Here is a 254,964-nt window from a genome sequence, read left to right on the forward strand (position 1 = left end):
AGACTTCACGACAGAAAGGCACAGTCACATCAGCTGGGTTTTTCTGATAACACACCAGTCAGTGGTTTTTAATTTTTTTTTTTAAAGACATTTTATCAGGGTAACATACATCTAATTCCTTTTGAGTAGTATTGGGTACAAAGGGATTTTCAGCCACCAGAGCTATGCAGTCTGAGATGCAATGTGGAAGGGCTGACTCTGAAGACGACGTAGAGGAGACTGAAGGCATGTGGCCATAGACACAAAAATTAAAGCTAGCAGACGATCGGGAAGTATCAAAAAGACTAAGAAACATAGACAGAAAAAGGAATTCTTCTTTGGGCTTCTCTCTCAACTCTTTATGGCCTGTCTACTATATCTTTTCTTTTATAATAGCTTTTACAGTTTCCAAGTGAGAGAGATTGGAGCTGTGTAGAGGCAGGTATCAAGCACTGATAGCAAGACATAGCCTCTCCTTGCTGCCAAGTAAGCTAGAATTTTCCTGTTAATCTGAACAAATCAAACAGGTTTTAAGATGACAACCATAAAGGTACAGAATACCTTTCCAAAGTTAACCTAACAGATCAACATCAGAGGTATTTAAAAATCCTTAAGTATCTTTGCTCTTAGTTTGATATTCTGCTTTTGGTGATAATTGCTAAGAACGAAGGTTCCATTGTGAGTGATAATTCTTGCAGTTATGAATTTTTCTAAATTGCTTTAGAGGAAAATCTGAATTGCAATTAATCAAATCAGTGACATCCTAAAGTTAGTGTTGTTATAAATATGGTTCCTTTAGTCTGAATTAAATCTGTTCCATTGTAGTTCAGTTCAATCTACTTGAAGATTCTCAGTGGGAAGGCCTGAGATTACCTGGATGGCCTCCCAAGTAGCGCTAGTTATCCAGTATACCTACCTCTCTTCAGTTTTTCAAGTTAACCAAACTATTAACATCTTTCTCATGGCAATGCTCTCCTTAGGCTTTCTTCATCTTCTCCTTTTGTTTCCTTCTAATAAAACTAACTTATCCACGGATAAGATAAAAAAAAAGTTCTGTTATTGAATGTTAGCTGTTTAGAAAGTTGTTCAGAAGAGTGAGCAGCTTCTGTGTTACTTTAACTGTGTTTACATTTGTTAAGTAAATACTGGTCTCTCCCGACTGGACTAAAACTACTAGGGGACCTTGGGAGACTATCTTGCCTAAGATTACAATCATTTTACTGCCTTAAGGCTTATAAGTTCCTTCAGGCACTGTGCTTAGTGAAGAACAATTTTATTTTCTTCAGTGGGGGATTTTTGAGTGCAGTGAAATAGCAAGAGTAAAATCCAGTGTAGCTCAACGGGATATTTTCAGATCCAAGGGGAACATTTCAGCAGACTGATTTGTTCCAAAGTTACAAGATTTTTCATATTTTAATTTTAGTGAGAAATTGTGATAGCTGACGAGGCATTACTCTCTTCCTGCTTTCTGTTTTGGTCAGTGACATTGAAAGGTTATCAATATTTCAACCTTGCCCCTTTATTTGACACGGTTCTTGGATTTCCATCATGCCTTAAGTGTACAAGATCGTATTCCAGTTTGTAATCACCGGCTAGGTAGTGGAAAGAACATGACTATATACAGTTGCAGCAGAGGCAAGACATCTGTCATAGGAACATCTTGTACGTGACATGAATGTATTTCATTTTTCAGTTCATTCTTACAGTACCTTTTCCTTATGTATGGGTATGTGCCAATGTTTCTGTTACTGATTTTGATTTGTATTGGTTTATCATAATTCTATAAGATCCTGTGCTTGAATTATGCTTTCTAAACTGTGCCACAGATCACAGGACTTTTTGTAAAGTGACCGCTTTGTGCATCCTTTCAAGAGGAACGTGCCAGAGGAGAGTGGAACCCTTTAAACTGAAAGGACAGCATATTCATCTTCGATCCTATAAACAACAATAGAAGAATAATGGAAAGTCATATCATATTTTACCTTTGCTTGAACTGCAAATGTGTGAGCAATACACAAGGCAGCATACAGGGAGCATACAGGGAGAAGAGAGAGGTTGCAGAATGCATATGAATAAGGTGAGAAGAAAGCAAACAAATTACCTTAGGATACAAAGAGCTGAAAGACAGACCTCAATAGTGGAAATAGTTTAACACTGTCTAACTTTTGGTTGTAAATTAGAAGAGGGAGAGGCACAATCTAAATAGCTATCTAAACCACCAACAATTTCTATGGTATTTGGCTACATAAAGTACTAAGCCAGGAAATGCTCTCCCAGCTCACTGAACAGAAACAACTTCATTTTCACGTTAAAGTTTATATAACATATTTCTCGACCTATGAATGAGATTTGTACTTAAAGCCTAGTGTGTTTTCAAGTTTGATTCCTCCTTTTCCAAGATGATGAGCATTTCCTGCCTGTTTTCTGTAAAACTCCCATGTGAATGAAGAGAGGCCTTTGTTCCTCTCCACTAATGAATCTAAATTATTGATTAGTCAGTCTAATTTGTGGAAACTACTATCAGTTAGTGCTGTCTTAGAACTGTCTTAGATTCAGCAAAAAGAATTACAGGTAATTTCACAAGCACTTTCAATGAGAAAAACACAGTATTAAGGAGAGGTAATATTGTCTGTGTCCTTTATTTGCCTGCACTTTACAAATCTCTTGTATTTTCCTGCAGACACCCTTAAAATTTTAATTCTTTTAATAAACATCACTTGAAGGCTGATTTGGTGAAGGCTAGAGTAGAATTAACTGTTCTGAGCAGGCAGCCTTTAGTGGTCATGGTAATCCTGAGGCTGTGCTTACAACTGGAAACTACACACAGAAATCAGGTGCGAAACCTTCTAATTCTCTAAGTCAACCTGAATATATATAAAGAATGAAAAAGGTCAAAAAGGAAGAAAGTGGGTAGATTTAGATTAGATATTAGGAAGGAATGTTTTCCTGTAAGTGTGGTGAGGCCCTGACACAGATTGCCCAGGGAAGTGGTGGCTGCCCCATCCCTGGTGGTGTTCAGGGCCAGGCTGGGTGGGGTTTTAAGCAACCTGCTCCAATGGGAGGTGTCCCTGCCCATTGCAGGGGGTTGGAACTGGATGGGCTTTGATGTCCCTTCCAACCCAAACCATTCCATGATTCAAGAAAATTGTAGGCTGAGCCTAAGATGCCAAGACAATCTATGGCAAACCTATCATGCGCTGTATTATCTGAAGCGCTGAGGTGGTAAATCAGTGACCCCGATCTAGTAGTGTTTCAATCTTGCTTGATAAACAAAGAGCTTTGTACACAACATTGAACAAATCAATGAATATAACAGGTAATAGAATAACAGAAGATCTTGGAAACATCGATCTGGATTTGAAGTGGGATGAAAAAGCGCGGTATCTTAGAGTAAAGCAATGGGAATAGACATAACAAAAAAGGAAGTATGGGAGACAGAGCTTTTGGATGTCAGGCATTCAAATAGAAGAACAAAATTAGGCTACGTAATGTCAATATGGGAAAAGTAAGTTCTTCAGTCACTGTCCTTCTGAAGGAAAATATTTTCAAAGTGGACTACAAAAGGTAACCTGATTCTTCACATCTAGTGAAATGTTTCTCATTAAAGTAATTTAAAATCTTAGATATTGTCACCAAGATCTTTTCCATTAATTCCTGAGAATTTATCTTGTCCAAACTGCAGAGGGAAGGGCTTTATGACTGGTAGTATTAACAGGTTGAAAGTAAGAGCACTAACAAGGTATACAACAAACAAATAGTGCCCTGGAGAATGCAGCACAGGCTGATGCAGCTGCAGTGACCAGACAGGGATAATCCCTAGTAGCTGCAAATATCCTCTTAAGGGAGGTTTCTGCAGGAGAAGCCTGATCTCAATCCCCTCCATGAGAAAAATACTGCTAAAACTAGTAACATTTTAGCACCTTCTGTCATGGCATTTACTTCAAAAGTAAAAAGGACAAATCCTCCAATTCTTTACACTAAGTAATTCAACATGCAAAGTAAGAACCCTGACATTAAGGCCTACTTTCCATATTCTGCTGTATAGCAAGGGCACCTTAGTTTCTTACCTCGAATTCACTGTTTCCAGTGCTGCAAGTCATAGCTGCAGGTACAAGCAGCTTGAAGAAAATGCAAGAATTCTTCCAAGAATTCTTCCAAGAATGCATTCTCTGGCTGAGTGGCAACACAGGCAGGTCTCTATGAGACAACGGGTGTGAATTCCAATAGGGAATGCAGATTTTGAAAGCATTTGCTAACTAGAGAAAGTCTTTCTTAAACGAAAAGAAAAAGAGAAAGGCTCATCAGCATGTGACAACACAAGTGACTTGGCATGACAAAGCATTTTTTTTCTTGACATGACAGGAATATTTAATATTTACTGCTTACATGCTTAGATAAATTAAAATTTTTAAAAGGACCACAACACAACCAGAAACTAATGAACAACTAAGGCATGGTGGGTGTCGTGTTAGTGATATTCTACATACTGTGTTTTCAGAACTAGAAGATTAAGTGTTCGGAACATTACTGCAGCCTGACTAGAACAAAACCTTTTGAGGGGGCTGTTTTTCAGTTTGGTTTGTGGACAAGGAAGTTAATGGAAGAGAATGAAGAAATACTCTGAAACAGTACAGGGAATGAAAACTTTGAGATAACATCTGCTTATGGAATTTGAGAAATTCCCTCGTTGGGCAAGAGAATTTTAAACAAATGAAAAAAAAACCAAACCAAACAAACTAAAACAAGTTTCTCCAGAGTACCATGGATGAGGAAGACTGGCAGGGAAAAGGAACCCAGCAGTTAATAAATCATCACAAATATGGAAAGAGAAGTATTACAGAAGCTATTAGGTAAGCAAGGTATTTCTTACAACTTAAGACTTTTAATCAATTCTCTTGTAATGGTTAGAATTTGTGACACTGTAATTTCTTTAAAGCTCTAAGTTCACCCTGACTTTCTCAAGTTATCAAGATCCATGTTATGAATACATAAGGTTTTTTGCATCCTGCTCCTCTTTGTGTGGGGTTGTTTCAGACTGCAGTACTTTACTCTATAAAGCCAGCTTTCCAATATTGCAGCTTCAATGTTTTCAAAGTCAGCTTATAAACACTGCCCTGATGCCAGGCCTGCCCTTCAGCTTATTTTCTCCCTCCCTGCATACCTTTGTGCGCACAGATAACTGCCTCAACTGCAATGTGGACACATGCAGGGAAGCGATAGCAGAGATGCAGCTGGCTCTCACTGCAGGGACCCGACCACAACTGTGGTCCTTTGGAGTCAGGATTATGAGTGTAATCAGTCAAAAATAAAACAATTTATGCAACAGAACAACTAACATAGAAAGGTTTCATAGTAATTAGTTAAAAGTTTCCATTGTTGTTGTCCTAGACACTTATCAGGGTAAACTCTTTTTTTATGCTTCTACTCTTTCCGTCATTGACAGAGAGCACCACACTATTCTATTTCATTCTTATTATAAACTGAGCACCTAATAGTCAATGAATTTCCAGAGTATAGTCCACAAGCTCAGCTTTGCTCTCAAGTACCACGTGTTTGCTGTCTTTGCTGGAGCCTCTCAGCACTGCCAAGCAATGTCCACAACTGTCCCCAGTCCTCTCTACAGCTGGTTTCATCCCCTTGTATAGAGAAATCCTGTTTGTCAACACAATGACATCCTTATGTAAAAAGGTTGTATTGTTATCCTTCAAAAATGAAAATTATGTTTAAGTATGAAAAGTTTTCATTGCAGTTTTCAAAAAGAATCAGATAAGAGTCAGACAATCCAGCAGTGGATTCTGTCATGAACAGTAAATCCCTTCTGCAAGTGGTGGGGATTTTTCTCTAGAGGAAAATTCTGAAGCTTATTAAAATTATTATTGTAGAATATTTTGGGCTGGAAGGGACCTTAAAGATCACACAGTTTCAACCTCCCTTCCATGAGCAGGGACACCTCCCACTGGATCAGGTTGCTTAAACCCTCATCCAACGTGGATGAGGTTCATATAATTTATTATATAATTTATTATATAATTTATTATATAATTTATTATTATTACTGTCATCATCATCCTCTAGTCTCTGATGTTTTTGGTCACTAGGAAATGATGACTATAATACTCCAGTCAAGAAAAAATGTTCAAACCTGGTATTTTTAAATTGCCTGTTTATCTTGCATGAGTTAATGAGATCAACCAAACTCTACCAGATCCATCATCATCTCATAAACATTTAATCTTACAGCCAGGTTTGCAGCAGGCAGTTGCAATAACCAATTAAGAACTGAAATAAATTCAACAAGAACCTTTTGAAGAAATAAAACGTGAAGTTACTTGTCTCTGAAACCTGGAAATAATCAACTGGTTTGCTACTGGCCTAGATTTCCATGACTCTTCAGCAGCCTGCCTGCTGTTCATGCGTCAGACAGACTGAATCAAGGAAATGATTGCAAACTGCACTTTGACATCATATTTGAAGTCCCAGGACACTGAGCATCACTGCAGAGTCCATGTTAGGATCTCCTAAATGTCAGTATGAATGTAATTTTTCATTCCTGTGGTTTTTTTGGCCCCCGAAGTGCTGTCTCATTGCCTGGTGGTTACAGGTTGTAGAATATGCCTGCTCGATTGAAAACACACATGTTTCTACAAATTGTTTTGTCATGTTATCATCCTAAGCACTGATAATTTTGCCAATAACTTAGAGGATAAAGTTGTGCCTCCTAGTTCTTTCTTTTGAAATTATCATTAAAGTAACTGAATCTCTTAACTGGACCAAGACAGAACTTTCAGACAGATTATCACCCTGTGGCTGCGGGAATGCGTCCCCTGCTTAATCTGCTCTTATAGGGCTAATTCTGTAACAGTTCCTCGGTTTTATTAGTATTTTCTGAATTATGTAGGATGCTTCCATGAAGGAGACAATCCCCAAGACAAGATTGCAGAGCTTGATCTTTGAGCTCTAGTTACTTCGAATTTTCTCCCATAGGTTTAGGTCTCATGTGGGACAATGGCATGTGCTTCCTTCAGATTTGAGGAACACGTAATGAGTTTTCATTCAGCTGGGTTTAATTATTTGTTTGATCTGGTGATATCCCCTGCAATACCTCAGTGATATTAATCACAAAGCTAGGCATGTCCGCACAAAACCGTCTGCTCAGTGTGGCGCAGTCTATTATCCCTTCTATGTGTGACAGAAATGGTGGCACCAGTTCCTAGAAGTGGTCAAATGAGTACGAGCAGAACTTTTTAAAACTTCCAAACCTAGAAATTTATGTCCTACATCATTCAAAAGTGTTTCAAAAGTGTTTCTTTTCTCACTTCTAAAAGGTGGAAAAAATGCTAGCAGCACCTTTTTCACCCCACCTAAGTAGAAGCGACAGGCTACACATAGAGACAAATACACTGGCACTGAGGAGCCAAAGATGTTATTCAGTATTTATCTAAATGTGTGGATCATAAAACTAGAGTCTATCGCTAGAAGCGATGGAATGTGGCTAACTATCATCTCTCTCAAACAACTTGCTTTAAATAGCGTTTAGAAGTTTCTTTGAAGCTGGATATCAAAACATCCTTTCAGAACTTCCTTTTTTCAGGTTTGCATGCTTTTAAGAGTTAGAAACACTAAATACAAATTGGCCAAGTCATTTGAATGATTATTGAGAATACTGTTTATAAATAGACACCACAAGCTATTGATGTGATTAATTTTGGTCATCTATATAAAGTACCAAAATGAAATACCTTAAACCAGCATCATGCCTTCAGGACAAAGAGTGTTAAACTACAAATGTCAGGTAATCATTAATCTATAATATGTTAATCCAGTTATCACGAAAATAAACACTGGTCTGATTTATATAAGCATGCCAGTGTAATTGAGGGTAAACACAGGACTGCAGAGAACTTTCAGGCATGTCCGAAACTCATTGAAATTTTCATCTTGGAATTGAATGCAAAATTCTCCCAACAACAATAAAATAAAGATTGTTTTTCTGATGGACTGTCTGGGTGATCCAGGAGGTCCCTGACACTCATACAATACCTGCACTGCAGTAACACAGCTAATATATTTGAACATAAAACTGGGAGCTCAAGAGCACAGTCACAAGCATTCTGCCACAGACCAGCAGAAATGTTACACTTACTACACAAAAATAGCACGGGATGATAACATTTCCCTTCTCCCTAGAGCTACCCTTTTCCCAAAGCAGACCAGCCCCAGTTTTAAGGTGCGCCAAAAGAGCTGCACTGCAGCATGCCCTGTCGTCTGAAGAATCTCCAGCAGCCTTCACCGCTCTGATTCTGTCACATGGATCATCTGTGTTTCCACTATGCAGCTTTGCGCTGTGACAGTGGTTCTTTACTGACCAACTGCTGACTGTTCCACCTTCCTGATGTATCAATTTCTTAGACAAGCTGAAATGGTAAACACACAAAATGAGTGCCATTAGATCAATGGAATCAGTTTGAAAAGGAAAAAAACCAATCTGCCCTTAGATGTTTCTGTCTCTACATTAAATGCATCTTAATACTGACTTCAAAGCTCAGATGCAAGAGAAACCAAATAGTTCAGAGTCTGTTTAAAGTTTACCACAGCACTCAGTAAAGGATAAGAAAAAGCAGGGCTCTGCTAACGTCTTGATACTGCATCATCCCTCTCCCCCTTCCCTGCAAAAAGGAATGACAACATGTTGTGTGATGTATTAGCTTCTTTATGGCTTTTTATAGAAACACAACACCAGAGCGGCTTATTTAAAGGTTCAATTTATCATGAAAACCCAAGAGTTTGGTACAATAAATTCAAATCAAAGCTTTAAGTTCTCCCCGGCAATTTCAAACTCTGAGTTAAAGTGGAGATAAGTATACAGTGATTGTATTTTGATCTCCTATCTTTAAGCCACAGCAATATTTAATACAAGAATTATTCCTGGACTTTTTAAAAGAGAAAATTACAGCAAAAGATCTGGTTGTTGTAACCAGAAGAAGCTGCAGTTGAAAGCAAGGAGATGATAGCAAATGTTGAGACACATTACTGAACAGCTTGAGATAGGAGGAAAAGCACTCATTAAGAATAGAAGTCACTTAATTAAAGTGCATGACAGCATATTAAGAAGTTTTTCTCCAGTTACTTAGCTGGGACCAATACCAGAACTCCTCTTACCTTTCTTAAAACAAAATCACTCTTAAAACCCTTCCAAGCAAAAGAAAAAGGATCTCAATGACAGAGTAATCCTAGACTATTCACACACTGAGTTTATTTAATATTTGGAATAAAACCAAGCCTAGACCAAAACCAATAGCAAACCTGCCACTGATTTTAATGGAGTAGCGAATTGTGGTCCATTTATTTCATAATTCAACTTCTATCTATGTTTAAGCATATTAGCATATTAATACAAATTCATGCAAAAAATCAAGAAGGACAAAAATGATCAAGAAAGGGGTTAGCATCCAGGATTGTAATCCTGTCAAAATGTAGCTGGTGGTACACCCAGGACACCATAATTTAAGTTAGCACTGAAATACTGTTACTCGTGTTCTGGTTCACCAGTTATAATTCTCACTTAAGAAAAAAAAACTTGACTGTGAGATACAGGTTTGAATGAGCTGAAAGAAGGATGAGTGCAAACACAGTAACACAAATATCTGCATCAGATAAAGTTAAAAGGTGGCATACAGAAAAGCGTAATCCAAGTTGACTCTTGAGCTGATGTTTACCTATTCCAAAATTTCATAAATGCTAAAGAAATGCTTTTCTACTACTGAATAAGTTTACCAACGTTCATAACAATCATCAATGAGTTATTCAATGGGTTGCAAGAATAAACTGTCTCAAATCCTGTCAGTCAGTTATTCACTGACTGCTGGACCTTCTGTCTTCTCTGAAAGACAAATAAAATGGCATTTAAGAAAGCAGCAACCACTGAGAGACAGAAATGCACTCATAGGCAGCACCTGGGTCAGGACCAATGCAAGCAGCTTACAAAGTACTTTGTGGATAGCAAAACTATGGTGGAATTTCATGAACAATGTTTCCAGAAGAAAAGCTGCTGTTCTTAACAGACTTTGTAGATACTGATTTCTGTAAATTTAACCAGTCTCTTAATGTCACCTCTATATTGTTTATGGCTATGTATTCGGGGGGAGGAGAGGGAGGAGAAAATGACTAAGTTATTAATCTGAAGTACTTAAATGATCCCACTACTACAACATTTAAATCCTTGAATATGTGCTTAAGTGCCAGAAATCAAAGCACAGATACCACATCGAATGCTTTTCTGACCTTTGGAGGCTTGAAAATAGGACACATTTTCTTATAGAAATTCCTTTTTCACTCACCTCTTCAAAAACCCAATCCTTTCTTTCCATGTCTCCAAACCGCCTTCCCATTTGAGCTCAAGGTATTGTATACACGTTCTACATGATAAACTGATTTATCTTGCATTATCCAATTGTTTTTTTTTCCCCAGCACACTATTCAGTAATCCAATTCTTCTAGGACTTGGGACTTTATTCCAAACTGCAGTGAGCAGATCTTAAATTATTTCTAAGGCAAAATGCCAGAAAATTGATTTGCGCTCTCTCTGAAAATATATTAAAATGTATATAAAAAAGAGTAGGTTCTTTGGACATTAAAAACCCCACCTTCACTATTGTCCTTCTAAAATAGGTAAAGGTAATAGAAATACCTTATCTGGAAACTAAAAATAACAGGAGCAATTTGTACCTTCTTTTCAGATTTTGCCTTTATTCCCCTGGAATACAGTGACCTTATTGGCTTTGCTTATATAAGCAATAACAGACTACCTAGGTGGAAGTTTTCATAGAACACAAGCAATTTTATGCATATTTTATGCTAGACTGATCTTTCTGCTCTCCTTGTTATATACAAGCCATCACACATGCACTTTCCTATGCCAAAATGCAGAAGAAAGGTTTCTCTGCCATCCAGCCACAGACGCAGACCTCACCAAACACTGAAGATGCACGTGGACTGCAGGCAGACGGCTCTTTGCTCGAATACACTAATGATTTTGTTTCAATTGCGTAGAGGAAATGTAGATCTCATTCTGCCAGCAGGGACTGTGTCACCTGAGCTGTACCTCAGGTCTGATTAGCAGCCACCTTCACCTTCTTGCGCTACCTTCACACAAACCCATCTTGGGGATATAAGGCAACAGGGACAGGAATATCAAACAGCCTGGCTTTTTTTCCCCCACTTAGTGGAGACAGATTTACCTGTTGTCATTCCAAAACCAGTACTCAGAATGGGCTAGGCCAGGAAATGCTTCTTTAACCATTCACCTTCTTCCTTTGTTCCTTTGAGGGCTTAGTCCCAGTGTGTAGTAGACTCTCACTCAATTTTAAAGTAAACAATTCTGAGAGTGAAGTCCTTCCTCATTCCTCATGAGGAAGCATTCGTTGCTTCCTCATACGCAGATTGTGAGTTTCTATGACATTTAACAGGAACATCATGCAGGCACCCGAGTTATTCCTAAGTGATTTTCCATTTACTTGAAACTGATGGTGCAAAGCAAACAGACACAGTGGCATACTTCAGTCATATGAGTGCTTAAAACTAAGCAGCCAAAAGACAGGAGAAAAATAAAGTACCTGGGCTGAAAAAAGTACCAGAAGAACAAAAAAAAATTAAAAATCAAAAAGCAAAGAAGGAGAAGGCTGCAGCCTATCTTAGAACCTAGCATTAAACAATGTTCTCCCATTTCTTTGAATTCAGGCCTTCCCTACCTTTATTTTCTTTTTTACAGATTTTAAAATCACTAACGCCCCCCCATCCCTTTTCAGAGCATGCTCCAACAACAGAAAGCAATGTGTATGGCAAATAAAATCTGTATGCAAGCACTGAGACCTCCAAAGTGCCATTCGCACTTTTACTTTAAATGGGACCACCAACAGCATCAATATCATCGACAGCACATTTCGAGTTTTCACAAGGTCAAGGGCAAATGAACCCAGCTGCAATCCAAGGACTAATGTTATCTATGTAATTCAACTCATCTTATTAACAGTCCCCAAGGAAACACTTACGAAACCTTCTATACAGTGATACTCTGTCACATGTTATTAAACATCATTAAAAACAGTCTCCTGATATGTATGGAAAAGCTCAGCCTCCAGAAAAAAGGTGCTTTTGATACACTTAGGAAAATGAGCAAATATTAAACAACACACAAAAGTAAGACTTTATTTATTTTAATATCATATTCAATTCTAAAATTTTGAGCACTTAGGATCATAAAACCTAAGTGAATTTTGCTTTCCTAAATACATCTCTACTCAAAATGGAAACCATTAATTCTTAAGAGAAACCAGAAATGTCTTTTATTATCTAGTTACTGCTGATAGCCTTTTCAGCTGCCAATCCCTGTTTGGGTTTCGAGTAATCCCAAGGTCTCCTGTTCTCCGTATAGCCATAGAGCTTCCGCAGTGCCACGCGGGCAGCTTCTTCCTCAGCAGCAAGCAGTGTTTCACCAGGACCTTCAGCGATGATCTTCTTATCGCTTGGGGAAAAAAATAAAATTACATTAACATTAATTACATTAATTAATTACATTAACATTTTCATCATGAGCACATCATTTTCATCACTTGAGCACAACTGTGTGTCATGAACAAGGGCTGCTAGATTTTTTTTTCCTCCAACATCTGTTAATCCTGAAGGTAACTTCTTTTTACACACACTTCATGGTTGGAACTGACCCACAAGGATCATCGAGTCCAACTCCTGTCCCTGCACAGGACACCCCAACATCCACACAGTGTGGCTGCAGGCGTTGTCCAAATTCTTCTGCAATATTGTCAGGCTTGGCACCGTGACTGCTTCTCTGGGGAGCTGTTCCAGTGCTCTACCAGTATCCAGGGTTAGAACACTTTCCTAATGTCCTACCTAACCCTCCTCTGGCACATCTTCCTGCCATTCCCTCGGGTCCTACCATTGGACACCAGAGAGAAGAGCTCAATGCTTGCTCCTCCTCCTCCTTCCCCGGTGAGGAAGCTGTAGACAATAACGAGGTCTCCCCTCAGACTCTTCCAGGCTGAACAGACCAAGTGACTTGAGCTGCTCCTCATACAACTTCCTCTCTAAACCCTTCCTCTGGACACCCTCAAGTAAAAATGTAAATGTAAACATTTCCATTGGTCTTTCCTGCAAAGATAAGTGATAGTACATTCAACAATGGAAACTAATCAGAAATACATCCGTCTCCTGGAAGAACACTACCCTGTTCATTTAGATTCCTAACATATCACTGATTCTTTACAGGATTCAGTTTGTTAGCCCTGTTAAAAACATGCTAAATCATCACTCTAGTTCCATTTAAACAGAGAAGTGAAATGCTTCTGTCTTTTCTCCTCCCCCTTTTTAAACTGCTTCACATGGAAGTTCTCTGTGATATGAAGTATGGACTTAGCTCTGTTTAATCAACATCTATGGGCAACAGTTTGTGAAGGTACAGCAGAGATTCAAAAAGAAAAATAATCAGCATTCCCTTCTTCTATATAAGATAATAAATCTTAGAAGGCATAGAAACCAAAGCACGATAAATCAGAACAAGTCAAGGCAATCTTCTCACACATTCATCTGCAGTTCATTTAGCAAAGCAACAACACTGTGGTTTTTGGTGGAGGAAGGCTCTGTTCTGCTCCAGAGAAGCAACATGACTCCTGAGCAAGAGATTGGGAGAGGCAGAGACCGTGCCAGAGATGGGCACAGCAGGGATAACTGGCACTTCTGAAGTCTTGTCTGGACATCTGCTGCCTGATTTACACTGCCTGTCATTTGAAAACTAAAAAGTTTCTCTGGAATGCAAATTAAGTCTCTCTTCAACCTCAGTTCCCTTGAGGTCTGTGTCTCTTTACCTTTCCCTAAAGCCTGGAGACAGTTGTAGCCCCTCCAGAGCCCTTCAGTTATGCTGTTTGTAAAGTTCATGTGTCAGGTCACCCTGAACATACATCAAGACTCTCTCGTGTTCCATGTTTAGACTCTGAAGCCCATTAGTCAGAGACTGTGTCTGCATGCACGCATCATTACAGCAAGCAATTCCAATGCTTAGATGGCTGATTTTATGTGGAAGTCACTGTAAGGTTTCTTTTCTGTAATAACTTAACCGAAGTGTACAAGCAGAAAAATAAAAAAGCATCTCCCCATCTCCTCTCTCCCTCAGCTTAAATCAATTTCACTTTAAATTAATACTGTACTCACCAGTACAGCCCAACAAAGTACAGCGGCAGAACTGTGCTGACTCCCAGCTGCTTAGTGATTCTCGGTTCTGGAGAAGAGATGTTCCTCTTGGTCAGTTCTTCCACTAGTAAGCCCATAGGGTTTACAACTTCCCAGATCTCAAACAGGTCTTTTCCAATCAGTTCGGGAATAAAAAAATCCTAAACAAAAATATTTAGAATTAAAAATAATTAATGAGGAAGGTAACAAAGGCTCCAGCTCCTGGGGTTTGCTAATAAAAGTACAGCATGACGAGACATTAACACACCTGACAAGAAATGGCTGAAATGAACAATCAAACTGCCCGAATGCTCCGTCAGAGTGAGCCAGTGCTACGCTTGGCAGCTTTGGTTCCAATTTAACCACCAACAGGATGGGCGCCCTGGACAAAGTCAAGCACCCAGATGTAAAGAAGGAAAAGCGCCAGCCCAAAAGAAGAATTATAACAACCCTTCAGCACAGCTTCAAGCACTAGGCAAGCAACTCAGTGCTGCTTCCAAGCAAGAAGCTGCACATCAGAAGGGCTCTGCAAGCAGGTTGAAGGAAATGTGCAGATGTGCAGGACTTTGAGTGGTTTGGATCACTCTGTTAACTGCTATGTGCTCTTACAGCGATCTCTAGACAGTCTTGTGTCAGAAGTAAGATTTTAACAAACATTTTTCCATTGCAAAACTAGAAATAAGCGACAAGGATGACTGAAAGGACAGCATCTGCTAAGCCTACTTTGTTACAGTGCATTGTAATTGAACATTTTAGTATAAAACACCCTTAGGTGCCTGCACTCCTACAAGCAAAACCTATGAACTCAACTTCTGCCTTATATAAAATGTTTATTTACAATTAGACATATATTCTCACATGGAAAAAAATAATTATGTGATAGCATAGCACATGGAATACGACGCTTTCCCTTAGCAAATGTCAGCAAATACTGTAAAATGACCATAACTGCAAGCATATGATATTACGTACTTGACCAGCTTGTGAGCCTTAAATAAAAAAAGCAAACCCACAATCCCAAAACACCACTCAACCACCACCCCAAAACACATCTCACCGTTTACAGGTATTGTCAAACTTCTCTCAGTCTCCCTCAATCTTTGGCCACTGAGGTATAAGGTAGCATCTGGTTTTTGCCTTTTTTCCCGCCCTGTAACTCCCAAGACCTTTACATGTTATTGTTGACAGCACAAAACCATACAATAAGTAATGACTCACCCTCACAAAGACCCTTGTTTTCTCAGGCCCACTGCTTTCAAGCAGGGCTCCTATCACAGCAAAGAATGTCCTCTGCAGCACAGCTGGTGGGACGGGAAACTCTTTGCAAAGTGTCAGGTCCTGTATAGACAGGTTTCGAGCCACGTAAGAAACAAGTTCCTGACCGGTGAGAAAATCAACAAGCGCTCCTACTCCCTGTGCAGGTAAATCTGGGTAGGCACTTTCAAAGCATTGCGTCAGGTAAGAGCGTGAAAAAGACATCCCTTGCTCAGCAAGTTTACTGTTATCCTGTAGATTAAGCGCAACCGTTTCTTCGTCTATTCCGAGTTCTCGGCGTCTCGCCTCTTCACTTTCAATGTAACACGAATTAATGAATGCAGTCTTGAGCAGATCCACTGAAAAATTCTCGTGTAGCCGGTGACTAAAAGCTTGTATCTCTGCATGGTAATCCCAGTTAGGCTTCTCTGATCTACGGACAGAGAAAAGGAAACAGATTCAGAAACAGAGTGAGAAGTTGTCAATGTTGCGAACATCATGCCTTTCATGTGATCAAAAGGAAATGAAAAAAGGAGTTGGTTTTGGAGCTCCAACCCTGTCCAGAAGCCTTGCTGTCAGAGGGAGAGCTCTCCACAGTTCCTCACCACCCTGTGCCTGACACAGTACCAGCCCTGCCCCCTTCAACGCGGCTGTCACTATGCCCACCTGCAGAGCCAAAACCCTTCTGCTCTGAGCTGCAGCAAGGAGGCAATCAAACGGTACAGTGTCTCCTGTTTCCCAGCCCCTTGCACTCCAGATCCTTCCTTCCTCTCTCACCCCCTCCCTCCCTCCACTCTTCTCTTTCATCCTCTCCTTTCCTCCCCACCCTCACCCCTCCCTCCCAGCTCCTCTCCCTCTCTCACCTTCTCTTCTTCTTCACCACCTCCCTCCCCTCTCTCATCCCCTTCTCTTCCTCACTCCCTCCCTTCCCCTCCTCTCTCCCCCTTTTTCCTCACCTCCTCCCCTTCTCTCTCAGCCCCTTCCTCCTTCCCTCCTCTTCTTCACCCCCTCACTCCCTTCCCTTCCGCCCCTTTATCCCTCTTCCTCCTCCTCCTCCTCCTCCCCCTCCCCCTCTCCCTCCTCCCCTCTTCCTTCTCCCTCCTCCCCTCTTCCTTCTCCCTCCCTCCCTCCCACCTCTCCTCCCCCTCTCTCATCCCCTTCTCTCCCTCCCCAGCCCCGCCGGGAAGCCTCTCACCGCCGCCGCGGAGCCTCCTCCAGCCGCTGCTGCTCTAGGTACGCGCGCAGCCACCTCTTCTTCTGGAGGGGCTGCACGAAGGTCACGGCCCCGCGCCGGCCCGCGGCCCCGGGCAAGGCCAGCAGCCGCCGGGAGGCCCGCAGGAGCAGCGGGGCGGCCATGGCGGCGGGAGGCGCAGCGCGGCACCGGCCCCCCGGAAACGCGGCGGCTCTGCGCGTTCCGGACACGGAGGTTCCGGGGGGCGTGGCCAGAACAGAGCGGGGCGTGGCTAGAGCGGAGAGGGGCACGGTTACCGCGGGGAGGGGCGTGGCTGAGCAGAGACCAGCGCGTCTATATCTAGATGGGCGTGGCTAGAGCGGGGTGGGGGCGCGGTTAGAGCGGGGGCGTGGCTAGAGCGTAAGGGGCGTGGTTCCAGCGGGGAGGGGGCGTGGCTAGAGCGGGGAGGGGGCGCTGCGCTCCTCAGCGGATCCAGTCCAACCTGCAGCCTCATCCCTCCGCGCCTGCTCAACCCTGTCCCTTTTTGAAGGCCTCCAGGGATGGGGACCGCACCGCTGCCCTGCTTCACCCCTCCTTCAGTGATGAATCTTGTCCCTGTATCCAATCCGAACCTTCCCTGTTGTGCTATCGCTCACTGCCTGGGAGAAGAGACCAACACTGATACTGCAAATACTGGCAAATGAACTTTCTAAGGCTCTTTTTAGAGTTTTTGAAAACAAACATCCTTTAATCAAGCCTGGGCAACACGAGGGAGTGATCTCCATCCAAATGCTGGTTCCAGAATATATTTCCCGCTTGCATGCATGTGTATAAAGTTTCCCAGAAATCTTACCCATATTCTATTACTTTCCAAGGACTGATTTTAATGTCATTATGAACTTCACAGGAGTCAGGTCTCTTCTTAATCTGGAGCTGGCTCCAGCTCTGCCTGACCCTGCATTTGAGATAGGGAAAGACTCCAAACAGAGGAGCTTACAGCAGAAGACACCTCTGTGCAGCACAGATCACACTGAACACAAGACGTTATCTCCAAAGAATAAACAGCGTCTAGAAAAATACTGTCTGAAAGAAAAGATGCTCTCAGAGGAACATGCTGTCTTTCAAAAAATACCGTTAATTAGTTGAAACTTTACTTCAGCTTAAATAAAAAATATTCCACTTCTTGTATCACACCCACCTTGCTACAATCACCTTTCAGGGAGCTGCAGAGCGTGATAAGGGGCCTCAGCCTCCTTTCCTCCAGACTAAACAACCCCAGTTCCCTCAGCCGCTCCTCATAAGACTTGTTCTCCAGCCACTTCCTCAGCCTTGTTGCCCTCCTCTGGACACGCTCCAGCAGCTCAATATCTTCCTTGTACTAAGAACATATCTGTTACTGGGATTTCATTTTCACTTGCAAGATACGCTCTGTTCCCTGAACTCCAGCTTTGTTTTCTCCTGTGCCGCACACAGGTCTGTAATGTCACAGGGAGCTCTGACCCGTTTGCATCTCCAGGGTTGTACAGCAACACCTCCAGCTTAAAAGGCATGATATAAAATGTATGGAAATACAGAAATGTGGGCCCTTCATCTTCTATTACCTTTCACTAAAAGGGCTCTGAGCAACCTGATCCGAGTTAAAGATGTTCTGAAGGTGGGCTGGACTAAAGGACCTGTAAAGGTCCCTTCCAACCTAAACCCTTCCATGATTCTAAAAGACAAAGGCACATACTTCTAACAGCCATGGTAAGAAAACATGCACTGCACCTGCCCTGAGAAGCCAATGGAGCCACATAACACACAGTAAACAAAGCTGCTGGTTGAGGTCCCTCCAGCACCATGCAATGCTCAGCACTCCTCCAGCTGTTACCCACCCAGAAAGGTGGTGGATCATCGGCCTGAAGTGGGGATATTTAGTCTGCCACAGTACCTGGGGACACCAGGCCAGCTTCCCACACCTGCATAATCCACCGATGTGCAGGGGATGGCAGCCTGCAGCAGGCTCTCGGCTGCTCACCTGGTAGTGTTGAGTTCTTCAGTTCATCACTACTCACAGTCAGATTGTTTAGATGAACCCTCAATAAATTTTCTTAAAATAACATTAAACACCAGTTTGGGTTGGTTTTTTGTTTGGTTTTTTTTTCCAGAGTTTTATTAAATACACTACATCGGTATCTTGCACTCCATAATTTTTTGATCACTCACAGACTGACCAGCTTAAAAACGTCTTTTATAGAAAAAAAATCTGCAAAATTAAAGCTAAAAAGAATACATATTACACAGCTCTGGACAATCTGCATGTTAGCAAAGAATTCCTTTTATTGTTTGATCTGAATGTGTGATTAAACAAGGAACGTACTCATGAAACAGGACATACTCTTTGAATATGACACACCTCAAACTATTCAGAGTAAAGGAAAACTAGTGCAATCATGTCTCATTGCATCTAACAACAGAACAATAAAAACCACTTTTTATTCATTTGTTTGATATTTTTCCTAAGCCCATTCCATTTCTTCTCTTCCCACCACAACAAAACATTCAGTGGTTATTCCTGTAGATCGTTGCCCTCACACTGTATAAAGCAAACTGCATAACATCTGACCCATATTTACACTGAAGCATGCAAAGAAAGATACTGCAAGTATTTGCAATACAAATCTATTAAATACATTACGACTGAACAGCAAGGTGTCCCTTTAACACTGCAGCTCTATAGCCTTTGTCTGTGGTGGAAGTTTCCAGTGTATGAATTATAAAACTGCATACAATTCAGAAAAAGAATTCTGCAAACTGTATTTTCAACTATTAAATCCTTCTGAGAGCCATGTCTAGCGCCGAAACCAAAGCCAGCTATTGAGTAGCCAGAAAGCTACAGTAATTGAATACATAATCATTTCCCTTTTAGCGCGCTCTTTGTTTTCTTCTTCCAGAAGTTGTAGACGGCGATTGAGTTTGATTATCTAAAAATAAATAAGAGCATTTAATACTTCATTAAAAGTTGCCAGACTTTCTAGAAGCTTCTGAATAGTCATGTAAAATTAGTATCTCACAGACATGGACTTTAAACACTTGATATATTTGCCTTCTATCTTCAGATCCTGCTGTTGCTAATAAGTAGGGCCAGAAAGAAAGGGACTCTCTCAATTCCCAGAGTGATACAGGATACATGAGGGCAAATGCAGCAGAGGTACAGACAGGTACACATCCTTTATCGATACCCATGCAGACAAAAAGAAAACCCGCCCCTCCATTTTACCACTACAGCTTTTTTCTTGATATTATCAACTACTCTGCTGTACATACCTGTCGTCTTAAGGAAGCAGCATCCACAACTGTCATGTCATCTGGTGTTCCCTCAAATGGAGTATCCACATTGGTAAGACCATACCTATCAAATGAGAGGTAACTTAGCTCTCTCATCCATGCAAATATTAGCAACTACCATATTTTATCAGCATTCTAGTTGATGCATTTTTTGGTGGTGATGGAGACAAGAATTATAGAACTTTCCGAAGCTTTTGCAGTGTTGCCTATTTCAACAGGTTCCTAACTGATAAAGCAAAAATACACATGAAGTGGGTAGGGAAAGAGGTAACTCTCTGCAGCGGATAAGTCTCCGTGGCAAGCCTCACAGGCTCCCTGTGGTGCCATGCAGAGTCCCTGCTGATGTTCAAGGCCTTTGCAGAGCTTGGCACGTGCCAGCAGGGCAGAACCAGCAGCATCTGCCAGACTGCTTGCTGTCAGGCACTTGGGGCTCCCCAGGTACAGTTGTCCCCATGGAGAGTTCACCTAGATGCAAGTTGGTAAGTGCTTGATTGAATCTGGGTTTACTACTCTCCACATTTAAATATTTTATTCTCCAATGCAAGCTAGTTAAATACAGTGCATTTATTATCAGCTGGGAAGTGGCAGAAAGTCTACACAAAGTATGTGTTTTGATCTTCCAAATGCTACCTCTTAACCAGATTTTTTTTCTGACAACTAATAGGTAAAAGCAGTTCCTGATGCTGCACCTACCACTGCATTTCTTGCTTCCTATCTTAAAACCTCCGTTTCCAATATCAGCTCCCCATGACTTGCATTCTCACTAGGAGATGTGAACAACTGCTGCAAACAGATTAGGAAATTGAACAAGATAACATCAATGCTACCAAATTCAAAACAAAAGACACCTGAAAGTATGTTCAGCATTTAATGACAGTTAATGGTCAACTAACACGAATGAGAGCAGACTTCCTGAAGCTTGCGGAACACACTTCAGTGTGGACACTATACTTTTGCACTGCACATTTCGTCATCCCTTTCAGCGAGCTTTCCTAAAGTGCCCTCAGCTCCTGCAGGATTTCCCTCTGCCAACAGACAATTTGTCACAAGTTTCCATGTTGCATTATTTGTTAATACATTGTTTCTAAGTAAGAATTACTGTTTCTAGATGAGAGTTATATTATTATGGACTTCGGTAACAATGAGATCCTTGAGCAACACTGTATAAAAGATAGGATGGTAATCATGTTTTGATCTGTGGCGTTTTTTTGTGTTGAAAGGAATACAGGGAGAAAGACACCTTTTCCAGATGAGATCAGGATAAAACTAGCTTTTAGTAAGGCAATAGTCAAGCAACTGTCTGTCAACAGAGCCATATCTGTTCTAAAAACACAATATGAGACAAAAAGAAGAGTTCTGGCAATGCCTTTTCTTAGAAATATAATTTCTCATTCACACTATTATTGCTTTTTTATTCTAAAGAGGCTACATTCACTAACATTCACTTAGCTATAATTTATGTTATCTATTACTTGCAGTTCTTTCAGTTTGGGCAATATGAAAAAAAAAATCCCTGAAACTGTTGTGGTTTTATTTCCTCAGTGCTGTGATCACATGGCTAACTCAGCAAAGTTATTTTAAAATAAACCAAAGTTAACTATAATACAATTCAAACATTTCTAGTGCTAAAAAAAAAAATGTCTGAAGCTTTGCACACACACAAAAATAAACCAAGTTTTCTTTACTACTGCAGGTCCTCTGGAAGCCAGGGGGTCTTTCAGTAGACTATTTTTTATTTGTAGCAGATGGTAAAATATTAAAGACTCCCTCAGCTCCACAGCATAGGTGTGCCTCACCGTGTCTTGGGAAAAGCAGAGAGGCTGATAATTCCAGTGAGCTGGACACACGGCCCTCCCAGATCACACACATTTAATATAATGTCATAGTAAGTCAGTGTATCCCCACTGTTCTATCACCTTCCAAAGCACTCCAGGTATTAAATCAAGAAGGTTACCTTGATTTCCTTGACCCCTTGAGATAAACTCTTGGACCATTATGAAAGCCAAACACCTGTATGCATCCAGCATCAACTTAAGCACAAATATAATCTCCATTCTGATGAAAGAATCAGAAGTGTAGCCGGAAATGGGAACAACAGATGTGGAAGGGACTAATTTTTCTGTCATCCTGACCATGAGATTACACATCAATTTTATATCCAGCTCCCATGAGATTCAAAATAATGGTGGTGAGAAGGCATCCAGCAACAATTAACAATCCCAGGCGTGTTCCTGACAATGCCTGGAAAAAATAACATGATGCAAGGCCAGGTTTTCTAGCAATAAAAATATGAAAGTCACTACTAAATATAATAGAAAATACTTGAAGTATGCTGCAAATGTAATTTAAGAGCCTTCCCTCACACATGATTGAGCCAGAATTCTGCAGCACGTTGCATCCATTACACTAGCAAGATCTCTGCAGGTTACTGGGATGTGTAAGGAATAAAGGGTAAGGAATAAAGGCCTCAAATATTTCAGGAGCTGAGAGAGAAAATAGAAATGAGCATTGTGTTTTGGAATAAGTGCACAAGAAACAGGAAAACAGACTTTTGGAATCTAAATTACTGGATCATGACTAACAAAATATATTTACCTGGAGTTGTCATGATGAGGGTTAGAGGAAGCAGTAGCAGCTGACCCGCCACGTAACACTGGCCTACGGCAGGTTTTTGCAGATAGAAAGATAGGCAGGAACAGGAAATGACAAACAGAGATAAGAGGTAAAACACACAGAACAAAGGAACATTAGAATACTACTACTTATATTGTATAATATCTATATATTTTGTTGCAAACTGCACTTTCGTATTTCCCTTATTAAAATGTAATCAACACTGAATGTTTATGCAGCTAAGGCATATGGGCAAAATTCTGATGATATAGCTTCCTTTATGGAAGACAAACGGTTGGAACAGGGATTTGGGCAGAGGTCATCAGCTTTATAAAAAAGATAAACAGGATGGGAAACTTCAGGTTTAAAAAAAAATTCCCCCCTCAAAAGCAAACCTCACCTAACAACTGGAGAAAAAAAAAAAAAAAAAAGGTGTATCTACACATAATCATTCTCTCCTTCCTCTAGGGAAAGGGAGGATTTGTCTTTTCTTTATTCATCTATGCTAAACGCAATTCACAAAACCTGGGCTGTTAGCCTAATGACCATACACAACCCAAAGAGAGGTAGATCCCTCCATGAAAAGCTTCATGTAGATGGTATGAGCATCCTTGTAAGTGTTGTTCTTTCTATTTCTTTTCCTTTCTCTGGAGAGAAAGAAACAATAGACCTTTTTAAGTTGCTGCAGTTATATATATACATTAACTTTGCAGTAAGAAAGTACTGCATCCCAGTTTACAGAAGACGTGAATACCAGCAGCACCTTCTGACAAAGCCAGTATTATGTCTTCTCAGTGCCTCTAGTCATGAGGCAATAGTGTTCCACATCCACAATGTGTAACAAAATATTCAAAAGCCTGAAATCTTTTCTTAATTTCTTCCCTGTGCCAACACCAGGTACTGGTACTGTACATTTAAGACACGTATATTCCAGGCTATAGAACTAAAGACAAAGAGACTCGAGGTATGAAGATCTTTAGAGCAGTACAAGTAGGAGGCAGAGGCTTGGTGCCGAGGTGGCTGGGAGAACACTGTGGCCTGGCCTGAAAACGAGCAAGAACCGTGCAAAAGTATCACCACCACTAGTTTTATTTATAAGGATCAGGATCTAGGAGACTTAGTAAACTCTGCTACCTGGTACAATTCTTACAGGGCCTGGGTCCTATGCTAATCAGCACCATTAAGTGCATATCACAATGTTTTTCTGTCTAGTGCACAAGATAAGCCAGCACGATGCATTTTACAAACCAAACTCACATTCTCAATATGTACAAATAGAAAATACTCTTACCTAATTGCATGAGGTATTGCAGAAAACTACTTATTTTTTAATCGAGAAATAATTCAACTAGTCTAAAGTCTTGTCTGACTGATACTAGAACTAAATGCTCTGAGAAAGCAGAAGAATTTCAGCAAACAGCAGCTACAGGACAAGCTGCAGAATTTCTCTGCAAACATAAGTCGCCTGTAATTAATAGGCAGATCTGCGAATGCCAGCTTGTCAGTATCCAGCAGGCATTTCCCACACCATCTGACACAGGACAGTAACATTTGGATTCTGTGCAATGAGAGTGATAGGTCTTAAATGCTCTCTAAACTCATGGCCTCTGCCGTACTTAGTGGCAAAGTTTTACAGCTGTTGTAGAACTAATCAATACTAACTGATCCACACTGCCCTTCCCAAGGAAAGCCACAGGCTTGGAAGTAGCGGACAGCTACAGCAAGGAGTAAAACCAAAACAACTCTGGGATCTGTACAAATCAAGAACTTAATCTAAAGAAAAGGCTTTAATCCCATTTCCCAACATAGTCAGGCTGGTAAGAAGCTGCATGTGATTTCTTCTTTTTCTTTGCATTGTATTTCTTTACAGGTGGACCCCAAAGGATAGCCAGAATATTCTCCTGCCTCTCCCATACTTTTTACTTCCTAGATTTTAAATATATATATAATTCATCATATAGATCACAGTGGCCTCATAACTGGCATAACCTTAACCCAAAATCAGCAGCACATTTTTTTGGTAAATACAGAATGAACAAGTAAAATATAGTCAAGCTACTAAAACCACGGCCTTCTAAAAAAACTGCATAAGAGTACATTAAAACTTTGAATTTTCTGGCTGCTTCCATCAATTCCATCCTACACATTAACACACGATCAGAAGAAGCCATAACTCCAAGGCCATGCATACTCAACATTTAACTACTTCACTGCAAATACAGTGGCAGCCTGAACGATGAAGGGAATGCACGGTAATACAATTTAATAACAGTAGAAAAACAAGCAATAAGGCAATGACCAAATGAATCTGGTCTGGCTTCCTCAACTTCAAGCAGAACATGCACTGGAAATACCACAGTGATGATGCAATCATAAACACATGGCCTGGGAGCAGAACAACCAGGTGTGGACAATCTAGGTACCTGGGTCCAACTTCCATCATCTCTGTGCACGTGCAGAAGGGACTGAGTCCAGCACCTTCTCTTTGTTCAGCAGAGGCAGGGGCTATGCTCACCTTTTACTGTCCTTTAAAACACCTCTGGAAATCTCAGAAAAGCTGTAAGAATGGGCACTAGGACTCTACAGACATTCTGGGAGCAAACTGCATTAGAAGCTCAGCTTCTACACTACCAAAAGGATTTGTGCATTGAAGAACCAGTGACTGGATGAAGCCGCTCTCCCTGCTTGTCTCAGTGCTCTAAGTGGTTACTTCAACAAAGCAATATGCTGCTGTTTTCCCTGTTCCTTTGCATATGCAGCGCCATTTCATTTTCTTCTGAACTACATTACCCCAGTCCAAAGTAGTGTTGCCCTCTGTGATTGTCTTAACTCACATGTCATTTTATTTCTACCATGAAAACTATAATTAACTTGTTCAATATAAAAAGTGATCTTGTAACACCTCAGGATATGATTACATGGGTGACATATGGCAGTTAAGGACAATGACTTTTTAGAAAGAGCTATCCTGAAGCAAGGAAATAGTAATAAATTTCCATACTTTCTTCTCCTAAGTAAAAAGGTATCGACCCAAGAGATGAACAGTTCAGATTTCAGTATAACTCTACTTGGTTATGAAATTGCACTTTTTTATGGCATTTAGGACATTAATAAAATCTCCTTAAATGGAGATTGGGGTTTATTTTTTGTTCCCTAGAACATCAAAGATCAGTGGTATCACCAAGTACTGGCTCTGCAGTCATTTGACAGAAATTGAAACAGAAAAATGGTTAGAACTGGAAAACAAAACTGACCTATTGTCCTTGTCCAAGCTGAAGGAAATGCAAGAGTAAACAGACAGTGTAAACAGTGATCATTAAATTGTTGTCCATTTAAATAACCTATTCTGTGAGCAGTGCTAGCTAAACTAGGCAGAACTCAATATTGGCAGCAGCACAGCCAGCACTTACTGTCAGCACTTTTAGTAGATTGGAAAATAGTTTTGAAAAAAAAGGCAAGCCATGAAACAAGAGAAAAATACTTGCGGGAGTAACATACGGCCAAATCTTGTTAATTTTAAAAGATGTCTTCTAGTATTAAGCAATAAAATAGATGAGGTTTTGAGATAGGAAGCACATCACACAGAGAAAAAAGAACAGAGTGCAGATTTGTAGCAATTTAAAATGAATAATATTTTGCAACCATGCAAGTGAATCATCCAAATTTCACATTCCTACGCCAGCTGTAGAGTAAAGGGGGGACCTAAGCACCCAGGCACAAAGAATACACTTTCATTTTATTGAAAAGTTCATTATTTTGTCACCTACTTGTTCAGAGGTGACTGGAAATAGGTTTTCCATTTCTTCTAGAAAGATTAGTAAGAACACTTTAAAAATTGACCCCAACTGGGAAGAATAATTCAGCTTTTGAAGCATTCAGAACTGTGGAAATGTTCTGATAACTGAAGCAAGTTGGAACTGTATGCATGCCTATTTGTGTATTTTCCAGAATCCAAGAAAACATGGGCAAGAACATGCCTACTGGAAACCACGAATAAAACCTGTTGAATTCACTGCATACTGAAGGATGGACTAGAATTTCAGTCTATACTATAACAGGACTCCTGGCACAGCCTCCAGCAGTGCTGTTATTCACAGCGAGTAGAATTCTTCCTTATCTGGGAGCTTTAATTTTGTAAACTGAAACAAACTTCTACTTCCATCTAATTTTTAATATTGACAGGGAAAAAAAGGTATTACTGTCCAAATGTTGACAAGCATCTGTGTTTTAACAGGTACAGCCTGAAATTTCATAGGATTAAGTCAGGGTTAAGAATCCAACTCACAGAATTTCAGCTATGCAGATAATCTCTTTTAGGGGTTTTGTTTGGGTTTTTTTAAGTCTCAGGTTAAGAACATAAAGGCCAGAAAGACTGGAGCTCTCCACAGTTCAAGAATATTAATATAGGCATTTATATACTGCCAGGTCAGTGACATGGTGAGCTTCAGGAGGTGCCAATTTGGAAAGTGGCTGCAAACACAGACATTCACAATAAGATTGGCTTGAGAGTCCTGTTTTATTACCAAAACAACTAGAAAGCAAAATTTAACTTCACACTACGAAATATTAAGAGTGCTGCTGGGCTATTAGTAACCAGAAATAGACAGCAGTCCACAGAACTTCCTAGCACAGGCCAAGTGAAGGGCTGCAGGAGTAACATGCAGATCCCCCCTGCGTTCTTGACAATTCTTTCCTCGATTTTGACCTCTTGGCAAGCCCTAGAGATCCCAGATAGCTCTACACTAGAGACTATCTGTGTGAGATTTTCACCTGAACCTCTGTGCTAGCAGACTATCGGACACTGCTTTTGGGAAATTAACCTAGCCATTATCAGTCTTCAAAAATGTTTCTATAGTGTTAAACATGCCGTTCTTTTAGAGGTGCCGAATCACAACAGTCCAAGGAAACAACATGTGGGAAACGCTCCACTGAAGAGAATGGAAATGTAATACTACACAGTGATGGCCACAAGACTTGTTTTGGCTCATTATCTCTCAAAGCATCAGCTTATCCTAAAACCAGAGACAGCATTAACCAGAGGAGCAACCAGCTTCTCAGTATGCATTGCCCTTCCTGCTCTCAGCATCCAGCAAAGTGGTCACCATCAGTCATCTATCAACCAGGGACAAGTACTCCCAATGTAAACTGAAACAGCCTAAAGTCTTGACACATTATCAAAAGCAGTGCTGGCAATGGCTTGCATAAATACTCTACCCTGTTTCTACACATTTATTTTAATGCTTTATGACAACATCAACCCAATCTTATTGATTTGCACCATTGCTCACCAACAGAAAAGCAGAAAGCAAGGCTAAAAAATTTGTAGGCTTGAGGTTAAGTGTTAATTGAAGAAAACACTGACAATCTGGAAACAGCAAAAGCCCTTGCAGTCACAGATTGACACTTCTTTTATTTGGAAGGAAACCAAACCAATGTTATATTTGACCACAACAGAAGCATTTTGAAATGTGAATTTTGGACAATTAAATTGCTTATGAACAGTGAAAGCAAAGGAAAACAAAAGCAAATAATTTCACCTCATTATTTTGTAAACAGAAACCAAACTCCACTAAAAAGGAGAAAAGAAAAAAAAAAAGCAGATAAAAGCTGGCAGAATCAGTGACAACCAATCACCTGCGGTTTTCATCCAGCACATCCAAGACCTGCTGGTAAGCCCTACGAGTGGAAGACTGGATAAACGACAAAATGCCACGAGCAGAGTAAAGATTAGTTCCATCTTCAGGTAACATATTGGGAGGACAGACACGAGCCTGTTGCAGTGATGGTGTCACGCTGTTCATACAAGCACAGTAAATGGAAAGAGAAACACTACAGTCAGATTTTAAATAAAAAACCCGAAAACTTTTCAGATAGACCCCATTCCAAAAATGCTTATTGTGTGCTTTTGGCTTACCCTTCTCCCACCACTAAGAGAAAATGCTCCCAAATTCCAACAGCATAGGGATCACAAACTACACATACAGATTTTCTTCAGAAACAAGCACAAGTAATCACCCAAGGACACAGTTCTGATCTGTTGTATATGAGTTAATTTTAGAAAGTCCTTGTCCAGTTAAATTTGTACCTGTTGATGTCAATATTCAAGTCCTCACTGACATCAGTGAGAAAAGTGTTTTTACAAGCACTGGCATTTAAAAAAAAAAATCCTACCCCTCATCTCTTCAAAACCCAAGTCTTTTTCAATACAGTGAATCTCACACAGAGCCCCTTCAACAATTTCTCTTCAAGCTGTGACTACAGATCAAGATAGTATTTTGATTAGCATGTGAACAGAGACTAAAGGTAAGTGCAAGAAATTAAAAAGAAAGAACATAATTCATATCTCAGCGACAAGAAATCATGAGATCTGAGTTTGACTGTGATATAAAAATACCTAAAATACAGAGGCTTGAAATTTAAGCATGAACATTTGTATCATACAAGCCTCATGCCCATCAGACAGAAATTAGTTTTGATAAACTGCCTTTGATCTGCTCGTGTTTCTTTACATTTAACCTGAGTTCATCCACATTGTCCTTCAAACATCAAGATGGTTTTTTTAAAAAAAAAATCAAGAAATTTTAATTAGATGAGAGATGCTTCTTTCACAGTAATTTATGTTAACCTAATTCTAAATATGAACAGAAATGCGAAACAAATGAGTCACTGTACCCTTTAAATCTCAGGACAGCTTTTATTCCAAGATTAGCATCCACAATTCAACACATTTCCTTTGCTCATGCCACTTGTGCTTTGCTGTAACAGTTTTAGGAGTTAGAATGCCAATATTCCCGCTTTTGGCATTTTGAAGAAATTAAACACAGCATTAGTGGCCAAATGCTGGGAAGCTGATTTGGTATTTGGATCATCTCTAAATGGATCTTAATTCTATGGGTACTCTTATTTTGAGTAGAGATGCTCTGCAACTGGCTGGCACCAAGATCGCAAAACTGAGTGAGAAAGAAAATTCCATTGAAAAGACAGATTCAGATCATGTTCCATGGATTCCACTTCATCCACAGAACAGCTGAGCCATCCTGTGCTTCAGGGGACATGCAACAGCAGCTGAGGCTGGTGCTTGACTGGTACTGGGCATCACTACCTGAACTGCAAATATGTTTTCATGCTGCTGTAGAGTATATTTGGACAAGAGAAAGTAAAAAGGGGGAGGAGACATCAATAAATATCTACTTTGCTTCTGTCATCCTTCAAAATCCATCTTTCTTTCATATTTACTCATAGGATCATGGAATGGTTTGGGTTGGAAGGGACCTTAAAGTTCATCCAGTTCCAACCCCCAAGATGATTTATAATGACTTGTATTTTGCAATCAATGGAAGTTGTCACATCCACACATTTTACTCTTGAATTACATTGGAAATGCCAGTATTCACTAGGTAAATACCAAGAAGCAGGGGGAAGTATGGTAATACTGCCCCCGAAATGAATTTATCAGAATTTCTACTCCTCTGCAAATTTGCTGCCTTGTGGGAAATGAGAGGAGAGCTGAAGGCTTGAACTTTTATATTCAAAGTAATTTTTCCTGTTCATCACTTTAGATATTTACAGAATAGTCTGAATGACAGCTTAAAACCAGGTAACATATATAGAGTATTTAGATGTATTGAAGACTACAAGATATTGTGGAATTCCTGTTGTCCACAGTGGTGTCACCGTAAATACCACAATAATGTTAATGGCATACAAAGTCTTCTGCAGATATTGAAAAAATTCCCCAAAAGCTTTTTAACTAAAACTGCACAAAATTCTCTGTTGAAAAAGTTGTGTGCTGATTAAATGAAAAGTGTAGACAATAGAAAAATCAAGGCAGTCTTCGGAACTAGACAATTCCTAACCCTGTGGCCTAGTTCCTGGACTACTTCATGCTCATTGTTGTAAAGAAGGCTTGTAAGACAAGGCAGTTTCAAGGGATTTCATTCATTTGAAGATATTACTTAATTCTTACTTAGGAAAATATTTAGTTTCTTAAATGGTTTAATTAGTTAAGAGATTATTTCAATCTCCTTGCTTCTGGAGATGAGCTAAACTGTATAACTAAATGAAATAACTAAAATTTTTCTCCATAAAGGCTATTGCCAATTTAAAAATCCTTCTAAACTGCACAGTTTGAGAAAGAGACCATTCTGCCTGCAAGTGAAAATAACCCTCTGTTCTATAAAGGCTACAAGTGTCAGGCTTGCTGGCAGGGGGAGGCAGAAACAAGTAAGAAGCCAAATTTTTCTTCTATCCTTCTTTTGCAGGACTCAAAATGATTGCCCTGTAAAAAAGTAGTCATCCTTTGGACTACGTCAGAGGCCACAGAAAAGAAATACGAAGCAAGTGTCAGATACACAAATCTGTCAAGATGAAAAAAAGTCTCTATCATAAGGAAAATTCTATAACATTTAGTATGGCTACTTATCATTAGACATTGCGGCTATCCCCTTTCTCTCCTTTTGTAGTTAGGTCTCAGGCCTAGGTTTAATTTTGTTTCAAATTTCTGAAAAGAATTCTTATACACAGTTCTAGCCACTTGTTTTGGTGCTCCCTGCCTACAAACACCAGTCAATTCCAGAGTTTGGAATCAAAACAAGCTAGAAGGAATTGCAGAAGTTACTGTGGAAGAGCTGGGTAACATTCTACTATGTGCAGAGTTTTTAGCTTAGTGGTAATCTCCACTAAACCTTCTCCAAATATTTGTGATGTACAGATGGTTTACTTCAGATATTTCTCTGACTTAAGTTTCGGAAGTATCAAATGACAGGCAAATGGATTAAGTAACTAATCAAAGTTACTTTAAATTCAGCCACACAAACAGACTGTAATCTCATTAAAGACGTGCACACGATACCTTTTCCACCACAACTTGCATGAAGCACAGAATTTCTCAAACTGTGAAATTGAACCCTCTAGAGATGCGTTTTCCTAAGGGAAAGGGCTGGAGCAGAAAAGAAATTAAATGCTGTCCCCCGTCCCATGCACTCTTGGTGATTTGTTGACTTCCGATGCAGAACTGGAATCTTTGCATTCAACACTGGCTGGCAACAGCCAGCAAAAAGCTCTGTTTCTCCAGCTGTTTGAAACCAGCCAAAGAACAACAAAACAAACTAAAGCTATCCTGAAATTTAGTTTCTCTTTACAAATCAGTTCTAGGTTGAAGCTTTTCCTTCCCTTTTGTCGACAGTTCTTTTCCCCCCATGTTCTTTACACAGGGAAACAATTTGGCCAAGTTTGAGAAACCCTGAAGCAAAATTAGAAACCACACATTCAGTGTAGCAAAGGTTGTTTCAAATTTTATATTCTAAACTACAGATATTTAGTCAGAAAATTAGTATTGCAGAGCGCTATGGAATTAAAACACTCTTGATTTTCCTATATCAGGTAACATTTAGGCTTACGTGCAATCCTTAGTCGAAAGAGGTGACTGGAACCGTGGCATTTTATTTCTTGGAACAGTATCTGATCTCTGCCACCTTGAATAATAATTGCAATCTCTTAAGTAAGCATCCTTATAAATAGAAGGATTGTAATTTAGAGACTTGTAATGACTGCTATGTTGAAAGACAGTTATTTTACAGGCTGCTGCCTATGTGTTAATCTCAGGTTTGTTAAAAAGCATTTGAGAATTTCTGTCCTGAGTCAAGCCCAACTCCTGAAAAATCCTTGGAACTCTCTGCATGCAGCTGGATGACAAGAAGAGCAAAACAACAGAAAAGAAACAGCTATTTACACTATGTAGAGAACACTGTGACAGGGAGGCCAGCCAAGTCTTTTGCTCCAATCTGACAATCTATTCCAGAATTTTTAACTTCGTCACTTTGTAGGTCAAGCACTGGAATTCTGCACATTTTCTCCAAGAAGGACAACAGTGTCCTAGATCAAACCCTAATTATTATAGTCCTATTTAGAAAATAAAGGTTTAAAATAGCAGTACTCCATGTGCTTCTTCAATGGAGACTCATCAGGGTATCCAAGTAGACCATCACGGCTATCAGGAAATCAAATCAAAGAGGTATGAGAAACAAGCATTTTAAAAAAAGGGGTTTTTTGGACAAGAATTAAATACTTGAATTAAAATGTGGACTCTCTGATGTGAACCAGATTCAGGCAAGCACAGGAATATAGAGCTGATCTTTTTCAAGTTAGAGCACCATAGCATTAGTTACAGCAGAAGGAAACTAGGTAGACATGATATGAACTTAAAGGTCAACCCAGTTTTGATGAAATCATTACAGCAATCGGAATAAAGATTATTTTTTTCAGCCAACAATACTGGAAATAAGAACGTCAGAGGCAGCTGATTTCTGGCGGTTTTCTACCACTGGAAAGGAAGTAAAAGACGTACAATTACAGTTTCTGTAGTGCAAACAATATATTTATGGTAGAATCCAGCTACATAATCCAGCTTCCTATTTGATAGGAATGGTTGGACTCGATGATCCGGAGGGTCTCTTCCAACCTGGTTATTCTATGATTCTATGATTCTATAAATGGCCTAATTTATCAACAAGGAAGCTAAATTTGTCAGACATGCATCACATTTACCATGAACCTCTAACAGAAATAGTAGCCTATGAGCTCAGTGATACACAGTACCATCTGAGGTAGCATAATTTACATGAAGGTTTGTTTCCTGTATTGCCTATCCTGAGCTATATAGTAACACTTCCACATGGACAGCTTCTCTACATAGAGAACAGAATGCCACATTATCAATTTTGTTTGTAGGATTGGTTTTATTTACATGAAACCTGCATTTTGTTTTCTGTGGCAGTATATAGTACATGTCCTGTGGCCCTAAACTGTGAAGCAAGAAGAGCAGAGGTACCTTTTTCACCAAGTACAAAAGAATTGGCTTTCATGCATTTGTGTGAACCACTGAAGTTCCACCTCAAACAGAGTGTTTTTGTAATCTGAATTCCCCAGAACATTCTCCTGAGAGTTGGCCAGGTACGCAGTCACATTCTCCACTTGGAGACTGACAAATTCTGGATGAGGGTGATATGCCAGACTCAGCATCACTGAGACTGCCACAGCATGTTCAGAGTGGTTTCTTTTTCTGAATCACGTTGAGTCTAAAGAAGCAATGATGACAGAAGAAGAAACAGCTTCTACGAACTTCGGTGGTTTCAAAGCAGACGATCTACAATTTGGGCACAGCACAACTTCTGTCATAAAAAACCAAGTACTTGAGGGGACAAGAGATAAACAAAGTTCTTCTAAAATAATGTTATCTGCAGGTCAGCAAGCGTGGAATGCTGTGGTGAAGAAAGATTGCATCTTTCAGATGGGCAGAAGAGAGTGCATTTCCAGCACGCTCAATAATAGTGAGCTGTTGCTTTCCATACAAACAAAAGAGAAGAGATTCTGGATCAATCTAAAGTTTATAGTATTTTCCTACAAGATACTCACAATGGAAACAGCTTGGCACTGGAAATCTGATTTATTTGACAGATATTATGTGGGCACTAGCATGAGCATCAGAGGAAAATTATTCTCCAGATGAGTTTTACAAATTTCAGATTTTCATATTCAAGAAGTCCAAACATACATGAGAAATCTGACAGCAACTGGGTACACCCAGTGAGAGCTGATCTTGCCAGTTTCTCAGACTGCTGGCTGAGCAGACAGAGCCATGACTTTCAGAAGACTAAACTAACCTGGGGAGCAAGTATAAAGTGATTTCAAGGTATCGCAAGAATTCATATACCATCTGGTTTTCCTTTAAGTATGGCAACGATGTCCTTCAAGAGTGGCAAAGCAGAGCTGGTAATATCAAAGGGGAAATTTTTTCACAAGCAGCTTCCATCACATGAAGACTATCTAGTCCGGCATGCATCACGTGCAAATTATCAGACAGGCACGCGAAGGCCATTCCTGCCGTGAAATTCTAGTATGCCCAGTCCAGGAGGACATACCTGGATGACCAATACCACAGGAAACTGGGCACTTAGTGGGCTGCTAGAACACCTGAAGTCTGAGCTGATTAGGTGCTGAAGGATGTGAATCTGGTTTTGTCAGCTCAGTGAATATTTATGACTCAGCAGACTTGAGTACCTAGACATGCAATCTGCAAGCTTGTATGAACCAAAAGTCTGATTAAGTAAGAAGAGGAAGATACACAACAATATTTCTGTGATGATCTGGAGGAAGAGAAGAATAATTATAATATGTCTGGAACGTGCATCAGTACATCACCAGTTGCAGATAAACAGGTAACAGATATACAGGACAGGTAGGACCCCTGCTGTAAACAGATGAATCCAGACATTTCTAGGACATAATTCATTTGATCTATTTTAGACTAAAAATAGGCAGACACTAAGTAGGTCATGCACTTATTTCCCTCTAGTTATTGAAAATTGAGTTTATGGTGATTTAGCAACAGCGTTATACAGTACACATTGGGACAGATGAATCCCATCTTTTAGGTCTTAAATCTAAGATCCTTTCAACAAGGGAAAGTGTTCTTTATGGTAGCTGTATTAGGAATCTTTTATATAGATGATTATAGCGTTATGCTGCAAAAACAGTTACTGTCAGGTGGAAAAATGCTGTCACTCAGAATAAACTGTTACTACTCAAAGACTATCATATCTAATGAAAATATACAGGCCTCTATGCCTTCAGAAAGTACTGTAAGAATTGCTACCTCAGATGGTATCAATAAATGAAGTTTCCAACTCTAAACGCTACTCGACATTTTGATCTCTAAAGATTAAAATACACAGATTCCAATAACATTGCATACATTGACACCATCAAAAAATTACTTATTCTAATATTTATGAAGAAGCACACATATTCCTTTTTCTATAAATGAAAACCATTATAATATCCACAGTGAAAGAACTAGGAACATTTTGATGAGTTCTGAGACTGAGAAATCTCTTGAAACAACAGTTCGCAATAACTGGTAAAATCAACTGTGAGCCCACAAATGCTCCCACCCATCCACTGCAAGAAAATACTTCATGAATTAGTCACTTTATTAAACAGAAAGCATAGAAATTAAGAAAAATGCTGGCCTTATAATATTTAAAACTATGCAGTTGCCACAACATACAAAATACTAGTTGGAAAAAAATGAAAGACGAGATATGGAACAAAGGAAATCTGTAACAAAGCTGCAGTTGTGTCCCTGCGCCCCGTTACTCTACTCACATGGAATCATTTCGTGCCAGCTGGCCATTCTGTCGAGTGGCATTTTCACTCAGGGAACGTTCTCTTTTCAGTCTTCCCACTGAACGGACCTGCATAAGAGAGGAGATAGAGGGAGATAAAACAAAGAATTCCAGGAGATGCTTAATAACTTGCCCTGGACATTTGTAAGTTTGATCTGCCCTCAGATACAAAGGCATTTTTGCATGGGTTTCATGATGATTAGCAGAAAACAACTGATGACAGGATCTGATGCTGGCACCCATGAAATCAAGGTCCAAACTTACTGTGAACCTGCCGTTATCTGTCCACGTGACCTGATACGAAAAGTATAAACAGAATTCTGAATATGTAAGAAAGCAATGTTATTTTTAATATTACTTCCTTCCACCAGACATAAATATAATTCTACTGTATTTTATAAGTCTATAGAATATGCAGCTTCATAAACATTTTTCAGTTCAAGATGTCAATCACACATCACAATTATACATCATCCATCTGGATGCCAGTGTTATACTACTATTTGAAGTTGTTTTGCAGAGTTTTGTTAATACTCACTGATTTTATGCAATGTCATCTCACTGTGAATTCCAAAAGTTGACTGTACACATTAAAAGACTTTTAGTTCTTTTTCTGATATCTTGTAAATTAAAAAATACCTTGCAGCTTTCTCATTAATCAGAAGAATTTTTCTGTTAAAAGTACTTCGAGAAGTTCTAATTATGACTTCATTTTTGCAAGTACTGGTAAGTTTACTCAGCATGGCAACTACCAGCAACCTGCCAGTTAAACACAGAACTACAGAGTCACACTTAGAACTACCACAGTGCTAATAAAATATTTGAATATTTGAATATCAGTTTTCCCAACTGATGTTAGCACCAAATAGATCTGCTCCACAGTAGAGAAATCATTGGTCGTTTCACTTCCTTCAGTTAAACGCTTCTGAACTAAGGAAAAAGCAAAATAAGTACTAGCCTCTTCATTTTGAGGTGTCGGCTGTACAGGTTTTTCTAGGTCCAAAAAATCTAGCGGTCGATCACTAAGAGAAATAACACGGGGAGGAGTTTTCAATGCCAGTGGTTTGAATGGCGTAGATGGAAGAAGGTCAAGATCTGGTGGTCTGGACAATGGAATGTCTTCACTATTACCTGTAAGAACAACAACTGTCAATAAAAAGCAAACTGTTCCGAGGTCTGAGGACTAATGACAAAATTCAAAAGACATGATAGCAGTTATTTCCCCTGACTATGCCAAATCCTAAAGTATACCCTTCTTTAACAGGGCTTGTATGTTAAAAACTATGGTTAAGGCTCTCATAAAGACCACATTAACTGTCACTTTCTTGAACAGCTTCTTCAAGAGCAATGATCCTGTGTAATTGAGCAACATCAACTGTTATTACAAGTGAGGGCACTTCTAATCCCAAGACATAGCTCTATTAAAGGTGTATTTATGTAGAAATATGGTGACTGGGGATATGAAGATGTTGCTCTTTCAAAGCATAAAATATACACGTCATACATTTTGCAAACTGTAATGCCTTCACCAGTACCAAGTTTGTCTTTGTAAAGCCCATGACCATGAATACTAAAGAAGTATATTGATACAGTCCATTCCGTAGCAGACAGATGTTTAACAATCAGCATCCTGATTTAATCAAACACGTTTTGGATGGTTAATACATAGTATATCTCTCAAACTCATTATAGTTACTGTAACTTGTAGTTATTAAGAAAAATCAGGTACAAATCAATAAATATTATTTGTTTTTCCTCTCCAGAAATGGTTTAGTAAAATGAAAAGTCAGCAATTATATATTCTGTTAACTGTCTTCACAACAAGCTACACCAAAACTACCCATGAAACATTTTCAGAGTTTAAGACACTTCCCAAGTCAAAGTTGACGAGCAATAACTGTTTGAAACCCAGAAAGCATTTCACAGGTTTTTCTTTTAAAAATATATCAGTACATACTTTTTTGTCCATCGAGAAACATGGGGAACCAATTTAAATCTTGACCTCTTTTTCTTTTACTGTGATGCAGACATACCTGCCACTACAATCCGCTCTGGAACCTGCATGGTTACACTGGCATTTGGAAATCCTTCTTGGTCGCCCTTCTCAAGGTCAACATTTTGAGGAGCTACTTTGAGTTTTTCTGGGACCCTCATGCGCTGACTGATTCCTTCGGTGTATTCCATTTCATAATGAAGGCGATTGATTTCTGCCATCTCGGCAGCTGGAGATGGGAATGTGGCCCCACTCATTCTGGCAAAAGAAAACCAAAGCTATCATAGCAACACAGGAAACCAGCAGAACGTGTGTGAAGGAAACTCTTTGTTCTGATTACTAGCCAAGTAGCAGATAATCCTAACTGAACAGACAAGCTGGAGAAGTGGGCCTGTGTGACCCTCATGAGGTTTGATAAGACCAAGTGCAAGGTCCTACATCTGGGGCAGGGCAACCCATGGCTTCAATACAGGATGGGGAGCAACATGATTGAGAGCAGCCCTGCAGAGAAGGACTTGGAGGTGCTGATTGAGGAGAAGCTTGACATAAGCCGGCAATGTGTGCTCACAGCCCCAAAGGCCAACGGTATCCTGCGCTGCATCAAAAGAAGCGTGGCCAGCAGGGTAAGGATTCTGCCCCTCTACTCTGCTCTCATAGAACTCCACCTGTAGTCCTGTGCCCAGTTCTGGAATCCTCAGCGTAAGAAGGATATGAAACTGTTGGAACTGTTGGAAAGGGGCCACAAAGATGATCCGAGAGCTGGAGCAACTCCCATACAAGGACGGGCTGAGAGAACTGGGGTTGTTCAGCTTGGAGAAGAGAAGGCTCTGGGGAGCCAGGTCGAAGACAAAGGCCAAGATAAGGGTTTTTTTGAGGTTAGGTAAATCCTAGAGCTGCACTTTGAGGTGCCCTAGAAAGGGGCTGTTAACGGAAACTGAGGCTGGAAAGAGATGGCCAAGAGAAGTTGTTCATCTGGGTAGAGGCCAGTGGACCATGTTGATGGCTCAAAGAGAGATTATGGTTATGGGCTTAGTTGTGAGAGAGGCACCCCAGAGCTGCGTCAGACTCGGATTGGAAAGGGTCTCCCAGAGAAAGATGTGAACTGCAATGACTACTTAGTTAAGAGAAATTTTTCATCCAGGCAATGGCTAAGGGGCCTGGTCAGCAGGTCAGGCCGAGATAACTGTTGTTTTTAGGGTTAGAATTGAAAGAAATCTGTATTTCTATATAGAGATGCACACATGCTACATAAATAAAGTTATCCTGGCAAATCCACCGACGGGAAGCATGGCTCACTCCAGTAAGTAACCTTTTAGTAGTATCGCTTGAAGTAGTTCTCCAAACAAAGTGATCCATCCTGGCAAAAAGCCAGGCTTCTCCACTACAATTACAAGTACATTCTTTTACTATTTTTGGCAGCAAGGCTATGTCTGTCGCTGTCCCAGTGCTTGCAGAAGCTTAACACGCAAGATGTTGTGAAGAAAATGCCCCAGTGCAAACCATCAATGCAGGTGTCGAGACGGACCACAAGCCATTCCTCCCACCATCACACAGCAGCAATGCTTCCCATATTTATCAACAGAACTTCAAACTAACAGTGACCTTTAGAAGAAGCACGCAGAAGTGTCTGGCCTCTTTAACGCTATATTAAATGCACACATTTAGTACATTTAAGATGTGATCCACCTGGCAATCCATCCTGGGATCCTCAGTGTTGTCTTCAGGACTTCCTACCACCAAAGATCAAATGAAAGAATCTTATTCATCTCAAAGTCTCGACGCAGCACAGTAGAAGTGAGGGCCAGGAAGAAGGCAAGAATGTGACTGTTCTACATAAGTTTAAAAAACCCAGTTATAAAGGAAATACCCCAGGTGATGCAGATTTAATCCAGCTGTATTAACACATACTGTTTGTATGCATCAAGCCAAAGGAACTGGAACAACCTGTTTAATTAGAAAGAACCGCTTTTGAGGAGTTCAGGACGTGCTCAAGTAGCTTGGCCACTTGAAAACTCTCTGGAGTTTCACTTCCGCTTTTTTTTCAGTCCCTGCACTTTGGTTTGCCCCTCTTGCAAGACATGGGTTAGTGATGTGAACAAAGTACACTGTCCTCTAAGACTCCACTTTCCAAAAGGCGCTTTTCATTTCAAAACATGGTCTATGATCAGCACAGCATTTCCAGATCAACAGGAGTAAAAATCATAATGTCAATAAAGAGACTGAGTTTTAAGAAGAGCCCAGAATATCTACTGGCAGCAGCTTACAGAATAGTTATTGCTCACAAGACCTGACAAAAGGTGGTTTGCTGCTTGTTCACTTTCCCACTTTGCAGTAACGTACAGCTCTAATTTTTGCCATCTAGTATTGCTACACCACAGGGGCATTTACACCATGGCCTCCTTATAGTTCGGTGCTGCTTTGTTACACAGGTTAGCATCACAACTGCTTTGCAGCTGTGTGGCAAAACACACATAGAAAATGATTGCATTAGAATAGCTGCTTCATAAACTATTTATAACCTAAATATCACTTGGTGCGTGTAGCTGTGCTTGCCAAGGACCTATAGATACAATACCTCCTACTTCTTCCTACTCTTGCTGACTTCTCATCTACTTGGCATCACTGAGAACTGTATTTTCTGTGAAGGTGATTTCAATTCCTACCCCGTTTTACAAGAGAACAGCAAAACAAGAAACAGTACGATTCAGCAACAGAAAACTTAAAATGGAGCTTCTTAACAAAACTGTCAACTACCTAAAGAGAACAGAAATCAAAGTTGTGCTTTCTGTAGTAAAAAAAGCATATTACAGAAAACGTTAACAATAAACCAGGGAGAAGGAGAATTTTAAAATTTGTATTTATAGAACTAAGTAGCTCAAAAGAGGAATGAGAAGATAAATCTGAGAACGCTGAGACAATAAAAATACAATCACAAATACAGGATAAATATAAAGGACAGAGAGCAGCTCAAGAACAAACAAGCATCAGTGGCACATAACCAAAGAGAGGAAGGAAAGAGAAAATCTAGAGTGGGATAAGGAAACAGAAAGCAAGGAAAGTCACATAAGGTGAATGAGACGCATTCAGAAAGACCCAGGGGTATCTCCTTCTCCTAAACAGGAAAGGCAACAGAAGAGAAGGGGATGAAGCGATGCACACGCATCTGAAGGGTAACGTTTTGCCGGCATCCCAGCAATTATCAGGCACTGGCCATACCTGTGCTGCAGCCAGGAGTGTTACACACAGCTCTCCGTTGCTTCAAGGCCCGAGAAGATGAGCACGGGAACAGCCCAGCAGTGCCAGCACAGAGACCTGCACAGGTTTGACAGCTCACACCAAACTCACTGTAGCTACCTTACTGTTTGTCCCCAACGTGGCCCCGTTACTGCTCGCGCACCCACAGGCGACACGGAGCTCCTCCGGCTGGCACCTGGAGAGCCTCCACCAGCAAAAAGGGAAGGGAAGGACTAAAAGCGAAGCTAAGGAAATGCACCGCGGGACCCAAAGGCCTCAGTCAGGGGACGCTAAAACCTGTCAGAACACGGATCCCAGAGGCTACAAAGTGACAAAGCACTAAAGGAACAGTTAGAGGGAAAGGAGGACCAGGTGAGGGCAAGTCGGGAAGCTGCTCTGCGCGGCAGTTAACGGGGGGTGACCTCCCAAAGCACAGGGGTGACAAGAAAGAGCTGCGGGGCACGAACCAGGGTGCTGTGTCCCCTCAGGTTTGTTTCACGCCAGCGATGTAACAGAAAATACCTTCTATCTAATAGGAAGACCAGGGAGATTGGGAGATGGAGGGGAGCCCCGGGGCAAGAGGGGGGAAAGGGAGATTGGGAGGGAAGCCCTGGAAAAAGGGGGAGACTGGGGGGGGGAACAGGAGGGTAGCCCTGGGGAAGGGGAGAACGGGGGGGCGGGGAAACGGGAAATGGGGGGGACCGGGGGATCGGGGAAGGCGGGGAGGACGGGAGGGGAAAGGAGGAGGGGACCGGGAGGGGGAAACCGGGGAAAAGAGGAGGGAAGACCGGGAGGAGAGCCCCGGGGGAAGAGGGGGGCACCGGGAGGGGAGCCTCGGGGGAAAGGAAAGGAGGGGAGCCCCAGGGAAGGAGAAGCACCGGGAGGGGAGCCCCAGGAAAGGGGTGGGGGGAAAGGAGAGGAGGGGAGCCCCGGGGGAAGGGGGGACTCGAGAGCCAGAGCGGAGCCGCGACAGCCCCGGGCGGAGGCGCGGGCGGGCGGAGCCCCGGTGCAGGCAGCAGCCGCAGGCCCCGCGGCCCGTACTCACCCCGAGCGGCCGCGACGGCTCCTCCCGGGGTTGCTGGTGCCCGTTAAAGCACGCGAGGCGCCCCGCGCCCCGGCTGAAACGCAGCAACCGGGCCGCTTGTCCCCATCGGGCTCCCGTAGCGGGCGGCCGGGGGTGGGGGGGTGAGAACAGCGGCCGCGCAGCACGTGACCGACGAGAGGGCGGAAGCGGCGCCCGGCCGCGCCTCACGCGCGGGGCAGGGCCGCGGGGCGGCCATGTTGGGTGAGGGCAGGGGAGGTCACGCCACTGGGGGGGGCGGAGAGGAGCTGCTGCTACAGGGGAGAGTACTTCGATTTAACCTAAAGGAAGGTTTTCATCCAAGTAACTATTTTTTGAACTTCAGGCAGAATGTCCCTCTGAGAGGAAGCCTTTTTTAATAGCATGTTTTTTTATAGGATGCTTTTTTTTTTCTATTTAAATACTGTTTTCCCAGACACTGTTATGATCCCAGAAATATTTACTATTACAAAAGGTGGAATATTTTATGGATTTAAGCTGGTTTTCATCCATATAACTATATTTTTTGAGCATTAGGCAGAATGTTGCTCTGAGGGCATAATTTTTTTTTATTATTTTGTTTCAAATAATGTTTGTTTCAAATAGTCCCAGACACTGTTACATTATTTGTTCTTTTGGAGATGACAACGTCGTGTTCAGCGTGATCGGCGCTAAACAGAGGTCTCTTGTGCAATCACCTTGATACAAGAAGTTGTTATTATAGGAAGAAGTAGAATACGTTTGATTTAAGTTCAAGTAGGCTTAAGTTTCATTGAAATAGGGGTTTTTTTTGTGAAAGGACAGAATGTCCCTCTGAGAGCATCATTTTTTTATGGCTTTTTCTTTTTTAAATAGTGTTTTTCTGGACACTGTTGCACTCTTCGTTCTTTTAGAGATGATCCAGTTCTGGAATCTCCACCCTAAGAAGGATATGGAACTGTTGGAATGGGTGCAGAGGAGGCCACAAAGATGATCTGAGGGCTGGAGCACCTCTGCTATGAGGACAGGCTGAGAGAGTTGGGGTTGTTCAGCCTGGAGAAGAGAAGGCTCCAAGGAGACCTTAGAGCAGCTTCTAGTACTGAAAGGGGCTACTAGAAAGCTGGGGAGGGACTTTTTACAAGGGCATGGAGTGATAAGACAAGGGAAAATGGCTCTAAATTGGAAAGTGGAAGATTTAGATTGGACACTAGGAAGAAATTCTTCATGATGAGGGTGGTGAGACACTGGTATACCTTGCCCAGGCAAATTGTGGCTGCCCCATCCCTGGAGGTGTTTAACAGGCTGCCCAGGGAGGTGGTTGAGTCCCCTTCCCTGGAGGTGTTTAAAAGACGGGTGGATGAGGTGCTGAGGGGCATGATTTAGTGATTGATAGGAATGGTTAGACTCGATGATCCAGTGGGTCCTTTCCAACCTAGTGATTCTATGATTCTAAGACCAGGTTGGATGGGGCTTTGAGCAGCCTGGTCCAGTAGGATTAGAACAGAATGATCCTTAAGGTCCCTTCCAACCCAAACCATTCTGTGATCTGTGCTGAACAGATGTGTCTTCTGTAATCACCTTGATACAAAAAATAGTCCCTGTTGCAAAAAGTGGGATGTTTTTGATTTAAGCTAAAGCAGAGTTAAGTTTCATTGAAGTAACTCTAGTAACTTTTTTTGAAAGTTAGACAGAACGTCCCTCTGAAAGCAGGTTTTCTTTCAAGCAGTGTTTTTGCAGACGCTGTTCATTCTTTGAACATGGCAACGTCTTGTGTTCAGTATGATCTGTGCTGAGCAGACCTCTGCTGTAATCACCTGTTTGCAGTCTTTCCCCATCTCAAATGCAAGGTCAGACAGAGACCTAGTACTAAAGCTCCAAATTAGCAAGAGATTTGACTGTTGTGAAGTTCATAATAACATTAAAATTAGTCCTTGGAAAGTAACAGAATATGTGCAAGATTTCTGGGATAATTTATACATATGCATGTTAAGTGGGAAACACATTCTGTAACTAGTTCTTGTCTCATTGCACATCATTGATGGAGATCACTGCCTCATGTTGCCTAGGCCTGATTAAAGGATGCTTGCTTTCTAAAACTCTGAAGTGAGTCTTAGAGAGTTTATTTGCCAGCATTTTTGGTATCAGCTCAGATTGGACACCAGGAAAAATGTCCTTAACAAAAGGATTCTCAGGCACTGGAACGACTGCCCAGGAAGGTGGTGAAGCCCCCATCCCTGGAGGGACATAAAAGACAAGTCAATGAGGTGCTCAGGGATCTGATTTAGTAGTGGACGGGTGTGGCTGGACTCAATGATCTCAAAGGTCTTTTCCAACCAAACAACTCTATAGAAGGTCTACCACAAGTAACTTTCTTCAACAGTTTTCCAATCTCTGTTTTTACCCTTGATTTTCTTGTTCATTGATTTCAAAGGCCATCCTTAAGAATGCTGCATACGTCAGTTTGACGTTCACATACTTCTTTCTTATTTTCGCACTGACATCATTTGTCTGGGTACAGTCCTTCTGTCTTAGGAAACCCTACAAATTGTCCTCTTTTCCAGTTTTTATAGGTTTTGGCTTCTTTGGTGGCTGGTCTTTTCCCCTTCTTGAACCTGGAGGTACTGTTGTTCCCTAGGCAAGGCACAAGTGCTTGTCAGCTGGCTGCAAGAGCGGCTTCCTCCTTTGGAAGACAGCTCCAGCCTGAGCAGGGCAGTGGTGTCTCCTGCAAGGACACAGCCCCATCACAGTGGGCTCAGCAACACAGAGCTGGGTTGGAGGCAGGGAAATGTTCTCTTGACTGTCCAGCAACCATCAGGCAAATGCAAGATGCCAAGTCAGATCCCAGGTCAAAGACAAGTGAAGATATTGGGAGCAACAGGTGAGAGGGATCTGATACAAAAATAGGTCTAGGAAGAAAGGTGGCACCCAGAGATCCAGCTTGGGATACACTAGACTTCTAGTGTTGTCCAAGTAGAAGAGAGCAAGCATCTTTCTGAGGGCAAACTCTTCCTACCATCCTTTAATCAAAAGACTTTTTTTTTACTGTAAGTAATATTATGCATGGAGTGGAAAAGATCATCAGCACTGGGTGGAACAAAAAACCAAGAGAAATGGGTCTTGTATTTAGTCAAAATACTTTTATTTGGCTGTATTTAGCAGCAGGTTTGCTTTCCTCCTCTCCCCTCAACTTTGTTCATTAGTTCTGATTTCTCATGCTCCCATTCTTTCAGTACAATAGATGAACACCTCGCACCTCTGCAGCATTTCCAGGTAAGGCTCTCAAAGCATTTACAGACAGGAGTTAACTAATCCTCACAAGAATCTTTAGCAGTAGGGAAGTAAAAGGATTGGCTTCTGCAGACAGCTTAAAATCAGCTTTTTTTCAAGTTTTTATTTGATATTCAGTTTCAAGCTTGTATTATGCTCAGCTTGATGAACATCTGCATCCCTGCAGTTCTGTTTCATGCTTTTGAAAGACAGACTGAGTTTGAACACTCAAAAATCTAAAGCCATTTATGAAAATTCTTCTTTAGTAACTTGGTGAAGGCCACACAGTCAGTGAGCAGCAGAATCCAAAGCAGGAATGAGGTACAACTTCCAGTTATGTGCTATGCTATGAGACATAACTCTTTGTAACTTACCTTTGGACTATAACCCATTCCCTTCTCCTTACACATTATCCTGTACTGAGCATTTCCAGCAGACTTCAGCCCCAGCTACCTACATTCTGTGTTCTACCAGTAGATGCTACACGAGGGTCTGTTCAGCCTTCCATCCATTGTATGGAGTACACAGTGCCTTTGGGTGGCTGAATAAGCTCGAATGGGAACCAAACCAAACCCCAAAACCCAACAACCGAACAAGCTACAGGTGGGGATTTTATCTTCAAACATTTAAACTTCAGAGTTTATGGAAAAATCTAGTATGTGATTTCAAGGAACACACTCCCATCCCCAAACTTGGCTCAAATGGAAGACTAAATATTAACAGCTTCTTATCAGTAGTGCATCTGCACTAAGATCCTTCATAAACCCTGCAAATTCACAATTACAACTTGCAAACAGAAGTGCTGTGACTGTTAAAGTGAACAGTAATCTTAAAATACGCATTCAATTCATGTAAGTGGTCTCTTCACATAAGCTCCATCAGAAGGTACTGGCATGAAACACAAATGAAACTTTTCTTAGTAAGGCTAACACTGAAAATTCAAACAGTCAGACAAACACAATGCAAGTATTTTAACAGAAACAATATAAATTTCACTGGCTTAAACAGCTAAATGAGAAATCTTGGTTATTTCAATGAATTGCTAGACCCTACATTTAAAATGATGCTTTTACAGAACTATTCAGATGAATGAGGCCTCTTCTGTAACGCTAAATACTGCAATTCTGATAGAATGTGCAAGTATGACAAATTTTAACACTTTAAATGTTAACATTACCATTTTAAACAGACTTGCAAGTGCAATGTTATAAATATTAAAAAAAACACCTCAGAGCTACAATTTTATATAAGTTGTATGAGTAAATGAAAGTGCTTTTCAAGTATTTATGTTTGTTTACAGTTGGATTCTCTTGGATAAGTCAGTGCTCAGATGGTACAATTTAAACATCAGTCTTAAAATTTTTGGATGCATGTGTTTAACTGGATGGAATAAATGGTTTCATTTGCAGAAATGTGTGATAAATATTTAAATACAAAATATTATCAAATGTGAATACTATATTTTTTGTTATCTAATATAAATAAGATAGAAATCACATCCTGATAGGTGTGTGATAACATGATAATGCCATGGGAACCCTTGAGCCATATAGCAATTGCTAATTCCATCTAAATCCCAGTTTATGATATGCTAAATAGTTGTTCTTCAATAGATTCCAAAGCGTGTGATCATAATAAAGGCCCAATACTGTCAAATTCTGAAAAATTTAAAAGATCTCATGGTCTTTGCCAAAAGCCATGGAATCCGATGAGAACTTTCCAACACTTTCAATTAGTCAGCCCTTTGCCAGAGTCACTCTGGAGAACACAGCTGATGCATGTCACTTTCTGGCTGGCCAAGAACCTTTCCGATTACAGTGATAAAAAGAAGGATTGTATTGCTGTTTGCCAGTCAGAGGAAGGGTGGGGTAAATGGGGAGATACTTGTTCATCAGACAAGAAAACCAAACCAAAACAACCCTAAATGAATCAATATATGTTTAAAAGTGCACTGAAAATACCTCCTAATGAACTCTATTTCTTGTAAGTGCCAGATTTTCATCTTAAATTATATCCACTTTGAACACTGAACATACGTAAGCTGGTATTAGTCTTGCAGTTTGAAAAGCACAAGGCAGCATTAACGTCTTCCACTGAAGATCTGGCAATGCCATAGTCTTATCATGAAGATGCAGCTCAGAAATGACAGTTCAGGAGAAGCCCCCGCAGGCGGCCACTGCAAGCTTTCTCCAACAAAGTGCTTTGCATTTGCCAAAGACAAATGTCAAACTGTTGCCCCACCTCACCATGCTGCTGCATGGGCCATTTATAATTTTCTTTCCAGGTGCAGTTGGACTTGAATAAATTATAGCTCTTCAGAGTTAGGCAATTCTTTGTAATCAAAGCAGAGTTTCATGTTCCATTAAGAGTGGCCACTGTTTAGACTGGACTCTTCATGCAGACCTGACAACGGCTGATGATGTTTTCTAGTTCTCCTGCTTTCAAAGTCTGTGGCATGGGTCTCCTAAAAGGAGAAAACCAAATATTTACTTTTCACTTTACAAAGCAGGGAGAGAGGATGGAACTTTGGATATGGAATTACTGACAACAACATTGAAACCCTTGGCTCACTGAAGGCACCTTTGTGCTACGAAATGAGCTTCACACTAACACAGGGGGATACCTAAACTGAGGGCAATTGCTAGGGCAGTCCTCCCATGTTATGGAGGCAATTATCGTCTCCTCAGGGACTTGCAGCACAGATGTGATATGTATGGATGCAGGGAAGAACTGTTTACCTGAACATTCTTCTTGGATTTAACGATGCCAACCAGAAGCTGTAGGAATTTGTGTAGTAGTTGCACGTCCCCCTGCCGTGGCATTCTATGAATGGGATGGCTCGAAATTCTTCCAAACATGATCCAGGAGATGCCAAAGCTTGGCCAGAAGCTTCTGAGCCAGCACTTGTGTACTGTAACCACCAATACATTTTTTTATGAGAACTTGTCCATCAACTTTTAGCAAACTGCAGGCAAAAGAATATATCTCTTCCTAAACCATATCATACATTCTGTGATATCTTTGGCAAAGCAAAATGAACACAGATTAGTTTTACCAAACTTAAAATGAAGCACAAAAGCCTCTGAAAATCCAATCACAACTATGGCATTTCTTAAATCTCTGCAAAGGCCTTTTTCTGCTCTGTGAGAAGGCACCCAACTGCAACCAGTGCCGAGAGCAGAAAGCAGCTGCTTCTGTCCAGCTCAGGCCTAGAGTAACTGAACTGCAAATAAGCCGAACCTCCTCTGTTCTGTGTCAGTGTGTGTGTTCATTTTTTGTTGGATTGATTGCTTCTCCAAACACAAAAACCAAAGAAGGCATTTTCCTTCTCTGATGTTGGTAAATGCTTTTAGAAATAGCTCTAAAATAATTTATGACAGTAGAAAACTGGCTAGAAAATACCATTTGAATTTGCTGATGCTGTAAAGAAGCAAGTTATTTTTACCACATGCTGCAAAAAGTCCGTCATTCTTTTCCAAGATTATTACTACTTAGAGCCAAATCCCAGGAAAGACAACAAATTTCACACAGAAAGGACTTTACTTCATGTAAAAACAGGGCATCCTCATGACATCTCACAGGCATGGAAACTGAGGTGAAGTGCCGCATCCTCTAGAGTAAATAGACTCTTATTTCCATCATGAGTTCTCACTGTGCAAGCACACTATGAACTTCCTTCACTCATACCTCATTGTGACATCGAAATTGCTGGGGCAGTCTTACATTCACAGTGTTCTGCTTTTGTTTTGGTTTTAGTTTTCTGTGGAGTCCAGGCCCAAGAGCTGATTTATAAAAAGAACAGCCTGGCATGGAAGTGGGTCAGTTACTACTTCTGTGTATTTGTGTTCAGGACCAGTTTAAGTTCTCCATTCCCCAAACCTGTTCCCTGGATCTTAGCACGACACACAACAGTGAGAGTACGCAGCTATTTTTGTCATATCAGAAAATCCCACAGTTCTTTCACCTTTTTCCTCCTGCCACCTATTTTTCAGGGCAGATCAGAAGTGTTGTTCCTATACGTCTGGCATTAAATAAGAGTTAATAAAATTATTGTCTACTTCTTGGAAAAGGGGAAAAAAAAAGAATTGAACAATTATCAAGACACAAATAGGCTATGAGCAGATGAAAATGCCAGTGAAAGTACATAAAATTATCAATTCAAGCTTATATCCTTACCATAACAAAAGAAAAACCCTTCCAGAGAGGTATCCAGCCTTCTGGACATGCAGGAAGCACTGTTGTTTGGCTGTGAACTGCTATTACCATTGCAGCTCCTTCACAGAGCACACACCTGTAAGAAGCAGCACACGTGTTCAGTGCAGATATAAGGGAAAATGTGAAAGCAGAAAAGATGTTATCTTCTATGATAGCAGTTACCTAATGGCAGGGTTTGCCGTAAATGTTACAACTCAGAGGTTTGCTCTTTCATGAAGAGATGAGTGAATTGAAGGTAACCCAAATACCTTGCTTTGCAACCTCAAAAAGTAACTCCAGACAAAAATTGGTGTAAAAGCGGAATCAATCCCCGAACATCTGAGCTCCCTAGTTTTATCTTTACCAAAGTAACAAGCTAAATTTTACCTTCTTCACATGCTCACTACTTAATGTTGCTATGGTTTAAATCAAAGTTCTCTACTTTTATTTGCCTAGGTGAGGAAAACAAATCTTTATTTCCTAAACGAAGAAACTACGAAGCTGAGCTACTAAATTGCAACAACAGTCTAGGACAGGCTAGAAGACAGTGGAAAGCTTGACTTCCCATCTTTGATTTTGCTACTCTTAGTCTTTCATGCCTTTTAGAGCTTTTCCTCTTAAGATGCTCTTCATCCTTCTCAGCTGTTCTAAAGCAACTAGGAAGGGATGCATTTGCCCAAGGGTGTTTCACAGCAGAGAATCTTCAGCCTCAACTTACAATGTTCTTCACCAGGTACAGTAAATGTATCACACATGATTGAAAGCAGAACTCGATTTGCCATTTAATCCTATGAATGAAGCTGTCTTTACTTCATTTCAGTCTGCCTCCAATATGCACAACAATAGTTTTAAAACCAAATATCACTGCAATCTGTAGGATTGCAGCCATGCAGACTGAGCTTTGCAGTGGGATTCAAGCTTTAATCTGACTTTTCTTAGCTCTGAATATCTGACATATTCGGGTGAGCAATAAAATAGGGAGGTTAAAACTTGTACTGGCTGAGATGGGCAGGTCTTTGCCCAAGGTTTGCTATTTAATATAATTTATGATGCCTTTGTGGTTCCTGGCCAGAACAGCTAAAATTCTTATACTCTTACCTGCTTATATGGGTTTCTAGTGCCCTGCCAGAAATCGGCGCCATGTCTGCTGGCATTACTGCTGCAGCTGACAGCCAGTATGAATAGTCATTGCGAGAAGCAAAACTACAAACATCATTGGTGTTACAGAATAAGAATGGCATGGTGCTAAATCTCTGCAAGCAGCTACCAGCTGTCCCTAAAAGACAAAGAGGAGAGGTTTGTAACAGATAGAAGCTTATATTCCATGCAGCAAACAGAAAAGACATGATGGCATCCAATCTACTACAGTGAGAATTAATAGAGTTGGTACCTGTAAAGAGAGAAGTGTCTGTACAGTGGAATTATCCAAAAGCAAAATGCTTATGATATGTGAATACATATATAGAAATATATATACAGAAATAAAGGCTAAGACCAAAATTGTTAAAAATAGTACCTTGAATTATATCACTCCTTGATACAGTGGCTGGGATTCAGCCACTTAAACAAAAGCTTCTGGTGCCATTTTTGACACCCTAAAGCATCTCATTTGGTCTCAAAAAAATGGAAGATTCTCTCTCATACCCTGTGTTGTTGCTGTCAGCCCTGTGCAGATGTTGTGAATGTTTATACTAGACATCTATCCATAAGTAAGTGAATTCCTCCTCAAAAATGCCTAGAGATAGCAAAAAGGGAATATAGGAGTGCAGGAAAGACAGGTGCCTTTCAAGCCATGATTCCGGAATTGACTCAGGGTGGCAGACCAGTCTGGAGACAGATGGCTGAAACCAGTGCTCATCTTGGATGCTTACTGTGAGTTTGGTTTCATGACAACTTAGCACCACAGGACTCTAAAGAACCAATCTGAAAATTTTTACCACTACAGTACCAAGATCTTGTCCGTGTGCTCGTTCATTTCCTTGTACAAAAAGCAGCGAGTAGCCAACATAGATCTGTGATGTCCCATGTGGGCAAGAAGGAATCTTTGTCGACTGACTATGCCGAGTAAAGATAAAACCTCTTCTTGGTGGACTAGCAATGACGGTGCCCGGTGATCCAGGTAACCCCTGTAGACCTGGAAAGCCAATCAATCCGGGTTGTCCTGTGAAGGGGAAACAAAGATGACTGCAAATATTATAATTTCCTACAAATTTTTACTTCATTTGATTGGTTGAACTGCTTGAAAGCTAACAAAAAAATTAACCAGTAAGAGAATACAACTTGAAAATTCATACTAGTTGTTGTCATATGTATTAGCTCCTTCAGGCCTAGCTCAGATAGCTTTACATTGCGTGGTTTCATGGAACAGTGAGATATTTTAAAGAACCATGGCCACTTTTACCTAAAAAGTTGTAAAGTAGAGACATTTTATGGTGACTAAATAAAAATATTTAGTTCTATTTTGATGCAAAAAGGCACATGCATACCTAGGGATTTCAAATGCATAAGTGAATGTGATTAATCACAGAGGAGCACAGTCAAGTCATGTTTTCATAAATTATTATTTCAGTTGTAAACATGCATCTGTTCAAAGGTAAGAAAGTGCTTGTAGCCCTAAAGCTACTGTAAACATTACAAAATCTCAATACATTCAAGGGGAAGGATTTACAGAAATCGGGTATACAGTTTATCTATAAATTCAGTAGCAGCAGTCACACAGAGATGTCTGCTTCCCTGTACCTCTTGGTCCTGGAAATCCTTTGTCTCCTTTTGGACCAGGCAGTCCTGATTGACCTGGATGACCAAAACTTCCTGGTAGACCTTTTACTCCTGTAGGTCCTAAATTGTAAATCAAGAAAAAACACCTGGAATCATGTAGCAGTACTTGTTCTACATTACAGTAACTGTTAATGATCAAAGTTAAAATCCTCATGCAAATGTAGCTGCATTACAATAAAAACATCAGCACACATTTACTAAGTTTTGAGACTGTGTCACTGCCACCATATTTTGTATCAGGAAGATTACAAGGAAACATTGAATGTACTGCATACAAATACTAGTCTCATAGAAAAAGTTAACAGAAACCAAAGCAAATAGGTTTTTCTTATAGCCTACGTCATAAAATAGAAATATTTGAAAAATACAGTAACAGTCCATAATCATGTTGGTCACGGTTTTTAATTCTATAAATACAACTCTTGTAAATCAACTTGAAGGAAACTGTAAAAGAACAATTCTTTAGTGCCTGCTTTGTTATGTTGGAGGCAACTGCCATTCCTGAGTGGGGCATACTTTGTGGCAAGCCTGCCCCCCCCCGAGGAGCACCATTCCTGTGGTGGAAAGCTGTGATATTGAGAAGGTTGACCAAGTACCCACTGCACATCCACCTCATCCTGTCCTTGCTTCCTCAGTTCCTCACATCTGTGGCAGTTGACTTCTAATGCCAATAGAAAAGTCAGACTCTTCTTTCCCTTCCCACCCCCAGACTATGCCACACACAATCACTCTATAGTACATCTAGAGTACTTCTATTATGTGTGGTAATGTCCCTCACAAAATGACAAACATCCTGAGCATGGTTCTGGGTGTACAAAAATGTTGAATGTTTTGATCCAAGTTTACTTTATTTCATTACTTTGCTTAGGCTTGTGTTGAAGGAGAAACTCAATCACTGCAAAGACAGAGGGCAGATGGAATGAGACAGGTTATCAACACAACATTGTTAATGAGGTATAAAGCTATTTTTCAATATGGAGAGGTATTTTTAAAGACAACAATTTTCCATGCAGAAGCATGTTTTCTCAAACCAAAATGTTACACTAAGCAGCACACAAACACGTACGAAGATAAAAATATAAACCACCTTGCGGTCCAGGAATCCCTTGAATTCCTTGATCACCTGGTGTTCCTGGAATTCCTGGCAGTCCAGGGGGACCCTTGCTTCCTCTGATGGAGTATATTTTCCCAGGGACTCCAGGTGGACCTAGCAGCAAAAACAGAATGAAGAGCTATTGCTTTATATTAAAATAAAGCAAACAAACTACAAAACAAAACAAGCAACTCGACCTAAGTCAGCTCATTTTAGAATGAGAAGGGCTGGTTACCTTGATGGCCCTTTGGCCCCCTTGGCCCTTCTGCACCATGTGGTCCAGGGGGTCCTTGATTACCCTTTTCTCCTAAAAAAGAAGACAGGAGATACGTCTGTCTGGTTTAAAAAGTCAAAACAACTGTCAAAGTTTCAGAAGCTTATTTAAGAGTTCTGCATGATCCATGCAGCCTTCCCAAAGAGTAACACAGCTTGTAGATGAATTTGAAATATAAAAGTGGACTTCTACATCTCTGCTGTTACTGCATGATTTACTGGCCAAGCACAGTCAGTTTATAAGATGTTTCCATTCCTATTTTCATATAAGCGCTAGCGCCATAAACATTACCTAAAAGCTCAACTTAAGATAAGAAGTATGCAGTCTAATCTGGTTTTGTCACTGAGTCTACAGGTCAAGTGCTGCCTTCAGTGATGTTGTGCAGTTCAAGTCCCTTTAAACGCTACTGAGAGTTATGCTGATGGCTGTCAGGAGGCTGTCTTGGTTTTGGGTATTTGAAGCTTAATAAGTAATTATTTTCTCTGTGGAAAATACAACCTTACATCCATACTGATCTCAACAGCTTGGCTAGAAATGAAAAAAAAAAAAAGTGGTTTTTATCATCAAGTCAGGAGATTTGACTGCTATGCAATGAAATGAGTTTTTTGCTTAAGGAAGTGCAATTACTGTCTGTAAAGTGACTCTTCAAATTAGAACAAATTTAAAATACACAATAATCAACATAGAACACAAACCAGTAAGTTAAAGATGCAATGGCAATTTTGTGTTAGTATGAATCAGGTAATTGAAAAAATGAGAATTTTGGGGTAATGCAGATCTAGATCATATTTAACTCTCTAGAAAAATGTCTAAATGAAAAGGATTTTTAGCCATTTATTTATTTAGCCATCCAACTAACTCTCAGAAATATTACATTAATGGAGTCAATACATTTTACAGTGTAAATGCTGGGGTTGTCCTATGCAGGGATAGGAGTTGGACTAGATAATCCTTGTGGGTCCCTTCCAACTCAGGACATACTATGATTCTGCTGATATCTGCTGATATTCTGCTATCACCTGCTGATAAACTGGTAAATTAGATTATAATTAAGACTGTTCTAACAGCAAACAGAAGATCCAGTGCTCTGTGTTGCAGTTATGATCAAATGCTCTGGAGTTCTGTAACTGAGAGGATGCCAAGAAGTCACATCATCTAGTACTAGCGTGGTATTTCTAATCCGCAGGCTCAGTCCCAATGTCCTCACACATCATCGGTCATCAAGAACAAACTTATTTTGAAATTGCCTGGAATGGATGCCAGACATTTCAGCCCTTCATGACTTGTCCATCCATTTGGACATATCCACAGCATCTAATTCTAAGAAAACGTTCTCCTCCTTAGTGAATGTTTTCATTCATAGGTGACCTACACCTTGCTCATGTCTCTAGGACCACACCTGGTACTATTACACACATACTGTTACAACAGAACATGTAAATCATTGTATCTCGCCACAGATGTGTTTGTAATAAATACACAGATACCTTTTACACCAGGGAATCCACGAAATCCAGAGTCCCCTCTATCACCAGGATAACCTGCTCGACCTTCTATTCCCTGCAAATCAGATAACACCAATAACAAACACGAAGCAGCATCTGCAGGCTATAAAGTAGATTTTCTTTTTGTTCAGAATATTCAAAGCATTACGGTCCCAGAATATGCTACAACTAGAATTATCTGCTCCATTTGTGAGCATGTTAAAAATGGTCATGTCACGGCTGATATTATACTGTAATACAGAACAGCCAAGTGAATGACACGGTAGAAAATTATAACATTTTCTTTTTGGTCCACCTTAAGTCCATAAAAGCTGTTTTTCATGCCCATTTTAATATCTTTCCTCTATTACAAGGGTGTTTTTTTGAGGATGTGGGTTTTTTTGTTTGTTTGGGCTTTTTTGTTTTGTTTTTTTTTTACGTTGTTACAAGTGTTATTTTTTATGGTAAGTGCAAAATTAACAATGGAGTAAGAAACAAGCAATATTTTTCTCACTGACTTTTGGACCAGGAGGACCTATGTTGCCGGCTGGCCCTGTTGGCCCTGGGATGCCATCTGCCCCTCTAGCACCTTTGCTTCCTTTCATGCTGGGAGTAGGAAGACCAGGAAGCCCTGGAAAACCAGGAGCACCTATACAAAAGTATCAGAGTAAGTAAATACTGCTACCAACAACATTCCACATACATTACAGGCAATGCAGTACAACATTTAATGACTCTATATTGGCACTCATGTTTGGCTCAGCAATTCCCAAGAAATACACCCATTTAAAAAAAAAAAGTCTTTTTTTCTACCTTGTTAATTTAATCTGAGATCAGAGCAAGTTCTTGCACTCCTGTATGACACTACGTTTTTGAATAGTCTCCAGCTGTTATGCCTGTGATCACACTCAGGCTATCTCACTTTGGATCTCAGGTGTGCTACTGACCACATGGGAAGAAAGCTAAATAATACAATCAAGTGGACTGAAAAGCTTAGCATTATTTTAATTTGCATCACACTGCATAGACCATCACTGTGTTTGCCATGCTAACATTGCATTAACTGGTAAAGGAACTACCCCTTTAACTATGAAGCTGTCCTGGGGGCAGACCCTTTTCAACCCTGTGTTCCAGACAGGCTGAATTCTGCTTTCAATTATCAGTATAATATTTCAGATAAATAAGGAGTTAAAACAACACACCTGGTCTTCCATCTGCACCAGCAATACCTCTATTTCCTTTTTGGCCAGGAATTGCCATGCCTGTTGTGCCTTGAAATCCAGGTGGCCCCACTAAGCCAGGAGGTCCAACAGGTCCTTGATCACCCTGATGACCTTTCATACCTGGTGGCCCAGGAAAACCAGGTAGTCCCATGTTGCCTTTGATTCCTGTGAAGTGTAAGTATTACATATGGAGAAAGCTGTCAAGATGGTCAGATGATGTGGCTACACAGACTATGTGCCATTACTATACCACAAGACAGAATTCAGTGTTTTTAATATGGAGAAGTCCCAGATCCACCTTACCACTTTAAAGAAAACTAGTTGTGAGAAGACAGGGCTCACTGCAAGGCACTGTATGCACCACTCCTTATTTATTTATTTATTTATTTTTAAAAATCCACTTCAGAGTTTGCTCACACAAAGGAATAAACTTGAGAGGATGATAGAAAGACCAGAGCAGGGAATATTCCTTGATGCATGAGTAGAAGAAATACTTCTTTGAACATCAGAACTGAACTGGGAAATCTTTTTAAACTAAGTTCCAGTTAACAGCATCAATATGAGTACAAAAAAATGAGGGACTATTCCAAAAGGGCATTGTTCTAATGTTGATGTTAGAGCATGTGATCTATGTATGGAGGTTATGAAGGGCATTTTGTTTTTAAAGTAAAGCAAATTAATGGATTTATACCAATACTAGAAACACCATGCAAAACCTAAAAAATGGGAAGAGTCCCCTCAGTCAATAGTGCATCAGTGTAGAAAGGGAAGTGAACAAAATGAAAGTGGAATCACTGTAACTTTCCTAGAGTATGCTTCATCATCATCTGTTCTCATTAGGACACAATCTGTTAATTTAATTAATGTCAAAAGCTCTAGAATGTGTATATGACCTTCAAAAACCACAGAAGTCGGCTTCTTCATTTCCCTTTTACAATAACCTTAACTTTACAAGCAAGAACTCTTGACATTTAACATACAGCAGCAAACCATTGATCTAAAACACGGCATCACTCTTGATTTCCTCTGAAAGTGGAAGCATCCAAAAGCAGGAGGCAGCTTAAAGATGATGATTCTGGTATTTAAAAATTAAGCTTTTGTCTTCTGAAGTAACTCACCTTTACGACCAGGAATACCTCGAAGGCCAGGGATTCCTCTCCCTGGTGCTCCTATAAAATATTAGGTCAAGTTATACTCAAATTCTTGAGTTCCTGAACTTCACAGTTATTAAATATTTCATACATTTCTTCATAATTCACTGAATCAAACCAGAGATTTTAGTTACACGTAAAACAATTTACTGGTTATTTTCTTTTCTCCTATCCAGAAATACAAATTGAATTTGTAAGTTTTTCTTTGTAGTAGGAACTGTTACTCATCAATGGTAGTTGAGGTATATTCTACAATAATAAGCTTTGTCTTATCTCAGAGGAAGAAACCAGAAGAAAAATCTGCATTTAAGTTAGTAACTAAGAAAAATTAATGAAGAAATGCAAATATCCAAGAAAGAAAATACATTAGCAGTGATTACTCGAAACTTAATATGAAAAAAACATAATGAATCCTGTGAATGCCAGTCAGTATCTTCGTTATAATGACATGCAAAGAAACATTTTCACTGTAGTGAATAAAAACACCTTCAGTCAGAATTCAGTGGAGAACAAAAATCTATCAGTGGACTTTGATGACATCAGGATTGACATTCAAATGAAAGATTTACAACCCAAGGGCCAGGTCATGGAAACCTTCACTATTAATGTAAACACTGTGAGTCCTTTTCTCTTATTTCCACTTAAGAGAGAAGATTCCTTTGAAAGGATTTTTGTTCTTTTCATGTCTGAGGTTAAACACATAAAAGCCATTAACAGCAATACTTTGGCTCTTTCAGACTTTACATTTTCAGGGGAAGCTATGACAAATCATGTGTAATGGAGCTGTGACATGTGTTTGGTTTGTTAACAGCATGTGCAATAGTTACATAGAAAAACCTGTGAGTTATGCAAAAGTGAAGAACTTCGGACTTATAAATTTATCCTTGGCTCCACAGAAGCTCACTAATCCTTCACAAATTATCCTTGTCAGTTTAACTAGGGAAAAACACCATTGTAAAAAGAAATGAAAATCTGTCACGGGAGTTACCTGGTTCTCCTTTTCCTCCTGGGGGACCAGGCATACCATCGTGACCTTTATTACCTCTTTCACCAACAAGTCCATTTTTTCCAGGCTCTCCAACAGCACCTGTGAATTTTAAGGGACCACAATATAATTTTTACCTCTATTATTTTGCATTTCAAAGGGAGGAGTCCCCCTTAGTAATTGGTTCACAGCTACTTCAAAGATAGATGTAACTGTGTTTGTATATAAGCATTTGTTAAGAGCAGCATACAATTTTTATTGGGCTCACTAGACTTCAGTGGTTTTAACGTCCCTACTGTTTCCACAGGCAATAACTTCCTGTCTTTCAAAGACATTTTAGGACTCTGCCTTTGCTTTAACCAGTGCTATTGAGAATCTGTTCAAGCAGTGTTGTTCCCCCTCTGTGGCTTTATTACAAATTCAAGGTCTCCCTAAACAGGCAGTAGATTCTGATCTTTGCTAACTGCTGATAGGTCAGTGCAAGTTCACTAGAATCTACAAAACACAGCATCATCACTTTGATGAGGATCTCTGCATATGAGATCATTCAACGGTCTTTTTTGCAGACAATGTCTGGCACTCAGTTTAATAAAGTCTGCAGTGCACGCCTCATTTTTGATGCATATATACATGCACCCCCCTTATATATATTTTGAGTGATTTGATCTTTTCTGTTGCTGTAACAAGCAATTGCAACTCCGTCCTCTCTTTCTACTCTATTTCATTTCTTCTCATCTTGCTACATCTTAGCTTATTAATCTTTTTCAGGAGGCAGAACAGCCTTTCTTACAATTGTGTGGGTATCACATATTGAGACCTCTGGATTAAAAAAAAAAAAGGCAAGAAGTATTACAATAGTAACCAAAAATTAAAAAAACTCTTGTCTTAGATGAACTAGTCACGTTGAAATCAGGCTGTTAAAGACCTTAGCTGGAACTAGAAAAGTTAAACAAAGGCTAGAACTAACAAATGAACTGCTCCAGTTAAACTCTAAAAAGCTCAGAAGAATAAGAACATCAGCCACCTCACTACACAGAAAATAACAACCCAGGAGGCAGTGAGTTGGGAGGGATGCCATAAACCATACCAGGAGGGCCTGCAATGCCCTGTTGTCCTGGGCAGCCTGGCAATCCTTTCACACCAATACCTCCAGGAGGTCCAGGCTTTCCTGTAAGTAGAAAGAATGTGGTAGAGGAGAAAAGTCATTCTCCCTAGATTGAGACTCAGTTGGAGAAATTCACCATTATTTCTGCTTTGGGCAGCTGTAAAAGCTGTCTGGCTGACACAAGCTGCCCTGGCTTCTCCGACTATGAAGGAGCTGTTTAGGTTTACAGCAGTTGAATATAAAAGTGCCATTATACAGGTGTCCTGTGAAGTTCATTGAGAAATTATCTTCTTGAGACATGTCAACATCTCACCACTCCTCCATACCAAAGCATACCTGGGACTCCTGCACCCCCAGTATCCCCTCTGATCCCATGGGGTCCTGGTACTCCTTTCTCTCCTGGATGACCTTGAGATCCTTTTTCTCCTTTTTTGCCCAAAACTCCTGGGGGACCTGGATCTCCCTGAGAAATGGCAGTTGCACACAGGTAAAGAATCACATTACATTAAATACATTCCATTCTTGATATGAACGATAGTAATTTTAAAGGTTAAGTAATGTAATCATGGTTCATTATGATTTTCAGACAAAAATCAAAGCAGACTAATAAGAAATCTTCTCATAAATTACTGGCCCTCTCGACATAGCTAAGACAAGATCTTTGATCTGCTCAAACCAACTTCAGTCTTTAGATGTTTTCACCAGCACATAGACTTACTTCTCTTCAATTTTATTCTAACAGCTCCTGTTTTGATCCAAACACACACTCCTTACATATCATGCAGCTGTACAAAATACTGAAATACATATTTTTCCTTGAATTACTGACTTTCACGACAGTCATCTCCTTGTGGCTATCCAGGTAATACAGACAAAACCCAGATAATTTAGGTTGCAGGAGCTACAGTACAGTTTTCAGCCTCCAGCCTCAATCATGTATTTCAGGTAATCTCATATGTAAAAATACTCCTTCTTCAACAACACCAAAAAGTGGAGTCAATTGTACACAATTGACCTAACTTAGATACTGCTTAGATATGAATTATGTTCAGTAACATACATTGCTAAGAAAGAAAACAATTCATCTTGTGTAATGACGTTACCAGACTGTTAAAAAACAACAGTCTGATTTTAGATTATGAAATTTTCATGTTTGCTAAGAATATGTTCCTAAGATTATATTTTTCTGTACTATTTAACATTCAAGTACTCCTACTGCTGACTTTCTAAGTTCTTAATGGATTATCAACTTTTACAGAAACAAAGTTATTTCCAAGATGTTCCATCTTTACAAATAAGAAATTCCTACACTGAAAGAAAAATGAAATAATATGAGCTATAAAATTTCTCCCAAGTAATGACAATAGTATTTTCATACTTCTAATCACTAAAGAAATCATCTACTCCTGCAAACTCCACAGCTCTTGCTTACACGTTGTTCTTTTTCTATAGTCAAAGGCTCTGCTTACTGTCTAAGTTGACAATGTTTCCATTGCCTTTATACCTTTGGACCGGGTTCTCCTGGAGGCCCCAGAGATGGGTACCCAGGGTCTCCTTTGTCACCTGGAAAGCCACCATAGCCCACTGGACCAGGGTCTCCTGATGTCCCTGGAAAGCCTGGAGATCCTTTCTGTCCTTTTGGACCTGGAAAAATACAGATAATGATACCATTCTTAAACAGATCATAACTGCATATTACATTTCATGTTTTGTGAACTACTGCCAATACATTCAGCTACTCATTCTTCATTAAAGTAATTTGCACAGACAGGGATTTTATTTCTAAACACATTAAAAAGAGGTTCTTACACGTAACAACAACTAAAATTCAAGAAGATACATTTCATTTAGAGAGTGAAAGAACTGCATTCTGCAGGTCAAGCAAATGTTGTGGTCGTGAGAAGTCTCTGCATATAGCTAAGAATAAATTCCACTCTCGGTGTTGTAAAGTGTGCTTACAGCAACTGCTCAGGTCAGTGCAAATGCTTCTGTATAGTCTATAAGTTTGTAATACAGCTTGATAGAAACTGACCTGGAACCCCCATGTCCCCTTTGTTTCCTGGTGCACCTGGGAATCCTTGTCCTCCAGGAATCCCTGGAAGACCCATAAATCCTTTGACACCTGCAAGATGAAGAAATAATTGTCATCTTTACATCTTTGCTTTAGACACTGGCTGGTGGAGCTGTTGAGAAAACAAAATCTATCATCCACCTCACCATGATATCTTGTTATTTTAAAAATCAACATGCAATCAAAGTATAATTCTTTCTCCTGACCCAGAGACAGATAAAGCTATTATTACTGTTGTCAGAAAGTCAAGGAGATTGCAAGCATCGTATGGATCAACATTGAAATTAAAGTTTGTGACCACAGCACTTAGGGGCAGCAGCTGAAATACACTTTTTGCCAATTTTGATCAAGACCATGAATTTGTATTTACGCACTGAACTCTTTCATTGTTCCCTGAGTTCAGTCTGGTTTCTGGGCATGTCACAATCACATTATTACTTACTAATTATGCACTTCTTACGATGAGTATACTCAAGAGCTTTTTTTTTTTTTTTTTTAACATGGCTTTCACACGTTTTTCCCTGACTCGCTTATCTACCTAGATTAGCAGTCAGCTTAATGACTGCAAGATGTAGCTGCATATCAACTGTCCAGATGCCTAAATTCCAAGGTACCTGCCTGAAGTTTTAGGTGAGCAAAGTCATATTTCCTCCATAAAAAACCAAAACACGGAGTAGTGGAGCATTTGCACCTTTCCCTGTGATACCTACACCAACAATGACTATAAAGGATGTTTGTGACAGACACCATAGTGACATAGCAGCAAGGCTAATTACCATCATGAGAAGAACCACCTTGATCAGAAGGTTAAAATTCTTTCTAATTGTCACCATTTTAATGTATCTAATTACAGTGTCGTAGGGTTTTCTAGAAAGAAGGTCTCTCAAAGAATCAAAAATACAGAACATAGAAGTAAAGATATTCTATTAGTATTCATTTGAAAACAGCAGATATGTTGTCTCACTCAGAGTTCAACAGGTATTGCGTGAGCTTATGACAACAGCAGATTAAAACTTCTGAAATGGATTAGGTAGGTTTAGAATTTATGCAGTTTTTTTTTTAAGTCTGCTTTTCACTGAGGAAACTACTTTTTCACTTTCAAAATATAATCCTACTATGTAGGCTTTGAAAAAGGAAAGGGATTTAATCTGAAATAAAAAAAGCTTCTGAAATATTGTGTTTGTATTTTAGAATGCTTGCTTTTTTGCTATAATATTAGGAATTCAAACTTCTCTTTACTTATTTATAAATATAACTTTTTATTTACTGACCTCAGCAATGTTTACATTTTAAAGTTCATATCAAGTCCTGAACACTATAATTTTCCATTCTATTCTATTTCTATAGACCACAAACAATGGTCTATATTTGGAAGGAAACACATGATCATTAGGTGGTAGCTGCTATGATCTTCAAATAGTAGATTTTGAAATTCCTTGGTTTCAGAATTCTCAGAAAAGTTTCGCAGTTACCACGGAGGATGCAATGCTGCTGCTCGAACTGAGTTTACAGGCAAACATGGAGGCAATACCCTTACCCTTTGCGTGACACATGTAATTCTCAATATTCTGTACCTGGTAGACCAGCTATTCCTTCAGACCCATCAAGACCTGGGGGACCTTGCACACCAGCATCTCCTTTTGCTCCCTTGAGACCCTTTCTTCCTTGAATCCCTGAAACAAAGTTGTTGTTTTTTTTTTAATACAAAACTTATTCTAAAATGTTGATTCATGTAAAGTTTGAAGTTTTTTAACTGTTAAAACTAATGAAGCAGAAGTGGAGCATAGGATTTTCACTCTGTGAACACACTCAAGCAAGACAAGCTCACCGTTCATGCCTTCTCGGTTTCTTATATAGAGACAAAAGAAAGTCTCCTAAAGCTTCCATAAGAAAATGCCTACACAGAAAGCCAGATGGCATCAGTTAAGCATGCACAACCCTTAAAAAGAGGGTCTGCGTTAATACTGCTAACAAAGAAATTCTTCTGACAGGCAGATATTTCTGAGTAGCCTCAATTTCTTTGCAATCCAGCATCCAGTGGGTAAGCACAGCCATTTCTGTACTCATTGGCCAGTAATTGCATAAAACCATGAATGTATAGCACATATTTATGTAAGCCTTCCAGTACTACTGACATATTAATCATAGAATCATAGAATAGTTCGGGTTGGAAGGGACCTTAAACATCACCCAGTTCCAACCCCCTTGCCATGGGCAGGGACACCTCCCACTAGGTCAGGATGCTCAAGGCCCCATCAAACCTGGCCTTGGACACCCCCAGGGACTGGGCAACCACAACTTCCCTTGGTGACCTATTCCAGTGTCTCATGAGTCTGATGGTGAAAATACCTTTCCTTATATCAAGCCAAAGTTTGCCCCGCTCCAGTTTATACCCATTCCCCCTAGTCCTACTACTGCAAGCCTTTATGAATAATCCCTCTCCAGCTTTCCTGTAGGTCCCTTTCAGGTACTGGAAGGTCACTACTGGAAGATCTCCTTGGAGTCCTCTCTTCTCCAGGCTGAACAAGCCCAACTCTCTCAGCCTGTCCTTGTACGGAAGGTGTTCCAGCCCTCTGATCATCTTTGTAGCCCTCCTCTGGACCCATTCCAACAGTTCCATATCCTTCCTATGTTGAGGATTCCAGAACTGGACACAATACTCCAGATAAGGTCTCACAAGAGAGGAACAGAGGGGCAGAATCACCTCCCTTGACCTGCTGGCCGCACTTCTTTTGATGCAGCCCAGGATACTGTTGGCCTTCTGGGCTGCAAGCACGCACTGCCAGCTCACGTTGAGCTTCTCATCGACCAGCACCTCAAGTCCTTCTCTGCAGGGCAGCTCTCAATCACATCATCCCCCATTGTGTACAGAAATAGGGGATTGCCCTGATGCAGGTGTAGGACCTTGCACTTGGCCTTGTTGAACCTCATGAGGTTCTCACAGGCCCACTTCTCCAGCCTGTCCAGGTCCCTCTGGATGACATCCCATCTTTCCAGTGTGGCAACTGCACCATTCACCTTGGTGTCAGCTGCAAACTTGCTGAAGGTTCACTCATTCTTGCAGTCAATATCATTGATGAAGATATTAAACAGCACCAGTCCCAGTATGGACCCCTGAGGGACATCACTTGTCACAAATCTCCATCTGGACTTCGAGCCATTGACCACTACTCTTTGAATACGACCATACAACCAGTTTCTTATCCACCAAAAAATCCACCCAACAAATCCACATCTCTCCAATTTAGAGAGAAGGATGTTGTGGGGGACTGTGTCAAAGGCTCTACAGAACTCTAGATAGATCACATCCGTCGGTTTACCCGTGTCCACTGCTGTGGTTACCCCGTCATAGAAAGCTACTAAGTTGGTCATACAGGATTTGTCCCTAGTGAAGTAGCTAGTAATACAACACATTACAGTAAGGGGTTTTTTAAGGAAATGAAAATAAATACTCAGTGTAATATCCAACTACCCCATAAATAAAAATGTAGTTACAGTGTTCAGCAATAATTGTTTCAAAGCCATTTGAATATTCATCAGTAGCAGAGATGGTTTCCTCCATGTTTTAGAGTCCATTGGAACTGCGGCATAAGACAAAAACCCTAGCTAGTTTTCAGTGACAGAACAATAAATGTGTACCTTTTAAGCCTGGTTCTCCTTTAGTCCCAAGACCAACCAAAGTCTCTGATGGTCCAGGGAAACCTTTATCACCTGGTTCACCTTTCACTCCAAGAAACCCTTTTCTTCCCTTTAGTCCTGGGAAGCCAGGAGAACCTGCAAGAAAATACAATGATATTTTCTGAAGAAACCTGATGACAGCATAAAGGAAGCAATGAAACTCCTGTCTCCAAGGGCAACTACATATGTAAACACACATTCCAAATCAATAACCTAACCTAGCTTCTTAACTACTACAGTCATTAATAAAACATCTATAAGCACAGATTTATCTACAGATTATGGCAAAAGACAGCAATTATTTCTTATACTGAATATATGTATAATTTTGTATTTGTCGAAAAGACATAATAATCATATTGGGAACACGAATAGGATTGGAAAAAAATGGAGTAAAAAAGCTCTCTGCTGTTTACAAGTGTATCACCAGCCACTTTTACAAACAGCAATAAAATAGAAAAGGTGGCAATTCAAAACTGCTAAAAAAAAAAAATCATGTTGTCAATCAGTCTGCGGACCGCGAATATATACAGAACTCAAAGACCTATTAAGACTCAAAGAAATTCCGGTATGACACATGTACTCAGGAGCGATGACACACATCAAAGTGGATCAAAAGAGTACTCCAGCATGGAAGTTCCTATATTCTAAGTAATAATGAGGGTAGGTAGTATAGCCACTTGCCTCTGATACCCGGGTTGCCTGGTTTCCCAATCACACCAGGGTGTCCAGGAAATCCTAAAAAGCCCATCATGCCTGGCTCTCCCCGTAAGCCTGTGGAATTGAAGCAACAGGAATGTTTTTGTTAGCATTTTATCAGAGAAACAGAATATAACTACAGAAAACTACCCAACTGCCTGTCATTTAAGTGCTTCATGCCTTATTTTATTTTTCTATCCAATTCTACAACACACTGTTGAGGTTAGCTTTCCAGTCTTTAGCCACGTGAACAGCACTTACACAGTACCCCACAAGCGACCTAGATCAGTAGCCCCAACAGCTCCTATCAATGGATGAAACAACTGACCATAAGGGTAATGTCTCCGAGATATCCACACAGGGATGGAAGACCTGTCATGGGATGTCCTAGCTCAGGAGTTGAAGGCCAACTGGGACAGCAGAACTCTCCTCAAACAACATCAGAAACCTAGGTCTGTGTAACTAAGTCTAATGTTACACTCTTACTATTTCTTTTATAGGTTGCATATAAAAAAAGGTACATACCATCTTCCTTTCCACAACGTAATGAGGATTTGATAATAATGAAAAATCTTTGTTAGAGAAAAGAAGCATTATGTACCTATTTTCTTCTATTCGACAAATCACATTTGAACACAATTCTGAAAAAACCCCTACACAGATTACCTACCTTCCTTAAAGTAAGCTCTGGTTAATGTGACAGAGTTTGACCCAACTACTCTGTCAGACTCAAGATCTGAACTTGCTTTTTAAGTAGAAGATGCCATTAAGCTATCTGCCTGAAGAGGGATGTTGAGTGAGAACTACTGAACACTTTATGCTTCCTTTATTCTGGGGAGTTGCTGTGAACGTTAGCTGGTCTGTGTCCTACTGCATGGACATCACTGTACAAAACACAACGCAAGGCAGCCTTCTGTTCCTAGAACAGAAGGCTGTTCTAGAAAATGCAGTATTATGTCATGACAGCGTCAAGATATGCTTGTCATTTAGAGAACAACTATTTGTTTTTTTCCGCAAAGATCTCTGCGATATATCAACGCTGTTGATGGAAAAAAACGTTTCAGCATCTTCTATGTGGAAAAGCATGACTAACACCTTTTTGCAAAGATTGCTTTGATTTCTATGTCAAAACAAGTACCTGGAAAATCCTTACCTGTAACACCAGGGATTCCTGGCCTTCCAGACTGCCCTTTGGGACCAGGTAATCCTGTATTTCCCTGAAGACCTATTAATCCAGGTTCCCCAGGCATTCCATAGATTCCCGGGAAACTCATGCCAGGAGGACCTAATTCTCCCTTGGAACCTTGCAAACCTCTTCCTCCTAAGAGAAACACGTGAGAGTGTAGTATTGAACATCTGTCTGGAAAATAAACCTACATCTCTATCTTGCGATCATGAGCATGAAACTCTTCTTGACCTCTGCCTATTTGAGGGCTCAACATCAGATCTGTAAGACATGTACACATTCAGGAAACTTTTCTTAAAGGAGTTGTGGTGCTGAGTCCTTTCTTGTTTTTTCCTTTTTAAGAAGAAAGGCGAGACTAGAAAATTCTGTTTTTTCTCAGAAAAAGAATTAAAAAAACCCCAAACATGAAACCCCCATCAATTCTGCATCCATCGTCTAAAAGAAAAACAAAAATTAAAAAATCCTTTTGAGATCATGTATATATGAGAGAACTGTGCTGGGTACCCAAGTGTATTTGTCTTGGAATGAAAATCATGTGTATTACATGCAGTCACTTTTGAGTCCCTAAACTGGTTTTCTACTTCGGTGAGCTCCTCCTCTCTTTTGTTTCTTTACCAATCACATTGCATCAAGGAACCAAAGTCCTGCCCCATATAAAAGGCATGACTGAAATATTCCCTGTGGAATTTAGAATCATTAAGGGTGGAAAAGACATCTAAGCTCATCCAGTCCAACTGTTAGTCCAACCGTCAGCCCAACACCACTGTGCCTGCCAAACCATTTCCCCAAGTGCTTTTTGAAACCCTCCAGGGATGGTGACTACAACTGCCCTGGGGACCCTCTTCCAATGCTTCACTGTTCCTTCAGTAAAAATACTTTTCCTAATGTCCAGTGTAAACCTCTGGCACTACTCGAGGCCATTTCCTCTCGTCCTATTACTTGTTACACTGGAGAAGTGACCAGCACCTGCCTCACTTACAGCCTCCTTTCAGGCAGTTGTAGAGAACAACAAGGTCTCCCCTCAGCTTCCTCTTCTCCAGGCTAAATAATCCCAGTTCCCTCAGCTACTCCTCCTAAGACTTGCTCTCCAGACCCTGGAGAACAATTTGGGACGGCTTGTGATTACTCTTTGTCCTGTACAACGAAATCTGAACCTTAAACCATCTTAGCACTGCGTGTGTTTCCTCCCACCTGCAGAAAGTGTATCTTATAAATGCGCTCACAGTTTCTTCCCTGTTACCCTATAATCAGTATACAACACCAGCTTCAGCTCCCTCAGGCCACTGGAAGGCAGAAACAAAACCCAAGAGTCACCCAGCCAAACGGCACATTTGATTCAGAAGGTCTTACCTGGGGGTCCAGTAGCTCCTTGGCCACCTGGCAAACCTGGCAGGCCAATAAGACATTCAGCAGGTTTCCCTGGAAAACCTGGATCTCCAGGTACCCCAGGTGAGCCACGATCTCCTAAAAGGAAGGAGATTGGATTCATAATGATTTAAGCAGAAGTTTCAGGCTTTGAGTGAGCATTGCTAGACCTGGCTTCCCCTTCCTTAAATAACTTGCTGTGCTCCTTGAGCTTGTTTGACAACAGTACCTCTTGGACCATCATCACCATCATGTCCAGCATGCCCTGGTAGGCCTGGAAGTCCTGGAAATCCAATATCACCTTTTGAGCCAGGAAAGCCATGACCTCCTGGTGAACCCAGTCGACCTGGCTCTCCAGGAATAACCATGCCTGGGTCACCCTGCAACACAGACAAATATAAACAATCCATATGTAGTATGTTTTGCAAAAGTGCCAAGATATTCTCTCTGCTGCATGATCCATTAATTTTTATTAGCATAATTTTCTCTATTCTCTCGTGATCTTTCACATTATAATTTTTAATGGTTCCAATTCAGCAGAGTGCTGGATGTTCCTCCTTGACGAGCTGTAGGTCCCATACTGAAGGAATAACTGATCTAGACAGCTTTTGAACTCTGTCTCCTAACTCTAAGAAATTACTACTCAACAATGCAAGCCACTTCCCTCTGTTTGTGGCCTTTACTGCATCAGGACACTTACTGTAGCTGTGAAAATCTTGGGACCTGTATCTGAAAATCTGGTGGAAGTTTGTGCAAATACAAATTCTGTTTTATTTTTTTTGATTGCCATATTTTTATAAATGTATTTATTTAAATAACCAAGGTCAGCACCCAGACGTGTCTTAGAATGCTCAAAGCCAGTTACTGGGCTTTTTCATTCTTCTGAAAGTTTTCCACAAAGACTGTTTTAGCACAAACGTCCCAAGACTACTCCCTGAAAGTAAAGTTTGAATTGTTCTTTGTAGCTATCTGAGCTGCTGGTTGTTTGGAGTACTTGCTTTGAGAACCAGCAAATCAGTGTTTCATAAAGCAGGTCAGTAGAGCTGAGCTCATACCAGTCACTGATGGGATAGCTGGACTACAAAAGCCACTCCACATCCAGCTGTTCTGTAGCATCAAACACAGGTTAAATACGAACAATTCAGTTACATAGTTCATACATCGCTGGTCAGGAAATACAGGAACCCCTGTATTCCTTACACTTCCTAAGTTATTTGCTCAGTGTCACACTTAATGAATGGGACCAATGGAAAAGCATGCTGCATTTTTAACCAACCTTTTCTCCTCGTTGTCCTAGATTTCCAGCTCGGCCTGGATCTCCGATCTTTCCTTCACAGCCTGGTGATCCCTTGCCTCCCGCAGAACCTTTGTCTCCTGAAAAAGGAATTGAATAGCAGTACAGATGCTATGGTTATCACTTTGTTTTACAAATAGGTATTAGTACAGATGCAGTTCTGAGCCTCTGACACTCAAGTAGTTTACATCAGCTAAAGACAGCACCTTGATTTCAGAGACGATGTGACACAATTCATCTTGTTCCCTAAGTATTCGCTCAGTGCTGACTGTAAGATTTCTTGGTTACTTACTTCAAAGCAATTAAACATGCCATGTTTTTTTAAAGTGAAGCTATTCTGATGCCAGTTCCCTACTGCCTTCTTTAATAAGCAGCTTGGTAGTAGGTTTAGTATCAGAGTGTTCCTTTTCGTTCCTTCATCCCCACCCTAATGGGATTATGAGAACAGTTCTTAATATCTCAAGTGGCCAAAGAGGGGCACGAATGCGTGTGAGGAATGACTGAATTTGCCATTATTCAAAATGCTTTCTATTACCTGCACATTAGAGCAGGTACTGCCTTGTACATAACCAAAAGAGATTAAAAATAAAGTACTGACACTGATACTGCTCACTCTCTGTAACACATACTGAGGTCAAAAGAATCCATTTGAAAGCAAGCGTGGCACTCAGGTGAGCTGCACCTGTTTGGGCACTGTTCCAGAGAGCATCAGTGTCATTTAAAATATTTTCCTACTGCCGGCTTTGATGCTCAATTCTCTGAAATACTTCAGAAACCTTCAAAATTGCAATTTATTATCCTGAGGGCAGTAAATTACAGGAGTGCTACAACTCCTTGCCTGTCTGAGTAATGTTCATCAAGTTTTCTAAATTGTTGATTGTTTTTAATGTGGACTATAAAAAAAACAGTAGTTTTTGACGGGTTTGTTTTTTTCTTGAAGAATAATATCAAAAAGAGTATTTTACCTTTCGGACCTGGGTTTCCAGGAAATCCAAGCCCTGGAAAACCTGTGTCACCTGTTGGCCCTGGATGTCCTGAATCACCTGGCAGACCTGTTGCTCCAACCCTACCTGCACAAAAAATATAAGTGAACTCTGACATATCTTGCAACAGAACATCAACTTGTAAGATCTGGTGTTTTATACTTTATCATTATTAATTAGCACACCGCTCTAAAGTGTATTAGAACTTTCTTGTCCACAGCAGGTTTTCACAGTTAAAATGCTAATTGTGTGTGCAGTATCAAAGCAGGTGTGAGTCTGTGACTTATATCTCTATGCAATCTGCCCAAACTCCAGACTTCGAGGAACAATGACACGCAGATACAAACCTTACACTTGCTGAGAATATACAAACACACATTGGAGTGAGGCTTGGAATAGAAACAACTGTAAGAACCGAACCTACTGTAAAGCTGCCAAGAAATTTTCCAATGCTATTCAGGGGAGCTTTAAGTACTCCTGTTGTACAAAACAGCCTCACACTTCACCTGAATGTCACTTGCAGTCCTTCAGTTCATTCAAAAATTCTGAACATTTTAAAACACAAGCAACCAAAAAATTCCACCTACAACCCAAGCCCAAAACCCACCCAAAAAAAGGAAACTCCAATTCTTACTAACTGAGAACAATAGCTTGTAACAGTTACAAGAAGTCACACCATTTTGGGGAACTTAGTGCAGTTACTTTTTTGACTATGCCTCTGTAAAACATGATAAGGGCCAAGGGCTTCAGGAAGGTTAAGAACACCTTAAATATTTTTCTTCCTTCTGTTTCGAAGGTTGTGACAGTTCCAGAGTAATTCAGGATAATGGCAGATGAAAAGCTGGATGTGGGCTGGTAATGTGCGTTTGCAGCAGAGAAAGCCAACAATGTCCTGGGCTGTGTCAAAAGAAGCATGGCCAGTAGGGTGAGGGAGGGGGTTCTGCCCCTCTGCTCTGCCCTGGTGAGACTCCACCTGGAATACTGCTTCTAGCTCTGGAGTCCTCAGCCCAGGAAAGACATGGACCTGTTGGAGTGGGTCCAAAGGAGAGGCACAAAAATGGTCAGAGGGGTGGAACACCTCTCCTATAAAGAAAGGAGAGAGTTGGGGTTGTTCAGCCTGGAGAAAAGGCAGCTCCAGGGACACTTCACTGTGGCCTTTCAGTACTTACATGGGGCCTACAATAAAGATAGGGGCAGGATTTTAGCTGGGCCTGTTGCCATTGGACAAGGGGTAATGGTTTTAAACTAAAAAAAGGGGAGATTTAGACTAGAGATAAGGAAGAATTTTTTTTACAATTAGAGTGGTGAAACACTAGCAGAGGTTGCCCAGCAACGTGGCAGACGCCCCCACCCCTTGAAACACTCAATACCATGCTGGACAGGGCTCTGAGCAACCCGATATGGCTGAAGATGTCCCTGCTCACTGCAGGGGGGTGGAGTAGATGGCCTTTAAAAGGTCCCTTCCATTCCAAACCATTCTATGATTCTACAGGCTTTTGTAAAATCGACAGAGATGCATTTCTGGCTATACAAGCTGTGGCACATGCACTGGCTATTTCTGGTTCTTGGAGGAACCAAGTCATGGCATAGGACTGCTTGGAACCTGCCATTCTGCACACTATGAACATGGCCCTGCGTGCCCTTCCTTCACATCTACTTCCCCCAGTTTTCTTGGAAGAGAACATTACAGCCAATTCCATAGTTGCTGCACCACAGGCATTCTTTTTATAGTTATTTCAAAGCAACCCAATAGTTTTATCTGGCCAGAGCTGGGAGAGCACCCTCAATCAAATCATCCCTGATTTTTACTGTATTTAGTGCAGAAGTACTCACCAGGCACTCCTGGAGGTCCAGGTAAGCCATCTGGTCCTTGAGGTCCTGGCAACGCAGGTGGTGGAGTTATCCTGCTGGTCTCTCCTTTCAGACCTTCAGCAAATACATAATCAAAGATTACAAAGGTTTATAGCTTGGCAATACATAATCTTAAGCATTGAAAAGTATTAGTGATCAATCTACTTGGTTAAAAATGCAGTTTTGTACAGTGTCCATAGTTCTGAAACCCCAACAGATCCTGGTTTCACAAAGGAAAAGAATTTTATTGACACCAAGCCCACCTGCAGCCTTCTTCTCCGCCCTCCTACAGTCTAAAGGGGACCCAGAAAAGGAAGCACAAAGTCATCAGGAAAGTAATGCAACTGAGAAATGCTAAACCTTTATGAATCGCGGTTGCATATTAAATGGGTTTTCTCTTATGAAGCCCTGACTGTATCTGCCTTCCAAGTGAGTTCTTCCAGATTATGCTTGCCTATAAATACATACACTGGTGTGTTTTCAGCACTCAAAATGACAAAGTCTGTCATATTCCTCCCAGATGACTTCACTCACACTATTGATGGTGACTGTACACATATTTAAAGATTTCTCTTTCTTATGATGAGGAGTCAAGCACTGGAACAGGTTCCCCAGAGATGACACACTATCTTCGTCTTCCAAGGCCCAACTGGATAAAGCCTTGAGTAACTTGGCCTGATCTCATAGCTGATTCTGCTCTGAGCAGGAGTTTGGACTAAAGACCTCGGGTCCTTTCCAATCTTCAGTTATCTTTTAGACTTTTGCTGTTATCTGCAGTGGTGCCAAAGATGGAAAAATACTGTGGAAATACCACCCCAAGAACAGGCCTTATGAGGAACGGCTGAGAGAGCTGGGGTTGTTTAGCCTGGAGAAGTGGAGGCTGAGGGGAGACCTCACTGTTTTCTATAACTACCTGAAAGGAGGTTGTAGAGGAGGGTGCTGGCCTCTTCTCCCAAGTGACAGGGGACAGGACAAGAGGAAATGGCCTCAAGCTCCACCAGGGGAGATTTAGGCTGGACATTAGGAAAAAAATTTTCACGGAAAGGGTCATTGGGCACTGGAACAGGCTGCCCAGGGAGGTGGTTGAGTCACCTTCCCTGGAGGCGTTCAATGCACTGGTGGACGAGGTGCTGAGGGACATGGTTTAGTGTTTTATAGGAATGGTTGGACTCGATGATCCGGTGGGTCTCTTCCAACCTGGTTATTCTATGATTCAATCTATCTTTGGAATTTCCATCAGGTGCTCTCTAACAGAGGTAAAACATGGTGAAATAGGAAGTTACAAACCAGCTTCTCCAGGTAATCCAGGTGGACCAGACATTCCTTTAGAGCCTTTGGAACCTCTTACTCCTGGTGGTCCATATCCTGGCAGTCCAGGAACCCCCATCTCTCCAGGCAGACCAAGATTGCCAGGCAATCCTGGTAGTCCTCTGTCTCCTTTTGAACCAGCTGATCCCTATAAACAATTACACAAGCATGAATACCACGCATTACCTGCTTTCCACACCAGCTTTCATAACAAAATGCCCAATTCTCTGTCTGACTAGAGTCTTGCATTACTTTAGCAACAAAGTAGCCCTGCCCATTGAAGAAGAATCTTTCCTCTAATTTACTTGTGATTAAAGGAATATAAATTTTCCATGGTTACAAGGAGAGAGCTATTGAGAGTGAAATAGCATAAACAAATACAACAGCTTGATTTTTCAATGGCTGTGACATTACACTGTATACTTTTTTCTTTTTAAAACTATTTCGGTAAAAAAAGCCCTCAGCTCTGATTGACCTTGAACACCATCAAGTCAGGTTTGAAGAGGTGAATCACTTTTACAGTTTCTCAGCCAACACAACACAATAACTGTTACTTTTTGTTTCTGCTGAACAAAGAGTGCTGCCCTAATTATTCCAGTTTTGTGGTCAGTCCTCCCATGTGGTTTCTCTCAGCCCTGAGTGAAGATTAACTCCTAAAGACTGAACAGGAATTATTTCCTTTCAAGCAATATAAGTACTCAGGAAAACGATCTTTTTTTTTTAAAAAAATTAATCTAATTCATCACAGGAGTCCAGACAATGTTCCCACATAAAAATTCAAATTAACATCACAACAGGCTGTCAAGATTTTTCAGCAACATGTATCTATGCCAGCCTCATCTCTCTGGTATGACATAAGAATATTTACTCTTATCCTTTCATACACATTGGTTATGCACATGGGTTGCTAGCACATGGGTTGCTATAGTTTTACACAGTACCCCTATGTCAGGTAGAGGATATTAACTAGATATCTGAACAGATAAAAGCAGACTGTCATACAAGATATAAATACTGACTTCAGTTTTTATGAATTCTATATTAACTGCAATCCGTGGATACCCACCTTTTCACCTTTAGAACCCTTGGATCCTTTAGAGCCATGTCTTCCCAGAAATCCACTTGAACCTTTTCTTCCTCTGTCTCCTCTGGCCCCTGGATCTCCTCGCTCACCTTGTGGCCCTTCTGGGTACACATATCCTGGCTCACCTTTCGATCCTTTATGTCCTTGGTCTCCTCTAAAACCAGGAGGTCCCTGGAACAAAGCAATCAAAAGAATTTCAGTGTTAGACATATGTCAAGTTTTCCAAGCTTTCTTTTTTAAAATTAAGTACCCGAGATTGGTTCTCTACTCTCATCTTTATTCACTGTCATGGCAGGATTCAATGAACAGGGCTTTTCTTGGTTTTCTTTTGGTTTTTTCTCTTATGCCTTTACTCCCTTTGGCCCCGATTACAATTTCATTTATACTACAATAAGGAGGAATAATGCAGGATCATTTAATGGGCCAGGTGTAAGCTAACTGGTTTTTTTTTGGCAGCACAAAAGAAGGAAAAGAAAGCACCTGAAAATCTAATTAGAGATTTCTCCTCCACATGGGAACATGTCCCAAGGAACAGCCATATAGTTGGTTCTGTTCTTAGTTTGTTCTCTCCCGTCAAGGTACAAAGTGGGAATTCTATCCCAGCCAATACCAGTACTAGCTGAAAGTACACTGAGCTTTAGTGATCTTGGGCTCATGAAAAAAGCTGTTAGCAGATGCTTTCATTCTGCATCTGTACGGCAACCACCACAATGAATGTGACTCTTTTTATTGGACAGCACTGACTGTCATTTCCCACAAGTAATTACTACTACAGACACAAGTTAGAACAACCAACCGGTATGTCTATGGCAGCAGCTATCAGCCTTCCCCCTTCATAGTATTTCTTAAGGGGGAATGTCCTTTGCACCCCTGAAGATGGAATTATGAGAAACAAGTCTGTCTGCACAGCTGAGGCTTTAGCAAGTCCTGAGTATGTTCAAAAGAAGAGAATTAAGAGGTCTGATGATGATAACAGTACACAAAATTCTCTCTATGCTTTACAACCATTGCCATGATTATAGAAGATTCTGCAGAAGAAGCAGTCTAGCCATCATGAAATATAGCGCAGGTTAATCACACAGGTATTTACCTGCCTTACTGCCTGGGCTGAACTTGCTGCCCCAAGGAAACAGGCTCATGTAAAGCTAGGTCAGCTATGTCCACACTACAGTCTGTCTCACCTACCTAGGCCTTCCATGCATACACATTCATCACTACAGAAAGAAAACTGTTGAGATCACCCAGTATGACACTGCATGTAACACTAGCCATAAAGTTTCTCTGAAATAATTCTTGTGGGATCTGAAAGACCATGTGAAAAAGCCAAGTCTTACCTGAGCTCCTGGAAACCCTGGTGCTCCTGGAGAACCTGGAGACCCTTTTGGACCTGTTGTTCCTTCTCTACCTGCAAAAGAAACCACATAGTTTGTAAAGGAAAATGAAAACAAGGACATGGATTTTGACAAGTTCTGATCATCACACCCAGTATTCAATGTTTCTGCATTGACTGTACTGTTATGGACTGACCTGGCTTCAGGTTGCACCTAAGTATTCTAACTGCATCATAGGGCTTCTGACTGCATAGGGCTTGTGCTCCTATGCTCAGTGATGAGCTGCATCAGTCTCTAAAACTCACTACAGCCTCAGGGTAAGTTCAAGGACTTCATGCTGCAGACATGCCTATAACAGACTCTTATGCTAAAAGCAAAATCATCGGCATTTCCTACTCTCCTGTTATAAACAACAAGAAAATTTACCAGGCATCCCGTCTTGGCCATGTGGCCCAGGAGAACCAGGAAGACCAGGTATTCCTGGAATATAGCTGCAATCAGTACACACGCCAGCTTCATCACCTAGAATGAAAATAATACATCAGTTGTTCCACAGTAAGTCATTCCCAAGTTTAACTAACGTGTTACATAGTTTTTTATAGAGGATGGCTAAGACTGTTTGGCCAGAGAGTGGTAGGAACTTGGCCTTAATTTTATTGGAAGATCACTTCCACCACAGTACAAAATTACCTGCGGTCAGAAAGAAAATTAGAACCGATTACATTTAATTGAAAATGCCAGAAAGTTCAGTTTAAATCCCTTGAATTTTTAAAATCTAGTTTTATTAAGCTATTAGGATGTAGTCACTCTACTGTTAAGCCAAATTCTCTCAAAACAAGAACAGGACATGGGTTTCAGACTAACAAGCCTCTATTAACAACCTGGGTGACTTTAATGACTGGCAAGTGGCAGAGATCAGCAGCTCCTGTGGTGATACTTGCACAAGGAACATTCTCTTGGAGAACAACTGTTAACGTTGAGCACAAGAATGGGAGAATATGAAAACACTACCAACCTGCAATAATTGTTTGCCCCAGTGAAGACCTACACCCTGGCTGCAGTGCTGTGCAACTGGCATGCAGCACTGACACAGAGTTAGCTGCTGTTTTCTGTAAGGGGAGAAAGGCATCTTGCTATCTCTAATGGATTTTTGTAAATCTCTGAACTCAAATGGCTTAAGAGGTAAACTAAATTCAAAACGTCATGAGGATCCATGAAGATTACTGAATAGCATCATCTGCTTCTGAGTGATAATCTTCTAAAACTGACCTTTAATGCCAATATCTCCCGGAGGTCCTGGAGGTCCTGCACACCCTGGCTCTCCAGGAAGTCCTGGTAGGCCTGTTCTAAATGTTACTCTGCCTGTTAATGGAATGAGCAGGAAACCATTACAGCAGCAGATTATTCAGACATTTCTCTATTTGCTAAGGCAGAAAAAACCTAAGCAGGGATAAGCTGGAGACAGTATTCTGTTCCTTATGGTCCCTTGAACTTAAGATATTCTATGATTCAATAATTCATTTAGAAGAGAACTAACAGGACAAATTCAAAACACCTGTAACTGGAAGTACTTGAGCATAAACATGGTAATGCCAAAGTGAATCTCAGCAGACTGTTGCATCCATCTGCCTAGCCTTTAAAAGCATAGACCCTTCTGGGGGACATTACTCAAAATATACTCTAAGTAATGTATTTATATAATCTCATACACCAGATATTAGGATGACTCTGAATTTCTTCTTGTTCATTATATATACAGTATTGAAACGTCACCTGGTTCTCCTGGAGGACCTGGTAATCCAACAGAACCAGGTCTGCCAGTAATACCAGGTAATCCTGGAGGGCCTACAATACACAAGCCAGTTTGTCCTTTCTCTCCTTTTGTTCCTTTTGGACCAGGAAATCCTGGGGGACCTCTAAGACCAGGTCTTGAAGCACCTAAGCAAAGAGAAAAAAATACAGAATTGAACTTACAAAATGGAATTTCAAAGCAAAGTAAGCACCCAATAACATCAATGAGAGACAAAAATACTGAGTTTAATCCCACAAATCCTTTTTACACTGCAATATATTAAAAAATCACAATGACAACGAAAAGATATTTAAAAATTATCTTAAACCCCTCTTTAAATACTTGGCTCATGGAAGCCTTTGGGTGACAATCTTTTACCACTTTGAAGTCATCTGAGGTTAAGCTTCCATAAAGCTGATTCAGTTGAACAGGTAGGAAGAGCAACGTTTTTCATTGTTGGTACTAGACCATTACACATACCTGGTCTACCAGCACCTCCAGGAGGACCCTGTCGCCCTGGAAAAGCAATGTATTTAGAACTTCAGTTAAACCACTGTACACTCAGCAAAGTCACTACTCATTATATTGACGGTAAACTTTGGGCTTCTGCATTTTAAGGTTATTTCATCTTCTAATAACCTGGTTTTGCCTGAGTAGGCAAAACCTTCATATTGACCATTCTCACTGAAATCTGGCAAGATATAGATGTTTGCAACAGGTAGGAATAAGATCCACTACATTTACCTTTTGTGGGATGCACTCAGTTACTTGAGAACAACTTACAGGCCTGCAAACTTGTTTCTTTTTGACACTATAATTTGCTCTGTTAAATATACCACCTCTTAACAATGTATTAATACCTTTGCAAGGCTCAGCTCTCCCGTTGCTATCCCTTGGAAGCATGTAAGTAGATTTACAACAACAAAGAATGTTCATTGAATGCAACACAATCACCTGGATACATAAATATTCATAAAACTAGAACATCAAAACACACAAGGCAAGGACTTGCTGGATATGTATGAGAGACTACAAGATGCTGCCTCAGAGTTCAGCCCACAAGTCCTTGTTATACTGTGTGACAGCCCAAATAATTAATTGGCACATTTTAATTTTACAGCATGGCCAAAATAAACAAAATAAAAGCTTGCAGATGTTTATTATAAATTTGGAATGACAGGCAAGAAGAATGGCATAAAGTAAAGTGCACAATCTTTAAAAAGGGACTTGGAGCCCTGACAGTTTGTCTGTGGCACGTACAAATAACATGCTGATGCAGTGGTCCACTAAGGTCATGAGACAGGATGTCAGTGAGCTTAGGCGCTCAATTCAATTACCTGTGCAAAAAGTGTTTCAGCTTCATTATTTTAAGAGGAAATATGCCTATAAATCAAAGTCTCTGGACATGTTTCAATTCTTCAGTTTGATGGGAATCATTTGGAACTACTCCTGTAAAGGCAGAAGGTCGCTAGGTGCTCACAAGCCTAGCCTGCAACAAGCCCACTGAGGGCACAACACTTGCTAAAAGATTCTAGTTTTGATGTCCCACTCACCAGGCATGCCCCGTTGACCTTTTGGCCCTGGAGGTCCAGGGGGACCTTCATCTCCTTTTTCACCAACCACAATATCATAATACTCTGTCTTAAAGGAAGGATAAGAAAAGAAAGAATAGTAAGAATGAAAAGAGAAGCGCAGTGCATCACACTGAACATTTGGTTAGAACAACATTCTGACCTCTTTCATAATTCTGATGATGTGACACTGTGAGACCTTTCTAATCACATGGTAATTACCAGCAGCCAGGAGTGAAATTGTAATTGTTACACACAGATAATGTCAAAAGGCCTGTACAAATAGATGGGGCTGGGTTTTCAGCCCAGTTCCTCAGCCCTCAGAGAAGTCCTCTGCCTGCAAATGCAGTTATACAGGTAAGTTACAAGTTGGAGACCTCATCACAAACATTACAGTAGCATGAAAAAAGAAAATATTCTTGAAAGGAACCTCTAGGAATCCCTGAGTCTATTCCACTGGCTCAGAGCAGTATCAGTGACATCTTGACTACTCTTTTAAATAATCATACACAAAAACAGTCAAAAATCAACTGCTTCGATTACATGAGCATTAAGAAGTCTTTCCCATAAAAAACAATAATTAATTTATTAAAGTTTATTATTATGATGTTTCTACAAGTGACAGGCAAAACAAAAATGCCATTTGCTGTAACTATTTTTTTGGAACTGCAAATTTCCTCTCTTTTCTGGATTATTCTGCACGGGCACCTTTACTAGCAAATTGGCATTATTGTAAATATTGTGGTTTGATAAACATCCCACTGGAATTGAAACGGGCTACTAATACACTGATTTTACAAGGAATGAAAAAATATTTAAAAAGTTTTATTTTCTCCTACCGTTTTGGTTTTTTTTTTGAAAAGTACTGGGTTTTCTGTGCTTTGTAAATATTACAAATTACTTGGCTTTTTACAGAGTTATTTCTTTGGAAGAACTGGGGCAGAAAGTTTACATCAGGTGTGTGTGGAGCCTTTAAGAAAACCACTAGCAAGACCCCATAATGAGACAGAGCAATTGTACTCACACCACCTCTTGCTTTCTTTAAAAAGTCTTCTTAGGATTTTAAAATTAACACTACCTGTTCTGGAACTGATTAGAGTTTGGTTTAAAAAGTATCTCCTGAGATTTTTTGAAATCATTTTGTAACAGTCCAATCTCCTGCCAACATTATTGGAACTGAGTGAGGTCTAACCAGGCCCTCATTGTTCATCCAGCTCCATGTGGACGAAGATGCCATTGCTGTGAGCCTCACTGCAACATCAGTACTTTCAGAAAGCCATGCCTCTATTAGAGTATCATGAGACACCCATTATTGCCTCACACAGTCCATTTGGCTTATTCTAATGGTTTAGAAAAATGATTTAATGAAGATAATTTACACTTACTCGACCACAAGCTCCAGGTGGACCAGCGTTTCCTTTCATCCCCTTCATCACAGGACAAAGATGGGTTTGTTAAACACAATACATGACATGACATTTGGTACCCACTGTTACTTCAGTACATTACTTGTAACATCAAAGAAGAATTTTGGTCCTGACCAATCCTTTGCCACCCCCACCTCTGTTCCATTACACGACTGTTCAGCAACAGATACCAAAAACTACAGGAATGCATCAACAGGCACAGACCAACACCAGTTCAAGCACAAGGTCTGTTTCAGATGATCCATTCCCTGTTACACATTATTACTTGTCATCTTTTATGTAAAGTAAAACATATTGTATACACAATGATAAATAGAACAATACAACACATCTTATCCTCATCGTCAAAATAGACAATAAAACCATTAGAAAATACCTTAGCGCCTTGCCTGCCTGGTAGTCCTGGTTTGCCCTGTTCACCCTTCTGTCCCTGCAGGTGATAGTACACAACTTTATGAGGATTAATCTTTTAACACTGTCATCAGCAAGATCTATACTGCAAAGCTTTCATCTTCCATTGCGCTAGCAATGTGAGTACTGCAGATTTCTCATCCAAAACTGCCTTTAGAATGGCACACTTCACCAATCCTGAAGTGGAACCAGTCTGGACAGCACAAGTGTAGGAGGCTCTGGTTTGGGTTTGTTCTCCCTCTGCAAACTACTGTTTTTGAAAGGGGAGAAACTAAACACAACATGAGGCTCTCAGACTCAGCAACTCCCTCACCCAGAATTTGAGCAGTCTGCATGATGGTGCTGATCTCAAGAGGTTTCAGCAAGACCAGAAGGGAAAATAGTACAGATTGCAAGGATCATTGGGCACTGGAACAGGTTGCCCAGGGAGGTGGTTGAGTCACCTTCCCTGGAGGTGTTTAAGGCACGGGTGGACGAGGTGCTGGGGGGCATGGTTTAGTGTTTGCTAGGAATGGTTGGACTCGATGATCCGGTGGGTCTCTTCCAACCTGGTTATTCTATGATTCTATGAAATGCACACACACAAGGAAAAGGGACTTCTCAGAGGCTTATGCAGTTGAATGTACTGACAGTAAAATTGAAATAGGAACAGAAAAATGACACGTCTTTGCCATGACAGAAAGCTTCCTGTTAGCTGAAGCAGCACAGCTTTGCATTCTCGTGCCATGTTCTTTGTCAGACTGGAATGTGTTTAGGCTGCCTGCGAAGGTTGTTTTGGCATGATGAAGATGATGTTTTAGTATGATATGTGTGAAATAGGCTATTCTGACCATAAAATTCTTGATACAGTATCTGTAAGGTTACTGTGACCCTAATGATGTTGTCAAAGTGGCAGTGAAGTAAATATAAAACATTTGATATTTAAGCAATTGGATACTGTATTCCAAACACATTTGAACAAATTTAACTTTTAAATTAGTATATAAACAGAATATTTTGGTTAAAAAATGGCATATTTTAAGAAATATATGATGACAAGATGACAACTTTAATATCTATCAGCTACCTAGTTTCAGGACAAGGCAGCTGTAACCTCAAATATAACTTTTCTTTGAAAAAGAATGTAGAAGAATAAGAATTAATTTTGCTTCTTGGTTTATGCTGAAGTGAAGGTAAAACTCTTTAGCAAAGTTTTCAGTGTGACTGACCAGTATTGAAGTCAGTAGAACTGATTTTGCATAATTTGGACCACGTCTTAAACTGATTAGCTGGTCAGCAGCAAGCAACAGGTCTTTATTTTACACAGAAGAGAACATCTATGAACTAAGCCTCTCTCTCCAAAACTGTGAGGATATGGTACATCCCAGGGTCAGCTGGGAGACAGGGAATATTTCACAGTGTATGCAAATCAACATTTTCAAACACACTCTGCAATGGGAAAAAGCAGTGACAGGAAGACATGGACCATGATAAACAGATAACTGTTACTTAGAAAATGTTTAGACAGATTCCTTCATTACCGGTAAGCCAGGTGGGCCTGGGGCACCTTCTTTGCCAGGTTTGCCCTGTGAAGGAAAACCAAATAAGTTACAAAATATTAAGAAGATGAAAAGAGAAGTTGTTGCATTCGAAGAGTAGAGCAACTAAACGCAGGGCATATAACTGGTTTTTAGGTCTCTGTATATTCTGAAAAACCATTAGGGTTATTTTAAAATTGTTTATTGTTTATAATCATAATTAATATTCATAAAACTCTACAGTAAAAGGAATAAGATATTCCCTGGATACTCCCTCTGTGGAGGGCTGCTTGAGGTGGATGCTTCACCAGTGCAGAGTGCCAGGGAAGTGCAGAAAGCCTGGTGCAAAATTAGGTCCTTGCAGAAGCAAGACAAATGATAAAACAATACAGGAGGTGGCAGCCCTGATAAAAAAGAAAGATAGTGAAAGGGAAAAACAAAGAAAAAAACTTTAGGGAAACTTTTCTTTTACAGGAAACGGAGTTAAAATATGAGAAAGGGAAATTATTTAGTGAAAAAGAATAGAGAGTACAATTTTGAAGGTATTGGAGGCAGGGCAGTAGATGGAACAGTGAAAGCAGAAGGAGGCAGCATGCCAGAGGTATCTGCTGTTTCCTGTGGTGCACAGCACATGAGGCAACCTTCCACTGGAGTTCTGGCACCTGGTGTGACAACAATACATGTCAAGCACTTCATAACAACAAGAAAAAGAAGACAAAGGGAAAGGAGAGAAGGAGGAAGAATAGGGAGAGAAACAGAAAGAAATGAAAACATAATTCTGAATATAGATACCTTGCTTGCCATCTTGAAGGCAGAAATGAGGAAAACCTGGTTCATTAAATGCCACAGCAGGAAGATAGTGATAAGATAAAAGGGGTGTGGAAGGTTATGAGCTCAGAACAACAGCGGAGAAAGGACATTTTAGAAATTTATTTTGCACAGGATAAATCAATGGAACTTAAAGTTAGTTTTGAAAAAGGATGACCAGACCATGAATTATGATGTAAGCTTCAGGAAAAACAACAACACTCAAAAGCTGGCAGAACTTAACCAAAGATGATACTCCAGAAGGGAAGAACTGGGAGCTGGAATGACATCACTGTGAACGCCAAACTCATTTGCACACAATGATGTTTTTTCTAGAGTGTAAAATCCAGAGCCATTTGATATTTTGTGCTCACTGATGGAATTTCAATAGCAAAAGGAAACACTGTCTTCATTTTAGACTAGATAGTTAGTCATGTCTTAACACAATCTGTATTTCCTTAGCATTCTTCAAGGCTAACGGGCAGAACAGCAAGGGTGCTCAACAACTTCATCCACAAAGAAGGAAATGAGAAGTCAGCTAAGAGTTCTAAACTGCATGACAGGACAGGGCTTTTGCAAACAAAAGACATAATAAGGAAGAAACACAGAATACAGAGGAAGAATAAAACGCATCTGATAGGAAGAACTTTCAGTATTTTACACCAGTAACTCAAACAGAAATTCAAATTTTCCTTCTGTGTAAGAATAATAAAAATAACAATCAGGTTGCTCTATAGCGTCAGCATTGTTATAGCACCACACAACTGAACAAAGAGCATTCTACAGGTAACACTGGTCTGCTCTTGCTGCCTACTTATGGAAGAAAATTTATTGCAATTACAAGAAGTATGGGAAAAGTTTCAAAGTCTGTTTGAATGGAATGAAATATTTTTCTTAATATTGCTTTCAAAATCTATTTAGAATCAAAGGGAAAAATTCACGGAACAATTGGATTTATTTGGATATTTTAAGTTTCTCCCCTGATTACATATTGATAAATTGTTACGAATTTATGCAGTTTTAGTTACTAAAAACCTACATCTTTCATTGATTGGTTTTGATCTGAAAGTTTGAAAGCCATTTCAATACAAAGTGGTAACTTTCTTCTTAATTCTCTTCAAAATGTAGACATCTGCGAATAAACTATTTTAATTTGTATGCTCTTAAAAAATGAGTATGTTACTTTTCTTATATTAACCTGTTAACAGAGTAACACTCTTACAGCAACTTTATTCACCTCTCTATGTACTTGCTGGTTGACCATAGGAATCTAAGTCTGCTGCCTTAAGTAAACCCAATGTTTTCAATTCTCTACTGACTACAAAGCCAGTACATGTTCAGAAGAGTACTTTTTTTTTTTTTACTAAGTTTCAACAGTACAATATTTATAGCAAAACATCCCCATCAATTGCCCTTTACTTCATGAACTCATGGCATATGAGCCCATAAGAAGTCATTTGACTTTCAGTTCTTGAGTCTGGTTTGTTGGATGAAAAGAGCTTTTGGATATAGGAAAATTTGCTCTGCACAACATTGAAATAAAAAGTGGAGTGCAATATTAATGCGAAACTTCTTTTCAAAAAAGACTAACATACATGTACTCAGTTGTTTGTCCATACCTGTGCTCCAGGTTCTCCTTGGTCACCCTTTTCACTTTGAGAATCACCAACTGGCCCCTGTAACAAAAGCACTCTCAAGACAGAGGTATTTTTATACTCACATTTTCTAAATTAAATATACATTTTGTAACTTTGTTCTCTTTTTTTAAAAGTATAAAAATAAAGTACAGTTAGAATGCTATTAATAGGTATTCCATCCTATTCATTAGTTCTATTCCAGTCATTAAATGCTGGAATAAGTGTGTAAACAGTGGACTCTGAAGAGTAGCATTTACTAAGCAATGATGCTCAAACATCTGGATTTAAGGGATTTACTCCTGGTCACTTACTGTAAAGCCCATTGGCCCTGGAAGTCCTCTTGATCCTTTTTCTCCTTTTTCTCCTTTCAAGTCCTGTTACACAGAAAATGAAAATTTAACACCGTCTCTTGGATTTGTCTGTGCTTACTGTAACACAGAAGTTTTACAAACAGGAAATCCTTATGTTACCAGCATAAATGACCAAGAAACAGAAACTTCATATAAGCACTCCTGCCTAAGCCTATAACGTTTGAAAAAGAAACCAGCTCTGCATGTACTTCTGAACATTATGAGTTCAAAATGACCTACCTGTGATTGCATGTGAGGGGAATGGAGTAAATATCCCCAGAAACGGCAGCACATTGTAAGCAAAACCCAAATAAATCTTAGTTGCTTCACTAGAGCTACAGTCACCTGCAGCACATAAAGGCAACAACTACCCAAGCAAGGCTTGCCTATAGGGGCTTAAAATTAGATTACCCTAATGTGTAGGACTATTACGTATTGCACCATATCTTAAGATCCTTGTAAAGCCGAAGTTTATGGCCTGCCTCATAATTATGTGCTTAGACTCATGCCCCAAACTATTTGCATAAAGAATTTTGAAGGGTTTTTAAACTTTAATACCTAATGTCTCTGAAAAACTGCCATTCCCCTGTGAGAAACCACCACAGCTGCGACTGGGAAGTGATCCAGGTGGTCCATATTTGACTTAAACAAGGAAGAGCTGCTATATCTAAAAAGCTGAACCTCACTTCTGTGATCTTTCTCTTCTCCTCTCAATATAGTCTGGATGCAAAATTTATCTTATTTTAGCATATAATCAACAGGGAGTTTTGATAACTCCACAGATTAGATGCAAATTAAATAAGTAAAAGAGAGTCAATAACAGGCTGAAGACTACTTCTTCTAGTACGTGAAGACTTAATGCTATGTATGAACTACTGCTGTTTAAGTTCTAGATAAGGACAAAATGGAAGAATTTTAATTCACAAAGCAGTACTTGAAATGAAAGCTGAACCAGGGTATTTCCTTCCTTCAACACTCTGTTTTTCCAATGCTTTTCATGATTATTCATGTTCCAGTAAGAACAATGTGAAAATTATGAAATGTATGTGAACATGTTGCAAGCTTTTGTGAAACTCCAGTGGTTCAGAATCCTGCTATTTTCAGTGGCAAGGTCCAGAGGTCAGCACAGCTGTGGCTTTGGCAACCATTCAGAAAACCCATGTTGATTTGTTGAAGCTAAAAATGGTTTACTTTTCATGTACTCCGAAATCCACAGCAGGTGGGTTACTAGTAAGCATTTAGCATTCCATGGGCATCGTGCAGATGTGCCTGTGCATACACAGGCCTCGGCTGAGCTGGCTGTACAGACAAGCTCTAGGAAGAGCTTAGTATCAAACAAAACAAGCCCGAAAAATGCTTTGGGTGGGTAAAAGGAAATGCTATCGGGACACTGAAAATGAGCACATCCTCTCAAAGTAAAGCCTAGGAAGAAGGCTTATCTGAACGTGACATTTAACATTTGTACTACCGTCATGTTGTCTGGTCCACTTAATGTCACAATAACAGTTCCTGGTGGTCCAGGCGGTCCAGTTAGCCCAGTATCACCCTTGAAAGATAAAAGAAAAAATACAGCAATTACATGCAGGGTGGTTTTATTCTTTCAAATTACTATTGCTTCACTTTTGACATCATGAACGTTCTTCTGTCATTACACTTGGCCATTAATACAGTTAAAAAGCCTCTTTGCTACTTATTTATCTTCCAATAAAAGAGGCCTATCAAAGATTTAAGACTGCCATGACAAACTTTCTCCTAGCTGAGAACTATTAAAATGCTTATGCTGATTTCTGTTAAAATACCTAGAATTAGCTTACATTTTTCATGTTGCTTAAAAGGTACACAACCATTTTAACTCTAAAAATATTTCTTTGATTACAACTTTTCTCTCCATTTAATTAAGGCGATCAATAAAATACATGAACAGTCTCTAGTGACATCCTCAAAACTGCAGTCTGTGTATTACAGGGAGACTTAATGCTGACAGATAAAACTGGTTTTCATGCGTCCTTAACGAAAAAGATTCATATTGCAGCACACTTTTATTAAGGATCTTTTAGAATACAGCAAGTCCCAAATGTGATCTTTCCTGTGGAGCTCAACAAAACAACATCCATAATTTCCAGTGATTCAAAGCTAGTGGAATGCTTTTGCATGCACTTACAGTGTAACAGCAAAGGCGGCTTCAGTCTCCCATAAGGAAGCAAGATGCTCCATGGTCACTTGAGCTAATGCTAATGAATAACCAATTCTATGGACAGAAATTTCCCCAGGGAACTTCTAGCACATTCCCACTACTAATTGCAAAGTTAAAACCAATCTCACAGTCAGACAGTGCTGTTTCAGTTTACAGCTGCATCTGTGTGGGTCAGTTAGCATGACTGTGAGATGCCTCAAGTTCTTGAAAAGACCCACTAAGGACATGCAGACTGACTACACTGGTCCTCCAGCTGCAGGCTGAGGTCCTGAGAGACAATACAAGTATTTGTAGTCATTTCTAGCTTAATATCAATTGTATGGGATACAAACTAGGAACATGGATGACAAGCCCTCCAGTTTTTATTCAGTCTGGGAGGTTTTCTAGTATTGTAAAGACACTGAAAAGGTGTTGGCCATCAGATGTGAGTCTACAGAAGTGATGTATTTACCCTTGTTTCATGCTTACATAAGCATTCAGGAACACTGTGCAAATGATACATAAATGAATTTAATGCTATGTGTTAGTAAATATTGTAGACTGGTTCCTCTTAGCTTTCTACCCTTCCATCAGGAAGTTTAGGTAATTGGCTCTTACATGAGAACAGCTTGTCCTTAGATATTAACTGCATGTTTCCATTTTTAAATACAAAACCTTCTACGTATACACTGAAAATTTTTATTTCACAGTACATTCTTCCCCTAACATTTCACCAGAGCTTATCACAAAAAGCACAAAACAGAAACAAAACTTAAAAAATGTTTAAGCATTTACCTTTCTTCCTTTGGCTCCTATTACTTTCAATCCCATAAGACCCTGTAAAAAAAATCCCCAAATATTACTTTTTATTTTAAAAACACCTATGAAACGAGCTAACTGTTCTTACACAGAATGAGAAGTTTTCATTTTTATTACCAATCTGAGACTACCTTAGGTCCAGGAGGTCCTGCTTTCCCTGGCAAGCCCTACAAAAAAGGAACAAAAATGTTCTTTAATTCAAAAAATTATAATATTCAGCACCAATACAGGTGTTTTGAAGTACCAAATTTTCACAGTTCTATCATCATTTTTACTCTTTCTTCCACTTTGCAATTGCTATTTGTTGTGACAGAATGTCTGTACAGTCTAGTTGTAAACAAATACATCTTTCTTCCAGTTATACACATTAGTATTTAAAGTGAATTTACAGGTAATTATTTGAAATTTAAAATTTATGCCTAGATGGACAAGGATGCTTCTAAAAGCATGGAAATTATTGTGCATAAAAATGGTCAAAAGAAACAACAGCAAAAAATCATATGTGTCCAGAAGAATTTCACCTACATGTGTCTCTAGACCTCAAACAAGTCTGGGAGAGTCAGGTATGCGTATTTTTCTAATTCCATAGGCTTCTAGGAAAACTAAAGGTTAAACTAACAAGTGAGACATAAGTTCATACTCACTGAAGTTCCTGGAGGGCCTTGTGGTCCGAATTCCCCAGGATGTCCTTGGGGACCCTGGGCACCCTGGTTATTAGGAAAGATTATGAGCAAACCACAATGCTAAGTTCAATGAACTCAATAACCAACAGAGGAACAGCACTGTCTCTGGATTTCCTTTTCATGTCACAGGATAAACACAGGTATAATTCCTCCTCACTGCTTCACTGGCATAGTTTTTGAAATATGAGAAAACATATTTGTTCTAAAACTAAACTACTCAAGTGAGGATGTATCTCCTGTTTAACCGTGGACATTCTCATAATCCATACAGTCCTATTGCCACCCTAACAAGACTTTAATCTTTCAGATATTCTGTGCAATAAATGCTATACTTTAAAGCTTCATTTTAAAATAAATGGAAAACTAACAATTGTTATTATCCTTTTAATTTATATTGTAAATTAAATTCAATTTATTTAATATAATAACCAAAAGATATGTCTGTTCTGCCTTGTCATTGTAGGTGCCTTCCAACTACTCTATTCTACTCCATTCCACCATACTGCAGGCACCCTACTCCATGTGTGGGGATAAAACCCTAAATCTATGATCAGCTTTTCTCCGTTTCTAAAGTATGGTTGTTTGTCTGCAACCTGACCTCCCCATCTCGCTTTACCAGCACCTAATGGACACTTGGCTCTGAGGGTAAAATTAATTACTATTGTCTTGATGTATTCTGTTTTGCAGAAGACAAAATATATTTAAATATCTTCTATTAATCAGAGTATATAAAGTTAGTAGTTTTTAAAGACAGAATTATTTTCTGGTTTAGAAATTAGTGAGATAATCATAAAAATTACTATATATAAAATAAATACTTCATCAATATATTATACATAATGCACATATTATATATAATGTGTTTTACATAAATGGATTATATACATTTTTCATATATCTCACTGTCTGTATTACCTGAGGTCCAGGCATTCCTGGCAATCCAGGATCACCCTTTGCACCATACTCCTGGTAATATCCATCTGCAGGCTCCCCCTGGATAATTAAACAAAAAGGAAGATAAAAAGTTAGGCTGTAGAACTCTGTAGTGCCAAAAATTCTGTAACACAACCTGCAGCGAAATAAGCAAGATCAGAATCGTATAATGATGGCATATGCCCCCTGTGGATAGTTTTACAAATAAGAAAGATTTTATTTAACAGAATATACTTTTTATGAGCATTTCAGTCCTCTGTTAGGAGCAGTCTTCATTTCAGACAAACTTACATTACTCACCCACAGTCCCAACCTTCAATTTATTTTTGGTACTTTTTATCCCTTTAACATACTCTCTAGTGCACCTGCAGATTTCCATATGGATTCATAGGCTGTTTGGGGGAGGAGTTTAGTTATTTTTGTGCTTGATAGGGTTAAAATCATGCAATGCATGCAATAACAGTAGTTAAAGGGACAAAAAGAAATTAAATACCGTTTTGTAACCCAGTACGAATACAGCTGGTAGAGGAAACCCCAATTGTGGTTGCTTGTTCTGGAAAGTAAACCATCTGTTTCCCACAAGCAGAGAGCTTAAGAACTCTGTTCCAGCAACAAACATGTACACAAACTGTTGATCACAAATAAATATTTCACATAATATGACGTAAATAACTGACCTTCTCTCCTTTGATGCCATCAATACCCTAGGGAGAACAACAGTTACATTATTATAACGGAAAAGTAAAAGGACACATCCTATGTATTCTCTAAATTCAGTGCTCTTGAAGTGCTTTATTTGTATGGACACAGTGTGTAGCCAGGTACTCATTTACTGTGCCAGATTTCAATTTAAGAAGAAAGGGCATATTGTTAAAAAATGGTCCAGTCTCACAGTTGCCAGTCCACAAATGAAGTCAGAACAGTTCTGAAGCCTGTCCTTAACTAATAAATAAATAACACCATGACAGCTGGAAAAGTAAAACTCATGTTTAGAAGTTATTAGGTTTGAAGCCACTGGAACCTGTCAGACACCATTCCCTTTCCGTTTGTTTAGAAGTCTCTTTTAAAAACATATTTCTACAAATTAGAAACAGATCCTCGGGTTAAAGCAATGCAGCCAGAATGAGAAGTTTTGGGTGTCAGGATGCAGGAGGTTCTGCAAAACAATGATAACTTTTTGACACAGGTGGTAGAGACAGATGAGGAGAGGAGTGCTGCTAGACCTTATACTAACAAACAGAGGACTAGCTGGGGATGTGAAGGCTGGGAGCAGCCTTGGCTGCAGTGATCATGAGACAGTGGATACTTTCCCAACTATTCCTTGAGACACTGAAAAGCCAACACCAGTCAATGAATTTGCATGCACTCATTACCCAAGAAGCCAAGGCTCAACATGCAGCCAATAAAGCCTTACTTTTCATTTTGCTTTTCTTCCTGCAGTTTTCATATTAGTAAAACGATGATGCCAGTATATTTCAACTGTTGTCAATACCAGCTAATATGAGCCTTTACACTCCCCCAGTGAAAGGCTTTACGTGGTAGAAATGCACACAATCATGAATTTCACAGACACCTACTGGAACACCTGGAGCACCTCTTCTACCTGAAGGACCCGGAAAACCTCGATCACCCTGAAAATAGTAAGAGTGACTGTTAATGCTTATTATTGTTTATTATTTGGTATGATTTTAGCCAATGTGATTACAAAAGAAGGTTTTTATGTTATTATACTAAAATTGTGACTTGCATTACCACCATACTTCCTAGAAGGGGCACAGACTCACTTGGCTTCTATCCCAGACACAAGCCTTTATCGGCTATGTCAGATCAGCTCACAGTTTCACTAGAAATGTATGATTTTCTGTAGCATGCATTCTTCTGACTCCCTGCTTCAGAACACTGGAATTGTTTGCTCACAGAACAAAGAAAAACTAGTACACCTGTAACTTAAGATTTAGTCTTTTAATTGCTTTCAGGACTTATGAATCATCAACTGCAAGCTAGATACTGGTGAAATAAAATTAGTTAACTATCTCTTCTAAAACCCATTTCAACAGAAGGATAGGTTGGACATAAGTGGTTAGGTCTTCTGGATTTAATGAAGGAAGTTTTATCTGTAAAAATATCCAACATTATTATTCACTTTTTTTGCAAAGGACATTAACATGTATCATTTAATTATCTATCTTGCACAAAAAGGCAGCGGTTTTCCTTCCTCTGGCATCATGACTCAATGTTTTTCCCAGCTGCTAAAGATACAAACCAAACCAAATTGAAGTTATTGCATATCAGGGGAAAAGTTCTGAACACCTTTTGGCCATTCCTAGTCATAGCCAAACAAAATCTCTGTCACATTCAGATGAGCTTGTACCTTTGTGCCATTGCATCCTGGAACACCCAAGCGCCCAGGAGGACCAACAGCTCCTGGTTCACCCTAAAAAGAATTGCAAAATTGAAACAAGCTTTGTTTCTGCACATTCATGTTACCCTAGAGCAACACAAAGATTTGATGTGGGAGCAGTGTTTTGCAAGACTTGACAAATTACAATGTGTTCTTAAATCATTACAATAAGGAAGAACTGCTGATGCCAAGATCTTTATCTCTAAGCTAACTGAGGGAGACAAGGCTGATGTTGAGACTACAGTGAGCACATTGAGCTGAGGATAACTGCGTACTGAAGACTGTAGTAAGGGTGAAATATTCAAATTCATTGCATTTTTACTTACTGGAAGGCCTGGGGGACCTGAAAATCCAGGTATTCCTGGTACTCCCTAATACAGAAAAGAGAGAAATTACATTACAAATATTAAGAAAAAAATCATAATGCAGGGGTCTCTTTTTCATTGCATTCAGAAGAAGAGCGAATGTAAGTACGAATCCATCAAAAGATCATTATTTCCTTAACCCTTCTGATTGTGAACCAAGTATAATGGTAGCTCATACTCTGTTAACATAGATTGATTTTGCCCCCAGAGAAAACCCAAAAGGACTCCTCATGGCATTCTAGTCTGACTTTCTCATAGCACATCCCAATATTAAACACATATGACAGGAACCTTGTACATAAGGTGCAACAAAAAGGCAAAAATTCTAAAAAAAATGTATCAGGCAAGTGCTTATGCCATGTCATAAATTTTGAAAATACTTTAAAATCATATATAACGTTTTGGTTTTTGTTTCTCACAAATTATTGAGCCAAGGTGGCATTTAACTTGACATTTAATACAAGTTTGTTTAAAATATAAATACTTACTCGTATACCTTTGGGTCCAACTAAGCCCGTAAGCCCTGGAGAACCCTAGATCACAAATGGAAACAAATGTATTTCATAATTAAGAATTAGCACAATAATGAAGAAAAACATCTATGTCAACAAGACATGCAACATTTTTATTATTTTGCTGATACCAACACTAGTACACCAGACTATATAAATAAATAAATAAATACATTGCCTATTACAGACTTTAAAGCAAACAAGCATTTAATACAACTTGCCTTCCCTTTCAGTGTTTACAGTCGGCTCTGAGTCTCAAATACACACCTACCTTTGGTCCCTGTGGCCCTGGAGGCCCTTCTGGACCAGGAAAGCCTCTATGACCAGGTGGACCTGGGTAACCAGGAAAGCCTTTTTCACCCTGTAAACATTAGAAGAATTAATTCCTCAAAATATCCACAAATTCTCCTTTTGATAACCTATTTCTAAGGCCTTTATTACTTTAAGTACCTCTTAACTACCTATCCGTCTGCTGCCGTGACAGATATAATCCTCTTGCCCATACTGACCTGTTTTTGTGGTCCCACCTCTATGCTGTCTAGGCTACATGGCACCACTGACGCAACATGCTCATAAGTATGGCTGAAGATATCAGAACACAACAGTAATCAAGGTTTTGCAGAGTACAGGAATTAATTGGCAGCATGAAAACTATAATAAGAAAGCAGCCGATACACGTCTCTCCTTAGTATTTCTATATTCTGTTTAGACTCTATAAGGAACACAAATCCAAATCCACCCCAGAAGCCCGTGGAAATTTAATGGCTGCTGCTGTACAGCAAGGTCAGCTTCAAATCACCAATTCCTCTCTTCATGCAAGCCATGGAAAGAAACAGGGGGTGTCAAGTACAACAAAACCATTCAGACAGAATGAAATAAGTTTTCTACAAGAGACAACTGTTAATTTGTTTTTTTGTCTCAGAGATTAAGAAAACAAATTACTTTTTCATGTGTATTTTAAAGTCAAGTTCAAATAACCAAACTATGTAAAGGAAACACAGAAGAGTAAAGCCACATAAACAGAACACAGGAGGCTAACTTAGAGTGGAAGGGGCATCTTCAGTTTTTTATTTAACTATAATGAAGACGCAAATGTTACCCAGCTAAAATAAAGTGCTGGAAACCTTCTGTGAGCCTGGAAACTCACAGAAGAGGTGTTTCGAAGAATATTGACAGAGAGACTACAATCCCAGAATATTTTAATACAAATAAAAATAATAATTGCATTACGAAGGGTCTGCGAGATCTGCACCGTAAGCCCGCACAGTTTTTTATAACAAAATACTACTTTCATCCACTAGTGTCTCAAGAAAAGGAAACCAACACAAGGCTGTACCGACCCGAGCCACTGGAGGGGGTGCGGAGCTAACAGAGAAACGAAAGCCCTTGATCTTCCTGGGCTGAGCAAAGCACGAAAGCTCTCCAGACACAGAGCAGCACTGCTCCCTCCCGACAGCTGCGCTCCCCTCCGTACAGTGCAGGCAATTTTAGCCACACTCGCTTCTCGGTAAATCAACAGGATCAGAGGATTCTCAGGGCGGAGAATTTCTTAAGGTTGAACAGTTACCAAAATGTATTGATTAATGTAATTTTCCTTTCCAAAGGCCTTCAAAAACTTCATCAGAGTAAACAATTATTAACTCTTACCTACTAATGGCTCAGTTGTTTTAACATGGAACTGATGAGGACAAGTTGAGAGTGTTTATTCTTATTTCTCTGCCAGCAGGCAGCTTTTTTTTTTTCCTAGTTTCTCAGTTGCTCTCAGTTTTACCAATTAGGACAAAGCCAGGCTGGTCCAACTTAGAACATAAAAACTAAGCACCAAAATTTTACTTAAGGCATGAGTATTCCCCTTGCCCACTTAGGAAAATACATTTTAATAATGAACGAACACATTGGGGAGAACTTTTCTCCACCACTGAAACGAAGCTTCCTAAAGTCCGGGACAGTAGTTTACTGTGGTGCAATATGAAGGTTGTGAGTAATTCTTTACCAGCCTGATGTGCCTATCAGTGGGACTAATCACAAGACTAAGTCTATATGGATTCTTGGAAACTACTGATAAAGTTCGGTATGGCAATCACTGACTGTGTCCACAGCCTGAATTATAACCACGACTCCTTTAATAATGCCCCTTTCATTTGTGAATCAGTTGTTTTTTCCAACTACAGACAGGAGCTTGAAAGAATTTTTGGCATTTGTGTAATTCAGGTTTGTCTAAAAGCCACTCTGAGCCTCTGCGAAGCTTATGCTTGGCAACAGCCAGAGCTGCAGCTCTGTTATGTTTGATGGTTTTGATGCTGTGCCCTCACTGCTGGCAAGATGTTTGTGATTAGGACCCAGAAACTCTTCCCCTGTGTCGATCTGCAGGAAGTTTATCTGTTTGATATCAGTGCATGGAGCTTTTCCTTCAGGATCAGAACAGGGGGGAGATGGGCAAGGTCCAAATACAAAAAGGGGGAAGCACTGAACATGACACTCTTGATGGCACTATGAAATTTGTAACAGGAGAGCTGCTGCCAGGGTAACGGGATCTGTGGGCATTTGTTTGGAGTTTGTGAAAGGGAACCAGTGCTTCAGACAGTTGTTCTGCTGGTGGTGTTCAAACATCATGCAATGCTGCAAAGAAACTAATGCATTTAAGAAAAAAGAAATAAAAAGTCTTCTTAGCGGATCCAGTTCTTTGAAGAGATTTTTGTAAGATAATATTTTCCTTTTACAATTCTCTGTAGACTCTGCTGACAAACTACCACCACACAATACATTCACTCACTACATCAACTCAACTAATGTGTTAACAACTTCCAGGTATAGTCTTAAAAAAGAAAAAAAGACATTTGTTCTTACCTTATCACCTTTCGTGCTATCGCAGAAGCAGGGACTTTTACCTTTGCATACACAGCTCTGGAAAAAAAAAAGACAAACTATAATAATAATGCTTTTGTCATTGTGTTGTTTGATTTTGGGGAGGGGGCAAATGAGGTCTCAGTGGTTTTGGTACAGTAATTATTCCACAGATAATTCAATTTAAAAAAAAAAAGTTTGTGAAGAGTGGCAATTCTCTATAATGGCAAAGAGCTCATTATTCTTTCACACTGTCTTCTGAGACAGAGAAGGGCACTAGTTTAATTTTATAGTTGGGATAAAGGTCAGGAAGCCATGCTTAATACCACCAGGATTATAATATCAGTACAAAACGTAAAATTCAAGACTTCGAGCTTATAGCACTGACACTGATGATTCTTTAAAAAAAATCTTACTATAGAAACAATCATATTTACTGATATCGGTTTTGATTTTTTCTATTTTAGTCTATTAACCAATAATTTTCTGAATTTTTGCTGCTCTATTTACCTCCTGGCCCCAGCTTGCAGTACCTAACACAGTTACAAAGAACCCTCAACTTTGCTGTTTCTTAATTCTGGAGGTTTCCTGAGCCAAGCTGTGTGACAGTGAGTGCCCTCACACATGGATGTGCTTGTTCCTGCAGCAAGTCCTGGGCTGTCAGCTGCTACCATCAAGCCTTGTCTTCAGGTGAGCCCAGAGTCTGTGACCTCTACTGCCAGAGTAGTGTGGCTCTCTGGGAGCAACTACAGTTTGGGAAAATTCAATGATTAATCAAGTATGAAGAGATAGTAATTTTTTTTATTGCTCACACTGAAGTGAAAACAACCAAACAAGGTTACACCATATGTAAGTGGACAGACAGCATGACTAAATAAGCTAGGTTACATACAAGACAGTTGGGTAGCAGGGAGCTCAGCAGAGCTGTAAAGCCATCCGAGTTCCTGGGTAAATGCGAGAACACTTAACCCTTCCATGCCCTGTTCCTGCTACACCTACCTAGCACTCAGTACCTGAGCTAGCCCGGTCTGGCTGGGATATCTCTGCAAAGGCGTTTTCTACATTCATAGACACATTCTATTTCAGTGGAGCAGAGATGAAAAAAAAAAAAAGCTTTTGTTAATGTAAATGTTGCACGTACTATCATTGAGGTTTTTGAAGCCATGTTATTTCATACAGATGTGGAGTAAACTGCATCTACAGAACTTCTAGTGCATTTAAATTCTTTCCTTTGCTTTTGAAGCTCTTGCTGCATGAATTTTTCCATTGTACAAAGAGGGTTATTTTTCAGTTTACCCTCCCACTTTAATATCTGTTTATCACAGTGATGTGTACTATGGCATAGTTACAGACAATAAGAAAGGGACAAATATCACATATTGGCTATGAACATATTTCTCTAAGTTGCATAAAACTCAGAAATGAAAGAAGAAAGGTATTTTTTTCTTATAAGATTAAAGCCTTTAAGACTGTATGATATGAAATTCCTAGTTAGATCTTGAAGACAGAATTAATTAACCACTACAGCTGCTCATAATACAACAGCAGCACTGTTCCATATTTGTAACTTTTCCAGTGATGTTCTCAAAACCAGAAAACTAACGACAGAGGAAAAAATGTTCTCCATTACATTTTAAAATCATAATGTCAGATATTCACTACATTTAATATTTCCTGTAACAGTCTGTTCAGGTAAAACATATTACAGAATTGAAAAGCATCTTTTCTTCCCACAAGCTAGGATCTATTTCTTCTCTCTTTATCATCCAGAACTGAGGTACCAGCTAACTTCCTTTCACAGTTCATGGTGCTCGTCTCTTTCCATTGGCTACAATAGGCAACCTGACATCTAGGTTAGAACTACTCATCCAATCTCTTTAAATGCCCCTTTTAGGACTGAGGAAAGATGTTGCAAGTAACTTGCTGCTTTCTATGGACTAGACAATAGCTGTCTATTTTTTTAAGGCAAAGCACAGTTTTCAGGACACAGAGAAATCACTGAATGAAATAACTCTTATAATAAATAAAATATAATCTGCAGGAGACATTACTTGTACAGATACGGACAAAACTTTCTTTCAATTTACAATCAAACCAATGTGAAGTTAAATGCATGAACGTGTAGAAACTTATGATGCCACACAACTAATTAAGGTTAATAAACTAGATAAAGAAAATGAGCCTTTGCTCTTCAAAAAGTCAAAATGCTTAGAGGGTGTTTAATTTGCCATTAGTAAGCTTTAATATAAATTTAGGTCTTTTTGTGTAAGCATATCACTTTAAACTAAATGGAAAAGACCAAAAATGGTTTTGCATTACAGTTGGTTAGCTGGATAATACTAAATGCTTTGGCATATGACTTTTGTGTAAGATTAGATTATGCTTTTTGTAAATGAGCTTTGAACCAAACAATCATTGCTCACTACTGGATGTTTCCACATCCTTGCAAGATGCCTGCAGCTCCTTTATCAACTTATCATAACAAAACAATAGTACATTGCCAGGTTATACGATTAGGAAACTGAATGTTAGTTTATTCAAAATCATCACAATACCATTTACATAAATAAAGGCATTAGCAAAGCGACAAGTTTACTGCGTGTTTTTCAGTTTTCTGATTTTTATGATAATAGTCTCCATTTATTTTAAATATTTAGATACAATAGATAGCACTAGATTTTTGATCTAAAAACCTAGGCCAAAGGATAAAGCTAGATCATTATATGAATAACAAATCAAATTAATTCACCAAGGAATCAATATTGAAACAAATCATCGTTTTCTTGAAGTGGTTACAGAGAAGCTTCATTCAAAACTGCTTTGGATGATAGTGGCAGCATTACATGTTCTTTAAATACAGTTGTACACACTAAAGCACATTTTCTGCAGCAGTAAATGTTTTGTTCAGTAGGTGCAACCTTAACTGTAACACTGAGTTGTCCTTCTTACACTATAGGAGTGGATTCTAGACGTCTCTGACCTCTTCCTGTCCTTAATTCAGGGACTAAATTAAGCATCTGCTTAAAACGTGTTCCAGTCCTCTCCTTCACTGAATCTCTCTCAAAAAAAAAAATGACAGAGATAGAAGAAATAACAGGTGCCACTGTCTCCTGGACAAAGCTTAATGTAGATTCAGCACAGCACTGCCACCTCTACCATTGCAGTCATAGCAACTTCATTTGGAGCATCATGAGAATCTCACAGCACTTTGCCAATACAACTAGTTGGATGAAAGATGTCAGAGAATGCATTTAGGGATGTTATCAAACCTGAATATGTCAAAGGATGCTAAAAAGCACTGGTGTTAGGAAAAAGGCAAACAACGATAGGCCTTTCTATCAAAAGCACTGGTTTTGAGTCCTGTCACTCACATTCGTGTGGCAATGCAGTCATACTGGGAATGGCTGAAAAGAAGCAAGATGGGCAACAGACAAAACGAGCCAGTGAGTGTGCTGAGCCAGTATTTCTCCATTGATCTCTTTTTGGAATGGCATAGACTATGACAGAACAGTCAGAGTATTTCTCTGCTTTATCAGATCCAGAGAAGATCAGAGTAGGTCAGCAATGATTTCAAAACATGTATTTGTATTAAAAATACTGCACCCAGGTCAGAGAGGCAGCAAAGTATGTCGCTGCAGCCAACAGTCACCATATTATTTATGCTTCCAGTGAAAACTACATCAAGACCACACAGGATGAGTAATAAAGACATTCAATGAAAGCTGAGATGAAATTAAATGTATTCTGTAGGAATATAGTATTTTATTGTAGTGGGGCTGAAGTTTACACTTTTTGGCTGATTGGTCTTTAATTTCATGGGTGAACTCTACTGGTTCCAGGGGTAAATCCTGGTTAACGTAAGTGAAAGATGACTGGGCAACATGAGGAATTATAAGATGAATTAAAAGCAGTGATGCCCATTAATTACTCTGCCCAGTAAGAATAGCCCAGGTGTCTCCTCTCAAGTGGGTGGTGAATCTGTCACTTTCCTTCTCGGTGGTTCCAATGGCTGTGGAGGCTAATTTTTTTTAAAAAATCCAGATTTTTCATTTAAACTTGATTTTTTTTTTTAGCACCTCTCCTAGCCTGCCACTAGGTCTTTATCTTCTAACTTTAAGAATCACTAAACTAGAACTCCATCAAAACATGGAACAAGATGCTTTGGATAAGATCTATTTTTCTGTGGTGTTGCTTGGTTTTTTTCTTTTCCCCCTTTCTGCTCCTGAGCAGCCTACAAACATGCAGGTCATCACGGTGGTCCTTTCTAAGTGGAAATAAGTTATCAGCTAATTGCCAGTTTTCTGTAATTTGTCTCGAATTCCAAAACTTATTAAAAATTACGAATTAGTGAGCCAGCTCCTTTAAGAGTCTCGATTATGAATTTTCAGGGCTGCTGACACACTGAGATTTCTGAATTCTTCCTGAGCTGTCTCAGTGCAGAGCAATCACTTTACACATCCCAGCTGTGTCTACAAACCACAACTGAGCACATAAAATGATGCCACTCAAACAGTTGATGTTAGTATAGTGCTTAAATCTACAAAGGGCCAATTTCTCTAATGTTCTCTACTACATGCTATTACATCGGATAGAAGTGGGTGTAAAGCACTGTGACTACAGCCAGTGGAAAGTTTTGCTTCAACATTTATATACACTAAAGACTTGTGAAGGGGTAGATAAACTGCAGCGACGGGAAATGCTGCACTTCCTGAAGGACACTATGGTGCTTGCTAAAGCTTCTAGCTCGGACATGGTTATGGTTTTGGAAATTTATCCTACCCTGCTCAAGCAGAGAATCTGACAGCAGAGCTGTATAGCAAAAACTGACCACTGTTGAAAAGACTATATGAGGAAAAATCTTTTTTTCTGCATCTGATGCACTTGTGTTAGGATCCTTCCCCAGACCAGCACAGTCAGTAATTCTATCTAGACATGATGAGGAGATACGTGACCCTGGCGGCATATTCCTCATGTTGCACAACCGTAAATCACCACGTAGCATACAAGGTACTGGAGAATAAAGTCCCCTCACTCCAAAACACTGCTATGAAAACAAAATACCAGTCTCACAATTACAATCTGTATACTAAAAGTTTTTCATGCATTCTAAGCATCAAACATGAATTCATTAAAATTATCAAAGACCAGGAAGAACTTGTTGTTTTTTTAGCAATTGCTGGACCAGTATAACAAAACCAAATTATTAAGCCTTCAATAAGTATAGACAACGTAGAGCAGAAATAGGAGACGATGAGATGAAGGAAAATATGTCAGTTCCCAAACCCTGAAACATTGTGTAGTCACTTGTGAACGGGAAGGCAGCCAGACATTTCTGCCTTGAAAGACTCCTGTTAACAGCCATGGATGCGATCAGAATTCACTGTTTTACCTCCCAGTTGAATACCTCACACCTGACAAGAATTATTGCATTTTGACTTTCTGTTATAAAGAAATACACCTGTAACTTTAACTAATAAAGCATTTGATCAATAAAGTCTAACATGGAGAGCCTGGATCTCAAAGGACACAGTGGAGGACAACTGTTACACTACAGAGAGTGCAGTTGTTGAATAAGCTCCGTTAAGCACTTGTAACGAGAACCTTGCTCAGGGAATAACTACTAAATCAATATCCTCTCTTGGTGACACAAGCCTTATCTTACTGATTATGTGCTGCTTTCAGTGTGAGGTGCAGAAGAGAAGTCCTAAGCATTTACAATCATAGACAAAAACCTTCATAACACTTCAAAGAAGCAGGATTTTGTGTCTAACTAGCACATATACAATTTGTGATCAAACGACGTGTGCATCTATCCAAACTTGATAACAATTTCCTTACTACTATCCTTAATTTTAAACTGTTAAGAGTTCTTTTGGAAGGGATTTGATCTTTTATGTAATATAAAGATACATTTGTAACTGTATTTGCAAGCCAGATATCCTAGATGACTGGTATGGAGAAAGAGAAGAAGCTGCTGAAGATGAGCATGTAAACAATTTCCTATTATGCTATGAGAACATATGTATGAAAACTCTTTTTCACTTCAGAAATTTAAACCATTTTGAAAACTTCCTCTCACTTTTTAAAGCAGAAACCTGTTCAGCAAGAACTTTGTATAATAACAATTTTGTAATGTTAGCCAAATCTCCTCATTATAACCATTCATATTTATCACATTAAAAAAGCAGTAACATAAACCTTAAGTAAAACAGTCTAAAACAGATGGAAACAAAGTTTTCCTAGGACTTTCTGTAACTCTTGCCTATGTTTAAGTGGAATAAATTATTTCCTTGGGGAAAAAAAAAAAACAACCAAACAACCAAACACCTAAACAAAAACTGTAAAGCACTCAGCAGTTCTTTTTTGGTCATACACCTACTGCAAAGCTTATTTTTTTTGCTGTCTGTGAGCCTGTCTGTATGGAAGTTCCAAGAAACTACCGTAACATCGCTGTTCACACTATCCTTATGAACGCACACCATTCTGCCATCTCGCTCACAGTTCCACAGTCAACTTTCATGGTGCCAACCACATTCCTTCCCAAGCAGATACAGTACAATTAATTTTATGGAGCTTCTCCCTTCTCTCCAGCTCACAGACAGTGAAGAACTAGGGAGTGTGAGAACAGTAGCGCTTAGCAATTTTCACTGTGAGTGCACGTTAGTCTCACTCCATTAGGATAAAAGAGGTAAAGTGCTGTAATTCATAAACCCCACCCCCAACATCTTGAACTTTCACAAACTCAACCTATTTGAGCTCTGCAGTGACAACCACTAAGGCCTGCGTTGTAGAAGCTGCCTAAAATTACTCCATATCTATGCACAAAACTCCACATTGCATGGAGTTTTGGAAAACTGTAAGTTGAGGCTCCCAAGAGAATCTCTGTACTGGGGGGGGGGTGGCGGTTAATTGCTTTTGGTCTATAAAGAGAAGACGCACTTATTCTCCCTTTAAACTGAGAGAATAATGGTTTGCTTTCTTCTGCCAAAACACAGAAAATACTGATACTTCTATAACGACTGATACCTTACTCTACCAATAATCTCACTGAGGCAGAAGTCACTGTGATGAGGACTATCAGAAACTGGACCAAACTGTTCACAATACGTTCAGATAGGTAAAATCTCCAAAGGCAGAGTTATAGGCCTTGTCTCTGTGGGTTTCTTCTCCTGACCTTGAATAGGACTCAGGGACAAAACAAATAAATATTCTTCCTTTCCACAAGGAAAAAAAGATTAGGCAATTCAGGCCACAGAATTCTGTTTTGTGTAGCAAACTCTTAAGACTGTTTAATCAGCTTATTCATCCGTGCTATTCCTTCCTAACAGAGGGTCATCTTAAAAGAACAATCTAATAACAAAGAATACACACCATTTAACTAGTGAATTTTTGCTTACTTACCATAATAAAGTTAGCATTACTTGACAGAATTTGTATTTCTTACCAGCTGTTGAGTGTGGGAATGGTATTCACTATAATTATTGTCTCCTCCGGCCTGTATACTTGTATATTCATAAAATTCCTGGTGTGCATCTTCTGTTAAGTGGTGGAAATAGCAATGAAAGCAACAGTAGCTTGTTCAGAGAAGGCTTATTGCACATGCTCTGCTTTCTCCTTTTTTTTTGAAAGGCTCTGTTATTTCACAGATTAAAAGAAGAAAAAAAAATAAAGAAAGGTTATTTTTTCCTACAACTTCCTCCAAAACAATCTGTGGAAAAGTGCAGCATAAAGCCCTGGTTAAAAAGCCTTCATTGAACCAGGCCGAAAAGAAAACCTGTAAATCTGTGAGACTTGTACCCTATAATAAAACTGCTAAGTTAAAAAAAATAAAAAAGACAAACAATGAAAATGGAACTAAAAATATATTAGGTGTGGCAAAATGGAACTTTTTCAGTGTATATACAGGAGACTGGAGCTGTAAACAGTTAAGAAAAAAAGCCTTTTTGTATTTCAGCTTCCTCATAGGCTCCTGTAATCCATGCCAACATACTGAGCCTTCTAGTGTTACTTTGTTAGGTGGTAGGATGAGAATGTGATAGTAAAACATGTGACCGGACATCCCAAACATTAAGTTGCACTTAATAGCAAAGTATTTTGTTTCAAAGACATGTTATGATAAATCAGCTCTAGGTACTGCAGAAGAGATTGCTAAAACAGATCTCAAAATAAAATGCCATTATATCTATATTAAATGGAAAGCAACAAAGACAGAACTGATGTTTACTTGCTACTTTGATCACTTTAATTGTATAAGTCATTCAGCAAAATAATTTGAAATATAGTTTTGTTTAAGTAAATATTTACCTTGTGGATTTGTTAGAAAAAGGTTATACATCAAGTGTTAACAGTTAAGTTTTCACAGGTGCTTACTAAAGTCACCTAAGGAAGTTCATCTTCTTTCAGCTGTATGATGCAGCAAACACAGAGCCACAGAATCACGGAATGGTTTGTATTAGAAGGGATCCCAAAGCCCATCCAGTTCCACCTCCCTGCTATGGACCAGGCTGCTCAAAGCCCCATCCAACCTGGCCTTGAACATCTCCAGGGAGGGGGCAGCCACAGCTTCTGTGAGGAACTTGGGACAGGGCCTTGCTGCCCTCACAGGAAAACATTTATTCATAATAGCTAATCTAACGCTCCCCTCTTTCAGCTGAAAACCATATCCCCTCATCCTATCCCTGCACTCCCCTGACAAAGAGCCTTTCCCCATCTTTCCTGTAGCCCCTTTCACTACTGGAAGGCTTTGGTGAGCTGTTAGCTTGAACCTGCAGTACTTTCATCAATAGCATAAATGTGATAAACTTCACACCTTGCCAGCATTTCACAAATCACATTTCCATTCAGCAAACCTTCCTGTCACGCTAAACTGTGGTAAGCCTGGCGAGGAGCACTCCTCAAAAGCCTCTCGCCAGCTTTCCTGTAGCTCCTTTTATTATTGCAAGGCTGCTCTAAGGTCTCTGTGGAGTCTTCTCCAGGCTGAACAACCCCAACTCTCTCAGTCTGTCCTCGTATGGGAGGTGCTCCAGCCCTCAGATCATCTTTGTGGTCTCCTCCGGACTTGCTGTAACAGATCCGTGTCCTTCCTGTGCTGAGGACTCCATATGCACATTTAATGTTTCATGGTTATCAAACCAAGCCTCCCTGTGGTAGAAGACAGCAGAACTCCATACATTTTGATGAACAAACATTAGGGCATCTCTGCTAATTAGTGCTAACTCTCTTGGCCCAGTAGGAAGAGCTCTGCTCTGCAGGGCTCTGACATGGGCCTGCTCTCTATGGAGATGAGGGCTGAGTTACAACTAATTACAGAGGCAATCAGGATCAGAACAGCCTAGTATAAATCGGGCCCAGTTATCAAAGTAACACCTCCATTGACTTCAGAGCTGGAATCATATTAACCAAATCAAAGAGAGCACTTCACAAAGGACTTGTTTTTCTAACACGCTCAGTGAACTCTTTTGTATATTCAGGTGCACATCTTCCCTTCTCAGCTGCCTTGTGCAACAAAGAACCTGGGCCCTTCCAAAGAGAGGAAAATTCTCACTGTGACACTTTGTCCTTCCGACATTTTCATTCCTATTTAAACAAAGCAATCCAGCCTACACCCCATTCTTACCAGCCTTGGAGATGCTCACGGCTGAGCTGAAACACTGCATTTTTCTCTTCCAGAACCACGTATTAAGATCTATTTGTGACAGCAATATAGATTGCATATAACTAGGAAAAAAAAAACCAACCAAAACCACCACATTGCATGAAGAAGAAAAGACCAGACTGTAAATACTTGCATGTGAATTCTAACATTTGTAAAAAATGAAATTAATTGGGAAATATGAACACTTGCAACTGGTCACAGACAATAAGCATAAGGAAGAAAGGGAATGCAAAAAAAGATGTCCTCAAGCCCATAGTCACTAGGTTTGTGACTATCTCCCCTCCTTTGCCACCAGCACATGATGAAAAAATATGAAGTGTAACGACTGAGGCAAATACAGAATACAGAGCACCTAACTTTATCCTCTGAGCTATGCAATATTGCAATTGTATCACAAGGCAAACTCATAATCAAGTAATCCCGCTCAAGTCAAAAATCATGAACACATGCTGACATGATGCCATCACAAAAATGATGCATGGCACTGAGGAGCAGTATTGATTCGGTACTGATGAACTTGACCTAGGTATTTTTCTTCTTATTGTCATTTGAAACAGCAAGTTTCAGGGTACATTTTTAGACTAGTGTTTAATTTCAAGACATACAAGAAGTACATGGATGGTATCAAAATACAGGACCCACTCAGGAGAATTAATTGGATTGTACATGTGCATCAAGACAGAATCAGCTCCAGGTGCTGTTTAACAAAATGAAATTATGAGAAAGGAAACCTTTTTTTTTTATTGAGAGGAAAAAAAGTAGAAATGAGGAAGGAGAAAGACCTTGTTCCCTGAGGAAACATGTTGTTATTATCTTTCTAAAGTATTTAAATGAACAGTGGAAAAATCCCAAGAATTATAACATCAGTATTTGGAGTGAAGAAATACATCAAGCAAGCTGAAAAGCCTTTGACGTGGGAAGATGCTGCTTCTGCTGAGTGTTCAGAAGATGTGATTAGACCATGTCAGTGGCCAAGAATGCAGATAATAATACTCCCTAGCAGGTGCCAGAAAGTTCAGGCTCCTAAGGGCAGGGAAGTCTGGACTCTGTGAAGGGCTGTGAGGACCAAAACTTGCTGTATAAACAGAAGCGGGCATAAACTAATAATTTTCTTTATTCTCTTTGGGAATAAACTATTAAGAGACATACACTTAAAACTTTTCAATGTTGAAACATTTTTTAACTTATACATACAGCAAAAATGATGCTATACTTTCATATAAAAATAAATTGATATTTGACCATCAAGCATGATTTAAAAAAAAACAAACAATACCTATTTCTTTGCAACGGGCAAGTCCAGTCAAGATGCAATGATTTATTCATCAATCATTTCATGTCAATTAACAGCAGCCACTAGTATTTAATCAGAAGTTCAGATAAAACTGCTTTTTAAAAAGTTATTTCCCCTTTCACTTAGAAAATTTTGTTAGTTTAGATTTTCTCTTGAAGATATCAACATTTTCAAACAAGAGTAGAAATTGTGTCATTTGAATCATCACTTATCTGTGGCAAATCTTGCTTAAACAGATCTCGGACAAGATTTGAGATCCACTGAATTTCAGGGCACCACTGAATCAATACATGGTGTTCAAACTTTGCTTAAACAGCAAGATTTCTGTAGGAGACATTTCTGACCATCCCAAATCCTGTCCTCAAGACCTAAGTGTAAATGAGGATCTAGTAACGACAACACTGTAGAAAACTAGCATATCCGAGCTTCATGACCTACCTGAAGCAGAAAGGCTGCTAATGAACCAAGGTACATGAGACTGCAAGACTGGGAAATACCCTAGGATCCTACTGAGGTTGCTAGGAAGTGTGGAAATGCTTTGCTGGGCCATGTATATGATCTTACTTGTATAGTACATCTCCTTTTCCCTTCCTCTGTAGATAAAGACACAAAATAGGATGACAAGATCAACACAGACAGAATAGAGACTTAGATTAAGTGTGACTGTGTATGTTAGAGATTCCTGGTACACAGCCTGTGCTTGTTAACAGCCATCCAGAAGCCTCCACGATGATATCCACCTCTTTGGAGCAATGAGGGTGATGAATGGAAGGTACCAGCAGGTGAAGAAAAGAATGGAATAAAGAATAGCAAACTAGATAGAAGAGAGAGGCAGGTCTTGAGTTTATCCACGTTCCTCATCTTGCTTCAGAGTAAGGGTCAGATCTAGGCAGAACCTGAAACAACTCTGAAGAAAACATACACTTTGCTTATAAATCTGCTACCCCCGTTCTATGTAAGAATTAAGCGGTATTTTAACTCCATTACAAATAGAACAATTATATCTTTGTTAAATGACTAAACTTGACTGCAAGTTAGAGTGCTGTAAAAGAAAAAACATTTGGTGAGGTGCTTGTGCCATTTCCAGACACAGAATGGGTGACTGAAAGAGCTGAAATACTTTAGAAGAAACATTATTTTAGAAACATTATTTTAGAAGAAACATTATTAATTTGTCTGCTTCAGATAATTACAGCAGAATGTGGCTCTCTTTTACCGACAGCAAAGCAGGAGAACAGATTTTTTTCCTTCTACAGGTGAACTGCAAAATGCTTTGCAGGGGAGGATTTTGATGCACTGTGTTAGAGCTTTACTCACACAATTGATGCTGTTGAAATGTTAGGGGATAAACTGAATTTGAAACGTACTGAAGCTGGCAGATCGCTGCATGTGATGGCAGCAGAAATGCACCGAAACCAGCTGGTTTGTGTTGGGTAACTGCCAGAGATGTCGGGAGCTGGGGGAAGGTCAGGCTGGACATTAGGAAAAGGTTCTTCACCCAGAGGGTGGTGGAACACTGGAGCAGCTCCCCAGGGAAGCAGTCATGGTGCCAAGGCTGACAGTATTCCAGAAGTGTTTGGACATCACGCAGTGTGAATGTTGGGGTGCCCTGAGCAGGGACAGCAGTGTGACTCGATGATCCCTGCGGGTCCTTCCCAACTCAGGACAATCAGTGACCTCCCCTCACAGCTGACGGCTCTGCTCCCGGTCCAAACTCAACAACCCGACAGGGCAGAAAGGAACTTGACAGGAGTCGGGAGAATTTACCGGCGTGTTGCGGGGCAGCCAAACGGAGCGGGGAGGCTGCATCCCCGGCCCCGCACTGGGGACCCGGCCCGGCACCCCGAGAGAGGGGCCACCCCTCCCTGACAGGGCAGCCCGATCAGTTGAAATACCATAAACCACAGAATCACTAGGTTGGAAAAGACCTTTGAGATCATTGAGTCCAACCGTACCTGTCCACTACTAAACCATAACCCTGAGCACCTCATCTGCCCGTCCTTTAAATCCCTCCAGCCAGCAATGAGAACTCACCCACCTCCCTGGCAGCAGATCCAGTGCCTGAGAACCCTTTTGGTGAAGAAATTTTTCCTCATGTCTATTCTGAACCTGCCCTCGAGCAGCTTGAGGCCATTTCATCCAATCGCTTGTCACTTGGGAGAAGAGACCAACACCCACCTCACTACAACCTTACAGGCAGTTGCAGACAGTGATGAGGTCTCCCCTCACTCTCCTTCTCTCCAGGCTGAACAACCCCAGTTCCTCAGCTGCCTCTCCTAAGGCCTGTTCTCCAGCCCCTTCCTAGCTCCGTTCCCCTTCTCTACGCAAACTCCAGCACCTCAGTGCCCTTGCAGTGAGGGGCCCAAAACTGAACCCAGGATTCGAGGTGCAGTGTCACCCATGTCGAGCACAGGGGCACAATCCCTTCCCTGCTCCTGCTGGCCACGCCGTTTCTGATCCCAGCCAGGATGCCGCTGGCCTTCTTGCCCACCTGGGCCACTGCTGCCTCACGTTCAGCCGCTGTCAACCAGCACCCCCAGGTCCTTCTCTGCCCGGCGGCTTTCCCGGAGCGCTGCACGGGGTCGTTGCGACCCAAGTGCGGGACTCGGTATAAATTCCCCCGCTCCTCCTCACCGGTCTCCAGCACCGAATACGGCGCCGTGAGGTAGCGCCGCGCTGCCCCGGGCGCTGTCCCGGAACCCCCCGCCCCAGTCCCCTCAGTCCCCGCGGGGACCCCGGTCCCGCTCACCTCGGCGGCGGCGCGGCGCGGCCAGAGCAGGGCGAGCAGCAGCAGCAGCGGCAGCGGCGGCGCCCGGCGGCCCCGTCCCGCCATCCCCGTCCCGCGGCGCTCAGCCCCGGCCGCTCGGGCTCTGCCCCCCCCGCCCCCCGCGCCCGCCCGCGGCTTTTGGCGTGGGGGCAGCCGCTTCGCACCCGCCTGGGCGCTGCCGGCGCCCCCGGGGTGGGGACTGAGCCCGGGGCGGGGCCGCCCCTCTGTTCTCCCCCCCGCGCCTCCCGCCTCGGGCTCCGTCGCCCCGGGCAGCCAGCGAGGAGCCGCGCGCCCTCCCGCCGGGGAGCCGAGGTGAGCGGGGAAAGCGGGGACGGGGACCCCGGGGAGAGGGACGTGGGGAAAGGGACACCTGGGCAAGGACCTTGTCGGGCAGGAATGCGGGACAGGGAGCCCTGCACTTGGGCCGCAACAGCCCGTGCGGCGCTCCGGGCTGGGGCAAAAGTGTCTGGAAAGCTGCCGGGCAGAGAAGGACCTGGGGGTGCTGGTTGACAGCGGCTGAACGTGAGGCAGCAGTGGCCCAGGTGGGCAAGAAGGCCAGCGGCATCCTGGCTGGGATCAGAAACGGCGTGGCCAGCAGGAGCAGGGAAGGGATTGTGCCCCTGTGCTCGACATGGGTGACACTGCACCTCGAATCCTGGGTTCAGTTTTGGGCCCCTCACTGCAAGGGCACTGAGGTGCTGGAGTTTGCGTAGAGAAGGGGAACGGAGCTAGGAAGGGGCTGGAGAACAGGCCTTAGGAGAGGCAGCTGAGGAACTGGGGTTGTTCAGCCTGGAGAGAAGGAGAGTGAGGGGAGACCTCATCACTGTCTGCAACTGCCTGTAAGGTTGTAGTGAGGTGGGTGTTGGTCTCTTCTCCCAAGTGACAAGGGATAGGATGAGAGGAAATGGCCTCAAGTTGCTCGAGGGCAGGTTCAGAATAGACATGAGGAAAAATTTCTTCACCAAAAGGGTTCTCAGGCACTGGATCTGCTGCCAGGGAGGTGGGTGAGTTCTCATTGCTGGCTGGAGGGATTTAAAGGACGGGCAGATGAGGTGCTCAGGGTTATGGTTTAGTAGTGGACATGTACGGTTGGACTCAATGATCTCAAATGTCTTTTCCAACCTAGCAGTTCTATGATTCTATGATTCTGTGACCTGCCCCGGCAGGGATGTGAGAGCAGGGACCCTCCCGGGCAGGGACGCAGCCTGGCCTGGCCTGCAGCGGGGTCCCCGTGTAGTGGGAGGAGCAGTGGTTCGAGCAGGTCAGCAGTGCTGGGTGGGATCCCTGGTCAGTACTGGGCAGGCAGGTGCTGCCCGCCGCTCTCCAGGCTCCTGTGGGGCAGTTTCCCTGTCAACAGTGCTTTCCACACCCTCAAGCGTTCCCCGAGGGAGGTAGTGGCAGAGACTGAGGAGTCCCAGAAGGGGCAAAGTGCTGCCTGCTGTACAAATCTGTGAGGAGTGCTCCTCGCCAGGCTTACCACAGAGTTTAGCGTGACAGGAAGGTTTGCTGAATGGAAATGTGATTTGTGAAATGCTGGCAAGGTGTGAAGTTTATCACATTTATGCTATTGATGAAAGTACTGCAGGTTCAAGCTAACAGCTCACCAAAGCCTTCCAGTAGCGAAAGGGGCTACAGGAAAGATGGGGAAAGGCTCTTTGTCAGGGGAGTGCAGGGATAGGATGAGAGGGAATGGTTTTCAGCTGAAAGAGGGGAGAGTTAGATTAGCTGTTATGAATAAATGTTTTCCTGTGAGGGTGGTGAGGCACTATCCTAGAGAAGTCGTGGCTGTCCCATCCCTGGAGATGTTCAAGGCCAGGTTGGATGGGGCTTTGAGCACCCTCATCCAGTGGGAGGTGTTCCTCCCCATGCCAGGAAGGTGGAACTGGATGAGCTTTAAGGTCCCTTCTGACCCAAACCATTTGCTGATTCTATGAAATGTAACGCTGTTCTATGACGACACAAACTTGGAAAGTGCATTGGCCAGGCTGGCCACAGTGATCTTGCCTTGTCTGGAATGTTTGTGAATGCTGTAGAGGAAATCCTGCATCACAGTTTCATTAAGTGATATAGGAAAGGCGATAATATACAAGAATATAATATATTTGTACAAATCTGTTTAGGACTACTCATGAGATACAAATCTATAGCCTTTTGTGAGCATAAAGCTAACCACAGAGCTTTGTAAAACAGCTCCTCTTACAAGCATTAGAGCAGAGCTGGATCTCTGTTCTGAAGACTTTACTGTCTACCCTCTATGAAGTCTACTGTGGATGCTAGTTAGTAGAGGCTGGTTGTCCCAAAACTTTGGTACAAGCAGTAAGAACACATCTCTGGAAGAGCAGAGCAGTATGTTCAGTATCAAAGATCCTTGTATATCATCACAGTTGTGTATAGAGCTAAGGTGTATATCATCACCTTAGCTCTAACATCTCAAGCACCAGTGAGAGCAAGCTGGTCTAGAGAGCAAGATATAGAGAGAACAGGGAAAATAATCCCACTTTCAAGCCAGATTAATGGTGACCATGGAGAGGAAATAATAATTTAGGGATAAAGCCACTAGACTGATGGATTTTATTTGTCAGATTCCTAAACCTGTAACAGTGATACATTTTTTTAAGCAGGAATACTTTAATAAGGACACAAGTGGGGTCTACAATTTTTTTTTTGTAAGCCATAACCACCTATAGATAAGCATTAAAATCCACCTCTGAAATTAAACTTTAGAACTGGTGTCAGACAGAAGGTAGCAGAAAATCATTTACTAAAAGTGAATACAAAAGGTGCAGGGTTCGCTGAGACAATAAGGTCAGAGCAAGTGAGGCTGCAGCAGAAGAGAATGGTCAGAGAAGATGCAAATTTAGATGCAGAACAAACAGAGTGGCTCTCCCTGAGTAAAGCAGGTAGTACTCACAAAGTAAGTGCTTGAATACTAGGCTAAGGAAATATTGGATAAAACAGAAGAAAGCAGGCAAACCACTGTCAGGAGAAAGAAATGAATACGTGTAGAATACCTAGTGAATGAAATACTGCTGTAATGGAAAGGTATCGAGTCAGTTTTCAAATGGTAAAGAACCCCCTCCCCCCAAAAAAACCCAAACCAAAACATCAGCAAGCTCCAAGGATCATGGGATAATGCTAATGAGAGAGATGCAATGGAAAGGCAGAGCATTTAAAATACAGTCCTCTTGGAGCCCAGCCTTGTCCCAGTACCACCTATTTAGAGCGCTGGAGCACCTCTGCTGTCAGGACAGGCTGGGAGAGTTGGGGTTGTTCAGCCTGGAGAAGGCTCTGCAGAGACCTTAGAGCAGCCTCTCAGTACCAAAAGGGGCTACAGGAAAGCTAGGGAGGGGCTTTTTACCAGGATATGGAATGCTAGGAGGAGGGGGGATGGCTTGAAATTGGAAGGGGGAAGATTTAGATTAGACATTAGGAAGAAATTCTTCACTATGAAGTCCATGAGAAACGGGAACAGGTTGCTTGGAGAAGTCATATATAAAGAATATTTTTGTGGGAAACCTTACAGCTGTATGGATTTAGTAGAAAGTGCAAAGTTTCACAGAACACTAAAGGAAAAATAGGGCTTAAGGGAAAGGATGAAAAGAGTAGGGAATAAATCCATCTTGAATGAGACAGAAGTCCTATGGAAAAAACAAGATGTTGGTTTCTTGGGATATAATGAGAATATAGTTAGGGCTGCTCTAATTTTTTATGTATCAGTAACTGCAGCTGTGTGCCTGCTTCAAACTATGTCTCATGTCCCTAAGAATGAAATTGTCTTCCTTCCTTGTCTAAACATTTAGGTTATATTACAGCACCAGCTTCTCCCCTCTGGCTTTTGAGAATTTTATGAGCCAAGGTTTGGCAATACTGGTATGAAACCTACTCCTTCAGTGGGATCAAGTGTGTTATCCTAGGGGTATTTTATCTTCTCTTGAATATTCAAACTACAGGAAACTTTTTCAGAAAACTGTGGGTTTTAGATAGCCATTGTGAAATAGCAAGCAGAATGGTTTAAGTCTTCCACTCCTGCATTAGGATTTCAAAGTGTGTCAGTGGGTCGGATAAAAATGGATTTTAATTTGAAAATAAAAGTTTCCCTGCTAGTACAAGGCAAACATAGCAAATTTAATTATTTTCTTCATTTTCAGAAGCTGTTTGAATAATTGAATAATGAGATGGATAGTGGGCAACAGGAACAAATTCCTGTTGCAAAGTCTAACACTCTATGGCTGGTTTGTATTTTCCATTTGAGCCAATCTGTTCCCATAGTATTTTATGACTTCACAGTCTTGCTTATATTATTTATACAATTAATGTAAAAAAATCAGTGAGCTAGGAATGTTATTGCAATATTATTTTATTATTAGCAGTGTAGTTATTTTTTCTTTTCTTTCTTATTTTTTACAGTTGGGGAACTGGGGCACAGAAAGAAACTGAGAATTTGGCAGATGAATGGAGTACAGTACACGTAAGGTGTGATCTTGCAGCGTGAATTGGCTGCCCTTAGGCTATTTATTCATTAGTCAGTGCATGGAAGCTTACAGTCTCTTCTTCGTACTGTGGGATAAGGATATACTGTGCACACACAGGAGTCAGTATTATCTATAGATTAGTTAAAGATGTTTCACTAAGTTATAGTAAGCAAGACAGTAGTGACTGAAGAACTGTACACTGATTTGTTTTACAAAGAAAAGATAGCTGCTTGATGAACAGCTGCTAGGGAGCAGTTTGCTGCAGGTTCACATCCTTGCTCTCTTTTTAGTAAGTGATTGTCTTTGCTTACTCAGGAAACTTCTCCAAAGGAAGTGAACTCCTGTCAGTTCACTCCAGTCAGTGCTCAGTATCCTCAAAGTTAACCTCTTCATACCGGGAGTACTACAGCACTGAAAAATAAAAGCCTGTGATAGTCCGTGCTATCCTAGGAAAAGCCCAGCAGCCTCTGAAGCCCTCAGTTTGAAATAACCACTGTGAATCATTTGCCAGATGTGCCTTATTCCAAAGGTTTATAGCTGTTTTCTTATTTGGCGTGTGTAGAAATTTGCACAGGACCTGGCCATTTCTCTGGATTTGTGAAGCCTGAGGTTACAAAAACGTTGGTGCAGCATGTTTGCACATAGAACTGCATAGATGCTGTTGCACCTAAGTCAGAGGTCACAGATACACCGTGTAGTTAATTTATGCATGCAAAATTTGACTGTCTGGGACTGCAGAGGCATCTGGTCAGTCCTGCGCTTAGGGTTTCCATCTTCCTAAATCCTGGCAAGAGCTGTGGAAAAAATGGTCTAAAGATAAAGAATCTAGGTAACATTTCCAAAGATTGTCATCTGTCCATGCACATGGGTAGAACTCTGGAGCTGAAAATGCACATGATTTATTCTGCATTCAGAGTTCTTGTTAGCTCAGATGTACACACACGCGTTGGTCCAGCCCTGTTTGTGGAAGACACAGTCTGGAAAGTATAGCCATATTGTCTTGATGTTTTTAAGTTCATGAGGTCTTTCCCATAGACGGGTCATGGGTTTTTTTAATGTCTTTAGCTACAATGGTGGGCATGATAGCTTCTTAAGAAATAATGATGCAAGATGCAAATTGTTCATTATTTTAAATACTGAGCGAAGACTCTCTTTTCTAGGCTGAGATCTTGTACCCTTTTAATGTTGATCTGTGATTTCATCCATAGTCCCTTTAAAATAGTTGGATTGCGGATGAAATAAAATGCATCCTGAATATGAAAAATACAATGTAGAGCCAACAGAAAATTGTGCAGTATGACGTGTAATCAGGTGAGACATATTCTGGTTACCCAGTAATTATTCATGTTTTGCCCATCAGATATGTATTTTCATATAAACAGATTCAGAGGGGAAAACAACAGTATGGAACAGCATTTATAGACCATCCATGAACAGAAGGAAAGAGAAGACCTGCTGGTTAAAGAAAAAAGTGCTGCATATACAGATCCTCAATCGGCGTGAATGGCATTAACAAAGGATTCGTTTGAACGGATTAAGTGGCTTATCACAGCTGCCTGGTGAGTTTTACAGATCACTAATTTTTGTAACTAGTATCACTGAGATATATTCTTAGTTATCAATTTAACAGTAATAAGAAATCATCAATAAAATAATTTCTAGCCTATTGCAAATTGTATAAGCCTACACAATAATTTAATGGTTTTTTTTTTTTAAATTTTGATTGCTGGTCTATAAGTTTATACCATTTAAATTTCAGGTACCATGCTATTCAAATAGGAAACAGGAACTATAATTCCTCCCAAGTAGTAGGACAAGAGGAAATGGCCTCAAGTTGCTCCAAGGCAGGTTCAGATTAGACATCAGGAAAAATTTCTTCACCAAAAGGGTTCTCAGGCACTGGAATGGCTGCCCAGGGAGGTATTGGAGTCCCCATCCCTGGAGGGATTTGAAAGATGGGTAGATGAGGTGCTCAGGGATCTGGTTTAGTAATGGGCAGGTACAGTTGGACTTGATTATCTCAAAGGTCTTTTCCAACCAAATGATTCTATGAGACTGTCTTCAGAGGCAAGTTATTCCTACGTTCTAGTGATGAACATCTTTTGAGAAGAAAAAGCAATGACCAGCTCAAACCTGAATGCCTGTCCCAGAATAATTTTGCAGATAAGGGATAATTATTAAAATGCATGAAAAAAAACTTTTAGAGATTATGATGGAAATACCTGCCAGCATCTGAGGCAGGAGTTCTTTCTGCAGCAAAATGATCCTTAGAAGAAGATTAGGATCACTATAGCCAGGATTTTTCAGAGTGGTGTGTGGGATCAATTATTCCATCTCTGTAATAACTTCCAGGAAATGTCAATGCAATTTTCCTTCTTGCTTGAAATCTTCATAAAATGTCATGCACCAGGCTCTCTAGGAATGTGAAATTATGCTTTTCTAGCTGGGAACACCTTGCTTGAACTTGACACCTTTGCTACTAGGCAGTCTTCCATTATGCTGATATGCCTGGATCTCTTTCCAGTGTCTTTTTCACACTTACTTCGTTTGTGCAAATCCAGGCTGCTTTTTACTCAGGTGTTTCCCAACGCAGCACCCTTCTATCCCAGCCATCTGTCCAAGGTGGCTGCTTGTGCCTTTTGTTTGCATTATTAGAGAATGACTTGCCTCTACCAACCTTGTACTGCTCTGAGTACATAGGAAACATCTGTGTGGCTGCAGGAGGTAGAGATTTTGAAACAACAGAGAACAACCCAGCAAATGCCTCCTGTATATGACTGGAAAACAGGGGAGACTGCAGTGCTGTGCATGAAGAACAGCATGATCTAATTTCCATGTTGGTTGTGCAAGTCCTTCATGAGAACTTGGCAATTTCTTAAATGAAAAATAACTCACACCTGGCCAATGTTGATATGGAAAAAAATATTTACAGAGGCTATCTGCGAGTTCAGAAGGATAGAAACAAAAATGGCCTTGGATCAGTAACAATCACAGCACAAACCAGAGCTGTTGTCTGCTAACTCGTTGAACTGTTCCTTCAAAGTTAAATTCTTTCTATGCAAGCTTATTAAAGGATGAACTACTGGGATGCACAAAACTTCTCCACTATTTCCTGCTGTAGCTGGTCATCTGCACTCTCACATTGCTTCATCAGTCCTTTGTTTCTCACTTAGCAGGACAGAGTATGAGATTTTGTCTTCAGTTACCACTAATTATTTGAAAAATATTTTGTTTTTTCTATAAACTTTGTATTTGAAAAAAGTAGCAGGGAACATAGGTTGAAAAAGTCTATGGAGTAAATGTACATAAATGGCTAAAATATGTTAAATGCATCAGTATTGAATCTATCAGTATTTATCAGTGCATATACAGGTTACATAATTTGCAGTCTGAATCTACGAATAATTAATAATCAGGGAGAACAGTTGTGGGTTTGCTGGCTCAGTTCTCAGTGCTCCAAATAGCTGACCACGTGAATAACAAAAAATAGAGGTTGATCTCAATAGGACTTTGGGAAATGTACTAAATGCAGGGTCAAAGTGATTTGACTATAGCCTGTAGAATAAGATGCAGTATGGCCATGTCTAATTTATCATTTCATTATATGAGTGAGCACCTTAGTTCTCATTAATAAAGGTGTCAGTATTAATGATGATTAATAAAAATGCTTATTTCCGGTATTGCTACAGAAATTCTGGGCTACCTTTTAGTTTTACTTTATCGTTTTTGGCATGTGGAAACAATAAAATGACTATAAAAGACGTTATTTCAACTTTACAATCCACCACTAGCGATGGTTGGCATGGAGCTGGGCTTCCCCAGCAGCTGCCTGGGAATCATTCGGCTGTTTTGTATGCTGCTTTGCTCCCTGCCTTCTTTCATTCACTCTCTCTGAGCAAAAGAAACCAGCACCAGCTCCCTCACTTTGTGGCAGGTGCCTGTCACCTCCATCTCAGCTCAATCTTCACCTCATAGTGGCCATGGAGGTGCAGGAATCTGTCTAGAATGGTTTCTCTCTGGCCGTTCCTAATTGTGGGATTGAAAATAGGTTACAATGGGAAAGTAACAAAGACTTTTATATAGTCTTACTCATGCCTGTCTGTTTGTACCTAGCCTTACAAAGTCAAAAAGACAAATGTATATAGCTTGTGCTGACCATTTCTAGATGTTGCATACTCTTTTACTAAAGTCAACCTGAAGAGGACTTAGAATCAAAGGATCATAGAATGGTTTGGATTGGAAGGGACTGTTAAAGGCTATCTAGTCCAACATTGTCTGGAGTGAGCAGGGACCCCATCCCTCTGATCATTTTTGTGCCTGTCCTCTGGACCTGCTCCAACAAGTCCATTTCTTTCCTGTACTGAGCCTTAATAGTCTGTACACACTTCTCAGTTAATGGAGACTGCAGTTTTGTGAAGGCTGGATGTTGAAGTTTAGTTTTAATTTAGTTTTCTCCTTCTTTTAAATCAGGTGGATACTGGTTGTCTTTTCAGCACAAGAAACTGATGGGGTAAGTGACATTGATATTTACTTTAGACAGTTGATAGATAGGATGGTAGAGTTCAAGCAAGTAAGACTATACACACCAAAACGATCTGTGGGAAAGCTGTGATATTTCTTTATGTATTTTTTTGCGGTGCTCTCTTTCCTTTCTGTTTCTGTTGCACAGCTTAATTATTTTGTGATTTTTTCCCTTTGGATTCTTTTAGATTCTAACTTTGGCACCTTTAGATTCTTTTGGAAAGCTGCATGTAAAAACACCTCTGTCATGCATTGAGTCTGTCTCACGAAGTCCCTTCAATGGGTCTATGTTGTAGCATATACCAAAGCTTTCAGCCTTTCTCTGTATGTTAACCTGGATCTTAAACTGGCCTCCCTGTACATTCCCCTCTCTCTGAAGCCAAAATTTCACATAGGATATAGTCTCAATATCTACTTTATTACTCCATTTTAACCTTATTTGCAGTGCTTCACAGAAACATCTTTCAAGCCCATGCTCTTAATTTCTTTCAAATATTTAAAAGCTTTTCGTTGTTTTTCCCCCCTAAAGTAATTCATTTTCAGTTGAACTGTTGAAAATGGAAGTATTTTTTAAATAAGCATTCAATTAGAACAAAGGGTAACAGCTTGTGTGTTGTTAGAAACTTGCATTCCGTTGACCTTCCAGTAGAGCCAAGTTTTAATAACTAGGTGAGAGACTAGTGTGGAGTAGATTAGTAACTTCATGGGAAATGTGTGTGAAAGAGCAGCAGTCTGCAAGAGACCATCATACCCGCTTGTTCTGAGGTCTGGGAGTACCAGATAGTCTAAAAATATTGTAGATAGAAAGAACAGAACTCTTCCTCCTTATCTAATATTTGTCAGTCTTTTCTCCTTGAAAATTTGAAGTATGGACCTATTGTGTTCTGTTGGTTATTAAAACCAGTAGCCAAACAATGTTGACCTTGATAAAAACTAAATCCACACTGAGCAAATGTTTTAAAGTTATAACTGTTTAATTGTTTACCTAAATTATTCTTCAATTTTTAAGTCCTTGTCATCCTTTTTGAAACCACTTCGACAGTTTATTCAATTTTGCTGAAAAAATACCCAGTGGCCCCTCCACCCATCTAAGCAAGTTTATAAATGTACATGGTGGGTATAATTGGTATATGTTTAATACTACACTCTGGGAAATAGAAAGGGATTATAAAATTATATTCACTTACCACACAGCAGATCTACTTAATCTGCATTTTGTCATGGTCTAGTTTCCTCAAATATGCTTTTTTTCCTCATTGCAAGTTGATGAAACAAAGTAGTCACTTCTTTCCTATTAAGACAATGATATAAAGTTTTAATACAGTAAACAAGTAAATTAATGCAATGCATAATTACACCACTTGTTTGTTTCATTTGATAGACAAGGATTAAATACAAGGCTTTTTTTGCTGAGCAGGTGTGTTGCTCTTCAGCCTGTTTTGCCTTTTATCAATCGTAGTTAAACAATCTCCTACCTTAATGTCATAGGTTACAAATGTCACATTATTACAAAATAAATTCTGACTCCGTGAAAATATTTCTAGATGCAGCCTAGTTCCTTAGTTGTATTTAGCTGTAATATTTAGCAGTACTTAACATAACTTGCAGGTAATGTCTTTCACCTTCTACAGCAACAGTAATAAGCTTCTGCTTACTGCTTCTACTTTGCTTCTACTTTGCCAGCATGTTTATACTGGTGAGAGGTGCAAGAAGGTTAGGAGGATTTTCAGTATAAGTATTGATGTGTGTATTCTATTAAACAAGCATTGGAAAAGGTTCATATGTGTTAAGCTGAAGATCTACACAATGTACTGATTTTTGCTGCTATGCCAAGTTTCTTCATCTGCAGTAAGTTGCCATGAGTATATGCAAGCGTAGCCAAATTCTTTTGCCTTAAAAACCATCTAATTGGACAATATGCCTAGTTGAAAATATTTGTTGAATCAGTTGTTGTCTGTTGCATATTAATAAATCCATAAAATTTTCATTTTTAGGGAGGATATGCATATATTGACCCATGTGGGGGACAAGATTGCTCAGTTTGTCGGTGCTTTCCAGAAAAAGGGTCAAGAGTAAGTGATTAGAACTAATGATAATTACTGCTGAAATACTGTTCATTTTATGCACATTGATATTTTGCAAAATCAATATGGTTGACATAAATCAATAAATCAGTATTCAATAAATCAACATGCAGGCAGAAACAAGTCTGAATTTAGCAAACTAATGTAGTTCTCTCACTGATATAAAGTACAGCTGTCATTGAAGGAAGTTAAGGTTGTACACAGCTCTGCTTATAAAGGAGGGTAGTAATAATTGTGGTGCCTTTTTTGTGTTAAGAATACCTTGAGATCAATCTAGTAGTTAGAGAAAGATCATTCTTAATACATATTAAGTTTAGAAATCTGTGCTCCTTTTCTACTAGGAGGTCAGTTAAAAGAAAACATCTATGCCATTTACTAGTTTTGTGAGAACTTGGGTGTCTCTTATCTAGGTTGGGTGATTCTGGGAAAGGTTGCAGACTTTATTTTACTAGTTTAGTGCACTAAGTATGAAAAAATTTGAATTGTCTTTGCCTTATAAATAATTGTAAAACACTGAATGAAGCCAAAGTATTTTCATGTTATACATTAAAATCAGTAACTATGCATGTTGCTATTTGCTAATTGAAATATGGTCCAGTGATGACTAATTTGTTCTCTCAGCTGTTCTTTCTCAAAGTACATATCGTTATAGTGATAGAAAACAATTTAAACGTTGATGAGGGAAGGACTTACTTAGATGCATATCCTGATTCATGAACAACTGAAAAACTGTCAGTTGGTGATGGAAATCATTTTCTTTCAAAGTACTAATGTTTGGGGTTAGAAAGCTTGAACATGGTGGATCAGCTTTCAGAAGAGCTGCATGCCTCATTTGTTTGTGTACAACCTGAGTCGCCACAAATGCAAGGCTGCCTTTTCCTTCCTGTGCTTCTGCAGCTGGCTGCATGCTTTGCTGTGTCATGATCACTGCCCTGGTGTCCTTGGATCCTATCCTAATCCTCCAGGATTATGCCTATATTATGTCCCCCGTGCTGTAGGATTTTCATAATAGAGGCCTAGGACACATCTATCTCTGTAACACTGTGTTAACAAAAGGGCATCCCAGGGAAAGTATTTTGGCTACCAGCATTGCAGTGTCTCTCAGTGCTACTGAACAAACTGTTTTGGATACCAGCAACCTGGCCTGAAGTGCCATTTCAAAACAACTGACTTTGAAACTAGTGGAGATTTCCTTGATTCTGGTTCTCTCTCAGTAGCCTGGAAGTTCTGAATTACTCACCCATAATCAGTCGATGATAAATGCTCAATGCCATTGTTATGGCTCTTTCCTAAGCCTTCCTCCCCACCACAGGTAAACTGGACTATGATTTATGCATTTGCAACTAAGAACTTCCAAGGACTTGGACCTAAGTGCCAAATAGCAGGGTATTAAACATTTCAAAATTACTCCAATGTCATTATGCAAGCATAACTCTGAGAATTGTACCATTATCTGAAACAGCTTTGAAATGCATCCTGTACACCCTGATGGATGTAATATGAACTTATATTTCATGCAATTATTTCTATAAGTCAATATGCAAGAAACAGAAGTACTTATGAGACCCTACATGAAATATGGCTTAACTAAACACCACTTTAGATAGGTCATTGCAAAGTTTTTCTGTACTCATGTACAGCGATGAATTGTTTTCTACAGGATTACTTAATCTTTTTTTTCATCCTACAACCCTGCTGATTTCTAAGCCGTGCTGTGTTCTGCCTTTATACTCTGACACACTAACTTTGCTTTTCTGGCTTTTGTGGAGACTATCCATTACAAAATAAAAGATTTGTTTGTCTCATTGTTAGCTTCTTAGATTACAAAACATCTGCTTTATCTACTTTTCTGTCTGAGTCCTGCTCCCAGGCTGGTTCCTCAGAGTTTTGAGTCTCCCTCAATCCCGTTTTTAAAATGCAAGAAATAGATGCTCATTGAAAGCCTGTGGCATTGTACAGTATGCAAGCCTAAAATTTCAGAAAGGTACAGTTTATTAAATAAACCTTCTCTGTAAAGAAGTTGAGATAAAAGAAACAATATAAATTTGGTTGCCAGGCACAATGTTTTTTCCTTTTTCACCTTTTAACTCAGGCTGGCTGTCGAATGCTGAAAACACAAAATTATTCTAGAAAATTCATGTACTTGCTGGCAAAAGGCAATGGAGCAATAATCTCATCCAGACCAGCTGGACAGCTAATCTTATAGCAGCCCTCAAAGTCTTTCTCCAATTCTGTTAATCCAACTGCAGTATCAGGGGCTTTTGCAGAAGTTGATGAGTATTTGATGACACCGTTGCTATTTTGCAGGTTCTAGAATGTTATGTTCCTTTTTAGATTTTCAGTTGGAAGCATTGCCCACTGGAAAATTAGCTAGTAAAGTGAACAAAAAGGTTATTGTTGTGTTTGGAGAAGACTTAAAGTCAATCCATAACAAAAGTTTAGACTAAAATTAAGGTAGAACAGAAGTTTTAGACCTGATACAAATCAGCTTTACTTATTTGTAATCACCTGTGACAAGTGAAGCAGTTCACATTTTGTAAAACTAAGAACACTATAAGCTGTGTATGACATAACCGTAGCGCTTATCCTTGATATGTCTCCCCTAAAGTAGTAAAAACTAGGGTAATAGGAGAAGAGACACCTAAAATTCAACTCCTAAATACATTTAGGTTTATGAGTTAAGTATAACAGAATGGCTGTCAGGAGTGTGGTATGCTCTGAAGTTTCCATAGGAAAACAAGACCTCAAATCTTGCCCTACTGTCTTGGGCATAAGGACCTTTGTTTCTATCCATTTTTCTGAATGCAGTTTAAGCAGGATTATTTAAAGCTGTGGTTACCAGGACAGTGTAAGAAAACTGTGCAGCTGACTGTGAACGCAAAGAGAATTAAGACCTTGCCTTCAAGTTGCCTCTTTTAAATAACAATGTAGCAACCCTTCTTCATTGGAAGTAGACAAAGTAATTGAAGTTTTAGCTGGAGAAAATGTGACTGTGGGGGTAAGAAATAGAAGCTGCTGCAGCCATACTTGAATGTATTGAAATTGGGCTTCTTGGAAGAAAAGTAGAAACAAATAATTTTTATATGAACCCAGTCTACTTATGCATTAGGTGCTATCTTGGGTTTTAGAAGAACTTGTGTACCTGTAGTTTTTATTTTTCTCAACATTAGATAAACAGATTTGCACTACTATTTGTTAGACCGTTGAACTATATTGTTAAGTCTTTGCAGACAGTGAGTGCTACTATACATATCTATTCTACTATTCTTAAATGAATAAGTAAGGGGAGAAAGTCGTAATAAAAGTATATTCACCAGTAAGCTTTCTAGATGATTCTTGCTGCCAAACTGCAACAACTCAGATTTCCCCCTGCCTCTTTTCCAGTCAAGACTATGGTCTTCCAGGAGGCAGTAGCAGTCAATGTTTTTAAGTAGATGCCAACAGCAATTTCACTGGTTTAGACTTTTTCCCCTTTTTCTCTTTGGTCTCCCTTAAAGTCTGTAATTTTAATTTTCTCCTGATATGTCTAACAGACAGTGGAACCTTTCCTTTATTTCCTTCTCTTTCTCTAACTTGGGAAGTTGTTTCCTTGATAACTCCTGCAGTGTTGTATAGAGGCTCTCAAAAACGCTCCCTGCTCTAACAGAATATAGATAGTTAAAAAAGTGTTTGCAGTTAGCATTGACCAATTGTAAGCCTGTCCTGTGCCGACCCCAGAGTTTGATCCCATTCAATTCCTTTCGCTTTGTTTATAGAGTTAAGTAGATTTAGAAAGCAAGCGTCTATTCATGACCCAACCTGATCTAGCTTCTATGAGATCATGTGAAATGCCTGGAGCAGAGTGAATAATAAATATAACTCAGCAAGACTGATGCTCATTCTTTTGCAGATGAAGCAAGTGGCCCATTTCATACTAGTGCAGGAGAAAACCTAGCAAAAAGAAATCTAAGAGGGAGTTCTCACATTTTCTGGCATATGAGGTTTAAGGTGTAAGCATTCACGAGAGGTATTAAGTCAGTTTGTTGTCATGGGTAGGTTTGAAAGTCAGTAATGGATGCTTCAGGGCAGTGGGTTAAGAATAGTGAAATTTAACTCTATAGTAGGTCTGTCTTCTTGCATCACTTCTGTGGTAACATCTCCGTAATTGATCCTGTGGGTTGTGGCATCTCCCTAGTAGAGCCTGTGGGTTAACTGAGTCCAGTTTACAGTACAGCATAAATGTATTTAAGATTCCCTAGCAAGGAAACTGCAAATTCTGTCTGTTTTGGGGAGTAATCACACTTTTTTTTTTGTATGTCAGTATGCAGCAGCAGTCTGTCATTCACGTGGAATATCCAGCACTTGTATTTGGATTGTCTAGCTACACACTTGGGAAATGAATATGTAAAATCCTTCTATTTTATCTCAAATACATGCGCTTAGCTGAATCCATTGTCAGAGATGTATGCACACAGCATTTAAGGAAGCCCTGATCTTTCCCACTGTTTGCCTTGTACTTGTTGATCATTTTCCCCAGTGCATTAGCTATGACACAGCTTTAAAATACAAGATTTCTGAGACAAAATTCTTCTTCTGTAGTATTTCCATTGCATTTCACTTACATTTGCTGAGAACCACAGAAACACAGACCTAGAAAACTGAGATCCCTACATCTCTGTCTGAATCAGACCACACCTTTTTTTATAACTGGGCAGAGTAGGAGGCAGTTCTCCAGAATTTAAGGTTTGAATGGGTAGAGAATGGAGCCTGCTTACCAGAATGTGCAATAGGAACAGAATCACTCCATTCTCCTTAATGTAAGGTCTCTTTGAGGCTGGTCTTCATATACGATATCCAGCTACTACTACACCTGTAAATTAGCATTTTACATATTAGACATGGTTCCATATTTTTCAAAAGTTTTGATCTTGTTAAATTATTCCTCCTTTTGTTCTTTAGCTGCTTTCCTTAATACTTTTGGTTCCCCTGTCCTAAACTAAACCCCTATACTAAAAATAGTGTTTTTCTTATTTGCTGCAGATTGAGAAGCTATTCCACATTGAACAAGACAAAACTCTACAAAATCATTCTTTTTCATAGATTTGAATCAACCAAAAATTGCCAGTCAGTGGATTGTTTCAGTAAAATGAATGACAGCAAAATTTAGTTTTATTTATTAGTGAATCTGATGTTAAATATATGTAGTCTAAAATGCTGTAGTGCAGCACCCTGCTTTCAGCCACTAAGAGTGTTTCTTAGAGCAGTGTCAAATGATCTTTTGATCAGTGACTGTTTAACACAATAGTGACACCCACTGGCTTACTGGATGCTTTTCCTTTTCATGAAACAGAGTTTCATGTTTTAACAGAGTTAAAACACACAAAAAAATATAAAGCACACCATGAAAAATATTTCTAGCACTCCACTGTGATTTGTTATGCTTTAGTGAGGCGTCGCTGTGAATATGAAGCTATATCATCAGGTATGATGTTCCTGTAGTATATTGTAGCATTGAAAAGTATGATAAGAGCACAGAATTTTCCAGTAGTTTGCAGCATGATTCAGATACTGAGAAAAGTCAAGCACTAAGACTTACTATTGCCATTAATCGACTCAAAATCTGACCATTAAGAAGTTATCTGATACTGAAAAGTCATTATGCGATCTGCTGTTTCTTAACAACCTGACAATAAAGTACATGCCATACAGTAGTCTGATCCTCACTCACTGTTTAATCCCCAGGCACAGAAAAATTTGCTGTATTAAGGACAAGACAAGAAATTGGTTATAATGCCAAGTTGTGTGCTTTGTCAGATTTAACCGATCTTGATAAAATTAATATTTAGAAGGGTTATTTTGGAGCCTTGATTTGTAGTGAAAATTATTTTATTCACAGTCCTACACAATTACAGTCGAGGAGTGGAAACTTCCTAGAATGAACACTCCTACAAGCCCTGGAAGCTGTGGCTTTGCTGTGTTATAGACCTGCTCTTCCAAAAGGGGAGAGAACATGGGTGGAGCTAAGAACAGCAACAGCTGCTCCCACCTCACTGAGCAAATTACAAAAGCAAACATCTGTCTGCAAATGCCTCTGTGTGCACTCCTCTCTTGCTCCCAAACTGCTCTGCTTTCCTCCCTTTCTCTGTCCTGCTCCTGGTAAAGTGAGAAGGCCTAGTTAAAAGCTGGAGTCTAGCGCAGAATGAAGAAGGGCGCTGCATTATTTGCCTACAGTCTGATCCTGTGGAGTTGATGGGTGTTTTCTTTTTTGTTCATGTAAGCAAAAGGTAAATGGGCTTCACCTGCCACTGGTGCATCCACATAGCCTGTAACACAGAGCACTGTCCTCATCGAAGGCCATAAATGAACCTCTTTTGACTATCACTTATGAGAACCAAAACAGAATTCACTGTAACAGCATGAAATATTTTTTGTTATTTCCAATAAAGACTCCTTTAAAATGTTCTGCTTTCTAAAAAGAAAGTGCTTTTCAGTGTCTCATTAACCATAAAAGTAATTCCAAATAACCTTGGCTACTGCCTTTTCCAAAATGTATTAAATCCTTTGCTGCATGATTCTGAAGTATTTGCAAGTTTGGTCTTAGGAAGCATACTTAATTAAAAAAAATATAGTTTTGTTTTGTCAAAAGTCTGCTTCTTATGGCAGGTCAAGCCCACAACATGCTAAAATAACAGACCGTAGTCTTGGCATGGGTAGTTCCTGACCTAGGCAATTAACAAGGCATTGAAATCCTAAAGGAATTTATTGGCATCAGATGGCAGAGCAGGCATAATATTCTGTTCATTTTAACTGAGCTAATCTGTCATTTCCACATGAACATGACTACCTTCATCCTCTTTATTTGTACAGCTGTCCTGAGACTGTAATGCTGTGGTAGTCACATTGGATGGGCACAAATAATAGATGTGATAATAGATGTTATGACATGGTATCAGTTTGGTCTTAACAAAGCTCCCAGTCATTATCAGCCTTTGAGCTGAAAGAAAGAGAGAGAATCCACCAGCTTCACATGGCATGCTGAAGTTGTATCAGCTGTCAAACCTACCGTGAATGCTGGATTCAGTGACTCTGGTTTATGACTTCACTACCTCCTACTGAAGACATAAGCCATGGAGTCAATTAAATTCACAGGGTAGCAACTAACGAAGACTTTTTATCAGCCTAAAGGAATATATGTCCTGGAAGTGTTTATTAGTCCGTTATGGTGGATAATTACCATAGAGTTCATTCAGTGTCTCAGCTTTTTTCAGTGTACTATCAAAATCATAGGATGGCTTGGGTTGGAAGGAACCTTAAAGCCCATCCAGTTCCAACCACCCTGCCTTAGGCAAGGACACCTCCCACTGGATCAGGGGGATCCCATCTAGCCTGGCTTTGAACACACACACACGCACGCACACACACACATGCACACACACACGTTTCTTCAACCATCTGAAGGTTATAACATGTTTTGAAAATGTTCTCTTTCAGCTCTTGACTGCAGAGCGTATACACTGGGAATTAGAAATATTGAAGTTGCTGCAGAAACTTCTTGTAAGCAAAATGCATTGTTTAGACAAAAGGCATGATGGGATTACTGAGAAATATCTTATGTAATTTCTTTCCTACTGAGGGATGTTGCATTTTGCATATTAACAGATAGTTCAGTGTACTAGGAGTAAATACTGCTTCCAGTAGAGTTGAGTAGTTCAAACAATCATATTTTACTGTTAGTCTCATTCAGTTCACTTTTCTTATGCTCAAAATAGTGCTTCAGTTAAAATGGTTGTCCAGTCTCTTTTTATGAATTATTTAAAGGGTGCAATAGCTGCTTTAAGAGTACTCCAGTGAAAACAAATCAGTTGTACAGCAGAGGATGTGCAAGGTACTGCCAATAGACAGGCAATCCAATTGTTCATGCAAGCAAATACTCAAACACCCACAATCATGACTGTCCATTCATTGTTAACAAGGATGCAGAATCAGCAGACTTAATACTAGTTGCCCTTAATTTGCATAATATTTCACACTACTCAGATTATGGTATAAAGAAAATTGTAGTTGTTGCTGAAGACAACATGCTGATCCTGCCCTGGAATTTTTGCCAGTGACTTCAGTGGAAGCAGCATCAAAGTTTAATTGAGAGGAGCCAGTGAAGACAAATGGAACCTAAGTTATATGAGGATACTTTTTCAGGTAGCCCTTATTTGCAAGCGTGGTACTTCTTTTCCTAGCCTCTGGACTGAATTCCTGTTCATAGCTTCAGGGACAGTGGTGATCCAGCCCTGCTTCCAGTATAGTCTAAGACTCTAGTACATTCTTGTTCCAAGCACATAGCGAGTTACCTCCTCATTACTTTGTTTCTTTGCTGATTTGATTGGATGATGCATAACATACATTTCTTCACTTCCTGTCAAACTGTCAAATCACACTGATTTCATTGACATGTTTGAAAAGACAGATCGAGAATAAATAAAAAGAAAAGGAAGTTTAGGTCCGTGCTTGCGATACAAAATAAGGTTTTGTTTTGATTCAGTTTGTTGCAGTGTTTACACTGAGAAGCAAGCAATTCCATTCTGACGCCTCAACACAACTTGACTCTTGAAGCTAACATACCTGCTTACAGTCCCCTTGGAATTCTGTCATTTTGTTTTCCTTCAATCCATTCATAGAAACAAACGTAGTGTCTATCATTTTAGTGAATGGAGGTTGTACTGAAATATCCTTTACTGCCCCCAAGTGGCCTGAGCCATCTGCTTTTCTCAGGAAGCCATGGGTCTCTGTTTTGCTCACTTTTTTAATAATGTGGTACAATTGGTTGATGAATTCTGAAACAAAAGCAAAATGCTCTTCAGCTGGGGAACAAAATAAGTTATAGCTAAACAAAGATAATGGTACAGAATAAAAAAGCTGAGTAAGATAACAAATGACCTGTAAATATGTAGATTTTGTAGGGTGAAAGTGTAGATGACTCACATGTGAAGTCTGATTGGAAACCTTGCTTTATTCAGCACTTTGAACCTATGATTTAATAGTTGTTTAGCAGCAGAGAAAAAAAACTGCAACAAATCCAAGTCAACTTTGCGCCAGTGCTACAGACTGAAAGGATATATATTACCTTGGAAATGTAGTAGAAATACATGGAGATGGTCTGTATGGTACTGTAGGTACACATATACTATTTAGAGCTATTTATAGATAAATGACATTCTGCAACCTCCCAAACCATTTTAACGTAATGTATTAAAATTGATACTTTCTGTAAACATGTTGGCTAATAACTATTATTTTTTCTGCTGGAAATGTCACAGCTTATATATAAGGCATTAGAATCTGAGAGGGATGATAGAAGATTAAAAAACCTGAGATAATTAGGATATAATGCAACTTAAAAGAAAGTGAAAACTCTTTTAATATGTTCTAGTGGTGTACAAAGTCTCTGTTTCAAAAACAAGCCATCACTTCTCTGGTGGCAAAAATCTGATGCTCAGTGGAATCTTATGTCTGCAGAAGGCGATACTTACATTGTTTCCACCAGGAAGCCTTGTGGTTCATTCCAGGCATCTCAGAAAGGTAGTGCTGGAGACCCAATGAAGGTGAAAAGAAATTATCACCTTGAGGAAGTTGTTAAATTCGAAGGTTGTGTTCCTGTATCATCCAGTGCCTGGAACAGATCTGCAAGCTGTAGAGCAAGCTGTTTGAGTCATGGCATATATACATTGCAAACCTTCTTTTATCCATACAGTTATCTTCAAATTGCTGACTGCTGCAAGGTTTACAGCAGCAGTCATTCAATTCTTTGGACTCTTTCAGGGTCAGCCTGGTGAGCTGGGACCTCAAGGTCCAATTGGGTCCTTAGGATCTACAGGACCACCTGGTCTGCCAGGGGAAAAAGGACAGAGAGGTGAGAATGGGCAGCCTGGGCCAGCTGGAGAAAAAGGTGATAAGGTAGGAAACACCACAGACAGCTTTTTTAGGTGTGTACAGTATGTAATGCTAAATATTGGCAAGTAAAACAGAACCCGAATGATCAAAAGGCGTTTGCCAAGCTATACTCTCGCTCACACAAAATTCTCACTGACGTTAATTACAGCTTTCTTTGAAAAAATGTTTCAGGGTGTTTTTGCTGCAAGTTGCAGAATTAGAATTGCCATAAAAATTGCCATTTTATTGCCATAAAATAAAATGAAACAGCCTCTGTCGCCAGTTGTTATACACTACATCATCTCTTTAACCTCAGAGTGGGCTGTGGGAGGAACGCACAGCTGGAGAGAGGAGTGTGGTGCTTTTAATAGTGATGTACACTAAACAGAATTTTATTTGCACTTATGGACTATAAATTACAGCTCAGGTCCATAGCTTTCATAGCTCTATATTTCCCGTGCTTGGCTCTTGGTACTTTATATTAATTTTAATGGTCTGATTCCACTGATCTCAGTGGGTGACTGAAATTACTAATGTTAGTATCTAGCACACCTGAAATGTAAGCCCTGGAAACAGAAATTGTGCTGCTAGTATCAAAACAGGAGCAGGGGTGTGAAATTTCATACATAATTTTTTTTATAAGTTATAGGCAACTTCCCCTTATCTGTCATTTTATAACCTTTGGAGAATGAATCAGTACAAGTTAGACGTTTGCCCTGTACTGTACTATCTGTTACGTGGGTAGTTATTGGCATTTGTCTCCTTCCAAGCCTGTATAACTTTTTTCAGATATTTATGACAATTATGGCTTTTGATTTATATTTCAAACAAGACTGTTCCTTATTTCTCACTATATAGTATCACATATTGTTGGTTTTCATTCTTTTTAAGAGTTAATGACCTCAGCAACTTTGTTTTTTCATGTCACTTGTTTTTAGGGCCCAACTGGAGTCCCAGGATTTCCTGGTTTAGATGGCATTCCCGTACGTATTGAATGAGTGTTGTTTTATAAAAATTACAATTTCTACAAAGTCATAGCAAATCCTCTAATAGAAAAATACACTTAATAAATGGTTTGGCTTTATACTTACTGATTCCCTGTCACGTACAGAATTACATGTTTTGCAAAAATGTGAAATAGCCAGGTGAAGTTCATCTGTGCTTACTATTGATAACAAACTCCGCAAAACCCCGACGAGGTCAGTACGTAATTCCCATGCAGGAGTGGGGCAGTGAAGCAGAGACTCACCGATGTCCATGCAGCATGTGGCATTGCTAGGATTAAAAGCAATTATTTTCTTTTCTCAGGCTCCATAGTAGCCTCTAATCTGCTTGCTGCATTCTTAACAGCTCTGAAAGTATCTCAGGTGATCTACTGCCTTCCATTTAAAGGTTCTGATTTTGACTTGTAGTCCTTTTGCAGGAAAAAAAATCCAACCACCGAGTCCAGTAATTTTAGCCTGAATGAAGACTTAAGAAGGAGAGTGGGTCCTAAATATGTCTTTATAAGCACATGGTTATATATTTTTCTTCAGTGTGGAAACAGGCATGGTAAAAGAGATACCTCTTAGATACAGTACTTTGAAAAATGCTGTTGATTAGGACTGAATTCCTATGCTGTTGCGGGTTTCATATGGATCATGGAAAGTTAAAATGTTGAATTTTGAAAGCGAAAACAGAAACTGAGTGGGAGTCTTAGCATCTGCTGGTCAGCTGTCCACACTTGATAATGGGACTGTTGCCAGATTGTGTAGCGTAGATGCTATAAGGCCAAATTTTAGCACAAAAAGGGACCATTCCTAAGAAATGTATACTATTTTATAAAAAATATTAATTAAAAACTAGTGTCCACAAATTGGGATGAAGAGCCTTAAAGATAGGAAGAAGGCAAAATTGACAAAACATATTAGACAAGGGGCCAGGATGCTTTCCTGATGTTTTTTTCAGAACCCACTAAGAAAATTTTGGGGGTCAAAATTACTATTTGTTCCTTGCAAAAATGCTTAACTCTGTGAAAATAATTTTTCCTCCAAGGGAATGGTCATTCCAAGGGACATTTCACTGTTCCTATTGCCTAGTGTCTCATTAGCAGCATGACTAACCCCTATCTGACATTGGCTAGTTCTTGCCAGGTTAGAAAATCACTTCCTAAATTCTTGGATGTATAATCACAATCTGCAATTCCTGAATGCTTGAGTCAAGCTGTGTCCTGTTTTTCCTTGTTTTATCCTATCAATTACAAAATGTGGAGCTGCTTGAGGTGACTTGTGTGTATTTCTTCAGCTTTTCTCTATAGCCACAAGAGAAATTATAGTTAGAGGGCTGGCATCTACTTTCTCTGAGAAGATAGCATGGTGCTTTTTGACTCAAGTGAGAGCTCAATCTGGCCCTTTTAACTCGTGCTGTTCGCATTTTATTTGCCATGAGTCAAAGAGCAAGATATAAAATACTTGTGTCATTTGTTATACACAAAAAAGAATCCACTGATCACACTACAAAATATTTCTAATACAGAGACTATGAAACTGGGACTACAGTGAGATGTCTTCTTTTTCAGATTGCAGATATTTGTTTCCAAACTGTTCTGTTAATTTAAAATATGTCATCATGTATCTCTAATAAAATTCAACTGCCTTTCAGGGCTTACCAGGCAGTGAAGGCCCCAGAGGCAAGCGTGGGTTAGATGGCTGCAATGGCTCAAGAGGAGATCCAGGATTTCCAGGCGAAAATGGTTATATTGGACCGAGAGGTCCTTATGTACGTGAAAGGCATTCCTGCTGTATATGAATACCATATATGTACATTTCCCATCCAAGCTAACAGCTTTTAAAATGAAAGGGGTTTTAGACTATGGCAGTAGCTTTACGCTGCACAGTGACTTTCCAGGCATTTTTACTAAGGTTAATGGGAGTGAAGGACACTTGGTGCCTTAACACATTAAGTTAAAGCTTGAATGTGAAATAAGTTCCTATATCCTTAAAGTATATAAGTCTGCCTTGAGAGTTAAATTCTGTTTTGTTTCCCCAGTATGTAACCACAGCAAAGCTAATACCAGTTAGTGGAAATACAACTGAAATGGTGTAGCTTGAAACCATTGCACTGTTTATTGATACTTGACATTTCTTAAAAGCCTTCATAGAAGGGACATGACTGAGGTGAATGAGCAATGAGTGGAAGCTTCGTCAAGTCTAAATCCTGTGACACTTGAGATTCAAGATTTTTAGTGGCTGATCACACAAGTGTAGTAGTAGATCCCTTCCAAAATCATGCTCTTAAAGTGTCAAGGTGCTACCTTTCACACAAACCTACTCATGAGTGCTCTGTGGTCACCGAATCTCCTCTGGGTGTTTATTTGTAGAGACCATTTCAGTTAAAATGTTTAAAATTAACACTTCAAGATTGTTTATTTTTGCTGTTAAAAGCATTTTAAAATGGTTTAAATAGTTGTGTTAGCAGTGCTCTTCTAGTGAAGAGTAAACATAGACTCCTGTCAGTAAGGGTTACTATAGCTCCAAAGAAATTTTGCTAAACAAATGTAGTTCCCCATCTTGGACTTACCATGGAAACAAGTTTTAGTTCTGAATGATTAATAGCTGATTAGTTGGTCAAAGAGATTCTCTGAAATTTTCTAAATGGAACAATAAAAACAACTGCAATTTACATGAAAAACCGAGCATGTTTAGGAGCAGCTAAATAAGATGCTGATTCAGCAATAGGGAATAAGAACTGTACGGTAGGTGCCAGAGTGAAAAGATGTTACCAAAATATAGCGGTTGGAAAAATCAGCCATTTTCATTCTTGGACCTGTAATAAGTGCTATAAAATACACAATCTGAGGAAAGACTTGATAATAATCTCATTTGCTACACGTATTTGCTACGCATTAACCTTCGAAATTATAAAATGACTGCTGCTCAAACTCTATTTGTACCTGTATTTTCCTACTTATTATGACTTTCAAAATAGAGTTTTGTCTTTTACACTGAGGAAAAACGAGACATAGGACAAATTACTGCAGAAATTCTCCCAGTTCCAGAAGCATGCTTTTTGGCAGGCCTAGAAAAGGATTTCCAACCTACAAAGAATGGGAGACACAACAGGCATGTAGCCTTGAATATTCACACTAAAGTTCCAGTGCAAATTGATTTAGCTACCCAGAAAAACAAGACATGATAACCGTATTTGCATGCATACAAGAATGCTATTCCAATCTCTCTATGCAGGCTGCCTATTTTAAAATTAATTTGTTGCACCAAGTACCAAACTGACTATTTATTACAGGTAACATTTTTGTTATTTATAATGGTTTCCTGTATTATTTTAACACTATATGCATATTTGTCAGCTTTACTTCTGTTACCTTGTAGAATCTGTACATTTACCTCACAATAAATTAGAAAAGAAGGTAGTTTCTACTTGTAAGCCCTTACCTAAGTCATGTAGAAGGTAACAAACTGAATCTAATAAAGATGTTTTATTACACAAGAGATCACATGTAAAATAACCAAAGACAAATGTAGCTTTTGATGTCTTGAATGTGTTTCCTAGCAGTTAGGTTTTGACCTGTAATCTGCGTCCAGTCTACTGGAGCTATATCCAGCTGCAGGTAGCTGTAACTCTGCTTTTTAATGTACCATCCCAGAGATAAGTACTTTCCCTGTTTCATTCTGACTTCTGGATTTGGGTAGCCAATGCTTAACATCAGGAAACCAGTACAGTTTTAAAACAGTTAAATTCTGTGAAAAACAGTATCCCATTTTATTGAAATCAAGGGAAGATGTGATAGGCTTCAGTTATATTCCATCCAGTATATTTTGATTTCGAATGAGAAAACTTGAGAAATAATGTTTTAATATATCTGTTCTCTTCAGATATGTACATAGCATGCTCTTAATTGAGGCATTACAATTAAATCCTGCCAAAAAAAAATCCTGCCATCTGTTCCTGCTAAGTCAGAATGAGGTTTTGAGGGTGCTAAGATTGGCAAAGTTTTATTAAGGATTCCACAGTAAGTACCATGGGATCTTAGTTTTTCTAAAGCCAGGGCCTTTAGGCATCAGATCTTTTTTGTTACAGACTGTTTTGCTCAGCTGTACAGAAGACAATTTTACTCTTAAGGGTCTTGTTAGATAAAAGAGCTACAAAATGCTTACGGTGATGGTGGTTCTAGTGGATTACCTAGTGGTATACAGGAAGCAGAAAAGCACAGCCTGAGAAGTTATTCAATCTCCATAGAAATGTAGAATATTAGTAAGTGGATTATGTTTTAAAAGACTTCTCTTCTTTAAAGGGAAATCCGGGGCAAAAAGGAGAAAAAGGAAATTCGGTGTATGTAACACATTTTGGAAGAGGACCTCCAGTAAGTACTTGATCATGAAAAGAATCATATCTTGTAGGAAAAGATGTGTGGAAAATGCAATTGTTCTCATAACTCCTCACTGTTCAATAAAGCTTGGTGCAAAAGAACATTAAAAGCAAATATACAACTAAAACAGATAGCTTGTGATCTTAATAGCTATATAATTAGAAAATGCCCATAACAAAGCTTGTAATGATTAATTTGCTAAATAATTGTCATTACAGGGAGACAGTGGTGATCCTGGACTCCCCGGCATGCCTGTAAGTGGGTTCTGTGCATGCTTTTTGCCTGGAAGATCTTTCAGATCTTCTTTCTTAGTACAGTAAAGAAGTACTGGGGTTTCTCCCTGTCTGCCTTAAATAGCAAAATTCCAGAATAAAATCTTACAAACACAGAGTCCCAATAGTCTGCTCCTACAACCAGTTCATGCTGGCTGAAAAGGAGCTTATACAGACCATACCCATCTGCATCAACAGAGTGCACTGAGCAGTTGTTGCCCTGGTGCTCACAGTTTGCATGATATTTTTTCCATGAAACTCAAGATGTGTAGGGATGTGGATCTGGTGGATCTCCCAAGAACACAGAAGCACACTATCTTGCTTTATCCATAAAAATGCAAGAAGGGAGAGTTTAATTTTGTCGCTGGCTCACAATCTTAATGGCTCTGGGTTCCTCTTCATATGCCCTTTAAGAAAATATTCACTGATGAACTGTATTGTAGTACATCCACTGATAAAGTATTCTTTCAATCCATTAATAATGTATAATTGTGCAGTGTCCAGTATCAGTATGGTATTGCTCAGAAACTGTGGTGCTGAGCTGCTCTAGTGACAGTGAGGTTTCAGGCACGGTATAAGCTTCAGGCAGTCAGTGCAACGCAGTGACCAGCAGACTGAGTCCGGCTGCTGCAGGCATTTTGGAGGGACTTCGTGTTTTGTGGAGAAAAAGGTAAGCTCTTGGAATTTTCACAAACAGACCTTTTGCCATCTTTTTCAGGGACCTAGAGGGTCAAGAGGTGCAGCAGGCCCATCTGGATATCCAGGTCCACCAGGGTTGCCCGTAAGATCACCACACTTACACAGCCTTGCGTGTTCAGGATATGCATAAATTATCATCTGCCAGTTTTAGAACTTGCCTTGATGTGAATCAAAGCATAGAAGTAACTTTTAAAGCAGGTGATAAAAAGAGAAACTTTTGCCTTACCTTACGAGGTTGGACATTCAGGAATTGACGCATCCATTTTTCCTTCCCATGCCGGCAGGAACACTTTTCATCCTGGTGGTCTGTGGCCATGCAGGAATACTGCTAGCGCTCTCTCCCTAGTCCCTTTCCCCAGCGCCACTTTGTGGGAGACAGGAAAGCGGGAAGCCAGAGTTCAGCCCTCCTGAAAGCAGAGACCAGATGAAGTAAATTGCACTTTGGGATAGGTATACCCCATGAGGAAATTCTGCCCTTAGTTTCTACTGGTAAGAGGAAGTAATTTCCAAAGCAAAGCTGTCTCTAAATCAGACATTTTAACTTGTCTTATTCTCTTTTGAAGGGTGTTCCAGGTTACCCTGGTTTGCCAGGTGAACAGGTAGGCAATGACTTTTCCGGAAGTTGTTAGTGAAATTAGAGTAATTTATACAAATATCTGAATTATCCCTTATGATTATAACAAGTGTTTCAAAGGAGTTACTTGATAGAATTCTCATGTCAGCATTTTCTGTTAACTTCAAACTCTGTACATTTTTTGTCATCTAGGGAAATCCAGGTATTGGAGTGGATGGACAGAAGGGGGAGCCGGTAAGAAAGCAAATGTTATTAAAGAAAACAAGTATTATTCAATAAATTATTGCTGTAGAAGCATAATAATGTCTTGTTAGGTTCCCTGGAACCGATTAATTTGTAGCTGTGTGCTCCCACTAGTCATGTTAGAATGGAAGAAGTAATACAAGTTACTGAATTTATTAATCTATGCAGAAGTGATTCCTTCCAATGAGCTGCACACAGGAAGCATATTCTGGAGGTTTGGAAAAGCAGTAATCAATATGTTAGTTAGCATTTACATAGCAATTACCTTCTGTACAGACACTGCCTCAGAAATAACAGTATCCTCCAGTAACAGGTCAGTCACTGAATCTCATCTCTTGCTATGTCCAGCAACAGGTGCCAAAGAAGGGTGTAAGAAAAGGACAAATATGTAAGAATAGGCCTTTGGCCAGTCTCCATGTGTCAGTGTACTCAGGACTTAGAGAACCAATGTGGAACGTGATTTTTCTTCTATGAAAGTCACTTCTTAGAATTCGTGCAAATTCTCACATGCACAACTTTCCATAGCAAATCAATAATTTCATCTTTACATTCACAAAGACTTGTGCTTAAAGGCTTTGGTCTGGAATATGACACGCAACAGATTGTCAACTGTCACCACGGCAGACTTGGAGCAGGAACCACAAGTACAGAGTTATTTTTAACCATAAAGTTATTTTTAATGACCGAGGAGAATGGAAGGGGACTGAGATCATCCACCTTGCTTATATGGGAAGGCTGTGGAGAGCCTTACAGATCTCAGTACAAACTTTTACTTAACTACAGGTATTCGTACAAGTACCTGTTCAATGAGTACAGGAATACGTAGTGCTGTAGTATAATGGGGAAACATGCTGAGTCTCACTGAAATACTGCATTGAACATAATGTCTCTCTGCTGTTCTGTTGGCTTCCACAGGGTGACATTGGACTTCCTGGGCCACCAGGGTCACCGCTGTTAGTTGGACCCCCTGGAGCTCAGCTGTTCAAAGGAGAAAAGGTGTTAATTTGTCTTCATTTTTAATTATGCTTGAGGTGGCAAGTGTATTTCTGTGATGTAACTTTTGCAAGGATGGAATTGGACCATATGTCTATCTCACTCCACAGTCATTATGCTGGTTTGACAGTATATTAACAGAAATAAAAATCAGCACATGTTTTCATGTTTCTCGTCTGACTAGTACACCTAGAGGAACAGGCCCAGTGCTAAAGAAAATAGTATGTAGGAGTTGTCATTCAGAACAGACTTTAAAAAGTTAAACAGCATGACCTGCATACTAACATAAACAAAAACTTCCCTTGTATATATAGGGCCAAAAAGGACTACCTGGGGTCACAGGACACAGAGGGCCACGTGGTCCCAAAGTAAGTAATGTGATTTTTTTTTTTTTCATGCTGCTGGCAAAGCCCCCTGTAGTTAAGTTAATCTTTTAAAGCACACAGTGATGGAAGAAATAACAGCATTTGTGCTGTGAAGTTTAATCACCATCTAAATCAGTGTCAAAGCAAAAACATTTCAAAACCCTTTGAGTCTGTTTTATATGGACCTATTGAATGCTGCCTAGTAGTGAAAGGGTAGTGTTGTTTCAGTTGGGGTGTTGACACATAATAAACTGGGGCTGTGAAGAAAATAGAAGCACAGATTATTTTTTTCTGTAGAAGAGAAATGAAGAAGATCTGTATGTGCTTTTAATGGGGAATGATGTATGTTTCCATAAGCATGTTAAGGAAAGACTTTAACTTCACGTCACGGATATCCTCAGGAGTAGAAAAGGCAGAGCCACCTGTCTGGAAAGAGAGTTTCACTTTGCTATCTACTCTACATTTTCTTTTCTTTCTGTCAGTGTGATTAATATAAACATTGCTGTGCAAGTAACAACTTCCTGGATGTTGAACAGAAGTGGGCAGGAAACTACCAGATCTTAGAGAAAGAGAAGATGATTGGGGAAAATAATGAGTCTCATTTACATTAAAATTTCTTGAGCTTTGCAGGCAGAAGAGAAGAACTGAGAAGCCTGAACATCACATTTCTGAGTTCTAGCACTTTTTCAGAAATGCATTTTCCATCGTAAAAGAACCCGTGTTACTTAGCACTGGAGAAGGAGACAAGACTGATCTTTTGATATCAGATTCACTTTGAAAAAGAGGGGCTTTATATGCTTGCTGCAGTACTAGTTGTCCATGTAGCTAACAGTGACTTGTTAGTTTTAAGCAGGAACTGAGAAATTGCCTGATGCAGCCCAAGGGATGTCCAGAGCTTTAAAGAAAGATTTAAAGATTAAACTGCTGAAAGCACATTAGGTTTGGAGAATAGACCATAGCAGGTGCTTTGCATAACTGAAGCTACTTAGGCACTGCTAGTGGTGCTGTATGAAGTAAGCCCCAGTGATTGAGCCTAGCAAGTGAAACACGATCTATTAACCTGATATATATATATAACTTAATAAACGTTGCCAAAAATTAAAATCTATGTCAAACTTCACTGAGCATCTTGTTTAAACAAAGTGTTTTGGATGCCCCAGGGCGTACTTGGGAGAGGAGAAAAGGGTGAAAAAGGCGTTCCTGGATCCCCTGGATTGCAGGTAAGGAAGCTGCAGAATGAATTACTTCAGAAATTCACTATAGTTAGTTTCATTACATATGTGGCAGTTTACATCTGCATTTCCAAGGAAGAATGTAAGGATTTTTTAAGCTAATCTGTCAGACTTTCTACATAGGATAGTCAGGAGTTATGCCCTGGGATTCACCCTGTCTGAGACATAAACATAAGCTCATACAGACTTTCTGTCCTTGGAAAGTAAGTAAATCTTTAGGGTTATCCTCTAAATATTTTGAGCTGCACAAAGCTTTTCTGGAGCAGCACAGTACTAACACTAATTTTAATGTATTCCATATGGGCCCATGGCAATTTTTTGCTCACATGGAGCAACACATCCACTGCTGTGCTTGGTGCAGTATGATAAGAAAACTAAGCGAAGACCTGTCTGGTTTACTTTGGTCTGTAGTTCAAATTCATTCCCGTCTCTCATATAAAATATTTGCTAAGTTTCTGGGAAGTATCCCAAGTAACAATTATCACAGGAATATCAACTACTCAGCAATTCTGAATAATAATATTACTGGGAAATATCCCAAGTAATAATTATCTAAGTAACAGTAACTGCTCAGCAATTCTGATTAGGTGTAGTTTTGAACAAGCTTTTACTGTTTCATCTCACTTCTTTTTGCTTTTATCAGGGTCATCCTGGTTCTTATGGAGTTGCAGGTTACCCTGGAATGAAGGTGAGAAGATGTAAAGTATGCACAGATCCCTGAACTGCGAACTCCTTCCTCTCCTTCCTGCTACCTTTTGCTTCAGAAATTTTATGAACTCTTGTCTTTGTACTTCTGCTGCATTCAGAAATTTGGGTGAAACTGGCTAATGGGATCTGATGTTACAAGCAAGAGGAAAAGCCAGTGGGACATGCATAAAGCATGATAGAAAAGTTATGCAGCACATGAACTTTGTTTGCCATTGTTTGAGTAGTTTTGTGTTATATGCATGTTTTGTTCATATTTCTGGCTCAAGAAATTCAAGTTTTGCTGTTAAGTCTGCTAAATGTTAGTTATGAACTTAAAACATCTTACTGGAGTATGGAACAACAGATGTAAGTACATAGAACTACATCTTGCCCTTTTTCCTCTCTCTTCTCCTCAGCTTATTTTCAAGTCTCATTAATGTAATGATAGTTCTATACTATAATAATAATACTATTCATAAATCACATTAATGTACAGATATCTGCATCTAGAGTTATGTTCTAGCTGACTGTTTCATCTGCAAAATTACTTTTTACTTTGTTTTTTTCCCCACTGCCTACCTGAAAAGTTTGAATACTGGATGCATGAGTATATTAGTAGGTCATAAAAGGAGAGGAGGAGCTGACGTACACTGCTTTCCATGCAATGGTAGTTTAAGAGGATCATTCAGCAGGCAGCAAACCAGTTTCAGTTGTATTAAGCAGACAGTCTATTAGAGTCTGCTGGTATGTATTCCACCTACTTCTGTTCCCCAGCTATGCTGAATCCACTGTGACCTTTCTGAAACACGCTGTGGATGCTATTATAACTTGACAGCATTGTGTGACTGCCTTACTGTTTTTTGTTCAATTTATTATATTAGTGTCATAACAGATTAATCAAATTGTATTTATGTGATCCTTTCCAGGGGGAAATGGGATTTGCTGGTTTTCCTGGAAATCCTGGCTATCCAGGCATACAGGTAAAAAAAGCAATAAACACACAAGAGAGCATGCACACACACTCCCCAGTATAAAAGCTTATGTTTTCTTCCAAAAGTATCAGCTTATCAGACCATTTCTTTTTATACAGTCATAATCACTTTTACTGTTTTCATGGCAGTCATAGTTACTCAACACTGTGATAGTAAATAAGGATGTAAGTAAACATTTCCTGTTTGGTGGACACGAGAGAATTCCATTTTGCGTACCACAGGAATTGGTTAATCCCAATTGCCAGTAGGTACCTGTAACTATACCAGTATAGCTATCTAATCCATGAATTGTAGTATTCTGCAAGTTACTCATGGCTGAGCTGCATTCCCGAAGAGGTATACTTGGTAAAGGAATTTGCTACTTAGGTAAATGCCTATTGATGTTCATTTTAATCCCATTTGCCCATTATCAGTTTCTAAACAGTGTGGAATCATTCAGATACTAAGTAAACAGAAACGTTACATGGCTTATTTAAAGAGAAAGATCACAACAGACCATTACTCCCCAAAAGTAGAATCAAACCTTAAGTGTTTTGCTTTTAAGAAGTACTGATTTTGATATGCATGTTGTTTTAGTTGGGGACATCTTTAACAAACTTGAGACAAGACATTGTATAGACAGAACAGTGCATTCATTTGTCTCCACTGACTAGCCCACAGCTTGTGAAGCCATCAATTAACACTACAAACAGTAAGGAAAAAAACAATTAATTGTTGGCAGATCATGCTAGGGAAAAGTTTGAATGCCTGCAGTAATGAGTTGGAAAGATAAAATTATAATTGCTAATATACATGTAGTAAAAGAAAACCAATCAAGTATAACCACAATTTAAAAATATCAGGGTAACTCACACAGATAAGCAGAATTCTGAAGGACTGCACAGATGCTGTAGTTTTGCTTGGGAAACAATTGGATAAATCTGATTATTCCTGAAAAGTGCAGAGCTATCTGGACTGCATCAGCTGTTCTGCTGGCCTCAACAGGTGTTGTTTATGATCTGCTAAAAATCACATAAACTGAAAGAACAAGAATATAATTAAAACCTCTTCTGAGAATAGCCCATCCTCATGCAGGTTTTCTGAAATAAAGATGTTCAAAGAGAATCTAAGATGTATTCACATTTAAGAGGAAGAAAAAGTCTAGGAAAAAAAGTTGTATTCAAAGTGGGCTTCATCTTTAAAAAATATTAACTGTTGCTTAGAGCAAAGAATGGACTTCCAAGGAGTTGTAGGCATACCTTTTGATCCCTAAATGCGGACACTGACAACATTGTGTGAGTCTTTCACATGAGCCAGTGATGTGCCCTGGCTGCAAAGGCAGCTAATGATATTCTGGAATGCAGTAGGAACAGTACTGCCAGTGGGCTGCGGGAGGTGATCCTTGCCCTCTACTCAGCTCTGCTCTCCATCCTTGTAGATGCTATAAAGCTCTCTGGATGTGGTCCTGGGCAACCAGCTGTAGGTTATCCTGCTTGAGCAGGAAGGTTGGACAAGGTGGCCTCCAGAGGTCCCTGCTGACCTCAACCATTCTGTGATAAATACAAAAAAACACAAAATACCTTCTTTAGACAAAAGACAAGGGACGATATGGATCCTGCTGAAGCCACTCAAGACCATTTGTCTCTGCTACTAATGGAATGAGTCATTAAAATAATGAATGGTCTTTACAAGCAGTGCAAAATTTTGGGCATCGATGTTGTATAAAGCTATAGAAACTTACAGAACAAATACAGTGTTTAAACTGATAACTGATTATAAGCTTTCATTTTAAGGAGACTCCAGGTCACAGGATACAGTAGAGTTATACTTCTACTGGCCATTTTTGATATTTCTTTTTAATAAACTGTTGGCAAGTCAAGTCTCCTGAATGGGAAGAGAAAACAGTATTAGTCAACAGAATAACCCAAACATATCTGTGCCACTATGAAGGAGCGTAACAGCAGTGGAAAGACAGTTAGTATGAAGCTGCCATACAGAGATGGTCATAAGACCCAACAGCCCAAAGACAGATTTTCAGAAACCACCACTTAAGTCTGTTGTTTAAGGAGATAACAAGAACTGAAATTTTTGAACTTCACTTACTGACTCTTCACTTCTTTCTTGTGTTCTAGTTGTGTAAATTTAAAGTGAACACGGTTATTGTACAAGTCTTGGGCCATATCTGTCTATTGTACAAATGGTTGATACTTTTATCATCATTAAATTAATTTTAAATGTCAAAATACTTTACAAGTTTATCAGAGGAGGAACTACCACACAGAAGACTTTTCTGTGTCATTGGGGAAGACAGATGTACATTCCTGTTTAAACTAGCCAAAGACAACACAAGGATGTTATTGCATTCTGTAAGATAAAGTTGAAATAAAAAGGCCAGCCAAAAGAGCAAAGGTCAAGAGGACAGCACCCACTGACAGCTCAGATCTATTTATATCAGCTTTTTTAAAAAGCCCAGAAAGAGGCATGGACTCCTTGCTTTGACTTGTGCAAGAATGGGTGTCCAGTTTTGCAGTCCCAGTTCTCCTTGTGTGTGTCCTAAAAGGCCCTGAACTCCAGACCCACGAATGCAACCTCACTATGCAGTTCCCACGTTCACATTCTTGTTTTCTCCATGCTTATCTGCTGCAGAGACCAGGGCTGATTCCTAATCTACAAAGCGAAAAGTCTAATACATTTTGCCACATAAAAGACTTCATTGAAGCCCACTTCACTTGCAATTCTAAATACCAAAATCCAAGGTAATCAGGAATCCTCCAAGCAGAAGCAATTTTTCTTGCCATTAGGAGGCACTTTTATGTTTCCCTGATGCAGATGTTTTAGAATTCTTATAAGAACTCTAGAGTTTCTCTTACATTCCACAGTATCTGTCAGACTGTGAAACTGCTTATCTGTCATCATAGACATTTCCAATTTCTGGTGTTGAATTTTAAGGTAAATAATTACAGCTTGGTTGTTAGATCAAAATGTCACAGTTAAACAGGTTCGGATTTACTAGAATTGATTTGTCTTTACAATAAATGAATTAAATCAAATACAGCAGCCAGAAGTTCTGAAGAGTCAAATAGATACCTGCAATATGCGGATTACTGTTTAGTCACTGACATCCTAAAAGATAATGACTGTTTTAAGTCTTTTTGCCTGGTTTTCAATGCTACAAAGTGTCAAAATCAAGTTTCCCAGGTGATGAGCCAGATCCTTACATACCCCACCCATGCTGAAATTCTCAGTCACATGCTAGCACACTGTATATTTGTATCTACCAGTTAAAATGTATTGTTGGACTCTTGCAGGGGGATCCAGGAGAAAAAGGTCCCCCAGGTCCTCCAGGAGCTGTTGGAACTCTGCCGCTTCCTATAAAAGGTTATAGCTGGTTTTAACCAGCCTTTCTGCTGTATAAAGTGTGCAGGAACTATTTTGCAAAGGTTTTTGAAAGTGATCACTAGGGATTCAGGGATCCTAGAACATTGACTTCCCAGCAGCCACCGGCTGAGTTTGTTCGGGTCTCACTGATCTTAGTGAAACTACATTGCCACAACACACAGATTTTAGACTACAATTAACCTGCCTAGTTCATAGCAGGAGTGAAATCCTGGAACTAGTACTCCCAACAGAATACCTGTCAATCCTATTACCTTCCTACCTAAGCCTCAGGCTGGGTTTATGTCCCAGCTTGCTTTATCTCCATCTTTATCATCTAACTGATGAAAAGTTGTGTGGCAGGTCTTATTTCATGGCAGGAGGCAGTGGGGAACAGGTAATCCAGCTGCCTGGAAGGGGCTTGCTTTGGCATATCACGCTTGGGGAACCTGTAAGAACATTTTATCATAAATTGTTTTTTTGAGTGCAGCAAATGCTGATTGTGAACACAGAAATTACAACACAACCTCAGTTCAGCAGAACCTCCTGATTGGATAAGGGCCTCATAAAAAAATCAGTTTAATTTGTTTTCCATCAGCTTCTTGTGTTTCCAGCCCATGCAACAAGAGACTTAACCCCATGCTTAGTATCTCAAGGAACACTTAAAGTTAATGTTTTGCATGATGTGCATACATGATGATACGTTCTTTGGGGAAAGCAGCCTTTAGCAGAATTGTTTGAGAACAGAAAAACTACCAATACTTTGTGGTTTTCAGTTTAATGAAGCCCTTTATATCTGATTCAGGTTTTCTTTATCACTATGTAATTGCAATTTTTACATTTTTTCATTATAGCAGTTTTGCAAATATACTTTTAAAATTTGGATCATTTCAACTAGGATGATCCTGAAATGACCTCCTGCATACGCTGCCAAACAAGCATAATATGAGATGCACTTTTACTTTAAATGCCACATGTATTTATTTTGGGGCAAATACTTCTCTCTGCATTCTGAAATAAACAGCACAAAGACACTACTACAGAGTGATGAAGGTTAAAACTGTGCCCATGAAACAGGCAGGAATCCATCAAAAAGTAACCAAATCCTCCCACCTTAAAAATTAAATTGTTACACATTTAAAAATGTTTCATGAAGACAAAAGAAGTTATGTGTTTCACTCCTGTGTAGTTCTCAAATCATAAATTTCGTTGCAGTTTAATTTAGATTTAAGCTGACAGTTGCATAAGGCATTCAGTTCACATGTTTTTATAATTCTCTGTAGGTCCACAAGGAGATCCTGGATTTCCAGGTCCTGCTGGTGATGTGGGGTCAGTCGGACCAATTGGTCCTGCAGGCTTTCAAGGAAGACCAGGAGATGACGGAACAAGTAAGAGAAATAGGGAATAAAATGTGAACTACATACTAGTAGGAGAGAAAGCAGTTAAAATTAAACTGTTGTTTGTTGTTGCTTGATGCAAGTCACTAAAAGTAAGGATTTTAGCTCTACAGAGAGTTCAATAAAAAATTAGCTCAGCACTTAGTGGCCAAAAATTATTATACCAGAAAAAAAACAGAAGACAAATCAGAACACTGCCATGCACTGCAGATCTATGGTACGCTTACATGTGCTCGAAAAGTCTATTCTTTATCTGAAAAAGATGTAAAGGAAGGTGATAAGGGTGCCTTTGCTCTGTCTAAGGAACTAGAATAACTAGGATGTCAGGAGAAAAGATAACAGGGAGGAGGAAAAATAGCATTTCAAGATCTAAAACAGGAGCCTCTTTTCCTGGGAATCCTGGAAAACCTAAACATTTAGATTTTAGGTCTTTGTTACATAGAAGCTCTTTTTCAAGACAACTCTGACTGGTCTGTAATTTCCTCCTTGACATCTAGTAGTAATCATGACTTTGAATTATGTAGGCCATATACCATTATTTTCTTTACAGGTCTACCTGGCTTGCCAGGAGTAAGTGGGCCACCAGGACCTCAAGGTTTTCAAGGTGATCCTGGTTTCCCTGGAACAGGTGAACCAATCCCAGGAAGTCCTGGATTTCCTGGACCACCAGGCCTACCAGGACAACCAGGAAGACAAGGCTTACCTGGACTACCCAGTAGGTTCAATGGTGATTTATATGGCAAGAATATAATTCTATGTATCAATAGATCCATTTCTTTTGTTGGTCCTACAAAAAAACATAGAGACGAAAAGTACATTTTGACAAGTATTATCAAAGTTTACATGCGATGTCAAAACCAAGATTTTTTTCCTATCATAAGTTTCAATCAGTGACAAGTCAAGATTTCATAGTTTTCTGGGTGATTTAAGTCCACATAGTAACCTATATGAAAAATGTCTCTAAAAATATATCACTGAAAGATAAAAACACAGCAAACTAGGGAAGAAACCCAAATCAACATCCTTTACTAAAGAAACAAGAGTTGTAAAATTCTACAGTGGAAGGAGTAGTTGCAATGAAAAAACATGTCAGCATTGACTCTGGCCAAACTGACTCTTGTAGTATGACCTGTAACCAATGACTTGTAAAGCATTTCATAAGAACTTCAGCGTTGCGTGTGAGGATAACAGAATAAGGGAGAGGAGAACACGTGACCCAAGATGTGGAAACAGTCAAATGTTTCATACTAGCTGCACAATTTGTTTTTTCAAAGGTGTAATCTGTACTGAGAGAGGGATCCCTGGAGAACCTGGAGCACAAGGTCAGATGGGCCTTCCAGGAAGAAAAGGTGTAAAAGGAGAAAAGGGTAAGCATGCTTGGTTAGCAACAACTTGAATACAAGACCTTTTGCCAGGTATGTCAGCCATAATTTGCAAGAAGTTTATGGTAACATGGAGGATAAGGCTCATCAAAGCGCGGAGTTAAATGGCGTGTTGGCACTGGGGCTTTTAAGTCAGTTGAGGCATGCCAGTACAGCAGTTATTTAGCACCGTAAAAAGAGACAGAGATGCTTCCCTCCTTTGAGGGCCATAATGAGATAAAACTGTCTCTGTGCTACTCGCACAGAAGAGGAAAAGGGCAGTTATTTTTGTGTTAATTTTGCAACTGTTTCAATGTAATTTTGATGCATTCACATAGGAAATCAAGGCCTCTGCTCATGTGTTGCTGGTCCTCCTGGTCCCCGTGGTGTGCAAGGACCTCCAGGTACTCCAGGAAAGAAAGGACAAATGGGATACCCTGGAAGACGTGGAGAGAAGGGTGATCCAGGCTTATCTGGTGCAGTGGGATCACCAGGGCTCCCTGTGAGTAGCTTTCATGAGCTTCAGTAAATAAATAACATCAAGCTACCACTTGCACAGGAGGCATTTAAGCAGAGTGGTGGAGGAACTGCCCTGGAAAACTACATGAAAGTTTTATCTATTTTTGATTATTACAATCTTGTTAGAAGATGAATTTTATTAGCTTCTATCTGATATCCCTTGCAGCAGTTGGCAGAGTTTTACACTGAGGAACAAAATCCCATGCTGTGTTTGTGGGGAGGTCAGGAGGCTTAGGAAAGCTAGTGAATGTTCATCTCTTTTTTTTTAACTTGATTTTGCTTTTAATTTTGAATACCCATTGCTTTTCTTGAAAATATTGTAGATGCACAAACTGCTTCACTAAAAATGTTTTAATTGTTTCAAAGGACAGCATTTCCAGCAAAACCTTAGAATTGCATGATGATGTCAGCAGGTCAAGATGGATTTTATGTCTACATCCACCTGGAGGAGGCAGGGTCTGAAGAAAAAGGAACCCTTGATTTTATTCAGGCATTTCAAGTCATTTTCTTTATTCCTTTTTTAGAAATTAATTGAAGAGCTTGATCTATTTTATATGCTTGATTTATTTTAGAAGGCGGCCTGAACATAAGGTCTTTCACTCCCACAAAGTCTGAAAGGCATTGCTATTTGTTAGTGTTTATCCCTTTACTGTTACATATTACTTCATAACATTCCATTTTCAGTTGAAACTCAAAGTTTGTTCTCCACAAGGATCGGCCACGACAGGCAATGCCTACCTATGACATAGGTATCAGCAATGAAGCTGAAATGGAATGAAAATGTCACCCTTGATTTAATAGTTCTTACAAGGAAAAAAAGAATACTATAGTCATCAAAATAAAGACTTTTTAGTTGAATGGACAGTTTTCTTGCAATGTAACAATTTCATTTCACCTTTCACAAAAGCAGAAACTGAATGAACCTTTTTAGTAGTAGAGAATCACGTGACATCAGCATACAATGTTCATTTTTTCCCATTCATTCCAAGTTAACAAATCTGACATCCATTTTTTGCATGGAAAAACCCTACAAAGGTTTTTTTCATAGCAGGGCGAGGGGAAGAAAATAATTAAGAGATATTTAAAAATATACCTTCAGGTCAGATGCATATTTCTACTTTAATATCAGCTCTCAGCAGGATTAACAAAACCAAATAAATTTCAACTCAAGACCTAGATGTTTCCTGGGTCAGTAATTTACTGGTTGATGCTTTTTTGCCTAATTCAGTGGAACTAGCCATTACTTTTGGAAATGGAATTATTTTCTTTAATATGTTTCATATAGTTTATCTTATTCCCCACAGGGAGCAATAGTTCAAAACACCAGTTAATCCAACTGCCTTAGGGATGCATTGTAAGGTGATTTATCGAACTTGTGGTGATTTTTTTCCATGCGTTCTGGTCTGGCATGCAGGCTGTACATGCAGGATGCTGCATAACAAAACAATGCCAAATAGAGGGCTTTTTCCTTGTGTGTGAGAGCAATTCCTTTGAAAATATAGGAGGAAAATATAGCTTTATAACCGTTCCCTTACAGGGTTTTGCGTTTGGATTTGTTGAGGTTCTGTTTTGCAGGACTCTTCTTTCACTTAAGGAATTGCTTAAGGGTTTCCAGATTTTTTTCTTTAAAAATAAAAATACCTAAACCAAAACCATTGTGAGGCTGAAGGAGGGAGCTGAAGGGGCTCTGCCATTCTGGTTCCAGTGGTTTCATTACAAGATTTGCATTATTTTTAATTTTTTTTTTCTTAAAATTCTATTACCTGAGATTTTAATCTTTGTTACTTTTGAAAGTACACTTTAGCCCTTGTGGTTCTGAAGTAAAGCCTAAAGTCTTGTCCTGAACACTTTTGTGTTCTTAGGTTGCTAAAGTAAGAAACAAGGACACAGCAGTCACTTTGGAAAGAAATTCACTTTGTTACAGAAGTGCTTCATTCTGTTGGATTTCCTACATATTTATTCTTTTTCCATTTTTCTGCTTTCTTTTCTTCCCAAGTATTGCTCACTGCCAACTTGAAGAGCTAGACATGCTAACAAATAGTTACTGCTAGTTTCACATTTGTCACATTTTTCAGAAAGTCTCCTGCCTGTTTTACAATTGGCATGATTTACAGTTTATATATTGTATTTTCTCCATCTATTTCTTAATGAAAGATTTTGATAACAGAGGACACTGGCTAAATAATACTGCAGTTTTTCAAGTGGCCTTTTACTTCTGTGTAAATGTCACATGGTAAAATGTATTTCCCAACATGTGCTGTCACCAGATCAGGCCTTCACCAGCAATAGCCTGCAAACCACCCTCTGCCTGGAGAACTCAGAGCACCAATCAGCATAAAAATATAGACAAGTACTTTTTTTCCTCTCTAAGCCTGCCAAGTCATGGATTCTTCTGACAATATCGGTACCTAACTAGACATAGATGAAATTTTTTATTGGCAGCTTTGTGGGCTTTCACTCAGCAAAAAACCATCACTTACCCACTGACATGTTTACTGCTGGAAGGGCAGCTTCATCAAGAGTCACCACGGAGATTCCCTTCCTGTGTAGCCTCGGTGGATAGTGGGTGAAGCCTGAAGTAGGAAGAGTTTGTGAATCGTTTTCATCTTGATGTTCTTGCATTTACAGCCACAGCTGTACGTGGCCATTGACCTGGTCCATCTAGTATTATAATTTCTTAGAGTTGTGTGTCTGTGTATTTGGCAGAGTCAGGTGGAAAAGGCCAGGTGCCGTTCAAACATCTGTTTATAGACTTCAAAAGAGATAAACGGTTTTTTTTGGCATATTACTTTATCTGGTCTGGTTTTGTGAAACAAGGCAAGAGCAAGAGATAGATATCAAATTGTTCACTCGGTTGCCATATTGGTACCTTGCTGGAGAGAACTGACAATTTTTTTTTTCTGCTTTTTGTCAATGCTAAGGGAACACCTGGTTCTGCTGGACAACATGGTGAAAAAGGAGAGAAGGGTGATCCAGGAAGGATTAGAATAAAAGGTAAACCCACAGTTATCACTAGCCTTTTTTTCCTATACAATCCTAGGCAATAGTGTGAGAAAGCTATATTTATCTTTAATAAAGTTATTAGTTAATAAGCTACTGAAGTCTAGAGGTGATGTGTACCCAAACTGCTTTCTTGGTACTGTCTTGTTAATTTTCTTATTACTAAACAGACGATCGGTGCAGGATTTTGTGGTTTTCACTTTATAGTTGAGCAATAGAACAGTTCTATTAGCTTGTGATTCATGCTGACTTTTCATGTGATAGAATCATAGAATAACCAGGTTGGAAGAGATCCACCGGATCATCGAGTCCAACCATTCCTATCAAACACTAAACCATGCCCCTTAGCAGCTCTTAGCACTTGTCACAGCTCTTTCCTACAACTTGACTGTTTTGCAGCGCTGTGATGAAAGATTACACAGCTGGGCTGCACCAGAGCTGACTTCAAACCTGGCACCTAAACTTTTGGGATGGTGAAAAGAGGTTGCAGATGAAAATGATGGGCTACTGACTGGTTAGGGCAACCAGAGTCTGTCAGTATGCAGAGAGCATGCAACAGAATAACCGCTCTCAGAGGATAACTTGAGGGATGTGAGAACTTGGAAGGGCTATGCCCAACATCTTAAGACTTGTATATCCACTTCAGATAAATCCCTATGAGACAAACAGCAGTCTAGGGGACAGAAACAGAAGAGGGAAAAATTTAAGATCCACTATGTTTGGGTTGTCTTCTGTGATAGAGACACCAAAATGCAGTCACAATCCTGGACTTCATTTATCCTGGAGCCCAAATACGTGATGTGACAGATAATCATGGAATAGCTTGGGTTGGAAGGGACCTTAAAGATCATCCAGTTCCAACCTCCCTGCTATGGGCAAGGACACCTCCCACTGGATCAGGTTGCTCATCCAATCTGGTCTTGTATGGTTCCAGGACCCTTGGAGATCTGTATAGCAAAGAATAAGCAGAATACAATTATTGTTAAAGCATGAAGAAATATGATTGTACAGAAGCCACCCCCCGAAGTGTCGTATGCCAATGTGTCCATGCTGTTGTCTCAACTTAAGCCACCAACATGCTTCTTGGGAAGAACTCAAAGTCTCAATGGCCACTCAGATTTATGCTCCTGTTTCTAAAAACCATTTTTGACCACGCATTGAATGGAAACAATAAGCCACAGTTGCACAATTGGAAGTCTTGTAATTAAATAGATCAAAACCTTTCCATGGTTATGATTTATAAGATCTAAAGAAACAGAGAACAAGAAATTACAGCAATCTGATGGCAAAGCTTAATTAGAAATGCTAAACTACTCATTCAGACAAAAGATTGTCCATCTTATTGTTTGTGAAATAGCTTTGGATGCTTGTGCATTTTTATAGATATTGTTGCAGGGCAAAACATTTACTGCTTATTTGCAAAGGATTTCTTGACACAACACAACGAATCTTTGGGTTAGAATAGTTTTCAGGTCTTTCATGCAAAAATTATATTTTCATAAATGTCAGTGCAATCTAGGGGTTAAAAAAGAGAAAAAATCTTTTGGGGAGATTGATGGAAATGTTCTGCATCTTATGGTATTGTTAATCCCAATTTCACTGAAACTGAGAATAAATTGACTTATTTCAATAACAAAACATTTTCAGTATGTGTACAGCATGAACAAAAGCCACATTTTTGTGGTGCCTGTAAACACATCTTCTATGGAGAGACCAAGGTGTTCCATGAGGCATCCAACTACACACTGCCTAATATAGCTTATTAAGGAATGTGAATTCAAGAACTGGCAATTGTCATATGGATAAATAGTTACCTGAGCAGAAATAAAAAACCCCAAATGCACTGCAAATATTAGACTACTTTTTTTTTTTTCCAATTGTTTTAAGGAATAAAAGGTGAAAGAGGTCCTGCTGGCGTTCCAGGATTTCCAGGCCAAAGAGGCAATGATGGCAGAGATGGGGAAGTAGGATTGCCTGGGGAAAAAGGAGCTGAGGTATGTTTGACTTTCTCAGAATTTCTTTCCATTTCAGTTAACATGTTGACTTGCAAACGAACTGGCTACTTATTGAACTTACTGTTTTATTCTGAAGTCCTGGATTAATCACTTCTAACATTTTATGTAAGCCTAGGTAAAAATATCATAGTTTTTATCCAATGAAAAATTATTTCCTTGGAAGTATTAATGTTTATTTTGTTATTCCTGAATATTATTTCTGCATATACTGTCCAGTAACATTGTGGGATCAGGAAATTAAAAAAAAAACCAAAACCACAAACCTCTACCATTTTTCCTATTGTTCTTGAATATTTAAAACTATGAATATCATCCCTGTAGTCACTTAATTGTGGGAGAGTCGTTTCTCCAGATAATTCTTTTACATTGCTTTTTTATAATCAAAACAAGGAAAGAAAGTAGTTGTTCTTATTTCTTATCAACAATTTCTTTTTTTCAGGGTGATTCTGGAGTATCACTGCCAGGTGATAAAGGATTCCCTGGGGTCCCAGGACTTCCTGGTATAAAAGGACAGATAGGATTGCCTGGTTTGGGGTTTCCTGGCCCTCCAGGAGTCAGAGGTAGCCCTGGAGACTTTGGTGATACTGGTGGCATTGGGCCACCTGGTCCAAAGGGCCAGAAAGGTAATATTTAATGTTTACATTAAGAATGAATTAACGAAATACATGTTTAGTAGAATGCATTTCATTTCCATAGGTATTATATACAGTTTTATTCATCAATAGTCATGTAAAATATGACCACGGAAAGGTACAAAGCTGTCAGCATTTAGCAACAGAAACTAGTAAGAATATGAATTTCTAGCTAGGGGCCTTAAACCTGCAAAGTGCTGCTTGCATACTATCAGAAAAACTATTTTCTGTTGTGAAGAGTATTCCTGAGTGTAAGAATTTGCAAGGCAATGCTTTTTTGCTAAATGAGCAGGAAAATACAACTCATACTTAAAACTTGGTTTGGGTTTTTCGGTTGAAAAAAATACCCACTAAAACAAAGCAATCTACACTGAGAGCAAGTAGTATGAACCAGAAATGAACCTAGATTTGAGATTGAGAATTGAGATGAAATATTATTTCTTTCTTGTAACTGAGACTGCTGCAAAGACAAACTTCTGTGATGAGTGAAAATAAATCTTTGTCATTACACAGTACACTTGCATTACAACAATCTGAAACATTACCAATATTCTGAACAAAATAAATGTCAAGAAAAAATATTTCAAGATTCACCATCAAACCTTAAGTAACATGGAAATAACGATGTACATAAACAGTCCCTTCTCTTTACCTCTGCACATCTTGCTGGTCAATTCCACAGAAATATAACAGTAACTCCATTTGGGACTCCATTTCTACTAAAATCAAACAGACCAGTTCCTTTCTCCCTCTTGCTTCAGGTGAGACTGTCTGCATTACGTTACCATACCCTGGAAATCCAGGTCCTCCAGGTCTTAAAGGTGTTCAAGGTATGTTTACAGATGGCAGATTTTTTTGTTTTAATCAAAACAGAGCTTTAAGTTGCTAATTTAAAAAAAAAAGGAGCTATCCTGAAAAGGTACATTATTCTAGTTTTTCAAAAGGTACACACGTCAAAATGTAAATCTGCAAATACATAGAAATACACTCACCTAATGGAACCAAGGGCTACACAGCCGCAGTTTGCACGGTCAGAAGGTGTACAGGCTGCCTCCATAGGAATGCCGAACTGACTCTGTCCTGCCTCAAGTAAGATGCATGAGAGGGCCTGTAAAATACACAGATGGCTGGAGTGGGACCAGACCTAGAATACGTACATCTGGATATCATCAAAAGAAAAGGCGTGAGAGGCAAAGATATGCTGCAAGTCTGTAATTTCTAAAACTATGTTGTTCATGGCAAGCTGCAGTTGTCCCCTAAAACTTATTACCATTACTATGATTTGTTTAACTTAATTTACAAGCAGAGAACTTACCCAGGAACTGGCAAAACGTTGCTTAGGATCCAACACTTTTGAAATATTCCTGAAAATCCTGATCAGAACAAATGGAGATACTGGACTTTGAAGCTCCTTAGAACAGTATTACACAGCTCCCTGACATCAACAGCTGTGGGTGGTAGCCATAATGTGTACAGACATGAGGGTGGTGAGAAACTGGAACAGGTTGCTTGCAGAAGTTGTGGATGCCCCCTCCCTGGAGGTGTTCAAGGCCAGGTTGGATGGGGCCTTGAGCAGCCCGGTCTGGTGGGAAGTGTCCCTGTCCATGGCAGGAATATTGGAACTGGATTATCTTTAAAGTCCCTTCCAACCCAAATCCATTCTATAATTCTAAGACAGAACAGGGATTAGCATATTGAGCTCATCTTCATCATTCCAGAAGCATCATATAGCACAAGAGAACGTAAAAGTTTGAGTTGACACCTGTCATTCACTGGGTTAATATTGCTAACGTTCTAACAGTAAAATGTTACATGAGGCTTTTGTTTCCCAGTTTGCTCTGGTGATTTGCCATTTGGTGTTTATGCGTTAGGGAACAGGTCCATTTAGGAAAACGGCAAACATGTATTTGATTGTGATTTGGTGGTAACTATGGCCCAAAATGTTAGAAGCAGATGCAGTCCCCTTATCTTCAAAGTACATGAATTTGCATGGGATAAAGAAGCAATACTGTTTCTTAGATCACACATTTCAGAGCTCTGTCAGTTGGGGTTTTTTTTAAATATTTTCTTTCTATTTCCAGGACCAAAGGGTTTAAAGGGACTCCCTGGTCGTCCTGGACCAAGTGGATTTGATGGGCAAAAAGGCCATCAAGGCAGGCCAGGAACAGGAATTCCTGGGCCAGAAGGTGAGTTGTGCATTTCTTAATCCAGAACACCTGCTGGTCAAGCTATAATGCATATGTGCAGGATAAAATAGCTACTGCGATACAACAGAATAGGAAGCGCATTTCAATGAAAGCTGGTGGAAGTGGAACCTTCACCAATTTCCCTTTCTTTCCTCAAGCATTCCAGGTGCTGCAGTGACCTAAAGTTTAGTGTCCAGGAAGGAAACAGTCTCCAAAAAGTGAGAATCATGATAATTTTAGCAAAGGTTTTGAACAGGACAAGAGTGACTGTCACAAGATAGATGCTGCCCTAAAGAAAACCACTGTCACTTCCAACAGGAATAATTACCTCCCTCAGTACTCATGTATCATTAGCTGTAAATTGGAAACCTGAAATTTAAAGTATAACATTAATTTTCTTTGCAAACTGATTATTTAATTCTGGTTAAATTAGCATTGTAGTATTCTACAGTTCTGGAACCTCTGCCCCGTAAAGCTACTGAATTCTGCTCTATTTAAATTTTAAAATCATATCAACAGGCTTTCGAGGCCAACCTGGTGACCCTGGTGATGAAGGTGAGAGAGGAGATACCGTTGATGGCAGAAACGGCCCTCCAGGTCCACCTGGCATAGATGGTCAGAAAGGTGTTCCAGGTGATACCACATATGGTCCTCCAGGAATCCCAGGCAACAGAGGACTGCCAGGACCACCTGGGGCACAAGGAGCAAGAGGTGATCCAGGCATTTCTGGGCTTCGAGGTATGAACTGTTTTTTATGAAGCATTTCTATATGTTCTAAGGAGAAAAATCTGAGCAAAGTCAGTCCTAATTCACATAAAACTTACTCTTCTCTGGATCTATAGTGGTGACTGTGAATAGTGCGCCCTATTTTTATATTTATGTTTTCACAGTTAAGGTTGATGTGCACTGCAGGACGGGGAAGATGCCTTGACTCAGTCCATGGAGTAAACAGTGCAGCTTCCCTTTAGTGCTGTTACATGCTGCCTAGTGGCTATCTGTGCGTAGGGCCTCCTGCTCTGCCACGGAGATAGTCCCTGCCTCAGATTGCTTCCTTAAGTCTGAGAGGATTGGCAAAAGGGGGCAGAACACTCAAGAAGAGAGGAGTGTATTTCGTTGCCCAGGGGTACATCTGTAGCGCTGACCCCAGGGTTGTGTAGCTGGTGCAGGGCAGCTAGAGCTCCTTCCTTTCTGCTCCTGCATATCAGAAACATACTACATCCTCCTAGCCAATGGATGAGAGATGAATTTGTATTTCTTCCATAAAGAAAGAAGCTTTCCACAACAACCAATTTTAAATTGCAGAAAAGCATCAGTTTTCACAAACGAGGCAAAAGCTAGAGGAAAAGTAAGATATTACAATAACCAAACATGCAATTTCAAAATTACAATTAGGATTCCTGAGGGATGGCAAGTAATGGAAGTAAAATGCTTTACAGCGTTTTTTTGTTTCCAGGACAGCCTGGTACCCCAGGATTTCCAGGTGCCAAAGGTTTTAGAGGCCCAGAAGGAGATATAGGAGCACCAGGCTGTCCAGGCTTCCCTGGTCCACCATGTGACACAGCTTTACCAGGGCCACCAGGACTCAGAGGTGTCGTGGGCATGCCAGGACCTCAAGGTACACAACATCCATCACGATGTCTCACAGCATTAAGCTTTGCGTGTCTGTTCTAGCAGATATAATCACATGGGTTTTGTGGCTGGCATCACAAATATTTCCATAGGGGCTGCTTATTAGTTGGGGGTGTAGATTATGTTTTGCACATTTCCTTAAATTCAGTAGTGTTTATCTCACGTTTCCCAACTTCCTTTCTATTCCCATAAATGATGTTTCTTAAATGGCTGAATCACAGTGTCAAGTAATAAATGGAAGAATTATCTCTTATTCTGTTGTCCTGAGTAGCTTAACTAAGGTTTTGTCATTACTTGTGATACTTTTATCTTCCTTATTCTTTAATAAAAGTGTTATTTAGGGAGAGCTAGCAGACATTTATGTCAAAATTATTTACAAATTAGTAGGGATTTTTAACAGGGTATTTCTGATACATCTCTCACTAAAGACGTATAAGAAAACAAACATTCCATGCAGAGGAAATATGTAGGCAGAGCCAGGACTTCAGAATGGTAGCAAAGTTTTCAAGTTACTTTGCTGGTTTTGATAATATATGAATTTATACCAAACCCCATCACTTTCTACTTTTTAGATGCAATTGCTGAACCCTTTATTGCATTTACATACATAGATTAAAACTCTTTTTTCAGGCTTACCAGGCTTTAAAGGCCAGAGGGGAGACAGAGGCTTAGCTGGGCCACCTGGAATCAAAGGTCTCAGAGGCTCTCCTGGCTCACAAGGTCCCCCAGGTCCTCCAGGCTCCCGAGGACTTCCAGGACTTCCAGGCAATAAAGGACCACCTGGTTTGCCAGGACAAACAGGTACATTAAGCACCCTGCAAACCACCTCATCTATAACTTCTCTTGTAGAGAGAGCTATTTCTACCGCTGTTAAAGCCAGAAAGTGCTTTGCATGCTCCTCTCTTTCCAGCTTTGAGTACAAGACCCTGTAGCAAGGTAGAGGCAATAAGAGTGGCATCGTTTGTTCTTTCTCTTATAATAAAAACAAAGGCATTGAAATAATCCGATGCATCTTGGTGCATCCAGCTGCTTTAGTTGTTTTGTAACACTGACATTTTTCCATGTATTATTACCTGACTATTTGTAATAGGTTGTTATAATATGCTATGATGAGAACAATATTCTTATTATATTCAGACTGTCTCCTTTCCTGATACAGTCTGATGTGTGCCGATGAGTAGGAGGAGAAATAGCTTCACATTTTGTCTGATACTTATAAAACATGTGACCTTGGTCCCAAGTCATCACTGGCCAATGGGCAAAATTTCTGAGTAACTATAACAAACCCCTGGTTTCCTCTGTCTGTCATCTGGACAGTAGGAGTTGTCATCTCCAGTAGCCACATGCAAAATCTGTGTGTTGTACTTTAGATGTGTTTGGGGTAGCTGCGTTAGTAGTGAATTGTTGCCTAAGTCTCCATGCGGTGGCAGCAGGGGAAGGAAGGTGCTGGTTTGCTTCAGGGCAGTCTGGATTTCAAGACAAGTTTGATCTTGTCGTGAAGCAATGCTCCACCTGCTGGTTCTCTAGCTTTGCTTATTTCCTAAGGAGTCCTTCTAAACTTCCTGCCTTTTGCTTTAGAATATGACAGCAACAGCATAGCAGACTGAATATGTAAATAAAGCATTTCCTGTTACCAGGAAGCAAAGGGATTCAAGGACCCCAAGGATTCCCAGGACTCCCAGGAACACAAGGCCTGATGGGAATCACTGGTGTAAAAGGCGAAGAAGGAAAAATGGGTCCACCTGGGCCTAGTGGAGAATGTGGGGATATGGGAATAAAAGGTTTGTAAAAATCTGTTTCACTCTCTTGTTGTTTTACTGTATGTTCAGTTACGTTACTACTATGTTAGGAATATATTTAATTTTCTTCTTGTTATAACAGTACATTCGCTTCTATTTTCAGAAATACTTAATACTAATTCCAGTTATATCACTTACACACGCATAATAAAAATAACGCAAGGAAAATTAATTCCACTCAGATTATTAGGTGCATTTACCACTTAATCAATCAAAGTAAGATCACTTACTCAAACAAACCTTGATTTTTGTCCTGTACACATCTGAATCTTCAGATTTTTCAAGTTTTCTATCACATTTTCTGTGTTCTTAAAACTATGTAAAACATAGAGGAAATAATCTCTCTACATATTAATGCAGGAAAGAGAACAACAGTCTCCAAGGTGCAATTACAGGTAGTACACTGCAGAATGGACAATACAATTGCCATCTTTCATATTCCAGACAAGCAGGGAGTAAATTCTGATTTAACATCAGCTGGGTTACTACTGAATTAACTAAAAAGCAAGAGAAGGGTAAAAAATTCTGTTAGCAGTGAGCCTGCTGAAACAGCTTAGAACTGCATTGGTATTTGAAGGCTTTCTCTGTTCAGGAAGCCTTTACTAAAATTAATTTTTAGGACATGTAACTCATGAGGATTTACTTACTTTCCATATGTTTGTTTCATAGGTGAAAGAGGGCCGCCAGGAGACAGTGGCTACATTAATATCCGTCTAGAGAAGGGACAAAAGGGGGAACCAGGGTTTCCTGGTGTGAATGGATCTAGAGGTGAAAGAGGTGAGTACATAAAAGAAAGCCCTGCATTCACACACACTTGTCTTATAAAAATCACTGGTGTTTTTCATAGGTTTGAACTCAAAGCTGCAGGAACATCCAGCTTCTATATTGTTTATGGATTTTTGAGCTAGCAGGCTAGTTTCTTTGGACAATTACTAAGGCAATACACAAACTGTAAAAACATAGCCACTTTCAAAGTAAGTGTCAAATGATTTAACCATGTTGGTCATTATCTTGTTTGGCAATTAACTTAAGGTGAAAAAGGCAATACTGGTTTCAGAGGCACCCCAGGACTGCCAGGGAAGAATGGTGTCCCAGGAATGCCAGGTGACCATGGTGACACTGGCCTGATGGGGTTTCCAGGACCACGAGGTTTCCCAGGACCAAAGGGCTTCAGAGGAATTCTGGGTTTTCAAGGACAACCAGGTGACCAGGTAAACTGAAAGTGGTAGTGAAATGTCCTGGTCTTCACAGTTACCTCCTGCCTCCAGGAAATACAGTGAAGGGTGCTTCTATTGTACTTGCCCATTAGATATTCCTCCTGAGAAGAGAATGAGAGTGTAATAGGGAAGGTTAATGCCTTAAGGCAGCACTTCAATGCTGTGACTACATATTAGCAGGAACTGTAGTCAGGGGCTTCTCCCCTCCTGGCTACATGCTGTGATTTTGTTATATTGCCACTTGGTGGAAGTCTGAACTACACTGCAATAAGTAGAGTGGGGGCAAAAAATGGATGCACAATCAAGTCTTTAACATTATTCTTAAGAAGTCACTTACTGCAGAGATTATAACAGCAGCAACATAAGTATGAGTTAATATATAGCTGCTGCTTCGTATCTTGCTGTGTGGAGCAGCCAAACCAATAGACAAGACAAACCAAGTCTTCTGTTGCTGTACGGACAACTTGCACCAGAGAGAACCCAGGCAAGCAGTTTTGGTCAAGAACAAATACACAAACCTGCATATACATCACTAATGGAGATAAGGGAAACTTCACTGGCTTGTAAACGAGGTAGACAGGCAGTGAGGTTATGTGAGTTGTGTTTATGATAAAGGGACATATCTTTGCTTATCTTGGCTTCTATTTTATTTTGTTTTGCTGATTATAGGTCATTATTCAAATAGAGAAATCTTTACATTTTGACTGACACATCACAGGATATTTCTTGTTAATGTTCATAGATATTTTGGGTAACATACAGCAATATTTTGTACATTTTTATGGTACCTTTTAAAACAAATTACTTAAGCCACCTGTGGGGAATTTAAGGTGTTCTAGCCAAGAGTTAGCATGAACCATAAAAGCAGAAATTCAACATGATTAGCGAGTCTAATCTACAGTTTCTTGGAAGTGTTAGTGGTCAGCATTAGAAGGGTAACAAAGACCGCATGCTTTTTTGTTGAGATGAAGATACAGTTTTGCTATTCATATTGATTGCTGGTGCATTTAACAGCATAAGAGAACCAAATGCTCCTTTAGATCATTCCTGCTGCATGTATTATACATCAGACATTTTTATTTTGTTTTTAAAAAAATATCAGGGTGACACCGGCTTACCAGGAATCCCTGGAAATCCAGGACTGACTGGCCAGAAAGGATCGAAAGGTAACACATTTATAATGAGCTCTCTTTTGAAAACAGCAATACTGTTCAAATGTATATGCCCCGATAGATGCTGAGGAGTCAATAGACAAGGGAAAACAGCACAGAAGGGAAAATAATTAGGACATGAATGTCATTAGAAACAAGTCTGACTTACCTGAAGGCAAAGCTTGCACTTCAGTTTGTTCCTTATAAAGCAGGTCTTACTCATTTAGAAGATAAACTTGTGTCAAATTTCACGGAGTTTAAAAATTCCATCAAACACATGAAAATCCACTCTTATGGATCTGTAAAAGTTGTCAAATCAAATAAGCCGAAATTCAGTCGTTTATAGTATTGTGGTATGGCATTATTCAGGGAATAGGAAATGATGCCCAGGGAGGTGGTGGAGTCCCCATCCCTGGAGGTGTTTAATAGACTGGTAGATGAGGTACTCAGGGATACCGTATAGTAGTGGACAGGTATGGATAGACTTTATGATCTCAAAAGTATTTTCCAACCAAGATTCCAAGATTCTACAATATTTCATCTTACCTCTTCACAGCAAAATCAGAAAATGAAGCTTGAGACAGCACGAATAGGTAGGAGAGGTCAGACATTTGTACAGACGTTGTAAGGCAGTATTGCTAGGCAATATTGATGATGCGATAAAAAGGAATTTCAGCACAGAGACTAAGAAGAAAGCTTGCTGGCTTAAAGTCTGCAGCTAGTCCCCACAATGTCTGTACTGAGTAAATAGACTCACGCTGCATTGATTTTGCACATCTTCACAAACCTATATAAGGAGTTCTCTTTGGTTAATAAAGTATTGCAGGGATCGTATGCAATAGCTTCCATTTTCAATGTATGCTGCAGTATTATGGGAAGTTCCCGTAATTTTTGAGTTTGTTTTTTTTGTCATTTCCATGAGTACTGCCTATAGGTATTCTAAACACAAACCATATCAGTATGTCAAGACATACTGGGCTCACAGATAATTTGCACGTACCAAAACATTCTTCATTGTGTTCCCTCAGTCTCTTGACAGCTGGTGATATCTACGAGTAAATTATCTGATCTTAACAAAATTTTCCAGCTTTGTCTTTGTGGATGAAAAGGATACTTGTATGTAATTAAAATCATTGTACCTCAACAGGCAGGAGAGGCGACATAACCGCTCTGCTTGGTGCACATGGTCAAAGAGGGTCTCCTGGAGATCCAGGATTGCCAGGTACCTCCGTGTCATTAAAGAAAGAAATGGACTTAAGGACTCACTTTCTCTGAGTTTTGTTAGAGGAGAGGGGGCTCTGATTCTGTGCATATTGTGTTATTTTCTATAGTCATAAACGCAGAGACTGGAGAGGCTTCACACTGTGCAGTATGGCTGGAATGAATATAGGAGATAGAGTATGCTATTGTCTAGTACAGCACCAATGAACATATTAATACTTACCAGAATCCAACCCAGCTTGGCTGTATCTTGCCGGCCATTCCTGCTTTTTCAGATATCACCAGAGAGATCAGTGTGATACAATGCTAATAAATTGATGCGAGGATGTAAGGTATTTCAATAAAATTCATTTTCTAGTCAAGAAACCCTTTACTGAACTTGTATGTTTTTAAACTTACCATGAGATGAAGAATAGGCAACATTAAACAAACAATACTAGATTTTTTTTTTCTTTAAGGACTCTGTGGATTCCCAGGAGAGAAGGGTTCGCCTGGTGTCCAAGGGCAGCCTGGAAGACCTGGATCCAAGGGTGACCCCGGATACCCAGGAACACCTGGATTTCCAGGTAATGCCGAAGTTTAAAAAATAGCGCCATGTAACAGCTCAAAAGAGATACGGATCAGGAAAATGCAGCTGAGGAGGCACCTCTGTGGAGGATGCCAGAGAAATCATATGAAAACATATATTGAAAGCTATCTCAGTACTTACGGACAACAACAATAGTCTGGTCAGAGTCTTGGAGCGAAAGAGCTATCCGTTCTTCACACATTCCTGTACACATTCGGGTGCGTCTGATTAATGCAGTGGGCTGCAGCGCATGAGAAAAAAAAAAAAAGGAAAAACCAACACTTTCATAGATCTGCATATTTAGAGTTGTTTGGATTTTTTTTTTTCCCACTCGTAGGAGCTACAGGTCCTCAGGGATTACCAGGAGAACCTGGAGAAAAAGGGAAACATGGAATTTCTGGACCTCCAGGATTACAAGGATTACCTGGATCCCAAGGCAGAAAAGGTAAACAGAATACAGTGCAGTTCCACTGGTAACAACAGCACAAGATATAAACACCCTTTTAGTAGTGAAAATGGAAAAGACCTAACTGTGAGCATGACTGTGATCCTATATTCTTTTACACTAAGTAGAATTAAACCAGTTCCCATCACCTTTGAGTAGTAACATAAGTGGTACCTCTAAAATTGGGCTACAATCTCAAGTGAGTAAGGAAGAAGGTAGAAAAAAATTCTGATTCAGCTCGTGTAATTGATAGCAGAAGTGAAGGAAAAAGGAGTTTGCAGTTATTCAGATGTTTCAGCTCGGTTATCTTGTGTTCTACCTTTTCACCATGGAGTGCCGCTATTGCTCTACAAAACCAGAAGATTGCTATGGATAATTTTGTCTTAAACATTTGTTTTAACAAACTATGGGTCAAATTTTGTTGTTGGGTTTGTTTTCTCAAAAAAGGGTTTTTTTTTGTTGATTAAATATGTTTCCTCCAAATCCTTATTTACACTATTCATGATAACTGTTACCTTTAGCAGTTCATCAGTACAGATGGTTTTGTTGGAGAACATTATTAACTTTTACTATATTCAGACTGAAAAATTACAATTATAAGTTACATGAATGCTTCCTAAACAAAGGTAATCAGCTATGTACTTTGTATCATCTCTCTGTTATAGTATGCTTCATAGCCAGTTCCCGGGCAAGAAGAATATTATTAGCGACTCATATACAGAAATCACAGTAAAGTAACGCTCAGGGCTAAGGTAAATGGTTAGAGAGGACAATAGATACATTTTATCAAATTCAGACTAAGGAAAAATAGAGGTTTCTTATAAACTACTGAAAATGTATATGAAAAATGGAAACTATTTATGATTGCTTGCAGTAAATACGTGGTGCTGATTTAAACTGTCATGACAGATTCCTTGCTGATGCATAATCTGCAAGAGAACATTTCATTGTTGCAACAATATTTGCTGTAGCAAAGGCAGGGGTCTGCAGTGACAGAGATGTCTAAATTGAGGGGGGTCAACCTCCCCTCGTTTCTTCTGCTGAAAACTTTTTAGTAGCAGATGAACTCCTTCCTTCTTTTCTGTATGGTGTAGATGTTATCCCAACTCCTGCACAGGAAACGTAACAAATCAACATACATTCTGCAGACAGAAAAGTTCCATTCCAAATGGCAACTCATTAGAGACCAAGTTGTCTGCCAAGCCATAGGATTCTATATGTTGCCAGCAGAGTTGGAAAGAAGGTTAACACCTTTGAAATTATACCCTGTAATGAAAACTGAAAGGAATTGGTATTGCAATTCAATTGGAGAATATAGATCTTAATACTATTTTCAATAAATGTTGTTGCTAGCATGAGAAGTGAAATGCTTAATTGGCTGTTCATAGCTACGTATATGGCCTTGTTAATCTAATTGCTTCTCATTCACATTAAATGTCTTGTGCCTGAAGAAGTTTTAGATTAAAAAAATAGTTAAACAGCATCTACAAAAGCACAATCATATTTTCATTACAGAGATAGTTTTACTAGTTAAGGGCTTAGTCTGCCATGCCTTCCTTGTGTGAGTAATCCTTGATGAAGCAAGTAATATTAAGAACATCAGCAGAATTACTTGTATGTGTAGGAGCGGAATTGGGCTGTAAAACACAGAAACAGTGGTTCATACACAGGTCAGCCAATTCAGCTGTACCTAGAATACGGAACTGTAGCAATCCAAAAATCTAGAATTACAAGTGCTGATATTCTAATGGATTGTTGGCAAATGTGTCAGAAATTCCCTGGAAAGCAAGTAAACCAAGCCATCAATCTTGACTGAATGAGCTAAAGATCAAAAAAAGTTTTAAATGGTGACCTGGGTGCCAAAAATAATCAGGAATTCATAGTAATAGTAAAATATCACTGTTCAAGTCCCCAGATTGGTGTGCGGCTCCTACATAAATTTGAAAGTGGAAACACGCGCAAAGCACAAGCAGGCAGCAGAAAGCAGCACTAGAACTTAGGATGTCATGACAAGTTAAAGAGCAGTTAATTAAGGGCACAGAAGATAGTCCAGGTTAGATTACTGGTATCCTACATTATAAATGGGATTCCATAGAAAGTCTGTCATCAGTATCTTGCAGGTTTTCAAAGAAGCTTCCAGATTTAACATTTTTCCAGACCAGTATTTGCTACACGCTGGATTTATTCCACCACTTCCCCCACCCCACCTTTCTTTTAATTCCTTCATTAAATTCTAACTACAATTATTCAACAGTTTCTGGGAACAAAGCTATGGAGTTGTTATTTTTGGTGTGTCATTTAGAGAGCTCTAGGGCCCTTTTATTTTCCCTTTCTCAGATGACCCGGCTTTGAACTAGGGGCATTTGGCAGGTAAAGCAGTTGATGAAGGGCATTTGTGTTGCTGTTCCTACAGCAGTTTGTCCCTGCCAAATCTGACCAGCTTATAAACTTTTTTAAAGATATCCATTTAGATGTGCTTAAGTAGAGCAATAAATTCTTCCATGATGTATGCTCTGGATAGACAGCAGCTTTGCGTGCTGCTGGACATGCTGGGATCAAGTGCAGGAACTGAAACAGAGAACCTACATCTTCTATGCCAGGCAGTAGCTACGCAGGGAAGAGGAGACAGATGAAGATAATTCACACTTGTGCAGCTGGACTGGGAATCCTCCGTGGCAGGGAGGAGAACCATTGAGGAAGGAAATTAGGCAGAGATAAGGAGCAAAGGTGGAAAAGAGACAGGTATTGGCACTGACAGTATTGCTCAACTTCTCGATTGGTGCCCACTCTGACCGATCCCTTACCAAATGATCCATCAGTTTTGCCAGATCTGTTCCTATAACCAAGTGACAGGCTCCTCTCTGCAGGGTATGTCTTAACATTTGATACTTCATCTGTACAACTTAGGAAATTACGAAGTGCTAATGGCATAGAGATATTTTTACCCTCTACTGCAGACAATCAGCACAAGTTTAGATTACTTCAACTTTTTTTAAAAAATTAATTAAAAAAATGCCACTTACGTTTTTCCTGGTTCTGTTTTAGCAATTTTCAAAAAAGCACAGATTATAAACCAAAAGTTCTATCTGACTGCCACAAACACTCAGCCTGTGATCTGGTCATTTAGTGAACATCACTACTGATAAAGCTGCTCTATACCATCTTATGTCAGCATAGGTCTCATTGACAGCTTTGTTGTCTTCAAAGACCTTGTGCTGTTCAATTTAAAGAATTTTTGTCATGGTGTGATGCAAAAAAAAAAGCAGTGTTTTCTGTATGAAACCTGCAGGACCAGGGAAAAGAAGACAGGCAAAAATGTAGCTTCTTTCTAATACAGCCAGATTAAATTGCACCTAGATTGGAACAGAAGCTGTAAAGGAGTTGCAACTTTACAGTTATTGCCGGTAGTGTCTGCATCCCAGTCACTTGATCATATGGTGCTAACACAAGTAACTTTGGACTAGTTAATCTTGTGTAGCAGTAGTGCTGTAGCCACAGTGTAGAAATACCTAAAGGATTAAAAGCTATGTTTGCTGCATTCTTTGATGTGAAACTGTATTATTACTGCTATTTTCAGATTTTTTTCACATTTTCCTTTACAAAACCCCTGCAGTCGGGTGCAATGGGATCGAGTCTTCAGTTGTCAATAAGAATAAAAATCAGCAAATAACCCTGTCTTGATCCAGAAAGTGTTGTCAGAAAAAAATTGCATAATTATTAATTGTGTGACATGAACGGATTATTATGGCACCCGATCATGCCTGTAATTCCTCTCAGGTCTTCCTGGACTGCCTGGACTGTATGGCTTGAATGGACTAAAGGGTCAAAAAGGTTCTGCAGGAGCTCCAGGTAAAGAAAGGAAATAGCTACGTGGAACAGAATGTCATCTCTAACTTGACTTGAATGTTCAAGGAATGATACACATGATTTTGATATTTTCCTCACTTAGAAAATATCATTAAGGGTCAGACTAAACTTTCAAACAGCAGCTAAAGTGTGCCTAGTGACACACCTACAGCGATCTGGGGGAAAACTTTCAAACTTCCATTACTCGTATCATTCTGGGGTGGTTTCCCCTTCCCCCATTACTCATGTAGAACCTGTCAAGGCTGTTTATAAAACGAAAATGTTAAGTGCAGATGATTCAAAGTAGAGCCAAGTCTCTAGGTTTTTTATATGTAAAAGATAAAACAAATTAAAAGGAGACTTAAGAAATCCCAGCCCTATAAAGTCTGTGTGAGTTGTGCTACAAACTTAAGGGGAACATGGATTTCACTCATACTGATCTCTCTGCAACTTTCAATAGGTGTTTTTGAAGCAATATTAAAAACCAGTGCTCACCATCTGCCCAGAGATTACAAATTTATGCTCCTAGAAAATTAAGTTTAGGACTATACAATCACTTTAAATTTCAAATTACAGCAAATGACACCAAATAAAATAACCCCGATGAAGAAAATTAAAACAAAGAGATTACTTTCTTTGAAAGATGAATTAGGGCCAGATTCAACAAAACTCTCTCCAGCTTCCAAGAGAGAACCAGAAAAACACCACTAGGCAACCCTTGCAAGGAGGAACATCTGCAGCTGGTATTTCTATTCTGCACATCTGTATTTGTACTCACTGTAAGCCTGATGTACATGATTATTTTCCTATAAAGGTCAAAGTGACACAGGTCCCCCAGGATACCCAGGAGAGCTTGGACCAAAAGGAGACAGAGGTGAACCTGGATGGCCTGGTATTTCTATTCCAGGCCCCCCTGGAGAAAGGGGGTTCCCAGGATTCCCAGGTAAGAAAGAGTTTTCTCCTAAGCAGTGCCCAGCAGAGTGGAAATGAAGCTCATACAGGCTCTTCCCCTAGTTAGTATGAACATGAATACATATGCAGAAGATTCCCTCTCTAAAAACATTTCTGTTGCAGTAACATGCTGATGTTTCCTGATGAGATACAGAAACTCCAGTATTTCTTGTCTATTATATTACAGGAGGGGAAAGAATGAGAACAGAAAATTATGAACTCGGTCAGACTCAGGGAGCTGCTTCCCAAGAACCTCCTCTTGGGAAGAAATTCCTGAAGTAAAAGAGTGCAGGAGATCTGGTAGTCACAGAAATATATAAAATCAGGCATCTACTCTGATGTAAATGCAATATGGAAGCGTATCACAGGATTTCTATGATTATTGAAGAGCCTTAGTGATGTAGGAATTGCATAGAAATAGGAAAAAGCAAGTGTCTGAGGAAGAGCCGCTAATAAGAAATTACTTAGACTCCAGAACAAAGGTTCAGGAGGGATTTTATCAATGTGTGTAAATACCTGATGGGAAGGACATGGAGACAGATTCTTCATAGTGGTACCCACTGACAGGACAGGAGGCAGTGGGCACAAACTAACATGCAGGAAATCCTACTTGCGGATAAGGAAATGTTTTGGCTTTCCTGTGAGGGCAGTTGAATCCAAGGAAACAGGTTGTCCAGAGATGTTACAAACTGTCTCTCCCTGGAAATACTCAAAACCCAGCTGGAAAGAGTCCTGGGCAACCTGCTCCAGTTGATCCTGCTTTGAGGAGAAGGTTGGACTAGAAGGTCTCCAGAGGCCCATTCAAGCCTCAACAGTTCTGTGATGAAAAGTGATATTAGCTTTACTTTACCAAACCTTAACAGTGTCAGAGGACACACAGAGGAAAAATAGCAGAGGTGAGTTCTGGTGAAGTGAATTCTCAGATGAAGACGCAGCCATTTACCTCAATTCAGTTACCAGTTTGTAAGCTGAGAGAAACAACAGAAAGGTGCTGGCAAGGAGAAAAAGAGAAAAGGTTTAATTCTAAGATGTATTAACAATGCTTGACAGGATGGCAAAGCCTCCTGTGGCATAGCGTGTCCAGCTTTGAAAAACCAGGGAGAATCACTGGAGAGGAAAGAGAAGGATGGGGTCAAAAACAACACTGAAGAAACTAAGTTTGCTTTTTTTGCAGAAAAGAGAAAGCAACAGAGCTCAACACACATGCTTACAGGCTGTGGCTTTTCAAAAGTGTTGTGTTGTGCAGAGGATGGTAACCTGTAACTACTCCTGCCTGTCACATGTAAGGGCACCAGTGTCTATTTTGCGAAGATCCAGATTGCAAATTGGGAAAAAAGTAGTTTAAGGCTATTCAATTCATTGTGTTCACTGAGGTGTTCAGGAAACAGCTGAACTCACTTTTGCTAGGAACGACCTGTGAATATTTATCGTGTCCCATGCATAACAATTTCATCGTCCCCACTCAGCTTACATTTTTACCATTTCTTCCATTGTTAGAATTCAGGAGAGGGTGGCTGTTTGTGGAAAGATGCATTCTTTAGTTTAAGCAGATTGTACAGAAAGGAAAAAAAAGAAATTAATTGAAATCAAAATTTTTTTAAAAGATGATAAATATTTTCACTTCTTCAAGATGTCTTCATTAGCCTAATTGTTGGTACTTCCGTTCTCTCTGTGACTTGACACATCTGCATTTTATTTGTCAGTAACTTTTTTCTGCAATCTAACAAAACCTCAGTTGTTTCTTGTTTCATTTGTTTGTTTGTTTCTGAAACTTGATCCCTCAGGTAGAAGAGGACCTGTTGGACCTACTGGACCTATGGGAAGATCTCCCGATAGTGCATCTCCTGGTCCTCCAGGTGACCAGGGACCACCTGGTTTAGATGGCATCAGAGGTATTAAAACTAAAAATATAAAATCTGATAATGTAAAAAGCCCCAGAGGCTGCTAGGAGTCACTGGGTTGCTCTCTGAAGAGCAAGGTATAAAAGTGCACGAGGAATAAAGAAACCAAGCAATACCTTAGTGAACACACAGGGAAGTGAACACCAAAGTGATGACCAGAGCAAGGATAAAATGCAGATCTCCAGATTCGGTTTTCTGGCACGTATGGTAGTTCTGTACACATTCTGCTGCTACAACAGATGTCAGTTTCCACAGAAGCTAAGAGAAACAAGATGACTGGCCTCTCATCCTAGCAAGAAGGATAAAACATGTTGTCCAGAAGCCTGCCATGGTTAGTAAGCCCACAAAAAGCTTTCCAATCTAAATCTAGCCCTGGGAAAGCTAAAGCTGGAAACTCTTTTGTAAGCATTTGTGTAGACCTCACTTTGTTACAAGCAGGCGTTGCCAAGGGATCTAGTCAATTCCTATAGATTCTGGTGCTCAAATGTAGCTCTTTAAAGTTATTCCTACCCCTTACATTATTACCTGAACCCTTCCTTGCCCTGTAGGAAGAGTTACTTCGTATTGGGAAATAGGGAATGGAGATTCGAAGTGCAAGCAACAACCTCATAAAGAAGTGGTGTCTCAATGCATGCAACATTTACTGGCTGCCTTTTGCTTGGATGGAATTGACATAGGTTTGGGAGCTGTTTGTGTTATTGTCTTCCTTACAATGCTTTGGACAAAGGCTAATGCTAATAGTCCCAAAACCACACAGGGGCTGTCCTACATCCCAGGGAAAAATAAACAAGAGCAAAAATTCCAGTGGAATGTGGCTATTTTTAGGTGTTTATGCTTCATGCATATGTTAGGAATAATGTTTTTTACCATAGGTCAGCCTGGGAATCCTGGTCCTCCTGGAGAAACTATCTTTGTGCGTGGAGATCCAGGGGATATCGGTAATCGAGGGGTACCAGGTAATCCTGGGCTGCGGGGGCAACAAGGAGCCAGAGGTCCTCCAGGAAACCAAGGAAGAAGAGGCCCAAAGGGTATGATCTGATGTAGTTTTTAACTAGTATGTGCACTTATGCCTTGCCCTGTGTAGCTGTGCTTTATGCAGAGGGATTGCTATTGAAGACCGAGCCAGACAAAAGGCTTAGGCTGGGTGCTTCATAGCTCTGCCCTGTTACCTACAGAGCAGTCTGCCAGATAAAGCAAACCTTGACCTCCCTCCAGGGGTCTCAAGAAACTGTGGAAGATACAGATATGTAACACAGAGTCTCAGATCTGCGCCATATCAATAGCTCTGGGCATTCAACAGATTCTTTAGTTTGAAAACGGGCATCTACATACTTTGCTTCTTCCACACACTGTAGAGAAGTCCTATCAATACCAATCCCTTCCAATATCTACAAAAAGAAAAATAATATTTGGTTCAAGACCAAGGAGAGAAGAGGAAAACGTGCATTTCTTTCTAGGATACAATAGAGTTGAGTGTCCCAAACACTGAGAGTCCCAAACATTTTTTTTTTTAATCTAATCTATGTGTTCATCTTCTTGGAATGCAACCACATGCAACTGCACAACTGTTTTCTTTCCAGGTCCTATGGGAATCCATGGGCCACAGGGTCCACCTGGTGCTATAGGACAACCAGGAGACCAAGGTTTTCAGGGAAAACCTGGTCGCAGAGGCCCCACAGGTAGTTATGAAGCTGTTGTTCACTGTCACTCAATTGTAACTGTGATCTTTCTATTCATATATAATCTTACTGACATTTATTTGCATACAATGTAAACAAGCTCAGAAAAAAACCCTAATTGATTTCTCATTTGAGTTGTTTGAAAATTTCTGAACTATATATTTGTTTCTAATGTTGCTCTATGTAGTTCTCATCCCATTCTTTAATTTACATGCCTGAAATTTGTTTCCACCTGCACCACAACGGCCACAATCTGCTTTCCATTTTTCAAATCCTTCAGGTTTCATAGGTAAGTTCATGACTGTTGATTATTGTTCTTTCTGCATGGGCTTCCTTCTGTATAGATACCATTCACTAAGAAGGTATTCTTGGCTTGGTTGCCAGATACAGCAGATACTGCTACAACAACATAGTTCTAATAGATTTTTCCACGCAAATAGCTGGCACTTCCAAGCAGAACAATATTGCAATAATGCCACATGGAGAAATCTCATGCTATGATGTCAATGAGACTTAAACACACTAATTTCAAATTATCATTTTGGGGTTTGATTGTCACACAAGATGCTTTCTAACCAAAAACTTAGCGAAAGCTTGAACCCTAACACTGAATTACTACAAACACTGACCTCTTATTCTGACTGAGTTAATCCAATTCTGATTTTATTCCAAAATGTAAATAGCCAATAGGTCCCAGTAACTTGCAACACATAAAATGTGGCCATTCTTTTATTTTTATGGTTATAATTATTTTAAATGGACATTGTGAGTGAGCTTCTTTGGCCAGTTTATTGATGGGTTTGCAGCCACAGAATGGGCTGGTTGGGTAGACTTTAGGCCTTAACTTAAATTAAGTTTGGGGCTGATTAAGACAGAAACTGTACACCAAATATTTGAAACATATCAGCTAGCACACACTTGCTAACATATGCTTCCCGTGCTGTTAAATGCTGCACTAAAAGACAAAGAGTAAAATTAAAAGCAGTGAGACTCCATAATTCAAGATTTTAAAATACTTAAAGTATGCATTTGAATAACAAAGCCAGCTAACAGTTATGTTGATTTTTCACATGGGAGCTATTAACCAGTCATCTTTCTAATTTACTTTCCTATTACACGTTCTAGGTGACCCTGGTGAACCAGGAAAAACAGATGATTCATGCCCTGCAATCCCAGGACCTCCTGGGGATGCGGGACAAAGAGGAGACGACGGCTCTGTAGGATTACCAGGGCCTATAGGCCACCCTGGACCCCAAGGTAACCTCATGTTTTGAAAACTTAGATGCCTGTTTTAGCCACTTGTGGTTATCTGCTCATGAATAAAAATGCACATACATAAGAAATTTAAAAAGGTGAGGCCATCAGGAGCCTAAAAATGTCTTTACTCTTCCCCATTGGATGTAGTCCTACTCTGCAGTTCCTCCTTGCTCTGTAAATACTCTAGTGTAGGCGTTACTTCACAAGAATTCCCCTGCATGTTTAAGGACACTGTTGAATTGGGTCCACAGTAGGATTATTTATAACTCATTATACAGTACAGATACTGATGGCAATTCTGCAAGAAGCTTGTCATGATAATGTTAGTTTGTGGTTACAACTGTAACTCACACAAGTTCTGTAGGAGGACCTAAAACCTTCTCATCTCAGCAGTTGCTGTTACTAAAGTCATGCCTCTAAGCTGCTACTGTCGTCACAAGGTGAATTGAGTTGTAAAGAGAATTCCCCGCATAAAGCAGTTTTGCACCTCCCTGTCCTGAAGCATCATTTCTTGGTGGTGTCAAGTTCTGTAGACTGGCCCTTGTGTATCTTTGGACAATGCAGAACCTTTCAATGCAGCCACGTGGATGGAAAGTGCACGCTTTGTGTTCATCTAGGAAGAAAAGGTGAAGAAGGGTCGTGTGGCCTCCCAGGTCAGAATGGCTTACCTGGGCCACCTGGACCACCAGGTGACCAAGGGAACAGAGGGGAACAAGGATTCGCTGGGCCACAAGGTAAGAATGGGATATGGCTTTGTGGGTAGAGATGTGTGAAGTGATGTACAGACTGAGTTTAACCTCTTCTCCCCCAATTCACACATGGACACATTCACCTCTAGCCCGAGATACCATGACGTTTCTTCCCCTTCTCAGTTCAAACACTGACAGTAACAGTTGTGAACGATTTCATAACACATAAAAAGACCTGTTGGAAGAAAATTTATCTCAGCATCCATTATTAACCAGAAAGGCAATTAACCACATATGCTCAAACACCATACATCAACACATACACATCTCTGAGACAGGGCTAATAGTGCAACAGTCTGTGAGTAATTAAAATTGTATTTTAACCATGATTGCTGTTTAATAAATAAACGGCTTAATACATATGTGAGGAAAAGGCATCAACTGTTACTGCAGGGATTCAGATTCAGTCCAGATAAGTCATCCTAGTGACTAAGCCTGAGAAATCATTGCCCACCTCAGTTCATTTCTTAATCCATACTGTACAGGACAGAGGCACAATAGAAAGTCAATTATCAAGCATTCAGAGGCAATCTAGTTCATTTCTTTCCTCTAAGAAGGATAGCATGAGTCTACTGGCATCCTTATTATGGCAGCCTATAAAGTTGTATTATGTTCAGTGAGGAACTCCTTGCTGAACATTTAACCACTGTAAAAGATAGAAGTTCACACTATGTGTATGTTCATACAAGTAAATGTCTTTTACCTTTTCTCTTGTGTACAAGGTCCACCTGGCCAGACTGGTATCCCGGGACCACCAGGCCCCCATATTAGATCTGCAAGTGGATTCTTGCTCGTCCTTCACAGTCAGTCAGACAGAGAACCACTCTGTCCACAGGGAATGCCAAAATTATGGACTGGCTACAGTCTTCTGTATCTGGAAGGACAAGAGAAAGCACATAATCAAGATCTCGGTATGCACTGTGAGATGTAATCCCCCTCCAGCTATGGTATGGTGTGATCTGTAGAATGAAAAACTCAAATGGAGCTCACTTATAGAATCATCACTTACTGTCTAATGACTCAAACCCAATTTTCACTGATTATAATGACCTTGGTTGTGCTGTTCTATGATGTGACATGTTTAACACAGCTTTCTGCTGCTATGCAGTTGAATGAAAAAAAGTATTTCTGCTTTTAAGTAATTGTGAATAGAATTTGGAGAGACAAGTGGTTCACTTCTGTCGTCCTGGCAAGTCATTCTGACCTGGCTTTGAACTCGCCAGAGGGATTTTCCTGTATCAGGAATTTTATTTGGCCACTCTGAAATAACTCCCTGGAGGATCTCTCCTTTGTGCTGTAGAGACAGCTTGGGAAAAAGAGCTGAGTAAGTCAAGTGGTTACAGTTGGACAGTTGTAAGCTTTACAAGTAAAATTATACGTCATGTGCATAAAAAAAAACCCAGCTGATTTTCTCCCCATGACAGCTCCTTTTGGTATCTTGGTTCATTTCTTCTATGTGCACTGCAATTCTGACTACAATCAGGTGGCTAAATCCTCCTCCTGATTCAGAGCCTGATGAAAAACTGATGGGTGGTGATTTGACAGAAGAAATTTTCTAAATTCTCATTGACTTTACAAGAGGTAGAGAAGTCTCCTCGCAGGAAAGATCAAGAACCTAATAAGCTGGATCAAAAAAACAAAAGTGTTTTAAAGAGCAATAAAGAGAGATATTTTTAGTATGGTGGTGTTGTTTTGAAATGTTTTCACTCCTGAGCGTTTGGCATTTCCCTGGAGAGCCAGCTGGAAACAGTGCCTGACAGCAGCAGTGACTATAAGAGTCAAAGAAAATTAAGTTCTTGTTTCCTGTGACCAGTTCTTTTCACAGGCGTTTTCCTTACTCAGGCTACTCCAGATCCTTTCTTGGTACTGGAATGGAATATTATCTGCAATAAATAAAACTAGCTTCTGTATAGAAAAATCATGTGTCTTACAAGAAGGCATTAGTGTTTGGGGCGTTACAAAAAGAATGCATCACACACAAGTTCAGGGCAGAACACAGATATAGCGATTATTATTGTTAACTAAATAGGTCATTATGAAACTGTTCAGTCAGTCTGGAAGAACAACTTCGCCTTTGCTGTATGCTGAAGTGTGCGCTGGTCACTTCTAAATCCCCACTGGTGTCTGCCTCATGAGACTTTTGCAGCATTAGCTCTGCAAAATCACTCAGTCCTTTTATTTCACTTTGAGAGTCTGTGAAACCTTTCTGGAAGGCAGCAGAACAGCTGCTAAGATTTCAGCTTACTGCACTGGTACCAAGGGCTCGTCAAATTTCACAAACATTTCCTGTTTATCAGCAGTGGCATTTGGTTTCTCACTGCTCTGAATGAGTTTGTAAATAGCTCATCTCCTTTTAAACCAGCCACCACCTCTTGCCTAATTTATTTTTCAGTGTTGGCACAGCTAAGAAATTTGTTGTTATAACTGTTTCCCATGGTGATGAACTACATGTTTAAATACCGGATTGTGACACAATTAAATATTATTGGCCAAATGAAGATACTTACAGAATCATAGAATGGCTTGAGGTGGAAAGGACCTTAAAGCCTATCCAGTTCCAACCCCCCTGCCATGGGCAGGGACATCCCACCAGATCAGGCTGCCCAAGGCCCCATCCAACCTGGCCTTGAACACCTCCAGGGATGGGGCAGCCACAGCTTCCCTGGGAAAACTGTGCCAGTGCCTCACCACACTCATTGTGAAGAATTTCTTCCTAATTTCTAATCTAAATCTTCCAATTTAAAACCATTTCCCTCATCCTATTGCTCCATGCCCCTCTAAAAATCCCTCCCCAGCATTCTTGTGGGCAACTTGGTATTTTATATTGGTATCAAAAGTTTGTTTTCAATATAACCATCCCTTTTGGTAAAGGGCCTGGGAGATTTCAGATCTATGAGTTATGTAACTCCTGTTGATAAACACAGTTTTGCAGCAACATTGGACAGAATTCTGTTTTCAACTTGCCTAGAAAAAAGAAATTACTCCAGATTTTCATCATTTGTTATTATTTTCAGGTCTGGCAGGATCTTGCCTTCCTGTGTTTAATACCATGCCTTTTGCCTACTGTAACATCAACCAAGTTTGTTATTATGCCAGTCGAAATGACAAGTCCTACTGGTTGTCAAGTGCTGCTCCTTTACCGATGGCGCCGCTCTCTGAAGAGGAAATCCAACCATATATCAGCAGATGTGCTGTGTGCGAGGCCCCAGCCCAAGTGGTTGCAGTTCACAGCCAGGATCAGTCAATTCCTCCCTGCCCAGTGAACTGGAGGAGTCTCTGGATCGGATATTCTTTCTTGATGGTAAGAGCCTGGGCACATGCTCCTATGTATCAGTTTTTTTCATACAGCTTGTGCATCCTAAAGATAAAGATTTTTAGGCCCAAAAAGTAACTTATCCAATGTCTAGCAAACATTAAAAAAGGAGAATTCACACAAAGAAACAGGGGAAGCGTTACTTCCAAACTGCAGAACTTGGCTGTAGCTACAGATACTGAAGTCATAGGCTTAAGCTATATCTTTCTTACAATTACGAAGATTTTGCTTGCTTGTCTTTAACAAACAATGGGATTATCATGTAGAAAGACACACTTCTCAGAATTCAGGAGTTGATTCTTTTTAATCCCATCCTCTAGGTAACATTTGCATCAGTTTAAGTAACAGCATAATTTAGAATTGACCTGGATTACTCTTTTCTCCAGTTTGATAAACACCAGAAAAAATAAGTGACTGGCTCTGAACTTTTGAAATTAACTCACTGCAAAGCAAGTGGTTTTGTCCAGCAGAGGAAGCCACCGCCAACTTAAGATCACAAAAAATAGTACAGTTAAAAGGGAATAAAGTTAGGAATAGACAGATTAACACAATTTACCTATTTTTCATGCACAGTTCTCATGGTCTTTCATTGTTCTTGGCAGCACACTGGATCTGGTGATCAGGGTGGTGGACAGTCCCTTATGTCACCTGGAAGTTGCCTAGAAGACTTCAGATCAGCACCATTCATTGAATGTCAGGGTCAGCGGGGAACATGTCAATTTTTTGCCAACGAATACAGTTTCTGGCTAACGACTGTGATGCCTGAATTGCAGTTTGCATCAGCCCCCCTGTCAGGAACTCTTAAAGAAGGACAAGAGCAGAGGAAAAAAATCAGTAGGTGCCAGGTATGCCTGAAGCACAGCTAATGTGTGAAACAAAAATGAACAGCTAGAGAAAGACCTGAATAAGGACGAACAACATGCTAAGGGTTTAAACGGTACTTAATATTCAAATGTATTTGAAAGTGTGCAGCACTGCTCTTTTTGTTTGAATGGATAGATAAAAGTGAGAGATGAAAGATCTGTTCAGCCTCATCCACCCACCTACACGCACCTACAGGGAGTGAAATCTAGTGTAAATCACTTGAATTTAAAGAAATGAAACTGTCACATTGAAGCCCAGAAACCATACCTGTTGTGCAAGAAAATGGATTCACTGTTAGAAATGGCAGTTGCGACAGGAAGGGCATATGCATTTATATGGCATGTTATAAACATTTAGCCTTATACAGATGTGCAAACAGAGATGTCATAAAGCCCTGCAGCTGAATTTCCCAAGCTAAAGAAACTCACACATGCTGTTTCTGAGGGAAGACGAAAATGTAATTGTAAAAAAAAGCCCATAATAAAAACAATGAAGGTGAAAGTCTTTTACCATTGCAGTGCTGAACCAAACTGAGAAATAACTGGTAACTGGGCTTTCATAAAAGATAAAGCTGCAAATCCATTTAACAGCAGATTATGTAAGAAAGTAAAATTAGCTGAGATAAATCCTTAAAACCTATATTTATATTCACAATTAATTTATAAGAGGAGTTAAATTAAATTATTAAGCTCCAGCTCAGGTACCCGAAGAAAGTAAGTAGTTTCTAATATTAAGTGAAAAGAAATAGTAGCATGGTGATGAAATGCGTGAACTTATCTAAGTGATCATTAGAAGCAGCATTAGGACAGTTGTCTAAACTTGAAACTAATAACTTTTGTTTATTTTTTCCCTTCTCTTTTGTAAATATAAAACACAAAAAAAGAACCATTACTTATGGTATCATAGCTCTAGAGATGCTTTTAATTTTTTAAAACATTAATTGTTAAAATGTTTATAAGCTAAAGCTTAAATCACCATTTGCAAAAGTTAAAACCCATCTATGCGTCCTTGATTCAGCTATAAACCCAGAACTATTAAATGTACATTTGAATCATGGTAAAGACTGAAAACAGAGACTGCAAATGGAGAATTCATCATGTGCAGAAGGGTCACAAATGCTCCTTTAACCACTTAAATAAGCTGTTTTACCAGAATGGAATAAAATGTTTTTTCCAGCACTTTTCATTTCCATTTATGTTCACTGAGAGGTGCCCCCAGCAAAGGGATTTTCAAGGAAACAGAGATCCACATCCAGGAGTCCTAACGCAGAGAAAACTCCCTCTGAAGCCATCACGAGTACAACAGGCTGATCAGACAGTTTAGAAGTTGGATACACAAACTCAAAGAGCAGGAAGGACAGACGTCCCAGTCTCAGTCAGAGGAAAATAAAACAGTTGGAGGGTAAGTCCATTCAAGCGTGGATACATCAGGCTGTGCAACTTCCTTCTGAGAAAAGCAGCCAAACCCCTCTGATCAGCTGTGCCTACAGACAGCAATGAACTCTCCTGCTTTTCCACCTAGGAAAGGCTCAGGAGCCTCCCTAGAGTACATCCCAGTCCCCGCCTGTCTCAGGGACATTTCCCTCTTAAGTCCTAGTGGCCCACTGGGACGGGGCACACCTCTTGGTTCACACTTCAGCCATCCCACCTGCGTGCTTCATACCTGGCACGCCTCACTGCCTGTAGAGGAGGGACAAATCACTGCTGTTAAACTCGATCCCATAATTTAATCCCCTCCTGCCTCAGACAGCGTCCCACACGCGAGTAAGACTGGCTTTCTGGTTTGAAGCATAAACCATTGTCCTGTTGTCTCTGCTCTGCAAGGTGCCGAGTAGCTTCAGAGCTACCTCCTGTGGAGGAGAGTGCTGTGCTGTAGTCCCCTCTTGTTTAAGGTGTGCAGATTCTGTTTCCAAAAAGGCCACAGCTAAAACCACAAGGAGCTAGTGAATTCAGCTTATGTTCACAGCAGTAGACAACTGCCCTGCTTCCTCAGGTGATGTCCTCATTTCCTCAGTGGATTTCGGTAGTGCCACATGGAGGTCTCATTTATGAGCTTTTCCTGACAGGACTCAATAGCTGCTCCATTGCTTATTTGCAGCCTCTCTTCAGGGTCGGAACTCTCTGGAGAAAGGTGGTTGCTTTGCTGGAAGCATTTACACAGCAGGACTGACCGCACTTTGTTGAAAAATAAACAGAACCTCAAACACTCTGTTAGTGCAAATTTTGTCATAATAAGACAAGTTGAAGTAAGGAGGAATAAAATGTGATTTTGGAATAGGATCTGTGTTCATCCAACTTGAACAAGTACACAGAAACATCTTAAAAACATCAGAGAGAATCAAAAAAAAAACTAAGACCTGATAATTTAACTCAGCCATTTCCTGGTGTTTTACCACCTTCCTCTTCTGCTTGATTTGCAAACATTGTGTAACCCAACTATGCTTGTCTGTTATTTTGATGCAGAGTTTCTGCACCTGTGCCAGTGACATTTTACCATATTCTATAAGAAAATATTATACAGGAGATGTGTTTTTAAGCTACCCCAGATAGGTTAAATATTTAATAGGTGTGCAAATTCCCTTTTCATGCTCAGCTGACTCCAAGGCATTTGTCAGAAACACACTAATAATTCAAAATTAAATTGCAAATAAATGGCTTAATATCACAAAGCAAATAAGCCCAACCAAAGGAGAAGCAGCACATGCTTCAATTCTGCCAGCATTTGTCTAGTGACTGCAAGCAGAAAAATAATTGGTAAATTATTCATAGGGGTCCTAATTATAAATAATGTGTGAAAAGGAATAGCTGGAACTGTTCATGAGTAAAAACACTCCTAAAGGCCACAGCCTCATGCTGGTCCTTATAGTCCAAATCACCCTTCCTACTGCATTCAAGAGCTTTGGATCTTGCAAAGGCCCAGTAAAGAAATGAATTTTGTCCTGGATAACAGGCAGGATATTTACTAGCAACACAGACAATTATGCTGGCTGCACTTGGGGTCATGGGATTTGGAGCCCTATGGGGTGAGCTGCCCTGAAACTCAATTCCAAATTGGTGTTTTACAGCGAGGAGATTCCCTTGCCCACCACCCTAGCAAAGCGTGTGGCATCTCTGTGTCTAGGCAGCACGGGCAATGCCTGCCTCCAACTCATGGCAAATCCTCAGGGCAGCTGTCACAGGCTCTCCTCTCTCCTTCACACCCCTCTGGATAAGGACTTCTGGAAGGTATCCAGTGGAAAATAAATCACTGAATCATAGAATCACCAGGTTGGAAGACACCCACTGGATCATTGAGTCCAACCATTCCTATCAAACACTAAACCACGCTCCTCAGCACCTTGTCCACCAGTGCCTTAAACACCTCCAGGGAAGGTGACTCAACCACCTCCCTGGGCAGCCTCTGCCAGTGCCCAATGACCCTTTCTGTAAAGAATTTTTTCCTAATGTTCAGCCTAAACCTCCCCTGGCGGAGCTTGAGGCCATTTCCTCTTGTCCTGTCCCCTGTCACTTGGGAGAAGAGGCCAACACTCTCCTCTCTACAACCTCCTTTCAGGTAGTCGTAGAGAGCAATGAGGTCACCCCTCAGCCTCCTCTTTTCAAGGCTAAATGACCCCAGCTCTCTCAGCGGTTCCTCATAAGGCCTGTTCTCCAGCCCCCTCACCAGCTTTGTTGCTCTTCTCTGGACTCGCTCCAGAGCCTCAACATCCTTCTTGTGGTGAGGGGCCCAGAACTGAACACAGGATTCGAGGAGCGGTCTCACCAGTGCCGAGTACAGAGGGAGAATAACCTCCCTGGACCTGCTGTGTCTGATACAAGCCAAGATGCCATTGGCCTTCTTGGCCACCTGGGCCACTGCTGGCTCATGTTCAGCCGCTGTCAACCAACACCCCTGGGTCCCTCTCCTCCAGGCAGCTTTCTAGACAGACTTCTCCTAGTCTGTAGCACTGCATAGGGTTGTTGTGCCCCAAGTGCAGGACCCGGCATTAGGCCTTGTTAAACCTCATGCCATTGGACTCAGCCCAGGGATCCAGCCTGTCCAGATCCCTTTGCAGAGCCTCCCTACCCTCCAGCAGATCAACACTTCCACTCAGCTTAGTGTTGTCTGCAAACTTGCTAAGGGTGCACTCGATGCCTTCATCCAGGTCATTGATAAAGACATTGAACAGGGCTGGACCCAGCACTGAGCCCTGGGGAACCCCACTTGTCACTGGCCTCCAGCTGGATTTCACACCATTTCCCACCACTCTCTGGGCCCGGCCATCCAACCACTTTTCCACCCAGGAGAGTGTGCGCCTGTCCAGGCCAGAGGCTGACAGTTTCCGAAGCAGAATGCTGTGAGAAACTGTGTCAAAGGCTTTACTGAAGTCCAGGAAGACACATCCACAGCCTTTCCCTCATCCAGCAGCCGAGTCACTTTGTCATAGAGGCGACCAAGTTAGTTTGGCAAGACCTGCCCTTTGTGAACCCATGTTGACTGGGCCTGATCACCCAGTTCTCTTGCATGTGCTTCATGATAGCACTCAAGATCACCTGCTCCATGACTTTCCCTGGCACTGAGGTCAGACTGACAGGCCTGGAGTTCCCTGGGTCCTCCCTGCAACCCTTCTTGTAGATGGGCACAACATCAGCCAGCCTCCAGTCCAGTGGAACTTCTCCAGCCTTCCAGGACTGTTGGAAGATGATGGAAAGGGGTTTGGCCAGCACATCCACCAGCTCCTTCAATACCCTTGGGTGAATCCCATCTGGCCCCATAGACTTGTGAGTGTCTAGTCGGGCTAGCAAGGCTCTGACCACCTTCCTCTGGGATCATGGGAGCCTCATTTTGCTCCTCTAGCTCCTGGGTTTGTACACTGAGGGAACGACTTTCGTTACAATTAAAGACTGAGGCAAAGAAGGCATTAAGTACCTCAGCCTTTTCCTCATCCCCTGTCACTGTTGTTCCTTCTGTGTCCAATAGGGACTGTATGGTCTCCCTAGTCCTCCTTTTATTGTTAATACATTTATAGAAAGATTTTTTGTTATCTCTCACAGACTGCCAATCTGATTTCTAGTTGAGCCTTAGCCCTCCTGATTTTTTTCTGCACCATCTTACTTCCTCCCTGTAGTCCACATAGCCTGAGCCCTGATCTTCTGTGAAGAAAGGGGCCTCTTTTTGCTTCATCTGCTGATCTTCATTAAACAACAGGCGATGCACAGGCCTAACACTGAAAATGCCTTCTGAACAGAATTCCATCTTTTGGTGTGTACAGAGGATGGCAGAAGAGAGAGACTAAAGCAAAACTGAACGTGGATATCATTGCAAAATTGGTATTTTAAAAAAGCGTACTTTAAATGCACTTGTATGCAGTAGATTTTCCAGATTTGAAGCCCACAATTCCCATTCCAAACACAGCTACTGGGATGAGATAACAGAAAAGAGGCTAGGACTGCAGGCAGAAGGTTTTAAGCTGAGAGCTGCGAGCACCCCATCCTACAAAAGCCTTTCCATGGGGCATTCCCACCGCTCCCATCCCCCTGCTCACCACGTGCCCCTGTGCCGGCTCCATCCATGCCTGGAAGCTGCTCAACCTCTGTGGTCCTGGCAGGCAGCCCAGCAACTTCCCTGCTGCTTCCCCCACTTAAGGCAGGGCAGGAGAGAAATGGGAGGAAAAGAGCCAGGAAACTCGTGGGTCAAACTAAGAACAGGGGAATCACTGCCAAGTGCTGCCGTGGGCTGAACAGACTGAGCTCAGGGAATTCAACTTAATTTATTACCAATTAGCATAAATATTCAATTACTGATTCAGGTTTTGGGAAACAAACTGGCAAACCTAAAACACCTTTCCTCCCACTTCTCCAGCCTCAGCTTCCCTCCAGACTCCTCCTGGCCTCCTCGCTATCACTGCAGGTCCCACTCGGCCCCTTCACCGTGGCAAAAGGTGGTTCAAAGCCTTCGTGGGATTAGTTTGGGTTCCAAGCACCAAATGTTTTCTCTGTGCTGTGCCTTCCTTCTCACACTTTTCCTGTGCCCCAACACTGGTCCCTCCATGGGCTGCAGTCCTTCTGAGGGAGCATCTGCTGTGGCCTGGGTCCTACAAAGGGCTCCAGTCCCTTCAGGGCTGTGCCTGTTGTGCTGTGGAGCTCTGCCGCCGCCTCCTGACCTCGGATTGCTCAGATCGGAAAACCGCTTTTAAGACTCATTCCCAGAATAGTATTGTTGTGTGCAGCAAGTTTAAGCAAAATTGTTCCAGGAATTCCTCCAGGGTAAACTCTTAACCAAACATCTCTTACCAATTTCGGCTGATTCATAAGCACCAGAGAAACAAAGCAATTATCAAACCAGTTGAAACCCATAGGATTCCTATAGTCCCTAAGTTTTTTTGCCTGTATTTAAGGCAAATTGAACAAACCTTTTATCCATCAACTCAAGCTGTTGTTTACTTGTTTGGAAAAGGATTCCCCACTAAAGTTTTAAAATACAGCATTGAGGTAAAACTATACATGACGTGCATCAATGCCTCATCCTCCCGAACATGGGTAGAGATTGCCAGTCTACAATGACTGCACAGGCTCTCTAGCACAGCACACAAGGCCACGTCAGCCCTCACTAGTTCTCCAAGTATCACCATTATTCAGACTCAAGAAATCATAAAATCACAGAATGGTTTGAGTTGGAATGAACCTTAAAGATCATCCAGTTCCATCCCCCCCTGTCATGGACAGGGACACCTCCCACACAGAATCATGGGAGACAAACTTTCTGTTGTTCCACACAGACCACGGTAAATAACATCACTTTACACTGACCTCCCAGACTGCAGCTGGGTCTTTTCAGCTCTTACAAGCAATCCTTAAATAACTGAATTTAATTCATTGGTGCCAGACAGAGAAAAGGGCTGCAAGGATGAGGACTCCAGTTCTAACACATTCCAGGTATTGGAACTGACTGGGTAAGAAAAAAAAAAATCAAGATCATGGGGAAAGATTCATAATGGGGAACAGTTGTCAGCAAGAAAAAGGACCACTCTGAAGCCAGCTTTGAAGAGGAGCAGTTGGGCAGGGACAGAGCTGATCCGCCCTCACTCCAAAACCATAAAGAAATTTTGACAATAACTCCAGTAAAAACTTCCCAGCAGGTGAAGTAATCAGGAATTTATTTTATCCCATTTCAGAAACCGGCATTTTAAACCAAGCAAACAACAAAACCAGCTGCTGGATTCTGCTCCCTTTAACCAGCTGGAAAACTGGCCAAGGCAGAGGGAAAACCATCATCAGCCTCCAAATAAGTATGAATATGGAGCATGACCTAACAGCTTTCCCATTTCTACTCACTTCATCCAGGTGTTCAAAGAGATTCCAGTTCAGTTAGAGGTGATACTTCAGAAGTGTAAAGGGGAAAACAATTCTAGATTTGTCATTGAAGAATGAACGTAGGAAACAACTATGGTTCCTCAAAAGAATGTAGATGGTCTCCAGCACCCACCACCACTCACAGCAAATCTCACCTTGTGCCTGACACCGTGCTCACTGTTGCTCAGGGCATTTGAAACTCCATGTATTTTCATGTTTCCCACAGATTCAGTGAAGCAGAAATGCAAAACACAGACAAAATTCTAACCAATTTGTAAACAAACACAAGTAGTGAGGCCCCGCACTAACTAACAGCCACGGTGTACTCACCCCTGGGCGGACATGGAAAGATTTGGGAAGAAGCACTTGGGCCCCAATCAACAACATGTTCAGCTTGGTAAAACAAAGCTTCAGAAAACAGAAAAGCAAGGTCTTTCTCAGAATTTATAGCCTTCCACGCACTGATCACCTGTTCCACTCCTGTTGTGGACAGTTCAGCATGATGGAGACAGAGGCATTCTCATTAGAAATTAAACTGTCCCAGAGGCAAAGAACCATTAATTCTGATGGGAACTAAAGAAATCTGTATTAGAGATACCTGCTCAGAGGCAGCTGCAACTGCAGGGTGTTAGATTTTGCATACTGTATTCTAGAAACACAAAAGCAAATTAGTATTTCCAAATGTTTTGATTTTGTTGTGCTTAAACGTGTAAAATGCATGTAAGGAGTGAAGTACATGCAGTAAATGGTACCAGTGTTACAGAACTTTGGGTCAGACACAGACTGGCTGTATCTCTGCACACACAATGTGGTCTTCCTGATAATGATGTGCAGAAACTAGGAATTTAAGCATCTTGCCTAAAGAAATGTTTCATCACTACAGTGCCTTCCCAATTAAACGCATCCCTGATCATCTCCCCTCTGTCCTACTCATTTTGCTTACAAACTCCAATTCAAAAAATACATTTTTATAAGCTAACTGCTTGTTCTGGATTCCCGGTCTGCAGATACACAGAACAGTGAAAAAGGTATGAACAAAGATTGTTTAGTACAATCCAAAGCCTCAGCTCTGAACAGCAGCAAAGCTATTCTCTGGGTTCCTCTGACAGACAGACTGCAGTGTGCAGAGACCTGTAGCTCCCCTGGTCCATGTGTGTTTCATCAGCACAGACTGAATCCTGTTCTGAACAGCACAGCTTTCCACACTCAAGGCTGCTCTGACCGGAGATTTATGTTTTCCGAAATGCTGGACAAAAGAAATGGGGGAGGGCGTTGGCCCTTGCACACCAAATATTTAAAAGCTTTTATCAGAAGTTTTTAATTTACATTTTGTAGTAATACAAATGAAAAACCTCACCCAACCCAGCTGAGTTACATTATCAATGCTATGGCTGACTTTAGGTCTCCCAGGACATGATCCACCCATTAACTGGACACAAGGACACACAGCCGCCTGCTTGGATGCAGAGCTGTGTACATAAATACTTACTTTAAAATAGAACTGTAAAAAATCAGCACAGAGGTCATCCCATACTCATTAACATTGCACAGATTTAGGAGCTGTTCCTTAACTTGTTCCACAGGTGCAGCAAACGTGGATGCTCAGAAGCGGCCTCACCCCAGCAGCTCTTAAGTCATCCCTGCAAGGAAAAATTTGGTGAAGGAACTAACCTAACCCAGCGTGCACCGTGAAGGAAAGAACATGTGCTGTTCACCTGATCAGCAGTGCTTCAGAGATCTTTAAACCTGCGACAAAAAGACTAAGGAAGGGAAGTCTGGAATATCCTTAGCAGATTAATAAAAATGTCACCGTCTGCACGTTTAGAAATCCTTGCTTACATTCATTTTGCCACAAATAAGGCCTTTCTTTCTTGCCAGTAGACGAAGGAGATAAGCTGATCACTGTTCTCATGGAGCAGCAGACTGCTTCCACATGTGTTCTCGATCCTCTCCTCTGCTGACCCCATGGCTTTACCATCCTGTACATGGCACAAACAGGAACAACGAACCATTCTAAACTTAGACAGCAAACTGTTCTCCAATGTTCACTGCTCCTGAAAGAGTAAACAGCTACCAGTATTTATTAAAAGATTCAGACCCTTTAGAAAGCACAAAATGCCTTTAGAAGCAATTCTACAACTGAAAGCTGAACGCTGTTACTATTTTCTTGTGCTGTGAAATCTGGTAACAAATAAAAAATTACCAATTGTTTTTTTAGTTGCCACTAACAATTAGTACCTTGTAATAACACCATGAAGTGATTCTGTTCTTCATGTCTACACACTCCTCCAGGAAGCCACAGCACACAAACATGAGTACCTGTCAACCAGCTGTTCTGCTGAAGTGATTTACACTTCCTCATTATTCAGTGCTAAAGAAAAATTGTTACAGTTCTGGCCCCCCACGGAATCCAGAGTGAAAACAAACTGTGACACCCACTCCCATCGCATCACAGCACCAGGCAGCTGTACCTGAACTGTTTTTCAAGCTGTCCATTCAGTTCTCACTCAGATTTGCTGTGCCACCATCAAACTGCACATCTGTGGAGTTCCATGGGCTGGATATAAGCGTGAGGTTTAAAAGGTCCAACAGTCCTGTATTCTTATCTTTAATAGAGTTAGCATATATGGGTATCAAAATTGAGAGAGCAGGGGATAACTTTTATTCTGCAGACATTTCCAATGATGTAATTATTACATAGAAGAAAATGTGAGCCTTTTGTCTTCATCTGGCCAGAATAAGTGTCTCGGGCTAACAGTGCTCACAGCTGCTTTGCTCCGTCATCTGCAATTTAAGCTCCTTAATACATATATAAGTAAAAATAAAAACTAAGTCTTCTGCCATAAAGACTGTTGATACAAAGACTTCACCTCTGCAGTCTCACCTCTCTTCTTTGTTAGCATAAAAGCTACCAAAAGTGGGACTTGCTTCAGCTCAATCAGAACAGTCTCCTAGTAAGGTATTTCCTTCTCTTTCCCAGACACATCCTTGTTCCACAGACTTTTATGTATTTCAGTAATTTAATGAACCAATATTGAGCCTCATTTTCCTCTTATCTGCATACATGTGATAGGAGCAAATTCTCTTTGATGGTAACAGTTAAATTCTCCCTTTCACTTTCAAATAAAGCCAAACCAAAACTCCAAAGGCAAAACTTTTCTGAAGTGGCTGGTCCCTTCACTGTCTCCTATTGCACCCTCTTACCAGTGGAGGTCTCTGAGAGATCCTCAAAAGAAATGTGAAAATAAACAAGGTGGCATTAGCCAAACTTTCAAAAAAATTGGCCATGGCAATTCCCGGCAGATTTTCACCAAACAAATGAGCAAACCCTGTTTGACAGGCAGCCGTGGCAAACATGGCTTCAGGCAGAACAACCTCTGCACAAGGAGTCTGGTGCAGCAGAACCAGCCCAGCGTGCTCTGCCTTGGATGCTTCCTCAGGCACCGAGGTGTCAGTGCGAGGGGGGCAGGACAGATTCTCAGCTCGGTTCCAGTCTGGAACACTGCTTCCACCTGCACCCACCCAGCGCAATCCGTCTTGCTGGGATGTGGAACACGTGGGAACGCTGGCATCTCAGTATTCTAAAGGGCAATTTTCCTCCCACAGGAGGGGCAGAACTTCAGGAAAAAAAAGCATTTGTACACAAGAATAAATAATGTGCCTGTTCATAACAAGACCAAAGAGGGAAAAGAACGCTACAAGTTAAACCCACTGTTCTTTCACCACACCTTAGTTTTGGACTGTGAGAAACACCTCTTTATTAGCAGTAATGCATTCGGTCATTCAACCATCACATTTCAAGAATGTGCCCATTAACAAGTCTGCTGCTTAGGATTAATTAAGGGGGTGGAATTCTTTGCACAGTCCCTGATCACAGCACAGAGGAAGTGAGAAAAATTCACAAGGAATTACAGCTCCTGCAACAAAGGAATCCAACAGCAGATGCTGAAATATTGCATACGCACCTACTTTGTCCTACAGAACCCTTACATTTATGTAGCATTAGTCAGGCACTACACAACGACAGGAGATACATAACATGGGATACTCATCAATGGAGACAGCCCTTAATTTTTGTCATTGAAGAGATAAAGTGTGACAGAGCAAAGATCAGGAATTCATCTGTAACTTAACAGCTATCATCATCATCAGCGCTCTGAAACATAAAACTGAGGTAGTTTTTCATGATAAGACATCCTGCTAAGCAATAACCCCGTTAATAAATTTTCAAAATACTTTGAAGTACCATAACTTCCCAATAATCCAATCTCCAAACTTGCATTAAATTCACAAGAAAAAAAATTAGACCGAATTTAATCAATCATTCTGCCCTCTCAGTATCACAAGTCTTCATATCTAATGACAGTGGCAGTGCTATAATTTAAAATATACAGTTTATTAATTACTATAATGAGAAAAGACTGTTTCACATGTAAAAAAATACTTATTTCCATTTTGTATATAAAAAGTCGAAACAGCCCAACAATTATTAGTACTGCGTGAATATTTAGTGGCACATATTTCTAACCTCACTTTAAGAAAACAAGCCCTTTTAAAACTGCAATCATGTTTTTGATTTTGCTTAAGGGTTTGGGGTTTGTTTGGTTTTTTTTCCCCATCTGACTAGTGGCTAATCCAGTAGTTTTAAATAATTAAAATAACTGAGCTTAGCAGACACAGTAAGTCACACTGGAACTTTTGACCAGAGCAGTAAGAGATCAGTCTGAGGAATCAGCACTGCCTCCCCTCCTTTACAGCTGGTCATTACCCTCTGAGAAAAATATGCAAACTGTATGCAGCTTTTTCATATTGATGTTTTGCGAGCATAGAAAAGTTCCCCTACTATAAAAGTATCTGCTGGTCTATTCAATGACTCCTGCATACACAGAAAAACCACCCAGACTGAGACCACAACAATTAGCGTTCCTCATGTACAGCACATCTACCAGCAAACACTTTGCATAACATTAACAGTGTTTGTACCCTACCTGAACAAGTGTGTCCCAAGTCACACTGCAGTCGTGTCTTTTGGCTCTCAGAGCAGGACAGTACAGTGCTGCACAAAAATCACCAACAGGTAGAGCTAAGCAAGTGAAAGCGACATTTGCACCAGAGAGAAAAAACAGCTTGTGCATTTTCCAGCAAATAAAAACTTAGTTACAACCAGAAGGTGCACGATTTATTTGAGGAACACAGTGTAAAAAAATTAGTTTCAAAATTTTTCTATATGAAAAATAGAACATTAAGTTATTACATTCAAACTACAATTGCATAGAAAAGTAGAGTTCATAAAGCACAGATTGGTGATCACAGTTACCTGAAAAGAAAGCATTAAGTTGTTCATCCTAGTGCTCTAATTTAGTGCTGGAGATTCCAGCAGTTCTATGCCAAAGGCCAATAATCAAATTCTTCCTGCGCAATCACACCTCTTCAGGACAGAAAATAGTTACAGAGGATCATCCCTTGTTTCAGAAGAATTCTTACTATTATGAGGAAAAACCCTGGGCCATGAGTAATTTTTGTGTGACACCAGAACAAAAATCCATCAGGGTCAGGAGTTGACGTTACTCAACGGGCAGAGGGCTCGAGCAGGACAGGCACTGTGGGACAGGCAGCGAGCAGAGGGTCTGCCCACACTGACAGCTGAACGTTCTGGTGTCCTATCAACTCCTCTGAAGTCAGGTAGGGAAATGAAGAATTCAAGGTAGCTGGTACTTAGGCAAGATGTCAACAAGCCTGCAAACTCTTACTGCTGCTGCTGGGTGTCAAATATGACACAGACATGATAGAATTTCTTCAGCTGCATGAACAGGACGAACAGGGTACAATTTCCAAACCCACTTAAAAAGGGAAAGGGATGTTTTGAAAATGTATAAGTCACTAAACAAATACATTGTTTGTATGGCATAGCCACCTCCCTTTCTATAAATCTCTAACAAATTATTTCAAGTCTAAAGGGAAGTACTTAGTTTAAAATATAAATATTCAAGAAAGGTTTAGGAAATAATAATCAGTTACAACTAATTTTTATCACATACAAGCTTTAGATAACATGGCACGTTTTAAGAAATACTTCAACACTAAAAGTTGTATTAAGTTGTTCCTTAGGGTAAGGAGAGCCAAAACTGTTTTCACACAGCTTGCCAGACTGCTGCAAAGGAGAAGCCTCACCTCGCGTAATCTCACATTGTCATCGAAGCAATCTTTCCAAGTCACATTTCACGTGTCAATCCCAAAACCAGTTGGTCATTGTGGGTAAACAGAGAGCAGTTGCAAGTAAAAATTGCATAGTTTTACACTTCTATTAAAAAAAAATAAATGTTTTTTTTCATCTGTGATGGATGAAGAAATTGTTGCCTGAGCAGTCAGAAAGCCAAGGAATTCTTGAAGATACATGAAAGAATTTAAGAAAAAAGGCAGCTTGGTAAAACCATCAGCCTTCTTCCATATTTAACGTGCATTATGACAGAGGCTGCCAAAGACCACATTTTCATTCCTATCTCACACAATTTATGCAATTTTGAACCTGAACTCACAAAATCCTCCAAAGTAAAAAAACTGGGAAAATATTACAAACAAATCTGCGTATTACAAATAAACCTACAAATCTTTCAGTAACTGAATAGCACTTTACAATGTACATCAACACCTGCTAGCCTCATCGCCTCTCAAACCTACGAAGCCTTTGCCTTCTCATTTCCTCTTCTGAATGCTGCTCCGGTGGAAACCAAAACCCATAGGGTCGTCGCTCATTATTATATGTTGCTCCACCAAAATCTACAAGACAATGAAAAACAACTGTTATTTTGTTCTGTAATGTGAGAAAAGTGCACATTTATCCTGTACACCAAAGTATCACAACACAAAGGAAACCGGCAGTTGAATGTTCCCAATTCCAATGGTTTCAGGGCAATCACAGCTTCCAGCTCTCAAGGACACTAAAAAAAAAAAAAAAATCCACAAACCAACCCACAAAACCCCTCCAAACTGCAACCAAAAGAACCCCCAAACAAGTAACAAGCATTAACCCATAAGATCACATTTTTTCACAATCCTTACTTTATACAGTAAACTCCAGACTTTTGAACTATTTAAACATCCTCAGCAGTTACTTCTAGCAGAACAAGCTCTTGTTTTTGCTTTTAGTACTGCAGTCCAACATGTGCTGACCCACACCAGATGCAGACACAACTCCTACCCTCAGCTGGCAGCAAGCAACTTCAGAAATCATCTACACACGGCAGTTCTGCTCCAAAGAACTGTAAAGCAAATGAATATGAGCAGAAACAGCCCACAAAGGCAGGAGGTTCTCTGCCCTGGCACCCCAAGGGTAGACAAGAACAGGCTATTTCAGCAGCTCTTCAGAGTTCACACGAAGTCATCAAGCAAAGAGATGATGAGAAGCTGTGGTTCCACATCACCTCAAGTGAGGGTTTTGGGAAACAGAAACGAGACGCTGCCTCTGAGCATCAGTACAAGGTTAAGTCAAGCAAACTGGCTTTAAAAAGAACACAACAGCCCCTGTAAGACTGAGGATTCTCAAAACTTCCACCTCAGAGTCTCATTTAAATTAGCAAATCGAATATTGAAACCCAAAAGTCAGTACTGCACTATTATGTTCATTTTCGGGCTGAATTTCAAATACAGCTACAGCCCATACCAGGGAGTGTTTGTGGCAAACAGAAAAGACCCATTTAGATGACACGAAGTCAGGGAGCCTGTCTCACCAAGAGGCTCTGTTCATTTCTGATCCAGTTACAGAAGTGTTTTCATTTGTACAGTACTCGCCAATAAATGTATGGGTTTTTTGAGAACAGTAAAATATGTTCATTTCCCTTTTTTGTTAGCCAAGAAGTCAAACTCTTGGAAAAGGCTTCCCAAGGTAACTACACCTGCTCAATCTCTGTATTGTTCAGCAATAACAATGTAAATCCTTATGAAATTAGACGTACTGTTCAAAATGATTTTTCAAATTCATATAGACACACAGGAAAGCAGTTAAATGTATACTCCAGTATTTTATCCTCAGCTTGTCTGTGTCTCAACTTGCTAGACACCAATCTGAAATGTATTTAAGCCATTCCTCTGCCTCTGACACAGTGAAGCAGCACGTCAACATTAGAAACGTGATTAATCACAGACACAGGCTGAAATTAAGGTGACAACACCGACAGTTGTGCCTTTTAAACATATTTTACCCTGCTACAAAAGATCAAGCATCTTACAGTTGAGAAGATGGAGAATGCTTTGTGCTCAGAAGAACGGCATCGCACCGAGGTCGTCTGCTTAGGTCACCAGTGCTGACACAGAGCACACTGGCCCATCCTGGCACCCTGCTCTGCTCCGATGCCTCCCCTACATAGAGATTTACATGATGAGCTGCTTGTATAGTAACCATGACAACAGTTTGGGAAAGAAAATGATAAACTGTTTCAGCTCACCCGTGAGACAGTTTTTACTAATTACAAAAACCTAACATAGTTTTACAGATTGTTAGTCAAATTTGTGCCCTTTATCTTGTATTTAAACAAAAAAGAAAAAGAAAAACTATTGAGCAGGAGCCCTTTCAAGTCAAAAGATGTAATTAACCAGGGGAATCCCTCAAGAAATTAGAGAGGCACAAAACCTAATATCAGAAAGAGAAGAGATGCCAGTAAACAGGCACAAGTTGATCCCATCTAGGCTTAAGCATTATCTTTTCCAAAGAGTTTCATACTTGAAGCATCATTTTGAAAGATCCAATCATCTCGTACTGAAAAAGCAAAGAAGCTACAGAGAATTATGTGCCAAATTGCTTTAAGCAATTCAGAGAGGTCCTTGAGGAGCAATTTAATAGTCAAATAATAAAGCTTACAATCCATGCAGATCCATAGGTTTTAGTAAAGGACGGCCAAGATGACAGCTGTAACTGGTTCACCGTTTCCTCAAGAAACAAATGAGCTCACATTGAGCTTGTAATATTACATTCACACTTTTAATTGTGCACTTAAGACTCAATTACCAAGCAAGATTGTGATGAAGTTAACGTGATCTTGGATCCTGGCAGTGCATCCCAGCGGTGCTGGGTTGGTGCCCCCATGGCCCTGGGACACGACTCGCTCACCCTGCAGATGGCACCGAAGCCACACAGGTCACCACAGAAAACAGAACAAACTCCCACCAACAAAGCATTCTGCCTTGTAAGTGGAATTAAGAGTTATTTTGAAACAGATGGGCTCTAGAGAAGCTGCTGCGCTGAATATTGTAGAGTTGTTTATTGTCTGGCTGTTTTAAACCCAGTGATTATTTGCCAGCATCTAGCAACTTCTTTGTCACATCAGGTTATACCAAAAGGAAAGCAAAACAAAAGCCAGTGGAATACATACAAACTTTTTTCTTTACTAAACTAGTCCTAAATTCAGAACTTAGCTTGCTATAATGTACAGTGTTTTGCAGCAGAATGTCTGTCCTGGCAAGACCAACTGCATAACCAACTTCTTAACCCTAGAGGTAAACAGGTAACAGCTATCTTCTCCACAAGAATCCTGTAAATTCTGCTTATCTTGCTATCAAGTAAAATTTTTCCAGTGCTTTCCTCATTTTACGTGTCTGCAATACAATGCTGTCACTCTTGGACATGCTTAACATGCTCCAAGGCTTCTCCCTGTAACAGTGATCGCCTCAAAGCAACCTTCCCCAGGTCTTTTTCACACATTCTCAGCACTTCAAATACTAAAATACATTTACTAGATGCATGATCTAGACATACTAAGAAGTGAGAAAACTCCTAGTAGTGACACAATTCATCACTCAGAATATTTTGGTGGGAATAGCAAGCCTCCACATGTGGAGGAAAGCACTAGTCGATGCTAGAAAAATACAGAACAAATATCCAGACAACTCCTGGTTGCCAAAGAAACCAGGCAGAAGAAAGACATACTCAACATCAGTGGAATTAGAAGTTCTACCTACATTAGTGTTGTGGTTTGAGCTAAATTAGAGTCAGTTTCTAGCTTCAGTTCAGTCTTGTTTAAGTAATTTCATTTTGTGGTAGCTGACTCCATGTTTTTTAGACAGTGTTCTCTCTAGAAGCGATAACACAGGGCTCTGCTAAGCAGAAAGGCCATTTTTATGCTTATTTCTATAGAAAATAAGGCCACCTTCGAGCTAGCAAAAAAAGACCCCACCTGCAGGGTGGACAGGACAGGTGACCAACAGAGGATTCCATCCCATATACGCCATACCTGGGATAAAACTGAGAGACCATGACTGTCTGTGTCTCTTCTGTGATGGTCGATGTCCACTGAGGACCTTGTCTGTCTGTTTGCTCCTCATCCTGGATCCCTGCATTCCTGAATCCAGTTCCTGAGCTCAGCACTCTCCTGGCCAATGACCCATTCCTTCGTGTCTGTTCTACAGTATTTGTGGTGACATATGGTCATCAAGTGGGAGGGGTCTCATTTGTATATATTCTATTAACTTATAATTATTTTCATTATTATTACTACTCTTTCATTAAAACTGTAGTTTTAGTTTCTATCTGGCAAGTCTTGTCCTCTCATTGTCCTTTCCTCCTTCCCTGGGGGTTGGAGGGAGGGATTTGGGAGTCCAGCTGCTCACTTTTAACAGCCGAAATTGGCCAGGCCAGGGCTAAACTGTGACAATCAATCTAACAGATAATTCAGAACACTAAATGTAAATCTTCAGCCAAACTCGCTGCACGCACAAGTAGACCCCTCCTCAAAGTTGCACACGGATTGCAGGTCTTGTTCCACAGCAAAGCACAACTTATGCAGCTGTAAGGGCAAACGAGCCATCCTTTCAGTCTTCATCTACACATTGCCCTCTCATCATCAAGGTCAGGCCATAAAGATCATTTGAAACATGCCATCCTGCCAGGGAACAGTGATTCCTGTAGAATGTGGCTGAGAGGTGTATTTTTTGCTGCCCTGCATGAAATTCAGTATAAGAAAGAAAAGATCAACCGGTCATCTTGCAGGGCGAGCCAGGCAGACAACACCTCCACATGGGGTTTTAGTTCTGCTTGTAGTACAAGCCACAGATGTGTTACATCAAACCCACTTGATTTTCTCCCCCTCTCTGAAGTCATAGCCTTAGTTTTAGGTTAGATAAGAGGAAATACATGAGAGTTCCTGTAGGCTTCGGGAAGAATTTATTAAGCCACCAAACTGATAGTCTGATGGGCAGAAATATTCAATTAGGTCCTTGATAAAAACTGATGCTGCCGGATAAACAGCAAGCATAACTAATAAACAGTGATGATAACACAAAGCAGCATGTCCATAGTTCTTTCAGCTTTCATTGCATTAAAGAAGAATCTAGAATATTTCAGTTGAATAGCTTACAATTTTCAGTGCCAGTGTCTGCCCTGGAGCTAGGGAATGTCCTACCCATCCAACAAATAAACAAATACATACCTATAAAATGAACACACACCTCCTCTTATTCAAAGGAATATGGGAAATGCTGTCTTGATTTGGCCTAAAGCTCAAAGATCTGGCAAGATCTTCCAGTCCTTTTTGTAGGCACTGTTTTGAGTCTAAAGATAGCTTACATAGTCACCAAAACTAAGATGTTCATTCAGCCCCTCCAAACCCTTCTTCTAGGGAAAACAGACAGTACAAAGCATCTGTCTCTCTGCTCTCAGAACCCACTCGTGCCTCTCAGAAAGAAAGTTAATTTTCTCCTCCTGCAATGGAGAAATATGAAAAAATGTATGGGACAATCACCACACATGGAACCCTCCTAAGCACAGACCTCCTGAAAAGAAGTATTGCTGATATTAATTTCCAACCCATCAGCTCTTAAGGTAAAAAAAGGCTGTAAAAACTTTCTAATTGGATTATATCATTGGTACAATCTGCAGGAGAGCTCACTGCCTTCGGAACTGTTATACAGAAACACTGGATTTTAAAATAAAAAATCCATGGGAACTATTTTGTGTAGATCCCACCTGAAAGGCAAAGAGAAGGAAAAAAAGGAAAAGTAAAAAAAGTTTTTCACAGAAAGGGTCATTGGGCACTGGAACAGGCTGCCCAGGGAGGTGGTTGAGTCACCTTCCCTGGACGTGTTTAAGGCACGGGTGGACAAGGTGCTGAGGGCATGGTTTACTGATTGATAGGAATGGTTGGACTCGATGATCCAGTGGGTCTCTTCCAACCTGGTTATTCTATGATTCTATGATATCTTTGGGGGCCCCACAAGGACAGCCTTCAAGAAACACATGAAGATTGTTAAAATATGCATGAAAGATTCATAGTTCATTTAATGAAAATACTAAGCAATAGTGGCTTTAAAATATTTGATGAAATGTCATAACAACTTAGAACACTTGCCTGGCTTTCATTCCTGCCAGTTTCAAACAATGTATTTCTTCCATAAATAGTATAGTCCTGTTAACTATGTTATAATGCCAGGATAGAATTCCTTGTATTTCCAAGTTCACAAACTGCTGGTGGGCATTCTATGGGTTGCATACAATGTACTACACTGCCATGCCTGTAGGATAATCCTGACTTTGCTTTTTAGTACAAAATAGCAACGTTCAAAGCATTCTGTTTGAAAAAATGGGGGTTCTCTCCATTGATAAATGTCCAAACACAATTTTTATGCATAACCAACCAGACTTTTAATGCTTACAGAACTGGAAAAAGTAAACTGGAAGGTGGGGAGAAGCTAGAGTCAAATGCCCAGCATTGCTATAGTTCTTTCATACCTTCCAGCCAATTAGCAAAGTCTTAAGGTTAGTTTAAGCAATTATTGAGATGTACGGAGAATCCTAAGGAAACATAGTGCATATACAACATAATTTTCCCTACTGTTGTATTTTAGAAGGACTAGGGGGCTTCCAGAAAGAGCTGAAGCCAAACAGGAACTGCAATTGAAAAAAAGAAAAAGCTATAAAATGGCAAATCTGCTTTCATTCTCTCATCTCCTTGCCTCTGCAAAATGCAGACATGCTATATGGTCTGACAGATTTGGCTTTTAGCACTTACCACCAGCCAATTTTCTCCTACTCAGCTGCAAGCAGACCACATTTAATAGCCCAGGCTATTGTGCCTAACACTGCCCTTTAAGTTTCTGTCAACATACGAAAGAATTTTCTCATGCTATGATGCAAACTATTCTTCCTGGTGCCAACATTCCTCATCTACAGACTTGAACATAAACTGGCAAAGAAGACAAACGGATGTCTAACTACTGTTTCTGTGCTGGGCTTTGGAATGGCTGCAAAAAAAATCAAATTAGCAGGAAATTAGTTGTGGCTAATGAAGTTAGAAAGGAAGCAATATACAATGAAGCCAACTGGATTGTTAGAAGAGCAAGCGAGATCAATCTTGAAAAGGCAGTCTTTTTTTAAAAAAAAAAAAAAAAAAAAAGGAGGGGATAAAATTGAAAAACATACAAAACATTAGCTCCAAAAGGTCTGAAAATTTGTTTTGGCTAGGAGAAGATATGGCTAAGACTTAATATGGGTATTTTCATCCTTTCATATGTGAGGATTTTTTAGTTTAATCCGATCAAGCCTCAAAGCCTCATCTTTACTGTATCCATATCATCAAAATAACAAGCTTCCATTAAAGTAACAAAAGTTGTTAAAAGCACATCGGTGACATTTTTAGAGACCATCAGCCTCAGAAAAGCTTACTGTACCCTTAAATTATGCATTTACAACAAATAACCAAGACTACTATGCAGAAGTTATAGGATATCATAGAATCACTAGGTTGGAAAAGACCTCTTGGATCATCGAGTCCAACCATATCAATCACTAAACCACGCCCCTGAGCACCTTGCCTACCTGTCTTTTAAACACCTCCACGGATGGTCACTCAACCACCTCCCCATGCAGCCTGTTCCAGTGCTCGATGACCGTTTCTGTGAAAAATACGGACCACTGCTGGACTTGATGCCCTTCAGAAAAGAATTACGGGATGTAGTTTTCACAGCTGCCTCCAACTACCATTTACACACAGGATACAAATGGTACCACCTATCCTCTACCAAGGCACTGAAAAAACTTAGCGAGTGCAGGCATTCACTACTATCTTGCAATGCTCAGTGAACTGTATCTGAAACATCTACCAGTGATTCTAGTGCATCCTTTGCAGAAAGGATCATATCTGTCCATACTTAAGCTTGCTAAATGTAACAAACTGCATTAGAAAAACTTCTTGAATTAATGAAACTAAGACTTTTCAATCAGAGCTGGCTCATGTCTGGCCATCTTTCAGGGCAAGCTAAACTTCCTCACTTACGCCTACGAAAGTGGTCATATTAGATTGAATATGAAAGAAACTTGTCCCATATATTCCTTTTGAAACTATCCGAAAGCCTACTGCTACAGACTGACAACAGCAGGGAATGTAACCCTCAAAACAACTAGATGTATTTTAAAATGCAAGCTAGGGACTCCAGATAGAAAACAAAAATTATAGAAGAGAAGCAAACCAGGACACATTTGGACTTAGAATCACAAGAACGCAGCCACAATATTGGCCAATGAAACATAACATGGAGATAAGAGTTTTCTTGAAACTACAAGGAAATACTAATTAATTCAGTCAAGACATCAGAAAAAGGTTCAGAACATCATTAAGATGGTCTCAATGAAAAAAATGTAAACTATACCTGGTCTATAGAATTAATCCAATGACTAAACCACAAGAGTTAGAGTAGTAAATAGTGGGTAAATCCAAGATAAGCAATATTCACTGACCTTAGTTCACCTCCAAAAGCATTCCCAGACTAAGTTCATTAACATTCATAAGAATCAAAATATATAGAAAAATCACATTTGGAGAAAAAGCCCACTGTTTTTTTCCTTTACTGCATTTCTGTTTGCCTAACAAAGACACACACAACAGCAAAGAAAATCTGAACAATACCCGTTTCCTCATGCCAAGACTAAGAAACCCAGATGGATGGGTGGATGAAGACAACAATGCAGACTCGAGCCACTCCACAGCAACCACCACTTTCCCCAAAGCGGAAGAGTGCTTTTATGCAGCTCCCATACAGCTTCTTCTAATTATGCCCACAGCTGTTAAGCAGAACTGCCTGTTCTTCAGCAAGGTGACCCTGCCAAACCCACTGTGAAAGGAACAACATTTGTTCCTTTAAGAGAAAGTTCAAGTTACTGGAAGAAACAAAGTAAAATCCAGAAACCACTGATGTCAGTGCAAAGACTCCCATCTGTATCAAAGTTTGGGATCAGACCGCCAAGAACAGCCCCTACCTACATATGCAAACCATGCTTTGAGATGTAGTGTGAATGTAAGAAAAACATCTCTAGCTACAGCCAAAGACTTAACTTTATTTCTTTAACAAAGTGTTTTCTTCCTATTTTAATTTTCTTTGGCAGCTCTAACTTTTGCAAGATGGAAGCCATCTAAATGCAAGCAGCACTGGCAAGACCTTCAAAAATTTATGCACATTTAGGGAGTCACATTAAAAAAAACCAGCAGCTTTTCATATACATCTTTGCATGAACATCTGAATCAATATCTTGTGTCAGCTCTCTATACTTTTAAAATGCAAACAAAATTAATCATTACTGAAATTCTTATCTCACAATCTTTTGTAGTGATAATCAGAACTTAAAAACTACATCACTGTCAGCTCGTTACCTAAAGGTCAAAGGAAGTTAATCCTTCAGGTGGCATTGCCAAACATAGCCAATACAGTACCAAGCATTTGATGAAATGTGATGTGCTGCATTGCAAAAGACAGCCATCACCTCCAGAATGTTAAACACCAAAAATAATGATTGAAGCACAGGGCTATAAATCCAGGGCAAATGAGAGAGAAACAAACAATACCAGGACAAAATACAGAGCCTTGAAAGGCATAATGTCATCAGGGTGTCAAACTGAACCTGACACGATGTTCTAAACTCCTTTCGGTGAACTGCTGTCACAATACTTCAATATTTCCTGTTTTCATAATTTTTCACATTAATAAGTGCGCATACATTATTGTTCAAAATTTAAGATGAGTTCATTTTTTTTTAGCATAGAGATTAGAGTAGCAAAGTTCAAACCCAGTATTTTCAAAACACTTAAGCACTATTTAGAGATGTACAGAAGTGTCTTGAAAGGCCAAGAGTACACAAAGCTTAAACAACTATTATTACACACACTGCAGCTTCAGATCACTAATCTAGACAAAAAGATACAGCTTGCTGACATACAAATATGAGAGTTGGATTTGAAGGAGTTGCCAGTTCCAGTTGTACATTCCATTCGATTTCTCCTACTGCATCACTGCAGAAGCAGGAACAGTTGAACTGTGAACAAAGGTGTTTCCAAGCTCTCAATTTTCAGTCCAATGTATTTCAGGCAAAGTTAAATGAACACCAGCTTAGATAACAAGGAGGAGTAACTGCTTCAGCTGTCCAAAGCAAACCTGTCTGGTTGTGTAAACAGAGGTTTTCCGACAGAACGATTTCCTTGCTTTACAGAACGATGGTATTTCATAGGTGCTCATTGGCTGTGGTTCTGTTTTAAAAGATAAGGCTGTGGTGCTTTGTCTTACCTTTCAAGCGAACTTTTATCACCATTACCAAGAGAATCGGGACTTTTTTGGTTCCAATTTTAAGTAGACTTTTTAATCCTACATCAACTATTTTTATAAAGAGACAGACGGAAGAACGTTGCTACACATTCATTAAATATTTAATAGAATTCTGGCTATGCTTCTTGTTGCAAGCAGTCTGCTACATATATTAAGCATACACCAAACTTTCAGCGTGGAAATGATAAAAGTTTTCTGATTTAATTGCCTGGAAATTTGCCTCAAGAAAGTGCTGGGTATCAGGATCATAGAGCACAGTTCCAGTTTCAGAACTATATTTGGAAAAAGAGCTCTCCTTGAGGGAGAGAGCTTTTTTCTGACAGTAGTGTTGGACACCTGAGATCACGTACAGTCTCAATTTAACAAAATCAATAAAAAAGAAAACAGAAGAATCAGATGCATGTCCTAGCACATATCTTTATGAAATATATTTTGATCTGGTATCAGATACTGCACATTTGAGCACATAATCTATTTTAAGACATTTCTACAGAAAACCATCCTAGTCAAAGACTGGCATTCCTACAATTAGAGGAACAAAAGATAATACTGGAGAAAAACCCTGATTTATATAGCATTTCTCTATAGTTATCACATCACTTTCATTCTTATCACAATTTTCCACAGATTTGGCAAATTACATAGCCTACTAATGAACAGTCCAGTCTCAGCAGAAGAAAACAGAAATGGGAATCCTTAAAAAAAAAAACCAAAACAAACGGAGAACAGGTAAGCCAGATGCCTAAATATTTCACAGCTACACTGCCAATGTGCCTATGACCAGTCCATACTTGCCCAACTAAAAACTTGGCATGGATGGGTTGGTTTTTTTTTTGTTTTAAATCATAAATAAATAAATGCATATAGAGTTTCATTATAAAGCATAAGATGAATATACTTACAGGTATTTCTCTTTAATCACAAAGACTGATCTACGTGTTTAAAAAAAACTTAGTCTCAAGAAAAAGAGTAAAATTGCTTTGTACAAAGATGTGAGCTTGCAAGGGATTCTTAGCATTATTGAGACTGAAAGGCAGGCAGTCAGAAGTTCAACTCACAGAAAATCCCAACACCCACCACAATAAAAATCCAAGCCCACAGCTCACTCTAATCAAGACCTTTCTTCTGAGCAGAACAGCAAGTAAATAATAGATGAGAGATACAGCACAGTATGGTTACATTAAGGACAGCTGCTAATACTGCGATTAAACAAAAAAGGCAGCCAGATATTATGTTCTTCATAATAAAAAAACAGGCTCACAGAAGGTGTGAAAGTAAAAGTGATGATTTGTCAAGTTATTAATTTTCATATTTCGCTTGGTATTTCCCTGACAGCCATAATGGAGTGGTGTAAATTAATTTTCTGTGCAGAGATTTATGAATGCTACTCCATGTCTTAAAGGCTGCAATTACAAGTAGAGGCTTCTGTATCCTTTTCACAATGAATGCTTCCTTGCACCCAGGAAGACGGAATAGCAAGATTATGAAAAAGGAAAATGACATTAACAAGATATTCAGTTGGGTTATTTATTACTTTTGCTAAGATTAAACGTTACAGCTTCAGCAAATTTAAAAGAAATCTTTCAGATTTCTTAAGTTAAGGAGCACTGAAAGCTTTGGCTGAATTCCCAAAAGAATCCATATTGACACGCAACAGATAATAGGAAGCAATGTTTGATATGAAAAACTATCTCAATACCAGACAACATACACTACGTTCGTTTCTGTCCTTCATTTTGTCACTTCAATGTAAAAATCTTGCATAGCTGATGTAAATGTTACATGAGATGCTCTAAGGAGTTGCTGTCAGCCCTATTAAACAGATATTCCCTCAGGTCTTGAAGTATTCAGAAGGTGAGAAGTAGATTCTACAAAGTATTCTTTTCCCTTCTTGATTTCACTTGTATTATGAAAAGATAAGATCTATCTTAAAGAATGTATTTCTACCAATTTAACTAAGAAATTTCATTGAAAAACACACATTTTTATTTCTAAACATTTCTATCTTTCTTTTCTTTTTAGGTATTTCAGCTAACTAGAGTATAAGCTTCCTTTAAGACAGAACAGGACATTGCAAAGAGTAGGAAATCAGTACATTGCTTGTTAAGTAAGTTTGTATAAAAAGCACAAATACACACAGAGAAAGTTTAAATATTGGTAACATGAATTTTTCTATCATACACTACTTTAAAAAGTAGTATAAGTGGTAAGTTTTGGAGTTTTTTTGGGTTGTATTTTTTTTTTTTTTTTTTTTGCATGGCAGCTTAGTTAGAAGCGTTTCTATTACTGAAGTAGCAGCAAGGTAATCAAACAGTAAGCACTTATGAATAAATGCAATAACACAAAGAGAATTATACAGAAAACCCACACTGCATTTGCTGAAAATTCTACCAGGAAGCTTTCAACTCTTTCTGAGGACATACCCAAAATACTGGAAATAAATAATGAGCAATACATTCCCCGCCTTCTCAGTATGACTCATAACTTAAAATGCAATAAAACTCCTACCTCTTTCATTAAGACTGTTGAGCACTGCCCTTTCAAGCTGTTCTTCTTCAGTAAGCCCACCTGTGTAATCATCATAGCTCCTTGGTGTTCTGTACTGATAACCAGGATAGCCATAATAGTCTGTAAAATTAATACAAAATAAAGAAAAAGTGCTGCTACTCAGTAGGAGAGTGTGAAATCGGATATTACCTTTATGCTATTTTTCTTCCACAAACTATTTTAATATGGGAAAGAAAAAATTACTAAGATTCAATTACTAAGATTCAACGTGTGCCATGAAGCACTTTCTAATTTACAAACCCAGACAGCAGGAGGAAGGAAAACAACAAAAAGATGGATCAAACATCTCAGTTCTTTATAATTCTTATAAATAAGTATTACAGAATTATCATTATTAAGACTTTTCACATAGAAATTGAAAGACTTCTCATCAGCTCCTTTTAATGTTGATTGTCACCACCTGGACAACTTATCAATGTCACTAGAACAGCAACAACCAAACAGGGAGGTTTCAGGCTCTCTCTTATTTTCCCCCAGTGCCCATGAACAATACATGCCACTGCCATCAGAAACTCAAGGCTGGACCTAGAAAGCACATTCCTGCAGATTTTTGCAGTAATGTGCATGGCCAATACTGCGCTGCTGAACAGCTCTGTCTGCTCTCGAAACCACACACCATTCAGAGTTCACTTCATGTCACAACTGCACATCGCCTGCACTACTGACAACCAAGAATTTCTGACCATTTGCAAAGTTTGTCAAAACCACGAACAAACAAACCATCACCCACCCAAACACGTGAGCTTTAAATGAAAAAGATTATTGGCCAGAGAATGGAGTGAAACTCTTCTTTTAACACAACCTAATTTTGCCTGAGCACAGGAAAAAAAATTAAACTCAGAAAAACTAAGGAGAAAAGTCCCACTTTTCTATTCCATTTTTGTATCTTCAAAATACAAAGCTCTGGGTGATACTTTAATTTCTCTCCCAGACAGCTGGACAGGGGATTTGGAAGAACCAGATGTAGGCAGTTTCTTCCAACAGAGAGAAAACGGACATAGTTTATTCAAAATGAAATAACTCAAAATATTTTTGTACAAAACACAGCCTCTCTTTTCCCTTTGTCTATGGATTGTTAGCATCAATGACAGCCTTAGGGTATCCCATTAGCTATACGGATTCTGCATGCAACCTTCTCGTGGAGTTTGTGTGATGAGTAACAGGGAGACTATGAAATGAGGGCATATAAATGATGACTTTTAAAAAAATGATCCTGTTCAAGAAAAAAATCCCAAGCTCTAGAACCTTAAGACAAATGAAAATAGCAACATCCTATGGTAATGCTATACAGGAAAAGCAGGAAGAATTGCACAGCATGACTGCTTGTCGTTCTCTACAAGAGAAGTTCTACTCCTTAGTGTCTATTATGCAGTTACACCCACGTGTATTTTATATACATGTGTACGCGCACATGGATGCATGTAGACATAAATACATCATACAAAGAGGAAAAAAATGTGATTCTGACCATTTGCAAATTTTTCCTGTTTAGAACACACAACTGATGCCAGGAGAATTCTCACACATCTGCAATGAACACTGCAACCTGAAATTCTTCCCAGCAACCTGAAATTCTGCCATTGCTCAAATGATCAGCAACTCCTCGGGTTAGAAAAGGTTCTTATCCTTTTTTTTAAGCTGGATGAATTGCTGTCATATTTTTTACAAACTTAAAAAGCCCTTCAGTTATTCTCCTTACATTTAAGAGACAACTGCAGAAAAATAAAACTGACTGCAAGATATCATTTAGCTGTTAAATGTTAACACTTTGGATGCAATCTTCATGTATTCCCCACATTCTCTCCTACGTTACATTAATTAATTAACATTTTCAGTTATAAATTTATTATTTGGAAGCTTCAAAGCTGCATGCATGAAGCCTATAAAAATTCTGGCATTAAAAGCATGAAGTTATCTGATGAAAGAAAGTTATATTGTATTTTAAGTTTGTTCTATTACCGTAAATTTTTGTCTGTCTGTTGTTTTACACCGTCAGCAAGTTGGAAGTGCTCAAGAAGCCATAATCTTTTATTTTACAACAAGAAACAGTTCAGTAATATTGACATGTTCAAAGCATTCCTATTAATCAAAACAAATGTCCTGATACTTTCTTCATTTAGAGAAAACCTAATTCAGTTAATAAACATGTTAAAATTGCACTTAAAACCATTTTTAGTTCTAAAGCTGTTTCCTTCTACTGTTTCATGAAATAACTGATCATAACTTCATCTATTCTTCTATTTCAATTGGTATTTAAAGGCAGATAGTAATAAATCAGTGATAGCAGAAAATGAAAACCTAATCAAAGTAAGGCTGTACTGTGTATGCATCATTAGCCTATGACACTACAGAGAGTTTTCTTAATTTACAGATGGCCAAATTTATTCCATATATCATACACCAAGCAAAAGGTTAAATCTTCCATAAAGGCTTCTGCAAATAGGATGAAAGACAATTACAGAGTGTATACACAGGGAATGAACATAAATATACATTTTTTTAAATTGCAGTTGTAAGTCATTTTAAAGAAATTATTTTAGTACCAAAAAAAAAAAAGTGGTTCCATCTAAAGCCAAGCTTGGAAGACAGGATAATTCATGTTAACCCTCTTCCTCACCTCCCTTTCATCCACAACAGCTCCAAGTAACAGCACGGCTACCTTGGGGACTGCCCAAAATGTGTAAAAACCCTCAGACTTCTTTGCTGTCAGCACACCAAAGGGGTTTTTCTCAGCTGCTATGTAGTTCCCCATCATGCTAGATATATTACATGAAATCTCCACCCTTCTCCCTGCTTAGGAATACACAGAAAAGAAAAATTAAAGGGCTATTCAGAACCTGCTCCTGTTCAATGAGGGTGGTCTTTTACACCCACCTAAGCTCCAGGCAGCTGATGTTTGTGCAGCGGCTGCAGTAGATTATGGAGTTTAAACGGCAAATACAAATTCTTATCTTTGTTATCTATTAAATTTTCTGATATAAATCTTCACCGTTTCGACCCAGTCTGCTACACTGGCATACTGAGGGAAGATTTAGTCTCTATGAAGGTTGAATACAGAGCACTGTAAGCAGCACAGCCAGGCCCTAGTGGGCTGAGTGGTACCTGCAGCTCAGTGAGCATCTTTAACTGGTCCCAGACTGCCAGTCACGGTAACAGGCAGCTCACACTCACTACACAGTCTAAGCTTACATTTTAATTCATTTCACAACATCACTTTTGTTTTCTTTCTTTACTGGCCTTCAGATTGAGTGGTTTTCCACTTGAGAACTAGAATAATGGAAGTCTTGGGTGAATACATTTTTAAGTTATGACAATCCTTGTAAGAAAATCCTCGGTAAGAAAAACAGGCTAAGATCTTTTGGTTAGGAATAACAAAACAAATGCTTAAAAAAATTTTAAGGGCCCATAATCTCACTTGTAGCAACTACTTAATTTAATAATAAAATTGGAGGTAGATCACGGAAGACAAAACCATCAAAGAGAATAAAAGCAGTACAAACGTTGGCTCACTGGGGCTCAGAGAAAGCACGTTTCACTTTTTATAGAGGACTATGAAATACAAACCCCTGCATGACTAAACATCAGAGAACTCTAAGAATAATCAAATATACAAAGTAGTTTTCACATAAGCAACCAAACTACAACTTTTCAACCAGAGAAAAAAGATGACAATGAGGAGCACAGGAGTGAAGCCTATAAACCCACAAAAACCACTATGATAGTACATAAAGAACAAAGGTTTGGTTTCCCTTCCCAAAGATGAATTAACATGCATCAAGTGAAATTAGCAGCTAGCACGTTCAAACCAAACAAAAATGACAGATTCTACACAAGGAATTAAACTGTGAAATTCTTCTTCTGTGATGTTGCAGGTGTTATAAGAGTGCATGCTGACTCAAAGACCTTTTGACAAATTCATGGAAGAAGAATCTATCACGGGCTATTAAAGACAAAATTCCCTCATAAAACTTTCTGCTAAGAACATCTTTAAGCCACAAGCCACTGCACGCTGGCAGATATCTGAGGGAGTTATCACTATATATTTTCCCTGCTCTTACAGCAAATGCCTAGGGAAGAGTATAAATCACTGTAGGAGATAAGATGCACCAGGCATCCCTTCGCTTTGATCCAGCACACAGCCCTTCTTCACAGCTGGCTCCTCCGCTGTCCCCAGACAAGCCCTCCACCTATTATTTCTATACATTCCAAATATAAAGACTCAGAGTTCTGCATAAGAAGTGAATCAGATGTGCTGCATTCACAGTGTGCCAGTATTCCAATGATCCATCCATATACTGTGAAGGCAGCCTACATTTATTCTGGTGAGGAGCGGGCTTTTTGCATGTAAATTACTTTATTCAAAAAAAGTCTTCAAAGGAAGAAGTCAGAGGGAGGGAAAAAACCTATCCTAGAATGGAATAAATTCGCCTGATCAGTGCAAAAGGGTTGCTTTCAGTAGGAACAATTTCCCTCTGCCACACCTTCTGCAAATGGGATAATATTTCTTAGGGCAGCGTTTTATGAAGTCCTGACCTTTATTTCGGGTTTAAAGCCTCTTATATGAAACACATCCATGCAATTCCCCAACAAGGAAATTGCTAAAGGAAAGCTAAAATTATTACTACTTTGGCCAAGTGTGTATATATACATATATATGCACAGAAGACTGTATTGTATGTTTCCATTTAACTAGCTGGAATATGTTTGAGGTAAGTGGGTGGGAGTACTTACCTGAATAGTAGTCCCTTGGCCTGGCAGGGTCAGTGAAGAAAGAAACACCACCTAAACATAAGAACAACGTGTGTACTATTAGAATAAAATCATCACATGGTGTTTTGTTATAAAATATAAAAATAGAATCTGAAGTCCTCTTTCTTCTAGTATCTGTTTCATAACTACAAATGTGAAACCACAAGTGTCTATGAATCTTTTTTGCATCAGTTAGATAATATAGTATTGGTAAGCTCGTATGTTCCAAGTTTTATGGTAGCGCGCAGTGTTTAAGTGACACATCCATGTCAACCAGAAAAATGCAAACCCGCTTAACAAATGTTCTCTTGAACTTACAATGAATAATTTCTGCACTGAGATTGTGCCTTGATAAAAATGGGCTAATGCACAGAAAAGTGAGGATTGGAATAACACTGCACTGTTTCTGCTTTGCTACAGGAGGAGAAAAAGATCACTTTTTGTACTGGAACACACTTTCCCTCAGGTCTTACTGCACAGCAGCCTTCAAGTAGCAGGATACCCACACCACATTTCACTAACAGCACCGTGGGTTTTATCACAGAATCCTAGAGTAATACCTTTTGGAAGAGACCTGAAAAGCTCACTTCCCACTCAGAGCAGGGTTACCTAAGAAATCAAACCACACCATTCAGGGCTTTATTTTATTAAGTATTGAAAACATCCAAGGATGGAGACTCCTGGACCTCCATAGGCAGAGTGATGAGATGTCTGACTGTTCTAACAGCCATTGAACAGCCCCTCCACCACAGAAACATGCAATATTAACATTTAACTCATGTGACACTTGGTCTCTTCACGCCAGTGGGGTTGGAAATATGATGCTTTTGTCTCTTTCTACTTAAAACTGTTAGACATACAGGATTTACAGACTGTACCACCAAACTGCAACAAAATCTCTAGTGAAAAGCATACACATTTGAATAAATAATTTCCCACTCTAAAAACACCACATCCATGGTCAACTTGATGGTACTCAACATATAAAGTAATCTGATACAAAATCCAAATATTCATACAATCAAACCCAGCACAGCTGCCATGACAGGGCTTAGACTTACAGTTAAAATACTGAAATTTATGGGAGTGTTCATATAAAAGTCTGCAGGGCTGCATTTAAAATGACTGTTATACTACAGATGTTTCAAGATACACTTTTTTCAAAATAAGTATTACTACAATATGAAAAGCTGTAGTTAACACGTTGTTGGAAAGCTTGAGAATTCTGGTAACCATTTCTCAGGCATCCCACCACCTTTTTCAGACTGTAGGGACTTACACTAGCATGGATGCAAGTAGTAGAAATCAACATGGAAATACATTGTGTTCTGGCATATTTTATGGCTTCACTGCAATTCATTCAAAGTGACATTTTCATTGATATCTTATGTGAAACATTTCACTCTAAAGAAACATTTATAAAGAACAGGAAAAGCATTCCTCTAAATAAAAATATCTGAAAGACATTTACTGATTCTTATCATCCATATTTAAAGCAAAAAAGATTATTTTTTTTCCTGCATTAACTTTAATAACCAGAATATTTTAATTGGCTATAAACTTGCTGGAATAGTCCAAATTTCTATATACAAGACTTATTTGTAAAGTTCAGTAGGTGCCTCATGCAGATTTGACAAACTGAACACAACTCTGTACCTGCACAGGCCTTCATGATCTTTTTCAGAGGGCCCATAGTGTACATCAATCCAACAAGAATCCCTGCCAGATGCCCAGCAAAAGAAGTCCTACAAAAAATGAAAGCTTTGTGAGTGACAGGAAGGAATGATTGTTTTTGTAGGGATCCATAAGGAGGGGGTGAACATGGAATTTGTTGTAACCGAGGAAAGTCCCTGAGACCAAGCATAGAGAAATGACTTGCTCGCAAGGGCATAGTGTCACGTTTTCTTTGTTCATAACTAACTTAAAATTGGTACATATAGACAGTTACAGAAAAGCGTCTAACAAATATCACGAAGAAGCTGGAAACTAATTGGAGAGATCATGTTAACTGCTTTTTAAAGGACAGAATATCATTTCAAGACTCAAGCATTTAAAGACTCAGTAAGGTAGGAAACTAGTTTTAATCTATAAAAAAGTAAATCCACAGAATTATGCTAAAATACCTATGTAGAATCTACAAAAACCATTTGCAGTTTCAAGTGAAAGCATATATGCAGCACTTCACTGTGCTATCAGTACAATACTACTATTAGATTGAGAGAAGCATCAATGCAGACTCACGGCAATCTTGGTAACAGAGTGCCTTCAAAATCAAAGGGAGTGAAATGATGAGTTCCAAATTCTTTTCTAGGCATACCAACAATGCATTAAAAAAAAAAAAAATCTTGTATTTGCATATAGAATGAAAAGGCTCCAGAGTCTTCTGAGAAATCGCCAACATCAGGTCAACCCAAATTCCCCAAATTCCTCCTTTGACATGGCAACAAGCTTCATGGAAAAGGAGAACAAGCGGATGTCATGCATGCTGTAAGAACACAGCGTTGTCTCACAGCGTTTGTCAAAGAAAACTTAAAAATCTTAATCTCTAAAAGGACACTCAACAGACCCATAAGTTTTGGCAAGACTGATTTAATACTTATCAGTGATTCATTATCAAACTTTGGATGTGAATCAAGAGAATTTCTGCAAGAGTCTATTCCAATTATTATTTACAAATGACAAGCTAAGAGAAGCTGTAAGGGTCACTGGAGATGGTATCATAATTGACAAATCCTTGACAAAATGAAGTAGTGGTTTGAAAAAATAGGGTACAACTCAGTAAAGACAAATACAGAGTTCTGAACTTATCACAGAAATCATGAACTAATAGGAGACCTTCAGGACAGAACCTTGGGCACATTGAATTATACAGTAAAGCACAGATTAACATGTCACAGTGCTGCAGAAAAGACAAGTATTTTACTGGAAATATGTAAACACAAGCGCTATCTGGAAGTAAAAGGAAGCAGCCTTCCACTCTACTCAGCAGTGGTCTCAGCTGGAGACCTCTGCCTACTTTTTGAATTCTGTACAAAAAAAAGAAGAGTATCAAAAAAAATTAAGAGCCCACAAAACAATAACCAAGAAAAGCCTGAAGGGATCACAATCTCTTAAAAGTCTATTGAAGAATGCTCTCACAGACAGAACAATCTTAAAATATGGCAAAGATTGTCATTGATAGGAACGAGCGCACACTCCACTCTCTGTCCACAGAATAAGGAGTAATGGACGCAAGTCATGTAAGCAGTAGATCAGATGCCCCAGAGGAAGGGAGAGTTCTCCATCCAGAGGCCCTCCCAGAGCCTCCTTGCCTTCAGGGCCCATTCTCTCCCATGTCTGCTTTGCAAGGGAAAAAGGGAAGGCTACAAAGACCTAGTGGAGAGTAATTAGAGTTTTACAGTGATGATCTTTAAAAGTGTGTTAGACCAAATGTTGATAAGTATGAATTAAATATACATACATATATTTGAATACAAACTTATAAGCATTTGTGCTTCTGATGTTCTCACTCAGAGCGTTTATGCTCAGGTCAGATTAATTCAGATCCCAAACAACCTCTCCTATTTTATAAAAAAAATTGAAATCCAATTTAAGTAAATTACATAAAATAACTGTTTTAAACAAGCCATTAATGATGTTCTACTTACATGCCTTAGTCCAAAGTGGATACTCCCATTTCCAATGAACTTGAATTTATCTGAACCATTAATTGCCAATAACTCTTCAATGTCAATCTTCTTGACATTTTACTACATTTTTACAGTGAATTTCAATTTTCAGTAGGTTGTCTTTTTAAAAAATTTGCATAATTATTTCTTGCCTCTGAGGCTGTTGGGAGTTTAATCTGCAGACATTAAAGTTAACAGCAAAACTACAACTGTTTCCACAAGGCAGGATTATATGCAAAATTCAGAACGGTGGATTTTTGCTGAAAATAAACTAACAGTTTATAAAAAGCACAAAGCATTGTGTGAGGAAGTCATGTTCAAGCACATATTGCCAAGGCTCCTTTCACTGGTATTATTAGTTTCACTCTTCTTTCTTGTCTAATCCAGAAACCTAAGGTTGCTCCTACTTTCTGCTTTTTATAAACAGTAAATAATTCTTGATATAATTAAAAACTTCTAAAATATCAGTGATACAGCAACCTCCATTACCAACAGATCCCAAAATAGGCTTTTATAAGCAATATCTTCCCTGGAATGTATATTTCACCAGGTAAAGACAGTCTTACTTTTCAGTTTGATTAATGAAGAACCATTCTTGTGATTGCAACACGATAAACTATTGCCTTTTTCCTGCTCATTAAATAAAGAAAAATTAACAGGCACTTTTTTTTCAACAGTACAATTTTCGGTTTCTATAATACAAGCTGAACTTGAATTGGAATAAAAACAGGGTTCTTGACTTATTAAACGGCGTGTTATTTTCTCTAAATGTCAATGGGCTTTATCAATATTAACTAATGTTCTGCCTGGAACAAAGAAATTAAAATGATGCCTCATTTAATTTTTTGTTTGAAAATGTAGATATCCCCAGAGATCTGATTTATCTCAAACATTCACTTCATACTAATAGCAATTATGCAAGATGTCTAAATACCGTTTCCTGCAGAAATTCGCCATCAGGCTGATATGCGCACTAATTCAGAAAAACCTTCTAAACTGAATTAATTATACTTTTTCATTGGGATGTGTGATTTCCATGAAAACCGATATCACTAGAAGGTAAAACCATTTGAACTGCCTTTGTTTTCCATGTATGAGAGATTCTGGCCCAATGTTCTCATAGAGAAGCTTGTATTTTTACATTGTAAAATTTTTACATTGGAATTTTTACATTGTTCCAGGACCCTTACAATGAATTCAAGCAAATTCCTCACTGTTGGTGAATTTATCCAGAATTGTTTCAACCACGTGGTGTCACTGACCTGACTCAACAAATGAAAACAGAGCAACAAATTCACACCTACAGCTTCTCTTCTGTAACTTCTTCCCAATGGCGGAGCCCAAAATCTGGGAGGCATTATTACTCACGCACACAATTCTACCACAGGATGAACATTTTTTTTTAGACCACGGAAATAAAATCCATGTATTCATACGCGGTGTATTTCCAATTTAACATAAGCACAGTTCACTGCAAGTGACAATTTGTACACATTCCTACAAAAGTTATTTAATCCTTCTTAGAACACAGGCCATGTAGCCCATATTCTGTTCTAGGTGAAGTGAGGTGAAGTGAAGAGGGTTGTTAGCAGGACAATAGCATTAAATTTTCAGAGGGCAGACTTTGAACTCTTCAGAAGGCTGGTTGGCAAAGTCTCATGGGAGACAGTACTTAAGGGCAAGGGAGCCCATGAGGGCTGGGAGCTCTTCAAAAAGGAAATCCTAGCAGCTCAGGAGAAAGCCATCCCCATGTTCCGGAAAAAAAGGCGGCAGGGGAGAAAGCCAGCTTGGTTGAACAGAAAGATCTTGAGTGATATCAAGAAGAAGAGAAATGTTTATGGGCTCTGGAAGAGGGGACAGGCCTCTTGGGTGGACTACAGGAGGGAAGTGAGATTGTATAGCGAAAAAATCAGAAGGGCTAAGGCTCAACTAGAAATCAGGTTGGCAAAGTCTGTGAAAGATAACAAAAAATCTTTCTATAAATATATAAATAATAAAAGGAGAGCTAGGGAGACCATACAGTCCCTATTGGATGCAGAAGGAACAACAGTGACAGGGGATGAGGAAAAGGCTGAGGTACTTAATGCCTTCTTTGCCTCAGTCTTTAATTGTAACGAAAGTCGTTCCCTCAGTGTACAAACCCAGGAGCTAGAGGAGCAAAATGAGGCTCCCATAATCCCAGAGGAAGGTGGTCAGAGCCTTGCTAGCCCGACTAGACTCCCACAAGTCTATGGGGCCAGATGGGATTCATCCAAGGGTACTGAAGGAGCTGGCAGATGTGCTGGCCAAACCCCTTTCCATCATCTTCCAACAGTCCTGGAAGACTGGAGAAGTTCCACTGGACTGGAGGCTGGCTGATGTTGTGCCCATCTACAAGAAGGGTCGCAGGGAGGACCCAGGGAACTCCAGGCCTGTCAGTCTGACCTCAGTGCCAGGGAAAGTCATGGAGCAGGTGATCTTGAGTGCTATCATGAAGCACATGCAAGAGAACCGGGTGATCAGGCCCAGTCAACATGGGTTCACAAAAGGCAGGTCTTGCCAGACTAACCTGATTGCCTTCTATGATAAAGTGACTCGGCTGCTGGATGAGGGAAAGGCTGTGGATGTGGTCTTCCCAGACTTCAGTAAAGCCTTTGACACAGTTTCTCACAGCATTCTGCTTCGGAAACTGTCAGCCTCTGGCCTGGACAGGCGCACACTCTCCTGGGTGGAAAAGTGGTTGGATGGCCGGGCCCAGAGAGTGGTGGGAAATGGTGTGAAATCCAGCTGGAGGCCAGTGACAAGTGGGGTTCCCCAGGGCTCAATGCTGGGTCCAGCCCTGTTCAATGTCTTCGTCAATGACCTGGATAAAGGCATTGAGTGCACCCTTAGCAAGTTTGCGGACGACACTAAGCTGGGTGGAAGTGTGGATCTGCTGGAGGGTTGGGAGGCTCTGCAAAGGGGTCTGAACAGGCTGGATCCCTGGGCTGAGTCCAATGGCATGAGGCTTAACAAGGCCAAATGCCGGGTCCTGCACTTGGGGCACAACAACCCTATGCAGTGCTACAGACTAGGAGAAGTCTGGCTAGAAAGCTGCCTGGAGGAGAAGGACCCAGGGGTGTTGGTTGACAGCCGACTGAACATGAGCCAGCAGTGGCCCAGGTGGCCAAGAAGGCCAATGGCATCTTGGCTTGTATCAGAAACGGCGTGACCAGCAGGTCCAGGGAGGTTATTCTCCCTCTGTACTCAGCACTGTGGAGACCGCTCCTTGAATCCTGTGTTCAGATCTGGGCCCCTCACCACAAGAAGGATGTTGAGGCTCTGGAGCGAGTCCAGAGAAGAGCAACAAAGCTGGTGAGGGGGCTGGAGAACAGGCCTTATGGGGAGCGTCTGAGAGAGCTGGGGGTGTTTAGCCTGGAGAAGAGGAGGCTGAGGGGAGACCTCATTGCTCTCTACAGCTACCTGAAAGGGGGTTGTAGAGAGGAGGGTGCTGGCCTCTTCTCCCAAGTGACAGGGGACAGGACAAGAGGGAATGGCCTCAAGCTCTGCCAGGGGAGGTTTAGGCTGGACATTAGGAAAAAATTTTTCACAGAAAGGGTCACTAGGCACTGGAACAGGCTGCCCAGGGAGGTTGTTGAGTCACCTTCCCTGGAGGTGTTTAAGGCACAGATGGACAAGGTGCTAAGGGTTTAGTGTTTGATAGGAATGGTTGGACTCAATGATCCAGTGGGTCTCTTCCAACCTGGTGATTCTATGATTTACCAGTACTAAAAAGCTTCCCTCAATGCAAATTAAACAAAATTAAATAAGTAAAAATCAACTTGTTTTACACAGCCCTATAGAGGAAAATGCCATTGCTTCTTAAAATGGAAAAGGGAAATTTGTTAGTAATTATGTAACACATTGGGAAAACAGCACAGAAGAGCAAAGCTAGTTTTGACAAAATAGTAAGACTATAAAATCGTCCTCATCATGTAATGCCACTCTAGAATAATATGGGGGTTTTTTTAGTTGGTGGTTGTTCTTAGCCCTTTTATTCCCAAGGGACAGTTCTCATCCATAAACAGTACGATATGCAGTCCAACAGTAAATCTGACTGATAGACAGTGATGAGGCATTGATGTCCCTAAGCATTAAATAACAGAGAAATTAAAAAAGGAGATGAAATAGGAAAATAGACACAGGCGAAGGATCTCACAAGGTTAAGATTATGAAACCTATGCAAAATATTTGTATTCACAACAAACTTTCATACCAGGGTGGAGGCTGAGAAGGGTACAAGGCAAAATAACCAAAATTTATAACCAGACTTGTCAAAATATGCCTCACTATTTCTGACAAACTGAAAAAAAAAAAAAAAAAAAAGTCACAATATCACACCTCAACATTTCTGAATGCTGAGAAAACACCCTCTATCCTTGTCCACTCCTAACTTTCCACTCTTCCATTATTCTCATCCTTTCTTACCCAATTTTTTGAAAATTATGTTTGAAAAAAACCTGTTATGTCCAACTTCCAAGCCTAAGGTGCCTTGAATACCACATACAGTTCTGGAAGAGGCACAGAAATTAAACATAACTTTTCACCTACCTGACATCAAAGAAATAATCCCAAGCGTTGCTATAAAAATACTAAATCTCAATATCCTTACTTTATGGAAGGCAAAGATTAGAAAGATATTACAGGCATTTTAGAATTTCCCCATAACAAAAACATTAACAATAAAGAAAAGAACTAGAAGATACCAGCAAAACCTTAAACGTCTCCTGACTCACAAATAAAAGTTTTCAATAGCCTCCATATTACTTTTGAATCCTTCACTGGTTAAAGACTGTTCAGTGATCCTGATACATGATTCCACTAAGACAGGTCCAAATTTTTCACATCTTTCTGACTGGAAAGAATTTTGCTTCAATTACAGACCTCTTATCTATTCAAAACTAAATTATGCAATATCATCTACAAAGGAACACCACTTAATCAGACACTTTATGCCCTGAGCATACAGATGAGCATGCATGAGCAATGCTTCAAGAGCTATAATTGTTATGGTTCATTTCAAGGCAGTTGGCAGTTACTAATTATACATTTTGCGTTCTAGGACATGAATTTCTGGAGAGTGCTACTTGATTTCTATGGCCCTTATGCTCATTTAAGTGCTGTGAAATTGTCCTATCAGAATTGCATGTAACAATGTAGAGGTTCTTTACATCAGGCAGCAGTCTAAGCTTCCCTAAAATTATGCAAAGGCTTTTGATGCTATTTCTGGACCTTCTACACACTTCCTACCCCAGACATTTCTGCAATAATGCAATTGAAACAAAAGCACTCAACCACTTAACTCATGCTTTCCCTCTCCAAGATACAGTATGATATGCTTATGGTTTTACTTCAAACATAGTAGTCTTTCATTACTCTTTAATGATAAACAGTACTATTAAACTTATCACTGAATAAAAACGGTGGTCAGCAAACCTAATGGTTTATATTTTTCAGAAGAATGTTTCTAATGCACTGAAAACTCAGAGTTTATACCTGTAATAATTTCATGCAAGTGATCTCTCAGCTCACATTTAAAACTGCATTTGGAACAGAGCGCTCTGCAGTTTGTCTTTTATTCTGAGATTCCTTGATGCAGTCAAATCAGACAGCAAGTCATAGAGCAGTAAAACCAGTGTTTAAAATAAGTAATATTTGAACTGTCATTCTGATCTAGGCATGTTCTACCCGCTATACCGCAGTACCTGTCGATACTGCTCCCCTCACTTGTTTACACCTTTCTGAAAAGAGGGAGGTTGTATATAAGCTGTGTTTTGGCAGTTTGCAAGACTGATGACTGTACATCACATACGTTCTCCAATATCATATCAGAAAATTACTGACTACCAACTAGAACTCCAGAAATCAACTGTCAAAGAGGAGAAAGTCACTACTCTGACAGAGGTAGGGACAGATGAACTGTGTTTTTGGAACCAAGCACACAGGAAAACTGAGGGGAGCAATCAGCAAGATTGAAGACAGCAAAACTGCATAAAATTAGCAGAATACTGGGTGACAGCTCATCATAAATTAGAGAAGTGGCTACAACAAATGGACAGAAGGGAAGTAGGAGAAAAATAGCAAGCAAAGAGTGGAATGCTGCTAATAGAGCCGTAGGCACTACAATATACAGTATTAATTTGGTTACTTTGCTGAAAATGTCTATCCTTTTTCCTCCTCCATCAACTTCTGTTATATTATCTCAAATCCTTACACTTTCTGGGTGCAGTATTTCATATGTTTATTTTGAAATGTGGTCAAACTAGAGGGTGTTAAGGGAAAAAGCAGCCTTAACAATTAGCTGTAGCCCTAATGCTCCATTTAGATGCTACCTAACACTACACACGCTTCCTCATACATTCCAAACTACTTCAGATAGCCCAGACCTCTTCTCCAAACTCTTAAATATTAAATGCACTCACCCTGGGGAGATTAAATGAATAGCCACCAGCTCTACCCAACAAGCATATTTACTGGATATCTGCAATCCAAGGACACTGCTGACTCTTCCTGGATGGTAATGGTTGTTAAGAACTTTCAATGCAAACAAGACTCCTGCAAACAAGAAGAAAACACATGAAGAGAGAAGTATGTTTGTCTAAGCAATAAAGAAATGCAAAGAACAACTGCTGACAGTTTCACAGCACCACAAAGCATAACACTGCATGCCAAAACAACAGTTCTAAGCTTTTTTTATCCATTGTTCCTTTCCAGTAATTAAAAAAGAGATTAGAAATGACATATTTGTATAACACCAATTCTAAGTTGCTTTTTACCTTGCCTACCCATTATAGCTATTCAGGCATTCAAAACTATACACATGTAATTTTAAAATGGGAGTTCTAGTTGAAATAATTGACAAAATAATTGAACTAAAAAAAAAAGCTCTGTGAGCTGAGAAAAAGACAGTACTGAAAACAAGACAGAAATGCATGTGAAGCTCAACAGTAGGCTCACATTCTGAATTAACAGAAAATCACCTTACATACACACCAGAATCACTTGTTTCTGAAAAAAAAGAGTAGATAAATCACCTTTAATCACACTAAATAATCATTTGTTTCTAACTGACTGAAATTGTTTTATCACGCTAGCAATAACCAATAGGAAAGAACCAATTCACATAATTTGCTGGAATAGCAGAGTTAAACATCAGTGCAGACATACTAAGTAAAAATAGGAAAAGGTTTCCCTCACCTTCTAACACCAAAGGACACAAGAGGTAACAAAACTGCTTAATCTAGCCAGCGATGTAAATATTGTTATTGTAGGACCAAATATAAATGGGAGTGTATGCACATACACACACATTCACACTATTTGCTGCTGATAAAACTAGACTTGTTTAGAAACTTACTAAGGGAGAAATACTTCATAGCACTAGCATAGTTTAAAAGTCATCTCTATCTAGTCTACCCTTGGCTGACCAGAACTTTTCAGCACAGCTTCAATTCTTACCACGTTTTTGCTTTAAGGTTTAAATGTCCCTGTCCCTTTGGAACTATCAGACCTAGTGTACTGTCAGGCTATCCCTAGGGGGACAAGGAGCAGGGCTGTTTCATCCATTGAAACTAAAATAAACATGAAAAAAAAAACCAAACACCACCACCCCAAGAAAACAACCAACAATCAGATACCCTGAAACTCTTAAGACCTGCTAAAGTGAATGGGCCAAACATGTCTACAAGTTAGCTCTTAAAAATATTTTATCAGGAAAATATTCATGTTTTCAACAGCCATTCCATATACACGCAACTTGCTCCAATTGAATTTACCTATACTGAAGATCAGAATTTTGAAGGTTTAGAAAGATGGATACTAATTCTGATGACATGAGGGCTTGAGCTTAAAGACAGCTGCTGAGCAACAGGGAAAAAGGCCCCAGGTGAGGCTTCTCTCAGCAATCACTCACACCTCTTTCCCACTAGCCTGAGGCAGGTCGCAGCTGCCCCATATCAGAGCAGTCTTTGAGCACAGATGGCCAAACCCCTCAGTGGAAAAAGGGTGTGTATCAGAAGAGATGTTCAGAAATAATAATCACAGTAAAGCAACAGGCTTTTCTACAACCCACCTAGCAAGATTATCGACATCAGAAAATGAAAAGCTTCAGATTTCAAGTAATCAGTAACATCAAACACAAAACATGGTTCTACTCAGATAATCATATTCTTCATGTTCTCAAATAAAGACAGTGCCGGTCACAAAAACATTAATTCAACCACATAACACTGACACCCAGAGTACATGCTTTAAATTAGAAAACAGGATAGCTTTACTGACATAACACCCACATATATGCATCCGTATTCTGCATTCAACAAATATTGCCATATAGTGCCTAGAAATATTAATTTTACATATTTAAATTGAACCAACCACGTGCCTTACCTGAAAACCCTACAGCACAATTCATTTCATATGAAGGATCATCCAGAATCTTCATAAACATAAATTCTAACACCATATAAACAACTCCAATCAGCACTGAAAATACTGCAATTATGTATGCAAACCATATGCTCCTCAGCTTTCTTTCCAGCATCATTCCCTTCCAAAGCATGGAAATCATGTTGTAATATAAATGCCAGTCATCTGCATGGTGGACAGGAGAAAGCAGTAAACGCTGCCAGTTCTTTCTGTAGAAGCCTTCATGTACGCTGATACAGACTTCAGGCAGTGGCCTCACAGGATTCAGAAAGAGAAAAATATTCAGTGCAAGTACCCCAAGGGTAACACATGGAATGTTCTGGAGTCCAACTTGTGAAATTTGATAAAGCAGCAGAAGCAATCCAGCATTGATTCTTCCCTGCCTTCGTTGCATTTTTACTTCTTATTCAAAGAAATGTGAAGATTATTCCGACTTCTACTCTTTTGTTCCAATTCGAAACCATACAAGTTCTGGAATTCTGAAAGAAGAGAGAGAACTTCACTATTATACACATACAGGGGTGTTTTCAAGCTCACTACTGTTACTTTTAGGCAAATTCTTCTTTTCTTTTAAATAAGACAAAAAAATTCAAGTAAGGAAAAAAAAAATTAACTGGCATAAGACACAAATATCATAAAATAGGTTTATACAGATAAATCGGACAAGCACACTGAGAAAAAGGAGCCTGCAATCTCTCTTTCATGTCCCTGGACAGGCTTTACTTCATCTATCAAGTTCCTACATGTTCTAGATGTGTTCTCATTAATATCCTGATTTACTCACAATTATTAGAATTTCAGGAAGGAAACCATTAGAAGTTCCTCCCAAGAGCCTCAGTTTTCACACTTCCCATCTTTGCTACATAATTCTTTTGCATGACCATTTTTCCGGCTTTCACACATATTCAATGCAAGTTAAGAACGAAACTGAAAGTTACCATTTAAAAAAGTAACAGAGACCCAGCCAAGTACTCCTAGAGAATGGAACCACCTGCAGAAGACAGGAGGATGCTCTGAATTTCAAGCAGCTGCTGAGGACTACCTCAACTTGGCCAGTAGCATGACTGCTCCTCCCCACCTCTTTGCTGAACTATTGAAGTTCCACAATATGTTATTTCACAAGTATAAACCAAGCAGAGCCAGCAAAATACACTTACTCTTCAAAACTTCACCATCAGGTTTCAAACAAAACTTCCTGAAATATCTTGATATATACAAAATTCTCATCTCAACACTCCATTCACCTACTTCTCCATTACATCATAAAATAGTTAGAATAAGTTGATAATATAGTAACTTTTTATTTAGTTTAAATTCCTTTTCAATTCATCACATCAAATGTGTCAAGGTTTAACCACAATCAGCAACTAGGACCACACAGCTTCAGTAAGATAGAGAGAAGAATCAGGAAAAAAAGAAAACTCGGGGGCTGAAATAAAGACAGTTTAAAAGGACAGCAAAAGGAAGAAAGAATAATAGTAGTAGTATTAATAACAATAAACATGGAACAAGCGATGCACAATACAACTGCTTACCACCTGCAGAGACAGAACCAACTCATTCCTGAGCAGCAGTCCCTGAGCAGGGAACCCTAGACCCCAGCCAACTTCCCATTTATATACCAAACATGACATTATATGGCATCAAACACCTCTTTAGCCAGCTTGGATCAGCTACCTGGCTGTGCTCCTCTCAGCTTCCTCTGCATCTGGTCAGTAGCAGAGTATAAGAAACTGAAAAAGACCCTAAGTGCATTATCAACACTCTTCTCATACTGACTCTAAAACATAGCAGCTACTGAGAAGTAAATTAACTATCCCAGCTGAAACCAATGTAAACATTTTATTAGATAAATAAGCAACAACCTAACTCTTTTGGAAGACAACAGGAAAAAACTATGTCTTTGTAAGGAGATAAAGGGCAACAGTTCAAGATGCAAAGTTTAACATTCCACACTATACCTACTAAAACTTACAAATTTCACATTTCTGCAGACCGCTGGTGAGCACTTAACTAAACAATTTTCTTTAGGTATTCAGAGTATCATTAATAATCTGACAGGGTTTCGCTGCACAAAGTAAGTGAACACATGGAAAAGAAGGAAATCTCCTCTGAACAATGCTATTCTGTAACAGCAAAAGGAACTATGAAACCTGCACAGGGTTGAGCAACAAAGATTATCATCTAGGGGCCAGCCTACCTTCTCTAAACAGATATAAGTGAAGGAAACATATGCTAGTTCACATACACAAGAAGTGGCATTATTTAATTAATCATACTAAGTGATTAACAATCAATCATTAAGTGATTCAGATTTTTCTTTAAATTTTGTTTATGCTTATTATAGCACTTCAAGAGAGGAAAAAACCCAACCTGCTAGCATCTCAAGGCAACTGTAGTAGAAGGGAATAAAAGCAAACATATTTGTTACATTAAAAGGAAATTCACTGCATTTTTTCCCCGGTCTAACTTCAGAGATGCTACATAATGCCTACGTCTTGCCTCAAACAGTGGAAACAGCAAAAACATGCTTTATAGCAGGCTTCTTCAACAAGTAACTCTAACTACCACGTTGCCTTTACAAAACACGTTCTAATCCTCACAATTTAATTAGAGAGACTACAGCTGTGGCCCCTCCAAAGCTCAAATGAGCTAAGACTGATTATTGCAGATGATAATTAACACTGTCAGCCTTTGACCTTTTAATGTAAGAGGGAAAAAGAAAAAAGGTACTCAGATAATCAGAAGTTTAATCAATGTCATTCTCTTTTTCTACACTACGTGCTCTGGTACCAGGTATACCAACATCCCCAAACTGTTCTCATACACATCTGCCCAAACCTCTGACTTCTCTCGTACCACTGACATGGCGAAATATTTTCCCCCCACAAAACAGTTGACATAAAAACTGTTACAATTTATAAGTCAACATTATTTAAGCCGAAGTTATGTGGAAACCCCAAAATCTTGCCATAACATGTTAGATTGCCAAACACTACAATCTTACTTTCTAAAGTCTCACCCTCGCATCCCATACTCTTACATTCCCAACTTAAGTACATTTAACATGCATGCACATAGGAAAATAAACCCTCATACAGTACATATCTATATAGTAGCTGTGTAACTTGACTGGGAACGGTTTACACCATGACTACAGAGTGTGATGTATTATAAATCATTCCCATTGTTGGGAGCAATCAAAAATGCCAGCCAAGACACATTATGTTTTTGATTATACAGGAAAAAGATACAAGAAAGAAAACAGTAGTTACTTGAGAGCCTTCTGGAATGCAACTCACTAAAAATACATAGGGCTTTCAACTGTTTGAACATTCTTCCTCAGCCTCTACTCTGTTTAATAGAAGTCTAATGAGGCTTGAAACAATGAGGCATTTATTCCTTTTTCTTTTTTGAAAACATGCCACCCTCTTCCAAATGTACAAATTCCCAGAACAGACTTGAAATGGACATTTGTCTTGCATCTGGGATGCCACGTGTCTGCATTTTTGTCACCTACTCAAGATAAATGTCTGAACTAAACATTCTCGGAATCTCCTTGTTTGTTTTGTACTAACCAAGTGCAAAACGTTTCAACTTTCATTTTACTGTGACAACCTCCCTCACTCACTTGGCAGCCATAAAATATTATGACTTCATAATTCTGAAAAACCATGTAATAAAGTAAATATTTTAGCAAATACCAGTTAAAGTAAAATGTTTTACTGTCTTTTCCTATGGCTGTAATTTGAAGTAAGAGGAAACGTATCTCCCTGTACCTTTGCTCCCCCCAAAAATGGACAGAACCGCTCTGAAATATTGATTTATGTAATGTGAAGCAAAATCCAGCCCACTGCCTTTCTCCTTAAAATAAAGAATCTGTGAGGTAAGCCTAGATTTTATGAACAGACGGAGACGTATAGCATCTCATTCCCATTGAGGGTGAATGCAGTGTGATCTACATTTTGACTTTCTCTATACTGCACACCCTGTTCTTCCCTCCTGTTTATATTTAATATATATGCAAAGAGAAGGTCAAGCACAAGCTCTCAGTTATGACAAGCTTTGAAATGTGTAGTCAATTACACTGTTCATAACAAATGCCAGGTTCTGACATAATTATAACAGTAATTGCTTCATAAAGAATGACTTCTGGATTAATCAAATATGTCTTTAAAGGGCATCATATGCTTTCATTAACAAAGGAATACTGAATTTTAAACTGAAAACCCACAACATTTCAGAACTTGGTATGAGAGGTCATATATCTGTACTACAAATGTCTCAAAATAATTTAAGTCACTAACTACCTCGCTGAAAGCAAACAATACAAAGCTAAATAGCAACATGAAATGACAGCATAAAAAGCTACATCAAAAAGTCTTTCTTTTAGTATGCCACATTTTAATGTCTTTTAAAGTTTTCTGTGAGAAAAATGAAGTTCCTCTGCCTCTTATGTCTGGTTTAGCAAGAGAACCGAAAATATTTTACAGTTCTTTAATCCTCTTAAGTACTAATAAAAAGAAGCCCTTAAAAGAAAAGCATTTAAGCCAACAACTTCAACTTAAAACTGAAAATTGTGTTCTGAAGTATACATGGCATCCACTTCTAATTCAGAGTCTTCAAATTCTTCAGTTGGCTACAATGACACTGAAGTCATAGCAAGCAACACTTCCTTAGCCACACAAGGACTCAGCTTGCAGAACCAACAAGCTTCCTTAGGCCACTCTTGGGGAAACATAAATATGAATTTTTTAATCCTAGCACGTCAATCTGATTGTCCAAACCATCCTTTAGTTCTAAATCTCTACTCCACCACCATGTACAACTAGAATCAGCTGTGCATTTGCTCTGTCAGAACCTCCGTCAGCACCCACAAAGTTGGCTAAGCATGGGTTGGAAGACCTGACCCTCAAGTTGGTATGATGGATGCACTGCAGGCAATTTACACGTTAGGCATTACACAGTGGTGACTTAAGCAGCCAGAATCCGAAAAAAACAGCAATCTCAAATTGCAAGAAGAAAAATAAATTATAAAAATTTAAAAAAGACCCCAAAAAATCCTGTAGTAGCAATATGGGAAACGTGATGTAGCAAAGCCTTCAAAACCTCAGTTTGTGAAAAATCAGAACAATTACTGAAAAGTTCAGTACATTGTGATCCAGGAAATTATTGAAAACATATTAATTACATGACTAATCTACCACTAAACTCATTCCTTCCTGATCTCTCAGCTTCTCCATTACCTTTGTAATGGCGCAGCCGCTGTGGAAGTGGTTTGTTCACGTGCCTCAAAACCAAGGCCTCATCTCTGGTGAAGAGGATTTACTTGTAACACATGCACTACCAATACTCCTTATTTCCTCTCCGGAGACAAAGATTGCATCAGTTTTTTCATAGTGCAATGTAAATAATCTCCTGAAATGGGACAACCTAATAAAAAGCTTTTTCACGTTTATAGCTTATTCTAGTCAAGAAGCTGATTATAAATACATTGTCAAAAGGCGTAGTTTTTCATTATGTAAGTTTTCCATAATAAAAATTCTGCTGCAATTGCCAAAGCAGTAAGTCATTTTAGTGTCAAACAGACAGAAAAAGCAGGAAACTTTATAGATTTTTATAATTTACACTTATGAAAGACTACATTTTAGCAACTTTCCTTAGAAAGTACAAAGTACTCCTGCATTAAAAAAAAATTGGTTCATGATGTATACAGGAGGCACAATGGCAATATGTTACCACTGCTTTTTTTTTTTCTCAGAAAAACCTAAAACCAGCATAGTTTTCTCTACCTCTAAATTCACATGCCACATATCATCAAAAAAAACCCAAACATTTTTGACCAAGCCAGACAAACAAAGAACTTGTCAATAGATAATTTCTTTCTTCGAAGCACCAGCACTTGCTGAAACCTCTGTGGTCGGTTGGTCAAAATTACTTTAGCATAACATTGTGAGGGGAGATAATCCCTTCCCAGTTTTGTGGAAAGGATATGCAAAAGTCTGATAAATATTCTTAATATCCCCATCGCATAATGGAGGGCAATTAGTAGCTACCTCTCAAAATGCTACGATGCACCTATACATAAATCAAGTTAGAGAAGTAAAACAATGATAAGTGTTTATAGTTTTATCATTCTACTGGCAAAAGTGAGGAAATGTCAGTTTGGAATAATAAAACCACAAAAGAACAATGCTGAACTTGAGATTAGGCCACAGTTAATATTTTTAACTTCACAAATTTAATTACTTTAGTTAGGGTCGGGGTCTTGGGGACTATTTACTTGTTTGCAGTCTAACACTGGGTGCTTGTATCAGGAAAGCATCCTCCTTCATCCACCTCAAGAACTCTGGAATATAATTAAAATGAAGCAACCAATGTTTCTCTGACTCCACAAGCGCGAAGCACAAGACCTCTTAGAAGTTTAGCATTCATTTGTTTCTGTTGCTTTGAGGGGAAAGTTTGTCTGAAGTTTGTAGGAGGAAGGAAGGACAGGAACCTCATTTTCTAATAAAATCAAATTTAAGTAGTATTGGTTAAATATACAAACAATTTAGAAATATATACTTTCTAGTACTGGTGTTACATTAACTCTTGTCAAGACCTCAACCCTCTTTGAACTAACAAAATGCAGCTCCAAGAAAAACATCACTGCACCATCTCAGGAAATAAAACCAACTCGGGTATCATTAAATACATTTTATAAACACCCAAATTACTTAAACTCAGTATTTACACAAATGTAAGAGAGTTTACAAACACAGCTGAGATACACTTGTCACTGCTTCTCCTTTGCTTGAGGCACAAGTTATTTGCAGGTTTGAGAGGGGTTCTCTTTACTGTTTTAACAAGGAAAGAAAGGGGGATAGTTCTGGCCAGAATGTAAAAAAAACCCAGTTGATTATTTATATAATCTGTAAAAATAATGCTGGGAAACAGAATAAATAAAAAAGAAGAACGTTGAAGCCACTTGACTTGTGAAGCAGCGCCCAGTACATAAAGTAACGCCCAGCTTATATGAAGCAGCGCCCAAAGCACAAGAAGCAGCACCCAGTGTGAAGAATAACCCAGTGTGTGAAGTATATGAAGCAGTGCCCAGTGCATAAAGTGGCACCTGGTATACATGAGGCAGTGCCAGGGATTGAAGCAGCGCCTAGTATATGCCCAGCAGTACCCTGTATATGCAAAGCAGAGCCCAGCACGTGAAGTGGTGCCCAGGACATGAAGCAGAGCTCACTATATGTGGCTAGCAGGTCCAAGGAAGTTATTCTGCCCCTGTCCTCAGTCTTGTTGAGATGGCACCTCCAATACTGTGTTCAGTTCTGGGCCCCTCACCACAAGAAGGATGTTGAGGCTCTGGAGAGAGTCCAGAGAAGAGCAACAAAGCTGGTGAGGGGGCTGGAGAAGAGGTCTTATGAGGAACGGCTGAGAGAGCTGGGGTTGTTTAGCCTTGAGGAGGTTGAAAGGAGACCTTATTGCTCTCTACAACTACCTGAAAGGAGGTTGTAGAAAGGAGAGAGCTGACCTTTTCTCCCAAGTGTCAGAGGATAGGACAAGAGGGAATGGCCTCAAGCTCTGCCATGGGAAGTTCAGGCTGGACATCAGAAAAAAATTTTTCACAGAAATGGTCATTGGGCACTGGAACAGGCTGCCCAGTGAGGTGGTGGAATCCCGATCCCTGGAGGTGTTTAAAAGACGGATGGATGAGGTGCTCAGGGACATGGTGTAGTGGTTGATAGGAATTGTTGGACTTGATGATCCTGGAGGCCTTTTCCAACCTAGTGATTGTGTGATTCTGTGAAGCAGAGCCCCGTATACATGCAGCAGTGCCCAGTATATGCAAAGCAGCACCCAGTGCATGAAGAATAACCCAGTGTGTGAAGTACACAAAGCAGCACCCGGTATGTGTGTGTGACGCAGTGCCCAGTGCACGAAGCAGCACCCAGTATGCGTGAAGCAGTGCCAAAGACTGAAGCAGAGCCCAGCATATGAGCAGCAGCACCCTGTATACGCAAAGGATAGTTCCCTAGGAGTGAAGCAAGGCCCAGGACGTGAAGCAGAGCTCGCTATACGTGAATCACAGAATCACAGAATCACAGAATAACCAGGTTGGAAGAGACCCACCGGATCATCGAGTCCAACCGTTCCTATCAAATCCAATCGTTCCTATCAAAAGCAGCAGTGAAGCAGCGACCAGCGCATGAAGTGACACTCAAGTTTATATCAAGCAGTGCCCAGCATACATGAAGCAACACTCAGTGTGTGAAGAATAACCCAACATGTCAAGCACGTGAAGCAGTGTACAGTGCATAACGCAGTGTATGTGAGGCAGTGCTAAGGACTGAAGCAGAGCCCAGTATACACGCAGCAGTGCCCCGTGTTAAGAATAACCCAGTGCATGTCGTACATGAAGCAGCACCCAGTATGTGTGTGTGATAGTGTCCAGTGCATGAAGCAGCACCCAGTATGCATGAAGCGCTGACAAAGACTGAAGCTGAACCCAGCATACGAGCAGCAGCACCCTGTATATGCAAAGCAGAGCTCACTATGACTGAAGCGGCACCCAGGACATGAAGCAGAGCTCACTGTGTGTGAAGCAAAGCCCAGGACACGGAGAAGAGCCCGGTATACGTGCAGCACCGACCAGTGCACGAAGCGACACCCAGTTTATGTCAACCAGAGCCCAGTACGCAGGCAGCAGTGCCCAGCGTGTGAAGAATAACCCAGTGAGTGAAGCAGCCCCCGGTGTATGTGGAGCAGCGCCCGGGGCACCAAACTGCGCAGCACGGGCAGAACTCGCCGATAAGGGAGGCCCGCGGGGCTCGCCCGGCCGCTCCCTCTCGGGCTGCGCCTCCTCCTGCCCTCGCGGCCGCAAAGCCCCGCAGGAACGGGACGGAAGAGCGCCCTGCGGCGTTCGCGCTGCGGCGGGGAGGGGGCTGGGGGCGGGGCCGAGGGGCGAGGGGGCGGGGCTCCGCGTGCGAGGCACCGACCCCTCCCGCCCAGCACTCACGGTCTCCCGCGCGCGGAGGCGGTGGCGGCGTCAGCCCAGACCTCGCGCCGCACCACGTGACCCGCCACAAGCCAATCAGCGGCGAGGGCGGTGGCGTCAAGCCCCGCCCCCGAGTGCGCGTGCGCCTCAGTGTGGGGCCGTGGCCATTTGGTGTGGGGGCGTGGCTTTCATAGCGTCATCTACGCCGCTGGGAGCGTGGGGTGGGAGCTCAGCGCAGTACAGGCGCCTTTGGGAGGTCGATGGTGGGGAAAAGCACAGAGCATCTTAAGGGAAACACCTTGACGAATGCTTTCTGGTGAAATGCCAGCTCCAGGTGGTGAAAGGAGTCCAGCTTCCCCACTGGAAGGCTTTGACGTTGTGTTTATTCTAATAAAGTCTGTGAAAATATTGGTTCCTAGTAACGCTCACCATTAAAATGTGTAATGAGGTTCCCTTTGGGAATGTTTGGATGCTCATGCAAACCAGTAGCGAGTTCTGTAAGTTTAGTAGTTTAAAAGTTTAATAGTTCCATTGTTTTCATGTTTTTCATGCGTTACAGGCAGCCAGATGGACACAAGCTTTACTTGTATGCAGCACTGGTCACTAGTTTTAAGTGTTATTCCCCGAATTCCATACAGATATCTAGGCTGGGGCTTTGTTATTAATATTCAGCAAGAAGTACAGTGCAGAAAGCCAACCGCACACTGGTCTGCATCAGAAGTCGGACCAGCAGGGCAAGGGAGGGGATTCTGCCTCTCTGGTCTGCTCTGGTGAGACCCCACCTGGAGCCCCATGCTCAGCACAGGAAGGACATGGACCTGCTACAGCAAGTCCAGAGGAAGCCATGGAGATGATCCAAGGGCTGGAGCACCTCCCCTGTGACAACAGGCTGAAAGCTGGAGATGTTCAGCCTGGAGAATAGAAGGCTCTTGGGAGACCTTAGAGCAGCCTCCAGTACTGAAAGGGGCTCCAGGAAAGCCAGGGAGGGGCTCTTGATCAGGGAGTGCAGGGACAGGATGAGGGATAACAGTTTTAAGCAGAAAAAGGGGAGATTCAGATGAGATCTTAGGAAGAAATGTTTTTCTGTGAGAGCGGTGAGGCTCTGGCATAGGTTGCCCAGGGAAGCCGTGGCTGCCCCATCCCTGGAGGTGTTCAAGGCCAGGTTAGATGGGACTTTGAGGAGCCTGATCCAGTGGGAGGTGTCCCTGCCCATGGCAGGGGGGTTGGAACTAGATGATCTTTAAGGTCCCTTCCAACCCAAACCATTCTATGATTTTATGAATACTTTGAGCAAATTATAAATGCCTAAAATAACAGGTTATCACAGAAATGTTAGCAAGCTGGTGGTGCAAATGTGTAACTAGAAATGAATCATACAAAATCCATAGCCAGAGGTACATGTAAATGGCCCTGTCTTGCCATCAGTTATGTGGCACTTAGGCTTCATAGAACATTTTGGCAATTTATACACGTATGTCATAGAATTTATAAGAAAATTGTATTCTGCCCTTCCAAAATCAGCACACAGCTCAGCAGACTGGCAGGCATGAAAGGCTGAATTCCTAGAAATAGGGTGGAGATCAAGTTAAAAGAGCAGACTTTGCCAAAACAAGCAACTTCAGCAGAGTCTTCTCTTCCAAGAAGGAACAGAAGCCAAAAGAGGAGGGCAGATTCAGTTTGTGCCACCATTTAGATACATTATCTTAAGCTTCTTATTTCTGGCCTATTTGGATATGTTACCTCAATTAATTCTAATCATAATAATTCATAGAAATCACAGGATGTGGGAGAGTTATGAATGGCTAGACTTATAGATTTTCTAACATACACCAGGTTTTCTATAATTGTCACCATTTTCTGTAATAGCATACTCCACTTTCATACAATCACAATTCCAGTCCATAATTCTTAACAATGCAGTATTTATTGCCATAGTACAGGTCCAGATCTTATTACTGGATGCAGAAGTCCTGAGGTTGTCGTCCTTTTCTAGGACCTAGAAGATCTGAATTCCTGTTTCACTTCCTGGGTCAACCCGAACAATCGTTTATTACTGTTCTGTCTTCTCAGGCCCTTATTGATACAGCAGGGATAACAGAAGTCACAGGAACAATGAGAGGCTAACTAAATGAATGATGTGTTCAGTTGCTAAAATTAATGGGCCACATATGTATATAGATTAACCCCCCCCATGGTTCTTGTACTTTTTACGCAAGTGTGGGATTTGATACACATTAAGTTCTTAAAATTTGTTTTTTAACTCTTCTACACAAATTTTGCTACTTCCTCCCCCTCCGCCCCCCTTCCCGGACCTTCTGGATTATTTTATATGGATTATTTTATACTTACATAAATAGCTGATTAGAAAAAAGAAAACACACAAAAACCTAAAACCCTAAGCACTTGATGTTCTCCTTAACCTCACACTACCATTTCCTTCATGGATTTCTTTTACTTTTTTGTCTGAATGTTCATTTTTCCTATAAAAAAAAAAAGGAATACAATGAGAACTACTGTTTACAAACTAAGTCTTTTTTATGGTAATAATCAGAAGCTGATGAAACGTATTTCTTTAGTTTTGCTTATACATGTCCCATATGTCCGATTACTCAGCTTTCCTCAACATGGAAGATATTTTTCAGTAAGAACAGCAATTTTGTTCGGCTGAAGGGCTGGCACATAAAAGGCTGGTTGAGTTCATGTAAGACAATATTCCTTTCCATTTAAGCAACTCTTAACAGTATAGGTTCTGTTTCCTAGTCATGGCTGGCCTGATTAGAAAGAGAATTCAGTACTTAGAAAGAAAATAAGGAAGAAATAAACCAAACCATCATTTTTAAATCCCGTGTACACTTAGCACAGGAGTGACGCATATGGCTAGCAGTGCTTACGCCTTACTGCTAACTATATAATCCATGTAAATATTTGTAATACAGCTATTATCAGTGTAAACATACAGCTTAGTCATATGTTGACCTGTAATGAAAAAGTGACATTGAGATCTTTCCTTTGCTTAATAGCACGAGGTTTAAACAGGTTTTAGGAGCAGCAGAGCAGATCTCAGAACACTTAGTTTTCTATGACTTATATTAAGGCTCCTCAACATGAAATAATTGGGAAGGTACAGTTGCTATGGAATGCATTGATGCAAATTAAATCCATATCTGAAGAACATTTTTCTAATTAATGCTGGGAATCTGATAGCAGCATATTTGAAAGACTGTTTATGTTAATTGTGGAGGAACTAGTTAGGACTGGCCTATAAATGTAAGAATAATGTCAAAGCATGGTTAGAGTAAAGGAGCTGTAAGTTTCCCGGACTGTCAGTACGTGACAGTGTTTATGAATAGAAGAAGAGAGAAGCAGCAATCCAGAATTTGATAACATGGAATAATATGAGTATGTCAGAAAATTAACACAGCACAGATGATTAAAGGCTTGGTTTAAACATGTAATGAGTTTATATACAGCTATTGTACCACTGCTACCATTCTGGTTCTGAAAACAACAGAATGCTTTGGAAACTGGCAAGCCCTTATGAGAGATATATACGGAAATATGATCTGATAACAAATGTTTTGGATTAATTTAGGGGTTGCTCTTCCAGAGTCTGATATTAACTTTGTCTTTGCTAGGTAGCCCGCCCATACTAACTTCTCCTTATCTGGTTGCCTACCTTCTCCAGTACAGCTGCCATCATCACCAACCCTATGAATTTATAACATGGTATGAACAAATGGAGTGAAAAATGTAGATACTTTCTTTCCAGCTTATAAAGATAAAAAGGAATATACCCTGGAGGTTCTTGGGTCTGTTCCTTTCTCCTACCAGAAGAAGTAGAAGAAACATCTGGTGAAAAATAAAAGACTGTATTGGTCTGGATGTGGGCCGTAAGAAAAGGGGTAACATCAAAAAAGTTTCATAATGCTTACAGCCAAAGAGGTCTTTGATCATCTAATCACCTCCTGCTTATCCAGTTACTTCCACATTGCGTTAAGACACTTCAGTTGAAGTGAAGCATTTTCATCCTCAAAAGCCTAAGCTGCTCTGTGTGGCCAGAACTAATAAAAGTAGACCAAAAGGTGATGTTGAGGAAATGAACGTGTGAAATATGCCAAGAAGATGGTACCAGGCAATCCCTCTGTGCAGCTAACAGGCTTTCTAAGAAAGGTATCAAAGTCAAAGAGAATATAATTTGAGATCACTGGTGAAAACAAACTATAAAGCAAAAAGTTATCGCTTATGGAGTAACCAGACAGTAACCTCTGTCATCTAAAATTAATTTAAAATTATATATGCAAACATTCATCTTCATTTTACTTGACCACAGGAACATTAAATAATCATTACTAAACCAGTCTGTAAGCTGTTAACCATAATAATACTATAGTCAGAAAATATTCTATTGAATACACTTCTTTTTTTCAGTAGCAACATAATTTACATCTCATAATTCACAGTTTATATAAATCATGAAGTTAATGTATATTCTGCTGCTGGCAGGGATTTTTTGTTAATACTGTAGCTGTGAAAATTTTGTGATTATTTCACATTTCTATGAAACATTCTCCTAATGTTTTCCTTTATGGAAACGCAGGTTTTGATCCAATTTTAAATGAAATTTTAACTGCATTATAGCAAGGATGTATCAGTAACGTAGTGACATCTTTGTGTGCTCCTTTGGATGCTAGGACAATGGACGCAATGTGCTCCCCCAGGGAGATGAAATGCCAATTTTTAGTACTCCCAGGTTCCCAGATCTCAAAGTTGGGCTAATCCAGAGGCGATTCTGGAGGACTTTATCTGGCACTCCTTGTCAAGAAGGATTTGTCAAAGATAATAGAAGAATTTCTGCTGAAATTACATTAAGCCCGTTTTTGGAAGCCTTTTCTTGCTCTGTATTTTCTTATGGATATAGCAGTAGAATTCCGGTTCTGCAGGCTCTTGTCTTTTTTAGGGTAACCTTGGTTCTACACCATGTATGCTCTCCAGCCCGAATCCTGTCCCCTGCAGAAAGACTGAGAGGCCAAGGCAGGGGTGGGGAAGCATTTGGAAGAGGGACCGACACCACTGGAAGGTTAGTCCTAAAATTTTACTTCATAATTCAGTCTTTTTATTTCTGTTCTCATACAATGAAGGAAGCTGGATTTCCCTTGGAAATTTGAATCCCAGAAGTAGTGAGGAGGCATTGTAATGTCATAACAGTCATAATATTGTAACAGGAGTTGATCATTTGAGGCTTTCTTTTGTTGTTTTTGTCATAATGGGCTGTCTTTGACATATTAAGCTTTATTTAACAAAACTAGGCCTACCAAAAGCATCTGTCATGGCTCGGAGTGCACCAATAGGTTTTAATTGCCCTGACCAGCCTCATCTGGATTCCCTGACCCACACCACCTGCCTGTGGACCCAGGAGCCCTATATAAACTCAGCCGCAGGGCTTGCTTCTTTTCCCCAGTGGGATTATAGCACTGGCTCCTAGCTGGTGGTTTTGGCTAGTTGTCCTGGCTCTGCATCTGGTCCTGACTTCTTAGTTTTGACCCCCAACCTGTGTCATCATTGTGGGCTGCCCTGTGATTTTGGCTCTTAGTTGAATCCAGCTGCCACCCTTGGACCTCCCCTGCCTCTTGCTCAGGTATCTTGGGGCTGGGCTCCCTTACTATATGTTGTTCAGAGAAGGACGGGGTAAATGTGACACTAAAGGCAGTGAATCTGGAAGTGGTGGTGCAAAATTGGTAATCCCTATCAAAGCATTATTTTAGTTTTCTTCATTATTGGTTCAGTTTATAAAATGTTCAGTAGAAGTTACAAAGCTGCTGTAGAAAGGAGAAAAGTAAAGGGAATGACAATCAAACTGGCTTTATAAAGCATTGAAGCATTTTAGCATAGAAAATTATGTGTAAATTATAAGTAAAACTGCTGAATGTCACCAAACCTGGGAGCTTGTGTTTTGTAGCTGAGTGTTACTCAAGTTCAGTTCAGGAGAAGCTTCACTTTAACTTGGCAAATCAGAATTTTTTGGCAAGTGTAATGTAGCCTATTTGATCAGCTAGTATAGATGAGAAACAGAGACAAACTTTCAGGTCCACAAAGCTTTATTCAGATCTGAAATAGAGGAGTTGGACTTTAAAGTTAAAAAACTGAGGGCTGTTTTTCTTGGTTGATTTTAGGGCACACTGGAAGTTACGCTTAGCAGCTGAGTGGTGATGACTGGCCTGTCTGCTGCAGCGACTCCTTTTTCTTGTGCTTGTACAGGAAACAAGCATCAGTCTTCAGCTTGGGTTCAGGCAGCAAGTTTCACCCCTGTTTTTGTGGTACTGCTCCTGTAGAGATGATGTTCTCCTTAGGACAAAGACCAGATGTGTGTAGACTGATATACCACCTCTTTTTGGTGGCACCAGCAGACTGAGATGGAAGCCATCCTTCAGAGCTTAATAGTAGGGGGAGATACCTCTGTGTTGTCCTTCTGTGACTGCCTCTCATGATGTGCAGCTGAGGCTGCAGACTGGCCTGCTGTGGTGCAGACAAGTTACTGTCCAGCTACCCTAGTTTATTTTCTGCTCTGCTGGAGGTGATTGCCTGTCAATCCACTGCTGACAGAGCTTTCTAATCTTCCTTTAACAAAATGATGAGGCCAGGGGCTTGGGATCAGATTGGGGCTGTCTCCAGGGACTGGGTGGGGCTGGAGCTGGCAAGATTCACATCATCTTCTGCATGTGCTGAGAGGAGGCAGCATGGAGAACAGGTAATACAGCCCCATGCTCTCCGGTCCCACAGGCCATTTCCCCAGCCAGAATCTTGGACTTCAAAGGCCACTTCTGGAACAAAGCAGAGGTCGGGGCAGAGATCGTGCAATTGGCATGGAATGGGCACCAACAAAGGCATAAAGAATAGCGTTTAGCCATCTGCATGGGGGATTACGTGGAGTTTGCAGAACTTGCTTGGGTTTCTGGAGATCTTCCAGCTTTTCTAGGTAGAAGGGCAAGTTTTTCAGCCATTAGTGAGATGAAGCCTCCCACTTCCCAGAGTCAAAGAATTCCCATGAGGATTGCCCTGGGGACCTCTTCCTCCTCTCCTAAAAACTTGTGAGAGCCTATTTGCAGCTTTTTCTTTCAGCAGCTGAATCATATATATTTCTGCTACCTGTCACATTTATTTTGGTTATTCGTTCTGTGTTTCAATTTTGATCTGTGTCCAATGAGCTTGAGAAATACATTTTTTAATTACTTTCCTTGTTCTCTTTACTGGCTTTCCATCTGTAAAATAATGGTCTCTGGCAGCTTTTTGGCTTCTGGCATTGTAGAGCACCTAGATCAATTACAACAAGGTGACGCTGTTCTGCGCAGCCGCTTGTGAAGATTTCAGCCAAGACTTTGCTTGATTAATGAGCGTTGGCCTCTTCTTGAGATAAATTCATGCTGGATTGTGCCCAAGGGCTACAGAGTGGGCACTCCAGGGAATTTAGTGGAAGAAATCTGTACTTGAAATGACTTTTCTTTGAGATGTATTTACTTAATGATTGCTTGCTTGAAAGTAATACCACTGATAAGTAGGAAAAGCCAGTCAAAAATGTGAAGAGAAGTATGTTCATTAGGTTTTTTTCCTTCTGTTTGTGTATTAAAGCCAGTTCTCTCTCAGGAAAAAAAGGCAGCAGCCTCTGTACTGGGCCAAGTCCCTGAGGTAGGTGTGGGAGCTCAGAAGATAATGGTTTATGTGTGCATGGTGCCTTTCAGCAGTGGCATTTGTGACACTGGGGACTTGGCAGTGAGCAGTAGTGCCCCTCCTGCAGCTGCCGGAGCTGCTTTCTTCAGTGATGACTGGTATATCCATGCTGATACCATTCACCAGCCATATGTATGAGCATGTTTTCATTGATTTCCTGAAAAATTAATACGTAGCGGCTTTATCACCATGCTGGCTTTCCCCAGTCCCTTCTGAACCAAGTGACTAATTTGTCTCATTTGCCAGAACTGTAAGTTTTTCAGGGCCTTCAAGTCCACCACATCTTTCAGCTGCTGCTCATGGACAGGCTTTCTGGGGAGGGGAGCCGCTCTGCCCTGGGACGGGACTGGCCAAGGCTGTGCGTGTCCAGAGGAGGCCACAAAGATGATCCGAGGGCTGCAGCACCTCTCCTGTGACAACATCTGAGAGAGTTGGGGTTGTTCAGCCTGGAGAAGAGAAGGCTCCAGAGAGACCTTAGAGCAGCCTCCAGTACTGAAAGGGGCTCCAGGAAAGCCAGGGAGGGGCTTTTTATCAGGGAGTGTAGGTGTAGGATGAGGGGTGAGCTGAAAAGGGGGAGAATTAGATTGGCTAGTAGGAAGAAGTGTTTTCCTGTGAGGGTGGAGAGGCACTGGCCCAGGTTGCCCAGGGAAGCCGTGGCTGCCCCATCCCTGGAGGTGTTCAAGGCCAGGTTAGATGGGGCTTGGAGCAGCCTGATCCAGTGGGAGGTGTCCCTGCCCATGGCAGGGGGTGGAGCTGAATGATCTTTAAGGTCCCTTCTGACACCAATTATGATTCTATGAAATTCCAGTGCTAAGCTTAGGTATTGGAGACATGGCAAAAATGTGTCTAAGAGGCCTGTCCAGTGCTGAGAGGTTTTAGCTGTGCCCTTTTGGCAGTTGGAGGGCTGTGCATTGGTGGATTTGTGAGCAAGCTTACACAGCATTGCCTGCCCATACAGTGTGCTGTTTCTTTTCCAAACAGTGGGTCAGATGGAGATGCTAGGAGACTTTAATGAGACTTGAAACCATTGGGTTAGAAGTGGGAAGCAGGGCAGGAGAGGAGTAAACAAGCAGTATGTAGGGAACATGGAGGATAGCTGTGACAGTATTGTGATTTAACCTGATATTTAGAATATGAAATCAGGGTTAAGTTTTTTGCCTTTAGTGACTTTTACATTTATTTAAGAACCTGTTCTGGTGCAACAGTGGGGTGGTAGTGCAATACTTGGCAAAAAGTCTACTGTGCCTATAATCTATGCAGGATTTGAGTACTTCTGTTGGTGTATCCAAGACAAGCGTTTCTCTGAAGGAATTATATGTGATTCTGCAAATTCCAAGTTCATTTGCAGAAGGTGAAGAAATAAATGGATGTGTGCACAAAAGAGTTAATATATTGAAATGGAGAAAGCAACAGAAGACAAAACAATCTGTGTTTTTAGAGTATCTGTCAATCTAAAGTAATAATAAATAAGTAAACAGAACCTTTTTAATTTGTTCAAGTTAATCCCTTTCAGGGCTGAATTAACTAAAGCATATCCCTATGAAATAACCTTCATTATATAAATCAATGTGCTGATGGATTACTGAGTTTGCAGCCAAAAAACTGAACCACCATAGGTGTGAAGTTTCCCAATCATCTAATAAATTGATAACTTTGAAGCCTAGTTGTGACAATTTAAATGTCATCACTATTAAACAAGTTGCCAAAATGCAAACAACCATCCTAAGTCATTAAAATGTAATTATAAAGGACAGCTGGGTCTTCTGTCAATCTGGGCTGTGGGGACTCATAATGGGGAAAAATATGAAACTTTCACACAAACAGAATGAAGCTGCTGTCTGTGCCAAGCGGAGCCTGCGCAGGGAGCAAGTCAGACATGCATCTTGTGCATACACAGTTACTGATGCTAATAGAAGACTTGCATTAGTGAGATGGACAGAAGAATAGGTGACAGCATGACATCCAGCAAATATCTCCACCTTCTCTGTGCCATATATATATAAAGGCATTTTGCTTATAAACAGGATAGGCTTTGCTAATGAGAGGCAGACACACTGGGTGGCAGTTACAATCTAACAGAAATGGCTGTGGATTGAGGCTATCTTTGCTTGTGTGGAATGGCAGCACAGGTGTTGTAAGCCTTATTTTGAGAACCAAGTGGTTCTCAAAATGAAGTGACAATGAAGGCTTGCATTTTGGCTGTGAGTAATATGGAGAAAAGTGACTGTCGGGCTTGTTATGCTTATGAAAGCTGTGTTTAGTCATATTGGTAACTGAGTTTTACTTTATTTTTTCAAGGTTATTACTTACTTGATACTTTGATATGGCCACAATGCAGTCAACAAGTCCAGTCCCTGCTCAGTACTTGCAGCTCCTGCTATGGATAGCATAGCTCTAAATTAACAGTGGTTTCGGCTCCTTCCCAGTAGGTTCTCCCTGTTGTTCAGTGCTGCAGCATGTAGTTGATGATTAGATTCACTGCTGATACAGTGGAAATGGAGGAACAAGTTAGAACTGTGATGCTGTTTCATTTGCAGTACTAACCCCAAAAGGCCCCACAGTCTTCTGGCATCATAATGTTTATATCTGTTATGGAGCTACAACAGCCGCTTGCTTCCATAATTAAGGCCCATTTTCCCTAAATGTGGCAGGAAAGATTAAATAAGTGGGAATTGCTGATTATTACTAAAATCCTAAAAGAAATCTTTTATGTTACTATCTTAATATATGTCATAAATCAAGTACTGGATTGCTACATTTTTGAGTCTTTGACATATCTAAATAGATTAAGGAATGTATGAATGCTAGCATGTAATTTGAAATAGCATGATTCTGGTTTTCCTGTACATCAGCCTACAGCATGTTGTTCTTAAAAACAACAACTCCATATTTTCATAGAATCTCAGAATAATTAAGATTGGAAAAGACCTCTAGGATCATCTAGTCCATTTGTAAGCCTGACACTGCAGTGCAAACTAAACCATGTCCTGAAGTGCCATGTCTACATATTTTTTTTTAACCCCTCCAGGAATGGAGACTCCAACACTGCCCTGAGCAGCTTCTTCCAATAATTCAACACACTTTCGGTAAAGAAATTTTTTCTAATACCAAAACTAAACCTACCCTGGCACAACTTGAAGCCATTTCCTCTCATCCTATCACCTGTCACTTGGGAGAAGAGATGAGCATGCACCTTGCTACAACCTCCTATTAGGTAATTTTAAAAGACTGATGAGCTCTTCCCCTCAGCCTCTTCTTCCTCAGGCTAAATAGCCCCAGTTCCCTCAGCTGCTTCTCATAAGGGTTGTTCTCCAGATGCTTCACCAATTTGGTTTTCCTCCTCTGGATGAGCTCCAGTCCCTCAATGTCCTTGTAGTGAGGAGCCCATTTTGCAGAGAACTCTAAGGTGTTCTAACTGACCCTGAAATATTTAGGTATCAAAATCTCCGTGTATTTTTATTATGAAGTAAGTCCTTATGGTGACTTGGAGCATTTATTGTGCTGAAAATCTTGTCATTCTCACTTAAGAAAAAATGGGCTATTGCATATGGGTGTTCACAAACCATTAATTTCCTTTTGTGTATTTGGAAAGGATATTATAATTTGATGTACCTGTGTGATTATCTACCTTTCACTTTTGGAAACTGATTTTTTTGTTATGAGAATAAGTTGGTGTGATGCTTAGAGAACCAGTTAAGATTATGAACTACTTCTAATGAACAGATTGTTTCCTGATGCAAGTGGGAGGCCAAGTTGAGGTTTTTCTTCTTCTGGAGAAGGATACAGCCTCTCAAAAGACTTTGTCTTTATTTTTCGGCAGATTTGGACTGCCCTACTCAAAGGCATAAATAATCTGCAGCCTATCAACAATAGAAAGGGGACACTAACCTGCCAAATACAGGAAAATGAATAAATAGAAGAACAATAAAAGTCAGTAAAGTAGGGAATCTCGTGCAGTGTGAATGATTTCTCATATAGCGAAAGTAAAATTTTCTACTGTTTGTTTCATGCGGTTACGCTATGGGTGAATAAATTTGTCACCAATGCTGTTATGAAAAGCATACATATTCCAGAGATCACACTGGCTAATAGATGGAATGGTTATTTTGAAAGGAAAAAAAATCAGCTTTCCTATAATTTCCATTCATGTCCTCCCAATGTGAGGTGACAATTTACCGCAGGTTTAGGAAATTAGTTTGCTTTCCAGGTGCACTGAAGAGATTTTGAAATTAGCTTTGCAAAGGTGAAGCTACATGGTATTTCTCCCTGCACAGTGAGAGTCAGCAAGATGACATTGTAAAATATCCCTAGTAATAGCCAGTTAGAAAGTCTGCAGGGGATAAGGTCAAAGAAAGGTTAGCAGCTGCCATCAAATCAGAAGGCAGATGTGCTGACCCTTAATCATAGGCTTTTGCAGGCTTTTGGGGACTGCAATTCAGCATAACATTATTGAATTCACCTTTAGATTAAGCTGGTTTGCTTTGACATATACAAACCCATGTGCAAGTTAATGGCTGTGTCATCCACTTAATTATGCAAGCTTTGATAATGGATCAGTGAGGTGACCTCTGCAAGTGCTGGTTTTCAAGGTCCTTAACCACTTCCATTTTCAATGAACAGAAAGCAGCACTCCCAAGTTAGGTCATGTTGGATCATTGGCTTTGTGTATACAAATTAAACCAGGGAATAGTCATGTGCAGACATGGTTTTCTTTTTTTTTTCTTGCGAGGTTACTTGGATCTGTTTAACTCAGCATTGTGTTACAGTGGAAGTCATCTGCTTATATGCTGATGCAAAATCTTTGGCTTTGCAGAGAAAACATTCTTAAGAGACAGAGGTCCCAGCAAAGGCCCCAGGATTGCACAGTGGGCTGAAAGTAAGCAGGGTCAGAAATCTTGGAAGGACTGAAGTCTCAGAAAAAAAAATTACTTTTTCATAAATGTCAGGAGATGCCCAGGTTGAGATTATATCTGCTAACTCTGACAGTTCCTCATTGCTTATGTGTGATTCTGCAGTCTTTGCTTGTGAGATCCTTCTGCAGAGAATTTTTGCATTAGAACTGAAGTGAAAGAGGGCTTCAAATGGTGCAATTTCTAGTTTAGCAAATATTTTGGGGCTGTTAATGCAAGCTTAAAGTAATGATATATTGATGTACTGTTATCTTTATTCAGGGCCTACACTTGTGACTTGCTCACTTACACAGTGCTTACTCAACAAACTGCATAGTAATCAGTAGTATTAAGGTCAATGGCAACAGATTTGTCTCTCAAATTGTGCACTAATGAAGACGTTTACTGAATATTGCACCGGTGTAGACTCAAACTCATTGATTCCACTGAAATTTGTTCCCTTTCAGGCAACTGTGGGAAAGGATTTAGCTGGGAGCTGGCCAGTGGGCTTATGCCCCTTGCAGTCTGCATTGTGCATGGTCCAGCCTGTGTACTAAGGCAGGTGTGTGAAAGAGATGGTGTGTTTCTTAGAATGATTAATATCTGCCCCCCCTTTCCCAGGGAGGTGAATTCAGCAGGAATTGTGTGTTCCTGTGGCTAAAGGCCTTGATGGTGTCTGTAATGACCTGGAAACCCACGTCAACTGTTATAATCGTAGCTATTGGCACAGTATGCCAGTTCTCAGATACTGGAACTGCAGAGTTCAATGGTCTCATCTCTCCTGTTAAGGGGAGGCATATGTATGGGCCAGGCTTTTCCCATGTCTGATTTTACATGCCATTTCCTGTGCCTTAGCTCCTATTTCACTCTTACTGTTGTATTCTATGCTCTGTGCCTGTTAACTGTTGCTGTGGGAAAGCACAGTTAGACTGTTTTAACACTTAAGTCCAAATCTGTCATCTTTCTAATTTCATCTGGATGAGGAGTTTCAAGCCAACAGTTTTTGTTGGTTTTGTTTGCTTGCAGGAGTTTGATCCATGAGGTTGGTCCCATCCTTTTTGAGGAATGCAGCTACCAAGAAAGACTGTCAAAGATTAAACAAAAGACTTACCCGTGTATGGCTGCTTTTGCAGAGCCAACTGCATTTCTCTGGTCCCCCAACAAGCTTCTAATCTGCTTTTTGGTGAAGGCTTCTAAATAGATACATTTCACTTGCAAGTTTTAAGACTTGAAAGTACATCTATTTCATGTCGCTGTACTTTTGCTTTCAGGTCTGTTGTGCAAAAGTCATAAAATCTGATACTTGGAAACCATGGGGTAGACATTCCTGCTGTATTGCTACTCTCTTGGGGCACAAAGTACTGTATGAATCTCCAGCTGGATGGCAGAGCTAGACATAGCAATCCAGTTAATCAGCTGTAATCCTCATAAAGAGGACACCTGTAAAGTAACCAATGGGTTTATTCTCATTTAGTGACTGATGCTCATCTTGGATGCACCAGGTTTGGTTGAGGAGGGGGACATGACTGATACCTTTACATCCCTTGTCTTTTAGAGTACTCTGGCAATGTAAGAAAGGTAGTGAGGGTGATTTCTACCAAAACAAGGCTGTGGGTGGTTGGTGAAGCTGTGTTCTGCTGTAGCACCCATATGCAGGGCCTTGGTGCACTGTTGTTTAGGGCACTAATGCTGTTCATCAGGCTGCACCTATGTTTTATACCCAGTTGGCTATAACCCTCCAATGTAACATAAGAAACTGCATGTTCCACAGTAGCTTAATGAAAGTTAAAAGAAGATATTTTCAGTTAGTTAAATATGAAAGTATTTCATAATGAGAATAAATTCCTCTGGGATATTATTGTTTTATTACTTTTCCCAACCCGTGGACAGCTTTGGACTGGAAGTTAAGAACAAAAGCTGGGTGATTCTGCTGAAATTCTCCATATAGCAATAATTACTGAGGGCAACATTTTAACTTATCTTTCCGTTCCAGACTTGACAACCCTTTCAAACGATTGGGAGGAAGCAGACCTCTCCATTAACTTTTTTTAAGGTTGTTCTGCAGACTCAGGAAGATGTTGTTTATACTTTCTTCATGTATTTAAGTTGATCTTTGTCATTGTGTGGCTAGAAACATCTGTTTTAAACAACAGAAACTGAGATTATTAATCATAATTCTATAGGAAGAAATTAATTCAGTAACAAACTGCATAGCTATAGAATCAAGCAATAACTAGAGCCTTGCTGATAGCATGGATAAGTTGAGGGTTTCATTGTATTGAGATGTCAGTCTTGCAGCTTTCATCATTGCTAAATAATTTTTAAAGGCTTGAAGAGCCCAAGAGGTATACTGGCCCCATATGGAATTCAAAATTCATTTGTTCCTATCTCCTGGGTGCTGCTTTTAGAAATAGCAGAAGAAACAGACAAATCAATCTGGTAACTATATTAGTGTTTAGAATTTAATCCTATGAAAGAGGGGAGAAGTAAGGTAGAGATAGTGGTCATCTGCAGAAACCAGAATATCCTTAGTGGCATGTTAAGGTTTTCTTCTTGGTACAAGTATTCAAATCAGAAAATTGTGTGATCCTTAAAGCTATCTCTCTGGAAAAGCAAGCAGAGGAACTGCAAATGGACGCAGAAGGGGTGTCTGAAGCAGCCTCTGTGAACGCTGACAGTAACAAGGAAATGATAGGGTGCAAAATATACTGAATAAAGTAAAATATTTTATTCACAGTATTTACGCTAGTTTTGTACTTATAACATGAAACAAATACAGAAGTGATCCAAACAACTACATAAATCCAAATGATGCCAAATCTAGGGAGATGGTGGGTGAGAAAATAAGTGAAACTGCCTTATATTTACTTGAAATCTGGTCCCTGAACTGAGAGCTCTCAAAGAGAAGAATAAAATTAGGATTCCTGCAGGGAGTTGCCTCATAAGTAAAAACTGTATAGAATGAGGAAAAATCAGCCCTTGTGAAAACATTTAGACATTTAGCTCTGGGTTTCTTAAAATATAGGTTGCAAACCCAAGAGCATGGTCCTGCCAGTCTGTGCGCTGCACTGAGCAGCACCTCTCCTGATCACCTTGTAGTTAAATGAAGGGAAGACCTGAAAATCAAACAAATATCAGTAACCTCTTTTACCTCTTGTTCCCCCCCACCCAGCTGCCCAGTTTATAATCATCCTCACAGGGATGGAGCACCTCTGCTGTGAGGACAGGTTGAGAGAGTTGGAATTCAGCCTGGAGAAGAGAAGGTTCTGAGGAAACCTTAGAGCAGCTTCCAGTACTGAAAGGGGCTCCAGGAAAGCTGGGGAGGGGCTTTCTACCAGGGCATGGAGTGATAGGATGGCGGGGAATGGTTTTAAATTGGAAGGGGGAAGGTTTAGACTAGACATTAGGAAGAAATTCTTCACGATGGGGTGGTGAGGCACTGGCACAGGTTGCCCAGAGAAGACGCCCCATCCCGGGAGGTGTTCAAGGCCAGGTTGGATGGGGCTTTGAGCAGCCTAGTCAAGTAGGAGGTGTCCCTCCACGGCAGGGAGGTTGGGACTGGGTGATATTTAAGGTCCCTTCCAACCCAAACCATTCAATGATTCTACAAAATCAGTATTTCCTTTTCTTTTTACGTGTTACACTTTCCTTTCTGCCAGAATAGTTTCACTGTAAACAGTAACTTTGGCCCTGAAATTAACAGTAACTTGGATCTCTTCAGGAATGAGACAGAGTTTGAGCTGATACACAAACCAATATTTTTTTTTGTATGAAAAAATGCCAGTAATTGTTTTATAGGAAGATCAATGCTGTGCTTGGATCACAGGCAGTTTCCTATCTTCTTGTTTCTGACCCTCAGAAATATTGCTCCATTATTTAGCTCCCCAAAATCTCAAAAGCTAACTTTTGGAATGAAGTTCCAGTATCTGTTAAATAGCAGTTTTTCCAAAGTGTTTGCTAGAAACAGATTAACAGCATTCTTTGATAAATGTATTTAGGGATAAATGTACATACTGGTTTGGTAAACAGCTTTGAGTTGCATACATTCTAGTTCTCTGCTTTGCTCATAAAAGAGAAAAAATAGACTATTTTACAATAGTCCTGAAGTTGTTCTAATTCAGACTACCTCAGATGGAGGACTGAAAGTGAAAAACCTTGTTATTTTATCAGTCTTTTTTATGAGAAGCGCCTGAGGGGACTGGAGTTGTTTAGCCTGGAGAAAAGAAGACTGGGAGGAGACCTCATCACTGTCTGCAACTGCCTGAAAGGAGGTTGTAATGAGGTGGGTGTTGGTCTCTTCTCCCAACAAGGTGTTAGGATGAGAGGAAATGGCCTCAAATTGTGCCAGGGGAGGTTCAGATTAGACATCAGAAAATATTTCTTCACTGAAAGAGTTCTGAGGCTCTAGAACGGCTGCCCTGGGAGGTGATTGAGTCCCCATCCCTGGAGGTGTTTAAAGGATGGATAGATGAGGTGCTCAGGGATATGATTTAGTAGTGGACAGCTACAGTTGGACTTGATTTCAAAGGTCTTTTCCAACCAAACAACTCTGATTCAAACCTGGTAGATCATAGATACATAATAAACCAGTTCTAGGAATGTTAGTAAGTTAATCTATGTACAATTCTACAATAAATAAATTTTTAAAAAGTCTTAGAAATTCTAGGTTACAAGGCAAGACTGCCAGCCTGCTGGGACCAGGGTCTGATTTTGTTTCTCAATTTGAAAACACTTACCATACTAAAATGTAAATAGAGAATTAATGTTTTAAGAAGGCAGTTAAACTTAACATTTTTTTCTTGCTTGTTTGTATTTTAAATAAAGTTGCTATAACTATTAACAAATCTTCAGTCAAACAGTTTCCATTGACTGGAGTCCCATTGATGTGTGTTTTGCTGGCAGTGTAATCCATATTGTTTGGCGTTCCTGAACTTCAAATCCCCAATGCCATTGCTTCACACCCAATTAGCTAGTCTATTCTCTTGAATTAGAACAGTATTTTTAATTGCCTCTTTGGAGTGACCAAGGCATTTAACTGCAGATGCCCAGTCCTGACTGAATGGTGCTTTTGCAGCACATCCGAAGTGTTTGCACAGAACTGGCAGACGTCATCCATGGTCCATGCAGGACCTTGGTCCTTCTAGAGGAATGCACCTCTATGTACCTCTTTGCACCTTCAGCTGAAGCTGTAAAGCATTTGCAGGAACCAGGATCAGCAGGCATTTTTGAGAATATTCTTGCGTGTGACTGATTAATTAAATTTGACCTTATTTCAGCAATAATAGTAACGATGTTCCCAGTAAGTAGAAGTTATTAACTACCATTAAGCTGAAACCAGTTTCTTCGACGATGTTCCCCAAAATGACTGTTTTAATTTGGCATGTGTCATTTAAGTTGTAATTACTGTGGTAAAACTTTAAATGCATGTGGTGTCTTTCATTTTTATACAGCAAACCTGTACTGAGTAGAAGTCGGGGTTTTGGGAGAAAATAATGGATTTTGACTAGACTATTCGGAGCACGCTAGTAAGGAAAACACTTGAGTAGTGGCAGAAAAGACAAATGTAGTTTGGGTTATGTTTTCTTACAGACAGAACTCGAAAAAATCAACTGGTTTCTGTCTAAGGTTACCTAAATTTGCTTTTTGTCTGAGATCGGTCATGAAAATTTTGAGTCCTGAAAATATGAAGAAAATGGAATAATGTGTAAATGGGATTTAAATTCTTCCACTGCCTGTCTTTGCATGATAAAATATATGGACTTGTAGGTATACTTACTCAGCAGTGGGCATATATGGAACAAAAGATTTTTAGTGCTTGATGCACATCTCCCATCCACCCTGAAAATCCTCCCCTAATGCAGATAAAACCTTTCGGCAGCTGGGGCAAACTAAAACATGAAGCATAGTAGTTAACATGCATAAGTGTTCTTATGCTGTATTTCTATATTTAAAGAGGAATCTCTGAAAAACTGCATGTAATGATCTGCACTTGAATCAGCTACAGGTACATCTGGAAAACAAGGGAAGACCAGATTTTTGGATGACAACTTCTGTCTGAGCTTCTTACCATACAAGTTAGGTGGAGTAATTCCAAGGTGAGTCCAGTCCAGACCATCCTAGAAGGGCCATTTGCTACGGAAGATGCTATGATTAAATTTTCCAGGGTATTGGTTCCCATACACAAAGGCTTTTTGTGTGAAGGTGTATAAATAGTGAAATCACTACATCAATGCTACTTGCATCATACACAGGCCCATGGTTATTTTATGGGTCTCTTCCCAGGAACTGCTGAGATAGTATGCTATGGGATTCTGAGCAAGTAATTTGTATTTTGAATCATTCCCAGTTGGCGGATTCCTTACTGCAGTAATTTAAAAGGATATTTGACTAATTCCTAAATGTTCCTGGTTCAGTAATGTAGAATTAATATCATTGTTTACAACTCCATTTCTTAAATGTAGAAGAATTTATTTTACAAACGTGTATAGGAATTTCTCTGGATGAAGGAAAGTATTTTGTCTTTTTTATTTTGGTGTAACTGTTGAAAGATGGAAGGGGATGTCCTAATCAGCATTACTTCATCATTTGTTATGCCATAACTTGGAAGACTACTCAGTCTGGACTTGATGCTACCTCTCTTATGCTATGCCATGTTGTGTTGAGAGGGTTTCTGAGATACATCCTGATGAGCTTGTGCTTTGAAATCTCAACATTTCAGTGTGACAAAACCTCTGAAGGCTGGACTCCACTAACCATCTCTCATAAAGAAAAAACTCAAAGCAGTATATACAAAAGGAACAATAGGGATTTAACAGAATGTAAGTTCCAGAAGTTGTCCAGTAAAAGGTAATGATGCAGTATCACCCATGTGAACAGGCTGCCCAGAGAGGTGGTTGAGTCACCAGCCCTAAAGGTATTTAAAAGATGGGTAGATGAAGGATTTAAGGATATGGTTTAGTGGCAGATAGGTATGGCTGGACTCTATCTCAGAGGTCTTTTCCACCCTGGTGATTCTATGTGATCTCAAAAAACATTCCCTCCAGTCTAATACTGTAGTGAACTGTTTGTAAATCATGATGGTTTTGGGATGGACTTATTTTGGTTCTTACTACCTAGGAAGTGCAGGTTAATAGGTTGTCCTTCCTGACTGGGAAGAAGGTGAAGCATTGGAACAATAATTTTAAAACTGGCATATCCTTAGATTAGTAAATCCCCACTGTGTGCTGTGAATATGAATTGTTGAAATAGCTGTGCATCCCCCCCTTCAATTAATTCAATTTTGAGTCAAATAATGGCTCAAAAGAAACAGTAGTTCTTCCAGAGTGTTGTTGGACTATAGGAGGCTGTGCACAGTCCAGCCTGTGGATGCAATTGTGGAAAGTATGAAGAGTTATCAATGAAGGATCATGTGAAGTTAATCTTAAAAGCATAAGCATGTGTGTTCTGCATCACAGCAAGGCCGACCTGGGGGTCTGTTGGACAGGAGTGGGCAATAGCAGATATGCAGAGGCATGTGCAAGGGCAAGACCACGAAGAGTGGTGCTTACCCAGAACACGCTCCCAGCCACTGCTGATCTCTGCCTCATGCAGAGCTGGCTGTAGTATCTTTGTATTGCAGGGACAGACTTTCCCTCAGGTACATGTCCTCTGACTCTTCAAGTCCCAGCATCCTGTGGCAATGAATTCACAGGTTCATTGACATTGTCTGAAGAACTAACTTTGGTTTAGTCCATGTACTTTTTTTTTTTTTTTTTGAATAATCAATCCTTCTCCACACCAGTAATGATACTTCCAGGTATCAGTCACATCCCTTCTCAAGCACACTTTTTTCAGCCTGATGCATCTTAGTCTGCCAGCTCAGTCTGAACTGTCTTTAATCATATGCTCTTATCTTTTTCCAATTCTTTAATGCTGTTTTCATGACCATAAAGTAGAATTTTTCCACAGTGGGCAAGGACAAGGTGCACAAAACATTATACATCTAAAAAAAAATTTCCTCATTATTTTGTTTTCTTTCCTTTTCATTTTTTTTTTGACTGCACAAGAGCATTGAGCTGATGTTTTCATAGAGTTACCTCTTACAATTCCAAGAGCTGCTTCAAAAGCAGCCACAATTAACTTGGAGCCTGTCACTGAATATGTAAAGTCAGAACTACATTTTCCTGCATGCATTTACACTTATGTTTTCGTTGCCTGGCATAACATGGTGTCATGATGCTTTTCCACAACTATTTGAACCTTTGGTAATTCTTTGACAGAGCGGAGATCAAGACAGTGTGTTCCATTTGTGATCAGCAGGCCATGATTAAGCTTGATCCTATGACACAAGTGAAAGGACCTCTGGATCACAGCTGGATCCTATGAAATGAGTCTCTGCCTTCCTGGGATGATAAAAATCAATACATTTTCATAGAATCATAGAATAACCAGGTTGGAAGAGACCCACTGGATCATCGAGTCCAACCATTTTGTCCACTATCACTGGACATAAGTCAAGCCTTTAGATAAGCTCAGCTGCTAAACTCTTTGAAACACGCAGTAATACTCCTTTTTTCTCTAAAAGACATCATTTACTCTTTTGCTCTGTTATCCATTTTCAGTCCCCCATTTCTGATTATCACAACTGAGTAATCGATAATGATCAAACACCTGCAGTGCATCCTGCCTGGAAGAGGTCAGCCTTGAGACCAGACTGCAGTGCAAGGACTCACAGCAAAGGCAGCTTCCCTACAGCAAAAGGAAGGATCTGTGATTTCATGCTGCACGCTTTCCATGCAGGTTCTGACACCGTGGACCCCATAATACAGTTAGTCCACCTCAGTGGCACTTAGGAGGAAGAGATGGATGAGGACAGCCAGGCTCCATTCACTCCTCTCTGGCACAGCAAGCAGACAGGTAGCTGATTCTTGCCTCAGAAGGCTCCCGCCTGTAGGATCCTGTAGGGATCAACGCCTTTTCTCATTTTCTTCTGTAACTGCTAAATACCACTGCAGGAAATAACATGCATGTTGCCTTCTGCTTTCCTTGTCATTCATGGTTAAACACTATGGCACCTCGAAGATGAAATAAAGCTGAATAAGACCAAGACTTGCTGCTATCACCAAATAACTGTGGGCAAACTCTTCTATTTGGCTTTCATGTTCATACTTCTGTGGACTTTGCCACAGCAGTAAAAAACAAACCCAAACCCCACAGACTTGTGAAACTTCCTTTCCCAGTCAAAAACTGCTTGAGACCATTGCTTTAAGCCATGCACAGACAAAAATTATTATAGATTGGGTAAAAGATTCTGTAACTTCCCTTTTGAAATTCATGCTCCAGGCAATTTTGTCTGTGGCCAAGGAGACAGAATTAAAGCCAAAAAATAATTCTGTGAAGCATGGAAGCCTTTTCTGAACGTATTACATGATGGAAATCTAAAGATAACAGAGGCAGAGCTGGAGGTTGATCAGTATTGTCTGGGAATTATCCAAGAGTACTGCTTAGCTTCCTGTTAGTTTAGTGATAGTGCAGCAGGATATCTGTATTCCCCAGTGTAAAGCATAGGAATGATGTTTTATCTTTTCTGGCTTCTTTCAATGGACACATACTAAGGTGCATAGGGAGGTAGAAAAATACAAAGAAGATATGATCTGTATGAATTTATAGTGTGTTTTTTAAGATGAAAGCTGGTTAATTGATCACTAGAACATAAATATTTCATGTAATTAATATATGTGGTCTGTCTAAATGCTGATACCAGTAAAACTGCTTTACATGTGAAGTGGAGAATACACTGTCGAAAAAATTCTAATAAGCAAGGTATGGAAATGATGACTTAGACTTTTCTAGTTCTCATTACTGTTATACAGTGCAATAGAGCTGCTAACAATCAGATATGCTTACTGTTCATAATGTAACACATTTGAAGATTCTAATTTGTCATTCCATATGTGTTCTTGATTTGCCTCAAGATGACGGTAGAAGTTGAGGATGTAAGATCTGTTGGTTTGCATTTCCACTATAATCATAATATTACTACCCTTCCTTTAACAGAGAAATTAAGCAACTTGTATAAGTAATGATTTAACTAGTTTAAAGCAAACCATGCTATTTTTAAGGTGTTACGCAAGCTTCATCCTTACTGTTGAATGCAGAAAAGTAAATGCTGCAAATGAGTTTAAACAAATGAAATATGCAAT

The 254,964-nt window shown here is 40.0% G+C and overlaps 5 protein-coding genes and 3 long non-coding RNA genes across 16 annotated transcripts; 1 reads left to right on the plus strand and 7 right to left on the minus strand.

Annotated features, from left to right (window-relative positions):
* Positions 1-11,466: 11,466 nt before the first annotated feature.
* MRPL44 (mitochondrial ribosomal protein L44) lies at positions 11,467-16,866 on the minus strand. The gene is made up of 4 exons (XM_069864768.1): positions 16,667-16,866; positions 15,436-15,904; positions 14,200-14,378; positions 11,467-12,499 (listed from the first exon to the last, which is right to left on the minus strand). The coding sequence occupies exons 1-4, from the start codon at positions 16,825-16,827 to the stop codon at positions 12,328-12,330; spliced, it is 981 nt and encodes a 326-aa protein (XP_069720869.1). The 5' UTR covers positions 16,828-16,866; the 3' UTR covers positions 11,467-12,327.
* Positions 16,867-18,937: 2,071 nt separating this feature from the next.
* On the minus strand, positions 18,938-42,181 carry MFF (mitochondrial fission factor). Of its 9 annotated transcripts, XM_069864664.1 has the most exons (10): positions 42,039-42,181; positions 37,800-38,017; positions 36,725-36,897; positions 35,747-35,835; positions 31,981-32,055; positions 28,217-28,375; positions 25,837-25,854; positions 22,565-22,627; positions 19,949-20,033; positions 18,938-19,605 (listed from the first exon to the last, which is right to left on the minus strand). In XM_069864664.1, exons 2-10 carry the CDS (start codon positions 38,014-38,016, stop codon positions 19,474-19,476), a joined length of 1,011 nt encoding a protein of 336 aa, XP_069720765.1. In that variant the 5' UTR covers position 38,017; positions 42,039-42,181; the 3' UTR covers positions 18,938-19,473. The 9 variants fall into 9 exon arrangements, with proteins under 9 accessions (XP_069720765.1, XP_069720768.1, XP_069720766.1 ...); XM_069864667.1 differs by lacking the exon at positions 31,981-32,055 and having other exon boundaries at positions 42,039-42,180; XM_069864665.1 differs by lacking the exon at positions 25,837-25,854 and having other exon boundaries at positions 42,039-42,180.
* Positions 42,182-45,107: 2,926 nt separating this feature from the next.
* Positions 45,108-110,460, minus strand: COL4A3 (collagen type IV alpha 3 chain). Its single transcript, XM_069864957.1, has 52 exons — positions 110,377-110,460; positions 96,682-96,738; positions 94,106-94,195; positions 93,811-93,855; positions 93,284-93,328; positions 92,928-92,990; positions 92,134-92,187; positions 91,234-91,260; positions 90,539-90,616; positions 89,585-89,647; positions 89,072-89,107; positions 88,917-88,958; positions 87,417-87,494; positions 85,910-85,972; positions 85,581-85,637; positions 83,158-83,202; positions 81,603-81,656; positions 81,185-81,226; positions 79,782-79,869; positions 78,709-78,744; positions 78,210-78,374; positions 77,706-77,798; positions 76,863-76,958; positions 76,440-76,510; positions 75,088-75,276; positions 74,001-74,169; positions 72,696-72,788; positions 70,845-70,949; positions 69,862-69,959; positions 68,815-68,965; positions 68,571-68,684; positions 67,188-67,355; positions 66,020-66,109; positions 65,297-65,431; positions 63,232-63,330; positions 61,619-61,708; positions 61,091-61,230; positions 59,923-60,049; positions 59,569-59,649; positions 58,485-58,583; positions 57,464-57,514; positions 56,325-56,510; positions 55,641-55,771; positions 55,126-55,198; positions 53,600-53,671; positions 53,359-53,478; positions 52,233-52,331; positions 51,442-51,654; positions 50,592-50,769; positions 49,476-49,590; positions 48,038-48,210; positions 45,108-47,763 (listed from the first exon to the last, which is right to left on the minus strand). Exons 1-52 carry the CDS (start codon positions 110,458-110,460, stop codon positions 47,679-47,681), a joined length of 5,016 nt encoding a protein of 1,671 aa, XP_069721058.1. The 3' UTR covers positions 45,108-47,678.
* A 4,319-nt stretch (positions 110,461-114,779) lies between these two features.
* LOC138724575 (uncharacterized) lies at positions 114,780-126,301 on the minus strand. Its single transcript, XR_011338077.1, has 3 exons — positions 126,226-126,301; positions 120,575-120,678; positions 114,780-116,077 (listed from the first exon to the last, which is right to left on the minus strand). It is a non-coding gene; the product is annotated as an uncharacterized lncRNA (long non-coding RNA).
* Positions 116,249-179,907, plus strand: COL4A4 (collagen type IV alpha 4 chain). The gene is made up of 46 exons (XM_069864643.1): positions 116,249-116,425; positions 119,337-119,376; positions 121,382-121,459; positions 131,264-131,398; positions 132,313-132,357; positions 134,015-134,131; positions 136,665-136,733; positions 136,958-136,993; positions 137,730-137,792; positions 138,274-138,309; positions 138,477-138,518; positions 139,443-139,523; positions 139,835-139,888; positions 141,046-141,105; positions 141,761-141,805; positions 142,731-142,784; positions 146,084-146,153; positions 147,434-147,538; positions 148,098-148,262; positions 148,822-148,914; positions 149,247-149,410; positions 152,349-152,421; positions 154,315-154,421; positions 154,882-155,065; positions 155,836-155,904; positions 157,156-157,260; positions 157,780-157,998; positions 158,714-158,875; positions 159,520-159,690; positions 160,527-160,670; positions 161,358-161,465; positions 161,721-161,899; positions 163,008-163,071; positions 164,204-164,278; positions 164,736-164,843; positions 165,183-165,290; positions 169,068-169,139; positions 169,951-170,079; positions 171,872-171,979; positions 172,861-173,016; positions 173,569-173,667; positions 174,793-174,924; positions 175,542-175,658; positions 176,396-176,584; positions 178,688-178,974; positions 179,589-179,907. Exons 1-46 carry the CDS (start codon positions 116,370-116,372, stop codon positions 179,850-179,852), a joined length of 5,037 nt encoding a protein of 1,678 aa, XP_069720744.1. The 5' UTR covers positions 116,249-116,369; the 3' UTR covers positions 179,853-179,907.
* LOC138724578 (uncharacterized) lies at positions 129,963-138,301 on the minus strand. Its single transcript, XR_011338080.1, has 3 exons — positions 137,937-138,301; positions 130,975-131,132; positions 129,963-130,278 (listed from the first exon to the last, which is right to left on the minus strand). It is a non-coding gene; the product is annotated as an uncharacterized lncRNA (long non-coding RNA).
* LOC138724576 (uncharacterized) lies at positions 151,459-161,496 on the minus strand. The gene is made up of 3 exons (XR_011338078.1): positions 161,336-161,496; positions 159,526-159,669; positions 151,459-152,000 (listed from the first exon to the last, which is right to left on the minus strand). It is a non-coding gene; the product is annotated as an uncharacterized lncRNA (long non-coding RNA).
* Positions 179,908-191,812: 11,905 nt separating the features above from the next.
* RHBDD1 (rhomboid domain containing 1) lies at positions 191,813-223,662 on the minus strand. The gene is made up of 6 exons (XM_069864690.1): positions 223,145-223,662; positions 221,179-221,311; positions 212,727-212,815; positions 211,053-211,103; positions 206,262-206,381; positions 191,813-193,955 (listed from the first exon to the last, which is right to left on the minus strand). The coding sequence occupies exons 1-6, from the start codon at positions 223,575-223,577 to the stop codon at positions 193,837-193,839; spliced, it is 945 nt and encodes a 314-aa protein (XP_069720791.1). The 5' UTR covers positions 223,578-223,662; the 3' UTR covers positions 191,813-193,836.
* Positions 223,663-254,964: the final 31,302 nt, after the last annotated feature.

The sequence above is a fragment of the Phaenicophaeus curvirostris genome, chromosome 10 (genome assembly GCF_032191515.1).
Source record: "Phaenicophaeus curvirostris isolate KB17595 chromosome 10, BPBGC_Pcur_1.0, whole genome shotgun sequence".
In the NCBI taxonomy this organism is placed as follows: Eukaryota; Metazoa; Chordata; class Aves; order Cuculiformes; family Cuculidae; genus Phaenicophaeus; species Phaenicophaeus curvirostris.

Excerpts from the sequence above, each read along its gene's own strand:
- MRPL44 (XM_069864768.1), bottom strand. The coding sequence starts at position 16,827 with ATGGCCGCCCCGCTGCTCCTGCGGGCCTCCCGGCGGCTGCTGGCCTTG. Across the intron at positions 15,905-16,666 it reads GAGGAGGCTCCGCGGCGGCG|ATCAGAGAAGCCTAACTGGG; the intron begins GTGAGAGGCTTC and ends CTCTGTCCGTAG. Across the intron at positions 12,500-14,199 it reads TACTTTGTTGGGCTGTACTG|CGATAAGAAGATCATCGCTG; the intron begins GTGAGTACAGTA and ends TTTTTCCCCAAG.
- MFF (XM_069864664.1), bottom strand. The coding sequence starts at position 38,016 with ATGAGTGGGGCCACATTCCCATCTCCAGCTGCCGAGATGGCAGAAATC. Across the intron at positions 36,898-37,799 it reads AGAGCGGATTGTAGTGGCAG|GTAATAGTGAAGACATTCCA; the intron begins GTATGTCTGCAT and ends TTGTTCTTACAG. Across the intron at positions 28,376-31,980 it reads CTTTCGACTAAGGATTGCAC|CGTGACACCATCACTGCAAC; the intron begins GTAAGCCTAAAT and ends TTGTATGAACAG.
- COL4A3 (XM_069864957.1), bottom strand. The coding sequence starts at position 110,460 with ATGGCGGGACGGGGCCGCCGGGCGCCGCCGCTGCCGCTGCTGCTGCTG. Across the intron at positions 90,617-91,233 it reads ATGGCATCAAAGGAGAGAAG|GGGGAGCCTGCAGATGGATA; the intron begins GTCAGTTATTTA and ends TTAATTATCCAG. Across the intron at positions 47,764-48,037 it reads AATCCAAGAAGAATGTTCAG|GAGACCCATGCCACAGACTT; the intron begins GTAAACAGTTCT and ends TTCTCCTTTTAG.
- COL4A4 (XM_069864643.1), top strand. The coding sequence starts at position 116,370 with ATGGCATTAACAAAGGATTCGTTTGAACGGATTAAGTGGCTTATCACA. Across the intron at positions 152,422-154,314 it reads AGGAAGGATTAGAATAAAAG|GAATAAAAGGTGAAAGAGGT; the intron begins GTAAACCCACAG and ends AATTGTTTTAAG. Across the intron at positions 155,905-157,155 it reads AGGTCTTAAAGGTGTTCAAG|GACCAAAGGGTTTAAAGGGA; the intron begins GTATGTTTACAG and ends TTCTATTTCCAG.
- RHBDD1 (XM_069864690.1), bottom strand. The coding sequence starts at position 223,577 with ATGCAACGAAGGCAGGGAAGAATCAATGCTGGATTGCTTCTGCTGCTT. Across the intron at positions 211,104-212,726 it reads GATCATGAAGGCCTGTGCAG|GTGGTGTTTCTTTCTTCACT; the intron begins GTACAGAGTTGT and ends TCTTATGTTTAG. Across the intron at positions 206,382-211,052 it reads GCCAAGGGACTACTATTCAG|ACTATTATGGCTATCCTGGT; the intron begins GTAAGTACTCCC and ends TTAATTTTACAG.